Source organism: Passer domesticus, chromosome 6 (genome assembly GCF_036417665.1).
Source record: "Passer domesticus isolate bPasDom1 chromosome 6, bPasDom1.hap1, whole genome shotgun sequence".
NCBI classification, from domain to species: Eukaryota; Metazoa; Chordata; class Aves; order Passeriformes; family Passeridae; genus Passer; species Passer domesticus.
The window spans coordinates 25,093,176-25,370,485 of NC_087479.1; the positions used below are offsets into that span (position 1 = coordinate 25,093,176).

General features: G+C 40.1%; 5 protein-coding genes and 4 long non-coding RNA genes across 21 annotated transcripts; 4 read left to right on the top strand and 5 right to left on the bottom strand.

The window, feature by feature from the left end:
* Window positions 1–27,454: 27,454 nt before the first annotated feature.
* On the bottom strand, window positions 27,455–46,364 carry BRMS1L (BRMS1 like transcriptional repressor). The gene is made up of 10 exons (XM_064423933.1): window positions 46,152–46,364; window positions 41,775–41,865; window positions 39,149–39,276; window positions 36,442–36,521; window positions 33,289–33,385; window positions 32,825–32,908; window positions 31,416–31,480; window positions 30,056–30,095; window positions 29,223–29,349; window positions 27,455–27,584 (listed from the first exon to the last, which is right to left on the bottom strand). Exons 1-10 carry the CDS (start codon window positions 46,285–46,287, stop codon window positions 27,461–27,463), a joined length of 972 nt encoding a protein of 323 aa, XP_064280003.1. The 5' UTR covers window positions 46,288–46,364; the 3' UTR covers window positions 27,455–27,460.
* Window positions 46,365–51,549: 5,185 nt separating this feature from the next.
* On the bottom strand, window positions 51,550–55,126 carry LOC135302917 (uncharacterized). The gene is made up of 2 exons (XR_010364470.1): window positions 54,944–55,126; window positions 51,550–52,230 (listed from the first exon to the last, which is right to left on the bottom strand). It is a non-coding gene; the product is annotated as an uncharacterized LOC135302917 (long non-coding RNA).
* A 76-nt stretch (window positions 55,127–55,202) lies between these two features.
* Window positions 55,203–185,181, top strand: RALGAPA1 (Ral GTPase activating protein catalytic subunit alpha 1). 11 transcript variants are annotated; one of them, XM_064423934.1, is made up of 42 exons: window positions 55,204–55,572; window positions 66,468–66,578; window positions 67,080–67,129; window positions 68,536–68,593; window positions 69,258–69,301; window positions 70,178–70,355; window positions 71,917–72,032; window positions 73,970–74,108; window positions 80,142–80,350; window positions 80,704–80,943; window positions 83,129–83,317; window positions 83,791–83,931; window positions 86,089–86,237; window positions 87,442–87,571; window positions 88,286–88,523; window positions 90,720–90,881; window positions 95,110–95,250; window positions 101,400–102,971; window positions 104,888–105,012; window positions 107,129–107,345; window positions 108,508–108,684; window positions 111,942–112,094; window positions 113,580–113,773; window positions 113,898–113,996; window positions 114,109–114,264; window positions 115,695–115,823; window positions 116,804–116,929; window positions 118,012–118,070; window positions 120,053–120,161; window positions 125,304–125,414; window positions 126,361–126,429; window positions 127,331–127,465; window positions 128,209–128,392; window positions 136,071–136,935; window positions 138,371–138,442; window positions 139,382–139,505; window positions 141,160–141,315; window positions 151,669–151,827; window positions 153,705–153,832; window positions 173,810–173,934; window positions 182,141–182,255; window positions 183,824–185,181. In XM_064423934.1, exons 1-42 carry the CDS (start codon window positions 55,467–55,469, stop codon window positions 183,918–183,920), a joined length of 7,857 nt encoding a protein of 2,618 aa, XP_064280004.1. In that variant the 5' UTR covers window positions 55,204–55,466; the 3' UTR covers window positions 183,921–185,181. The 11 variants fall into 11 exon arrangements, with proteins under 11 accessions (XP_064280011.1, XP_064280004.1, XP_064280006.1 ...); XM_064423936.1 differs by having other exon boundaries at window positions 182,141–182,205; XM_064423942.1 differs by having other exon boundaries at window positions 55,209–55,572; window positions 101,400–101,567.
* On the top strand, window positions 76,506–78,023 carry LOC135302916 (uncharacterized). The gene is made up of 2 exons (XR_010364469.1): window positions 76,506–76,696; window positions 77,556–78,023. It is a non-coding gene; the product is annotated as an uncharacterized LOC135302916 (long non-coding RNA).
* Window positions 184,333–189,624, bottom strand: INSM2 (INSM transcriptional repressor 2). Its single transcript, XM_064423946.1, has one exon. It carries the CDS (start codon window positions 188,609–188,611, stop codon window positions 187,214–187,216), a length of 1,398 nt encoding a protein of 465 aa, XP_064280016.1. The 5' UTR covers window positions 188,612–189,624; the 3' UTR covers window positions 184,333–187,213.
* A 40,561-nt stretch (window positions 189,625–230,185) lies between these two features.
* NFKBIA (NFKB inhibitor alpha) lies at window positions 230,186–233,964 on the top strand. Its single transcript, XM_064423948.1, has 6 exons — window positions 230,186–230,603; window positions 230,925–231,033; window positions 231,539–231,749; window positions 232,247–232,335; window positions 232,476–232,736; window positions 233,217–233,964. Exons 1-6 carry the CDS (start codon window positions 230,380–230,382, stop codon window positions 233,262–233,264), a joined length of 942 nt encoding a protein of 313 aa, XP_064280018.1. The 5' UTR covers window positions 230,186–230,379; the 3' UTR covers window positions 233,265–233,964.
* Window positions 233,965–242,502: 8,538 nt separating this feature from the next.
* On the bottom strand, window positions 242,503–254,591 carry LOC135302919 (uncharacterized). Of its 3 annotated transcripts, XR_010364473.1 has the most exons (4): window positions 253,713–254,591; window positions 250,684–252,592; window positions 250,300–250,316; window positions 247,922–250,050 (listed from the first exon to the last, which is right to left on the bottom strand). It is a non-coding gene; the product is annotated as an uncharacterized LOC135302919 (long non-coding RNA). The 3 variants fall into 3 exon arrangements; XR_010364472.1 differs by lacking the exons at window positions 247,922–250,050; window positions 250,300–250,316 and adding an exon at window positions 242,503–243,426; XR_010364471.1 differs by having other exon boundaries at window positions 247,922–250,316.
* LOC135302920 (uncharacterized) lies at window positions 254,447–256,859 on the top strand. Its single transcript, XR_010364474.1, has 2 exons — window positions 254,447–255,027; window positions 255,332–256,859. It is a non-coding gene; the product is annotated as an uncharacterized LOC135302920 (long non-coding RNA).
* Window positions 256,860–263,557: 6,698 nt separating this feature from the next.
* On the bottom strand, window positions 263,558–274,413 carry PSMA6 (proteasome 20S subunit alpha 6). Its single transcript, XM_064423949.1, has 7 exons — window positions 274,240–274,413; window positions 270,309–270,403; window positions 269,473–269,554; window positions 269,158–269,313; window positions 266,045–266,223; window positions 265,324–265,418; window positions 263,558–263,764 (listed from the first exon to the last, which is right to left on the bottom strand). The coding sequence occupies exons 1-7, from the start codon at window positions 274,313–274,315 to the stop codon at window positions 263,707–263,709; spliced, it is 741 nt and encodes a 246-aa protein (XP_064280019.1). The 5' UTR covers window positions 274,316–274,413; the 3' UTR covers window positions 263,558–263,706.
* Between the last annotated feature and the right edge of the window lie 2,897 nt (window positions 274,414–277,310).

A 277,310-nucleotide genomic window follows, 5' to 3' on the forward strand; every position in this document is an offset into this window, starting at 1 on the left:
TTAAGATGTTTATTTTTTTATGTAAATTTTAAGAAATTGCATGCTGTCAGCTTCATGTTTTCTGCTCCTTTTTCTAAGCTGATAAATGCAAAAAGTGTATATCTGCCTGGTGACATTCCCAATATATAAATGCATACTTTCAACAACGGCATGTCCTTTCCTAACATTTTTTTGGTTTGCATTTAACAAAATAACTGCAAATGTCAGGTATTAGAAGGGTTGAAACAACCTTTTCTATTTTGTTGTCTTTAGAACCCCATCTTTTATTCATGACTTTTCTCTTAGTGCTGGAAGGGAGGCTGTGTTGCTATAGCAATGCCCTGCATATCCTTGTGGATAGCTTACAGTTTCACTTTTTTTAAGCAACAAAGAGCCATTGATACTACATGTTGCCAAAGGTTACAAAAGTTGAATTCTAAAATGGAAATATTTCTTCTATAAGGCTGCATAGGATATATACCATGCAAATTCAAATCTCCAAGTAAGCATACAGTCCTTTTGTGAATACAGATGAACCTAGGGTAGTACTGTTTGGCTTCAATATCATATTTGGAAGAAATGTGTTTAAAATATACTTGTTATCTACTCTTTTCAAGACATAAATATACCAAAATGTATGACCTACTATTACACCTTTTGACCTGCAGTAGAAATAAAACCTTTCTACATTTTAACAGATCTGGAAATAAAACACAATCTCATATTCCAATTATGATTTAATAGTAAATACACTTCCAATGTCAGGGAACAGTCACCTTATAGAAGCTTCTCTGCCCACAATGGATATTAAATATTGTTGAGTGTCCTTCAAGACTTCTTCAAGTATGGGGGTTTTTCCTACCCTAATTGATTTCTCTTCTGTCAGATTTGCCTCCCACAGATAGATGTTTACATAGTACAAATTCAATAACAGTTCAACAAGTTAAATCAAATAAAGAGTTAGGAGGAAAAAATTAGGGTTACAAGCATAAAAAAGAAATTTATACCCATGATTCATCAGGCAGCAGCAATTTACTCAGAGCAGATCAAAGAGAGTAACATGGGCAAAACATCACCCATTGCGACTACAGAGCAGTAAATTAGAGAGGAAATCCAAACTTTTGCACCCTCAAAAGGTTTCTGTGCTGGTTTTACAGCGGGTGTTACTGCCTCACTGCGCTGATGGGAGGAACGAAACCATCTCAGGAGCCGTTCCCATTGAGCGGTTCCATTTTCTGTGTGATCGCCCTAACACCGCTTCCTGGCAGCCACAAGGGCCAGGTTCAATTCCCAAACCACTGAAACACCTCACAAGGCAGGCTCGCTCTCCGTTCCACAGGAAGCTGGCACAGGAAGGCCAGCTCTCGACAGACAGTGACAAGGCCACCTGCAGTCCCTGCTGTGCCGGGCAGGCTCAGCCCTGCCCGCTCCCTGCTGGGCTCCGGCAGGAGCCAGCTCAGGAAAACGCTATCCTGTCACCCAAAACGTCTGGTTTGGTTTCCAGATCTCACCAGGTTTAGAAACACATGAACGGCTGCTAAAACTACTGCAGGGTAGCCCACCACACAGGAAGCAAGGGAATAGCCATCAAGTATTGTTCTGGGCATCCTGAACTATTCGGGTTCTGAACAATCCACCCCCACTATCAAGCAGAGTGGGATGTGCAGAGTTAAACGGACTTTGCTTAATTGGAGAAAAAACATTGAAAAAAGGAAAAGTAAAAACATACAAGATTCACAAGAGCCAACACTACTGCCCCAACAGAGCCTCTAGCAATTTTCCTGACCCTGTTCTCCTCCAGGTGCTCCTGATCCCATGTTCCTTCTGAGAGCCTGGTCTGCTGGAAGTGGTTCTACTGCTGAGGATCTGGTCAGCTCTGCTGCTCTGCCAACCCACCTTTCACATCAGCCCTGTGCAGCACAGTGGGACAGTGGCATGGCAAATCCACGCAAGGACTTTGTCCCAAAGGAACTTTTGCACCTTTTTTCTTTTCTCTGCAAACCCTAAACAGCAGAATTGGATTATGGTGGCTCCTTTGTCCCAAGAAAAACTAGAATGCTTGAGATTTTCCCAACTTGTTTATAACATTTCTGTTCTTCCTGGTTTTACAGTTTTATTTTGCAGCTTGGAAAAACCTCTTGGAAGTTTAAGAAGCTGCCAATAGGGACAGGTTTCACTGCCACGGTTTATCAGCCTATGCCAGTCATTTCTTTCCAAAACAGTCTCAGAGAGACAGGAAAGCTCTGAACTCAGATTCCTGGAGAAGGACTGATCTTTGTCCTCCTTTACTTCCACAGTCAGGCATATGAGGAAATGTTAACCACCACAAATAAAAGACTAGAGTGCCACAACATCAGCCCGTATTCTCCGGACTGCAACAGAACATTTTGTAAAACAAATATGTTACTGTTCCTTTTTTTAAATGATGACAGGGCCACAAAGCTTGCTAGGAGTTCCTTGCTAGACATCTGCAAGAGTGCTGCGTGTAAGCCTGCTCCCCTTCACAAATGGTCCACAGAAAGAGTCTTCAGCCACGACTTCCTTGCTCCAGAGAAAGCAGGAGAATTAGGAGGGCAAACCCTCTTGTACTCCCCCAGACAGTTCCACGCTGCTGTCCTCATGCCCATGCAGCACCAGGGAGTGAGGCAGAGGCTGCCAGCATGGGGATGCAGGAGGCAGAATCCAAGCTGTCTGTGAAACCTGTTTGTCTTGTGGCATTTGGTGTCACATCCTTTTTCTGGAACATTTTACCTTGCTGCAAGGGGGGATGATGTGTGCACTGGTGATGGGCCAGGAATGCTGTACTCAGACATGCTGCACATACATTGCTGTTGAGGTAGGGCCAAGAACAGGCAAAACAAAATTCACCCTATGCCTCCTCTTGTAAACTCATCTCAAGTACATGGTGGAGGCCAGATTGTGTGTGTGTGTTGGTTGTGACTTATTGATCACAATATTGATTTTGAGTTCAGGCACGGGCTTATCTCTGATGCAAAGACACTCTAACCTCTCCACTGAAATGGGAAGCACCAGTTCATTTTAAACCCCACAAATTGGTTTAGCACAGCTTTTCTAGAGCCCCAAGTGGTGGGCACCCTGGGCTTACTTTTTTCCAGCAGTTTCCTCTGTCAATGCCCCTCCCAGAAGTACTGTTGGGTACCAGGGTTTCCAGCAGGGTCCATTGCTTTGGCTTCTCACCTGCAGGCATATCACCAGAGCACACATGGCAAAGAAATCCCTGCTTAAAATAAAGTTCTCAGCCTGATACAAGGTGTGCAATACTAAATGCAGCTAATAGACTCTCCCAAAATATCCTACACAGCTTTTGTTATTTACACCTTGGCCAAGCTGTGACCATGAGCCACAGCTGAGCTGGAACCCAAACTAGTCAGGCTCACCAAGTCTTCATTTGGAAAAAAACCTGCAGCTACCACACCAACACATCTGAATCTTTTGTGCTCATTCTCTGGGGCTCTCCCTACTAGCAAGCTGCCTGTTAAAACCAGCCTTTGTGGGTTACACAAAGCAGCAGTTTGAGGTGATTGGGAAATTTTCTCTTGTTGGTTTGTTAAAAATAATTGCCTTTGCCAGCTGTTTAATATTCATAAGGATTTTTGTTTTATGATTTGTGGGATGAATTGTGTTTGAAAAGTTGCTTGTTAGTAACAAATTCATTTGTGTCTTCCTACTTTAACCAAAATTACAACTTCTGGGTTAGCCTGCTTGCTCCAGATTCCACTGTGACAGAACCTGGCATCATAATCTTTCCCCAGTATAAATACCTGTAGACACTCCTCCCAAATTACACGCAATATTTTGTGCTGCCTGTCCCTCTTCACAAACCCTCTCTAGTCTTATTTTCATCCTTTCCTCACCTTGCTAGTTTAACTTTTGGCCCTTGCACATCCTTCTTCTCTGACACATTCTAGAAACGTCTTCTTTCCCATATGTCTGCTCTCACAATGCCAAGTCCCACCTCAACATGCTCTTAAAGATGAAGTCTTGGCTCATAACATAGAACATATATGTGAAAAGTACTCCTGGACAACACCAGTTCCACACTCAAGATTGGTGCTGGGCCACAAAGAGTTGTCACAGTCTAATTTATAAAAGCCTTACATGTAATTGTGTTTGTCTTCATTTCTTTGCTGTGTTTGAACATTGGGTTTCATGTTGCAACTTATACATAAACCCACATGCACTGGACCTCCCTCTGAAGCAGAGATCAGTGCTTATTGACAGATAAAAACACCAGGAAGATGCAGCTGAATTAAGATGATTGATGCAAGGACTTGGAGTAAAATCATTAAAGGGCTGAATTGTAATAATTCTAAAAATCAGATTTATAAACCCAGTAAAACCAGGGTAAATCACACTTGAAATAAATCCAAATATGTGAAAATATCTAGGGTATTTTTATATGCCTTTTTTTTTCTTCATATTGAAGGGCCTTACACACTGGCCTGAAGTAACACAAGCTAATCATAATGAGATTCTGATTTGGCAAATGTGGTTGTTGAGGCCGAGTTAAGAGAGCTGCAGCTATTCCATGGAGTGATATTGAAGATAAGGGTTTTAGCATAGCTTTTTGAGAATTTATTCTAAAAGTGTAATACGAGATGCTACAGTAGACCATGAGAAAATTAAAAACTTCCACAATTCAAAGGGGCTCGTTGATCATGAGGGATTTAATGCTTCTATGCCCAGTTAAAATCAAATTTTTAAAGAAGAATTAATTTTTTATGTTTTCTTGATCTCACAACAGAAAAGGTATTCTTACAGTCATTCATAGAAAAATAAAATATGCAGGAATTTTTAACATTGCTAATTCCTTAATTATTTTCAAATTAAGTTGCATATTGAAATGCAATGTTTTTTTGGAAGAAAAGTGCAATCTTGAGTCCATCACATTTTCTGAAGAAAATTTCTGTAGCATTCATATGTGACAGAGGAATATTTGTCATGTATTAATGAGCTCTCCAGTGGAGGAGGTCTGGGTTGCTACCTCTTTCCTAAATCAAACAACATGGTGATAGGAATGTAGGTTTCTACATTCTTGGTGAGAGTCTTGGTTACTGATTATAAATAGTTTTAGGCGTTTTCTCCTTACTCCTCCTGTGAAGGCTCCCTAACACCCTAAAATTTGTATTCAACCAAAATCATGGATCAAATTTCACTGGAATGTGCAGTCTTTCCCTTCACTTGAAACTTTCTGCTGAAAAATATCCTATTGGGCACATGGATTATTAATCAAATTAGAGACAGCACTCTTGTGTTCATTCTCAGCTTTGAGAACCATGGTTAATAACTGGAGAAACATCTTCAGTTAGAAAGAGTTCATCTGTTTTATAAAAGGATGCTTTACTGTAGAAAGTACTAAAGGATGAAGAAGAATTCTCCTCCTTAATCTCCTGTCCTTTTCAGTTATAGCTGATAATAAAACAAACAAACAAACAAACAAACAAACTTAAATGAGTCCCTGGATCCTTCCTTATTCATTGCACAGTTCTAGATTGCCAATAACACCATAAGAACAAACACATGCTGGAATCCCATAGGCCCATTTGATTCTAACTAGGTTTATGGAGTGTCAAGCAGATAAACTGCCCCTCTGGGATTCCAGTAATGTGTGCAGAAGAGATCTCATAACACCCAATACAGAAACCACTTGGCAAGAAGTGAAAAAAACCCCCATTCTTTCTAAAGGACTGGTTTTCCATGTGTCAGGACCCTGATGGAAAAAATCTGTCAGGAAGCAGAAAAAAAAATGACCAGAAATATTTTGACAGGTAATTTTATACCAGAGGGGTTATAGGAGGCAAGAGCATAACAGAACTAAACTGAAACTGCTACATGCATAAAGCCAGTAATATTTGCAAAGTCACTAGATTTTAAGTAACAAAGTCCTATAATCAATGTATGAAAATAAATTAGAGTTTCTTGTTGTAGGAGTCTGGTGAAATCAAAGCCAAGTTTTCAGAAGACTCAGCAAGAGAAGCGAGGATTCCTCTAAGGTGATGTGTGAGACCCAGGCGCAGGAGGTGGTAGTGTGCTGCCCCCCAGAGACTGCACTGCTTCTCATAACATCCACTTTTTTGAGCACTGACAGCAAAATCTTGCGTCCTTGCTTTGCCCTTGGCCCAAACAGCTCTGATCCAGTCAGTTCTGAGCTTTGTATGCTTCAAAAGGGAGGAAAAGGGATTATTCTTTTTGAAGGAAAGGAATAATCTTCTTTATTGCTACAGCTGCAATTTTATTCTAAAGGAAATAGATAAATGCTTTTTTGTTATTCTGTATCTGAAGGTGCCAATTTATTTGTAGTCATAACAAAAAAAAATATATGTGCTGTTTTCTCATACAGAATCATGTACTACCCATACTTCTTTTTCTGTTTGTGTTTAACATAACAGCATGAGAGATTTGATGGCACTTCATCTTATCTGTTTAGCAATCATCAAAACATACCAAGGTGAGGAAGGCTTCCCACTCATTCTTCCAAAGCTCCTCTTGCCGAGCTCTTCATTGGTCTTGAAAAAGCAATAAATACTTTTTGCACAACTGCAATGGCACCAAAAGTTATACAAAGTCATGGATGTTTATGTAGTATGGGAAATAGTTTTATCACTAAAAAAACAGGGCTAGTATGTAAGACCTCTAGGTTCAAACACTCACAGCTGACACACTGGCTCAGCCATTCCTGCCATTCTACATTTATTCATTTTTTCATTAGATCTCTCTAGTCTCCTCTGAGAAAATAAGTCTCAAGTATCTCTTCCTCTATTTCATCTGTCTCATTCCCTTTATTTTGGTCCCCATTTCCTTTTCTTTTCAGAATTCTGAAATTACTTCTTCCCAATTCTTGTCTTTTCTTCCTAAAATTCTCTTCTCATTGCTGATTTCAACTGTACATTACACTCTAGAAGCCAAAGTCTATTCAAAGTTAATGAAGTGTGGAGCTAAGATGCCCACAGTATTTTTCAACTAGGTTTTACCACTTCAGCATCCTTTTTCCACCTCTACATCCACATTCCTCCCTTTTTCCCTCTGAGGCCTTTAAGGCTAGATCTATTTTGGTAAAAACTCAAAAGTAGAAGAAAACCCTAGTAGAGAATATTTGGTGTAAGGCATTATAGTATCAAGGAATGACAATTACCCATTTCTTTCTTGTTGTTCATCTTCAATCAGAATGGAAATTTGATACTTACAAGAGGCTGAGAACTTGTCCTATTATCTGCTGCTGCAGAAAGCTCACAGGCACCTTGAAGGCAGGAGAAGTGATCTAGAAAAGGCAATGTTAGTTCTGTGGGATATGGATTACCAAGCAAACACACATCATCTGGGTAACAGCTCAGGGTTTTTCCTGAAGCAAGTGGGAAATGAGATGCAGGATATGTAACATGAAGTGGCATGTACATGGCTTCCCCTGTCTGCAAGACATTTATGAGCCATACAAATTCTTGAGGGGATATTTTCACAACATTGAAAGCAAAGATACACACAGATAAATGGTAGAGGTGTATCCCCAACCAGTTCATCAAATGAGCAGATTTGAACTCGCAACCCCTACTTGGAGTGCAGGATGTTTCTCACAGCTCTGATATCTGATCTAACGCAGCTCTGTTAATCTTCAAGGAAAACCACTGTTCCTTGTCCAAGGGACTACAGGAAGGGCCCCCAAGGACAGGTGTAGTCTTGCATACTATGCCTATTTCGAGCCAAGGAACACTTCTCATGCCACTGATTCAAATCAGACCATCTCAGATGTCTGATGGCCAATACAGAGCTCAGAGCCATTAACTCCCACCTCCAACTTCTTTCCTTAAGTGCTGGATGAAAAGCTCTCGCTACCTGCTGTCCAACTAATTTAAGAGTAGTTTTAACTGTTGCAAATAGCAGCTTTTAATTTCAGCAGACATAAGCTAGAATTAAAACAACAACCACAAAAATTTTTAAAGTGTGGATTGTAATCACCAGCAAAATGCAATAAAACCCCACTTTCAACAGAAGGAATTTGTATATTTAACATATTTTATTTAAGGGAGTGAGAGATACAACAGAGTGTATGCCTCTTTCCATCTTGAATTCACCAGTCTTGGGTCAACATTTGAAAAAGATTACTACTTTATCAAAATCATGTGCAAAAATAGCCAGATGAGGGAAGTTTTGTCCTACACTTAACTCACTCAGCTGCCTCTGGCATTTTACATAAGAACAAGGATGCATGCACTGTATAGATGAACAAACAAGAGGGTTATGTGCATGCTTAGAAGCAAACTGCAGTGGTAATTACGTCGATCGCAAGCTTTAGGAGAATGCAAAGCCTGCTGTGAGGAGCGCAAGAGCTCAGGTGGGCACTCAGAGCTGCCGTGCCAGTGCAGCCCAGGTGATGGGCAGAGGGGAGCGCAGGGCACAGCCCGCGGGGACGGTGGCCCATGGTGGTAGGGACAAACGGGTTTGATTGTCACTGTCTGCTTTTGTCCAGCCCTGACCTACACATTGCGCTGAGGGACATCTTTGTCTCACTTCTCTTTGGTCACGGAGTTCATGGAGCTCAATGGGCTGCGGCCGGCAGTCCATTAACGGGGGTGCTGGGCTCAGTCCCAGGCCACCCAGGAGCCCCGCTGCATGTTCTCACTGAATGGCTTCACTGGTGGCCCATTCAAATGCGATAATGTCAGAAAAAAGGGTTGAATGGAGGAGCCAATGTACACCATTGCTCAGGCGAAGTGACTGCAGCCTCCAACAAAGCCTCCCCTGTGGCGATGTTAAGCAGAGTTATCAATAGTGCTAAGGCAGAGCAAGAACTAATGCTCCAATCATGTCATCCACAGGTGGCACAGATGGAGCCACTTCAATACAGAAACCACAGGGCAACATTTCCTGGTAATTCTATCCTCTTTCCAGTGCTAACGTACAGAAAAATGTGCAGATGTCATGTGGATCTCTTGTAGTGTGTCAGACCCCCTTCAACCGAGCTCCAAAGGACTTTTTTGTTTCCTGTTCCTTTTACTATTCACACCAACTGTAGGCAATGTTAAATTCTCATTTTGTGGGAAGAAGAAAACTTGGGTTTTAATGTACACATAAATAAATTCCCTTACTTTTTCTGAGCCGCAAGATTCGACCTTGTGAGCAAGAATGGAAACCGCTTCAGTATTCACAACAGTACAGGACACATTATTACACCATTCCAATCATTATTAGAGGGCACACTAATTTATTTTGATTATGTAAAAAAATTAAATTAGATCAAAACATAGTTTCATTCACATCCACTATGACCACGAATATATTTTCTTCTCAGCTGAGTACAATGTTCATCTCTAAAGTTTCAGAGACAAAACAGAACACAATAAAAACAGGGCTCCTAACAATTCTGAATGCAGCATCTATACAAAGTGAATTTGCAAAGCACATCTGAGGCAAAGAACTGCCACAGTTTCTGCTCTAATTAACAACTCATAACTTTGTGAATTTCCGTAAATGTGCAGCAGAAGGGAAGTAAACAGCTCCATAAAACACATTACTTCTGAACAAGACAGACACCTTCCTTGCTTAGGACTAAATACTCGCACTCCTTTTCAAATCCTTCATATGAGACAGAAGGGGAGAAAACAAAAACACTAAAGAAAATTCCTCTGCCTAAGGAAATTCCATCACTCAAAGAGTCTGAGATAGGATTCATTCCAAAAGGGGTTCTCACAATTACAGGCAATCAGTCAGGACAGGCCACAGGTCATACATGCAGACCACTCACCCAAAAGCTTTGCTCAACTCTGAAACTAACCAAAAACCAAAACCCAGGACCCTGAGTCACACAGACACAGAAGAACACACCAGTGTTCTAGGTCTTTATTCTACAGTCAATTGGTGAAGTACAATTCCCAGATAATTTTAGGAAGATAATTAAGCACAGCACTACAAAGGTGATAGGAAAACTTCCCTAGCAGTCCAACCTCGGTGAAAAAAAATTCTCTTGTTTGGACTTTGCCTCTTGTTTGAATCCCTTGATTACCTGCAGGAGACATCTTCCACTCTAAAGAGACAGAAGAGAAATTATGGGCCAGAAACATGAAGTAGGGAGAAGACAGTTCTACACAAGAAACAGATTCAACATTTCTCCACTCCAATGCAAAGCAAATCCACTATAATGACAGAATTGAGAAAGAGTGCTGAGATTGATGAGAAACAGGTAGGATATTCCCATTGGCATCATGTGGTCTGGTGCATAGATTTACCATCAGAAGGTGGGTTATTTCCTGAGCTGCTGTAACTGTTTTCAAAATCTATTATTCTGAATACAGAATTCTTTGTATCAATACAATCGCTGAACTAATATTTTATTTTAGTTCTATGTTTGACAGTCTGGATATTACTTGCATTACTTACTTATCAGTAAGTATTCTTCACTTGTAGATAATTAAGCTATTGCAATCTCAGGGAGATAACATTTAAAATTGTGATACAGAGTAATAATATTTTAAAATAATCATTACATCAACCAGGGTGTGGGATATATGTTTACCTATTGAAAGCAGTAGGAAGGCCTACTGAACAAAAAGAAGTTTTGCTTTAAATTCTATAAATATATAGAGAAATTACCATAAGACACAAATGAACCCTATATAGACATCTGTCCATTTACATCAGGTTTTCTATAGCCCTTTGCACAAAACTTTATACATGTTTACTTGCTTTCTCTAAGCATTCAAAAGACATAAGGAAATGGAAAAGATAGTCTGATAAAATAAATGTTTTCCCTAGTGCCTTACTGTTAGCTAATTGATAATAATTGTTTTCCACTTCACATCCAGCATACAGAGATTCCAGAGAATTGTACAAAAATTTTGTCTAAGAAGATGTCTAACCTGCAGACTTCAAGAACACTTAAAGCAGTGTTCATCATCATTACACATTTTGTAATAACTTCCATTACAGTTGGAACTGCTTAGAGGTTTTCAATCCATTTTTTTGGTGTGTTTTGACCTTAAATGCTGCTATACAATTTCAAAGGGATGTCATAAAAGATTCTACCAGAATAACACAACAAGAAACCTTTTCAAACTAATTTTCCCCAAGGAAAACTACATTCACTTAGTGCAGAATCACCTGCTTTTCATTATTTCTGCCTTATTTTTCTCTCTATGTCTATGACCATGAAGGCTCAGCAGACCTCTGTGGAACTTTAAATCAGGAAAGAAACTCCTGCTGTTTTGTATGACTTAGTCTTCAATGCCATTATAAATGTGTACAAAACCACAAAATGCAATAATTTCACAGCTGGCCTTCTCCTTCCATGTCTCCAATTCTACAGTTCTAAGAATTTCCCTTTCATGTTGTTGTCCCTCATGGCCAGCAAACTGAGGAACCTGATGCCTCTCCCAGAGGAATGAGCAGGAGGCTTCAGTACTAGCTGGTACCACAACTCTTTTGACACAATTTTTTGGCCTTAACGTGTATGCCAAAGTGTCTTACAGGATGATATTTATTTTCTTAATTTTTTTAAAAAATCTTTTTGAAATTCACAATTAATAGCTCCTAGCTGCTTTTCAGAATGTTAGGGTTTGCAATGCTGGTTTCTTCTGTTCAGCCAGGTCTTCTCACTACATTGAGAACATGTGGTAACAGAACATATAGTGAGGACTGGAAGATTGTACGAGTATTGTCTCACCCCTATAAACATGCTTAACACTGTCTGTTCACACTTAAAGGAGTAATTCATTTAACTAAAGCAGGCTTTGACTGGAATAATTTTTCTTACATTTTTTAATATTATTTTTATATCTCCAACTATAAAGCAGAATCTCTTTCTTCAGTACTGGTTGGTATCTTGAGATGAGGAAAAAATATCAAGATTTAATTCATTATATGTTAATGAAAAAGAAAAGAATATTTGTGTTTAAAATATTACAGCTGCCTTACAAATAGCTTCATTCCTACTGGGAAGCAGCATCTTCACTTCTCCATAGTGTTACATCTATCGCTGAGTAATAAAAAATTGTGTGCCTTACAAATTCTATAATAAGCAGGTTAACCACTTAATAACACATAATTCATGTAAACACGGAAGCACTTAAGTTTCACATAGATCTCACATGTTGTCACTTCGAAGGCATTCAGAATAGAAGTAGTAAAAGAAATTAACAGTAAGAGAAAATGTGCTCTTTGTTTAATGCAAATGGGCTCGTTTTTAAAAAACATCACATCACATTAAATAAGTTGCATTTTGGCTACTTGAATTAAATGTCTTTACAATTGTCTGATAATTTAAAAATTAAACTCAAAGAGATTGCTCGTAAGTTGAAAATGACAGCTAGTATCAGTGCTGAAACCATGACAGAGTTCAGTTCCATTTTGCTGCACTTGCATGTTGTCTGTCGTAAGGATTCCGTCAGCCCACCTGCTACAGAGCAAGAAAATAACCCCTGCCCCAGCATTTGACAATGCAATGTACAGTGGTGTACAACAGTTTCTGCATTCAATGGGAAAGAAAAGAAAACAAAACAAAATAAACAACCCCAACCCCCCACCCTGCTCCAACCATAAAACGATTGTATCCAACTTGACAATGCCTGGAACACAGGCCTTCCAGGACACAAACATTCTGCAGACTGGGGAAAGGTACAGTTCTCCCATCAGCACACACCAGTGAAATTAGAGCTGAGCACATTCTTGAACATTCTGTAATACAAAGGCATGAACAATAACACACACAAAAAAAAAACCCTTTCAAAGAATGTCTGTCAATAACTTGACAGGAAAAACCTGTGTGAAATTTCTATAATTCACAAATACTTAAGAAAATTAGCAGACTTTTAAATGGTCACAGATCTCATGACCAGAGGGCTTTTCCATGTACTTAGTTAACTGTGAACTATTAGTATTTTCAAATTCTAATTCCAGTGCAAACTTGAAACAGAGAGAAGTGTTTGACTCCAGCTACTCTGTCCTGCAAGAGCTAAATCTGGGAGTAAATTCTTCCCCCAACACTAGAAGCAGGCAAGCTGTGCCTTAGTTTAGTAAGCTGTTGACCCAGTTTCCAGCCAGGCAAGGGGAGAGAGCCTTTCACTGCCTCGATAATCTACCAACAGTTCACATAAAACCAGAGAGTGGGAGAATCCCACAGGGATCAAAATTCAGATGAGGATCTAGTAGCAGAGGTCTAAGCCCACAGAGAAGCCACCCCCATCTCTTTTCTCCCATTCGTGCACAAGAGACATTCAAAATATTCTTCACTAGACAGGCCGAGAGATAATCAGTAAAGGGATGGAAACACTGTGGCTGGGGAAATCTTTTTGTAATGTAATGCTCTTTTCTTTTTATTCCACTTCATCTTATGTCATCCTGTAACTTCCATGCTACCTTCTGCTCTGGTGTGCAAAATTCCCTCCGTAATTTCCTCCTGTAGTGTTCAGTGGAGCATTGGGGTTATTGGTGATGTTACCTTTTCCACCATGCTGAGCAAGGATCTCCTTTTCTGCCACCGCGTTCTGCATTCACACCAGACAGAAACACACATGTGCTCCCATCATCTTCTTACAAAGTGCAGCAGTAGCCTCTGCTTTTAAGAAAAAGGTACTTGAATCAAACCTCTTTTTTTGTCCTTGACAATATATGGCAGAGAAAGGAGAGAGACAAGACTTCAAGTAGCAACCAAAATAATGAGATACTGAGACCATTAACTCAAATAATAAAGTCAAATCACTGGAGTCATGAAATCATAAAAATTCTGAGCTTAAATAGTTTTCAAGAGATCATTTAGATCAGCAGGGTGCATTAAGGAAGAGATCTCTCTGCTGACAGTACTAGTGGTGGGCTGTTGATACTACCATTCCAGCCCTGCAACTTCTCATCAGAGTATTTGGTCCTTCATAGTCACTTTTTTTTCTTTTCCCCCTTTAAATCACACATAGTTTGTGCTATCACTCAGCAAAGACCCAGACTAATTAATCTCTCAGAACATGCCACTGGCTTCAGACACACTTTCCCCCGTGGTGCATTTTGATTGGTTCTGGAGACACCTTTGCTCAAGGAATTTCTTGTTCCTGTGAGTCACTCACTGAAGGGAAAGGTTAAGTGAAAGAGTAGATGTTCTGCTAAACCCATTGAAATTGCATTTGTTACATCCAGCTGGATTTTTTTCAAGCAGCGCACTAGATTGACAAGGAAGCAGTTGCTCTGCAGCAAATGAGGGAAAATTCATAGGAGACCAAGGCAAAAGAAAGACTGTGGGTTTTGCTCACTGCCATCAAATTGATGAGATTTAGAAGAGCAGCCTTTGATCTCTCCCAGATTAATTACTGCCCTGAGTTTGACTGCTTAGTACATTAGTTGTCCTTCATAGAAAAATGCAACCATTGTAATACAAATCTGTACTGGAAATAAAGGTGAAAATACAGCATGCAATAACAAAAAATAGCAAAAGTCATCCATCAGAATACCCAGGTCACACAACTTTTTTCAAGTGTTCTTCAGCTGAGCAGCAGCACCTGCACTGGCTGTTAAAATTAAACAGTTCTAAAAAGGAAAAGCATGTGTCTAAGAGCAAAGCAGATGAATACATACAGAGCTCTATCATGCATATTGTATTTCTTCTTTTCTTTTCCAATATGATGTTGCCACATACTGTTGTTCTAAACTATAAACTACCAATATAAATCCCATGTATGTGGAATTTTTTCCATGATAAATTCAACTACTGCACCCAGGAGTGGGATGTTCATAGAACACATGACCCTTGCTGCAAAGAGATGATGAGTAAATTTCAGAAACAGTTATACATAGGCTGTGCCTTTAGCTTGTACAGGTAAGGCAAAGGGGGGAGTAAGTTAAAACTTTCTTAGGGTAAGAAGGAATAAAACTGTGAGATCAACACAACATACTTACCACATTGTACAGCAATGTATTGTCCAACATGTGTTGAAAACAGCCCCTTTGACAGCCTGAGCCTTTGTCTGTGAGTGTAGAGCTGGGATGGCTACAGCTGTGGCTAGCTCAGGGTTACCTCCTGTACCAGATCTAGGTTTATGAGCAGCATGTTTTCTGTGCACAAGCAGCCTGGTGCAATGGTGGCACCTCTAGTGTGGATTCCAGATGAGAGCAGCATGTCACCAGCAGGCTCCCGTGTTCCTGCTACTGTCATTAGCAAGGGCACGGACCTGCTGCCCCCTTGGAGCTGGGCACCGTGCCATTCCACGTCTGTCACAGCATCCACTAGCACACCTGTGACAAATTCAGCAGCACTTCCATTGCCCATGTTCAAGGTGGGGGCTCATGTCTCAGCAAAGGCCTGTCTGTCAGGCCAAGCACCATGAGGCACCTGTGGGAAGAGATCTTGGATTTTGCCATGGAGTCACCAAGAAGCACCCAAGCTTTTGATTCTACAGGAAAGCACATCCTGCACCAAGTAACTCTGCCTATGAAATAGGCTTGATAATAACATACTAAACCATCATGCTGGCACAGAAAGAATACTTCATTTCTTGAAATAAGATTATTTTTGAGCTGTGATAAATCTTTTCAAATAAACATTTTAGGAGGTGAGTTACATGCATTGGATGTAGCATAGTAGGTTTGTAGTCTCTTTTTAAGGAGGCTGGTCTATACTTGGATATAATGCACATTTACTTGCATGTGTAAGTCTGTGTGGATATATCATAAACTCAATGCAAATTAGACCAAAAGATAGAGAAGCTTGAATCCCACTCCAAAAAGGCTTTTCTTTTTTTTTTTAAATTATTACTCAAAAACATGTTTTTATAACAGACATGTATATTTCTCTGCTATTAGAAAAAGAAAAGCCTGCTATACCATAAAATAATTTGCATAGACAAGAATCACTACATGTCAAAAGCCATCTCTTCAACTTCTATGAAATCTCAAAGGTAATGTCTCTTTGGTGATTTGGGTTTTTTTTCAGCTTTGGTTCTGGAAATATAATGTGCATTTTATACTTGAGACAAAAATACAGAGGCTTAACTCATATTATTCCAGAAATACCAGGTGTCACTGTAGTGGTGCAAATCTTACACACCTCTGCTTTTATTAGCTTTCCCTCCCATTCAGATTGCACTACGCTTGAAGTTGCCTTTAAAACAAGGTTGTTGCACTGTACTGAGCATCTGAGGATTTACTAACAAACACTAGTAGACATTTATCACTTATACGATGCAACAGCACAGCAAAGAAATCACCAAGCTTTGCTATTGTCTGCAGCTCAAGGAAATTTCACAGAGATAGTATCAGATTTTCTTATCCAAATAATTGAGTGTCCATTTATACTGAAAATATCTGAAGTCCAGTATTCTTTCTTACCTTAAGGGAATCCACAGCCACATTTATTCCAAAAATTGCAGTTTGTGCTTGTATTACAGGTCATGAATATTATGAAGTTAGTGGCAGATAAAAGCTGCTTAAAAGTGGCTATTCACTAAGCGTGAATTAAGATTGAAAAATAAATGCTTTTAAAAGGACAACGCACAAAGGCTAATGTACCAATTGCATGTGAGGATATGTGCGCATATTTGCGCTTTTTAGTCAACAATTTAAATGAAGAGAATTTGCCATAACACTTGCATCATTTCACAAAATCAAGAACTTAAAGAGGAGTTGAACCCAACTTAGTATGCATCTTTTAAAAATGCACCCTCATAGTTTCCTCCAGCTCATTAGCTGAGGACCAGCAAGCTCAGATGCCTCAGGCTGTCCCCTGAGGCACATGGCAGGAGGCATTAGCCACTGAGGAGCTGGCTTCCCATTGCCCTCACTGCGCTAACCCAGCACTGACAAGACAGAGACAAACTGCAAAGAGCAGTTGATTTAAGAGAGAAATAAATCAGAGAAGGAAACGTGGTCCTGTGGCCACCACACTGCAGGACTGTGCACTCTTCTAGGTTCTGATAGCCAACCCTGAATTCACAGAAGAAGTGATCTTGAGCACCCTTTGTAGCTAGTCCAATTGTTCCACATTTTCTGTTTGCATGTGTAAAACTGGTACATTCTTTTAATTTGCATACCACTAAGAAAAAAATGCCCATAGCTTTCCTATCTTATGCAAAGCATTAAAATATAAATTATATCTTACACAAAGTCAACAGAAATTTTTATTTATGCCACAGCTCACACCAGCACCTACCAGCATCAAAGGGATATTATCAATAACACAGAGAGTAGCTTTGGTATTACAGCAGTACACAAATTCCAAACATAAAATCAGAGAGATGACAGATTGTTCTTCCTCTTTCTTAAACACCAAAAGCCTAATCCTCTGGAACTTGTACATCTACAAAAGTCAGTTTTATACCTCTGCAGTTCTACTTCCATGTAAGCAAGGCCTTGCAGGAACGCAAAGTTCATGCACAGTATTCTCAGTTATGAGAAAACGGGCCACCTATTTTGGGAATACCTAATATGAGCAGAAATAGCATCTATAGACTTAACTACAGCATAAAAATATAAAAATATAAAAGCTAAATGGTTGGAATTTAACACCAGGCATTCAAAACAACTAGAGTAGTACTCTTCTCTTTACATTTACCCTCTGCAAGTCATACCAGCAACACAGACTGGTATCCTTTGGGTTTACACATCTTCCTCAAAATTATTGTGCCATTGCTCCGCACGAAGAGGTCCTGGTTTCTTATGATCCCAGTAAAAGAAGCACTCAGACACTGAATTATCACTTAAAATACCACTTAGTGGAGCTAATACCATTAAAGAAAAAGCTGAGGATAGTATAAAGGATTTTTCTTCTCTTCAGATACTGGGAATCCTGAGCTGCACAGCATCAGGTGGGGATCCAATCAGTGCTCAGCATGCCGCACTGATCTCTACCCCATTTGGGGCTTTTAAGCTTTTATGGGATTTCCCTCAAACACTTCTATTCATTTCTACTGTCACACAAAAAGAGCATTCACAGGAGAACTTGTTGCCACAGTTTCAGGTAGAGACATGGACACCTGGGTGGTGTGATCACTGGTACCACCTGGGAGCTGCCTGCACACTCCATCATCACAGCTCACTGGCAACATTATCCTGTGGCCAAGCTGTACATGCAGCTCTGAAAGCAAAGCTATAAATGCAGTACATAAGCTGCTAAAGAAGTGCAGCCAAGGCCTGCAAATCCTCAGGCAAACTCCCATCACTTGGTCTAGCATCACTAAACCCTGTTTATTTTTCTGCTTTATTAAAGAATTCTCAAAAAAAACCCTCACAAATAAAATAATTATCTATTATATACATTAAAACTTGTTGCACCAACCCTAAAAATAAAATTTCTAAATATACTGACTGATATGCACAGAAAACCCTAAAATATGGCCATAATACTCTTTTTGCAATTATGTTAGATTATTTCCTATCAGTTTAGTAAAGAATTGACATACCTGTAGACCACAGGATATCTATAAAATAGCAGGCAGTACTATGAGTATTTAAGATTAAATTTATAATTAATGTATAAAGCATTATAAAAGTTATGAAAAAATGTAAAGGGAACAAAATCCTTTTCCTGGCTTAGGTTTCTTTGCTCACTATTTTCAATACACATACCTAGCATAGTTTTCCAAGCAAATGAGACTGATACAGCTATACCAGCTGTTTGTCCATCAGTCCTTTCACTCTAAAATGTTCTTCATCAGCTTTAATTACATCAGACATGGCAGCAAGAAGATTCAGAGAAAGCACTTTGCTACAGGGAGAGAGAATTTGTGGGTGGAGGTAACAGCCTGCGTTTGTTGCTCCCTTTGGAGGGAGTTGGAGGAGACCTGAGGGAAGAGGCTAATGTCATTCTTGCTCCTCTTCCACCAACTACAACATCTTCCACTTCTTGCCTTTAAAGCATCAGGAATGCTTCTGCTGCCCGGTCCTGGCTGGAGGGGTTTACCTTAAGGCCAGGGAAGTGGCTTCCACTCACTTTGGAATAGCTCCTTCCAAGGAAGGGATGCCAAATTCCAAAAGCTGCTGGTGTTGAAAATTTTTCCAAATTATTATCAGCAACTGTGATTGCTAACATTCTGGTTCTGTATGTTTCCAAAGTTAAAATTGGAGATAATGAGATTAGCCTGATACAAGGTATTGGGGGATACCCCTTGGTGTGACAGCCTTCTTCATAAAATAAAATAAAATATGAGTGGGACATAGTCAGTGCTCTGTAATAAAAATATTTCTTGTATTATAAAGGAAAATAATAAAGCAACCCACACCCTGAATCCTACACAACAAGAAAAAAAATTATTCTATGCAATTTCAAACAATACTGGGTTATTTATATCCCAGGAAGGGAAAAAAACAACCACCACCACCAACAGACCAATCAATCAACCAGAAACCCACAAAGAATGAGCATTATTTAAAATGAGAAACAATGAGCTTTCTCCAAGTTTGTGTGTGAAATTTTTATGATAGAACCCCATCCAGATGAAGCCTGATTAAAAATGTTCATTTGTAGGCAAGTTGGAGTTGGCTGACTACTGCTTAATCATTAGGAATATTTATATGCATCTCAAACTATTTAAAATACAAACACTGGAAGAATTAAAAAAAAAAAACCAAAAAACAACACACCAAAACAAAACCAAAAATGCATTTCATCCCAAAAAGCTTTCCTTTGGTTTCTATTTAGAGATCTAATGAATACTCCAGTCATACAAGCAGCAAGGCCACACAATCAGAGAATGAAAGACCCTGGACAAAGATGAGAATTTAGTAAATGTTGTGGAACTAATAATATATTTTATCACATGATCTCACAACTTTTTCCATAGGTGCCAAGTTTTAGGTTGTTCATCACAAGTGAGTTTTGGAGACAGAAATTATACAGTCACAAAACTGATTTGTGATTTCATTCTTGCAATTAAAATGGTAAAAAACTTGAAAAGGTCAGCTAGTGTTTACATATCTTGCACAGATTTTGCCTTCCTGCAGTTATTCTTTTCTTCAATCCAATGATCATTCCAATAAAATAATTATTTGAATGACTAGAAACTGGATCCTGCTTCATATTCTAAATGCAAAATAACTTATTTATTGTTGGGCTCAAAATACATTCTGTGTAACATGACTGCCTATTTTTGTTAGTTCTAGGGTCCCCCACAACCAAATAGTCTGATAAATCAATGTCAAACACCTTAAACTTCATGGCTTCCCCTCAAGGAAGCTATTTAACAAGTGGGGAGAGATGAGTGCAGGGATTAAGAGCCAAACTCTCAGTAGTACCTAAGAACCAAGTAGCAAAGCTTTGCCTAATTCTGAGGCAGCAGCAAACACAGTCATTGCTACAACATCTCTGCCTCAAACACACATCCCTTTCTGGCCAGGCACTGAAGCCGTGTGTGCACACCTGCAGGGAGTGTCCTCAGCACCAAACCTCAGCAACTTGCACTTTCACTTGTTGAAGTTGTGCCTATGTTATCATTAATATTTACTGGAAGCACTTCAGTGTGTGGGGATTTAATAATTTTGCCACTAGACAGCACCCAATGCCTTCTGCTGGTTGCCTCCACCTTCAGAAAGCCTGGCAACAGATGTAAGAAACAAGCCATGTGGGATTAGGCAGAAAATAAACAAACAAAAAACCAAACAAACCCCACACGTTTTAGGTATTGGGCTTGCCCTAAATTTCCCATTTCTAGGGTACCACCAGTATTCAGAGCAGTGCAGCAGCCACAATGAGAACAGATTGAGCTGCTCAGCTGCTCAAGGCTTGAAAAACAGGCTGAAAAGAGCCCTAAAAAAGGACCTTCAGGTTTGATCCCCCAAGGTTTTGGGCATGTGCTCTTCCCTACCTCGCATTTTATCAGAAAGGCTGGAAAGTATTTGGTTGGTTAAAACAAAGTCAGGGATCAAAAGAACATTGAATTGACTCAGCCTTTAGGAAGTTGTAGATGGTTTAGGAATCAAGAAATTTGTAATAAGATTTGTAAGAATAAGAATATCAGTATAGTGTTAGCTACAGAAAATTAGGAATTTGGTATTTTACAGATCCTGAACAGTGTTGGAGCACAGCATGGTGTTAATTTAAGGCAAGAGGTAAATTGTGACAGTTTTTCGTTACTGTGAGATAATACAAATTTCTAGTCATAACACTTAAGAGTTTATCAGTTACAGTAGGCTTTGTAGTTTTGAGAAACTCCAAGCAACTTTGTTGAAAAACTGAAAAATTGTGCCTTCAGAAGTCTTACCCATCGCAGGTATCCTAAAATATTGAGGATTTAAATGTGTTTAAACACCCCCGACCTAATCCTAACCTTGCTTCCCTTCCTCTCAAAAAAGAGGGGAAATCAATGCACTTTTTTAGGGTTTGGGGGGTGCTTTTTTTGATGATGCTTACACTGATGGATACTTACACTTTATTAGCTGGACTAATGCTTCAGATGCTTTAGAAATCAGTGTAAATACAGCCAAACATAGCAACACACACAGACACACCTGAGGATAAGGCAACTGGTTGCTTGAGGAATAAAAGGCAGACAGATCTCAAATTCCTCCCCCAGAAAATGCTACAAATCAGTCTTTTTCTCCCTTTTCTCCATTTCCCTTTTGGTTTTGAGTGAGGAGGGATGTTGGACACACTTTGCAGCAGAGCTGGCTCTCTGTGTCCATTCAGTGTTTCCTCCAGTTTGTTTCCACCCCAAGGTGCAGAGCCCTGGGAATACATGTTAAATCAAGGCTGCTATGTCCTCAGCAGGACTGTAAGAAATTACTCCTTCCACATAGAAGCCTGGCAAGCAAATACAGATGCGCCACATAAAGTACTTCCAAGGTCAACATTTTCTGTATAAGGTAGATTCTGATATTGTAGCCATGTTTTGGCATAATCATCTGAACTTGAAGTCATACATTGAATTGAATGCAGATTTTTTTTTTACTTTTCCTTCACTCTGAAAGAAATAAAGGTAAGAATCATATACCATAATTCTCTTTTTTTTTTTTTTTGAAGGGTAGTGTTGGTAGTGTGATACACAAAGCCAGCCAATTTCCATCCACCTCCCAGGGCCACACACTGAGATGTGCTAAAAAAGAGATCTTACCATGGAAATAAGTCCCCACAATTTATAAATAGCAGAATGTAGTCACCTTCAGGGTTAAGCTAACAAAGAGAAGTAACAATCACTACTACATTTCTGAACTTTGTAGTGAAATTTTATGGCAGAAGAATAAGAAAGAAAAATCTGAGAACATGACTTAAACTTCTTTTAAAAGTAAATAGTGTTTCAAGAGAAACCTCAAAGTGCCCTCTTCTGGCACCTGGCACTAACTGTGGCCTCTAAAACATCCTTAACCCACAGCACTTACTATCTGGCTAAAATAAGTTCTTTTGACACACATTTTTTGTTAAGAAATTGTCTTTATTAGCTATAGAGCAAGGATAAGAAACTATTTGCATAATCTTATAGAATAAGAAACACTGAAGTGATCTGTTAAAACTTATTTTAAAGTGTAATTAAACTGTTCATACTCTTTAGCTTTTTTCAAAAAAGGGCATGTGCATAAGATTCATTTAATTGTATTATTAGTATCACATTATATTAATGTTATTAACCTGCAACAGTTTTGATGTAAATTTGCACTGCATTACTTACTGCTGATTATTATTGACACTCCTTTTTATAGATTCACCCTAGGAGGCAAAACATTTTTGGTTTTAGTTAACCAAGCACAAAAAGTGCAGTAAGTGAAAATTGCATTAGAAAAATAAACCTGAACTCTCTTTTTATTTCTAGGTTTGGTGTTGCAGGTTAAAACACTCATTGCATTGTCCCACCTTTCCTTAACACTTTCATCGGTGTAAGAGATGTATTTCATTTTGTTTAATTACATATTTTGTTTCTATGGCAACTAGGCAGAATCTAATCCATTTCTGTTCCTTCCTAAGCCTTTACATAGTGATTTTCTTTCACAGTATAGTAGCAAAAGATAATCCTCCTTTAGAACTGAGTACTGTTCTTTCCAAATATCCCTTAATTAGTATGCATTAGGATTAAAACCAGTTGTAGTTCTGCTATAACTAAGAGAAACTGTGAAAAAAAATCTAACAGGATCCAGACAGAAAATTCCAAACTACCCTCAAGTAGCTTCAGCATCAATTTACTGCCACCTGCAGGCAGGCTTTCACCGTCATGGATCTCCAGAGCATGGGAGCAGCGGGATGAAGGAAAGCAAATTCAATGTTCCAACTCCAGCCAATTGATTCAGACTTATTTTACTTATAGGAAAAGGAGAATCCACTGTTAAATGAAATAATGCCAATTATTTTAATTTCTGTTTTCCTATTCCAGCTTGCTTCTATTTGTGAAGACAGTGGTGATGTGTGAAGATATCCCTTCCGTAATAAAGGACACAAATTCTACTGCTGCTAACCACCTCTTGAACAGTATGCTTTCTGTATTCTTCTATTTTTCAAAGAAATTACTATGTTCTGAAATTTAAACCAGATTTTTTAAAAATCTAGCAAGACAAATCTTACAAAAAATATCTTGTCTGTGGTTGAAATACCTGCTCTAAGAAAATTTGGAGATTACTGCCTTACTAAAATGGCCTGAGTCCTGTACACTCATATTCTTTCATACAGAGAAACCAAACTGAAAGAGCAACATTGACACTCATGGAGCTTACAAATACCAAATGTAAAGTTTACCTGCAAGGCCTTTTTTGAACCCATTACCATGTGAAACAATTCTAACTTACAAAATCATACAATATTTGCTCCTATCAGAAAGTGTTCCTTTCTCAGTCAGTGCCTAGTGTAACTAGGGCTAAATTAATTTAGCCCTAAACTAGGGCTAGTGAATCTGTCAGACTATTTTCAGCCTTCAGACCTTTCATGTAACATTTGGAAAAGTTAAATTTCTAGAAGTGAGGTCTGCAGGGCTGCCAGCACACTGGAGTCAGCTCAAAACATCAATTTTCAACTTTTTCCAAAAAAAAACAGTAATGAGTCTTAAATGGTGGAAGTCATATCTGATCCATCAGGACCATTTTCCATGAGAGAAACAAAAGTTCACATAATGCCATACAGGTACATTTAGATTGGCATTTCCAGGAAATGTCAAGTACACTGAATACATGCTGTGCTTTTGCTTCAATTATAGACTGCAAATTCTATTCCAGAGGTAATATACTGTCTACCTGGTCTTAATTCCAGCAGCATCCATGCTTCTGCCTGGGAAACAGCATATTTAAGAACTTTCTCAGGAATGATCATGTGCCCTCAGAACAGAGCTTGCTTTGCCACTTGTAAAAGGCTGCGTGGACAGGGCAGTCATCTGTCAATCTCTCATTACAGATTTATAGAAAGGTTTGGGTTGAAAGGGACCTTAAAGATCACCCAAGTTTCATCCCCTCTGCCATGGGCAGAGACACCTTCCACTAGACCAGGTTGCTCAAAGCCTCATATGGATTAAAGCCCTGATGATTTTAGCTATTTAAATGCAAAGTCTATTGGACACAGGGTTTCTTTCTCCTTACCTCTCTCCCTTGTTCTCTAAAAGAAGGGAGTGGGGGGGAGGAGGCTGTTCTTTCCCACAGTAATAATTGAAGAATTTCTCCAGGAGATGGGAAGCTGTATTAGCATGTCTCTCTTTTGATAAAAGTCTAAGCCAACTTTTTTTTCCTACTTAAAAGAAAAAAAAAAAAACAGAACAAAACCTCACAAAACCTCACACAATAAACTGAACCTAATGTTGGAAGAAAGCACAGGTTTCAAAATGAGTACTGAAAATTTCAGTACTTAATCATCCCTTACCACTTGATGGGGGTGGTGAGCTACCTACACAGAGTAAGATGTTTACAGACTATAAATAGCCCATTTTTATAGTTTAAAAACACACTACAATAAAGTGCCAAAATTCAAATGCATTTGGAAAGTTTAAGACCTGCTTATTATGAAACACCTAACCTAAACTCCACATGATACTTACACAGTAAGTATTGTCAGGTTAAATCAATTGCATTCCAAGTAAATATATCAGATACTTCATTGTGGGAAAGATGAGCAAATCAATTTCCTCTATGTTTGGCAAAAACCAAACTGCATTTCCTCTGAAACATAACCATTGCCAGAGAAGCCTTTTCTATACATGTACAGAAAGTTATTTTTGTCACTCAAGTGTCTCTTGTTCTTCACTTACTTACCTTTTCACATATTACAGAATTCCTTTCAGCACTTCACAGATCTAAATCAAATTTTTAGGTTAAAACAATGCCACCAAAGCTTGAAAAAATTTAATGCAGTGGTGTAATAGCTAAAACAGATGGACAAGAGGCTAACAATGTCACTACTTCAAAGGACTAAAATCTGTGGAAGACCTCTCTTACATTTTACATTGGATCAAGCAAAACATTAACTGTTCAAATATTAAGATACAAAGCATGTACCAAATATTATTCACCTAAGAATGAAATAATTAACCAGTTATAAACAAAAACCAACCTTGCAGCTTTCCCATCACATACACAGAAATGATGACAAGTCCAAAAGGAAAGCCACATCTCAGTTTCCTGTACTTCTAGTAATGGAATTGTTCAGTTGTCTGATCAATTCACACTGCTATGATTATTACCTCTCATGTTCATATGAATGATGTTTATTCTGAACCAAGAAATCATGCTCACAAAGTGTCAGTCCAAACTTCAAGGCTCTATGAAGGAAAGCATTGCTTTGTAGAAGAGAAAAAGCTGTAGGAATAATCAACTGCAGCTAGAGAGATGCAAAATACAGAAGAAGCAAAAGGAAAGGGGTGAATAACAAAACCAGTTTAGAGTACCAAGCATGCCCTAAATATGAATGCTTTCAAGCATGCCAATGGTTGTGAGATTCTTAACTGTGTTTATGTTTGATTTATAACTGTCAGAGAATAAAGTTTCCATAAAATATTTTCTATAAGTTTGTAAAAACGAACAAAATGTATACATACAAACTCTCAAAAATCAAAGGAAAAAGGTGCATGTCTAAAGTTTTTTTTAAAAACTTTAGGCCTTCTGATTATTTAAAAATATTTCCCTTTGCCATTTGGTAGATCAACAATTCCAACAAGACTAGAAAATCAAAGAGCAAAACAACAGAAAAGTTGTCCACTACCACAGATCATTTATTTATATACTAAGTTAAAAAATGCAAATATTTAATTACAAAAAGTTTATCAAACAACTGTGTACATACAGTTCATATTGTTAAAAGCCAACATATCAATTGATACTTTATGTACATTTGATTTCTAATGTCATACAATTGTAGAAAAGCATCACTTAGCAGAAACTGATTTGGCATTTGGAAAGTACTTACCACCCTGCACTAGAAGAGACGATTAATTTATATGTTACAATAAAAATATTTATTTGCTGTGATCATTTAAAGCAAATGGATGCTTTATTTTCTCCAAGAAGAATCATCATAAGTGGAGATTAAAGTGCACGTAACCAACGCATTAACAATTCTTCAACAATCCCATCTATCATTCTAGTTGCTCGAAGCACATCACAGTAACACCAAGGATTTAGGACTTTTCTCTGTGGCTACAAGAGCAAGACTTCAAAAGACACTCAGCTTCCCAAGCTGCATGAAATACTTCTGTTGTACAGTAAGATGAAATGGGGTACAGAAATTTTGAAAATAGTGTTTGGTGAAAAACTCAGTGTAAATTCTCCCAGATATATGACTTCTGGGGAAATACTTTCCTTTCCTACCAAAATTCATCATATTTCATACAACTGTGGACCAAACATGCAGGCCATGCAACAGCATTTATGTAACCATCCCACCAGTTGTTCTTTGTGGTCTACATATAACACAGGTTGGAGCAACACTGTCCACCTTATGCATAAATTTTGCTGGCAATCAAGAAAAAACATTACCAATGATTTGTCTGCTATAGAATAGGGTCCTACACTAGAAAAGTGCTCTTCAAAAACATAGTTCAAAATATTGGCTTTGTCTCATTACAAGCAACATAGTAAACCTTACAAAATATAACACAGTCGGTACTAGCAGAGCTGTTGAGGACAATAATTTAAATAAATCAGTACACTTTGGATAACAGGATGCTTATGCATTTTACAATCTATTCAAAAGCAACAGCTGAGCAGGCTAAATTTACATCCACAAGAGAAGCATGACACAGTCACTGAAAATAAAGTGAGTTGCTGGTAATTATGGTTATCATTTTTTTCACACCAACTGGTCAACAATGGAAAAATAATTTTTTTTTAAATTACAAATATGTTAAATTTTGAAGTGTTATACTTGAAGAGCATACTTCACATCTTAGGCACTGGACCCAGATTAGAGGCAAAATGTCTGTTAACAGGATTTACCCTCCTCAGGTTTCTGAAGGCCGTCCATATGAAGCTTACATACAGCACGACCAATACACATCAGATACTGCTGTAAATATACAAGGAATACAAAACACTATTAAATACAATTTTCACCCCATGGCACATCACGCATGGCAATACCACTTGTTTCACATCCGGTGAGCAACGGTCAGTTGTGGTTATGCTTTATTGAATATTTTCCTTTCTGTAGCTGAGAAATATACAGCTTAGACTTGCTTCCATCCGGTCTTTTAAACCAAACTTCATCATGGTTAATTGTTGTAATTATGGCACTACAGAAAATGAAGGAAGAAGGGTCAGAGGAAGAAAAACAAGAAGAATTTAGAAAGTTTATAAGCTAAAAATAACCTCAAAACTGCAGCTGTATTTCCACACAGTAAATTAAAATATGCATTAGTTGTAAGTGCTAGGCCCGAAAGATACTAGCACCACTCTAAGGATAGTTTTAACATAACTTCTTGGCAACTGCATGTGCCTTTAGTGAAGGTAGCTAGTGTTTCAGCCATCTACCTCATTCTCTTACAAGAGAACCCTAACAGGTACAAATACTTCAATTGTTTAAAAGAACAACAGTCACACAGAAAAAACACAATGAACTACCCTTAGTAAAAAAACAAGAAAAGCCCTGAAATTACATTGAATATGAAGTACTTGGAAAAAGTTGAACAACCTGAAGCCATGATTTAAAATACAAAATGTATTAAACTCTTACTCATTATGCCAAGATCACAAGAAATAAACTGAAAATTGACCTACTGATTCACTGTTAAATGAGCCCTGCTTTTATGGTCCTTGTGGTAACCTTTAATACAAATAGTGAACAAAACTCCCTCCTCATAGCCACAGAAAAAATACCATTTCAAGTACATTGATGGAGAAAACAGGAATCACAAAACCAAAGATCAAAATAGTTAATAGACCAAAGATCTGCTGCATACTGAGTATGACAACTCCCTCTAGTCTTCAAAGTTGTGGGGGTCTTGAAAGCCCAGGAAAGCTCCACTGCATGACTGCCCTGTTAAGCATCTGCTTTTAGCTTTTGTCAGACACTGGATACCAAGACCTTTACTTGTCCCAGTACAATTGGTGTGTTCTGCTAAATTAATCCAGAGGGTTTTTTAATTTCAGACACAATCTGTAGTTTACTAAAATACATTCCTGTTTCAGCCCTGAAGAAACACCAAAATCACCAACATTTGTTCCTCTTCACCATACATAAGGAAGAAAAGAAACAGCCAGTTCTACAGTAAACTACTGACATATGAAATTAAAGTCAATTTTCCTGAGTACATGTGCATATTTAATCAACACTGGGCTTACACTTATTTGTCCCATTCAGTAAAACGTAAGATAAAAATTTAATTTTAAATACACTCAGACTTTTAGAATTTACAAATATTATCTATACAGAGGAAATACATTTATAGATCTTAAACGTTCAACCAAATTTGCACTCTAATATTTAGACTGTTCCAGGACAGAAACTTTCTTAAGAGAAGAAAATACCATTAGAAAGTTCCTCTCTTCTTTCAGAGCACTAATCAATGGAAAACAAAGCTTATCCTCAACAACATAAAGTGTTTTTCCACAATTAAGTATTTTTGGGTGGACCAACCGATCAAATTCTCAAAGCAACAAACTCCCAAGATAATAGGAAAAAAAACTACTCCAAGGCTATCAGAAACTAGTGACAGCTGAAATTGTTAAGAGAGATCCTAACTTGACAACCCTTCAGTCAATTCCATCCTTTACTAGCGTTTCACAAGTCAGCACTCATCTTAATACTGTCTTCCAAGGTGAACTAGTAAATGTCAGAGGTGGCAGTATTTCCACGTAGGCCTTACCCTTCAATGCCATCATCCTAGTTATTGCTTAACATGAATGTACAGAGCTGCATGAGCAATCTTTACCTTGTAGGACATTCATCTTTCTTATCAATGCATATCGTCTGCCCTCGTCCATACCATTCGCCATCATAATAGAGTCTTCCTTCTTCAGATCTAGCACTATGTAGATGCTTTTCTAATTTGACAGGTGCTAAATTAAGTAATAAAAGTGATTTAATATTAACTTTACAAAAACAAGTTAGGTGGTTAAATACATTTTCATCAAGTTATTTACACAGAATACACATTTTTTTCCAACAGTAGTCTGTCTCTTAATAATTGCATTGGAAAATTGAAAGCAATATACGTTTCTATTTCCAGTCAGATAATAAAAAGTTATGTTTTCATTTTCAAATAGAAGCTATAACCTGCATGCCTACTGTCCCTTTTCCTCCTCACCTCCAAATACGCGATTTTACTTAGCATGAACATGCTTCTCACTTCAGTGCCAAATATGAATACTACTCGTTTCCCACAGCTCTGCTTTTTCAAGGTTGTAGCTTGCAGTCCATGTGAGCAAACTGAAATGCACCTGAAATGTCCAGATGCTCTCAGCTTTCTGCTTAATCTTGTGCAAGCACTGGCATAGTTTGCTAACATGAATTGCTGTAAACCACTGTTAGAAGTCTGAATTTTTTTAGTATTTTTCTAGAATTTGTGTCAACAGAAGCAACAGCAATGAAGCTACAGGAATCAGCACCTGAGAGAGAAGAAAGATGAAAGCCACATCTTCCAGCTACTTCACCCCATCCTCCATCACTATACCAGCACTATAACAAATCCAATCTGCCTGGATGCAGTTTGCATCCCTGGACACAGCAAGTTCTGCCTTGTGAAACCAGACAATGTTTACTTACGTTCTGGCTTTACCCTGTGTGGTCCCAGCGTAGCCATTGCCTTGAAACACAAAAGAAAATTAAAGTTAGTCAGCAGGCAGAGTCATTTTGCCTTAACTGCCAGCTTTAGTCGTGCAGTAACAGGCAGTTGTACTTTTTTATGTGCAAGTATATACTTGCATTTACACACAAGAAATGCAAAGAGAATTCTAAAATAAAAATGTGTTCAACAGTGACTCAACAGCTAAATAAAAAAGCATTTTGAAGGTGAAAAAAATCACCTTCTTTATTAGGTTTTGATTTCAATAAAAAGTTTTTCTAAGTGAAATCCTCAAAATTCCACTTATATAATTCAGTCAGGAAAACACAAAGTTACATTAACTCATTCTAAAAAACAAAATGCTATATGAATAAACTAATCTTTTAATTATATGTTATAAGCTCACAAATATTACTTCATGTAAACTCCAGACCAATCATAACCTTGGGAAAAAAAAATCACTGAAGAGGTTTTGGAGGTTCATTTGTTTGATTTAGGGGATTTTTAAAATTATTTCCACAAAAGCCAAAACCCTAGTAGATCCTGGGTTTGTTGCTATTGTTTAAAATTATGTAAAACTACAGAAAAAGACCTCTAGGGAAAGATATTTTGTGTCTGTTCCTCTGAGAAAAGAAAGAGAAAAGTCAGACAAGTTGTCATATAAAGGTCATATTTTACTTCTTGTTCAGGAAAGAGGTACAGGGATAAACACAGGATAGAAACTGACTCAGAGTCAACTCCCCACCAAGTTTCTGAATTTACCTAAATGGATTGCTATTCCATAAGCTGGGATGCACTAGGATACTAGGGGAAGCTTTCTGACTGCAGGTGCAAGGCAAGGATAGCATTTCATTACAGCAAGATCCTTCAACAGTCCTACCATCTAAAAAAGGCATTATGCAATTAAAAGCTGGATTTATTTTTCCAAATATATCAATTGACAAACAAATTTCTTTTCCTCTAAACCACGATTCTCTTGTAGTCCGAGAAAAGCACAGCTCCCCATTTTTATGTAAAAAAAGTGTAAGTAAAAAGAAGTTTAAAAAGTAAAAAAAAAAGTATAAGTAAAGCACATTTTTTCATGGAAAATTATGGACTCCCCATTTCAGAGATACCCTCTTGCACCCCTTTAATGGATTCCTCCGTATGATTTGGGTAGAATCAGAAGAAATAGCAATTACACAGCTTGAAGTGAAAGGATTAACTCACTACTGAAGAAATAAAAAGCTATTTAGTGTTTTGATCATGTAAGAAACCCAGTTACATATTTTTAAGTAGCAGAAGGACTAGACATGAGCCCAAGTAAATCCACAGGCATTGGCATTCATCCTTTCTTCTTACCTTCCTTATTGTTGTCCAGTCTTCAAGTATATCAAGGTCTTGTAACATATAAACTATATAAGGGCGTGGAAATGTTAGGGAAAACTCTTTTAAACAGAAATAATAAAAACACTCTAATGTTTGTAGAGAGATAGTAATAAGCTCGGTTCTGCAGATCTTCCACAAAAAGTATACCAATACAAAGTAAAAGATCACTGCAAACACATCCATCTTTCAATTATGCAACATGGAAGTACACTTTAAGAATTATTAAAAGAGGTAATAACAGTATGTAGATACGCAGGCTACTGGAGTTCAACATAAGCATAGGATAAACAGCTGAGATACAACCATTCCATTCCTATCAGTTCAAAAATTATTCTATTTGCAATAATTCAAATTACAATTAAAAGTCATTGCCATTTCAACGTACCACTGCAGAACAGCACCTACACTAGTATCAGCTCAAATAAAGTAATTATTTTTACAGTATTCTGCAACATGTGTCTTCAAGAGAAAAGTATGGTCAGCACCACATATCTGAATATTAAATATCTAGAAAACGGGAGGTAGACAGGTAAAGCCCCCTTCCTTAAACTATCAACTGCAAAGTAAAAAATGTGTATTAGAACAATACATGAACTTCAGAACAAAATTCCATATAGTACAGCTATTCCATTACAATAGTCTTCATTTTTTACTTTGTTTCTACCCATTTCATCTCTGAAAAATAAGCTTAGCAAAAGGTGCTATGGATGTTTGAAAAAAGAATCTTCTAAAATGGAGAGTAAGCTTAAACTTAAAATTCCATTTGAAATTTTAAAAATCTTTAACCACTTTCAAATTTGTTTTTCTCTAAATAGCAAAAAATTAAAAATGAAAAGCTGGATAATATTTTTAGTATTTGCTTTGCACTTATCTGACAGGTTCACAACTTTCTAAACTACAATCAAAAAGAATTTGTTTACTTTAAAACTGAAAGGATTTTTAGCTTTACAAACAGCCTGAAATTGCTGAGATTTTATACCCAATACCATATTAGCATTTTTCATTTGGAATATACTCTAAAATGGCAAGGTAACTCATAATTCACAGAATCCAGTGTTATTTATATGGTGAACTTGGGGAAGTTCAAGTGGCCTAACTTGATTCTGCTTTTGCTTTGTAACTATTTTTCTTTAAGAGTAAGAAAAATCAACTTTTAGAAACATTTTCTATTTAAAACTAATAACTAGGTAAAAGAATCTTAATTTCAATTTTCATGATGGGAGGATGTGTCAATATGGCTTCTCTAATCTGAGTAACATCTGCCACGAAAAATCAGTTTGGATAATGAATTATCACTTCAACTTGATATTAATGACACATGTAATAAAATTAGCTATAAAACTGCAAACACTACTAGAAAGAAAATTTCAGTAAAAGGATATCTGATACAACAACAGGTTTCTTCTTATCTGGGCTAAATGGATCCTTCCTTTTCTTCCTGGACTGGAGCTCATCGTTCCATAATTCTGAAAAGACATAATAAGAACATGTTATGAATCAGAAACATCTACATGTTTAGCTCTTTTTATAGCAGAAAATATTGTCCAAAACAAAACAAAAAAAAAAATTTCAGGTGAGATGCTGTTTCTGAACAGAATAAAGGTGTTTTTTCAAGATTCAAAGAATTTTAAGATTATGTAGACAGACTAATACTCTCAAAACACACAAGGGATGCTGACCAATATTAAACCAAATTTGAAGTTTAAATTCAACCCTCTGCCCAAAGTCTACAGCTGAACAGCATTCTACCAGACAACCTAAAACTCACCAGACATACTATGTGTACAGTCTACCCAGCAGAAGATTAAAAACAAATAATAAAAAAGCAAACTGAATTTCCATCCACCTGAGGTAATGTCAATGCTATGTCTGTCTTCTTCAAGTCTTCGAATCTTCTCTTCTAGTTCACTTTGTACAGTATCATATAAGAGAAGCTTTTCACTCTATAAAAGCAAGGTTACAGATTTTTTACGTTAGTGAGTTCAATAATCTAAATATTTATAATTTAAGGCATCAGTGGAAGGAACGTAAGAATAGCTTTTTCAGAAGCCACAAAGCATATGACATCTCTCTCTATCCACTTTATTAGCATGAGATCCTAACTCCTTAAAGACAGCACACTCCCTTAGCACAAGTGAAAATATAATTACATATTTATCAACTACTGGTACCAGGAGTAATTAAAAGCATGCAGTTATCTTTCCAGAATAACTCTTTGCATTTTGACATAAACACAGTATTTTTATATATAGAAAAGATTTATTCACAATGGGTAAAGTTGTAACCTCTAAGCCACCTATCATCACAAATAACAAAAGCTAATGTTTTCATGGAAAGCTTTTTATAAAGCTACCTCCTACATTAAATTACACAGTATCTTACAGATCAGTTACTTTTAGTATGAAAACCACCCAAATTCTCTTAAAGAGTAACTTGGAATTGGAATTAAGCTGAGTTCCAAGCCTTAAGGAAAAAACTTTACTGCTCTTTCACAAGCTTGCACATTTCCAAAACTATGAGTAGAAAATACAGCCAATTGTTTGATTTTAACATTCACTTTCAGTGAGCAACGTCTTCAACAACTCTGGAAAACAGAGCTTGGACTTAGTGAAAAAAGCAGCATAAGCAGCTCAAGTCAATGCATCCATCTATCTGCTACCATGTCTGTCAGAAGCTGCAGCTCCCTACAGCCAAATGAGCAGATGTCTGCACCTCCACTGCTCTTGCCCACAGCACAGTAACAGAAGTTTCCCTTTACCTGTGTTCAAGCTAGTTTGCCAGAGTGAAGCAAATCAGTCAAGGAATGGACAAAGAACCCTGTTCTACTAAATGACTGGTCAGGCTTACCATTCCGTCAAGTTACAAAGCGTTCAAATTCTGAAGACCTTCTTGCACATATTTTTCAACCCATCATTATAAAAAAACATTTCCCAGGTGGATTTGAAAGGCAGAAGCTTCTTTACATGTATCTGAAGTGACAATTGAGTGCTATCTGTTCTGAGACCACTTTAAAATTAAACAGTGCTTGTGTTTAGACATGTGTTCTGCTTCACGTAGCTGGTAACAAATAAGATGTGAAAAGGTATTACAGGCATCAGAGGTACTCTTGCTGAATAGTTATATTCCAGAGCAACAGTAATTCTACAAGCAGCATTTCTGATTTAATAGAGCTTTTCCCCACAGGAGACTTGTACTGGATGGTGAATTCTGAATGTTTCACATAACAGCAAAACAAGGGACAAAGACCACCTCAAACAGGAATAATACACAGCCAAAGCAAATCATTCAATCGTGGATAAGAGACCTTGCAAGTCTTAAAGGATTCTGTCCAGCCTCAGGAGTATTCACAGGAGCAAAGACAGCCAGCAGAGTCATCCTTCATAATACCTAATTCTTTGCCAAGGCATCAAGAAAATGGAAACTTTTCTAAAGTACACATGCATATTCTTGCTTTATTGGTATAGTAGGTACCAGGAATTCTGGAATATAGGGAACCACTCAGAAGAAAACACCTTTAAGCAACCGTAGGGGGTTGAGGACTGAAAAGCTCATGATGAAAAAAAAAAAGCTATGATGAAAAGCTCATCCATGAAAAGCTGGACATACAGGTACTTGAGTGTTTGTACTACAGGATCCAGTATTTAGATACGTGAACAGAAACCTTTATGTTCAAGGAGAGAAATGTATTTGTCTTGTAACTGTTTTTGAAATGACAATTCTACCAGTAGCTTTCTAACATATCTCAAAAAGACTTCTTTGATTTTGTTATTAAAATCTAAGGCGTTTTTGGCTAAAATTATGTCAGATATTTTAGTTACTTTCCTGGTAATATTTTTATAAAAAAGGTAAAAAATCATGTGGGAATCTATTAATAAGAACTTGATAATGAAAAAATAAGAAGACTTAGCACTATATATATATATATATATATGCATGCAAAGTCAAACTAATAAAAAGCTCTTCAGCATCTTCATTAATAACTCAGACACGGGTCTTGAAGAAATACTAAGTTTGCCAACAACACTAAATTGGGAGGAGCTGCTGACTCCCTCAAGGGCAGAGAGACCTTGACAAATCAGAAGGCTGGGCAATTGCCAACCAAATGAAGTTAAAAAATAACAAGTGCTGCATCTGGGACAGGGTAATCCTGGGTGCACAGACAGACTGGGGAATGAGAGGCTGGAGAGCAGCACCACAGAAAGGGACCTGGGGGCTCTGGCTGACAGAAAGCTGAATCTTGGCCCTGGCAGCCAGGAGGGACAACTGTGTTCTGGGGTGCCTCAGGCACAGCATCACCAGCTGGGCAAGGGAGGGGATTCTCCTGCTCTGCTCTGCACTGGGGCAGCCTCACCTCAAGTACTGGGGACAGTTCTGGGCACTACAACACCAGAAACCTATTAAGCTACTAGAGAGTGTCCAGAGGAGGGCCAGAAGGATACTTGGAAGGGAAGACATATGAGGAGCAGCTGAGGTCACTTGATCTGTTCAGCCTGGAGTAGACTGAAGGGAGACCTCATCTTGGTCTTCAATATCCTCACAAGGGGAAGCAGAAGGGCAGGTACCAATCTCTTGTGACTAGGGACAGAATTTGAGGAAAAGGCATGAAGCTGAGCCAGGGGAGATTTAGGCTGAATATCAGGAAAAGGTTCTTCACCCAGAGGGTGGTTGAACAGGCTCCCCAGAAAAGTGAACCCAGCTTGTCTGAGTTCAAGAAGTGCTTGGACAACACTCCTAGGCACATAGTTTGATTCTTCAGTGTCCTGCACAGGGCCAGGAACGGGACTACATGATCTTGATGGATCTCGTCTAAATCAGCACATTCTATGATTCTTATTTTCAGATGCTTTAAAAAACCTCTTGCACAGGCTTAAATATTACACAGCAGTTGCATTCAAATAGCAAATAACAGCAATAATAAAAACATGCACTGAACCTGAGAAGCATGACAGACAATAAAGTTAGATGAGATTAGCTATCAATGTGAAACAGCTGGCACAACCTCACAGTGCTGTCGAGAGGCTTGAATTTCACATTCATATTTGTTCTTCACAGATTCCAGACACAGCTCTCTATAGATACCTGTAATCAGACAAATTATAGCAATATTACTTTAGCAAATATCTGACTTCAGAATTCTATTTTAAGACTGCCTGCAAGTCCTAACACATGCACACAGTAGAAAATACAGATACATTACATTAGGCACTTAGAGTGGCTGGCTGCTTAAAAGAATAAAAATAAGAACAAGTAAGTCCTTAATTCTGAAGATATGAGAAAAACTAAATGCTATTTTAACTTCTTCTCCTGTCAGTCAATAAATTACACAAGTGGTCAGACTAACTTTAGAAAATATGTCTATTGCATATTTCTGATCAAACTATCCTGAATATTATCAGTTTTCAAACTTAAGTACTGAATGGCCTCTTCTATTTTCTAATTAGAGTTTAAAATAAGGTTTTGAGGTTTTAAAACAGTTAGAAAACTGATTGAAAAGGAAAAGATTTTACAAATTAATATTTGAAATAAGACTTACTTTATAATGCATGACCTTATTAAATTACAATAATTAACAAGCCTGTTCCATTCTTAAAAACAGCCACCTTGTGATTAAGGGTACCACTTCTAAGCATTAGGAGCATTTTTAGACATTTCTGGAAACGTGTCCACTAAGCAGCTGAAAAAAACCTGAGAGGTACCTGAAATGTAATATCTGACAAGCACCAATAGAACTTTATTTAATATATCCAATGCATTCAACAGAAAACATTTATATTCCTTCAGATCAGAAACTTGAGGAGTTAAGTTTGCACACAGTGGTGTCCTGCAACTAAAGAACTTCCAAAACCAACTTTCCTTATAGTTCAACTTACTATAAATTAATACTACTAAGGGAACAGAACTACTAGCAGCAATCCCTCTGAAAAACAAACCATTAAGTATTGCATCAATCACCTTTCCACAGTGAAGCTATTCTAGAATTCAAAATGTTCTTTTCTTACATTGCTATGTTATGCTGGCTTTTATTTTCTTAATATTTACATCTGACTGGCATATTTAGGTCACTGTTTATTTGCCTAAAATTGAAAAGTACAGGTATAACCATTCTGGAAGAAACAGTTGTTTTTCTGACTTGCTGTAATAGTCAAGATCCACATTTTGTGTGAATAGCCCCTTAGAGAGCCAAGGAACACAGTTTCTTTTATAACAGAGATGCAATTATATCCAAAGTTTAGCTAAATATAGTTAAGTTTAGGGGTTTTGTCACCACTTCCTCCCCTTTCTTAGGCAACCAGAGATCCTTATGGGCTACTTGCTGGAACTCAAGTCCTGCTATTGCCCACTTTTGTCAAGGCTCTCAAACAGTAGGAGCAAATAAGCCAGTTCTGCAGTCTCTTGCCTTCTCTGGAATAATTTTATCAAGGTCATTCAGTTGAGGACAAATGGAAAAAAAACCTCCTGTTTTCTATTCTCAGCTCCAAGGAAACTGTTGTTTTTAAGACAGGCTTTTTCTACATGGAAACATGGCTCTTCCATGGTGCTGAAGACCAATCAGGAGAATGTGTAATATGCTGCATATCCCATACCTGCCTTCATGAAAGCACTGATGGATAGCCACATTTAAAACTGAAAATGAAAAGCCTGGATTAAGGTTGCTTTTATATCAAACCTTTTGCAAGTTTAACTGAGATCCTCCTGCAAAGTCTAAGTGGGCTACTTAGGACTAGTCATGTAAATTTGGGCTAAGGACTTAAAACCCAGTAATGCTGGGTCAGCAGCTGAGAAAAAACATTATAGATAAGACCTGGAGGGAGAAAAATGCACAGATCAAAAGATTTCAAATTCTCCAAATAAGAAGTTCCAATGAAGACATGCTGGGTATTATGAAAAGTAAGGTGGCCTGCCATTTTTCACCTTGCCTGCACCATGTTTCTGCTCAATTTCTTAGAAAAGACAGTGCTTCTCTGCCTACAGAGATCACTGGTGTCTGTCTTTTGGCTCTCTGACAACCTGTGTTAGGTAACCTTTAGACAGCTGAATCCTCCTAACAGGCTCAAGCTGTAATATGAAACAAATTTACAATAGGGAAGTACAGAACCTTGCCTTCCTAAATATTACCATTTCCTATGAATATATGGTTGTATATAGGAAGATAAATGTTCTTGCCTTCTTCTATGAGCACAAAAAGCCTGTAAAAACCTTAGTTTTAATAACTAAAATTCAGCTTAGAGAAAAGCACTGAAAGGGTTTTTCCTCTTTCCCTAGACAGAACAGAAGGATAGGAACAGAGGAGAAGAGACAGACTAGAAGAACAGGAAAAAATGTCATCATATTAGATAGCAAACATTTAATGACATAGCACCTATATATCTCTTCAAGAGTGACTATTATGCAGACTTGATCCCAAACCTTCTGACAAAAAAAAAAAAAATTAGCTTTTACTCAGTAATTTTGTTCTTACTACACAAAGACAGGCAGCTATTAAGTGAAACATTAAAGAAGCCATATTTTTAGTGGATGTTATTAGGCAACTTATGTATGGACATATTCATTCTGATTTAAAAACTACTTTATATTTAAAATTATGCTACAATATTTCTAACTTTAAAGCACACTCCTTCAACAATTCTAAAGAAAACAGAAGATTAACCTTAAAATGAATAACAAGTTTATACTTTGAAACAGCAATACTCATTTTACATGCCTACCTGCCACCTTGGTTCGGATTTGCATATTTTCTTGTAAAGCTGCCAATGGTTCTAAATATTCAGGTGCTTTTCCAGCTATGACCTCTTGTAGCTTTGCATCCACTTGGCTTAATCGTTCTTTGTAAAGTCTTAAAGTAATAAAAATAAAAAAATGTATTTTATTTAAAATAAAAGACAAGTTAGAACAAATATTTTTAAAATAAGTATTTGTCACCCCTTTGTTAATGCTATGGAACACTGAAACAAAATGAGGATTTGCTAGCATTTGAATTTTTCAATACATATTTTCTTTTTGAACAACAGTATCCATGTCTACCAAGCCTTTCTGAAAAGCAAATGCAAACAATCAGAAGTGCAGAAAGCATAAAATTAAATGTATCTCCATCTCTAAGGAAGAAAAAAAAATTGCACATCTGTTAATAAGAGGACATGAATCAACATGGAAGAGGAGATGAAAAGGTAATACAGTGCATAAGAACAAACTGGGTTATGACATGACAGAGAAAGATAGTTTATCGACAGAAATGATCATTCACATTTCATGTTCACATATCTGCTCCCACACTACCATAAAACAAGGAAAAAGAGATGCAGATGCTTAATAAAGCAATACTCAATTCATCTCCTGTGAAAATCTACATGTTGCATACTATTATAAATATCATGAGATAATTTTTGACATATTACATTCCTGCCAAAAGGAAGTGTAATTAAAATATTTTTATTTTACCTGAAATTCAATAATTCCATAAAAGCTGATAGTTGTGACAAAAATCCCATTGTTTAGGCATCTTTTTCTACTTTCCCAATGTCATCATTTCCCAATTCACAGCTCCTTCTCCCTACAATCCCTCTTCCATCATTCTAATGCTCCATTTCTGGTATCCCCACCATCACTGTTTTTCCAGCCCACACAAATACCTCTACCTCTGAACTAACCAACGTGTCACTGCAATGCCTTCCTCCACATACCACAGCCCTACCACCTCCCAAACACCACTTATAAGCCTTAAGCCCCCAGAAGTACTTGCTTCCTTCCTCCCAGGACCACCCTCTTTCATATTCCCTTCTTAAAGATCTGTTTTCACAAATTGTTTTCAGTCATCCAAGCTGTTGAACAGATGGCTGACAGTTTTCAAAAGCTGACAGTTTTCCAAATGCCAAACCAATCAGCACCTACTGGCTCCAGTACTCATCAGTTGGCTGCATTTCCCAGGTTTTTCCATTCTCAGCCCAAAGAGCAGGACAAATAGTCTTCTCTAGACACTGCAGCAAGGAATTTCTTGTTGGGCAATTCTTTCCAGACCCTATTATTTCCAGACCTCACAGTGTCCTGTTATGCAAAGCAAGTTATATATCTCAGTTTTGTAGCAGAAAGAACTATCTCACAACATAAATATGCATCTGGACCATAAGAACAACTGACTAAGTTTTCCATTAAAGCATATGGCCCAAGAACAGACCAGGTCTTCTCAAGGTTTCACTTACCAAGTACCTTATTAAGTTAGTTGCCAAAATACCACCAATTTTAAACTTGAACAGATACATCTAACTTGAAGTTAAAACAAATTTAACTTCACTGCTGGAGCATGTCCAGAGAAGGACAATGAAGCTGGTGAAGGGTCTGGAGCACAAGTCCTGTGAGCAGCAGCTGAGGGAGCTGTGGTTGTTCAGCCTGGGGAAAAAGAGGCTCACGGAGATCTTACTGCTCTCTACAACTACCTGAAAAAAGCTTGTAGCAAGATGAGGGTCAGCCTGTGCTACCTGGTAACAAGAGGCAGGACTAGAGAAAATGGTTGCACCAGGAGAGACTTAGATTGGATATTAGAAGAAATTTCTTTGCTGAGTGTTCAAGCATTAGCACAGGCTGCCAAATGGTGGAATCCTTGAAAGTGTTCAAAAATATGCACAGATGTGCTGCTCAGAGACATGGCTTAGTAGTGGATCTGGCACTGTTAGGTAAATGGCTGGATTTCATTATTTTAGAGGTCTTTTCCAACCTTAATGATTCTATGATACAAATGACAGGTGTAATACAAATAACAATCACTTTTGAATAACTGTGGCTACTAAGTTTATCTCTTCTTTTAAGCAGGTTTTTAATAGCTACTTATGTAGGTATTATGGCAGACAGAGATAACAGTATTCTCATTTTATCTTGTACTGGTACCCGGTTTGCAGTAATCACAAGAAACTTTCACTGGTACTAACTATAAAAACTACTGCTGTAAAAAAACCCCAACCTAATTCCTTACTTAGCAAAGACAATGCACTCAGGTCTGTCCCACATATATAAAAGCATGAGAATGATACTGAATGAATAAATAATTAAACAAAATCTCAAATTTCCTTAAAATCCACATTCCTTGGTTCTACTAGGGAGTTTGATGCAACAGACCCAGACTTCACAGGAACAACATTTCAAAACCATCCTTACAGCAAAACAAAAAATACATGAATACACAGAAGCATTCTAGAGCAACTGTCTGCAAGTAATTTCAGAATTCTCACTCCTTACTCTTCTCCAAAAGTAGCATCCACATGAAAGACAAGAAACACCAGCTGCACACAGTAATTTCATGGAATGGATCCTCAAACGAGGCACTTGAAACATTACAATACTTACTGATCTTTAAGGTCTGTAAATTGCTTTTCAAGATTGGACATTTCATCTAAACATTCCATCCTTCTTCTTTCACAGTCTTCATCATCCATTTCTAGGAATAAAAAAAAATTAACAATGTAAAATAAACCAAATAAACTGGGTATTTTGTTTCTAGTGAATGCAGAAGGGTGTCTGAATTATAGCCATGAACAGTTTCTCTCTTATATTATTATTCTCATAAAGCAGAATATGAGAAATCACTTGGCATATAAGCTAAAAGAAAAACCTAGATCTAATTCTAGAATAAACTTCATAAACAGCAATTCTTCCTCAAAACAGGAAAGAACAGCACTATAAGACCTCAAGAGGGTAATTTCATAACTGAAATACAGAGAATACATAAGAATGCATGAAACAGAAAAACTAAACAATGTATATCACACCAAATGAAAGACAACATTAAGCATGAGCTGTTATAAGCCAGCACTGAAAATTCAAGTGTATCCTGGGTTAGTACAAACAAAAGCAATCCCTGGAATGCAAGCACAGCTCAGTGTTACATTTGTCATTTAAAATTCAAGATTTGTTTTATTCCTATTCCTAAAAGAGAAAGTAACATATAATATTGAAACAGGTTTCATCCTGTCCAATTGGAAGAGTCCTTTGAAGTTGAAATATTAATGTAAAAACATCTGCAGTTCATTTTAATGAGCATTTAAAATCACTCCAATTAAACATTTCTTAACCTGAAAAGTCTAGAACACTGCAGACATTTGACTTTATATGCTTTCACGCAGAAAGAGTAGTTCATGTTAAACTCTTTTCACAGATTTTATTTTCATTTATACTCCTGATTCTTTTTCGTAAATTACCTAGGGAAGGTAAAGCAACATAAATACACAATCTTTTGCCAAAACTTTTGACACTGCCATTGAGATTTCCAATGTTACTAAACATCAGTTGTTACCTCCATTGGCCTTTCTTAGACTAGAAAACTGAGAAACTAAGATACAAAACTCTTGACTCTTTCCCAGCCTTCCCAGAAAAAAAAAAAAAAGCTTTTGTTAAGCCATATTCAAAAGTCAGATAAGTGAAACTGCTTTAGAACAGCAGTACCTGCAGGAATTAGCCCTCTACAGTTACAGTACAGCTGTAGCTGTACACTATCAACCAGCAGCAGGCATGCAGAAGGGATGGCCCTGCACTCAGGAACTGACCTGGTGCAAAAGGCCAGATGCTCAAGAGAAGGCACTGTCCTAAGGAGCCCTTACTTATGTAAGCAGTTACTCTGGCAAGAGAAATCCTGCCTCCTGACAGAGAGGAAAAGTAGGATCCTGAACCCAGCAGGGATCACTCTTTTAGGCTATAAACAACTCTGAGCTTTTTGCTTCTTCATCACTCCCATTTTTGCAACAAACATGTTTAACTGCTTTATGCTGTCTCCTACACCAACTACGGAATGCAGCATTCTTCATTCTTACTGTTTTGCAAAACAGTGTGGCAATTTGTGAAGCTGATAAAAGGAGTAGCTTCAGGGCCACTAGCTACTTGGAAGGATCCCATTAAATCAGACTGTCTACTCAGATCTCCCAGCACTTAACCTCTTCCTGAAATCACAAGCTTTTAAGACTAAAAAACTATATTAACCTTCTCTGCCTGGACATGAAAACCAGCAGTCAGCACAGCAATACCAATCAGTATTACAATGGCAGCTGAGTCCCAATTAAAGACCTAGTGCAGTCTGTCACACTACTGTTCACACAGTCAAAAAGGAAGTTTTAAAACACAATACAACCTGATTACTTGAAAGCAGAGCAAGAATATTTGTAGACAGAACTTAAAAAAAAATACAGTGAATGGGAAGGGTGGGGGAAGAACATATCAGGCTGATAAGAGATATTATTTATATAGAAACATTGTTCTCAAAAGTAAGGCAAAACCATAATCCCAGAATAAGGCTGAAAAATCATACAAAAAACCAAAGTTTTGTGTGACTGTTGGACACAATATCCAAGCCAAAATTGATTTAGCAATTTATAATTTGTCCAGATTAAAGGAATGTGGCAATCGTATTACTCAGAGTTGCCTAAAGCATTTCTGTGCTACAAAAACAAAGCTTCTTTAAAATGTGAAGGCACCTCCCAGTGAAACCGAACAGGAACAAGCGCTGGGATACCACAGTTTTCCCCTTTATTCTCAAACATGTTTCAAGTGTGCTCTGCTGTACTTTCGATTCTAAGTATGTTTTAGTAAGGAGTTCACTCATAAGCTTCTTAAATTAACATGGATTTTATAGTTTGTGTATGTTTAGGGAGTACAAAGCAAAGAAAATGAGAACTTAATCCTGGCTGAGGATCGGAGCACACCCACAGCTGGAGGAGAAAGGGACTGCAACTTACATTAAACTTGTGCTGCAAGGAAATTGCTGCTCATTGGCATCTGAGGGTATAGCTGACTTCCTTGTAGATAAAGAAATAACACAGCTCTCTCTGATCTCCTCTCAGCTACAAATACTCTCCGAAGTCTTTGACTTTCTGCTTAGAAGTCTTCATTCTCCCTATCATTCATACTAAATGTCAATTCACATGCCAAGTTCCATTGCGTCATCTGTATTCTTCCTCCAAAAAGATTCATAAAATGATGAAGATTTTCAGATTCCTGAAATATATTTAATTCCCCACTTATGGAATTTCTTCCTCATGGCCTTAAACAACATACAGACTATGGAATATGCATTGCTGAAAAAGTAAAATGTTGTAAGATCAAATCTCGTGGTTTTTCAATTGAAAATTAACATCACAGAGATGGAAGATTGCTCATTCCATATGAAAACAGTTGCTGATAAATCCATCTTATCTCAAAACTTCAGATTTACCATTCAGTTTCATACTGAAAAAAGCATTTAGGGCACTTTAAAACACTTTCAAAATCACAGTTGTTTTTCCTACTATACTCAAGCAGTCTAACACAGTAATTAGGGCAACCTGGTTTAAAGACAAAAAATCCACACAGCACTTAAAATGTAACAGCACCTAAAATAGGTTTTTTAATAAGCTGTGGCCTATATAAAGTGCTTCAAAAAATGGCCAAATTCTCCTCTGGGATAGTGAGCATAACTTGTGGCTTTTTTAATTCATCCCTAACAAACTATTCTATATCCAAGTCAATAAAACACTTTTACTAAATATACAACATCAAAATGAACAGGATAGAAAGAGTGCCAGCTCTCAAGGACAAGTCATGCTTCCTCTAACAGCACTTTTTGTGTTCTCAGGCATCTAGTGGAGAAGGCTGAATTCAAGGAAGGCAAATGACAAATTTGACAAAAAAGTCATTACAAATTTCAACTGAGACTTATTTCTTGGGGTACTAATCATTTTAAGTCTGTAGGAATAATATGCTTACAAGGAGTATGTTCAATGATCCTTCTGGGTCCCTTCCAACTCAGCATATTCTATGGTTTTAATTTGGTGATATAGGGGCCTCAGCAGTAAATCACTGAAGCTACCAGAACCACATGTCAAGACTAGGACTGGTCCTGGTCCACATGGACATCAGGACTTTTCTCAATTCACTAACCCTGTCCAACTTCCTTTCCATCCACTGCCTTGATCTCATCGCTAGTCAAACGAGGCACCACAAAGTCCTACCGGTTATCACCTGGATACATGCTTTAAGATCAAAGAGAGAAAGTAGCAACCACAAGGAAACTTAGAGCAGATAATAATAACCTTCTTAATAACACAGTGTTAAATGAAGCTTAGAAAAAGTGATCTTTTACAAGCTAGATTTCAGCTACTAATGTAATTCAAAATCTACAGTCCAGATGGAAACTACGGAAAAAAGAAGGGACCTTCAACTGAGCAGAGGCTGAAGTGATTTGCAAAAGAGGCCAGTGGTATTGACAGGGCTTCCAATATCCCTCCAAAGACAGGTTTTAAAACACCTAGTTGAAATTCATGAGCTTGCATGGAAACGAGCACTTATCCGTACGCACACACGCGTTCATGTATGCACACGCAGGCATGCCTGCCAAGCGAGCAGTCCCTCTGCGCGGACGCACCCAAGGCCAGCAGGGCGCAGCCCACGGCTCTCCCGCGGAGCGCAGCGCGGCCCAGCCGGCCGTGGCCGGTACCAGGGCGCTTCGGAGCGGCGCTCGGGGCTCCGCGGGCTCGCCGCCCGTGCGCCCCGCCCCGTCCCTGCGCCTGGCCGCCGGCCCGAGAGGAGCCGCCGAGCCGAGCAGAGGCTGGGCCGGGGCGGGGTCACGGGGGGAGGGGAAGCGGGGGCACACCGACAGCCAGCAGAGCCCCCGGTGTGTGTCCCCGGGGCAGCACCGAGCGCTGGGGGAGCCGCCGCGGCGCCCTCTCAGCGGCGCTGCCTTGCGGGCGGCTGCGCTACCTGAGCTGTCCCCCTCCTCGGAGACGGACGAGCTCTCGGTCTCCTCCTCCTCAGAGCTGCTGCCCTCGTTCTCTCCGTAGTCCACCTCCATCTCATCGTGATTATTCTCCTTCTTCTCCCGGGAATGGACCGGCATCGTCCCCGCCGCTGCTGTGGAGCCCCGAGCCCGCCCTTCCCGCCGCCGCTCCGCCGCTGCCACCGGCCGCTCCTCCCCGGCCGCTGCCTGCGCGCCCGCCCATTGGCCGAGTCCCGCCGCCGTCTGGCGTCACCGCGCGCGCGGCGTCCTGGGAATTGTGGTCCGCTCTGGGAGGGCCGGCGGGGCGCTGTGAGGGGCGGAGAGCGTAGCGGCGGCTTATTCGCGCCCCTCTCCTGTCCCGGGACACCCACAGGACTGCTCGGCGCCGAGAGAGGCTTCATCGGGGCGGGGCAGAGTTTTGTACCTGCCCGCGTCTCCCGCAGGACGCCGAGCGCGGCTGGGCCCTGTGCGGTGCGGGGTTCGATGGTGGCCGTTCCCTGGCGGAGTGGCGGAGGCACAACGCGGGGCCTCACGTGCGGCCCCAGCACCGTCCTGCGAGGAGTTGTGCATCCTGGCAAGGCGTCCCTTATGGCTCGGATCTCAGAAGGGAGAGTCCTTGGGGTTATTGAGGGGAAATTTTTTACTGTGAAGGTGGTGAGGAACTGGAACAGGTTGCCCGGAGAAGCTGTGGATGTCTCATCCCTGAGTTGTTCCAGGAACTTTTGGAACAAGATGATCTTGAAGGTCCCTTCCAATTCAAACCATTTTATGATTTTATGAATAGTGGCCTCCCCAGCAGAACTTGCTTCATCTCCAGTGTCATATGCAGTCCTGTAACCAGTGTGATATGCTTTAAACTAAGTGAGACTTAACTGAAAGTGGCAGCTGTCCACTGCGAGTGGATATGAGAAGTGACTAAAGAGATAATACTGCAATCTGTGCAGGTTTGGGATCATCTTTTTGGCTTTGGGTATCAGTATTTGTCTGTTCATTCACCAATTTATGTTAATTGTGGTACATAAGATGTACTTAATAGAAGTGACACTTTCTGGAAAAAGCTGTCCAAACTTTTCCCTTGTTCTGGGGCACTGATTAGCTTCACCTCAGGACATCAGCACATACAAGAAGTCTGGCAGGGATCCCCAAGAGTGCTGAAATACAGAGCTTGTTGTGGCCTGCAGGTCAGTGTGGGTGATCTCTTTGGGACGAAGGTGAGCTCATTTGTACTGCACAGGCTCACCCTTGAAATCTGGGCCAGCTGCAAGAGCAGTAGCAAAGCACTGTGTGTCAGTGATGTGATGTGCCACTTCAAAGAAGTTAAAGTTGTGTGTGCCTGGCAGGAGCAGTTCTTCATATTGAGATCCAAATGTAGTCGCTCTGCGCTGTCTGGAAGGATGGAGGGAGGCTATATTATGAGGCAGTTAATAACTTCTGCATTTCCCTCTGGATCTCCACCTCCATAGCAATAGCTGCCCACCTCAACCACAATAACCATTGCTGTTCATTAGTCATTGCTTTTCTCCCACATCTCTGTATGTGGGAGAAAAGCAGTGTATCCAATGCAAGTAATTTCCCTGTGTCTCTCCCAAGAGGAGTGTATGTAGGTGTTCCACCTCTTCTCCAAGAGCACTGAGAGAAAAATTAGCCACAACTGACCTCCCACCCTTCAGTGTGCAAACTCCATCCCTTCTCTTCTTGCTGTTTCTGGCTTTGTAGTCACCCAGGCACAACTTGGCATGCTTTCTCCATATCCATTACGATTTTAATGATTTTTTTTTATAGACCCATAGAATGGTTTCAGATTGAAAGGACTTTAAAGTTAATCTAGCTCCAACACTCTTGCCATGGGCAGGGACACCTTCCACTAGTTGCTCAGATGCAACTTGGCCTTGAACATTTCCAGGGATGGGGCATCCACAGCTTCTCTGGCTAACCCACTCCATTTCCTCATCACCTTCACAGTAAAGAATGTCTTCCTAAGATCGAATACAAACCTACGATTTCTAAAAGAACTGTAAAAGAGCCGCGTGGGGGATCCTGGGCGCGTTCCCATGCCGGCAGCAGTGGCAGTGCAGTTGCCGAAGCCGCCTCTTGCTCCTGCCCGCGCCCCTGGCTGCGCTCCCGGCCCCCAGCACCGCCGGCCCTGCGCCGGGCAGCGGCGGCCGAGCGAGCCCCGGCCGGGCCGGACCTCGGCCTAAGGGAGCTGGCCTGGCCCAGCCTTTTAAATGTTTAATGGAGCAACAGCCGCTGAACTTGTCCCCAGGTTTTTCCCAGGAAACTTGTGAGTCCCCGAAGCCTGGCCAAGGGCTGGTTCGCATAGCTTTAAAAACTCACCAAAGCAGTTGTAGTAGGACCAAGAACCAAGGTCCTTTTTTTTTTTTTTTTTCTTCCCCAATCTGGTATTCTTTTGAGGGAGCCCGGTTAAAGTGTTAGTAGTGATGACTACTAGTCACCTGGCTAAAAGGAGCCAGGAGATGGCCTGAAACAACACCAAGACAACCAGAAGAAAACCAGGAAATTTCACCAACTGGATCTGGATTTTTTTTTTAAGATATCTGTAGGGATTCAGAAAGGGGGAAAAAAACCCCACAAAACTAGAAGTAAAAATGTCGAACAATCCCTAATTCGAGTGTTGTCTTTTGGATTAGCAAGATAAAAAGACTAGAAATCAAAGGTTCTGGACTAGGGAAAACAAAAAAAGAACTCTACTGGAAATAGTTGCAGGGAAAGGAATGGCAGGAAAACAGGAAACCTTTGGCTTGATTGTAATTTCCTATTCAAACAGTTGGAACTAGGTCTAAAGGAGCTAAAAATAAACCCCAGAAGGACATCAAAGTTCTCATGCCCTGGTGGAAATCGGCAACCAAGATGAGGAGTTAAGACAGAAACTTTTTTTAATAACACACAACTCTACATACTTCTATTCTGTTTACAGCCAGGAGAGGGGGGGATTACCCAGCTAAAGCAATATAAACATTGTGTGGAGAAAAAAAAAAAAGTACTGGTAGCAGTTAACTTGACTGTCCAAATGGAGTGCTAGAAAATGTAAGAGCAAAGGGTACTTCTGGGCACTACATATGGGCACAGGGCTTATGGCAGCTTATAGTTCATTTCCAGACTATAAAGCTAATTTATCAGATCACTTATAAACCCTTAACATATAAAGTGGCAACACCTATCTTAACCAGCTCTCTAGAGGCAAATGCTAGAAGGAGTAGAGAAAGAAGAAATTCTTTCTGGCCTGTTAGAGGACTTGCAAAGATTTTTGTTTAGTGGGTATAAATTCATCTATGAATCCAGCCAAGTACCAGAGGACCAGTCTCTGGACTGACCATTTCATCATTATAAGTGAATGGAAGTGTTTTGTGCCTATAAAGGTGTGATTTTTTTTTTTCTGGATTGTGACTTATGCCTTTCATTAGAGTAAAATTACTATTAAGGAGGTGATTGTCATCATCCTCATCTGCTCGGCTCTGCATTTAATGGGGAGGTGGGGATTAACAGCTGGAGTTTTGTTTTTCTGTTATTTTCCAACAATTAGAAAGGGACCATTAACAGGGACAGTTGGCAACGATGTAAAAATTCAAAACTGGAAATTCTGATGAAAACTGGTATTGAAAAAATTTGGATGCAGTAACAATTATTTTAAGTAAGATGCTGGCTAGTAAATATGTTAGTATCTCCTTTCCCAATTTGGGACACCTTTAGAAAAAGGTAGGAAGGAAAGCTGTAATTTTACACCTAATTTATTGAATGGAGGTAGTGAGTATGTATCACTTTAGATTCTGAAAAGCAGTTACTAACTTTCTGATAAACCTGATTGCTAGCTTTTGTTGCAGTGAGTAGTTGCATAGTAACTGAGTATTTCTGACAAGAAGAAGACTGTAAAGGGAGAAACCAGAAATATATATATAATGTGAGTCATTAGAATACAGGTATAGATGAAACCTTGAAGGAGAAGCAGGGATGAAAGAGCTCTTGCCATGTGTGCAAAATAATGCACTATATCTTAATGAGCTGGAAATAACTTCTCATTAGGAGTCTCTCCCATTTCAAAGATGTAGCATGTCTTGGACTGGTCATCACAGGTCTGGCTGTTAGGGGTGAGGTCCTCCAGAGGTGACAGAAGAGCAATCTATTAGCCAGAAAGAAGTGGTTGCCCTGGGGTGTTTGGACTCTAGCAAACCAAACTATTTCACTTTCTATCACCAAAAAATGATACACACTTTATTAAATTTAATTCTTCACCCTCAGTTTGAAAGTGCAATATTAGGAGGTAGACCACAAGAATTCTGAAAAGACTATTTTGCATGCAGGTCAAGATCAGCAGCTATTGAAAGTACCAGTCATGAAGTGCCAGTTATGAGCTATGTTTGAAGGGTATTGGATTATGTTCATTCTTCAGATCATGTTTTTTCTAGGCAAAATACTCTGATATATGCTGCAAAAGGTGTAAAGTTATAGTAATCAAAATAAACACAAAGAGATACGACCTAGTTCTAAAATATCCATTTTCCTCCTGCAGGTAACATAACAGGAGAGATTGGGGCAAAATATTTCTTTTGTTAGAAAGGGAATAATCTGTACAAAATTCTCTCTCCCCTAGAGGCTGGCAGACATGCAGAGTTTCTTCTGTGCATTTGTCAATATTGCAAAACTATTTCAGAAGTTGGGAAAACATCTCAGTGGTTGAGTGTTGGAGTACTTTTGGTTAAAAGTTGTTGCAACTTCCACTCTATCAGAGTATTCACATTTCAAAAGCTCTTTCCTATCAGATATGGGTGCTAGTGCTTACATTAGAACTCAAACATTGTGAGTTGGAGGTGACTTTGCATAGCAAAAGTCTAAATTCTCTGGCACTGCTGGCCAGGAATTAGTAATGATTACACCAGTTTTAAATAATTTCCACGTGTATGAAAGTTTCTGGTCATGACAGGCCCTTTACACCTTCTGTTCTTTAAGCACAGCTGACACAGTCCTAACATGCTAAGAAGCAAAACTTAGGTAATGGTTGTCTGTTGGTTTTGGTGATTTATTTGGTTGGTTTGAGGTTTGTTGTTTTTGTTTTTGGTTTTTTTTTCCAATTGCACTCTCCCTGCTACTTTTGAAGCCATTGCCTGATTTGATCTTATATTACATGAGAGCATGAGTATTAAAGATGCCAAGTTTCTGCATGTCTTGTGAAACAGCATTTGGAACAAAAGCTAGTAATGTCCCAGAGAGGGATGTGTGTTCACTTAGCTTTAGTCCAAGGGACAGTGTCTTGGTTTGAAAAGACAGGTGTCTGCTAACGAAGGCAGGAGCCTCTCTTGAAATGGAAAATGTAAATCCCCTCCCTCTGAATTATTTTAATTTTGAAATTAAGGGACTGTCAGGCAAAGATATGGGAAGAGGAATAACAGTTCTTTACTAGGAAAATTAAAACAAAAATGCAGTAATACAAAAAACCACTGACAGAGTCAGAATACAACCGGACACCGTGTTAGTCAGGGTGTTGGTAGCAGTCCCGTTAAATGGTGGCTGCAGTCCTCCTGTAGCGAAGGTGTGGTCCTGTAGAAGGCTGGAGTTTTCCTCTGGAGGTCCAGTGCTGGTGTAGATGGGCCTGGTCTTCCTCTGGGAATCCAATGGAAAAATGCTCTCCTGGTGTTCCAAATCTCAGATTATATTCAGGTAGGAATGCTTGGCTTCTCCCCTGGGCAGAGCATCTCACAATGGGATGATGTCATTTTATCAGTCATGCCGAGAGACTCAATGGACCACTGACAGAAGGAACCTCCCTGGGCGGAGCTTGGGATAAACTACAAATGTAGTTAAGACTTAACTGCAGTCCAGCCTCTTGTCCATCCAGAACACGCAGGGGAGGACTAAACGAAGGAAGGCTTATGGTTGTGAAGGGAGGTGACTCATGGCCTTCAGTGGCTAGAAAACAAATTTGGAGGAAATCTAGCTTCATGACTTCTGTAGTTCTTGGAAAAATTTCTTCAAACTTGTGATCTTCAGTGCTTGGAAAGACTGCAGTGTTCTGGCTTTGTATAACACAGAGGTGTTAATGCTGATACACTGCTAATGACACAAAAGCAGAGTATAAGCTCATGAAAAGCACCTTCCCTTAAACACAAAAGTATATACATTCCAGATTTCATCTGTGAGACACAGAGTTGGCAAATGCAATGGGAAATCATGGGAATCATCATCTTCATAGGAAGAGGATTTTGTTGAAGGGACAGCTAGCTGTTCCATTATTATTATACTAGAAATATATTAGAGGATCCTGATATTTGACTGCTTAGGTGAAAGTAGCAAACATCTCTAGTATCAATATGTTACACTAGAGTATTAAATTGTACAGAACTGTGGTTTTGACTATTCAAACTTAAATATCTAGTTTTGGGGCTTTTTTCATAAAGTAAATAGTTGCCGATTAAATAAAAATTTGTTACTCCTGCTGTGAACCTCTGCATATATGGCTTTGCTGCACAAGCAAAGCCATGTATGCAGAGGTTCACAGCACAGTTTAAAGTGCTTCTTTCTCAAAAGCAAGACAACCGTCATTGGAAGGACACTGTGAAGCTAAATATGAAAAGATCAGAAGCTGTGACACTTTAAAAAAATTCTTTTAAATTTCTTCTTTTCTTGAAAGACCATGTGGGCAAATAGGTCTTCAGTGCATACACCTCAAAGGGGTCAGATTTAAAATCCCACACAAAAGACGGGAAATACTTAGTGCAAATCTGAATAATTTTAACTCACTTTCAATCACGTACGCTTATGTGGTGTAAATATTAGTAAGGCAAGAATTCCAGAAACTTAGATATCTGTAGCTGTATCAAAGAATTCAAAACATAATCTATCCATGTTGAACTGTTGAATTAGGCCACAGTTGAAGGGTTTGTGCTCTCTAGGATATATTAAAAAATACCTGTATGTTTTCTGAAGTATTTGGCAACAGCTGAAATCTTAGGAAATCTTAAATCCTAGATAAACTGGGAGAAGTTTTTTTATGGTATGAATGTGATCCAATAGCCCCCCACTACTTTAAGTGTCCTATGGGGCCCTGTAGAGATGACAGAACCACAGAATCTGCTGAGTTGGAAGGGACCTTCCAGGATCATCGAATCCAACTCCTGGCCCTGCTCAGGACCATCCCCAAGAGGCACACCATGTGCCTGGGAGAACTATCCAAATGCTTTCTGAACTCTGTCAGGCTTGATGACAGCTAATAGAAGGAGGGAATAAAGTTCTGCAGCACTTCATTGTCTACAGTGCTCCTCTAAAAGTTCAGTTAAACTTAGTTATGTCAGTCCCCTTGTATCTGGACAGAAACACTTTAAAAGTTTTCTCTTTAAAGTGGAAATGCCGAGAATTGGGCACAGTAATAGCAGCCTGGAATGCAGCAGAACCTAACCTCTGCCTAACTAATCCTGCTCTTTTCTAACCTTGTCCTTCATGCTTATTCAAAGAACCAAAGTCACATGCTTCAAAGTCAAGCCTTTGCACGATCATGGCTTTTCCTGTGCACAGAACATGCCCTTCCTGCCCGCTGTGCCTGCACAAGGAGGTTATCTATAGAAGCCATTATTATCTTGGTTAACACCACTCCCTCCTGTCATTTAACATTTTAGTGATGTCTTGCTCTATTATTTTTAATCTCATCTTGAGTTAAAGATCTAAAAATTAACAGAAAAGCAAGCAAATTATCCAAAGAAATCTCAAAGTTTTTTAATATGCAGAATTGTGTTTAGAATTAATGAAATTTAGAAGTCAAAGTACATAAATCAATGTATCATTGTCAGATCTTAGAGAGCTAAAATGCACTGTGTTATAGTAAGCTAAATAATTGTAATACTAGCTATCACCTAACATACTGATCTTCAGATCTCATTTCCAGAGATGGTAGAATATTTGGAATGCTTTGGGGCAGCCCACATAAGCAGGCAGACAACACTGATGCCCTGCTGACTGTGTTCCCACTGCTCTTGTGCTTCTAACATTAACTGTTATCCGTCATTATTTTAAACACTTGGGTTATGTTATTTCTGTGACACGTCTGTAAATGTTGACAGTTCTTGGAATTTTAAAACAAGTCTCAAATAATGAAATATTTCCAATATTAAAAACTCCAGCTGTTCCAATCAGACTCTTAGCTCACAGAAGTGATCCTCAATCCAAAACAGAGTACCAGTGACTGTTTAAAAATGTCCAAGCATAGAGACACTGGAAAGAGTCTTAAATGATACTACAGCAGATGTCTTTTGGAAAGTCCAAGGATTCTCTATCTCATGAATGCAAACAAACTTTTAGGAGAAACTTGGGACTTTTTCAATGCTAGTAATTCAATCCTCAGCGAGAGTTGATATGGCACCTCATCCACTTTCCTGGCTATTGCTGGCCTTGCTGTGAGGTTGTGCATGGGACTGAGCCAAACATGTTCTCTTGAGCTCATTTGCTTTGCTGTGGGAGCAGAAGGGACGTGACCATCCTAACAGAGGACAGAAGAAATGAGGATACCCCAGACCTTCGTGCCTGAAGGTTGGGTCTCGATGCCAGCACCGCAGCTGAAGGCGTAGGCAGTGAAATCGGGGAGAAGCAACTTGGGCAGGAGCTCGGCGTGAGGATTGCAGCACTTTGAGGATCAGTGTGGAAAGAGGAACTATGAGACACATCGTTGCTTGTTGCACAACTGATGCTTGAGTAAAACGTTTGGAGTCGCTGCCGTGATGAATACTGTCCCCACCTGGATTCTATTTCCTTGTTGCTCACAGGAGTGCCCCCTTACCCTGCAGTGTCTGTGTACAGCCAGAGTAGCTGTGCAATGGGATAACTTCACATCTCACGGACAAACAGCAGAAGGACAGTGTCCTGCCCCAGTCAGTGCTGCGGGGCTGCGCAGGGAGCCGCAGCATTCCCGCTCCCGTGCCGCTCCCCATCCTCGCCCCGGGCTCGGGAGCGCGCGGCGCGGCCCCGCCCGGCGCGCCTCGGAGGTGCGCGGGGCAGCGCCGCCGTGACGTCGCGACGCGGTTGCCATGGGGACGCCTGGGGTCGTACCTGACGGCTGTCGTGAAGCAGCGGGAGGAAAGCGAGGGAGGAAGAGGGGGAGCGCAGGCCCAGCCCGGCCCCGGCCCGCGGGGAGTTGGCCCCGCGCCGCGCCCCTCCGCCCGCGCCGCATCGCCGTCCCAGGCGGGAGGAGGCCGAGGTGGCGGCGGCGCTGCCGCCTCTGGCTATGTAGGGGCCCCAGCGCGGGCAGATCCGGAGGCCGCTGTCCGCCTCTGGAGCTCGGCGCCGGGGCCGGGCCCGGCGGGATGTTTTCCAAGAAGCCGCACGGGGACGTGCGGAAATCCACGCAGAAGGTGCTGGACACCCGCAAGGACCCGCTGACCCGACTCAAGCACCTCCGCGTCCTTATCGGTGAGCGGCCGGGAGGGGGCAGGGAGCGGGTCAGCGGGGCCGCGGGTCCCGGCGTGGGAGAGACCGGGAATTTGGAGGGAGCGGCCGGGCGGGGGGCGGGCGCGGGGCTCAGCCCGGCGCCGAGCAGCGGTGTGCCGCGGCCGCGGGACCCCGCGGGAGCGCCGCCTTCGTGCTGAGACACGGGCGGTGCGTCTGAAGGTGGCATTGCTTTGGGAACTCTGCAAGGAGGCGAAAAAGTGGTGTTCTTCCCATGTGAATTATTCTCTAGAATACACAAAGTGCTCAGTTGCTGCGCATGAATAAAAGTGGCTGGGGAGCGCAAATGGTGTCTGTAACTCCTGAATCAATTTCCCTTACGTTCTTACAGTAACAGTTTATATTTGTGTACATTTTCAAGGTAAGAGCTACAGTAGTAAGTGCTCACTAGCGTAGATGTGAAGGAGCTTCTGTACAGCCAGGTTTAAAACACTTTTGGTTTGCTGGTTGGTAAAGGAGGACACACAAGCCCTGAAGGGCTGCTGCAGTTCCATGTGAACTGCCATTTAACCTGACCAGTGAATTAGAAATTGTGATTATACGGCATAATTGCCTAATGAAAAAAAACAGGGGGAAACAAAAACAAATCTGGTTAACCATTCCAAGCTGTGAGTTGCATGTGTTTGTAAAAATCTGTAAGTCATTGTCATCAAGCTGCCCTTGAAAAAAGAAGCTTGCTCTGGAGTATCTTTTGGGTGCTTCAGCCCTGTGAATGCGTGTGTTGCTTCTGACAGTTTATCAACACGTGAACGGGGCTGGGTCAAGGGCAGCTGCATTCCGTGTTTAGCCAGAGTGCTGAATGGATTATTTTGGGTTCTGCCCACTGTCTGCTGGTATTTATGTATCTTGTCCTCCAAAGCTGGATTCTTTCTTTTCAAAAGAAAACGGCTATTGCTGCCTTGTTTTGTATTGGTGTTTAAAGGAACAGGTGTTCCCATATTGCACCATCTGCTGCTTCATGAGTTATTTTCTGCAACATAGTAATTATCTAGACTTGAAATGGAGAATAGTTGTGTAGATATCTAAGCGACTTCAGAAGTCAGATGCAGCCCCTTGCCTCACTCAGAGCGTACCATTCTTCCTAGCTAGCTGTACTGGGCCAGCTGTGGCTTGCTCTGTGTTGGTTTTTAGCTCAGTTGAAACATAAGAGGAAAAAACATTCTAAAGAAACTAAGTACCTCCCTGAATTCAGATTTCCTAGCTAAAGTATGTTGAGTATTTCTAGTTTTGCTTTTGTCTGCAAAACATTCTGAATTATTTTGATCTGATCTAAATTTTCCATTTATGTTACTTGCAATTTACTTACAACATTTTTTTCTTCAGCTTTCTTAATAATTGGATGACTTCTGTAAGTTGCAAGCCATAAGCTATGTCAAGCAGACATTCTTATCTAATCTAAGGTTCCTGTTTGCTGGCTGTAGGACAGACTAAATTGGCTGGGGATGTTTTCATGTCCATCCTCCCCCCCATTGTGTGTATCTCAGCTGTTGAAGCACAGCTCCCACATATCCTTTCTCCAAGTTTGGGAGAACACAGTGTGTGAGTGACTGTGTAATTAGGGAAAGGTGTAACAATACTCTTCAGCTTGTCTGTTTTGGATACATCCACAAGATTTTATTAGGTGCAGATATTCTTAGGTGCATGAGATACAAAAACAAGGCCTTTTTCTAGAACAGAAGAGTAAGGCATTTCCATACATATTCCCACTGTAGATCACAAGAAGTATACAGCAGATTATTTAAAGTCTGTCTGTCTTCTGGTGTGATCACCTCCTTGCCTTAATCCTTTCTCTGCTGCCTTAAGTGCTTCCAAAACATAAATTGTATGCCTTTACTTCTGCAATTGTTTCTTTGACTAATCTTCAGAACCAGATTTAAAAAAAATTAAGGTGCCCATGTAAGACAGACTGCTTCCTGTGGTGGCTTCTCTTAAAGGCACCATCCCACAGCTTGAGCAGTGAAGTGCTGCACATCATTTTGTCCTCAATGACCATTTCCCCAGAATAATAATTGCCATATTTCCCATCTGTGCAGGGGAGCAGTGTTAGCTATTGCCAACAGACTCTCTGAGGGGATAGGGCAGGAAATCCCAGGTCAGCTGTGTTCAGCATCTTCCTGAAGGAAAAATGATTTATTTTGTTTATTGCACTTAGCCTCTGTACACTGGAGACTGAAAGACTATCCAGAAGATAATTTTCTGCAGTTTCACACCCAGGAAAAGAGAGAGAATTTTCTCTTGTTCTTTAATTTAGAATACTTTCAGTAGGTCTTCAAAGCATATTGGACCAGAGTTTTCTTTTTTTTTTTTTTTCTGTACATTTTAGTCTTTGGTCAACAACAATAAACAGATATGGCCTTGATTTCATGGTTAAGACTTGAGGAGAGGAAAGGGAGTTAATTTTCCTGCTATTTTACTGAGGCATCCAAAGCAGCAGTTTTCCAGTAAGCCAAAATAATAGAATAGTCATGAATTGAGGTGGCTGCTTGTGCTTGTGTGTGTAGATTGCTGGCTGTCTACTAGTCAAAGAGAAATCTCAAAAATTTAATTACGGTACAAGACTGAGATTGGATTCTCCAAGGTAATAGTGTAAGTCAGGCACCATGTAGTCTTAAATATTTAAGCTAGTATAATGCCACTTTTAGTAAGGATCAGAAGATACTGAATAATATAAAGCACGTGATGTGAAGCTAAATGGATCAATAGCACAAAGGCCTATGACTTTTATTTTTAACAAATGTGTTAAGTGTACATTAGATGGAATTTTAAAAATTTTTAAAATGTCTTTTACAGAATAGGTTAGAGTGCGGTGATTTGTATTCTTTTAGGAAAATATCCTGTCATTGGTGACAACTCAGGTTAAAATTAGTAAAAATGCAAATGAGTTTGCATGAGGATATATAGAAAATTGTGTGTCTTTTGTGAAGCAGTGACATACCATTATATCAAATACCATTGCAGCTTTAGGAGTCTCATTGCTGTAGTCAGTATATAGAAGATTTAGATGTGGGATTGACTCAGATGAGAGTGAAACTTTAATGTGAAAAGACACTGAAAGCTTTGAAATTCCTTTGTGTAGGGACAGAGGGTGAAAAATACCTAAACATATATGAGAAAGGCTAGGAAATAACATCTATTAAGGCTTACCAAATTTGAAGTTACAATAAATTAATTTTGTCTTGGGAAGCTCTTGAATGCTAAGCTAGTGATCAATTATAGGAATGCTGTGGGGAAATGCATTTCTTGTGGTTTTGTTTTTTTCTGTTTTGGTTTTTTTTTTTTGGGGGGGTTTTTTTGGGTTTTTTTCTGAAACTCTTTAGTAGATAACTGCTCTTTGCTCTTCAGTCCAGTGTCATTCTCTGGGTCTCTGATCTGCTTCAGTTTGGCTCCATTCAGCCTGTTTTTTTGTAATTTGGGACCTGGAGAAAATTCTGTGCAATTCAGGTGACTAAATCAGAATTGATTAAATTGTTTTTTAAATACAATATATGACACATTTATGCATGTTACAGGCATAAGGTTTTTTTAGTAGAAGCTAAAGCCTTTAGGAGACCTCTAAGTAGTAAGAAATATTATTCTTGCTAAGAAAAATTGTAAAGATTGTAAAGCTTGGGATTTAGCAGTGTGTGAGCAAAGATAGTCTGCCTTTCATTGTTATATTGCTGCAGTATATTTTTTGAAACAAATGTAACTATCTGGTTTCATAGATTTTATTCTTTTGAGATGTCTTCCTTTCTTCTCATAGGGAAGTGTTTACCCCACCTTGCTCCATTTGGTTTTTTTCTTCTCAGTTCTGGGAAGTGCCTAAGAGTCTCATACCAGTTCCCTGGTGCTGATTTGGTCAATGTCTGAGTTTTTAGCAAACTGCTCTGCTGTCTTGTCTTCCTGTGTGCTGGAAATGCTGTGACAGCTGTGTTTACTGTGTGTGACTGCAGTAGCTGGAGCATCCGAACCCTGACCGGGAATGTCGAAGGGGATTCCCTTGGGTCTGTGTGGCAGCAGCGGGGCCTTGCTGGAAGGAAGGCTGCAGTGCTGCAGGTGTGATCACTGGGGCTTCTCGAGCTGATGGAAGGGAGGCACATTGTGTACCTTACAGAGTTAGCTATTGCCTGTACAATGATTTCCAGAAAAAAAAAAAAAAAAAAAAATATATATATATATAAGCAATCCCCAGTCAATTAGCAGCTAATTGCAATTTTTAGGGTCATTAAAGTGGAAATAATATTGCATTATTCTTATATATATGCTCTGTTTCATCAGATTTCAACATAAAACTAAAATGCTGTGATTTTTATAGAAGTTTGTGCTAGTAATCTTTCAGACATCAGAGCTGGGTTTATATGTCCTTTTGCTTAAACAGAGCTTTGAGCATTCTACAAATAATTAAGACAGCTAGGTATGTTAACCTTCATAAGGTTATACTTTAACAATATTGACTTTTCATTTTGATATTCAGTATGTTGGTGTTTGATTAACCCTGTTGAATTTGAAGATTCAGTCTGAATTTGGAAATGTATGTATTTTTTTTAAAGCTAAAATCTCTAAATATTTGATGATTTTTGTAACATCCTACTGCGTGCAAATTAATCAAATAAATCTATGTGTATAAAATTTTCTTATAGGGCTGAATTCTTAAGATACTTGCTTTCTTCTTGGATTGTTTTTTTTTTTTCCTCTCTCCTTTTTCACTTTTTGTGTTGTAGAGTAGAAGATACAGGCTTGCAATCTGTTAATCCAAAGTAAAGAAAAAGGAAATACATTGTGTCTCGTGAATTATTTTATTTGCATCTGATATCTCAAACTATACTTCTTTTATCTCTGGAACCATGGAGAGAATACTTGCAAAATGCGAGAAAACAGAGTAACTAAAGTGTAGGGAGTTTGTTATTATTTGTTTTGTTTTCTTGGTGATTGGTTAGTGCTGGACATCTCATGTAAATAGTCTTTGAAAGGGAGAAGTCAAATTACATTGGACAGACTGAAATGGACTGCATTGGACATTCATTCTGATATATTGTTTAATATTAAACAATACACTTAAACAAAGATTGCATTTATTTAAAGGGATTTTAATTTAAGAAATCTATTTCACTGGCAGTTAGCCCTAATGCTTCAGCTGGATGGCATTCATTGGTGTTGCACATCATCAATTTCAGTCATAAATGAAAAATGTTTTATCATTGTTAAAGTGACAGCAAATGGGGAGCTACAACAAAAGTAGCTACGTGGAGTTCCGGTGGATGTGCAAGGTTTTGGGGATTTTTTTGCAGGAGTCGTAGATTTTTTTTGTCTTTCTTTCGTAGTTGGTCTAACTGCAGAGAACATGTCACTGCTCAGGGATCTGGATGTGGATTGCATGAAGTGTAAGGACTCGGGCTTCGTGTTCTGTCACTCTTGAATTAACCCTGAACATGTTTTGGTCAGGAGCAGAGGGGGAAGATTTGCTCTGCTTTAGTATTTTGGCTAATGTTACACTCGACTTGCAGAGTTCAGCAGTGGCAAGGGCTGCTGAACTGCAGGGCTGAGGGCTGGAGCCAGATCAAAGCTCCAGGGCAGACAAAAGGGAGGCTCTGACCACTTGGTTGCAAAGGAAAGGTCTGTGTGGGTTTAGCTTTGACAGTTCGGATGGAAATATGTGCGTTACTGTGGAAGTGTTTGAAGTTGCTTAAATAAAAGCTTAAGTTCTGGAACATGTGTGAATTGTTGTGGATTCCTTAAGTTTACTAGTGTAACTCTGAGTCTGCAAGTTAGAGAATTTGCTTGGGAAGCTGGCAGCTGCTTCTGCTCATTCCTGTAGGGCACTGGTGTTGTACCAGTCTGTATGCAGATGATGTTCATTGGTTTTGTTAACCTACTTATTAATTTGTGGGGTTTTTTTTTCATTTGTATCTAAAAGATTGTGATCAGGAGTTCAGGCTTGTCTGATGCAAAATAGAAGCCCATTAGAAGATTTCTTTAAGTTACATTCCTTTTTCAGTACCAAAACCTTCAAGAATATTTTTTTTGACAAAATTACTTTTTTTTTAAAAATGCTTTTGCTAAATAGCTGTTGGTTAGATCTGAAACAGTAAGGGCTAATATGAAGCCTTTGTGTAATAGATTTGCATTTGTGGTGTGTTATCAGGGCTCTTTCACTTTGGCAGTCTGTTAACTATGCCAGAGCCACCAGTTAGTTCCCGAGATTTTCCACTTAACCTTTCTCAGTTACATTCTTTTCTGTTCGAGATAGTCCTTATGTAACCAAATCTCTCTACTGTTTTGTTCTAAAGAAACCCTTAAATATTTCACCATGGAGAATTAAGAATTAATAGGTTTGATTATCCATTGAGAACATGGAAAGCTTTGCTTTGTGGTGGCACCAGTTTGTTACAGGGGTTGATACTGACTGTGTCAGTCCACAGCAGGACTCTGCTTTACAGAAATAGATCCAGAATCCTGGCTGTCTTCCAGGTTATTGTTTGCTGCAGTTGTCAGTTAGGGTTTTGGTAAGGGCAAGGGAAAGTGACTTAAAAGCCAGCAAGTCTTGGAATTAGACAGGATAATGTTTTCATTATAATCAGTGCTCTCACAATTTCACTTATAAACATAGTATTACATTCTAAAACTCTTAAAAATAGAACATAAAATTAGCCACAACTTAATCTGTAATGATACAGACTATTTTATTTAATTTCTGCAATGCAGTGTGAACTGATGAAAGTTCTTTTCAGAAGAGTTTAAATATATGTCTAAAATCTGTTTTGGCAGGGTTTGTTTTAATGAGAAAATGACATGTAAGCACAAAGCGACACAATACTGTGTGAAATTAAAATATTGTAAAGCAAGTAAGCTAGTACTTCTCTGCAAAGGACAGAACTTTAAAGGTAAACAGTTAAAATATCAAACTTAAAACAAACCCTGTCTAAACAAAACAAAACAAAAAATAAGCACCCTTGAACACAGGGTTAGTATGGAGATCAGATTTGTACCAGTTTTTAAATTACAGAAAATTGTTAAGGAAAAAACAGCAAAGATCCGTGTTTCTTGCTGTTGTAAAGCATGAAGAAAACTTCATTTTCTTGACAAACAGCTTTCATGAAATGCTAAAAATCTGGATTTTAGTGTACTGAAACTACGCTTTGTACAGTAGAAACTTCAGTTTTTACCTCCCTTTGGAATCCCATTTTTCCCTTTCACGTTCTGAGGAGCTTTTCTAACTGCTTCATATGGTGCCAGATCTATTTCTGCATTCTTCCCTCCTCCCAGTCTGGACATAAGTGAGAACACAAGGAGTACATTAGTTTGTGTTAGTTACATGATCTGTGGTAGGAGAATATAAAGTGCTTTTGTTTAAAATTAAAAATTAGGAATGCACTGGAAATTGTAGAGGAAAGCCTGTTTCTGTTTAATCCCATTTCACATTAAAAAAAGGCTATTATTAATTTAAAAAAGGCTATGTCTCTCTTCTTAAAAAGACAAAATACTTAAGTAGCCAAAGCAGAGGAGCAACTTCCTGCAAATTCTCAGTTCAGGGCTGTCTGAAAAGGATATGCTTCTTGTAGAGGAAATGACTTTTACATCTATGCAGCATGCATGATACTTTGAGAGAGCATAGAGAAGAGGCAGTGAGATGGTGTTGGAGAAAATGGTTGTGACGTGAAAATCGAGGAGCTGCTTTTTTTAGCTTATAACAAGGATAGAGGTAAACTGAATATTTTAGAGACATTAGGTAAAAACCCAAATCCTTACTTAAGGAAGGAAGCTGTAACAGCAGCATATAACTGGAAGTTTTAATGGTACAGTAATCTTTCCATGCATTGCACACGATCCATCCATGGTGTGGATTGTGTTCAGTACAGACATAGCTGTGAAATGGAATGATGTGTACAGGTGGCCACATCAAGCCCTCTTAAGTTCTACATAATTATCTCCATGCTGTATCTGCTATTTTTTGCCCTTCTCCTTCTTGCCATAATTCATGTCAGGGTATTAATATGAATTTCAAACTTCTCAACAAATGCAAGGTTCCAAATTTCCGCACCAGCAGCTTACTGAATCACTATAGGTGTCCTTTGATGATGAGCAGATGTTCCCTTTTGCTGTAGGTGGCAAGCCTGCCAGATGAACAACTGTTTTCCCTCCCTTAGGAGGAAAGCTGGTTTTCAGCATTAACAAGCAAGGGTTTTTAAAAAGCATTATTTTCACTTAATAAAAGAATAAAATTCCCATTAAATAAAATGTTATGTTTTCTTCCATCTGAAGCAATAGTATTTATTACAGAATAGAGTTGGTGTTAACTGGTTTCAATTTTAGAAACTTGGTTTTGATTTTGCTATCAAGTGTGATCTTAGAAAGGAATCAGAGTGAAATGCATTTGCTATAGAAATTGCAAAGTCAAGGAATTTTTTTACTCTCCTCCTACTCTTGCAAGCTATAACAATATTTTGAAGGTATGCTTTTAATGTTAATTGGGTGTTAGTGGTAATAATACTTTTTGAGGTGTTTGACACATTTTTCTTAAATAAATACAAAACAAACTAACAAAACGTTTTAGAAAGGACAAACTCCTGAAATTCCACTTCACCTTCCACTGAAAGGCAGAATGTCTTACCACAGTACCACTTGTGCATATGCAATAATGTGGTAAAATGACAGTCACTGTTCAGCTGGTTATGTAGACAAGCCTTCAGTTTGTTGCCTGAAGAATTTAGGAATAGCATCTCCAAAAATTCCTGACTTTTGTATTAAGTGTTTAAAAGAATACATTTGGTTGAGGCATTTGGGGTTTTTCTGTTGATCTTCTTCAGAGCTGACCCGTATCTGAGGAAAGAACGAGGGCCTGTTTCAGGAAACAAAACATTTAACATGTCTGCAAAAATGCAGCATTCTTGTGTTTTGATTGGAAGAGACCCTCTTTAACTGCTTCCTATTCGTTCAGTATTTGGAACCAGTATTTTCTGCACCTTTGCATTGAGTGAACCATTCCACTGCTGTCTATGTGCAATCCCTATACAGTCCTATAAACATATGGACTACAAAATATCTTCTGTCACCCTTCTTTCTCCTGAAAGCCTCAATTCTTGCTTTCTTTTTTTTTCTTTAATCCTTCCATATCAAACTTTTGATTTTTCTTCTGGTATTTTCTTGTCCCTAGCCTAGAACTCACTTAGGGCTCTGCCCGTGAGTGGAGGCGGTTGTAATGGTTGTGCCTGTGCTCTAGTCACAGCTTCATTTCGTGTGCATTTCCCTGATCAACTGAAAATCATCACTCAGCTTGCTTGAAGTGGAATTGGTTTTTGTTGTCCTTTAACATTTGCATCACTAAACTGTAGCAGTTCAGCTGCCGGTCTGTAGGTGGTGGGGCAGTTTCTGCAAACAGGTTTGGTGAGCCTGTGGATGGTCAGACACATCCTTGCTGCTCTGGACCGCTGTTTTTTCCAGCTGAGCTGCCTTGCTTAAGAGTTGATCTTGGATGCTGATATAACACTATCTGCTCCAAGCGCACCCTGGCTCTACTGCACTCATTATGCAAGATGTTGGCAGAATGCTGTGATACAGCAAAAGTTAAAGCTGTGCTGGAAACTTTTTTAGCAAAACTTGTGTGAAAATTGAGTTAATAGTCCTTTAGAGCTGTATAAGAAAATATAACTGAAAATAAGCCATGCTTTTGGCCATCCTTTCAGTTCATTGTTCCTGACTTTATACTCTACCATTTGTATATCCAGTCATGTGAGATAATAAAGATTGATGTCATTCTAAAAAGGGTTAAAAACTCTGTGATCCAATACAGAATTAGAAGGAGCTTTTCTTTAGAAGACAGTGAAAGAGGGTGTTTCAGTGTATACAGCTGGTGAATGGGTATAAAGGTTTTGTTTGACTCACCTTTCTTCATGTTTTGCTTTTGTTTGTTACACATCAGTATTCTGAATGAGGAGTGTTTTGTCATTTAAAATGCTGTCTTCCTGTTCCTCTGTGCTTCCATGGTATTGTTTTGTCCACCTAGTTTCTCAAGTCTTATGTAGTTGAATAACAGGACAGGGAGTGTCTAGACAGTCTGTACTAAGGCTTGATTGTTTAAAGTGATCACTTTAAAACTAATCTGGATATTTCTGTGTATTTCTTTGTCAGGAATTTGCAGAAAACCATCTAGAGGGTTAAGGAAGAGAGTCTGGAAAGCTTCCTGGGATACACAAGAAAGCACATTCCCCTATATTTAAAGTGATGTTTCTGCCTCAGGGTATCCCTGAGATCCCATCTTCTGATTTCCCTAGACCACACAATCAAAAGAATGTGAGGGACTAAGCCAGACTAGAAAGTAAAGTGCATCTTGGAACTTGGAGGGAATAAGAAGGCAGCAGTGGAATCCAGTGCTGCTGTTTGCATCCTCCCAGATTATCTATCAGCAGAGCAGATGTGTTCCTCACTTAACATCCTTCTTCCACTTTGTTTAGTAAGCTTAGTTGTGCTTAGTAATTACAGTTGGAGATTGTGATGGTCTTTCTGTTGCAGAGTTTTGGCAGTGTCACAAGCTTTCTTTCTATTAAATTAACAATTGAAAGCAGATTCATCTGTACAGTGCTAGTCCTGATGCAATTAGGGTTCATGACTAGCATTTGTTGGCATTACTATCATGCAAACAATGGGTGTGCAAGAAGATGCTGCTTGCCATTCTAAAATTCACTAGGCACTTACGGCATGCCATACTGAATTTCATTAGCCTCAGAGTAAAGAATGAATTATTTATTTAATTATTTAGTTATTTATTTAAAAAACAATAATTTTTCTTTTAAATATCTTCAGTTCTTACTGCTGGATAATGGTGTGTAGTGGTTGACTCTGAATATTTGAAATAAATATAAATAATGTTCTGTTCTGTTTTTCAGACAATGCAGAATCAATTGATCTCAAACAGTTTTTTGACCTACATTTTTCGCATATATATTATGTGTTCTTTGAAAACTTTGTGACTATTGAAGTGGGCCTTAAACAAAAAGGTAAGCATTTCAGACAGAACTCTTTTTGTCTCGATGCTTGTGCCTTTGTTATGAAATAAAGCAGGGTGCTATAAATAAAGCTCTGTGTGGTCACAAATGACAACATCAACCATGCAGAACTATGTCTAAGAACTAGCTTTGCAAATGAAGGCAAAGCAGTGAGATATGCATTCAGTGGAGGTGAGCAAAAAGTATTTTTTCTCTGATGTCTGTGTTTGCCCTGTTGCAAAGTGAGGATTCTTAATGTGTTATACATTGTATTCTGCAGAATTATTCTTTAACAAGATATTGTGTAACTTAATCTCTCCCAGTTGTGGATGCCACAATAGGAAGTTATGCAAATTGTAGCTGCTATAAACTGTATTTGTGGAGTATAATTTTTACTTGTAGAAGCAGTGCAAAGTTATGGTTGTATAAACACACTTAAGGATCTTTGTTTTGATAATGAAAGTGGTCTTCTATTTATATTTAACTGTTTTGCCTATTTATTTTTGCAACCAGGTCACAAGTCTCAGAGAGAAGAATTGGATTCTATTCTTTTTATTTTTGAGGTAAGATATTTTCAATATTTTTTGCTTCGAGTCCTGTTATTCTACAGTCATCTGTAAATACACTTTGCATTTAACTGCATTCTGTCTTACTTCTGCATAGAGCTGAATTTGTGTGCTTTGTTTTAAAAATAAAAATATGACTTGCGGTTTTACAAGATGTCTAAACTGGAAAAAGATGTTTTTGTGTCTCTAGATAGTTGATTACTTTTTGGTGGTGGTATTTCCCCATCGTGTGTTATACACATTGCAATTCATAGAAAGGTGATCTCCGTTTAGTCATGATGGTTTTGACCTTTTGATTGCTCGTTATCTCTGATTTTTCTCATAATAGATTGCTACTGCAGAATTTTTTTATAGATCCTTTTAAAAAAATTCCTTATTTAAAAAAATATTAATTATTTGAAAATTGCATTTTACTGTATTATTTCCGAAAGCATATATTGACTTAATTAAGATGCATTAGACACTAATGAAATAATTTACTAAAATGAGAACATTTCTAAGCAGACACTGTAGTTTAGAAATACCTTAGAAGTTTTTGTCTCTCCTTTTTGATGGAGGCTTCTAATTATAGAGCAAGGATTGTGTTTCTTAAAAATATGCAAGGCTAAAAGCTGATCAAAGCTTATCACATGGTTGAGTACAAATTCAGTTGTTATTTATTTGTTAGTGAGGTACATTGGTAAATGTGAAAAAGAGCTGGTTCATTTGTTCACTAGTTTCTGCATAAAGGAATATTAGGTGATCTGTGCTTTGGAAGCACTTGCATGGTATGCTGGAGGGCCACAGCTGGGAAAAATCAGGTTATTTACAAGTTGCAAATGCCTCTAGTGTAAATGTTGCAAGTCTTACATGGTAGTTTTGGAATTACTAACTATGCTCTGTTTCTTGTTTCTGGAGATGATCATTCCATTTGTAGAAGTCTTTTCTTCACTGTTTTGCTTTAGTAAAAATGAGGGTTTATTACCCCTCCGTGGAGAAGGCTGAAGCACATGTTTGCTTGTGCCACAGAAGCAAGTAGCTGAACATCCTACCTGAAGGGGTTAGAAAGTGGAATAACTTAATGCAATCTGTTGTGAGCCAGAGCAGCTGAGACAGACCCTGGTCCCATTCCATTCCCTATGCTGTAAGCAGTAGTGTCTGTCAGAGGGGAAGTGGAGCCAGATGACCTGCAGTAACATCTGAAGTCTCCAGTGCAGGACTTACAGACAGGCTGTCAGAGCCTTTGGGCTTCTTAACAATAGGAATGGGGTCACCTTGAAAGGACAACAATGCTTCCAAAGAAAACATTGTGGGAATTTTCTAAGTTGGTGCTTCAGCTTCTGATCTGTAGCCTTGTGAAAGGGCTGTTTGGTCTTTCAAGAGTGATATCTGCAACATACATCCTTGGATTCTGTTTTTTTTAGAAAATTTTACAACTCCTTCCTGAAAGGATTCATCAGAGGTGGCAATTTCATAGTATTGGTAAGTTTATTTTCTTTCTCTCTCCCTTTCCCTCTCCATTTCATTTTACTTTTTATTAGTAGCTACCAATTAGTGGCTACTATGCCACTCATTTCCTTAAAGTTTAAGTGGCTTAACAGGGGATATGGTCCAGAGAATTTTGCAAGCTAGGTGAAGGAAAATAAAAAAGAAAAAGAAAAAAAAAAACAGACAAAAACCTCTGCCAATGTAATGAATACTCTTCTGTATAGATTTATATCTGGGAATATAGAAATAGAAGAGTGGCTGAGAAAGAACAAGGACAGGTGAAAAGTTTGGAGTTATAAATATTTTTTCCTTATTTTCTTTCTCTTAATAATACATTTCAAAACTGGCATGAGATGTTTGTAAATAGGGAATGCTGATTTTATGCATTGTGCTGACTTGATTTACTTTTAATGTTGACATCTCAAAAGTTTTTGGGGAAAAATATTCTATGAGTAGGCTGTGAAAGGTGATACTTGATTTTGTTTTTCCTTCTGGCATTGAGTCAGTTGCTTGAAGGTATCAAGGTCACCAAGATTAAATTGGAGAGTGCCAAGGACTTGTTTAAAAGTGGCTATCAAGTCTGACCGAGAACTCTGACATTTTACTTAATGTAGAAAGAATAAAAGCAAATAAATTTTTTTTTCTCCTTTTTTTTTAGGGTTGATTTTAAAGAAGCTTCTTCACACTGGAAATTCATTAAAGGTACTGCAAAAAGTTGCATGCAATTTTGTCTACAATACTTAAAAATAGAAATAGGAACATAAGGGTAAATTTTTACAGTAAAAACCCAGGAATGAGAGCTAGATCATGACTTGTGTATCATGAAAGAAGTACTCCAAATCATCAGCTTTATCTCAGTAAAACTACTTACAGTAGTAATGTGTTCATATAGTGTAGCCAGCGGTTTAAAGGATTTTGCATTAACAAAGTAGTAAGTATTAACTGTTCATTGTTAGGACAAGGAAACTGATTTTGGGGCTCAGGCTACCTTGGAAGTGGAAGATTACCTGTGCTAGGGAGGCCTGCTGGTGGATAGAGTAATTTAAATGGTTGGGACAAAACAGCTGCACCACTCCTCTGTAAACCACCTGCAGGCTTCTCTGGTACTGAAATTCTCCAGTATGAGAGCCAGGAAGGGAGTGCTCTAGGACTCTACCTTTTTTCAAGGAGAAATGGAAGAAGGAAGAATTGGCCTTTCTGATACAGAGAGATCACTCAGTCAGTTATTATAATTAATGAACATATTTAGAAATTTTATGCTGGTCTTTGTATTTTCTGAAAAATTCATGCGGCATCTTGCAGTGGTGCAGTCAAGCAAGTGATAAGACCTGTTGGTTTTCTTCCTCTTCTTTCAGAGAAACCCCTGTGAGAAATTCTTTGAGGCAAACAGCAGTGAAGGTGCCAGGCTTGCCCTTGCATTTCATCAGGAGCATCAGATGTGTTAGTTTTGCTCTGCTGATTGCTGGGGGTCGTACTGTCTGTCCTCATTTTTTTTCTCTCTCCTTTTCTTCCTTCAGGACAAATGCTTTTTTGTTTGTTCTGGCACAAGATAACTTATTCCATGTTTTTTCTTTTAAGATACGTCGAGAGGGTGTGCGTCTCTTTCTTTTGTGGATGCAAGCACTTCAAAATAACTGTAGTAGAGAACAATTATGGATGTTTTCTTGCTTGATTCCTGGATTTTCATCACCACAGTCTGAATATGGCCCCCGAACACTAGATAATCTCATTAACCCTCCCCTTAATGTCCAAGAAAGTAAGTAATTTGGTAATATTCCTCAATTCTCAACATAATTCATATCTTGTCACAGACGAGGCAAGTTGAAGTAACTGATACACATACATACCCAGGGAGATAATGGAGCTGAGTTCCTTAGCAGTTTGTCAGGTGTTCTTGTGTAGCAATATCTGTCTTTTTTGTTGTTGTTCAGAATTAGTTGTTTTTTGTGGTTGTTGGGGTTTTTCCCTCCAGGTAGGTTATTGTAACTTAATGGATAGTGGTGAAAATAAACTGATAAATTGTGTGTAATTCTTAAAAATTGGAAGAGGATTCTGCATCTACTGCAAACTTGCACAGGTGAATTCTGCTTGTGTTGAACACTTGCACTGGCTTTGTTTGTCCTTCAGGGAGCAGGCTGAGCAAAGATGTTTTTGGTGTGGCCTTCAAGAGAATGAGTGGTTGTTAGGCCAATGTGTAAGGACAAATGTGTCTGTGTATGACCAGGTAATTAATGTTGTGGTATTCTTGCAACTTGGAATCTTCAAAAATAAATAAACCTTGTAAATTGCAAAACTTGAGGTCTTAAAGGTTTGCATGAGTGTAAAAGCTTGAGCATTCTGAGATGAGGTTTTTATACTTTCTGAGGTTTTGTTTGTTTTTTTTTAATGGTAAGGTCATTATTTTGGCTCTAATCAATAGAGTGAGGATGATTTTTCTCTTAAGGTGATTCTTAGGACAGTTTTTCCTTTGTACACTCTAGTATTAAGTGCCTTCTAACTCAATTTATTCTTAACAGTGGGATTTGAAGCTCATTTATTAATGACTTGCAATTGGATGGGGTCTTTGAATGTAACTGCAAACTATGCATTCACATAAATGGGACTAAAAACTTGAACACTTTTTCCCCTGAATGTTGTGATTTGCCTTCTTTCCATCTTCTCTTAGTATTTGAGTATTTTATTGCTTGTAGAGGAAAGCAGCATCTCCATGACTAGTAATTAAATTTGCTGGAACACAGCAGATTAATTTCTTGGCAGGATAGCTCTGCAAGTAAAATTTTGCTACCTACTTAAGGCCTTTTTGGAGTTATCTTGTGAAATTCGGAGTGCAAAGAAATTCGGAGTGCAAAGAAATTCAGAGTGCAAAGATTGAAAGGTGAACATATAACTACAGGAACAAGAGAAAAATCGACTCTGAACTAGCTTCACTGCAGAGGCAAAGAAGGACACAGATAGTAAAACTTAAAGGAAATGTAACTGATCAGCTGCTAAATGGTGAAAGATGTAAAGATTTGGCATTTGTGTAGCATAAGTGTTACACTATTGTTTGCATAAATTCCAAACGAAATTTTAAAAAATTTGGGTTTGGCAGGTAGGTTCCAAAAGTGCATAGAGGAGACCTACTTATTGTCTGCTGTGCTTTTTCTATATGTAAGAAATTAGATCCATTGATTTTCATTAATCTATGGGTGGACTATTTTACCTGTAAACTGTCTCTGCTGCCGCAGCGCATTTCTACTTTCATAACTTCATAGATGTTTGCACATGAGAAGAAATGGTCTAAATGTTAAATGTACTTCTGTTTTTTCTTTAAATAGCTCAAGTGACTATAGAAGAAATCACTCCACTTGTTCCTCCGCAATCAGGAGATAAAGGACAAGAAGATTTAACAAGCTATTTTTTAGAAGCACTTTTGAAATACATGGTAATTCAGGTATGTTCCATAGTTTTCAAGCAAACAAGTGTGAAACAATTAACACCTCTTTGTTCTTTACAGTAAGTTTTTTACTTGTAGGACTGCAAATACATATAAAAATGTTTTGAAGAATCCTTCCTTGCCGCTCCCTTTTTTATAAAAAGCAAATTCTAGAAAAATGTTCCCTTGTCTTCTGTGTGAAGATTCCTAGATCATTTACCACAGGATCTTCCATCAGATTGTGGCATGGAGGCAAAACAAGACTTGCCAGTCACTTCTAGCAATACTGATTTCAGCTCCCCTCTCATTTTTATCTTCCCTTCCCTGTCCAGTTGTCTTCAACCAGTGGATGAACTGTGTGCAGAAAATGAAGAGTTGAATGAGTATTTAGTCTATGGTGTGCAATTCAGACGCATCATGTTCTTCCCTTTGGAGTTTGGCAATTCTATGATCTCAGCCAGTATGGAGCACAGCAACATCTTCTGTCAAAAACTGTGGCTCAGCTTTTACATGTTATGTAATTGATTTGCTGGCCAGTTAGCACATGCTGCTTCTGAGCCTGCTGTGCTGTCATGTGCTGCATGACATGGTAGTTGTTGCTGGTCCTGCCTTCTGGGTCAGACTTGTCCCTCAGAACCCAATTGGGTACCTCTAAGTTTTTCTTCACACTTAGGCAGGTTTTACTAGAGAAGGTGGACAGTCTACAAATATATATTAAACATTTCATGGCTTCCCTTTATCCATCTTTCTCTGTGCACTTGCCATGCTGGAATAATTTCCAGCCTCATTTTATTGCTTCCAGCATCTCCTACTTTGAATAGAGGTCTTCATACTTGTGATCTGGAGGGTAAGCTTAATGCTGGCTATTTACTTTGAAGGAAAATAGGCCTTATATTTTTGAAGACAACTGCCTTTTCTGTAATAATTTGGTAGTATTATATTTAAATTCCCGTAGGTCATTGAGACAGGTGTCATAGAGCTTGTTTGCTGTGTGAGTGCTGAAGTAGTTCTCTGAAGTCCCTTTAGAGGCCACTGATAATAAGATTGTAAGGTTCTTTGATACTAAGTTCTGATAAAGGACTTTGTGTCACTAAATTATATATATATATATATCAGCTAATCTTCTGAGTTATATTGGGGGTGAAATATATGCATATATATTCCACTCTAGACATCTGTTGCCCTGAAAATGGATCATAATAGAACTGTGGCCTTTGAATAAGAAATTAAAAAGTAGAGGGGAAAGGGGGAAAAAAAAGATAAGGGAGTCTTCCTTTATATTGTTTATGATAGACTTGGTAGATTACCTAGCTCTGCAGGAAGATGGATTCTCATGTTGTATTTCTTGAGGATCACTTACCATGCTTGGTACTACTTACCATGTAGGAAAACATTTCATAAAGAGGAATGCTTAGCACTCACAATCCATGAAAGTACATTTGTGTAACTGAACTTCAAAGTTGTATCTTCTGCTGCTTGTGGTTGAAAAATGTTTGGTGTCACCAATTATACAAATGAATCCAAATACCTATTGTAATGATTATATGGGCACTTGTAAGTCAAAATGTCTTAAAAGAATTTGTCAAAGAAATATTTTGAATGGCATGGATAGTTACTCTTTTTTAATTAAACATTTTGAAATATAAAAACCATTTCATTAAAGCCAGTCAATTTGGGCATGCTCCCTGCTTTGACAAGATGACTGCAAAAGCAAGTGTATTTCTGTTGGTTTCAGTATTTTATGTGTTAAAGTTCATTTTGAAAAAATATTTTGGAAGAGAATGGTCTTTGTTTCATTGACATTTCCCAGCTAGTTTCTGTTTCATCTTTCTAAAACTGTTTATTAAAATGTATATGATCATTTTTCTAAGAAATAACTTAAAAAGAGGGCATTTCATCAGTTACCTGTTTCTTCTACTTGTAGATATTTACTGTGTCCAAATTCTTGTTTTAAGGTTAAGAGTTTAGAATGGAAGAACAAGGAAAACCAGGAAAAGGGATTTTCATTTTTATTCTCAAATTTTAAGAAATACTACTTACCTTCTATTTTCCCAAACATCTGTAAGGAGACCAGCTTGTATAACCCTATACTTGGTAAGTGTTAACACAGCTGATAAAATCATTACATTTTGTCTAATGTTATGATCTGATTAGTGAGAGATGCCTCTGCCCAAATTAAGGTGACAGCAGGACCAAATGCTGGTTCAACAGTACTGACGTTTTTTTGTAGCACTGATTGCATGGGGAAAGAAAGACAGAGGGAGAGGGAGAGAGGGGAAAAGGAGAGAGAAAGAGTGGAAGCAGAAGCTGGTCACCACCCATGGATCCAGAGGTGTCTTGTTGGGCCTTCACCCTGGGCTTGGTGTTGGGGTGCGGCTCCTGGTTTGTTCATCTGTTAGTAACTTCTGTGCTGAAAGGCGTGCCGTGTCCACAGTCAAATCTTTTCAGTATTTATACATTTTAAAAACAAAGGAATTATTGCTTATTGGCAACAAGTAATATAGTTCTCTTATTAATTAGAGTTCTCTTATTAATTAACCATCTTCTATTGGTTAAATGCATCGTATGCTAATTAGTCTGCTTGTTCAGTCTTTCTCTTCTTTTGGGATGGTGGGTTTCTTAGGTTGGTGATGCACTGTGGAATTACCTTTTACCCAGCTGGAACTGATTTCATCAGAATTGCTGAGATGGTTTTAATAATTTCTTCCATATCTTCTGCCAAATGTTCTTGTGGCCCCTAAATTCTGCATTCTTTGTATCCATTATCGTTCTTCCTAATACATCGTTCTTCCTAAGCTTTGTAAACTTCTCCCTAGGTCCTAACACCTGGACAGCAGTACTGCTTATAACAGTCCAGGTTCCAGGTGTCCACAGGGGTGTATTTGGGGGAGCTTTGGTGGCCATTGGTGGCCACAGATGATGCCTTGCCATAACTTGGGATGATACTTCTCTGACCAGTGATATGCATATAAGCAGGTGCTTCTTGTCACGCAGTCTGTCACAGAGGGAGTGTGATAACTAGCATGTGCTAGCCAGATCTTGCCTCTGTCAGGCCTGGAATTAGCACCTTCCTGTCACAAATTCCTCCCTTCTGTGGCCTTAGCAATGTTTGAGACAAGTAATTGTGCTTTCTAACTCTTAAAAAGACAATATAACAAAGCAGTGTTCAGTTTTGAGTCGTGTTGCCCATGAAGGGCATTCTCCAAAAGTATTTGCCAAGAAAGAACATGTTAAGATTCCTGTTTATGATTTTGAGTTCTTTGTTTGTGGAAGCCTCTGACCCTTTCATTAGAGTCAATCTTGCTCTGTTAACCTGAATGAAGTCAATTAAATGTTCTTGTAAAACCTTTCTCTAATGTAACCGTTGCTGATCTCAGTTGTGCTCTGAAGAGAAACTACTTCTGCCATAATAAAAGGTGTTAGTGTGCTCTTCTTTGGACGTGTTGGTTTTATCTGAACAGAATCAAAGTGTTTGGATTATACAGTGCTTGTTCAAATTTCTGACAGGGAAAAGTGAGGTTTTTGTGCCAACTGCATTTTATCAAGAGCTTGCAGTGGGAAAAAAGAAGCTAGGGTTTAGCACAGTCTTCAAAGCTGATGGTACTAGAATGTATCTTTCCATATAAAGAGTGAAATACTCAGTGTTTTCTAAGCAAACCTGAGTTTTACTTAGTGTTTTTAGCCCATTTTAAGCCAGAATGTTGTTTGCAAATCTTGATTTTGTTCTCTCGGGTTTGCATGCACCCATACACATGTTGGTTGTAGGCCAACGGAATTCAAGACTCCTCTTTGCAAAGCAATACCTTGTACACAGACTTTAAGTTACCATTTCATCACTTGAGTCATACAGTCACATCATCATTCCTCTTATCTGTTGATGCAGCATCTCAGAAGGAGTCTCCAGAGTAGTGATCTCCAGACACAATTCCATATTCTAAAATTAGGCTGTTGGGGAAGTTTGTTGAAAAGGTCTTAGCTTCTTCTGGTCCATGTACATTTATTTAGATTTGAGAGATGGTTGTGTCAAAGCCATGTTCTCTTGGGAAAGACAAACACTGGGCTTTCTCATCTACAGGAGAAGAACCAGTATAAGTACAGCCATAAGTAACAGTAGAATAAGAGTTATTGCGCAGATGCTGAAGAGGTTGAGTGATAAAATAGCTACAAGAGGGACAGTAAGCAGTGCTGAGAAAGCAAACCTGCTGTTGCTTGATGCTCCGGAACAAGAAATATGGAAATGCTATTTTTATCTTTCTGTGAAGATCTTGATTGAGTCTTCCACAGAAGTGTTACTGTAGTCCTCTGTTTTTCTGTGAATGGTAAACAAGAAACTTCCAAGGCCTTAGTAAAGAAGAGGACAATGGGAAACAAGAAGAAATGTGCACAGTTCCCAAGAATTACTGTGAGTGCCTTAGACTGTGCACAGTGAGCAACTATAATGAGGATTTTTGGAACAAAACAGTGATGAAAACAACATAAGCATTGGTAAGTTGAATATTTTCTTGTCCTTGAAGATGTTCTTCTCTGGCATGCATCTTCCCAACCTATTTGAAAATCATCCTGTGCTTGTTCTTAATTTACAGCCTTGAGGCAGAAGGCATGGCAAACCTGGGCACTGAGCCTGCTACTAAGAACAGTTTTCGTGCTACTGGTGTAGTGTTTAATTTAGGAGAAATCGTGAGGTACAAATTGGAAAAGTAGTTTCAGTAAGCCAGCATTGATACAGGGCTTTACTGGGGACAGTATACTGGACTGAGATTTCATTCCTTCTTCCCTGATAAGTATGTTGCCTTCAACATTCCAGTTACAAGAAGGCTAAGTATTGTGGCTCCAAATTCTGGCTTTAGTATTACATACTTAGAAGAGGAATACAGCATTAGAAAAGCCCATGAGATTGTTTTTTGAGGGGGGAGAGTGGTTTGTTTTTTTTAGTTCGGTTTGGTTTTGTTTAGAGTTTGTTTGGTTTTGTTTTTTGGTTTTTTTTTGCTTTTTTATGTTTTGGTTTGGGGTTTTTTTTGCCGTAATGTTTATTTTGTTTGTAAAATATTTGTTAAATATCTGTTGAGGTTGAGTTAGAAGTTGTTTAATAAGAGCTACAGATACGGCAGTAATATTCCAGGGGCATTGCTTCTTTTGTCATAGTAATGTGCGTTTCTGTGCCATTTCCAAGCCATTTAGATAGGCTCCTTCATTTACAGGGAGACACTAATGTGGGCTGTTGTACAGCTCTCTTTAGCTTTTCACTCCTTATGAACCCTTTATTGTCTTAAAAATTAGGCATGGTCAAAGCTTACAGGTGTGCATTGTGTTTTTGCTAGCCTGTTCACTTTCCACCCTGTGTATCCCTTCCACCACCTTCAGCTTCCTTTTCTTTTGTCATCAGCTCACATCAGGTTCCCAGAGGGGGAAGGGCAGGGGGTGGGGAAAGCCCAAAACACAATAGAAAGAAAAAATGGAAAGTTGGGGGAAGGGAATATTTACTCTTGTGCTGTTTGAGTCCATCTAACAAGCTCTGTTTTATGTCTGTGTTCTCATCTGAAGACTTGATACCTTCTTTCAAGATGGACAGAACTTGAAAATGCACGAAGCAGCTGGAATGAGGATACATTTGAGAAGCAGCTGGAAGGAGGATACATTTGAGAAGCAGCTGCAGCACATAATGCAGTTGAAACAAGTGAAAGAGGATGTTCTGAGAGGTTATCATGAAACAAGGAGGAGACAGTGTGCTGCAAAAACACATTTACTGCATGTTTAGTCCTTCTGGAAATACTGCCATTAGTGGAGCCTTTGTGCTCTGCTGAATGCTAATAAATACCAGAGAGAACTGGCTTTTCCATCTTTAAATGCTGTGCTACCAGGCATTTGCTTTATTTTTCACAGATTGTACTGTTACACATGCTTGTTTAAGATACCTTAATTTTTAATTTTCTTACTAACCTGTTGCTTTCCATAGAATGAAAACAGTGTTTTATTATTTGCAGTAAATAAACCATTTGTAAACTTGTCAAAGAGTATTCTGTGCATTTGTTACGTACTTAGGTACATGGTATGCAATAACCATGGGGTTTTTCCTTTAAAAATAATGTTTTCATTGTAAAGTGTGGATATAGTTTTGAAGTTCATACAGGAAACATTCCTCAGTTAAGCAGCATCATGATGGGTCTATCACTACTTACGTATGTGGCTTTTGAAATGACGCTGAGGTAGACCAGTGTGGATATCCTCAGTGTGGGTGCTGGATCTTGTGTATTTGTAATGGTAACAGGGAAATCTTTACAGCAGTCTGGCAGATACGCTGGTTGCACTTTAGATGCCTTAAAAAGGCTGTCATAATATAATTGCTTAGACAATAGTTGATTATTTCTTCACTGCTGTCCAGATTTGTCCCTCTTGGATTCTAACATCATAAACTGGCAAAGTTACACAGGATCCTTTTAAAACAACTCTTGACTTTGCTTTAAGATACAGTCAGGGAATACCTTTGTATTGTTCAGTGTGACTTTTTAAAATCTTCTTTGACTCTCACCATTAGTATCTTTTAACTGCTTTCTGGTTGGCCTGTAAGACCATGGAAACCTTGTCTTGCTCATGTACTGCAGACTACAGAAGAGTTAAGGCAGTGCTGACATAACTGTCTCTGTTCAACCTGTCACTCTGTTTATGGGTAGGACCATAATTTTTCCATGCTTCTGTCTTTTTGTTAGTTGGTTTTGGTTTTTTTTGTTTGGATTTTCGTTTATTTTGTGTTTGTTTTAGTTTGAATTTCCTGGGGGTTTTTTTGCTGTCACTAGATGGAAATCATGATACTGAAACACTAACATCAGGGTGTCCTGACAGCACATATTATAATCAGTCCTCACACAAATATTTGTCTTCTTTTTGTTTTGGAGTATACCTCATATTGCCCTTATAGGACTAGGTCTGTGGTGGGTTGGCATACCACTTTCAGAGAAATGTCACTTGCACATGAAAGGGATCATTGCTGATTCAGGTTGATGGTGGTTATGCAGAACTATTCTGCACCATGTCTTGGGCTGTAAAACCCAGAAATGACATTTTGCAGTGTTAAGTCACAGAAAAATGCACAATTAAAAAATGCTATCCATGCGTCCCCCCATCTTTGTAGTGTTTTTACCACATAAGTTAATTCCATCCACATTGAGTTAAGTACTGTAATGGCTTTTTTCTGAAGCAGATTCAGGAGTACCAATGACTCTAGCCCAGTAGAGAACCAAAAAAGCTAAATAGTTCTGAACCATCATGGGATGGCGAAAGTGGAGTTGTCAGTTCTAGTCCCCAGACAATGACAGTTCCTGCCAGCTGATGTGCCCCTGAGCATCCTTCATTACATTCCCTACAAGCCAGTATAGAAGCCTCAGAGTCATCTTGCAGCTAAATCATAGGAAAATGTACGTGCCTGTGGTCTGGCAGCAAAGTCCAGCAAAATTAGCCAGTGCAAATCGGGCCCTAGGTGAAGCTGCAAAGCTCACGTGGCTTTGCAGCAGGATTTCTCTGTTCTATTCATCTTTATCCTTTTGCAGGGCCAGAAGAGGCTGTGTTTATTGCATTTGCATTTTGGAATTACATATCTCCCACTGTAGCCATGATTAGATTTGTCAGTATATTAGTTTTATATGAAAGTAGATTTCTTGTAGTCTAGTTGACAGTTATTTTGCTTCTTGAAACTTTGTCATATGCAATGAAAATTTGAAGTGAGTTTGCTGAAGTTTATCTTCAAATATTGAGTATAACATAGTTTGAAAGAACCTGAAGATAATGAAATATGTTTACTTACATAGAAAAAAAATGTAAGGCTATAGAAATCACTTTCAGATAAAAAATTAAAGGTTCTGCGTAGCAGAAATAAGTTTCTTTTGGACTCACATGTTGTCTCCCTTCAGGAGAAAATTCAAGTGTTTTGATGTCTTACATTTTGACGTCTTACATGTTCTTGACATTTTCTCTGTTGCATCCATTCCAGTGCATCTTGGAATGAGTGGTGCAACAGTGAATGCAACAAAACTGCACCACTGAAAGTTCATGTGTATTGGTTATGGTTCTAGGATTTCTTTCTTATGCAGATCTTTGTCTCTGCCTGTATTTTTAAGATGTTGTATTTTCATACAGATATACCACAAATGAGACCAAAGCCACACTACGTAATAGTTAAGAAAGATGCTGAAACCAATGAGGCAATCTATTGCACAAAGGAACCTTTCATTAAGGCTCGTGTTATTGTCATTCGATGGTTGGTGTCCTTCTGGCTTGAGCCAAAACCTCATACAGGACCTCATATTCCTGGGATGGAAGGTGAAAATGTGCCAAAGAATATTCAGGTAAAACCAAATACACAAAAATATATTTGTTTTCATGTTTTTGGTTTAATTGTTATGTCAGCAATATGCTCTCCTCCAATAATTATGACTAATGAAAAGTTAAAAAAAAAAGTAATTTCTAAACAAGCTGTATGTTTAGTAATTCAGTTTGAAAGGACCTGCAAATGCTGCTTTCTTTTTTCAAATTTTGTGAGTTGCTTTTAATCAACTGGACATTAGAAGCCTTGAAATGCAATAAATCCTTTTGTTTATTTGTTCTTTAATTCTTTGTGTTATTTAAATTTTACTTAATTGTATTGATTTATTGCTGTACTAAAAATGAACTATGGAATATTTTTAATTTTTTTTTTCAGAGAGCAGCTGCTAGCATGGCTTCAAGGGAGGACAGCAAAAATGACAGTACTGATAAGCAGGATAGAAATGCAGAACCAGAACAATCTCATTCTAATACAAGTACTCTAACAGAGAGAGAACCAAGTTCTTCCAGCCTCTGCAGTATTGATGAAGAGCATTTAACTGATATTGAAATTGTCCGTAAAGTCTTCTCTTCTAAAAGAAACAATGTTAATTTTCTAACTGAGATTTTTCGACAGGTAAAAAACTCTCTTTAGAATGCAAGAATCTTGATTATTATATTGTGTATTTTTATCATGTCGTGGTTTTCTTTCAAGAGCACTTGTTAAGCAGAACGTTATACCTAGTTACAGGTTTTTTATGTCATCCTGCCTTCAAAAATCAAGAAGCTAACATTCTGAAATACATTCTGTGTAGAATACCCCTAGTTTCTGATTTTTCTAATTTTAAATCTTTAACAACCAGTTTAGCAACATTTAATTTGAACTTCACAGTTCCCCATAGACGGGAATGTTTAATCTTTTCATACATCAACACTATAGGTATTAGAACTCACAGCCAACCATATTAACAGAAGCCTTCTGTGGGAGTCTGCAGCTGTTACAGAACTGTTTTAGGAGCATCCAAATGTCCTTTCCTTGATAGTGTTCATCAGAAGAGTAGGACAGAATGCTATAAAAGGTAGCAGCTTCTGTTTCTAACTTCACTGCAACCAGAAATGTTAGCTGAGCATACTCAGAATAGTATATCTCTACTGGAAACTATTAAAACAAATTTAAACTGAGAACATATGCCAGAATATGGAGTCTTCATTAATAGTAGGTTAGAGTTCAGTGTGGGAGAATAGAATAAGATAAACTTTCTTTATGCCCCATGCTATAGATCAAAAGACAAACACAGATTTCTGGATAATAGTAAAGAACGATATACTAAGTTTCAAGTTAAATGCACAGCACTAATTGCTTTAAACAGCAGAAAGCTGAACATTTTAAAACTTGTTTATCTGCATGAAGTAAATATTTTTAAATGAGGCAAATAAATGCCAGAAGCTTATCTGCATCCCTTGTATTCAAGAGCTTGGACACATTACTGAAGGACATAGCAGAGTTATCCAAATTCAGATGACATTCAAGGGTTTACAGAATCTGAGGCATTGAATGTACAGTATAAATTATCAATGGTCTACTTTTCACTGTTGCTACAGTGAAAAGAAGCAAAGGCAATTTTCTTCATTCTTTTCAAAAGTCACTCTATGAGTTTATGTAGGTGATTTGGATTTCACGTGCAATTATGAAATCTTATTTACATCATTATTTAGCCGGAAGTTTTCAGTGTAAACTAGTTTCTAATATATAAGATGTTTGTAATGTTTCTAAAACATGAGGACTAAGTTATTCCTGTCAAGAAGACGTTTCAGTGGTACTGAGTGGTGGAAAGATTGTCTGTAGAGAACTAGTTTTATGCATTTTAGACTTGAGGGTACAAAAAAATTTATATGGACTTGCAGGAGAATGTTAAACTCGATGAGGAAGTATGTGACTGAACTTGTCAGTTTAATCCTGTAATAGACAGCTGAATTCTTTTTAGTGTGATAATGGTATGAAATCTCTGTTTCCAGAGTGAATGTACAACCTGTGTTAAGTGGGCCCTCCTTAAAGACATGGACAACTAGTTTTCAACAGTCACAGCGCAGACCCTGTAACACTGTGTGTTAGTGTAGTTTATTTGTTCTTCTAAATGTATAATTAGGGCATCGTGGTCTCTTGTATGTGTAATTGTATTTAGTTAAAATCTGACTAGTGTTAAAAGTTTCTGGTCTACAACTAGTTGTTACCAGCACAGCCAATACAGAAAACCTTCTGAAGAGGGCACTGATCAGCCATCAAACCAACTCAAATGCATGATTTTTAGAAACAATAATACTGAAGTCTTTTCAGGGAGTAATTCACTTTAAGGGTACTGTTTTGTAAAATCTTAATTAGCTAAAAATAAGATAGAAGACTACCAGTATTGTGTGTCGCTTGAATTTTTCTTAGTCATTTAGAGCTGATTTAACTCCACTTGTCCAAATCCAATGAATATAAGATGTTGTAATAGCAAGTTCTGCTCATTTGTTTTGCATATTTTGATGGGTGCTTGGGTCTTAATTTCAGCAGGCTACGTGCTAAGTAGATGCACCCACATGGATTCTTATCTTTCAAAGTATTTCTTGATAAGCTTTCTTGTTTAAATGTGGGGTTTTTTCGTGTTTTCAGTTTACATATGAAGAAAGTGAGCAAACATTTAGATTTGGCAATAGTTTGTATGCGGGATCCAACACTGGCTGTCTTTTTCCACCTTTATCTCTTTGAACTTGTAATTATAGAGCCCAACTTATTTCAAATATTGTAACAGTGTTTTGTTTCTTTCTTTTTCTACTTTCAGGCATTTCTGTTGCCAATATGTGAAGCAGCTGCCATGAGGAAGGTGGTGAAGGTGTATCAAGAATGGATTCAACAAGAAGACAAACCTTTATTTATGAAAGAACCTGAAGAAATAATGCAGTGCACAGCTGTAGATTGTGATGAAAATGGTGACCATAATTCATCAGAGAAAGGAAAAGAAAGAGAAGAGGTAAAATATTATTGGTTAATATTTGTGCATTAATCTAGCAGTAGACAGAGAAGTGGCTTCCTTGCTAGCTTATTTGTGGTTTTCTTTGGTGTCAGAGCATTTATTGGGAAAAATCAATGGTAAAACACTGTATGGACAAGCTACCAATTTTATCCATTATCTGCAACTTTTTAATGTGCTTAGTTCAAAACAGTATCATTTTATGAACTGTTTTCAAGATGTGGATTATACAGTATGCCAACTATCAACTGTTTAAAAATTATATACAAATAAAAGGGTGACAAAAATAGTAGTTACTTCATTCAGGGACTTTAAGATAATTGCTACAAGCCTCATGAAATATTGTTGTGACTCAGGTGCATTTACCTGCTGTTGTTTATTATTTAGTACCTATCATATCCTTTTTCATTTAATATAAAGCCAAAATACTTGTCTAAAACTCTGTAGAATTTTAAGAGAAAAATATTTTTCAGGAAAAAGGGATGAACTCCAGTCATGGAGTTAGAAATTCAAACTGGGGAAGAAATGGCTGTTACGAAGACACTTTGCATAAAACATCTGAAATTGATACTGAAGAGCAAAATGTACGAGCTGGAGTGCAGTCAGTATTGCAGGTATGAAACAGACTTGGTATTTAATTTTATTTAAATTATCTATCTGAAATTACCTAAAAATCTTGTTATCAGCACATAAAGAGTGGAATGAAGTGCAGTATTTCTGCCAGGGAATCCCATGTATCTCTAAAGCATCTCTAAATTTTAAAATTATTTTATGTGCAACAAGTATGATGATAAACGTTAGACAAATGACGCTGGTTCACTGTATTTTTATTGGCCTGAAGTAGGACAGTGTATAGACCAGTGATGGGTAACACAATAAAAAAAAAATTAATTTTGCATTGGATCATGCATTCTGCTCTGCGTTATAATAGAGAAAAAATAATCCTCATGCTACTGCAACATCTTCAAATAAATATAATGAAGCTTTTTATGAGAATGTTTAGAGGCTTTTTGCTTTTACACTATTGGTCACAAAAGCAAAAACATCCAACCCTGTAGCTTTTTTAGTCCTATTAACAAGGTGTACAGGGATATTTTTTCATCTTTTTCTGAATTTACAACATGTTTGAAAGGTTGATGAGGTGCCATAACTCTCTGGTGATATCATTAAGGAAAGCAAGAGTTCAGTTGTACCCTAACAGAAGTTTTTTAACAGCTTCTAGGCAGTTTGACAGGGTAGAAATATGTTAATTTCAAATGTTTAGCAAAATGCTTCACTGAAGGTGAAGATGTGAAAAATTGGGAGGGTATAATTTGAAGGTCTTGAAATACTCTTATTAGAGTATTATAAAGTGTGTGCATTTTATGTATATGTGTGTGCAAATAAATTCATATAGGTGGGATATTACTCTAGCTTCCATAATATTCTTATATCCAGCAGAAAATTGATTCTAAACAAAATAAAATAATGGGCATTTAGCACTTTACTGTGTGCACTTCTACTGTGTGTGACCATACTAAGTAAAACTAATTCTTACTACAGCTTGAATAATTTTATTAATAGAGTTTTCTTTTGTGCTGTACACTATTATACATATAAATAAACTAAATTCAAATACATTAAAATAATTTAAGCTTCATAATCTTTGTTTTCAACAACTTTTTAGAGTATGAAGTGTTACTGAGAAAAGAAATACGAAGTATCTGTATCTCTTTGCAATGTACTACTAAGGCTTACACATCTGACAATGTCTTGAAGATTATTCGTGTTGAAGTTTTTTAGACAAAGGTTCATTTGACTACCAAGTATCTTTTTTTTTTTTTAGCCTGAAACAGAGTCAAGACATCATTCTAATCCAGTACCATGTCTCAATTTGAGAGGTTTCCTGACCTGGAACCATGTTTGGTTTTCCCTGTGCATTAATAATCCAAGATTTCTGTCTTGAGTTTTTTTTCCCATTTAATGCTTGCATAGACTTATTTCTAGGCATTTAGAGTAGGTTAAGTCATTAGCTGAGGCTGAATGTAAAAGTGCTTACTAATAGTTTTTAATTATTAAAAAGCCAAAGCTTTCAGTAGAGGGAAGTTATGACTTTAGTACCAATAACTTCCTCTACATGTAAAAAAATAATTGAAAATCTAGATTTGAGATTCGAGTGCTTTCTAAACTTAAATAAAAATATAGTAACACTTGAGTAACTGCTTCTGTAGCTCCTACAGTGTCCTTGCCTACTTTTTTTGCATAACTTTCATTCTGAAGGCCCTAATTTACTGCCCACTGAAGTCAGTCGCTTTCAGGAACATGTCGAGTTTCCTACTTTTGTAAGCCTTACTGATCCCATTGGGATGAATGCTTTCGTTTCCCAGAACATAATACATGCTGTGTGATGCTGAGGCTATTTCAAGCAGTTTACAATATATTGTACTAGTCAGTTCCTGGCTTAGGGGTGGAACTTTTGTGCAGTGAACTTCTTACTGGGACATTTTTGTCCTTTCATATTAAACTAATCATAGTGAGTAGTTAGTTGAATCATCTAAGAGAACAAAAATATACAAATAGATTTTGTAGAAAAATAGGGAAAAGATCAGTCTCATTGTTGCTTAATCATTACTTCAAACTGACATATTTAAACATGCACTTCTGTGTGCATATATAACCTTTTCTTATAAAGACTTTCTGTTTAAGATTTTTTCTTCCTGGTTCTATCAACTGAATTGCTGAAAACATCAAAGTGTTGCGTGATCATGACATCCTCTTTTTTCTGCTTTTAGGTTTTTATAATAAATTCTTCAAATATATTTTTTCTTGAACCTGCAAATGAATTTAAAGTTCTGCTGGATGAACACACTGATATGTGCAAACGCGTTCTCAATATCTACCGCCACATGGTAGTCCAAGTGACTATGGACAAGAAGACATGGTAAAATGCTAATGCTTTTATCTTACATTATTAGTTCACAACACAAATGTGAACATTTACTTGGTAGTAAACACTGTAGAGTGGTATTGGTCATATGAACCAGTTCCTCTAAATCAGTAAATACTGAGTAAATACGAACTTGAGCACCACAGACAACTTAGCACAGGAGAGATTGTCTGTTCTCTTAAAACTTCTAGTAAGCTCCTGGTTAATCTGTGGCAGCTTAGACCTCAGTGCAAAAAGGACTAAGCTGGGATATACAGATTATTTTTAAGGAGCTACTGATGATTTGTTGCAAGGCATTTTGCTCATGTATCAAAGTGTTAAAATATTGAAACATATGAAGCTTCACAGCCTTATTTAAAATTTGTTTTAAAGCCCCAGACAAGCCCCATTATGATCAGATATGTGTTGTTCTTGACCTGTAATTGTATACAGGAGTCTGTGTACTATGTAACCGTTGTGCCTTTCCAGTTCTTATGGTGCTTAGCAGGTACAGGAGACTCTGCTTTAAAGTAATTACTATTATTTTCCACTCCTTTAAATAGTAGTCTGTAATCAGGTACTATATTGCCTCCATTCTCCATTACAAGGAAAAAGTAGCGAGGGGATTTCAAATATCTGATTTATTCCATTTTAACTTGACTTCCACTCAATCTGTCTTGAGCTCTGGTAGGTAAAGCTGGCCCTGTGTGTCATGTGAAACTTGTCTTCTCTTCTGAGGAGCCAATTTCGCTGGCCACTGGGAACTTTGGGAGTCATAATAGTAAACAGATTCTACTGGATTGGCGTTTTCTTTCTCAGTTTCACGTCAATGTAAAGAACTGACTCTAGACCACAATGGCAAAGATTGTGCCACACAAAATAATTGGTGGAGTATGTTAATGATAATGTAAAATTACCAAAACCTGTAATTCATAGAAAAAGAAAAAGCTCAGATTGAAAATACAGTTAAAATTTTGCCTGTAATTTCAGGCCGTTGAAGGTGATAGCAGTTGAATTACTTGGAAGAAGTACTCACTCTTAAGTCTGAAAAAAGATTGGAATATATATTTTTGCAATAACCAAGTTAGGCTCTTTGTAATCATTATGACATTTTTGGAATGTGTTCGAGCAAATAAGGCCTGATTATTACCTTTAAAATACCTTGGCATATAAAGAGGTATAGCAAAATGGTAACTCTAAGTTTAATACTGTTTTGCAGGGAGCAGATGCTACTTGTGCTGCTCAGGGTAACTGAATCTGTGCTGAAAATACCACCCCAAACTTTCTTGCAGTATCAAGGAAGAAAAACCTCCACTTTAGCTGGAAGACTTGCAGGACCTCTTTTCCAGGCAAGTAAACATAAATTCATTTCAGTTAATTCAGCCTAATTTTCATGAATAGATTGAACACGGCAACCACTGTTGGCTACTTTGTCATCTTATATTGCTGGTGTGTTACCCAGGTAATGTGAATGCTGTGGATCAAAGAGCTGGTTACATTTGTTGCTTTCTGTCTTATATTTTAATGACACTGTGACAACAGTATTTGAGGTACTGTAAAATTCAAGGATTGCTGTCCTTTAGTTGGGTTGGAATAACTGGCAGTGTGTGCAGTTTTAGCCTGCTGCCATAGCAAAATTAGCTCAAGTCAGCATGAACTGTTTTGTGTTATCCATTCCTAACTGATAGATTTTTTTATTCCTTAGATAATTCTGTAATTGCTTACAGAAAGCTGTAGCAAATGCTTTCAAAGTTTATAGTTGCAAAGTGCTGTTGTGGGGAATTCCCAGTGACTAGGATCTGTAGAGTCTCCAGTGTCTTTAGCAGAGCAAAAAAGAATACATAGATAGGGTAAGATAATGGGTCAAACCAGTTGCTCCTGTGTCTAAATCAGAGCCTTGTGTTAACACTTGATAATTCATTAAAAATCTGTATGTATTGGTGAGGAAAAGAATGTCAGGACTACACAAAAGTTTCTGTGGCAGTTCGAAGTTTTCTTTGGAATAGTAACATTTGAATGTTGTTAGCTTATGCTCACAATCCAAGTTTTCTCTGTTCTTTTAGACTCTTATAGTAGCTTGGATCAAAGCAAATCTAAATGTGTACATTTCTCGAGAACTCTGGGATGACTTGCTGTCTGTGATGTCATCACTGACATACTGGGAAGAGCTGGCCACTGAGTGGTCACTGACAATGGAGACACTTACTAAAGTATTAGCTAGAAACTTGTACAGCCTGGACCTCAGTGACCTGCCACTGGATAAATTAAGTGAGCAGAAACAGAAAAAACACAAAGGCAAAGGTAAGACAACACTTCATGAACATCATTTGAATTTGAGCTGGTATTGGGCACAGGATAATTTTGGTCTCACTTTTTTTTGTATAATTAGGCATCTCTATCTTGAAATAACCCTGTTTCTTTAAGGTAAATCTGCTTTTTAGAACTGCCACAACATGATCATGTTATTTCTGCAAACAGTCACATATGGAATGTAGTTCTTAAAAGTGTGTTGAATTTGAACTAAAATGTTACACTGTAGTGGGTTACGCCTTTCTCCTTTTATCACAGCAAAATAGTGGAGTCCCAATCATAACTTCTTGAAAATAACAAACACTACTCAGCTGGTGAAAACTAAGCCACTGCAAGCACAATTGGAATATTGAAATGTTAAAAGATGAAATGTAAGGTGAACATAGCTTTGTTTGGTACTAGGTGATCACTAGCCCATTGTGAAGACAGATTTAGTTACGATGACACCTTGTGGGCTACATAAGAGAAAGTATAGTTCAATAATCCATGAGTGGTACCTGTTTTTAAACTGATTCCTAAGAAATGCGTAAATACTCTGTAATAAAATGGGAAGAGGAGGTGGCTGCTTATAATGGCACAGTTCTGGAATTGGTAAGGCACAGGAAGTTTGTCCTCCCAGACAGAGGTCTGGATTGAAAGTTGCAAAACCTGGATTCTTTTCTGAGTTTGGAGACAGACCTTCTGGTTGTGGCCATTAGAAATCACTTTGTTTCCACTTTTGTAAAACATGGATAATGAGAATGTTCTCCTTTAAAAAGTGCATTGTGGTCTAATAGTAAGAGGCAGGATTGTATTTAGGGTGTGTAACAAAGATGTAAAAACATGTTATTTTTAGGCTACTTTTTATCTCTTCAGTCAAATCTGAGGGAAGGTGCTTCCTAGTACTATCTTAGGGTTTGTCAGTAAGAAACCACCTGTGTGGATTCCCTCTCTTAAAGAGGACGTTACTATAGGCTTTTTTTTGCTAGAAACATTTCACATACTTCTGTGCCTCGTCTTAAGCAGAGTCACTATTCAGCATTTTGTTTTGGTTTCTGCTGTGTGATAACTAGGCAGAAATACATCTCTCTGTAGTTACCCTTGAGAGGTCGTTCCAGACCATGCATTTTTTGTTTTCCTATACTACACAGCTTTCTTCTTTTTCTTACTAAAAAAACAGAGGTTAAACAAAATAAACAAAAACAAACACCAAGAAAACAAAATAACAAACAAACAAAAACCAAAGCAAAACCAAAAAAACCCCAAAAAAAACAAAAGCAAAAAAAAACAAACAGCAAAAAAAGAGCAGTCTAGTATAGGATAAGAATGTGTACAGTTATTTGAATACATACTTTTAAAAGCATTTTGGATCATCTGAGCAACATGAGGAAAATTTATGTTAACCTTCAGTGACAAAGTTTGAGAGAAAGCCTCCATTGCTAAATGTGAGTTGCAGAGTCAAGTCCAGCTTTAGAATTAATAGATCTCATACAAATTATGTCAAATTTCTTTTCCTCTATTTGTTTGCTAATAATAATGAACATGTTGGACTAGAGCTCACTTTTTGCAAAGAGATGCCCCTTTAATGATTATAGTCAGTTTGGATTATTAATGAGCTCAATCTGGATAAGGAAATACATTGCAAATATTTACTTCGGTACTTTTTTTTTTACATCTAGCTGGTTTTGATAGCTCCTCATATGAGCTTTACTTCAATATATATGTCAAATCTGAATTTGTTCCATCTTAATCTTTCTATAGGATTTTCTGTCAATTTCCAAAATTCTCTGAGCCCATCATCTAATTTTTTTTTTGCTTTTACACTTTGTGTAAAATTATGTTATCCTTATTTTATGTTCCTCAGTGTTGCAAAATTATTTGGAAACCTCACCCCGTCAATGTTAATGTTTTGAAATGTATAACTTAGTGTATCTTATCTGGTAGGAAAAGCAAAGGAAAAGTTACATGTAGTACCAGACTACAACCTGTGTAAGCCCATTTTTTCAGAAAAGAAAATTACAGTAGTTTAATAACACCAACATTTCTTAAAAAGTTTGAGTGTCCCTCAGTTAGTGCTGGTTGAGCTTTTGAATTAATGCTTGCTTTGGTAACTTATTCCATCCAGCTTTAAAATTTTTTGAAAGAACACATCTACAGTAATCTGATAGCAGAATAGAAGTGCATAGATTTGCAATTTTATTTTTGCAGGAGTTGGGCATGAATTCCCAAAGTCTTCTGTTGATAAGTCCTTTTCTAGAGGCTGGAGCCGTGACCAGCCTGGACAGGCACCCATGAGACAGCGCAGCGCTACAACCACCGGCTCTCCGGGAACGGAAAAGGCAAGGAGCATAGTACGGCAGAAAACAGTTGGTAAGTATCTGTAGGAGCTGAGAAAAGTGGCATTTGGGAAAGGCTAAAGCATTGATAACTGATTTCTGTAGCAATGTGGATGGCTTCTTTCCACAAAGGTGTATTATCTGTAATGATTTGCACATTAGTTAAAGCATGAATTATGCAGCCTTATGTGCTTTGAGGGTAGCTGAATAGACTGTGTTTACTAGAATTACAGTTATTGAAAATGAAAGTAATGCAGTTGCTATATTAATTGTTAATGAATTTGATCACATGCTTAAGCTGTATTGGAAAATAATACTATGTATATGAAGGAGAAAAAAGCTGGAGTGGTTTGAGCTATGGTGCTAATAGGTGGGTAAGAGAAGATTTTTTAAGTATGTGTTTTCATACACTGCATAAGATGGGTTGAGTATTTTCAAACTGTGCAAAGAAAAGTGGGGAAAATATTCATAAGTCTGCATAGTTTATTAAATGTGCTGTCTTTTACTGTACCCTGAATATTGTGATAATGAAGGATTGACAGATGTGTGCAATTCTCCATTTCTGAAGTCACCTATTTTTGAATTTTATTACTTGCAAATACTCTGCTGTATTATAAATGAGTTATACTGACCAATGCTTTAGGTGAATTCCTCAAAAGAAGACTCATTTGTGTTCATATGATTTTCTTAAACTATGTTAACAGGAACTGGACTACAAATTTCTTTACTCTGTTGTCTCATCTTGATGATCTCAGTGCTATTGCTTACATGAAGGAAAGTTAAGCTTGTTTTAATTTTGTATTTAAAGAAGAACTTTTTAAGGAATATCTCTTATTTTTTTGCTGTCTTTATAGTAGTAGTGAGACAGTGACTTTGGTCATTGTGTCCTGTTGCTTCACTGATACTTCTTGGGAGTAGGTACATTCTGACAGTTTTAAAAATTTGGGATGTATATCAGCAATTGAAAATATAATTGTGCTAGCTTTTCAGAAATTAAGATTTTCTTCTTTTTTCCAAAAATATTTGAAGTTAATTTTTTTAAGTCACAGAGGTTATTTAGACAAAGTTTCTATTTGACTATTCCTCAAAATTCTCCATTTAAATTTTTTTTTCTCACCTAAGGCTCTTATGTGGGAGAATTAATTGTGCTGTAAGGCATACAGAAATGAGGGAACTCATCCCTGTATGCCTTACAGCACAATTAATTCCCTACTCCAAAATTTCCTGTCTTTTTTGCATATTCAAATGCTACACAGCTTTTCCTGTATCTCGTGCTGACAGCTCCTAGTTTTCCTCATGGATCACAGATACTTAAAATGTAATTTCTGCTTCTCTGTAGTCTGTGATTAAGTGTAATGGTGGTTTTGTTTTAAATCTTAATTGTTTTAACAAGATAAAGCTCATGTTAAAATTTCTCCTTCACAAATTGTTAATATTTCAGATATTCTGTCAGAAGATTATGTTGTTTGGTCAATTTATTAATGCTTTTGTTTTGCTGCAATTTGAAAGATGGCTATTTATATGATGTTAGCCTTGAAATGACTGGAATTTATCCTAATCAAGCTATATATTGACCTGGTTAGCAGCAAAGTAATCTGATTTTAGTTTCACTGCACTTTAGCTTCCATGGTTTTGTTCCTTTCCTCCAATTATCTTACATATTTGATATTAATAAGCCAAGTTTGCATTACTGCAAGCAGTTAAAATTTCAACTTTATTCATGTTGCAGAATACCAACTGTGGACAAGCATCCCAGCACCCCAGCATTGCTAGGATGATTTTAAAAGACAATAAATCCAAAAAGATTTGCCGGAACCAGAATCCCAAACTCCTCAGTATTTTTAGATCTTAATGAGGAAAATGTTACCATATGTTACATATATCTTAACTGCCTGAAAATAGTTGTTTGTTACTGCCTCTCTAGTCTGCAAAAAGTGCTGCTCAGCTGCTTCTTAATCTGTGCCGTAAATTCAGGGTCAAATAATAAAAAAAATAATCACAATAAGTAAAATCTAGAACACTTTGCTGATCAGATCTTCTCCTTCAGTTTATCATTAGATTTGCAAGCTAAGCCTGGAATTGAGTCAGACCTTAAATATGTTGCATGATATGTGATTTGTATTACATTCCCTTTGATTGAGAGTAATATATACTCTTAATATCTGAGTAGGGGGGAAGTGCATGTTGAATTTTTTATGGTAAGAAAAAGCTGGAGTTTCTTTTTCATCTGTTTTATGTTGTACACATTTTTGTGTACATTTTTGCACCTCTATTTTTTGAGCCATTGTCATGCCAGCACACATTTATTGCTGCACCAAATATGTGTGTGTGCGTGTTACTCAAATAAAAAGCAAAGCTGTTTTGATATGCAGTGTGCACATTTTTAGTTTGAGCTTATTTAAAATAATTTTTGAAAGGGCCTTTAAGTAAGGTATGCATATGGGTTGAAAAATCTGAAAGGTTAGATACAGGAGTTTTGGCTTAGGCAGCAGGTTGTGGTCCTATAAAAATATCATGTCAGAAAGAATTTAGTTACCTATTGTTCTGCTTTTGTATAGACAATAGTGGAAGGTTATAAACTATCAAATACCTACATGTTCTGATATTGTCTGCCTCCACCTAACTATTTAATTGAATGTAATATGGTGGAAAAAAATCAGAATAAAAGGAAAACTTTATATTAAGATTTGTAATCAACACAGTATCCAATATCAAAAGCGTGATTTATTTAGAGTAATTTAGCCTGGAAAACATCCTTGATATTTACTGTGTGGTTTTTATTTTTTCTCTTGTCTATGTTCATTGTAAGATTCACAGTGATGAGTGATATGCATCTAACTATAACTATATCCTGAATTTTATTACTGTATCTTTTAATCAAACTGATACTACAGCCTTACACGTAATTGCCCTTTTTAAAGAAAATAGTTTCTGTCATACAAAGTTTACTAGAGCAGTGTTAAAAGGTCTGTCTTTCTGAATTGTTTTTTCAAACTGAATTTAGGACTCCACTTAAGTTGTGCTGCATTTGTCAAATGTATTTTCTGCTCAATGTGACCTACCCAGGTTATCTGCATGTTACTATTAGCAACACTTCTTTAACCTGGTTTTGAAGTGTGATGTGCTCAACTTTCACTGCGCTCCATTCACGTACATTTGATTCCCATGCAGATCAGGAGCACTAAGATCCTAAGTCCATATTGTTTAGAAAAAATACATATAGAGAGAAAAATTCAGACTGGTTAAGTATTGCAGTGGCAATATTTTTATGCTATATACTCTGAATTTTCCTGAAGAATTTTATCAGCAATAATTTTAGAACAAGTTAGAAAATTTACAGCAGTATGAAACGAAGCTACTTGAAGCATAGGATATTACTTTTTAAAGAACTTCCAGAGTACTTTGAGGTTGAATGCAGTATTAGTTCTTGCTGTGTCTTACTCTGACAGAGAAAATCAAATGTCCAAGATTCATTTAAATCTATTAGAAAAGCTGCAGATATAACCTTGATTGTAATAGCACAATTCTTATGTACATTTTGTATTCTGTAGGACTGTTGGCAAGATGTGAGGTATGAAAAGGTGGATAAACATCAGTTTGACAAGATTTATCCAGTATCAATTAAAAGCCAGACCCCATGGATAAAAAAAATTTAATGTTTTTCATTGTTAAAACATTTCACTTCAGTAATTTCATTTTTAATGTGGAACTATAACAAGCTTTATTGCAAATTTCTCCACACAGAACTGATAATTTTCTCCTTATGATTTTGCATCTCTTTTGGAGAACATGAATTCAAGAGTATGGGCATATGTGTGATACAGAGATGCATTTGCAGAATAAAATCAAAGGAAAATAGAAACTACATAGAAATGTAGTACAAGTTACTTTTCCTGTTAAAAAAAATCAAATTCAGAGTGCTTGTGGAGTAACTTTAACTTTGATTTTTCAACCCCTGATGCAGTGGGAAAATGTGCTAATTAGCTTTTTGATTTCAAATGCAAAATCTCTGTAATTGTCACAATAAAGGCATTGTTGCTGCTTTACATAAAAGTTGAAAACTCGGAATGTCTTATGTGTCCACTGATTTTTTTTCTTTCTTACAGCTCTGCCAATATCTGCCGTGCTGAAATGTTTTAATTTTTGAACTTTCTTCCTTTTTATCTTTGTTTTCTCTGTTGCTGCTTTTTCTGTGACACAAGCCTTTCATTATAGTCACTCTTCTTTTTTCCTTCCCCACTTCTTTCTTTTCCTTTTTAAAGCCATGAGAAGCCGATCCATTGGTGAATGTGCTCTGCCATCGGCCTATATACGCAGTGCTAAAAGTGCTCCTGTTCTGATCCATACTTCCAAACCCTTCTTGCCTGATATTGTTCTCACTCCCCTTTCTGATGAGCTTTCAGGTAGTGCCACCTCTGCTAATTTCTGCACCCCCTTTATCACTTTTTTAAACCTTCTGCTTTCAAATTCTGCTAAACCATTAAATTTTTCAAAGTAAAAATCCTTTGGGGATGGTGGGAGAGGGGAAGAGATTAAGAATTAATATTTTGAGTTTTGTAAGATACCATGCTATTTTACAATTCATTCTGGAACTGTTAGAAGTTAGTGCTGTGCCAATGTTTACTATCAAAAAAGAGAGAATTTGAGAAATCTTTCCGCTTTTCCAATTTATTGGTAAGCAGTAATACAATAAATGTCTACCAGAGAGTACAACTAATCTAAATTTTTTATTTTTGATGAGTGAGGGAGGGAAAGGAAGAAATTTTACTTTAATTTGCCATTTACATCCTTCTGTGTAAATTTTTTTAATTCAGTGTCATAGATGTTGTGTGAACAACCATGATGATATACTTTAGCTCCCATGAAAAAATAATATGGTATCATATAATATCCTTTAGAGTATGCGTGTTTTTCATTACTATATGAAAACATGAAAAAAAAATCTGTAGTGTGGAATTCTCAAGTGTGATGTTTTGGTGTTATTTTCCGAATGATAAATTTTTTAGGATTGTGGTTTACCTCAACATTGTGTTTGGTCCAGCAGGGTGGTTGGCTACAAGTTGAACAGTAGCTTACTTTGGATACTTTTCTTTGAACAAATAGATTCAACAACTAGAGTTAGCACAGATTTCGAGCACATGTTTTCCGATAAAGTAATTTTTCCAGATATTACACACATAAAAATTCGTAATGTGTTAAGGCTGACTATGCCTTTATATCAATGAGTGGAAAAGAAAATGAAAGCACAGTTTGAGGACTCTGTGTAGTCAAAATGGCATACAAATATAGGGACTTCATGGCAATAATATTTTTATGAATTTTTTTTTCTTTTCTGTCTCTCCTGCCCGTCTTTGTTACCCAAGAAGTACCAAGAACTGTATCTTCATAATTGTATTTTGTCATGTGTCACATGTCACAAAGTTCTTGTTGTGAAACAGAAACTTGATGCCTTAGTATTCAGCCTGAAAACATTATTGAAAAATCAGGAAAGTTTAAAGAACCCACTTTAGAGAGACCAGACTTTCACAATTAACAATTACAAAGTATTTGAATACAGTTCTTGACACCACAAACAAAATTTAATAAAATACAAATGATATGTAATTAATAATAAAAGTGTGAGTGCAAAGAGTATCTCTTCTGAGATACAAGTGATTATAACTTAGGAGATAGAGATTTTATAATAATGGTACATAAACAATCCATTAGAAAATGTGTCCTACCTGGGCATAGCGATGTTGGAAATTATCAGTGCTTAAATGAGGCCTTAAGAACACCCACAGAAGAGTTATGAGCTTTCACAGTGAAATATTGTTTCATCACATAATCACTGATACTTAATTACTCTTTCTTAAACAAAGCCAAAGTGCTTTTGTAGTCACTTTTATCATTCATGTTCCTGAAAAGTCCTGGCTTGCGTATTACTTTTAATGTGTCCCAGACCTGCTGGCTCTCCTGCTATTTTTCTTGATGTTGATACTCATACAATCCAAAAACTGCATGACCAATGTAATTATAAAGTGACATTACAGACCATTGCACTTCTAATATAGAAAAAGTCCTAAGCCCTTCCTCGTTTTGATGTCTTCTCAAACAAATCAGTGTTGCATCAGCTTCATGATGTGCCCAAGAATCTTGAACATTGTCAGAAAACTAAAAAGCTCTAGTGAAAAAAAACAAGCTATTAGAGTGTTGATGGGGAAGTAGCAGAGAAAGAAACACAGTCGACTGGATCAGAGTGCACTTTGCTCTTTTAATTTTTTGCATTTTTAATTGTGCTCTCTTTCTTCTTCCCTTTTTATTTGAAGCTTTATCATTTTCTCGCCTTTTCTTCTTACATTAGATATATTATTTTTCGCAAGCCTTCTGTTTCCAGACATACAGCACGTAATTTGGGAAGGAATCAAATTGTTTCTGTTGCATGTACTAGGTAATGAATGATGTTTAGCTAGTTGTTCATCTTATTACAGGATTATAAAAATATCCCTGTTATCCAGAATTACTTTATAATTCAACACAACTTGAAGAAGAGGGCATTTCAAATTATTCCAGAATAATAGGCTGCCTAATATTAAGTTTTTGGAAGTAGTTTTCAGCTTCTTTTTAGCTGTGAAACTCATCATTGAGAGGTGGACCCACTGAACACAGCTGAATCTGGGCAGGTAGTCTAACAGAAAGTGTTTATGACCAAACTTTTGCCTTATGTACTGTATATTAATTTTCAAGAGTAAGGCAGAAAACCTGAGTATAATTTGTGAGACATAATTTGAAGATTAGTCAGTAGGTTGATAAAATATATTGCATAAGTTCAATATTGGCATACAGTCATCTAGCATCATAGAGGATGATTTTCCTAAGATTGTAATTCCTTCATGTAGTTTCAGTTATGCTGTATTTCCATGTGCAGAATATTTGCAACTTTTCAAGTAGTGTCTAGAGAGTGGGAGTGATTTATACTCTAAGGTGTTTAGTTAATAAAGTGATTTAGTGTAGTATATCTGTTGCAAATCTGCAATATTTCTAAAAGGAACTTTCCTTTAGACTGTGAGAATGATAAGAAATCCAGTCTTACACATTTACAAGATAGCTAGGGAAATGATTATTTATTCTGTAACACTTCAGGATTTTCAGGTGCAAGACCTGAAAAAAGTGTCAGTGAGGTGTAGGCAAGATTCCTAGAAGCATTGGGCAACCTAATTAGTTGTGGGTGGGAGATTTTTCCTTATCTACTGGTACTAAAAGAGTCAAGTATTAACATGAAAGGGAGATGCATATTATGCCTTTAAACCTTACTCCCAAATCATTCAGTAATCATTAAGATGAAATAGAAAGAAGTCATAATTGTAATACCAGTATGGCTGTAATTATTCTTTAATCCCAGAAACTCATAGAATGCCTGTGTTCTCTTAAAAAAAAACCCCAACTATTGAAAGCTAAGAAGCAAAACATGTTATTTTTTCTCCACTTCCCAAACAGTCTTTGCATGATGACATATAAACCTGCCCCAGTATTATACAGGGATCTTCTATTAGCACTCATGCTCTCTTGTCAGAATGTGGCTCTCCATGAGTTTGTATTTTAGCATATCTATCTCACACTTGATGCTGAAAAGCTGTCTTCTCTTTCTGCCTTCTAGCAGCAAAAGGAGAGGCAAGGTTGACTTAGGACAGTAGTGATTGTGTGAGGTTGGCCAGATGTACCAATTACAATCTTTTCCTTACTGTACCATGTGAGGAATCAGGGCAGTGTTTCTCCTAAGGGTGCTCAGAGTCAGATACACAGGGTCAGCCTGCTGGCACACAAACTCCTTGGGAGTTTTGGGTGTCCCAGTCTGACTGTACACCTGTGTGCAAGGGTGAACCCTGTTTGTGAAGGAGCAGTTCATCTGGGTTTTTAAATATTGTCTGTGTTTTCAGTGCTGGTATCGCAATAACATTTTTCATTTCCTTAGTTTCTTCCCATTCTACAAAAAATAAATCTCTATTGGTGATTGTCTGAAGATGTGTACTTATATGTGCTTGTCATGAATATGTGAGCACCTAAAATTAATTCTGGATCAACATTGAAATGAATCTGGCTGAATTTATTTCAATGTGTGGAGCTGCTTTGTGTGCATTGTGAGTTCTCTGTCCGATTATTTTTAACATCCTAGAAGGTCATGATCACTGCATGCATGCACAGCATGGGATTTCTAGGCTTCTGCTTTAGATAAGGTTGAGTTTATAATAGATTTGAAAAACGCATACTGAGGGCTCAAGATGAGATCACTGTATCATAGTTGCATGTATTAATCTCAAATATATAATCGTCCATACTTTTGACTGAATCCTATGGTCCCTTTTTTACAGCTCTAAAGAATAGCTTGAGACTACGTTAGCATAACTTCTGTTAATCTCTGCCTAAGTCAGCAGGTTGTTTGAAATAACAGTTTCAACTACAGAGAGACATGATTCATTTCAGAGGGTGTTAATTCATGTAGTTAGTAGTAAGTTGAACAAGAACAATGATGGGAAGTTCGTCACTTATCAAAGCTGAAGAGAAAAGGAATAATGGGTTGTGCTGTATTCGATGATTTTTCAGTTCATGTTTATTTTCTGAGATAGCTTGGATGTCTATTCTCTTTTTCCAATATAGATCTCTCTCAATTTCCTGTCTAATAGCTTCTTTACACTTCAGTAAACTTTATATGAGGTCAAACTGTTACTCTTAAATTTTAACCTCTTTGAAAAATTGATCATGGAAATAGCACTTTTCATCTTCTTGGAACACATGTTTAGTTAAATATGGACATATCTTATTCATCTGGTTTATATGCTTTGTTCCAAAGGAGAAAATGAGAACACGCAGCTCCATCTCTAACATTCTCAGAAAAGTGTAAGCAGCTCAAAACAGGTTTTAAGGGGACTTCAGATTATCAATATTCAATATTACTGAAATATATAGAGAAAGATAAATTAATTAATAACATTAAATACTTAGTGATGTTTATATATAATACTTAGTAATAATAGAAATATTTTAAAATGTAATGACATACATAGTTACTTTATTTTAGCTGTAACACATTAAAGTTAGTGGAGAGAAAGGGGCTTAAATTTTGTTCTGATATTAATTAAATTCGCCGTTGCAGTCCTGACGTTAAATCATCTAGATAGAATAAGGTAAGTCTGTTTATTGTGGCAAATAACCCTTGCTGGTGTTCATTTAAGCTATTTACTGTTATTCCTTAATTTGAAAGCATCTCTACAACTTTTTAAGTACTAGGTAGTAAAAAAATTAATCTAGGGAATGAAAGATTCTATCAAAAAGAAACCAACAGAAAATTGAGTAAACTGGTTTTACCTTGCTGCTTAAGTGCTTATCTCATAAAAGGACTGGAAGGGATAGCAGTTAGTTTACTCGTCTGTAAAGGATATTTAGTCTTGCCTACAGTGGTAATTTGATAGTATATAGTATTCCTATAACATACTAGGAAATCTGAAGAGGGTTCTTTATTTTTATGGATGATGTGAAATGAGCTGAAGATACTTCTGTGCAATTCCTAGGTGATCCATGTTGGAACTGCAGGTTTCATTACAGTTAACTGATTTTTACTGACACTAACATATTAAGAGTCTCAACAGAAACAAGGAATCGCTAATTTAAATGGTTATAACAAATTATATTCTTTTCATACACAAAAGTGGGTTTACTTTAACGTTGGCTGTTGTGAGGCTGCAGGATGTTTCTTCGTATCAGAGTACTTATTCTGTAATACTGATAAATGTTACATTTGCTGGAGTAAAACTGGAAGAAGAGGGGTAGGTAAGCCTTCATTAGGTATTTATTTTCATATTTTGAAGATGAGGGACAAAACATTCTTCTGGGGGAAGAGGGTATATCTTTAAATTGTCTGTTATGTATAGTCATCTTTTTTGTATAGGGCCAGCTCTTGTTTGTTTTTTAAAAGCTTTAGTGCTTACACGTACACTATCAAAATACTTATAATCATGTGATAGTATTATTTCAGAAATCTGAGTAATTTATATATATACACACATATACATATATACATATTTTAATTAATGATTTGCCACTTCAACAGACAATCCCAATTTTCCAAAAAACATCCTTGTTCTCTTTGGAGTTGCTAATTTTTCTGAAGATGTAAATTTCACAAAGGGACTAGTGCTGTTGAGCTCATTTGTATTCCAATAACCATTTCCTAAAGAAGCTAGCTGGAATAATATTGGTTGAATTATTGAACTTGGCACAGCTCTAGCTTTAACTGTATTTCCAAATGTTCCATGACCTCACTGTTTGTTCTTATGCATGTTAACATTTAAAACTGTGTTCTGATGGTCTAACTCATTTATATTGCATTCTGTACTGGATATTATGTCCGTGTGTTTTTAACACTCTAGTATTGAAAAAAGTGTTTCTGTTGTACCTAAGAAAGCAAGGTTCTGAATTTTTCTGGCTTTTAAAGTCACATCATTAGGTTGTAGTGGTAAATATATATTGTCTCTATATGTAAATTTTTGTGCACGTTACATATACTTTTTTCCTACAGACATTGATGATGCTCAAATTCTTCCACGTCCACCTCGAGTCAGACATTTTTCTCAGAGTGAGGACGCTCCAAGTGAAGTTTTTGGTGCATTAAATGAAGAACAGCCACTGCCACGAAGCAGCAGCACCTCTGACATCCTGGAACCATTCGCTGTTGAACGAGCCAAAGGTGCAGTTCCTGTCATTGACAGTTCATCCCATCATGCTCCAAGCTTACAGAATTCCACTGAGATCTCTTCAATGCATAGATCCACTGAAAGCCATATCACTGATACAAATAGCAGAGAGTCCTCCTTGGAAGTTGGGGATAGTATTTATGACCATCTTTGTCATTTAATAGGGCCGGTAGAATTTGCAAACACTGCCTTTGAACAAAACCAGTATGTTGACCTTGAAGGTGAAGATGATCTCCTTTCCTCTCTGAGAGAATATCTTATTAAAGAAAAAGAAGAACTTTGCGGTAACTTTGAGATAGATAAATCTGAGGCTTCTGCTCATGAAGTTGATTCATCAGTAAGTAGGAACGATAGATTACCACTGGATGGATTAGAAAATAGAGATCAGACTGGTCAATGCACAACTAGCAACGCTGTTGCAGAAAAAGCCAATAACACAGAGCTGCAACTAGAACAAAACCCAAGTGGCTTTATAAGTAATATTGCACCTACTCAAGTAGACTTTTTTACAAGAAATCAAGCGCTCAATAAAGCCAGACAGTTAGATATTGATAAACAATATGAAAGCGTGTTTGATCATGGGTCCAGTAGTCCTAGCAGCAAGGAAGGGAAGAGATATCTATACAGGCAAGCAGCCACTGAAACTGATGTAGATTTAGTTGTGGAAGCACCAGTAGCTGAAAAGCATAAAAGTGTCCAGTTTAATGAGAAAGTGACCAACTCGCGTATTGTCCATGCAAAGAAAATTCTTCCTAAAGGACAAGTTGATCCTCAAATGCCTCACATCACAGGCACAAACAAACTGGCACCAGCTAAAAGAAGTATATCTGAAACTGTAACTCATAGGGCCAAAATCATGAAAATAACAACTAAAAAAAGAAACAGCGTTCATGTTACTTTTAGGCCATCTACAGAATCGGTTCAGTTTTACAATCCTCTTGAGAACAAAGAGGCTGCTTGGAAAGCAAGACTTCGTAAACTTGGTGGCTTCAGTAGTAGCAGTAGTGGTAGCAGCAACAGCAGTATCAGTGCAAGCAGTAGCTCATCAGCTGCCACAGAGCTGGTTAGACCTGGAATATATAGGCATCTAGAGGCAGTCAACACTGCTTCAGCTGGCAGCAAGCAAGTTAAAGAATCTGCAGAAACTCAAGGAGCTGTGTTGCAGAAAGAAGGTCTTGCCATTAGTCAGCTCCAATGTCGTAGTGCCTTTAGAGCATCAGGTCAGGAGTCGGCACAACAGCAGGGCTCCCTGGGTGGTGTTTATAAAACTGTTGTACATGCTCTTTCGAAGCCGAAGGCAAATGTTTCCCCACAGAGGCAGAACAGAATGCCAGCAGAGGCTCCACTGAGGGATCTGTACAGTCATGTAATGGGCTATTTTGGAAGGAAAGCTGCAGGTGAGCACTAACAGTGTGCAGAGCGCAAAAGGAGAAAGGCAGCACCAGTTTGGCTTAATGCAACTGAAGCAAGCTCTGATAAGCAATCAAAAGGCTTTGGGATGATCACTGCTTTCCCTGTTTGGTTATGCATGCGCCTGTAGCCAGCTGATTTTTCTCCCAGCATAAGTTACATTTACGTACTTTAAATTACTAATTTTTCTTTTCAAGATATTTAGTTGAACCTCTTTTCTGCTGAAGATCATCAGATTAGGGAAGAGGAAGAGACAGTAAATGACCTAATAAAGGATTAAGCCTTGAGACTTTTGAATTTTTATCTACATTGCAAAGCCTTCAAATTAAGCCTACTGAAGTATTGGCAATGCATATTTTATCAGAATATGTTATTCCACTCTGAGTGTATTTTTTTTTTTGTCAGAAGGACCTGGCTCCCAACCAACTAGGTTGAACTAATTGTATTTCTGGTTCATTTAGTGTGTTTTCTTCTTCCTCCTCATCCTCTTCCTCCTTTTCCTCCTCCAAAACAAAACCAAAAAAGAGCCCCTCAAATTTGCATTTGGAGGTAATTTTAGATAATTTTTTAAAAATAGTCCGAAATAGCAATCTGCTATTACTGGAATGATTTCATTACAACAGTTCTCTGAGTCTAATCATAAGATTTTGTTTGAGTCTGTTTCAAAACATGTCATAGGCCTTCCTATATTCATTCAACCAAATGGCTGCAGTTAAATCTTGGCAACATCTTCCATTACTTTCTTTTTTGCTTGGAATCTTGGATGTTTTTGAAGGTCTTGTGATAGTCTTTCGCCTGCTAACTATGAGACCTCTGTGGACTGATCAAAAAAGAAGGCTGCGACTCTAATATACATTGTCTTAGTTCCCATGACCGTAAATGAACAATAAATTAACTTTCAGCAGTAATGCAGGTTTTCTTTTTTTCCCATTGTTATGCTGGCATGATTAACAGAGGATTCTGCAATGCATCCTGCATCAAGATGTTAATGCCACCTGAGGGCAGTCTCTGTAAGCACAGCACCTGATAGCGGTACTGTCACGGGTCTCACAAAAATGATTTGCTGCTCTTCAGAAATTAGACTTCTGAAAAAGACATATTTAGGAAGCATCAATTTTAGAAGTACCTGTTATTTAAAATCCAACATTTAACAGAAACTCGTTGTTAGAATAAACTGCACTGTGGTCTCATGAGAGATGACACTGAGGGAAAAATTTGTATAAAGAGAGCATGAACTGGAATAACTTGAAGATTTTAAAGGCTGATATCATAAAGTCAGGTATAACAGCCACAGCTAAATATGAACAGTATAGTTATATGAAAAAATATAACACCAATAAAGGAGTGAACTTTATTAATTGCTCATAACCATTGATCATCTAGAGTTAGAACTTTCATTCCATGTACTAGCATGTAATTTTATTATGTAACATTTTGTTTGCACTATTCATCCTAACCGTATACAGTGCCACATTGCCATTTGTCATTAGTATCTGTTACAACCTAGTTTCCTTTTTCCACTACATGGCTTTTCATTAGGAATGCAATGAAGAAGGAGTCTGAAGAAATCACATAATTTTTTAAGAATTTGTTACTTGTGATATGGAGGAAGAACATATGCTTTATCCTTAAGCATTAACAACTTCGAGTAGTGCTTACCTATAAGCTTCCTGCTCTTAAAGGTGGAATTGGAAATCAACTAACCCTTGCTTAGTGGGAAGAAGAAGCCATACTAATTCTGAAAGTAGAATCTGCTTTAAAAGAGGGACATTCTTAAAATGCATGTTTGGCAGTTTTGATTTTTGAATTTCTGTTAACTAGCAGGTTTTTTCATTTGTTACATTTTGTTTTGAAAATGTTTTGATGTGTTCTTTACTATAAATAGTTGTTCATTTGCTTTTAGCTAATAGAGAGGACATGAGTCAAAAGCTGCACCCTATTGATAGTGATATTGGCAGTAGCAATACAAATGTTCCTGACCTCATGGACGAATTTATAGCTGAGAGACTCCGCAGTGGTAATGCACCGGTAAGCCTTTAAACTTGCTACACTTCAATATTCAAGTTTCCATATATGTGTGAACTTGTCAATGACATGATAAATCAGTTCCCTAAAACGTATTTCTGTGGCTTTTATGAAGAATTAAGAATATTGCTTAATTATTCCTTGCCTTTGGCATAGATTTTTGCCATTGTATATAATTTGTGTTTTCATATCTATTGAATCTTCATCATGGAAGCAATGCAGAAGTTACTGTCAGATGAATAGTCTCATTGAATGAAACAGCCTTAATTGCACCTGCAAAGATATCTGCCTGTACATAGACACTTTCAGAGTACTAGTTTAAATGTAAATTTGTAGTACTCAGCATGGTATGTAATTGAGTAACATGCTGTAGTACAGTGCTGTTCTCTATAGGTATAGTCACTGCAGCAGACCACAAAACTACTGAAATTTATATTTTTCTTTATTTTTGTATTTCACTTCCAAGTGTTGAATAATTTCTTGTAAATAGTGCTCTTCTAATCAAATCAGCTTTCCATTGCTGCCTTCTTTCACTTTTCCAAAAGCATCATGTTGTTTGGAATGGCATTCATAATAAGAAGTTTTAATAAATTTTAAACTAAGAATTTATGGTTACTCTTGAGTGCTTACAGAAGGAGACAGATTTGAAGAGATAAGTGCTTATTAAGTAATAAAAATGGGAAAATAGTAAAAAAAAAGTTGCAAGTTAAGAACAGAATGGGTAACAATTTAAAGATACTGTTTCAAAATTGTATAGTTCCTTTTTCTTTAAAGTTTTCAAGGTCATTTGAAGACATGCTCCTGTAAGACATATTCCTATAAAAAATTGTCAGTAGAGAAGTTGGTGACAAGAAGGGACAGAAGAAGATTCTTCAAAGTTATTAAAAGATTATTTTTCATCATCTTTTATAAATGGCAAGAGAAGATCTATGGAGTTTGTCCATATGCATACTTTTTTTCTCTTTTGTGTTGAACAAGTTTTGTTTATAAAACTTGATTGTTGGCACAAAGTGTTCTTGTTAGTAAGTCTTGAGTTGCACAACAAAATGCTAACTTGTAGTCTGTGAAAAAGGTTAACTTAGTCTGAAAATTAATAAACCAGAAATCATCACAACTGGTTCCAGAAGAAGAAAGGGAGGGATTATTCTTTGTTTGGAGAAGTAATACTTTCCTCAGGTAGCAGAAAAGAGCTGAGATAAGTTTGAGTAAATACTGAAACCACCAAAACTCATTGCTCATTTTTTTTCAATTAGGACACAACAGACATGCCTCCTTAAAATAGTACCAACTTACTAAGATTAGTTTTAGATTTCTAGATCTATTGAATGCTAAAACCATATCATGAAAAGCTTATTAGTCTGAGTTAACCTAAAATGAGTAGTAGAGTAGTAAAAGAATGCAGAACTGACTGGGCCTGATGGAAAAGGAAGTAATCTTTAGTCTCATAATGCAACCAAATTTCAAGTCATTTCATAAAATGGCATTTCTATTTTAGTATCTCTTTCCCAAGAGATACTAAACAGTGCTGTCTGTGGAAAAAAAAGCCTTAAAGAAAGACCTCAAATAGGCCACCATCTTACTTGTGTATGAGCAAATCTGCATGCCTTACTTCTGGTATGTGTAATCTTTGTGTTCCAGACCAGTACTGAAGTGGTGTTGTAATCATAAGAAGATCAATGCAAGAATTAGTAAATTAATTTGCTCCTTCTATAAATTAAGTTTTTGATTATAGTGCGGTGGCCTATAGGCCATTGGGTCTGAAACAAAGATTTACAAGTTTTCTTTAGTTATTTAGGTGTAATAACTTTTTAACTATTTTTCTCTCTCACTTCTTACCTACCATGTGGCCCATGCTACTCTGAGTCTCAGACTTTTACGATATGTGTCCAAAAATCCACTGTGCAAATAAAATTTGTATTTATGAAATTCTGTGACTGCATGGGTTCTTCATTTGGGGGTTTGGAAAGTCTTGGTATTTAGAATTATGGCAATTTCTGATTTAGGTACTTAAGAACTGTTTGTTACATTCTGATTTCACCAAATGTGGGATTGCTTTTTCCATTTTATGTAAATAAGCCATCCAAGATTGCAAGATAATTTATGTATCTTCCATGTTTAGAATGTGACAAGAAGAGGAAGCAGCCCTGGCAGCCTGGAAGTTCCTAAAGACCTTCCTGATATATTGAACAAGCAGAACCAGATGCGTCCTGTGGATGACCCAGGTGTGCCTTCTGAGTGGACGTCGCCTGCCAGCGCGGGCAGCAGTGACCTCATCAGCTCCGACAGCCACTCCGACTCCTTCAGCGCCTTCCAGTATGAGAGCCGCAAATTTGAAAGCAAGTACATTTTTCCAAAAGTAATAGCGTCTTTGATTAATGTAGTGCTAATTTCCTTTGTTTCATCTGTTGTTTTTTTTTTTTTCCCCTCAGATAAAGTTGTATGCCAGCAGTTTTCTGTCAAGAGAGATTATTTTGATTTTCCATTGGAATCATTAGCAAGTTAATGGAACAAGGAAGGTTCTTACAAGAGGCTATTGTTTTTTTAGTTATACCAAAACACAAGAGCACTGGAGTACTACTATGCAATGAGGAGAACATAATTGAACAGAAGTTAGAAAGAAATATTGTAACCTCTGTGGCACACATCTATCTGTTTTGCACAAAATACAAAAATTAAAGGTTATTTATTTTGGAAATTATATTAATTCTTTTGGAAAGTGATTACATAAAACTTGAAGAAAGGCTTCTGATATTTTTAAAGTGGTCTTTGTGTAGCTACAGATTAATCAAGATATTAAGTGTAATATGGTACAATTAGTGTGCTTTGTTAAAATTAGTGTACTTTGTTTAGTAACATAATGCTTTTCATTCATTTTATTTATCTATTCCCACTCTTGTTTAACAGAAGGGGTCATTCTGGCTGCTAGGAATTATGCCATTATGTATATATAAGATAAAAATAATATTTACATAGAATTTTTAGAAGAAATTACTATTTTTACATATGTCTCCATTATGCAAATAGTCATGGCATTTAAACCTACATTTCAGCCTGACAGTTTTTTCGTTATTGTTGAGGACAACATTTGTTAGTGTCATTTGCTGTCAAATATTTAGTTTGAAGTTAGTGCTTTCACAATAAACTTAAATATTTCTTCCAGTTTGTAAATTTTACAAATAAATTCCTTAATGTATGATTCCATTATTTTTGCATTATTCAGATGTAGATGCATTTACAACAATGAAGCAGAATACAGACGGGCAACAAGAATGTCTGCTGCAGACATCATGTCATGGGTTTATGACAGGAAAGAGAATATTCCTAATAGTCAATACTTTCTGCTGTTGTATTTTATTTAAATTTTGCAACAGTGTGCTAGTAGCATAGAAGATGCACATTCAAGGTTTCTGTTTAGTTTGATGGTCCTGGGCCTCTGAGGTTTTTTCATATTAGTGATATTTTGATGCTGTAAGTTAATACAATGCTTTCCCCATACAGATTTCAGCTTTGGCACTGAGGCAGGGACACCAGCTTCTACTGACGTTGATGCAATTTCAGGACAGCAACAAAGTGCCGAGGAACAAGAAGTGGCCAGTCTAACTACACTCCACATAGATTCAGAAACAAGTAGTCTCAATCAGCAACCATTGTCTGCTGAAGCTGCAACTATTACTGGTAAAGTAGATTTTAAAAAAAAAAAGTATTTATTTCAGAAATTTTTCACCCATCCTGAAGAATGCAACTTCCAGCTTCTGCCAAGAGTCTATATTCTATTTAAGATTATTCCCTTATTACAATTATTTTTTGATTGCTATTGAAAAGTAATATGTGAAATAAGTGGAAAACTTTTGTCTGACTTAGTTATCCATGGTCCTAAATGTACTTTAAACCCTTCATGAGAAAATCTACACAATTACCAAGGAGAAACTCTTACAACATAATGTATGCTAGATCTCTTACAAATGTCCTTCTATTACTGGTAGTTAAATAATTAATTTTCATTAATTGTTTTTGCTTTGGAAGGTTTTCACAGTGCTCTTTTAAACCAGTGTATCATATTGAAATATCTTGTGATTCTTTTATATGCATCCATCTTAATATCTCTTTGTATTGTCTGTTGTGTAACTGAGAGGTTTTATTATGCAAAATGTTACTTATTTGGCCATGTAACATCACTTTGCACTTGTATAACTGAAAAGTGATGCAGTTAACCAAAACTGAATGGGCTCCTGTGTGAAAGAGAGAATTCTTCTCTATGAGGATGATCTGAAAGAATGATCTCTTACCAGATTTTGTACATGAGAAGTAAAGATGCTCATAGTCATTTTCATACTCCTTGTTCCATAGCTCTTATACACTACCATTCCTGTTACAACCCTAGTTGTAACAAATAACAAGTTGCAACAATTAACTATATTTCTATGAAAGCTTATACCTACATATTGTGTCTTGTTCTCTGTTAGAAATCAAACTCGACATTTTCAGAGATATGGAAAGACATCTTTACTTCCTCTCCCATAACTTTTAAAAAGTGCCCTTCTGCTGAAAGAACCATGGTACTGGCTTTCATGGACATTGTTGTTCAGCTTGTTCCACAATGTTCAGCTTGACTTGTGTTCTCTTCATCTTTCTATTTGCTGTGTGCTTGTTGAAAGTCTTTGCTGTAGATCTGTTTTTTCTGTTTGTTTGTATGTTTTTATATGTTAATAACTTCATTACTGTTTGGTATTTTGATACTTTTGTCCTAGTGTGCACTATAATTGAATTGATTAGTGACTGAGTTGTCTATTGAGAGATTCTGTGGTTAACTCCTCTTGCTTGAACCACTGTTTTAGAGAGGCAGCTCTTGTGTGTCACATGCATTTAGCTGGGTTTCCTGAGGAAACAATACTTGTGCAATTGTTTTGTTTATCTCTGACTGTTCCATACACCCAACAATATTGCAGCCTATTGTCTAATTTTTGCTAAATTGACATATAAGAAAACAAAAGGATGTTATTTTCTCTGATGTTTTATGAAAGATAGGAACCTATCTAGTGAAAATTGCATGCACACGGACTCTCATGATGGAAGCTGCAATGTGAATTTCACTATATTAGATGCCAGCAAATGAATGCAGAAACTCAACCTCAAAACACACTTATAATAAATAAGTTTTGAGTGGTTCTGCTGATCAGAAAACTACTCTTCCTGTATCTGAAGGATTTTGGAATGATAATTTGGTCTTGGTATATGGGCATTACATCATATTGTAACTAAATGCTAAAGTTGACTCTTGTCTGCTGTTTACTAGTCCTTGAACAAGTTGTACCTGTGGAAGTCTCAGTCAAAGTCGGATCCACGTATGCTGGAGTATCTTTTAATGACAGACTCCTGTATTTCTTTAAATTTTCCATAATTGTTTCTGTCCATTCTCTTTCCTTATATGAAGATCTCTTTCCCTCCTTTCTCTGCTCCTTGCCTTCCTTACCTTCTCTTTCTTTCCATCTCATTCACTTTCTTTCCCTTCTATCCCACTCTGTCTCAGTTTCTCTCGTCCTCATCACACTTTCTTGCTCCTTTTTTGAACTATTTTCATCTGTCTCCAGATAATGAGCAAGATGGAAATGAAGTAAGAAAATACTTCTTTGAACATCTTTGAAGGGTGTATTTTAGTTAATCTCTGTAAGCATGTGGAAAACAGCTGGTCAGTAGCAAGTCAAATGAGACAGCAGTGTGTGTGTGAAGCAGTAGTGTCCCTCTATCCTGCATAGAGGTGTTGATTTAAATTGATAGTAAAAGCTTCATTGACTTAGCCATTTAAAGGAGATAGAGACCTTTGCAGTTTAACAACATAATAAAGATTGTTTTCTGCAATTTCTATTCTCATAACAGTGATAACATTTTCTGTCAAGTTCTTTAAACAATTTGCTCTCTTTATAAGAAAGAGCACTTTTCTCGAATGAGAAATGTTCTTCAATTATTCTCACAATAATTTGAGGAAATTACTATTTAAAAGACCCACTTTTCAATTGCTGTCCCTAAAGTTCACTTGATCACTAATACTGAACTTTATACATAATATTTTTGTGTCCCTGTTACATTTGTCTATTAAAATTAATAGGAATTCTTCCATTTTAACATGTGCTGATGTGTGGAAAAGTCTGACGTGAATATTCGTTCTCTTTTTGTCTGCCATGTGACTGTTCTGGCTGAACTCAGCTATTTATAAGGATCTTTAGACAAATTCAGGATGTGAAACATAAGATAGTACAGAAGAAAAATACAACTATTTGCTCCTTCTCCACGGATGACACAGTGGAGACCACATCATTGCATAGAGAGGTTGCTCAAAGACTATTACAGAAAAATGCCTTTGTAGCACTGTCATTCAGACACTTGTGATTTCCTGTTTTACAGGAAATAACACCCCTCTAACTATACAGAACTTTACCATCCTATGGATTTTCTCAGCTCAATCAGTAGATAAACACTGAAGATTATCAGTTGCTGATTTGAGTTTTTATTTATATATTAACTTGCATGCATCTATAGCCCTGGAAAAACATTTGTTCCCGGAAAATTTGTGCTTAAACTTTCTACTAGAGAGAAATTTAGGTGAGGGAACGTGATGAGAAATTTAGCTGGTTCAAAACACTGAAAGTGCTGCAAAACAACCACATTTAGAATTATTTGGACCTAAAATAGAGGTCTACTAGTCCACTTACCTGTCCGATTTTGATGTTCATCTTTCAGTTTTTCTGCATGTACTTTGTTTTCTTTCAGAACACCACTCACAGGGAGATCTGCTTACTGTTTTATATCTTTTCTTGGCCCAATTTGATACATAAAAGCAGCTCAGTTCTCTGTTAATGCTGTATTTAGACAACATTTCAATAGCTCAAGAAAATAGAAAAGGCTTTTAAGGTAACTGTTAAAAATTACATTTGCAGGCTCTGAAAGTGCTTCTCCAATCCAATCTGCTCTTGGATCTCGATCACAGACACCCTCTCCTGCCACTCTGCATGCAGATCATATTGAGCAGAAGGATCTGCAGCTGGATGAGAAGCTCCACCACTCTGTTTTACAGACGCCAGATGACCTAGGCAATACCTGGAATAGAAAATACAAACTTGTTCTTTCTTTCTTTTATCTAATGCAATGTAGTATCTCATGAGTTGTAAACAATCCTGTAAAGGGCTATTTCATCTGCACTTTAAAAATATTTAATTACAGTGATCGCTTTTAAACGTAAACAAAAACCTTTTGCATTTTAACCTTCATTTCATTGGAATTTTTGGCAGTGGATTAATAGTCCACATATTAAAATTGTTCTTTTAGTTGCTCAGAATTGTGGCAGCTTAATCTGGTCCTGCATGTGGTCCTGCCATGGACTGTTTTATCATTGATGTACAAATAATAAGACATAATTTCATAATCTTATCATTTCTCCTTGAAGTTTGGTTCATTTCCCTTTCTTATCTATACCAATTTGTAATTACATCAACTATCTTAGCTATCGAATTCTGAGATACGTTTTCTTTGTAAATGCAATGTGAATATTTCTCCCACATTTGGGCTCATTGAAACAAAAGAGTTTCTGCCTTGTATTTCAGATCCTATTTCTTTAAGTAGCCTACTGATGGACAGAAAGATCATTTTGCTTTGTACTTCAAAATCTACAGCCTAGAAACCAATAGTGTCTCTACCACAGTGGCCCAGAAGTTCAAAAGAAGAGGCTATGTGATTAGGCTGAATTCAGATTTAATTGTGATTTGGTATGCCTGTGGGGGCTGCAAAATTTTCAGAAGATCCCAACGAATTATCCACCCGAGGGGGTGGAAAGATGATTCTGAATGCCACTGCTCTCAAGCTGGCTCATTTTCTAGTATTTTGTGGCTGTTTAGGTAGTTAAGCGTGACCTGAGTAGACTTGAGCCATCATAATCTATTGAAGGTTTCTTTATGTGGACAGTCTAGATTAATCATCTTCCACTTAAAAAAGAATGGTTTTTCATATAGCACTGATGTGTGGAAAGAGCTATGTGTGTGTTAAGACTGTAGTGCTAAGTTACTGAATGTTCCCTCTCCACTCATACAAATTAACTGTTTAAAAGAAATAGCTAGAGACAAGTTTAGTCACACTTCAACTTGTAATAGCATACTTTCTAGTAGATTCTGAAAAAAATAGTCTTTATGTATTATTAGGAAAAATGTAAAGTTGAAAGATAATTTTACTTGAAAGCAGCCAGGTGGGGTTCTGGAGATTAATTGACTTCAAGGAATGTAAGATAATACTTACAAGAGGAGTGGCCTTACTAGGTCCATCAGATCTGTGTTAGAGCTCCAGCAGTGACCTTAAATGTTATTTCATGGAAGAATGTAAGAAACAGGACAGTTCTTCCTCTACAGAGTTTATTATAGACAAAGCTTAATATATGCAGTGTTGAGGTGGCTGAATGTGTAAAAAATAGCTTATTCTGAATGCCCGATCATTCAGTTTTATGAGGAGAATATATTTACTAGTTGTATCAGAACTTTTCCAGCTCTGGAGAGGTAGATCTCACTATACTTTTTTTTCTTCCATTACAGAAACTAGTGAATTCCCCTCAGAATGTTGCAGTGTGATGGCTGGGGGAACACTTACAGGATGGCACGCAGATGTTGCTACTGTGATGTGGAGGAGGATGCTAGGAATTCTGGGAGATGTCAACAGCATAATGGATCCAGAGATTCATGCCCAGGTTTTTGATTATCTGTGTGAACTGTGGCAGAATCTGGCCAAGGTAAAGGAACTGAACCTTTTCTCCAACCTGACCTGCTTGGGTAGGATTTTCAAAAAGAAAAAAACACCACCTTATATATTTCCCATAAATAATTCTTTTTCTGTTTCGTTTTTAATAATTGCAGATAAGGGACAATCTTGGTATTTCAACAGACAATCTAACTTCACCATCTCCCCCAGTTTTAATTCCACCACTAAGAATTCTAACACCATGGCTCTTCAAGGTAAATTTGAGCGCTAAAATGTGAAACAGAAATAAAAGTTAACATAAGTATAAAAGAGTGTTTAATGTAATTTTTTTATTTATGAATAATAAATATTGTTCTAAACCTGTAGGCAACAATGCTGACTGATAAATACAAACAAGGAAAGCTACATGCTTATAAGCTTATTTGTAAGACAATGAAACGAAGACAAGATGTTTCTCCAAACAGGGATTTTTTAACTCATTTCTACAATATAATGCACTGTGGACTTCTTCATGTTGATCAAGTAAGTTCATTATTAAATTCAAGATAATATAAGAGTTATGACTGAAAATAAAATTCTCTTCTCAAAAATACTCAATTTTCATCTGAGTAATTTAACTTTGTTTTGGAAATCAGTGCTGTGACTGATACTTTTTCTAAAAAGAAAACTTTGATAAATGATCCTCATGTTCTTGGTTGTATTCAGAAATGCTTTTTTTGTAGTCCGTTTCAAGCAAATATGAGGGCAGAAAAGGTACTCTCTCATTTTCTATTGATTGTATGTTACAGATTGAAGTATGCAAGAAAGAGAAGGAAGCAGATCTCTAAAGTCTACTGTTCTTCTTACTTGCTCCCTGATGCAACAGTTTAGCTAGTAAATTGTGCTCACTACATTGGAGGACTTTGTTTCTACAGCAAGTATAGGAGCCAGCAAACTGAGATGTACTGAGTGTATCTAATCAGTGGGAGTAGACCTTTTTTATAGGTTTTGATATTAAGAAGTCTGAAAATATTTTATTTAAATATTTTAAAGGTTTACAGAAGTGTAAAAAAGTTGGGTTTGTGAATATTTTTGAGGAATGATTATAGGCATGGGTAGATCAAAGGTTCAAACAACCCTGTTTTCTTTAACTGGGACAAATAGAATTAGTCCAAAATCATTCCATAGGTGACTATGGATAGGACAGATGTCCAGTTTCTGTCCTCTAACAGCTATTAATGCTGCTTTTCTTGCTGGATTGAAGATCCTCCTGTGACATACTGCTATTTAGTTGGATATTACTACTAGTGGAGAATTATTCAAAGGACAGAAGGGGAGGGGTGTCTATCTGTAGACTTGGGATGTTTTTTTACAATTAAAGCATTTTATACTTTTTTTGAAGTACTTTTGGAAAAAATTGCAACACGTACAATGATTTTCAAAAGTGCCTCACCAAGTCCACAAAAACATAATATGTTGTGCTGATTAACTACATACCAGAAATATTACAAAACACTTTATTATCATCCTTCAAATTTTGATTCTATATGGTATATGTAAGAGGCTAATACCTTTTTTAAAGCTATAGCCAGACAATACTTGATGGAGAGGATTAAGCAGTTGTTAAAGTATAATAGCTGGTTATCTTTCTATATCTTTTCTGTACCTATTGAAATGAATAGTTAATCAGTTACAGAACTCTTTAAAGCTGACTGTAAATTAATAATGAACTATTGTCCAAGCTTAAATTGATCTATAAAGTATACCAAGTTTACTTATGTTAATATGAGTATACTTAAGGAATTTATCTTTTTGTGCTACTCTTGTCTCATTAATGAGTGTCCTACTGGCCAGTATGAGTTTTCTTTCTCACAATTTTACTTTCTACTTTTGATAAATACCTGCCTTTTTTCTTTCATTTTTCATTTGATTTGTGTTGATACTCTTCCTTTTTTCCCTTTTCCTTCTGTGAGGATATTGTCAATACAATCATCAAGCACTGCTCTCCTCAGTTCTTTTCACTTGGTTTACCTGGTGCTACCATGCTTATTATGGATTTCATTGTAGCAGCAGGAAGAGTGGCTGCTTCTTCTTTCCTCAATGTAAGTATTCATCAGTTAATTCTCATTTATGGGTGAGAAAGAATTTGAGAGAATACTGAGCAGTATATTTTTCTTTGACTAGCGTGTTAAATTGATCCCAGAATTCAATGTAGGGTTTATCAAATACAGATAATGTTAATGATTTATTCTAGAGCACTACACATGCCTCTTCAGGAAATATATGAAGAATGCAAAAATTACTGTCGAATGAGAGAATCTTATTTTAGTTACAAAATTGTGACTGCCATTTTTTCTGTGCTTGAAGGTGTTTAAAAGTAAATTTCTATTTTTACTATGATTTCATTTTAAAAATGTACTTTCCCCCCCATATCTCTGCTATGGAATGACTTTTATGATCAGGCTTGAGAACTCAAATGTGCTAGTGTTTGCACTATTTGGAATTTTTTTCACATTTCTGGTTTTGTTACTCAGGCAACTTCAGCCTTACATAGTAATACTGATGTGATTACCTAGATGCTGTTGGCTGTGCATACTGTACTCTCTCAAATCTCCCATAGTCTCCTCCAACTGTCTGTGAATTTTGACTGTTTCTCCCATCAATCCCTCTCTAACCATCTCCCTCAAGGTACTTAGCCTCTGTCAGCTTCTTACACTGTAGCCTTTCCTGTTCAGCAATGCCTCTTGTCACATTTAGTAGTTTTCCACGTCCTGGTCAATTAGCTGAACCTAAGCCCTGAGCCCAGTTAGCAACTCAGTCATTTGTCTGTAGTCCTAACAATCCCTCTGCCTCCTTTTTACTGTCTTGGAAAATGAGAGCAGGGGTGTGCATGAGTAACAATTCAATGAGCTGATGTCTCTGTTTACTCAGCTTTGCAGGAGCTCAGAATTTCCAGGAGAAAGGAAATGGCTATGCAATTTCAGCCATCATTCTATTTTAAGGAAGCTAAAAATGTCAGCTTTCTGATTGAAGTAAGAATATATATTTCTCTCTCCCCACTTTGTTTTTTTTTTCTTTTCAGGCACCAAGAGTTGAAGCACAGGTTCTTTTAGGATCTCTAGTCTGTTTTCCCAATTTATATCGTGAACTACCAGCTCTTCACCCAAATATTCCTGACATTGCTGTGTCTCAGTTTACAGATGTTAAGGTAGGAATTTTAAGAATATTTGGCTGGTATTCTGTTAACCAAATACATGCCTAGTGTTGTGCTTTTGCAGAAAATATGAAGATTTTAAGACCCTAAAACTTTTTTAAAGTAATTATCTTACCCTTTCAAGCCTCCATTCACTAGGGCAATTTGCAGGTATCACAGATTTAATTAGCTGAGACAAGAAGACTGAGAGGTTTAAGATTAATTATTTAATTTATTAAGATAATTTTATTTATTTCACAACTGGTGAAATCTGCCTGTGTTCCTAGAGGCTTTTAAAAATTTCTGTACAGTAGTGTGTTTGTGTTTTTTCTTCAAAAGGAGTCCTTAGCTTAATAGAGTCCTTAGCTTGTCTATCATGACACAGTTAGGTAGTGTGACAGTATACTGAAACTGCTCAGAGCTCAGTTTATGTGTCTAAGAAAGGCCCTCCTTAAGTTTTCCAAACTATTTCAATTTAGGGAGAAATTATTTGAGAGCTGCTTTATACCTTGCTCCCATTTAGAGACTGATTTTGAATTCCTTCTTTCTCATTTCTATTGTAGAATGTCTTTTTACATGAATTATATTAAGGGCAGCCTACAGTTTTAGGGACATTTCACTGTCATTGAGTGAAAGTTCTTCTTGACAGCATTCTTAAGGCACTGTAGGCACTTAGTGAGCGACTAGTTGAAAATACTTTTTAAATCAATTAATTTTTTAAAAAATGCTTGTGTAAACCTTAAAATAAAAGATTCTTTCTGTCATACCCTTTAGCACTACTCATGCTAGCTTCAGGGGGAATCTTTTCTTATTTCTTTTTTACCCTTGATATTTTATGGAAATGCTTTGACAAGAATTGGAAACTTGGCTCATCAGCAGAAATTAGGACAGTAATGTGTAGTATATTCTTGGAGTGGCACAGTAACAAGTATCTCAGACAGGCTAGATATTTGGAGTAGTGGTAAGCAAACAATTCATCTGACCACAGCATAGAGATTCAGCTAAGCAACATGCCTGTGTGCACTATAATAATATTTTGGTGCTTTCTGTGATGGAGTTACGTGTAAATCAGTGAGTATTTCCTCTCTTCATTTTAGGAACTCATAATTAAAACTGTGTTAAGCTCAGCAAGAGAGGAACCATCTGGTCCTGCACGGTAAGCAATACAAAAAGAGCTTCTACATTAATAGATTCTTTTCTTTATTAGACTGTTTTGAGGTGAATATATTAGAGAGCTTAAAGTAAAAGTTGTTGCATTTTATTAATGGTTTTCTTCACCACTGTCAAAACTGTGGTCCATTATGTGAATTTAAAATTGTTTGTGTTAGAGATATTAAATGAACAAACTGGGCTGGTCTAGTCCAGCATTCTTTCTGTGATAGTGGCTGATACTAAAGGGTGTAAATAAGAGTAACAGAATAAGCTTTCCCAGCCTACTCCGCTGTTCAGCTCGGGGATTTTCTGGACTAGAGAGGCATTCTTTACTTTGATTAGGACAAGATCATTTATGTGAGGGAGGGGTAGTTTTTGGGGCTTTTTTATTAGATCACATTATTTAATTTGAAAAACAGAAATAATCCAGCCCTTATGATGGTATGGACGAGAAGCAGAAAAAAATTGAACTAAGCATTAAACTAGGAATGGTTGTTCTGATGCTTAAACCTAAGCATCTTCATCAAATAAACAACTCTGGAGAGGATTATTACCAGTTTTCTCTTCTGTTTCTTAATTTGCTTAGGATTTTATTCCTCTGTACCCATCTTCAGAAGCATTGAGTTACAGTCGTGTGTATGGGATTGGAACAGGAATCTCTAATGCCTACCAAGGAGGAGTGCATTTGTGTGCCTTATATATTTGGAAAGAGCGAATATATATTTCCAACAAATGTATTGTCATTTAAAAATACTAGAAGTACATACCCAAAAAGCTACAACTCTGGAAAAATCAACTTATTGAACCTTTAAACAGTGTTTTTGAAAACCAAGAGCAGTTTTCATCAGCCCACTTACCTCTTTCTTCATGTGAGCTGATAATATTTTTCAACGCAGGAAAAAGGAGTATCCTGAGATCACATTAATTTAATTTTTCCTGTTACAAAACTGCTTTCTTAAAGGCATAACACTCTCCACTTCGCAATTTTTCTTCCAGTGACAATGTACAAAATAGGGTGGTTCTACACTATAATGTACAATTAAGTCTTGTATGTATTTTTGCTGTCTGTAAGCATTCTTGTGATTCTATGTAGCCTTAAAATCCCTTTTCTACAGCACAGGCTTCATAGCCACTTCTGTTTCTTCTCTTGCCTACAGTTTTTCCTTCCCAGATGTAATGCATTGCAGGTCACATGACCAGCTTTCTTCTCAATTTTGGCTTGCTCTCCAATTTTATCCAGGATTTTGAATTCCAAAGTTGTTTCCAAAATATTTGTAGCTGTGTTCCTAAAGAAAATAACTAATGGATCAGAGATGGCTTAAGCTAGCTCCTTAACATTTCTGAACAAATTTCATCCATCTGCTGATTTGAACACATTTATCTAAATACTCTTTACCTTTACACTTCTATTTCTATGAAGAAGAAATAACATGAAGAAACAACAAAAGTTAATGTATTAATCATGATATGTACACAGTTTCTAGGATTCATTTACCCCTCCTCTATTCATCCTTGTATATTGTCCATTGAAACAATGTGAATATCTATGAGAGAGTAACATTCCTCTCTCATCTCTGTGTCTCAGAAGCTCTAAATATGAGCAATCTCTTGTGTTAGGAAGGAGGAAGCTCTCACCCCTATTTTTGCTTTGTCTTAAGAAAATATAAGAATTTTGCACATGTTGATTTCAGGTAATATTTCTAATCAAAACACACATAGAAATGCAGGAGTTCTTGATGTCTTTTGGATTTTTTGATTGCTCAGATGGTGCTTCCTCTGCCCTTTCCTATGCCTTCACCAGCATACCTTGGATTTCTTGATAATTTTTAAATAAGTTACAGCACTAGAAAGGTTTTCGTGCAGTTGTTTTGGAAATATTAAAAACATATTTGTTATTATGTCTTTATCAAAACTTAATGAATCATAAAAATTACACATTCCTGTAGAATGTTTCTTAACAACTTGTCCTCCAACATTGTTTTACAGATGTGTTGCTCTTTGCAGCCTTGGAATTTGGATCTGTGAGGAGCTAGTCCATGAATCACATCATCCTCAGATCAAGGAAGCATTGAATGTGATATGTGTTTCTTTAAAGGTGAAAGAATTAAATTTTTACAATGTTTATTGCCTTTTTGTGTAAAGATACTTTGCATTTTCAAAGTCATAATGACATTTGAGCATCCTTACTCTGCAGTCTCATTTGCCATCCTTACAAAAGACAGAGTTCAGTTTAATGAGTGGATCTCTGAAATGTCAGAAGTTCTTTACCCTTCTTTAAGTTTGGAGGGAATGATGTGCTGGGAGGATAAGATAGTGGATCTTTATTTTAACAAAATCACTAGCCACTCTAACCTACCACAGTATTCTCACAACATTCTGTGCACGTTCACTTCTGAGTTCAAGTCATTGAATTATGCAATATTATCTCTTAGGCCTGGCTAGATATTTAGTGAGAAATGCAGAGTACTTATACTGGATGCATGGAAGCACCAGGAATGTTTCATTTGCTGTGGCAGAGTCCTTTTCTGTACTTAATCCAGGAGCTGCATTTTTTTTTGCTTTTTTTTCTTTGATGAGTGTTTTTGTTATCCTACTATTTTAAATCTTTTTGCATTTGTTCTTATTTTATAGAATAATTAAAATATTAGGAAAAACATCTTGGTTTTAAGCAGTTTTCAATTTACATGTTTGTGATCAATAGCTTCAACTTTTTAAATGCTTCCCAGTTTATCTTCAGAACCTTTCTGTGTGCTTTTTGTTTGCATCAAAATTCTATGAATAGTCTAGTCTTTCTTTATACACAGATTAATAAAAACTAGAGTGTACACCTCTTACATATGACTTTGTCGGATGTTGGGGATTATTATTTTCTTTTAAGCAATGGGCATATGAAAAATATCTTAGCAGATCAGCTGCTCACATCCTTCCTGTGAAGGAGGATTTGAGTCTCAGTATAAGGTAGCTGCAGGGCTTTTAGTATTAGACTCTAAATTGCAATTTCCTGTTTTGCAAAATCACATTCATTCTTTGCAGCTCCACTAATACCCTCTTCCAGTGTTTTCTTCTCGGTTTTTAATAACGCTTAACTTTTGCATTTTATCAAGTTCCTGTGCAAGTTTGGTATAAGGCAAATGATGTTTTATCTTGCTGCTTCAATTTATCATTATTTGAACTATTTTTAATCCTGAAATTCATAGTGATTTATGTTCTTTTTCTCTGACATATTTATTAAACCAATTATTTGTATCTCATTTATATTAAACATAAATTACTTTTTGAATGAGAAAACAAAGATCTTTATATTTCTTCTTTGCTTTTCTTTGTGTTGGCAAAACCATCCAGTGCACATTGTCTTTTTTTTCTGTTCTGAGCAATGGTATACATTCACAATTGAGTTTCATAACGAAATGAAAAGTTCATTAATTTGTCATGGGAGAAATAAATTAGCTCTAATTTGTTACCTTAGCAATCTCCTGGCTACCAAGTAGTCAGAGGTTGGAACTCCCAGAATGGATTATTTTCTTATTTTCAGGAGAAATGAATGGGTAGGGAGCTATAGTCCTAGTCTGACTTACTGGTAAGTTCAGTTGAACAAATAACATTGAATAGAAATGTTTGCAGCAATTACATGCTTATTTTTGAAATACCAGAAGCATATTCAGAGCTGCAGTTCAGCAGCTTGCTTTGGATATAGCTAGTGCTTCTCCCAGCTGTGTGGCAATATCGTTCTGTCTACATTAACCTCTGCTGGAGCTTGAGCACAAAGGATTCTAACCAGCCATCCAGACCTATGATTTTATTCTGCTTCTCTCAAAAATGCTGCAGATACATCACAAAATTGTGTTGTACACAGATTGAGTTGTGTGAGTGCTAAACAACAGGTTATTTTCATGTATGGACAAGGTTAAATTCCTCATTTAACATCCAGAAAGAATGGACCCTTACAAAAACTGACCTTATGGTAAGACTACTTTCCAAGAAAAACCCTGTGATTTGGGAAACAGGAAAAATGCCAGTTCATTTCTTTCTTTTTCTTTGCCCATCAAGTGAGTTCTCAAAAATGATATCCACAATTTATGCTACTAAATATAAAAGTGGTGAATTCTTATGCTTTATGACATGGGACATTTTCCAGAGACAAAGAATGGCAGTGGAATGTTTATGGCATCATACAGGTGTTTCCATGCCCCCTCTGAAGGTTCTTGTAAAAGAAGTCAACCAAAAAACTGACTTGAAAGGGGTGAAATGTTTCATTATCTGGCTGCTTGAGTTCAGGAAAATGTCCTTCCAGAACCCACAGCTCTCAGAACTGTCTGTTCTAAGGTGCCTGAGTGTTTGTCATGGTTTAAGCCCAGCTGGAAGTTAAGCATCATGCAGCCACTTGGTCAATCTCCTTTCTTCCCACCCTCTGTAGTGGAATGGCAAGGAGAATCAAGGCAAATTTTGTATGTTGAAATGACAGCAGTTTAATAATCAAAAGCAAAGTAAAACAGCATAATGATGGTAAATGATAGCAATGATAAGAGAAAGGAAAGAAAACCCATGTGATGCACAATACATTTTCTCACCACCTGCTGACCAATATCCTCTTCCCAGCCCAGACCAACCCCCTTTCCAGATAACTCCCCCAGTTTATGTACTGGGCATGATGTCCCATGGTGTGAAGTATCCCTTTGGTCAGTTTAGGTCACCCATCCCAGCCAGGTTCCCACCCAGTTTCTTTTGCTCACCTTCTCACAGGTGCAGCATGAGACAAGAGAAAAAAAAAATCCATGACTTCTGATAAACAGAACTTAGCAAAAACAAAACATTAGTGTGTTATCAGCACCATTCTCATTCCGAATCCAAAACACAGCTCTGCAAGAGCTGCTGAGAGGAAATTAACTCTACCCTAGCGACAGCATTCTTTTGAAATGTGATCTATTGACCATGCTAGGACCGCTTTCTGAAGCACATGAAGGATTTGATCTATTTCAGCCAACCCTGGTATTCTTGATCAAAACTTCCTCCCTGATGCTTCTCCCATGAATAAAAAAAAATTGTGTGCAAGATTAGATTTTAAATTTATTCATATTCATTACTTTATACACTTTATCCTTTATGTGAAATTTATGTCTCCGCTTACTTTTGTTCATTTATTAAATTTTAAAAAATTATCTTTAACCAGAGAAATAAAGAGGTTAACTGATTTACGTAAACCACCCAGTAATAATAAAAAATTATTCATTCATCTTCATTTTAGAACCTCTTTAGAAAAAGAACCCTTAAAAATTTAAGAAAGAAATGCTTTCTGTTTTTAAGTAGTGAATGGTCAGTTATTCAGTGCCACTGAAAAGTCTGCAGGTATTTTTTTCTCAGGTATTTTTTTCTTACTTTCAGTGGTCAGGAGGTATGTATTAAGCTACCCCAGTTTGTGCTCTCCATTTTTCTTCTTCAATGATTTTGGGGTTTTCCTGGAAGCTTGTTAAGATGTTTTGAGCAATCTGGATTTGATCTCAAGTTCTGTAATCACATTGTCATGCTTTCAGGTTTTTTTGTGTTGTTGTGTTTTGGGGGGAGGGGCAGTTTTGGTTGGGTTTTTTGTTTTTTTTTTATGGTTGCCACTCAAGCTTGAGCATTAGAATCTATGCCCTGCTTACTGTGCTCTTACAGAGTACTTTCACAGCATGGATGGAGAGAGGCTGTCTCATGAGGGATAAAAAAAAGTAATGATAGTCTGGTCATAAAGTTTGTGAAGATTTGGAGATGTGACACGTTTACTGTGTTGAGCTAAAAGTCAATAACATGAAGCTGCATCTGCTGAGAAATAGGGAAAGTCAGAACAAGAATTAACTACCCATTGTGTACTCAGGTTTCCATCTCCCTGGATGACTTGCAAGAGCCATTCATAGTCTTTCCTTTTGCTTACACAAATAACACAAATAAAAAATGGTAATTAAAGCTTTGTACTCCACACTTTTCCTTTTGCTTGTACCATTTCTTTTCAAGACTTCAAATGTAAGAATTGATAGCTCTGCTTTGATAAGAAGCACTGACCCAGAACAGAGTCTTCTTCCAGTATATTTTCAGTTTTAAGTTTTTTGCCATTCAGAACTTTTATTCTAAAATCTTTCTTTTCTACTCCGGATTCATTGCCCAGACATTACAGCTTTCCTAAAGCTTTGTGTTTTTTAAGTTTTGTGAGATGCATCCCTCCCTGAAGGGTTAATAGAAGTGGTCTGAGTATGAAAAAAGCTTATGAAGCCAAGAAATTACATCTAAGCGTTGTTACAGCATAATTGCCCTTTTCTGAGTTCAGAAGTAGAGAGCCATCTTGCAACACATTCCTGTGACAGCTTCACTACTGAATGCAGTGATATTGAAACAAGTAAACTACGTTCTTAATAATGCAGGAGTTCAATGGTAATATTAACTTTGTCCTTGTCATTTTCTGCACACCTTAATGTTTTAAAGCAAGTGCAGTGAAGGTAAAAAACTCAATTACATGTCTTGTGCATCAACAATTTAGGGAAACACATCCCTTTCTTTTAATTTCTAAGTTTTGCAACTTATGAGTGTTGAACAGGGTGTGCATTCCCCCCTAAGACTGGGAATTAGTTGTACAGATGTGTTCCCATCTGCTTTGACCAGCCCAGTAACTGTGGAAGGCAGGCTGCAGAGCAGCAACCTACTCCTGCCTTTAAAAGAAAAGCAGAGTTAAGCACAGAAGCCAAGGTGAATTCATTTCCATTCCAACATGTGCTGGGCACAGCCATCGCTGGCAGATAGCAGAACAGTTCAGCTCCTATTTAGTGACACGGGCTGTGCTTTGGGCATGTGGCTCTTTACCTGCCTCGATTCTCAGCAAAGACCTCTGATTTCAGAATTGGATCCTTAGGGGGCTTTGCAGTAATTCATTAATATTAATATTCATTAAGATAACAAGAAATTAGTTCCTGTCTTCATGATATTGTACTAACTAGTCCAAAGTTAGTTAGGAGACACTTTGCCCCTTCCTGGTGTGCATCTCTCTGGATGTCTGCTCCAAAACTTTGGTGTTAGCTGCTTGCATTTGTTTATGAATATAAAGTAGTTACTTTTGTGCTTTGTGAAATTTAATTCTGTTCTCCTGGTAAATAGACACTTAAGGAACTATATGTGTAAACCCACCAGTGAAATTTGTGACCACCCTACCACCTAATGTACTCTTACATGAAATAATTTTGTCATTGTTACTGTGCTGTGTCCTCTTTTCCAGTTTCCAAATAAAACAGTAGCCCAAGTTGCCTGCAGTATGCTGAACATGCTGATACATTATGTACATAGACTTCAACTTTATCAAGCTGATTCACCATTAAGAATTATTCTAGTAAGTAATTTTTTTAATTGAAGCATTCAATCATTTTAAATGAAACACTACAATGTATTACCCTAAAATTAAACACCTGAATATTGACAATTATGCTTTGCAAAACATTGAATTAGTATAAAGGTAATCTTACTTAACACTAGCAGCAGGGAGTTGCAGCACACTTAACTTCCTGACTCCAGTATTGACATGTAATGTGTCTATATCATGCCTGTTTTTTCTCAGAGAAAAAGTGTCATGAGAATGTTGTCAGTGAAGTACAATTTTTTTCTTAGTATTAGATATCTTCAAGCATGTTTATTGAAGTTCAGGAAGAAAATGATTGCTTAAAATATGGATCTGCAACTGTATTTTGCATATCCATGAAAGAGTTTCAGTATAAAGCAAAAATAATATTTTGAATATGCTTCCCATAACAAGTAGACTATGGCCTCTGTGAGTCTGAGCCACAGAGAAAAGACAGAGGGCTCCCAGGTTCTTTTAATGTGAAAGCTTCTTAAGAGATACAGCAAGCATTTCTGTGCTCCTCTGGAGACATATTTTTGATCAAATAGAGACAAGGTGTATACAAATTCTAGTAGTTCTAAGAAACAATGTAGCTCAGATAGCGCCATACACAAACCAGCACCAGATTTCTTCCCACAGCCTACAGGCTTGTTGAGTCATGTTCCTTTTATGCCTGAATATTTGAGGTAGCTGTGTAATTTCATTGTCCTTAATGCACCTACGTCAGTCAAACAGAAGATACTCCTTCAATGTATTCTGCAAAACTCAATTAAAAGTGTATTTATTAGAAAAAAATTGTCAAGGAGTACTGTAACTTGTCTCAAAATAATTGTAATAGAATTTAACCGTGAATCTAGTATCATGTTAGATTTACCTGCTTAAAAAAATTATTTTAAATATTTAGGTCCTATTTTAAAAGAAATATGGTATATTTCCCCAGATTCTGATAGCAACTATTACACATCTGCTACCCAGTACAGAAGCTTCCTCTTATGAGCAGGACAAGAGGGTAAGTATTTTTCATTTAGAGTACTTTCTGCTTCCCAAAAGCTGTGTCTCTTCTGAATTAGCTTTGCTGTGGAGTTCATTAGGTTTGTTATACTTTTGAAGGACAAACTTGGAATGCATTATGTGAAATGAGTAAATTAGTTAAATTGATTTTTTAAAAGACTTCTATTTACCTTGAAAAATATTTTAGAGAATCTTGCAGATATTTATTTGAATTGTCTTCTCTTCCAAAGCTGAGTTTTAAAAATCCAAAACATTTATTTGGTCTGTAAGTTATTGATGATTGGTGTGGATTTGTATCTTAATCTAATTCTGTTCCAGGGTCTTTCAAAACATCCCAAGAGGGAGTTGATTCTTTTGATAACTGAATAACCTACAATACAGAAAGCAGTTGGATTTCTTTCAGATGATACCTGGTGCATACATTATTGATATGTTGTAAAGGACATTATGTGTTATTTATAAAGCACTAAATATGGGTGAACTGGTTCCATTTTGTGTAATCCTTGATTCACTTTACTGTGAAATGTATGTGCAAAATGGTGCATCAACCTTAATTTGGACCTGTGTTATCTGTCATTTTAACAACAGCACACTACAAATCAGTTTTGAAAACTGTGGGTATCCTTTTAAATATAGTATCTGCTCACAGTCTTACCCTGATGAGAAACTGTTGAATGGATGGCCTTTGTTAAATGCCTCAGTAGCCAAAGTTTTTACTGATGCCATAGGTTTTGAAGATACAGTGGTTAACAAGTGGGACCTGCCATTTCTGCAGAAGGTTGACTTTACTGAATTGAAAAAAAAGGCAAAACAGAGAAATAAAGTAAAAAGATAAATATGAAGTAGCAGGTTATCAGGTGCTGGCTCAATTGATTTGTAATGGAAAGTGTTTTTTCCAGTTGGTGGTTTCTTTACTTCTGTGCTTACTGGATTGGATAATGGCCTTGCCATTGAAGACTTTGCTGCAGCCTCTTCACACTACAGGAGCAGAAAATGATAAGACCGAAAGATCCGTTCTTAATTGTATATATAAGGTACACGTTTCTTTGTTCACTTACTAAGAATTTCTATGTATGGAGGTAGTGTCAGTTTCAATGGAAATGAAGGCAAAAGTTTTCTGTAAGCTGACCTCCATTCTACTCCTGAAATATAGATTGCTGGCTCAGTTCTTACATGTTTCACTGCAACAGCTTGACCTTTGGTATATTTGGAATAGTAGATTTTGTTTTACATTTTGGATGGTTAGCAAGCCTTTTTTATGTATGTCATATGGATTGCAGATGCTTGTATTGTAGAAGACTATACATTTAATACAAAAGGATGTAGTTTTTATATATCAAGCAATTTCATTTAGTAATGAGCAAAGCAAAAAGCACTAAGTTACAATTACTGTCTTTAGGAACACAGGAGAAAGGGGTTTTTATCCTTTTTGAAAGGGAAGGGGATTATGGAGCTTAGACCTAGCATATGTAATTAAAGAAGATAGGAGATCTAAAAATAAAGGTAGCTTAATGGTTTTTTGTGAGTTTTGTTTCATTATTGTTAAATTCCACTTTGGTGGTAATAATTGTCTTGGCAGACCAGAGTTTGTTTCTGTAAACATCAAGCATCTAAAATTTTCCAACGTTTCATCATGCCTGACATGATGAAACAAATAGACCTAACAAATCTAACAAACAGATTCTTAAAATGGAAATGAAAATAAACTTAATTTCTTATAAAACTATAAAGTATAAATTTCAGTAGTTAATGAAATGAAATTCTGGTTTTGTTCTAGGTTCTGCATGGATGTGTCTATGGGTCTCAGTGTTTTAGCAACCCAAAATATTTTCCTCTAAGCCTTTCTGATCTGGCATGTATGGATTATGATCCTTTTATGCATTTAGAGAGCTTAAAGGAACCAGAACCACTGCATTCTCCAGACTCAGAGAGGTCTTCTAAACTTCAGCCAGTCACTGAAGGTTTGTCTAATTGCCTAAATACATTGTCTTTCACAAAAATTTTGTCTGGGTTTTCAGTATTTAAGTGTTGGTCTACAGCACAGGTTTTCAGCTGTATGTAGACACTGGGTAAGAACCATTAGTATGGAATGAGCAAATGTAATTTTGAGCAATTACCATTTGATTAACTGAAATAAGTATGTTCTGTACAAGACCAAGATCAATAGGATATGGATTCTTCTGTGCTCTGTGTATCAGCAGAAGTGTTAAGTACTGCAACATGGATAAATGTTGCTTTTCATTTTACTCTCAGTAAATTAATTTGATTTTTCCTTATTTTGCTCCTTTTTCTAGGAGAATTTTGGATTTTTGTTCCTGTTTGACACTGCAGTATTGAATGCTTTCTCTGAATATTTTTAGCCTATCATAATTTTTTGTTGATATCTTTTGACACTTCTTAAAACCACAGATTTGTTTAAAAAGAGAGAAATTTTCTCTCATCTAGTTAGAACCTTAGGAGACATGGGAATTAACATTTTCTTCATAATTCAAAAATAAAGACTCAAGAATCTAAGCCACAGAGGACTATCATGTATTATGCAGTGTATCTAGTAAATATCAAATGGCTACATAGGGAAGAAAATTGAAAAAGACGAGATTAAGATAGGAGCAACTCTGTGTAGTGCTATTCTGCCTCCGTATTAAGTTGTTCCATTTAGGCTTTTTTAAGGGTATTAAGAACCAGATAAATGCAGCAGTTCTTTGTAGCAGCTGTGTGCTAACAGCAGGTGATTTTGTGGTCTGTAGTGACTACGTGCTGTTTTTTATGTAGAGAAAATGGCTAATCATTGTGCCCTTGTCTAAGGCATGCTTCATCATCCTCAAGTACTTTTTTGGCCAAAGAATTCTAAACATAGAGCTGTCCCCTAATAAGCTCAGTATTGGATTGAACAAGTCTGATCTGAGAACTACTGGCAGGAGGAGCTGTAATTATTAAATTTACTGAAGAATGAATCAAGGTACTATAGTTGGCTTTTCGTCAAATGGCTGTGGCCTTATTAGTAAAAAGTAATCATCTGCAGGGTCAGAATGAAAGAGGCTTCGAAGGATTCATTCTGTCCTAATTACAGTCTCACCTATACATATTATATAAAGCTAATATTTAAAGCATTTGCCAAAATTTACTTCCACTGCATGTTCTATTAGAGTGTAGTGAATTGTAGTAGCTTTTTATGCCTGGCATCTTTTGTATTCCGTAATAATCTGTAATTATGGGTTAGAAGCAAATGCTGTGTGGCTTTTTTAATTTGACAATCTGAAAAGACAACCCTGAATAGATTTTTCTTTAAATGAATACGGTTGCACAAAGCCTTAGCATCAATATCTTCATTTTGCATTTCCAACCATGATCTTTTATGATTTCTTGTTAAATTTCTTAATAAAAGTAATTTCAGATGTTCCTTTTATCTCTCCAGATAAATTAAGTTTCAGGGCTCTGGAATTGTAAGTTAGACTGTGAAATTTAATTGGCAGACTGCAGCATTATAATGCAGCCCTGGTTCTGCAACCTTGGCACTTCTAGTCCCCATTGCCAGGCAGAGAATAAAATTGGCAGTGCTTGACCAGTTGCACAGCATCTGTTCTCCCTGGCATTGTTGGAGGAGCGAGAGGAGTAAAACTAGTGGATAACAACCAGTCTGGGTCTCTGTCAAGACAGAGGGTCAATTAGTACAAGCTAGCAGCAGAACAGTATGCCAGTGGATCAGCACCTTTTAGCAGAGTAAAAGGGCTATATCATAGTATCTTTTTTGAAGGAATGGAAATGAGCAGGGGAAAATTACAGGGAATTCAGGGAAGTTCTACAAAAACAGGGTAGGAATTGCGAGACTCTTTCCTTAGGTCACAAGCAAAGCTGAAAGTGCTGAAATTTCAGAATTCTTAAGGCAGGGTGCTTTAATGGATGTGATTGATTTAGCCTGTTACGCCTCTATTGTTCAAGGTCAGATCCATCACAAGTTTTGTGGATACTTAGCCACAGCAAAATGTGGTATGAGACCAAGAAGACACAGGACTTAGAGTGACACAGCTGTGTAGGAGAGACAGGATCTACTCAGAGGTGTGGAGCAAGTCATGCAGTAAACAGCAGGACAAAGATTTCTTAAATCCTCTGGGAACAGGTATATATCAAGAGAGACGATGATTATTGGCTTCTCTTTTTCAGTAACTTTACAAGTTCTGTCTCTCACAAGGAAGCTCTTAACCTAGCATTATCTGTAAATTTGTCTTTTTTCTGCTTTCTGTAGCTGTTAAAGTGGTAGATTTTAGTATGAGATATACAAAGAATAACTTTAAAATTGGGTATTAAGTATATTAAATTGTTGCATTCAAAGCCAGAATGAACTTTTAGCAACTCTCAGTAAGGACATCAGTAGGAAGCATTTGTTGCATCATCACAACTTGCAGGCAGCAAGTCTGTGATGCTTTCATACATCTGAAGAATCCCTGGGCTTGTCTGTGTGAAGGCTGATGAACTGTTCCTCTAGTTAGTGTTGGCAACAACCTACTCTAGTTACAGTATAAATGGTGATGGTGGTGGTTTGACCCTGACTGGATGCCAGCTGCCCACCGGAGCTGCTTCATTATTGTCCTCCTCATCTATGCAGGGCAGAGAAAATATAAAGAGAGGCTCATGAGTTGAGATAAAGACAGGAAGAGATCACGCACCAATCACTGTCATGGGCAAAATAGATTTGACTTAGGGAAATTAATTGAATTTATTACCAAGAAAATCAGGATAAGATAATGAGAAATAAGACCAAGTCTTCAAAACATTATACCCCTACCCCTCCCTTCTTCCTGGCCTTAACTTCATTGTAAGTCTCTACCTCCTCCTTGCCCCTAGTGGTGCAGGGGGATGGGGGTTGGGGACTGCAGTAAGTTCACCACACATTGTCTCTGCTGCTCCTTCTGCCATGGGGGAAGGACTCATGCTCTTCCCCTGCTCCAGCATGGAGGTTCTCACACAGGAGACTTCTACAACACAAGTCCTTCCCACAAACTGCAGTTGTTCATGAATTCTCTACTGTGGGTCCCCTTGATATGGCTCAGTCCTGTAGGCTCCAGCATGAGTCCTCCATTGGGTCACAAGTCATCACAGCAAGCCTGCTCCAGCATGGGCTCCTCTCTCCACAGCACCAGAGTTCCTGCCAGAAACCTGGTACAGTGTGGGCTCTCTACAGGATCACAGCCTCCTTTGGGCATCCATCTACTCTAGCATGGGGTCCCAGAGGCTGCAGGTGGATATCTGTTCCATCATGAACCCCCATGGGCTGCAGGGGCACATCCTGTCTCACCATGGTCTGCACTAGAGCTCCAGGGAATCTCAGCTTTGGTGCCTGGAGCACCTCCTGCCTCTCCTCCTTCACTCACCTTGGTGTCTTCAGAGTTGTTGCTTTCATGTATTCTCACTCTGCTCTTTTCCGGCTGCAATTTCCTTTTGCTCAATTTTTTTTTTCCTTCTTAACACTATTATTCCATAGGCATTACTTCCATTGCTGGTCAGCTTGGTCTGACTTGGAGCTGGCTGACATTGTTTTCATCAGACACAGGGGAAACCTCTAGCAGCTTTTCAGAGAAGCCCCTCCTGTAACCCCCACACTACCAAAACCGTGCCACACAAACCCACTGTTCTAATTAACTGCACATAACTAGCCAGCTTAGATGTTCCTAAGCCAAGCTGGACTGCATAGTGCCACAGCCTCAACTTACTGCTGAACTCTTCCATTTAATTTCAGGACCATAAACATATATGATGGAGATTTTTTTTTTTTTCTATTCTAAACAAAAACATTTTGAAAGCTGGTCTTCATAGATCACAAATCTGTTAGAGGTAGCTTTGAGATTTGATGTATATAGGTAGATTGGAAGGTTCTAGTAAGCTTACATGGATACAGTGGTCTATCAGTTATTGATTTGATTGATTTTTACCCCATTATTCATATTTCTCCAAACATATGTTAAACTCTTTTGCATAGATTGATCTTTTTTTCTAATATTTTTCAATTTCTAATGCAAAAGCCTTCCCTGCCTGATGTCTAGTCTTAGCTTTTGTTTAAAAAGTAGAAATATAAAGTAGTTTTCATATAAGGCTTTGCTTGCTGTTTGCCATTTTACTGAAGGGACACAAAATGCACACTTTTAAAAAAATACTTTGTACATAGTGCATCTAGATTAACACAATTTTTGTTTTGTGGGGAATATTCTAGAGATGGGTTCTCTGTTACTGTATGTCTATATACCTGAAGTTTACAATTAGAAAGGAATGAGACTTGCTTAAACTAAGGTAAAATACAGGAAACTAAACTAAGAGGAACACTCTTAGGCTCCCTCTAAACATAATGAAAGAAAAAGAAGTGTTTTTAGAGAGTGATTCATCCCATTGAATTTGGGATTAATCAGTCTGTACAGGTCATCATTCTTTAGACAGCTAAAATGACAGGGAGTTAAATTCATCCTTCAGTCATTACTTTTTACTTCTACTGCATAACCACAGTTGCTTAAAACTGTTCAGCCAAAGTTGAATTAAAAAGTTAACAACACATCTTAAGGAATCCTTCATTCATGCCACAGATACAAATTAGTAGTGATGGACCTTCAGCCTTTCCACGAAAGAGGTAATTTCAGGACTGAAAGAAATAAATAGTATAACATGCTTTTTGTAAATTGTGAGGTGATCATGTACATATTTAAATTACATTGCCCAAGCCAGAGGCAGTACCATTGTGAAGAAAGAAGCAATGTGTTCTCTCAGGAAGACAGGTCAACAAAGCAGTGAGCTGGACTGCCTTAATGTGTAAAGATATGACTTAGTTTGTAGAATTTGTGGTAGAAGCTGTGGTAGCTTACATTATTACATATTTTCATTTGCCCTCCAGAAACAAAGAGCATGATTTAGATATTCATTTTAAGGTTTTAATATATTGAATGTCCAGTTATTCCTGATTGAAGAGATGTGCTTCTAGGAATAAATTAAGTTGCAAAATTAATATAAAATTTTCATAATTTCAAAAAGCATTACTAGGCTTGGGATTTTTCCTTTTTTTTTTTCCGGGGGACACCATCATCAAAATCTGATTTTCTGTGTGACAAAAATGTTTCAAGATTAACTTATTATATTTCAACATAACAGGTTGCACCTTACAGTCTACTTTCAGTATGCTTGTCTTGATACTTCTAATTTAAATTTTTTGTGTCATTTTTAGATCAACAGCACTGTATTCTGAGAGAAGACTCAGATGTAGTGGTCAAATTTTATAAAAGAAACAATGACATATCTATGATTTTAATTCAAGTGCAAAGTTTTCAGGGCAAGGCTGTATTAGGACTGAGAATGGATCTTCCAAATTTAAATTGTTCCCCTCTGTCTCACTGCATGACTTTTCCATATGTCCCTTAGGCTCCTAAGAGAGTAAATTCTCACACACAGGCACAAAACAACTGTGGCCAGTTTGAGATCTTTAGGGTTTGGCACACAACAGTAATAGTAATAACATATGCTAGAAAGTCCTTATTTCTTCAGGTTTCTCAGCAGAACTTAACAGAGGACATTTAACCTTTATAGTGTGGGAGTTCAGGTGTCTGGTAAACTTGTGTGTTTCTGCTCCTGGGAACCTGAGAAAAGTATTACATTATTTATCTCTGCAGTGGCAAGTGTTAAATACTTGGTATAAATATCCTGATAAAGATGGGCCACCCTCAGCATTGTCCAGGTGCTAGTCAATAATGTGCTGATAAATGATTCTTCAAGCACCCAGTTTATTTTCTCTTTGTTTTGTATGAAATCTGCTTCCAGTTCCTTCTTATGTTTCAGCAGATGGCACTATAACTTAATTTCCTTGTATGCTGCCAGTGTCTGGATATGTAATTCAGCATCACTGAATGTTTTTGTATTTATAAATTTTAAACAAGAAGGCTATATATGATAAAAATATTATCTCTAATTTGCTTGTATGAATTCTCAAAGCATTTATTTATTAAGATACTTGGATAGATATGAGTTTTAAAGTTGTGTAAATGTTATGTTGATTTTGCCAGCTATTAACCAGATGAAATGTTTCCCTATTTGCAGTTCAGATGTAGTGCTTCCTAGAAGAAGAGAATAGTCAGAATCCCAAACATCTCCTACATGCTGTACCCAAACCTTTTTGGGGGAAAAAAAAGGCAAATACATACTACCTGTTTATTTTTGCAGTTGCTGAATGCATCCATCTTCAGAAACTGAAGATCTATAATGGCAGTCAGTACACATGACAAATTTGCCTTTATTTTTCCAGTTAAACCTATTAAGACATCTGAAACTGAGGAATTTGTTCATTAAACATTAAGTTTTGCAGCTTGTGAATATCCAACACAAAGGGATTTTCGTTATACTTTACTTCTATGCCAAAGAGGTTACATATTCTCATTAAATACTGAATGAAAAAGTAACATCATTCAGAACATTCTGGTTCTGGTTTGATGGATTTTGGTGAGAAAGAAGATGGGAAGCATTTGCAGCAGTTTTCAATGTTTAATGTAATTTAAAATGTATGATGTAATCCTCAGGAGTACAGTTTTTTAATCTTCCCTTTGTAAATCCCAAATTCAGGGCATCCATGCCCAGTTACAAGAGAGAGGATACAGAAAACAAGTACTTTGCCATTTTGATCTTGTTCTCTCTTCCACCAGTCTTATTCTGCAGTGTAATATTTTTGTGTATGGGTTCTTCAGTGGGTCCCCTGAACCAGTTGACGGTTCTCTGCCTGAAAGACTCACTTTGTCTGGCTCATGTACTTCATGTAGAGTGGACTTGATAAGAATAATTCAATAACAATATAGTACTGTGTTAGTAGGGTGTGATATAAGCATAAAAACTACCTTTTGTGAATTTAGATAACGTAACATGCGTGTGGAAGGTATGCAGCAAAGAAGGAGGTGGCAAAAACCATATTGAAACACCAGTGCATCTCACAGGGTGAATTTCACCTAAGATGAGCACAATTAACTTTTCTTTCTCCCTTTCAAGGTTTTCTAACCTGAAACTTCTTAAAATGCAGTTGTGGCATGAGATTTCATTTCTTAAAATTTTGAAAGTATGAGATCATGTTCAATATAGACAGCCTTGTCTTTCATTTTGTACTTTACTTTAAAATTATCCAGTGCGATTCTCAAGCTGACCTACAGCTATATGCTCCCCAGGGAAATTAAGATGGATTAGACCTTTTGTGCATCTATCTTCCTTTGTATTTCTCAGTGTAATGATGTGTATAAATATAAAAATACACTGCAGTTGGAGTGGACATCTTGCAACACAGTTATGATCTCTACTTAACAGCAATTCAAGATTTATTTTCACTAGATAAAAAATCGTGCATTTTAGAAGAACAGTTCTGATAACAAAACTATGGCAAAGGAAGTATAATCTGTAGACATAGAGGTGGCTGTAAAATAATGAAGATGCTTCTTTAACTGTTTTAGGATTTTTCATGTTTTTTATATACAAAAACCAATGGTCATCAAGATACATATTTTTCCCTTACTGAGTTGCATGTATCCTCAGCTTGCAGCACTCATTCTCTCAGGAAAATACCCAAAGAAACACATAAATCTCAGTGTTGTTTTCTGAACTCTTCTTTTAAAACCTGTGCTCTTTCTCTTGCAGTGAAAACTCACATGCAACAAGGATTAATTTCTGTTGCTGCTCGTACTGTGATTACACATCTAGTCAACCACTTGGGCCACTATCCTATGAGCGGAGGTCCTGCCATGCTGACCAGTCAAGTGTGTGAAAACAATGACAATCCATACAGTGAAAGTCCTGAGCTTTCTCCTGAACTTTTTGAGAACCCAAATCTTCAATTCTTTGTATTAAACAATACTTCCCTGGTGTCTTGCATACAAATCCAAGCAGAAGATGACATGCCTGGGGGAGGACTGTCTGCTGGACTTGCATCAGCCAATTCAAATGTTAGAATTATAGTGCGTGATCTGTCTGGCAAATACTCTTGGGATTCAGCCATTTTGTATGGACCATCATCTTTATGTGCATCTTCACAACAAACATCTTTTGCACTTTCATTATCTCAGCAAGATAAACCAGAAGATGCTCTTTCATCTTTTGAGCATGTGGAGGATGTATCTGCAAGAGATGGAATTACACTCCAAGTTAAAAGAAAATTTAGAGACACTGTACCAACATGGGATACAATTAGAGATGAAGAAGATGCTCTTGATGAGCTGCTGCAGTATTTAGGTGTTACAAGCCCTGAATGCTTACAGAGAACTGGTGTTTCACTCAACATCCCTGCTCCTCAACCAGTCTGCATCTCAGAAAAGCAGGAGAACGATGTCATCAATGCAATTCTGAAACAGCACACAGAAGAGAGAGAGTTTGTTGAAAAGCATTTCAATGATGTAAATATGAGGGCTATGGAGCAGGATGAGCCAACCTCACAAAAGCCACAGTCAGCATTTTACTACTGTCGATTACTTCTCAGTATACTAGGAATGAATTCATGGGATAAAAGGTAAAGCGACTCACATTTTAAGAACTTTTTTTGAGGAACTGTGTTGTTCTTACCTTGATAATAGAGTTTAAGCCAAAAATATTCCAAGCCAGCTAACAAAAGGGAGGGGATGTGCATCTAAGGCCCAAATGGCAGCTTTCTTCTGCTTTTCAGCCTGTCATTTAGAGAGACAGAAAGGAGGAATCTGTTGCATTTATTGTGATTCATAGTCTTTCCTTCAAAAGTGTTGGAAGGCAAATTGAAGGAATCATGTATTTTCTTTGCTTCCCATGTATGTTTCTGCAAAAAATCATTACCTTTCAATGTCAGAATAATACTCAGAAAGTGTCATATTCTCAACTATTGTGTCGCTGGACAGTGTCCTGCTGCTTTGTCTGCTAAAAGCATGCTTGCATGCAGCCTCAAAGCCTTGCATGTGTATTAGCTAATGAGAAAGATGTGTCCCCTGCTATTTATTTCAACATTGGCTGTGCTTGAGGACTGTTTGAATATTGTTTAGAACAGGAAAGAACCATGTTCAATTACACAAGTAATGTCTTTTTACATTATTATTTTTGTGTGGGTGTGATTAAGTGCATGTCTGCATATACATGGGGGTATGTACAAATATTACAAATATTAATTTTGTGTGTCTTTCTGAAATCTTCTGCCATTGCTTTCAAATTCCATATTAGAATCATTGATGTGTTTTCTTACTATGAAGGGAAATGGATATTTGGTAAAACAAAAAAAAAAAATCTGTGTCACTGAGGTATCACTGGAATCAGACAAAATGTTGGTCTTACTTATCCTTCTTATTTGGATCTTTAATTCCTCAAGGCAGTCTGGTTTTGAACAGGACTGCTCTTAATTCCACAGTGTTTTGTGGGAAACATCTTAAGCACAGTTGAAAAGACATGAAAACTGCCTTTCTTTCTCTAACATATTGGTTTCGTTTTTTGTTTAAATTGTTACAGCTGGCTGGGTGATTACTGAGCTAAGTTCTGCCCTGGAGTTCAGGGTAGCAAAAGCTCTGTGTTGAATGCACCCACTCCTTACAACAGTAGACTAATGGGAGTGTCTTTTGTCAGTAAACATATATATTTTATGGTTCTTCTGTAGAGAAGAAATGGATCCCAATCAGATCCAATGAATTGACAGAAGAAAGTGGAAAGAAATAAAGGTTATACTCGGGGCTGTAATGAATGTAGAAGATTTGCTGGAGTAAGAAAGATAGCTTCTTTAAGAAGCAAATTAGATTAATTAATTAATTAAGATGTCGTAATTAATTAATTAAGACATCTTAATTTCTATATGTTGAGAAAGGACTGTTGAAAAGGCAGAAGCATTTGTTAACTGTTCCTGAGTGGACCTGGATATGTTGTTGTACTGTTGTTGTACTGTTCTGTATCATCAGTGAAGAGGTAATAAAAGAGTTACAAATTTCTCTATTTAGAAGAAGCTTTCATCTCCTGAAGAAAAATGAGAAGTTACTTCGAGAACTCAGAAATTTGGACTCAAGACAATGGTAAATTCTTTTAATGACTGCCTGCTTACTTGTTTTAAGTGTGCTTTTACTCAAATGGCTCTAATTGCATAGATGTGAGAGTTGAGCTGACTTTTTTAATAGTTTTTTTAATTATTAATGTATTTTGAACCGTATTGTAGTTTTTTCTGTTACACTGAAGTTGCATCGGTTTTATTTGTAGGGTCAAATTCTGCACATAAAATACCATGAGATAAACAAATTTCAGAACACCTTATAATTATAAACATTTGTGTATGCATAACATTTAATTCTTTTAAAACTTTGATATATCAAAGCCTTCACATTTTAAGTTTAGTTGATTGTTTAGCTGTTTCACATGATCCCAGTATTTGAAGACATGGACTTCTAGTTAGAATTGTAGCACAGAATTGAAAACTGACTTGTTTTTGTAGAAGTTGAAACAAAACCCAGTGGAAGTTGTAGAATTGTGAGAAACGCATCTCCATTTGTTCCAATGTCTAACAATAACCTGTCAACAGAAGGCATTTAAATGATTATTTTAAAAACATTTTTAAAATTTGTAAAGATGCCTCATTCAGTTGGACAAGCTGCATTTTCACAGAGTTTTCAGAAGGTGCTGTTGTTAATGGGCAGTGCAATGCCCACATTACAGGTTTGCCCATGTCAAAAGCCCCCCTATTCCATTAGTAATTGGTACAGACAGCACCATCCTGCATCTTGGAAGTGGTGAAAGGGGTAAATGCTGCTCATGTACAGCAAAACTTCAGGCTCTAGAGAAGATGACACTAGAAAGGACAGAATGAGGACATGAAAATAGAGGGGATATCCAAAAAGAAGCCATATCATTGTACTGTAATTCCACTGTGTTTTAAAGGCCATGCTCTGTGTGTATTGTTTGCATATTTTCATTTCATTTTGGTTAAGGCACTGTCCTGCAATGACCATTCTGTTTTACAGCCGAGAGACACACAAGATTGCAGTGTTTTATGTTGCTGAGGGACAGGAAGATAAACACTCCATTCTTACGAATACTGGGGGAAGTCAAGCCTATGAGGATTTTGTAGCTGGTCTTGGCTGGGAGGTATTTATTAAATGTTTTTATCCTAGGTTTTTTTATAAAGACAATTACTGATACCTTCATGTATTACAAGTCTTTGGCTCTTCAACATTTCTCACAAGTACTAAAGTACACCAGTTTAGAAATGGGACTTAGAGAAAAATTCCTGTTTTAGTTTCATTAGCATTCCTAGCCATTTAAATTCAAACTCTCAACAACTGAAGAAAGTCTGTGCAGGCAAAAATAATTCTTTAATGTGCAGTCCTGTACTTGGCTTTCATGGGCTGATTAGGAGGTATCTTGATTTCCCTGTAAGCTTGTAAAGTATGAAGTCCATTGAAGTTTGAGCTTTGCTCAAATTTGGAACTTCACAAAGTACAGACAAGCAGCTTCTCACATACTCTCTTCTTCCTGCCTTCCACTGCAGGCATGTTCACACACTCCACTCTACTTCTCTTCCAGTCAGAAATATTGTGATCTACCCTATCATCTATGTGGGCCTGCAGCTCTTTAGTCACTTGTTCAATACTGTCATAAGGATTTCCTTTTTTCCATCTTTCTTTCAGATGCACAGGATTAATTACCACTGTAAAGTTCAATTTGGCACTGTTGCACAGAATACAGGAATGGCTTTTGGTCCTGGTTGGCTGTATGGGAAGCTGCAGATTTTTTGCTTCTCTTACAAATTGTGCTCATCAGGAGTGTCCACATGAGTGTCTATCTTATTTGTTCTTTGTGTTTCTTTACTCCTTAGGTATAAAAGGACACTACCAGATTAACTGTGTGGATAATGACTGACTTTCCCACAGGAGCAGAGGAAAACAGCTACAAGTCTGCTGACTTTCATGAGCATAGATGTTTATTTTCCACATTCAGGAGGGAAAAAAAACCCAACACTAGTACCATAAAATATCCTTCTTTAGTGGTTTAATTCTCTTAGGCAGTATTAGCTAGTTTAAAGAGTTGCTAGTTTGGATTAATATTCCATAATGAGACGACTAATATTTTTACATTAAATTCTCATCCTTTAGTATCAAGAAAACAAATATATCCCATGTGGGCAGAGATTAAATGTATTCACATCTGAAAAACAACTTTTTGTAGTCACTGTTTTAAAGGTGAAACAGCACATTTAACATGCTTACTTACTTCAGTGCCAGCCTATTTCCCATTGATCTAAGACTTAAAAGCTTATTTACAAATTATCAGTTTGTTTCCTGTGATTTTTTTTTATATTCACAGAATGAAAAAATCTCAAAAAAATATTTGGAAAGTAATAGATTCCCTGACTGTTACACAGAGTTTTTTCCAAAGCTAAGGTCAAGGTTCATGTAGTGTAAGAGAATTTAAAAAGAAAACCAGAAAGCACATGTAAATGACTGCACTCAAATGATCAGGGAACAATGCAGTAAATATTATTTACACAATCTTTCCTTTCTTCTAACCTCATCTTTCCAGTACCTTCTGTGGTGACCATGGAATACAGAATGCTAGTGCACTGCAGTTGTTTTCAGTCTATTCAGCAAGTCTGAGCTCTTTTAGAAACCAAGTGTAACATTACTGTTGGGAAAAGGATCTTCACTTTTATAGTTCAGTTGAAAGTGCATTTTAAAGTATAAAGCATGTATTTATTACCTGATTTTTTTTTCTTGTAAAATTTCCTGGTTTTTATTTATAGGTAAATCTCACAAACCATTGTGGCTTTATGGGAGGACTGCAAAAAAACAAAAGCACTGGATTGACCACTCCATATTTTGCTACCTCAACAGTGGAAGTCATGTTCCATGTGTCAACAAGAATGCCTTCTGATTCAGATGACTCTTTAACAAAAAAGGTAGGTGTCTCTGAATAAACAGTGTTCTCTTGGTAATAAAGATAGATAAATCAGTCAAAGAAAATCCAGTAACTTCAAAAAAAAGCCAACACAACAACAAAACACCATCTTTACCTGTCAAGTTTGTATATTCTCTGCCAATTTCTAATTTTACCATACTGGTGATTTTTACCATCATTGGAATTGTTGGCAAGAACATGTGAAAAGTGGAGGGAAGTAATGGCTGGTGCAGAAACAAAAGTATTATGTCTGAATGATATCTTAGTACTTTTGAAACCTTAGATACCAATTAAGAAATATGTGGTGAGTGCTTTCTAAGATGACTTTTTATTCACCTAAGGGTCATGTGCAGGTTATTAACATAATTTTCCCTTTAAAAAAAGTTTAAAATATGAAAACTATGTTTATTGTATGAAAGGTGTATTGTCCTGGAGGAAGCACAGATTCTCAACAGTGATATGATCTCTTATGCTGCATTAAGGAAAAAAATGGGTTTCTGTATTGGTATTTTTTTCTTTAGAATTTAATAAATTCCACATTAGTGATAATAAGTTACAGTCTCGAACATGTGTCCTACTATAAATGAACAATTAGCTGTCCTCAGACTGTCCCCCCATCCTGCATACATACATCTTCAGATGTGCTAATCCATTCACTAGACACGTTAATGAGCGCTGGTTGAAGTGTAATATTGGAGGAACTGAAGCTGGTTGACCTCAGCATGGACTTTAATACTTGTAATTAAATTAGATGGTAGACAGTTAGTAAAGAGAGAAATAGCCATGCCTCTGGCAAGCTTCAATTATTAATGACTTCTTTTTCTTTGTGTTCAACTTGAAGAAAAAATATTATTGTTCTTATTATAGACTAACTATGAATTCTGACTTCTCACTGTTCCATCTCAGGTTGGTTTGGTGGGGTTTTTGAATTAAAAATGCTTTTGCTTGTGTTCCTATTGTGCTGCATCCTTTCTGTTCTTTATTTCCTAAAGTAGAATCAGGGTAATACTAAGGTTGTTAAATGATTTATAGAAGTGGTTAATAGCAAAAATAACTCATTTTAAAATTAGGTTTTTGCTACTGTTTTAGTATAGAACAAGTGGGGGGTCTGTTTAAGTTGACTGGCTTCTTTATTTTTTAAACAAAAACATGATTTTATAAAACACAGATTGTAATTAACCTTAAAATGTTTGTTTATAATATGTTGGAATTAGATCATTACAAAGTGTTGAAAAGGGGGAAGACGGGTGAAAAATAGTTAATAGTGAAAAATAATTGATATTGAATAATTTGAAAATGCTGTGGACTTCAGCTGAACACAGAGGCAAGATCTCATGTCTGTTTCCAGGAGCATGTCATGAAGGAGTGTTTTAGGTAGCTTGAAGAATGACCAGCAAAGGCATTGGCAAAAGCAGGTGTAATATTCAAATAAAAGTGTGACACAGTTCATTGGCAGGGTTCAGTGTACTGCCTACTGCACGCTTAACGTACACAGAGATAAGTCAGACTAAAACAAAAAAATCAATCAATCAATCTAAAATCAACCAAGTATGGTCTGTGTGGAGGCAGGGGATGAAAAAAGGGTAAGGATAAAAAGCAATGAGGAAGATCCTGCCAATGAGTCACAAGGGTCAGAGTGGATCCCCTTGCCAAACTTAGCCCCAGACCTCAGCAACAGTTTAGGCTTACAGCTTTTTCTGGCATGTGAACTTAACAGCACTTAACATCGATAGCTTAATTTAAACAATTTAACAAAAGCTTCTATAGAATTTACTATAGCACAACAGTAACTCACTTATAGGCTAACTTACTTATAAATATAAAGTACTTAATCTGAGAACAACATTCATAGTACAGTTGCTACAGCACATTTACACTTGCATGCACACAGATCTAAAGGAGTATGTGTAAGGTATACGCCTGTAAAAAATTCTCCTTGAGTTCACTGAACCACTCATGTCAGATGCCTTTGCATCTTCTCAACAAGTGAAAGGCTTGGTCCATGAGCAGCAGGAGTATCAGCCCAGGCTCCATTGGTGGCATTTGGCAGCAATCCTCTGAGTACAACAAACTTGAGAGTTTGCTGCCTCTGAGGTTTGTCCCATTCAGAGATTGCTGGCTGCAGCCAGGAGAGCTCAAAGGGTCTCACTTCCAGCCACTGTTTTAAGAGCTGCAAGAGAGTTGAATTTAGTCATAGGAATTTTCCATTCTGTCCACAATTTGGGTTGGTAACTTTCTTTGAAGGTTTCATTACAACTTTGATTACCAGTTCCACTTGGACTGTTATTCATGCAAGAAAAACAAGCTTCCAAGGTTGTTCATTAAAAACAGGAGCTCATTAGATAGCACAAGCTCCTGGGACCAGACAGTGTTTCTGATACACTGAAGAGGAGCTTAGCCCATGTGCTGTTGGTCAAGGCCAAAGCCGAATGAGCATTTCTAAGTCCAAGGGGGTAGGGAGGGATACACCACCACAGAGCACCCTGCCTTTACCTGTAGCTGTTCTTGCCAGGCAAGGTTCAGGGCTGGTCCAGGCTTCCTGTGACTCAGCTTGTGAAAATTGTGTCAGCTGGGCTTCTTCACAATTCCAGCTTTCCCCAGGCCTCTTTCTCTCCTGCTTTATCAACAGTCTCACTCATCAGTGATTTTGAGTATTTGAGGTCTGTATGGATATGTAGGGTGTATCAATAGATTGAGGTTATTTTTGTGGCTCAGCTACTGGTTGACTGTTAAATTAAGCTACTTTTTTTCTCTTGGGTTTCTTTTCTGTTCTTCCTCAGTTGTTGATTTTGTTCTTTTCAGCATATTTTCAGCATATTTCAGCCCAAGAACAGAGGCTTGTGAGCCTCTCTGTTTCTCCTCCCTTCCCTAAAAGTTTTTGGCCCATTCCAATCAAATCTAATAATGTTTAAAAGCTGTTCATTTTGTGTATGTTTAATAATGATATGTTAAGTAAAGGAAGTAGAGTAGGTAAGACTTTTAGCGCTTCTACTCAGTGTGTAAAGACTTTGTGGAAAGAAGTATTAGATATCAAGGACCCAGCAGCAAAGAGAGATGTTGAGAAATTCATCCTAAACTTGAAAGAAACATCAGCTGAAGTTTACATGTTGGGATAAATCAGCAAGTGCTATCAGGAGACATGAGTAGGAAAACAGTCTATTTCTGCAACTACTCATGCTGCTTGGACTGAACATATCAGCAAAAGGATTGTGTTTTGTGAAATCAGCTCACACACACTATCAAAATTATTTGAGAGCCATGTGACTGCTAACAGTTCTAATTGTTCTGAGTGCATGTACTCGTCATGACCTTCAGAGAAACTTGGGATTTGAGCTTCTCTACATGTCTTTCATGGCATTTTTTGGTCTGTTTTATTCAATGGGAGAAAAACAAGAAACTTGCAGGAGTTGTCTTCAAAGGGCTGCTGGTTTTTATATTGTAAATGTGCCTAGAGGTACATGATAGGTTCATCTTATAAATGGAAATTAAATTAAATTAAAACAAAACTTCTTCCTGCCAGTTGAGCCACTGTAAAATCAAGATTCTGTTGTTTCAGGGGCTAAGCCATTTTAAAACCGATTTTCCATCAGTCTTAGAGAGTAGTAAATTAAACTTTTAAGTGTCTTGATACCTCTGAAGTGTCTTGATACCTCCATTTGTTTCTGAAGATATGAACAAGGGCAAAAAAAGACATGAATTCAAGAACCAATGAAAAACTTCTGATTGTGTAATGGAACTTAAGATTGAAATGTGTAAAATAATTTAATTTGCAAATACAAAATTAAATGTTTAATGCTGATAATGCAATCCATTCTGGTTTTGTTACAATTAAAGGTTAGAGTAAAAAGTATTTACACTAGCCTTACAAACTTGCAGAGAATATGAGAACTAAGTAATGTGAAGACTCAGTTCACAGAATGAGAAAGGTTGTAGAGGCACATAAATGAGCTATCACCTGTCTAGTTCTCCCTTCCTTAGGAGAAACTTGCTAAAGGAGTGAGTGCATTTTAAGTGAGAATGTTATACACACAGTATGTAAATAAAAAGCAGTAATGTTGTTAGTGATTAGAATAATAATTAATCTTGAGCTTTTGGTATATTACACAATTCTAAGTTGTGCATGATATGATCCTAAGCACATGAAATTGTTACAGCTCCCAGTACTTATGTTTTTTTAATTGTGTTGCTAACATGTATTGGGAACTCGAAGGTTTTTAGATGTGGATTATTAGTACATTTCTTTTTTTTAAGTTACAGTTAGATACACATATTGCTAAAAACCCAAACCAAACAAAACCCCTAACATACCACAGTTATTGAGACAAAGTTTTGTGAAAGATTCATCTAGAAGGTGCATGCACTGTAAACAGTAGTGCTGTTAACATTAAATGGACAAAAGTAGTTGCATAAAGCCATTATTTCATATATCTTTGTTCCTTTTGTTCTTTTTGTAATAAACACTTCAATTTTTGAAAAAGAAAAAAGTTGAGGCTAGCTGTTCTATCAGAAGAAAATATAATAGCTTTTTTCTGCCTCCTTTAGGTAAGTGGGTATTAGAAATTACAGTAATTTTGGCAAGAGTTCAAGGGTTAATGTAACAGATAAATAAAAGGAATTTTCAGTAAATTGAGCCCTGCATTATTTCACTTGTCTTGCCTTTCCAAACCTAACTCATTTAATTTTAAAAAGTAAATACTTAAATTCTTCCTGACAGTGTGCTTTGCTTTTACTATCGTTTATTACTTCAATTATACTTGGTATCACTTAGAACAATCTGCCATTTGGAAATTTCAGTATAGCCTGCAGCTTAGTTTAAAGTCTGGCTGCTATTGTAACATGTACAGCATATGACACTAATGTATCAAAATTAGATTTGATCATCCCTCCTGGTTATATTTATTTCACGTTTCTTTTGTATTCAGTTAACATAAATGTATTAGGAGAGCTGACACATGATGATGGTTATAGAGTAAGAATATTTTAAAGTATTTTGAGTTAAATTTGAAATTTCAGGTAACCTAACAGTCAGTCATTTTTATATATTTGTTCTAATGGAGTAGAGTTTCAAAGCAAGCCTTAAAAAAATCTGTTTGTCTCTTTTATCTCCTCAGGGCTGTCTTCCCGACAGCTCAGGTTTAAAATGGCTAAAACAGAGCTCTTAATCTCTTTCTCATTGCCACCTTTCCTGATCACCACAGATAACATGACCATTGTGCCTGTCACTTGTGCCCAATAGCCTGAAATCATCTTTAATTTGGTCCACTTTCTGGATTCTTACATTCATTCTGTGCTTACAATTCTTTTTTCCCCCACCTAACGTTTCTTCCAACATAACCTTTCCATACACACAGGTAAAATTTATTCTCTGTATCATAAACTGTTGTTTTCATTGCTGAACCTTCCTTTCTCTGGTATTGACACTTTCATTCTTGAAGAATGCTGATATTAACAACATTTTTCTAATCTTTAACACCTTTTTACATTTGTAAAACACCTTCTTTGCATTTGTTCATCTCCATGTTTTGTGTCATGTCTTATATGCTTAGATAATGAACTCTCTGGGGCAATGTGATCTGCATTTAAAGTGTTAGAATACTGGTATGTAACCTATAATTCCAGGTGTTTCCAGTGTATCACCAGCTCAATGTATAACTTTTTTTTTTGGACTTTTTTATTATTTATGTTACTGCAGTGACTTACGTCTCTGGTACCGATTTGCACTTTGTTAGGCTTACTATGATGTAAGCACACAAGAAATTGTAAATTCAGGGAAACAAGGTCAGGAAATAAGTGTGAAGACAACTGGTAGTGAGTTTTGAATAACCATAAACACAGAATTCAGTCTTCACAGCTGTCCATTCTGTGTGCACCAAATCCCATTCTGATAGGTCACACTGGGACCACACCTTCTTGGGAAATCATGTTTTTTTCTGTCCTTAAGGTTTCAATGAGCAGAGGTAGTTGGAGCTCAGTATATTTCTCCTACTTATGTCCAGGGCACTGAATTCTGTGATGCTTCCCATTCAATACAAAGAAATAAAGAATCCAGATTAAAGTTGAAAGAGGTCAGTCTCTGGTTCTCCTGTGATGTAATAATTACAGTGAATGATGGATTCTCAAAACGTTTGCTGTGCTTGCAGGAGATCTTGCTTGTTTAGCACTGCCGAATTGTAAGGTTCTCAAATGAAAAATGAGAAGAAATCTGAAATTTTATCCAAAACCTAGCAGATTAAATAAGCCAGGAAAACTTTTCAAGTCAATTTCAGATATCAGATCTCTTCCAAGTGTTGTTGATCAGTCAAGTTACCACCATTTGTGCTTTTTCAGAAGCTTTTGTTGCTGACCAAGGCAAGGACATCTGAAAGAAGTAATAAGAAACACTGTCTTAGTAGTGTCAGAGTTTCTTCTGAAAAAACCTTTATTTTCTTGTCTATTATTTTTGTCAGACATCTCACCACCTATAATAGAAACAAGGTTTTGATCCTGAGTTCTTCTCTTTTTGTTATATACCACCATTCATACTTTATACCATCATCCATCTACTTGCATCCTCTGATTTTGACTCTTAATCCATTACATGTCACAGAGATGCCATTCTACATTTTACTCAAACTGGGTCATTGCCAGACCATTCTTGACAGTAATCATGAGGTAAAATACATTTGACAGGATTTGGAATTCTGAAGTAGTCTGAAGCATTTTCCTTTTTCCTCTGAAGAAGTTTCTGCTTTCAGCCTGGTATGTATTCTCACACGATTATTTGAGTATTAAGCAGACTTGGAAATTGGAAAGAAAAGTCGCTGATGGCTTCAGTACACTTGGCATCCAAAAATATGTGTCCCTTGTCAGTAATCCTGCTGAAATAACCACACAGTACACTTTTATCAGAGCAATATCTGTTTCAGTCTAATGTGAAAACATGCATCAGTAGTGATGCTCCATCTGGGTAACTTTCATAGAAGTGCAAGAACTCGTATCCTTTGTGATTAACTGCAGGTATCAGTATCAGGTACACAGGGCGATCTGTGACAAATGAAATTCAGAGGCAGTGATGCCCTCAAGAAGCTGCAGTATCTAAACTCTCTATATGTTTTGGATTTTAAAGCTGTTTATTTGGCATGTATACTGTCACCATCACTTGTTTCTAACAGTCTGTGAGTTTATTGTCTCTGAGTCCAAAGATAGCAAGTAAAGGAAGAAAATTTCTTTTAGTAAATAGTTTGATCTTGCTGAATTATGAATGGTGCAGTGCAGTGATGGTGTATCAGCCCCAGTTCTGCTTTTTGGCAGTTGGTTCAGTGAGTTCAGTCAGTGCTCCAGATGGCCATCCCTCAGTCTAGGATCATGTGGGTTTTTACACTCCACAACACTTCACGTCCAAACTGATTTGCCTCGTGCTTTCTCTTTGGCTGGGCAGCCTCATTCTCCCTGAGCTTTTCACTTCCTTCTAAGTGCAAGCCTGTCAGTCCCTGATACCTTATCATTGTCATATTTCAACAGCTAGTTTGACTGTCACTTTGCTAAGGAAGCAAAATGGGAATTTTATTTTTTTTTTAATCTGAGGTGCAATTCCTCACTGACTTCTCTGGTGATATAGCCAGTTTAAGATGTGACAACCCGGCTTTCCACTCCTGTCACACTTCAAAAAAAGATGACAACAAGTTGTTTTCTTGGGCTATGAGACCAGTACAATGAAATTAGCTGAATTTAAAACAAAAACCTGGCATATATTTCCCCCACCTCGGATCATGTTTGTGATCCATTTAAAAAATTATCTTATGCCTAAAGAGAGAAGTTGGTTAACTGTGACCAAAAGAGAGGAGGCCAAGGATAGTGATTTATTTATTAGACAGCAATGCTAGAAGAGACTGAGATGAAGCTGAGCCTTGTGTAAACTTTAAAGATAGAACTGTGTCCTGATGAAAATTGATGAATGGGGCTGTTCTGTTGCCACAGTGCCAGGTTTCTTTAATTAATGTTTTGCTGCAAAACTAAAAGGTAAGAAGGAGAAGTTGCTTTTCTGGTGATTTTGGGGTTCTTTGGAGGGTTCTTTGTTGTGTATTTTGGAGTTTATCTTACCAAGTCCTGCAAGCTATAGCCAGGAAAGAAAAAATAACTAGGTGTGCTCTTGTCACACTCTTACTGCTCTTACTGATTTTATTGCTTTCTACAGCCACATGAAAGGAGGTTGTAACAATGCAGAGGTGAGTCTGCTCTCCCAAATAACAAGAGACGGGACAAGGAAGTGGCCTCAAGTTACACTAGGGGCAGTTTAGGCTGGGTATTATGAAAATCTTCTTAACAGAAAGAGTAGTCAAAATTGGAACAGGTTGCCCGGGGAAGTGATGGAGTTGTCATCCCTAAAGCTGTATAGATGTATATAAAATATACATATATATATATATATATATATATATATATATATATATATATATATATAAAAGATGTATAGGTGTGATGCTTAGTGACACGGTTTAGTGATGGACTTGGCAGTGTTAGGTTAACAGATGATCTTGATAGTCTTGTAGGTCTTTTCCAACCTAAATGATTCCAAGATTCTAAGGTAGGAAAGGGTCAATTTTGCAATTAATTGTCTTTTATGATGTTTGTCATAGTAAAGTGCTATCCAGGGGTCCTTCAGCTGCTGTTTGTTGCACATCAGCCATTCAGGTTGCTGTCTGGCTTTATTCTAACCTAGTAAAATAAAGCTCAGTTTAGTGAATGTTGATATAACCAGTTCTTTTGCTGGGTTGGATTTAAGTGCTGGTGCAGGAGTCTCCCTAAGTAAGTGTTGTTCAAAATAATTCAGCTGTCTACACAAGAGGCAAGAACAGCTAGCTTCAAAGGCACCACAGCCGTTTTAGAGTAGGTGTATGTACAGTCTGGACCAGACAAAACAAATTACTTGTTGAGCATCAAAGAAGGGTATTGAAGCTGCCTGTCCTTTGCCCAGTCCAACACTGAAGAAAATCCTGGTTTTTTTAATAGAAATACAACCCTGTTCTTCAGTCCAATACCATTTAAAGCTAACAGAAAAGAGCAGAGACAGCTTCTTTTTCTCATTTTTCTTTTTTTTTTCCTTTTTTGCCTCTTTTTTGACAACTGCTACTGACAACTAGTGTAGGCCTTCAGATAAAAAAAAAGGTAGCATTCCAGGAGATTTTGTAAAACAAAATAAAAGAATAATTGCAATTAAATTTCTCTCAAGACTGTGCATGTGTTTTGCTTTTATTTAATGTGCAATTGTGTTCTAAAAGTGCTATGGAAAATTGTTGCTTTTTTATATAGAATAGCTTCTTGTACATGCTCAGAGTGGTATTTGTATGTTACGTGTCAAACAGTGCAGCCCTTTGTATAACATCAAGGTGATTGTTTGACAAGTTCCATCTGCCTAAAGCTATGGAAACAAGCTGAGAACAGGGGTGAAGACAATTGTCAATAAAGGGTGATACACTAGGAGATAAAAAAGATATTCCAGTTTGAATTTTCAGAAATAAGTTTTACTGGAAAGAGTCTCACATTTTATAATCTGAATGTATTTGATCAGTATACATAAAGCCTCTCTACATGATGTGAACATTTGGTATCAAAAGATAATGTTTATCAGAAGGAGTGTTTTGGTTCTTCAATCAGATAATTCCAGAGTGTTCAGGGAATTCCTTAATCTGGTTATACGATTACATCTGAGGATACAGCATGGATTTTGAGGAACCCATTCAGCCATTCTGAGCCAGAACAAGAACCATTTCATAGTTTGTAGGGGAGCAGGGTGTTATTTTTATGAAGGTGTCCTGGTTTCATGGAAAATGAGCATTTATCTTAGTTATTTTGGGAGCTATGGAGAAGGCAGTAGTTATTCTCCTTTAAAAGGTTTTTGTTTGTAGTAGGCAGTTTGGAATTTGGCTAGAATGATGAGGCTAACTTCTCAGATGTGTGACTTTTAAACAGATCTCCATTCATACACTTTAGATGTTAATACAGAATTTAGTAATTTTCTGCTGATCAGTGATGGCAATCTTGAACACATTTTAGTAAATTCGGTTGAACCATTCTGCATTCTTGAGAAAATATCAACAAAATTTTAGCTTCCAGTAGGAAACACATTTTTATATATCTGTTCATTTGCATAGAAATTAACATCAATGTATAAAAATCTGTAGCACAATCCAGTCCTGTCAACTAATACATTGAAATTGTAAAAGAACTATGGTGTAATTTGGTTATTTTGCTAATTTTTCTTCATGTTTTTTAGTGGGTTTGTCATTTTAAATATGTACATTTAATATAGAATATGGCTATAGAATATTAATTAAGAATATTCAAACTGATGGCATTTTATCCCTGATTTTTCCAGCTAAGACATTTAGGAAATGATGAAGTACACATTGTCTGGTCAGAACATACTCGAGATTATAGAAGAGGAATAATTCCAACAGAATTTGGTGATGTTCTTATAGTTATCTATCCCATGAAAAACCATATGTTCAGTATCCAGATAATGAAAAAGCCTGAGGTAAGAGTTTGTTTTCTTTTGTTTTTCCTTCATGTGTTTAACATGAACTGAGTTTTGTTTAGAATCTGAGGTTTTGATGTAATAGATTGATCCAACAAGGTGATGTCATAAGCATGGACAGTTACAGTCGTGGTAGGAGGGAAAAGGGAGAGCTCAGTGAGTACAGCGCGTAGTAACTTGAAATTGTAGAGGCCTGATGCTGTAAGGTGTATCTGCTAACAACATAATCTGGAAACAAAGCTAGAATATTCTGCATAGTAATTTAAATATTACAGTAAACTTGTTGAACTTTTTTATCAAATTTGATACGTAACCAAGGTAGTTGAATAATGGCCTATTCCAACTTCCTCCATCTGTGTCATATTCCCCTTTTTTCCTCTCAAACCTCTTTTTTACTTTCTTCTTATCTCCACACAAGAATCTGGAGATGATTCAGTAAAGCAAGGCCACTCAGCCCTTAGGCATAAGAGCCCACATTCTTTCTGATGACTGTTCCTCAAATGTCAGTGCTGGCCCTGTTCTTAAAGCAGTGGTTTAGGGTTCTGAACACTAAACTGACTGAGTAAAAGTAGTCATGAGTATTTGTACTACCTAACTTCTGTGTGTGATGTCACTTGCCATGAATTTCTATACTTTATGAAAAAGCACTCATATTAATAAATGAGGTATGGCAGAAATAGGATTACCTCATTATGATGATTGCCTCTATCTATTGATAGGTATGAAATAATAGTCAGTCTTGTAACTGTTGGATTACTTATATTTTTAACTAATAGGCATATTTTAAATACAAATAGTTGTATTATTGGGAGCCTGCAGGCTAAGAAGGAAAACAAAAACTGCTGAAAACAGAGATTGTTGTTAGTCCAAAAAGAAGTCCTTGTATGTGAAAAAAGTGCCTTCCATCAGATTTCAGTATTCTCAAAACTACAGTAAATAACTAATGGCAAAGATAACACAGGGATTTAAAATTCTTTTGCAGCATTTGTTTCCTTTTAGCAGGAAGAATATTTAATGTACATTCTGCTTTCTTTGCTGAGCTGATGCACAAATTTTGCTGCTTTTCTCCTCTTTTATGTCAGCAGCTTCAGAACTTTATTCACATGTACAGGAAATGAAGATATTTAATACTGAATGTTTGTTTTGTTTTAATTGCAAAATGATGATGGATTAGGGAGATACGTAACACCAAAACATAAGATCTATCTGTTCTGTTCACCTTTTGGGAGCTAGCTGTACTAAATATTGAGTTTTTCTACTGATCTCACAAATAAGGTTTTACAGTTAGGCTCCAAAGAGGCAAAACTTTCACCACAGATTTCTTCTGTAAAGGGCTTACAGTGTTTTTATTCAGATAATGTGGAAAGGAACAAGAACAGAAGAAAAAAAAATGGAAGGTAAAGGTCAATACACCAGTAACTGTATGACACTTTCACACTGGGTTGGTCTTTATAGAAATGTTAATAACTACAGCCATGATAAAAAATATGTTAGAATTTGAGTAATTACTTCTTTTGCTTCTTACCCTCTATAATATTATCATCTAGCCTATCAACCTCATAAACATTATATGCATGACTGTTCCTAGGATTTTTGCAGCAAATGTTGGAAATGATCTTTGATGAGACATTCAAATAGTTACTTAATTTTTTTTCAAATGCTGTGTTATCTGTTGCCAAGGATATCAAGCAGTTATATGGCTGTATATTTCCACAAGAGAAAAGGTCTGACTTGCAACACAATAACTGGTTTGATTATCTAGCAATGAGGAGGGAAAAAGACATATATTTGAGTGCTCTATTGTTAATGTTGATTGCTAATTGTTATAGCTATGATCTTGTCTTGCTTTATGTTGAACTTCTTAATTTTTTATTCAGGTTCCATTTTTTGGTCCACTCTTTGATGGTGCTATTGTGAATGGAAAAATTCTGCCTATTATGGTTCGTGCAACAGCTATAAATGCAAGCCGTGCATTGAAATCGTTAATCCCATTATACCAAAACTTGTATCCTTTCACTCAAATGGTTTCCAAGGCATATACATTCCCTTGCAGTTCTACAGCTGTGATATTCATGGGTTTTTTTCTTTTTTTCAGATTAATATAGGGAATGTTGATTTTTTTAGTGGTGGTGTTGCCTTTAAGGAACTTAAACCCATAGAAGAGCATTCAGATGAAGACCAGCTTTTTTAATTAAATAAACTATGGACAAAGTGCTGAAAAATTGCCTATTTCTAATGTTTTGTAGCATGGACTTGTCATTTTTTGTTAACAAAATTATTTTCATAACCGTTTTGTAAATAGTCTTTCTGAAATTGCAATATCATTATTTTAATAAGCTTTCTTTCCTTAATATCTTAAGTATTTATCCAGTATTAGTGTGACTTAGTGTTATTTTGTAGTTCCAAGAGTGCTGCTGCTTTCCTTCAATCTGAAAAGTTTATGAAACTTCCATCATACAGATTTTGTTATTTAGCTCAGAAAGTTGATGTCAAAATCATGTTAGCATATTTGTAAATGTGTCAGAAAAAGCTGTCTCTTTTCTGGTTTTGTTGTTGGAACTGAAATTGTATGTTTTGGAGGAGCTGCTCTTGGAAGAACAGATTTATCAACTGTAAATTAAAAAACATAAGGTAAGTCAGTAACGTGCCTTTTCCTTACTTTAGATTGAGTTCTGTTAGTTAAATCAACAAGTTAAAATCAACCTGTTGGTTAAATCATCAAGGAATTTCTGAATTCCATAAACTGAAAGATAAGTTTAAATTTTGATCCAAAAGATTTCTAAAAAAACTGTAACTACTAGTTCTTGTCATGTAGTAGGTTGTTGCTAAAATACTATTTTTTCTGTGGCTGACTGTTAATAGTTGCAGAGTTTTGGATTAGATATGATGAAATGGATTTACGGATGAATGATGGATGTGTTTTATGTGATCACATTAAGTGATGTTTGTGCCATTTCTGTAGATGACACGTGTTGATTCATTGTGTTTTCATGTTTGGAAAGGTCCGATCTTTCTGTCATTACTCAAGTAGCTTAGTCAAAGAATTTAAAATGTATTATCATTATCATCATCAACCATCAAAAGTGATGGTTTAGAGCATTATATTGATGTATAGCAATGAGCAATTGGAAAACAATTTGCTTTGAGATAGTAAACTTCCAGAACCAAAAAACCCCCACAGACTTGTGTGTTTAAGCATCACAGAATATTAAAGGTTTATTAAATTCCTTGGACATAGCTTGCCAGCTCAGTGTCTAGGAATTGGCCAGTTCCATGAAGCTGTGCACTGTATTTTTAATTCAGTTCTCCAAATTGTGCTTTTAATATGCATCAAAGCACAGCCTGTCATTTATGACATAATGTGGCCTCCATTAAAATGCTGATAATACGTCCCCTGCTATGGTTAGCATGATAGGTGGAAGGCATTATGTGTATTTGATTTGAGCTAGCATTGACTGGTGGGTTTCATGTTATCACTTGGTAAGCTTGTGGGGTACCAGTTGACTGGACACTGATATTAAAGGATGGCTTTGTTAAGTCATCAGTGGAATTTTTTTTTTCCATCTGGCTTGGAGTATCTTATGTTTACTGTTCGGTATAATATAATTTAAAAATTAAAATGGGGTTGTGGGAAGTTCTTTAAAACATGTTTGCCTGGTGTAAAATTAGAAAAAAACTCTACAAATTTTTCTGGCTTGAATTAGGCTCTGATGGAGTCAGTTGTGTCAGTAGAGAACAGCAAGAAATGCTAAATTTCAAATCTGGCCTAAGTCTCAGTGGCAGAAAAACCTCTTGATTAAAAATGTCATGGGCGTGGTCTTGGTGTTCAACCCATGGCCAGACTTGAGGTCAAGATGGAATTTCCCTCATACAAGAATGACTAAGAGTGGTGGATGTTTCCTGTAACATGGACGTGGTCTGTTATCTGGGAACATTTGAAAGTTGAATCTAATTATGTTCCTGTGATAGCAGGGAGTTGAAGATGTCAAGGACTGTCTTCATTGTCTCCTGCTTTTTTTCCTCTGGGATGTTTTAGCTATGGCTGCAGCAGTTCACTTCTGGCTTTTAAGTTTGTAGTGGACTAAAGGGTGTGGGGAACAGGCATATTTTATGGTCTGTGGTTAAATAGCTTTTCTGGAGACACTACCAGAATTAATGTCTCTTGTGGAAGACAGACAGGATTCAGTTATCAAGGTGGCCTTGCCTTGTGTTGGAATATTGCTGGAGCAAAGAAAAAGAGGGCTCAGAGTGGTGAAAACAATACATTTGAAGAGGGGAGAAAAAGGGAACAAAAGTGCTATTTTACAGAAGTACATGACATGGAAAAGTGAATCTGATGATCAAGGATTTCCACAAGTCCAGGACCATAACTGTGTCAGTGAAAGAGAATCCTGAAGTGATGTTCTTGAAACTGATCTTCATTTACTTACTTATGAATCTCTAATACACTAAGCAGTGTTAGTTTATTAGGAATTTTGATGATGGTTAATAGATATCCAGTTGAATGTGGATGTCAAGGGCACAAGAGTACTTGAGACTTGTCAAAGAAAACAGATGTCAGGCACTGCATTTCTGTATTAGCCCTTCTTTTTACAGTAGTAGACCAGCAGAAGTAGTTAATTTCAAAGCTATCACGAGTGTACGGATGTGTCTCTGCCTGCAGGTGTGTGCTTTCTTTTCTGGTACTGTATAATACTTGCTGGGCACTTTTTGACTTAGTAGGGAGTTAATGATATATATGTAGGCCAGTGCTTATCCATTTTGAAGAATGTTTATAATTGCATATTGTAGATCTTGAGGTGATGAATCACTGTAAGCTCTTAATTAAACTAAGACTGTGTCGATTTGCTTGAGTATAGGATGGGAAAAAATTGGCACTGAGTTTGGCCCTCTGACTTCCAAGGAGATCTTATCTACCCTCTGAGACAGTGCATTTTCTAAGTGCAGACCTGACTGAAAAAATCAGCTGTCATTTGCAATCAGCAGGGATATTCAGTCCTCTTCACGTAACCTGATTGCAACTTTTTCCTTAATGCGCTGGTCTGTTAATCACAGTGTGCCAGTGGTAGTATGTGTGAATGCTATAATAATGGTTGCATGGATACCAGAAATTCTGGTCATCTCCCTCTTACACTCTTCTCCAACTTGGAGTATGCGTTGTAAGGTCTGAAGTAGCTTTCTGAGGCTGACATATTCTGTCAGTCATCTTCCTCGTGCTGACATTATTTTGACATTTCTGATAAGATACTTAGCAAAACACTTCAAAGATTTTATTTGGTTAATGATTTGTAAAGGTTTTATCTGCTCTGTGGTTTTGTTCTTTGCTTAGAATACTATATGTTTCCATATAGTCATGTTCTAAGATTAAAAATCTATTACCTTTATCAGCAAACATTAGTCATGCATGGCAGGTGTCCTGCTTTTTTTGATTCTTGACACACTCATTGCTGCAGCTCTGTGACTTTTGCTATTTTGGGTGGAGTTTTTGCAGTGGTGTGTGGAATTTGCTTTAGTTTCTCCTCCAAGGATTCTCTGGTCCCCCTATAATTTTTGGTAGCTTGGCTCTTTTGTATCAGTACCCACTCAGGAACAGGTGGTGTACATGCACACAGAAGCAGGTGACAATCACAAAATACTCATGGTGTCTTGCTAATGAAGCAGCAGTAACCTCCTCTCTGTCTCAGAGCTGATGTGCTTCTTCTCATTGCATTTGCCTTTGTCTTGAGAAATGCATGCTTATCTCCTTATATGCTGGGAAAACTTCTAAAACTCGTAAATGCAGGTGTAATAATGGGGCTAAATGTTGAGAATAATCATTTTCACTATGATGTAGAATAAGAGGGACAATATTTAGGAATTTTTAAATACTCTTTATTTAGTGAATTGCATTGAAATTTTTGATATGAAGAGTTTTAGTCATAGCTCGTGTCTCAGACCAAGCACTTTGTCACATTCTGAATTCAGAATCAACCATGTGTGGAAAATGGATCAATACTAAGTATTTGGAAGAATAGCATTGTGGCTTCATATAAAATGTTATTTGAACTTCCTGAATAAACAGTAGATGTCAGCCAGATGACAAGAGGTACACCTTGACATAGTAGGCACCTTCAGTGATCCAACTTTGCAATTATTGCAACAAAGCAGGGCAAATACTAGAAACCTTGTGAGAGTGAAACTGCAATTGTGAAAAAAAATAGTGTCACTTTTTTCATTGTACACAAATTCTGGAGTGTTGACAATTATTGCAAAATTCAGATAGTGCAGTTCAGACCTTCTCTGTCTTACATAGTATTCTCCTGTTATAGATGCTACTTAAGACACACAGTAAGAAGCTAAATCCTCTTTAACATCTTTTACATCTGAAATTTACAGATACTTTAGAATACCTGGAATGTGCATGACTGTTTTATCCTTAATCATCATAGCAATTTTCACTTCTTTCTAATAATCTGCAAAGTCTTTGACCTAGTGCCAAAAACTGGCATTTGTTTTTGGAGATTTTTTTTTTTGGTCACATGTAACCAATTCATTTAAGTAGCAAGAAATAATGCTGCTTTAATTATTCCATCTAAAAAAATGTTATAGAGTAAATCTTAATCTGAATGACTGGATAAATTAATCTTTATTGTCAAAACTGAAATTTTGACATCCTCCTAACTTTCTTGCTATTGTGGGACCAATCCAAGTACCACTGTAGGTACTTTGATGTATTGTAGCTAATCTTTTGACAGTTGTCTTCTAGAGAAAGGGAAGGTATTAACCCCATATGGTGTCTGGCAAGGCAGTAACTTATTTATGAATAAAGTATGTCTGTGAGTGGTTTGTTAAAGTTTGCCCTGTATTAGGGGCTGATCACTCAGAAAAAGCGTTTTTTTCTTGAGGTGATACTCAACTGCCCCAAGAAAGGGTTTTATTAGAACTGGTAGTGTTGCTGTTTGTTGTTCCTGCTTGACCATCTCCTGCCTCAAGATAGAATTGCAGACCCTGGACAAGTGAAGCAAGTGTTTTTATTAATGACATAAAGTGAGCAAAGGGTATTCTTCTGACTTCTGGCTACATTTGTTTCACTTAATTCAGAATATTTATTGTATTTGAATTTTCAAACTGTAACTTGAAAAGATTTTGAAGATTTCTCACTTGTACAGAAACTTAAAAGTTAAAACTGGATAGCAGTGATTTTGGCAGTGCCAGTTTCCTTTTCTTCAGGAAGTTTTCTATCTTAAAGCTGCATGAGCATCTCCAAGGGAAAAAGTGAATAGAGTAGTACTGCATCAATGACAACTGTGTATCAAATGAGAGAGGCATAAGGGTTGCTTGCTCTCATAGTTTTGGTGCAGTGAAAGGAATAATGCATGAAATTACGATTGCTCTTCTAATATTTTCTGGTTTAAATTTTTTTTCATTTGCCATATGCCAAGAGTGCAGAAAGTTTGCTGTATTTCTGGCAATACATTTTTTATACAGGACATTTAATAAGATTTTAACATACCTGTTATTCTGTGTTTTTTTTCTCATCACAGGTGAGACGATACCAACATTAAAAATAATGCTTGGTACTCTTTTTTTTAAACTACTTTATATATTTTATACAAATAATTACAAATTTCCAAATTTCAGTGGATATTTATTCCATCCCTGATGACTACTGCTGTAGCTTTATCTGATATGATTTCAAGTAAGAGACATGGAGGAGTTCATCGTATGACTCCTGCTGTTTTTTCCAGAAGAAAATACAGTTATTTCTGAAATCTATTTTACTGTTTAGCAGTGAAAATTGTTTTCCTAGTTCAAGCAAGACTCATAAGGTACAGAATATGATGTTTGGACTTTCCTGTACTTTGAATTGCTCTGGATGTTCTCCCAGATCCTAGTTCTGCTGACAACTTATTTGATATTTTAATAAGTATAAATGTGATTGATTGATTGATTGATTGATTGATTGATTAATTAAATGCCTGCATACAATGATGTAACATGAAAAACTGAAGATTTCCAAAACTTGTAGAAGTATGTCATGGACTGTTCAGGTATTTTGGTTTTAAAGAATCATGTAACAGTTTCTCTGCACATTATAAGAAACATAAATATAAGAGGAAAGTCTTACATCTCTATATATCTGTAAAGAGGTAGGGGTCGGTGTGTGTGTGTCTCCTTGTAGGTATGCAATGACTGTAATAGCTATATCTTTACCTGTACTCTACTTTTCCTCTGAAGTAATACATCAAATTAATGTATTTTTCTGTGATTTCACAAGTATTTTTGAACAAAAAGAGATTGTTGTAAGTAAAATTGCTGGGAAAATACCAGAAAGATGTAATACCAGATTACTTGTATGGCCATGAATGGCGAAAGTGCTCAGAATGACGAAATGCCAAAAAAACCAAAATGCACAGTACTTAAATAACTGCTGCATTTAAGAATGTTCATGTTCAATATTAATGTTTTAATACGTTATACAGAAATGTAGTACAGTTTGAAATATCTTATGTGAAGGAATTGGCACAATGGCAATGCAGTGTAATAAAATAATCTAAAATAACTTCTGTGTGAATAACATCATGTTGAAGTTTGCCCAATTAAAAAAAAAAAGGCTAAATTAAAAAAGAGCTAAGATTCCAAAGCATAAATTGTGCTATTTATGTCTGTTAAGTATGGTTTGAAATCCTGTCTTAGGGACATCTTGCCTAACTATATATCTCATGCTGCTCAGTAAATGAGAAGAGTATTGATTGGCATATGCTGCTTAAATCGATCACCTTGACAGCCAGAATTACAGTAATCTGTCAGTATTAATGACTATCTTTCAAGCCTTGATACCTCTCCTTTGCTTGTCTCATCTTGCCTCAGTTCTGTTTGAAGTGCATTTTCTTGAAACCTCTGGTTTTGTCAGGATAGGTACTTTTGTAGGGTTTTTTGTCCCCTGAGTCCAATTTATTGGCTTGATCATGCAATTAGAGTTAAAATGCAGCACCAGGGAGCAAAAGTAGACAGTGTCCTGAGTAACAATTGGATCTCAGAGGTAGTGCAAGCCTATTCTCAGCCATCATTTATTAGTTACCTGTTGAAAGAATAGGATTGTTTTGCAATGAATAATTCCAAAGCATCACTTTAAATGCCTTTGATTTTAGCCACTAGAGACAACTGATTGAGCCAACATTTGTGATAGGCTTTTAAACTCTTGCCTTAGTGTTTGTCATGTAGACACTTCAAATAACTGCTGGCGGAATACTTGCAGATGTGTGTACCAAGCTGCTGTGTTTGCTACATTTTCATGTAGTGAACATAATTTCACAAAATTTCACTTGGTTTTCATGTATTTTTAATGTGAGAAATAAGTTGAAGTGTGACATTGTATTGTTGATCACAATTCCTTGAGTGTGATCATCCAGACAATTCCTGATTCACCGGGTGGTCCATCCATCACATCCACATCTCTCAAATTTAGGAATAAGGATATCAGTGTCAGTTGCTTTGCACAGATCCAGGTAGATGACATCAGTTACCCTTGGCTCATGTACCAGTGTTGTAACACTGTTGTAGAAGGCCACCAAATTTGTGCATGATTTGTCCTTAGGACGGCTGCATTGGCTGTCTCAAATCATCACCTTATTTCCCAATGTGTCTTAGTATGGTTCCCAGAAAAATCTCCTCCTTGACCTTTGCAGGCATGAAACTGCCTGGCCTGAAACACATGGTAAAAGGTACAGTTTGAGCACACGGGTTTAATAGTGCTGTTGTTATCACAAGATATCTACAGCATATTTCAGTCAGCAGTACAGCTTTATTTATTAGCTACTCTTCCCTAATGAAATGCATGAGACTCTCTTGAAAGTGGTAAAAACACAAAATATCAAGTCAGCAAAACTGATTGACTGTAGTAATGTTATTTTCTGCTATTAATTGCACTTATAGAGACCTGAGTGCTCTGTTGATGTTGTAGACACTTATGGGGGAGACTCAGATCTTTTTGTACTGTTTGGGAAAATATATTCTAGATTCTTTTACTTCTATATTCTTTCATAAATATAATTAACCCATCTGAAGGAGAAATATTGGTTCTACTGATTTCTCAACAAAATATGGTAGGCTTATGCTGGTGGCATTCTGTTTTAGGATAGAAGGAGGGCAGTGAGCTGTCCTGAAAAGCAGTGACCTGCTTTATCAGCCTCCTTATCAGCCTCTAGAGCTTCTGAGTTTGGATATGTCAGTATAGATCCCTTGAGGGAAGGGAATTTTTCATGTTAGAACATATTTTTAAGGGAAGAAATTTTTGCATTTTAGCTGAAAGTTAGTAGTGGAATCACTCTTTCATTATTAAATGTGTTTTTACAGTCTATAAATCCCTTTTTAAAAATAAATTTTGAAGGGAGAAGGCTATGAGTCCTTAAATAGGAATGAAAAAGATAAACTAATTCAGTGCTACACAGAGTTGATTGCCATGTGTGTAACACAAAGTGACAGGTTTTTTGTTAATACCTACTTAACCTTATTAATTAATTAAACGTTTTGGGTAACAAAAGTCCTTTGTTAAAATGTTAAGACTCTTGCCCCCTTAAGGTGTTAAAATTCATATAGATTTCTTTGATAGCTCTCAGGAGTCTGTGAATAAAAGCTTAGAAGATTAAACAATTTTTCCTGACATTCCTCAGATGTAAAGAAATAATTTTAAACAATTTAAGCCCTGGTTTTACATTGCAAAAAACAGCATGGTGTATAGGTTTAATCCTTTTCATAAATTCACCCTCATAACAGATAAGGGATATGCAAACAACTTGCAGGGTTTGTATTTTAAAACACTAAAATCCATGTATATATAAAAATAAGTATGTGGCATTCCATATGGTTGATTCTGATATTTAAAGTGGTGGAAAATGTGGGAGATGATTTATAACAACCAAAACTGGCAAAACCATAATGATTTTGAGACAGAGTGATGTTTTGCAGTAAGTTGAATAAGATGTTGGCAAACTGTTTCTGCATCATTCTGCATATGGTAATCAAAACAGTTGGGGCGTGCTTTCCAGTGCCAGCAGAAGGATTAGAAGATCTTAGGCACCAAAAAAAAAATAAATATAATAGAAACTATAACATTGGTTGGCTTCATCCTCCTACAGATCGGTACTTCAGTTACTGAAAAAGGGCTTGTATATAATACCTGGCAGTATGTGGAAATATCTAGCTGGAGATGGAATGCACTTCATGTAAAAATATTCACCAGGGTCAAAATTATAACAAAAATACTATAGTTTATTCTGTACATGCCACGTAGTAGAAAAATGGAATAAGCTAACATAAAGCAAGGATTAAAAGTTAGTGTTACAGTAATTGGAGTTACCATATGGCAATCCGAAGGACATGAGTCCTAATCGTAGCCTGGCCAATCAAATTAATCTCAATATACTTTCTAGACACTGAGAAAATAGTTTAATTGCCGATTAGCTGCAGCTGAATAAATCCATGGGTCACAAATACATCTATCTCCTTCTGAATGCTTCTCCTCCCAAACACAGAAGCATGCATGCTATTAGAAAATCGTTTAATTTCAGCTTGCTAAACCATAGTTACCATCCATCTGTTCATGCCAATTGTGGAAAAAGGTCAGTTTTCAGCAAAGCCATGCACTTCACAGAAGGTATGTGAAGTGAAATTTCACAGGGGACATGATGGATCCTGATTCCTAGTGATAAACCTTAGGGGCCAGCAGGCTTGGCATATGGTTCAGCATGATATGAAGGCTTGGGTTCCCTGGCTTCACTTCTTTGGCGTGGAACTGATAAAACCTGGCTCTTAAGTATTGTTTCACTGGACACCAATCATGGGCAGCAGGAACTGCCCACTTAACTCTCTGTGGGAAGGAAGCCCAGGCTGTGTTCACAATAGTACCATTGTAGTGCTGCAGACTGCTCTCAACAGCTTGACGGCATTAGGGAGGAGAGTGATTAGCTACTTTGCTAATTGCTGTTCAAAATGTCAAAAAAGGGAAATAACTGAAAATTCATATTTGTTTCCTTCATTTAAATAGAAGCCTGACTTTGAGGTTTTAAAATCATTCTTAAAATTGACTTAAGCCCTCCAAAGAGGCTTATAAGTAGATTATCTGCTACTGGAACTGCAGCAACCCAAGGTAAAGAGAAAACATTCTTATCAACTATAAAATTTTTAAAAGGTAGTTGTAAAGTTCATTAAAGTACAGATCAGAATTTCTCATTAAAGAAGTTGCCTATATTACTAGTAGTATGGAATGGAAAATGAACACATACCTGTATGTGCAGTCTTTTTACTGGACAGTATTTCATAGTAATATCATTTTTACTTGTGTAATTTTGCAGTTTGGAGTGATTTCTTTATGAAAATGCATTTACTGTCTTTCTCATCCCTTAATATGTCTCTATATGCAGAGAAGGTATTTGAAGTAGAAATTTAAATACTTGAATGTGTGAAAACGGTGAGCTTAAGCATTCATGCTAATACCAGAGAGCAGAGAATTTGTTTTGCTTCTGTATTCTTTACACCTATCAGCCTTAATTACTTGAGTTAAAACTGATGTAATGCTGGATGTCAGAATGAGGATGAATCCCTCTCCCAGCATCAGGAGTTAGTTTATGGAGTTGCAGTTCCCCTCTGGCCTATGGTATTCCACATTTGTTGCAGTCATTGCTTCAGCCCAAACCTTAACATCTTTTGTTAGTATGTTTGGTACAACAGCTTTACTAAACTTCAGTGCCATGGCCAATGGCCCTGTGCCTGTGCTGCTGCCTCCTGCAAACCCACAGCTGCCAGGTGACCGCAGGAGCAGCGCTCCGTCACTCCAGAGAGAGCCTAAAGCAGTGGCAGCTGTAATGGGCTTCAAAACAATTAGCACAACATGCCTTATGGATTCATTGATTCCCATCTTGGATACATTAGTAAGACAAATCCTTCCTGTAAGTTGAAGTGGGAATTCTGCCTTCAAATGGGTTTCAGCACTGTTTTCTTCACTGTTTTGTTTTCATGTCCATAGCCTGTTACTAAAACATGGGTAAGTGTATGGATGAGTGCAGTATTTTTAATCACTGTCATTATTCTTTTAACCACGCAGGCAAAGTTATAGTACTGAGGTATTTATCCTTCCCATACTGGTAGCCATTTGATCTGACTTTTTAACTTCATGCTAAAATGCAGTTCAGGGTTTGTAGAACCAACAATACACTATAAATGGTACCAAAACTGATACTTTGTGCTATACGTTTGTATTAGTATGCTCCTGCTATATTTCAAACAGATAATTCATTGAATGCCCATTCTTCCTCTTACTGCAGAGTAGATTATATTTAAGTCAAGATTAATGGATAGATTCTGATGTTAAAACCCAGTCTCTGAGCCTTTCATTCCCTAGAGGCATATAGTGCATTAGTTTAAGCCAGTGCTGCTTATCATAGATACTCTGACACTGTCTTAAATGACAGTTTACTGTACTTTGTAGCTGCTTACTCTGGTAATAAAATCACTATATTGTATTCTTGATAATTACAATATTAAATAGAAACTTAATTGGATTACTGCACATTTAGATACAGATAGTTCTTAAGTAATTGTCCACTGTAAAATTTCTGATACTCATTTTTTCTCATGCAGTGTGTTCTGTCAGAGTCTAAGCTTAATATGTAGCTCAGTCACCTTAGATGAAAAAGTGCTGAAAAGACATCTGCAGTGGGACTTTTTGGTGCAAATGAGTATCTTTTATCATACAGGTTTTCACTTGAACCTTTGTTGGTTTCTGAATCCTTCCATAAGATGTTCCTATTTGCCAAAGTCCTTAAAAGAAAGTAACTTCTGGGTTCTATGGAGCTGAAGAATTTGATAAGTAGTCTTAATTCAGATTTTTTTTCCCTTGATTTTGAAATTCTGAGAGGTCTGAGCATGATTTTTGTCATTTCTGCTGCCTAAGCAGATGAACAGAATTAGACTTAATTCAGTAAAGTATATTTTTCTATTATTATCTTAAAAAGAACCCCAACTTTTTATATAATTAGTTTTTATATCTTTTGTATTATAAAGAACCTATTGAAATTAAAATTTATTTTAAGTTCAGTTCACTTGCACTTTAATTCTACATATCTTTATAAGCCTTCTGTAAAGGACCTTGATGCAGAGTGGTTACATTTTTCATTTCATAATTGAGTGTTTTAAGTGGTTAAGCGTAGTCCAAATTTTATCCAATTCCAGCTTGTGTTAATGGTGCTCCACTCACACTGCCTTAGCACCTGTTATGGATTTTGAGTCATCTGGCAGCCCGTGGGACTTAGATAAAGAAGTACCAGGTGTCCTGCCTGTCTCTTAATTGAGACGCAATGTAAACAATATAGACTTGGCAATATGGTTCTAGAAATGGATTAAAGCCCAGCTTTGTCTGCACTGATGAATCACAGCTTTTTCTTCCTAGAAGATGTTGTAAACCACTGATGAATTTAGTGGGCTGTAAGATTTTGTGGAACAGCATAAAAGTAAACAATGCATCAAGGATTTTCCTAGAAGGACAGTTTTGCAGAATGTTAAATGTGTTGAGTTTTTAAATGAAAATGTAAGCATCAGTTAGAATATCTTGCAGTAATTTAGAATTTTTGAAACTGCCCACACTGTAAAAATTAAGATTCTTACATAAATTCAGATAAAGTCAATGCCTTTCAATATGTAGTGTGTTGGTAAACTAGGCAGAAAACAATACCATTTACTTGGAAACACTCAATGGCTGCAACTTTATCTAGCCTACTTACCTTGCAGGACTTTTAGCCATATAACCATGGAGTAGATATAATGCAAATTATCTCCTTTAACTGCAAGATAAGTAATCTTAAATAAAAAATGTCCCCCAAATGGCAAAAATGCCTTTAACACTTAATAACATAATAACACTTAATTTATCACAGATTTATTTAACTGTTCAGTAGTATAAAAACTTAAAAGCAATTTTCCTTATATTTATTCAAAGGATGACGCAACTATGTTTTGGAAACAAATTGCAATATTTGGAATGAAAGAATTAGTTTGTATAAATTTATCTATTATATGTACCCTTGTTATCTTCATGAAGAAACATACCTAAGAAATGGCCTGAAAAAGCCCTTTGCAGTTACAGCTTGAGTTGAAAAAGAATGTCATTAAATATATTGGATAATACATTTTAGGCTTGCTTAAATTCTACAGTCTTGTTCTGTTACTTGTTTTTCATATACATTCTCAGTTTATTAGTGAGATATCTATGCTAATTAGTAGATTGTATCATATACATTACTTACTAAAATTATTGATTTTTGATAATTAATAGAACCCCTTCTGCAGTTTTAAAATGTTTTCACCAAATGCAACATACTAGTTTACTTTTGAAATACCTTTTTTGTTTCTCTGAGGTTTATGTTGTATTTTTATGAGTAAGAAAATATATTGCTACATTTTATTGCAGAAGAGCTGTCTTGAAAAAATGGTTCAGCAGGGAAAAATCACCTTAAAAAATGTATTTTTTTTAATTCTTTCACCTCCTTAGTAGTATCAAGAATAGTAATGTTTTTCTTCTCTTTCACCTAAGTAACTTGTGTGAGGTATGAGGAGAATGAACTGAATTCTGCCTTATGAATCATTGGTGTTGTGGCTAAGCCCAGTTGTATGTGCAGAAGCTTCTTGCATTTACAGCTTAGCTCTGTAAACAGATGCACCTAGCTAAATATTTATTTGCCATTTTCAATATTGACAGTATTTAAGAAACACAAAAGAACGCAGGCTGACTTTGAGATATCAAGGTGACTTGAGTAAATAGAAGATGCAGCTGGAAGAAAAAAAAACCTCTTTATTTGTATACTGTGCAAACTAGATGTGGAAATTACTGAAATGCAATAAAATAGGGAACACCATGATACCACTTCTACAGAGTCACTTTTCAGAATATAAGAGAACTTTAACTATTCCTCTCAGTTGATACTGATCACCCACCTACATACAAAATGCTGCTACTTGCAGGGCTTCCAGCACTGGATCAATAGCAGCCCAACTTACATCCTTAACTCTAAGAGCCAACAAAGACTACAAATTGCTGTGACTCAGTATGAGTTCAGCTGCTTTGACAACCACTGCAGTCTCTTCTTTTAGAGTGAGATTTCCCAGAAAAAAAATTCCATTTCTGTGATGTGTGGGGGTTTTGTCTCATCTTCCTGTAGAAGTCAAATTCTGCTGGGACTAAGTTTTCCTTTCAGCTTAAAACCTTGATCCTAACCTGTGTCTTTATAGGGGAGGCTGTTCTCCTTTCACACTTTGATGTAAGGATGATGTAAGGAATTGAAACTTACTAGGAAAAATGTGCCAAATAAAATCAATTCTTTCATAATTTTAAGTATCTCGAACTGTAGTAATTAATTTTGTAGGGTTTGCACACTTTTTTAGGCCAGAGAGTAAAGAACTTAAAATCTCCTACCAAAATATGCTCTTCACTGTTTCTTTTTTTTAACTTTGGTCCCTAATATCCTAGGAGCATATTTCTGTGTTGGCCATACTACAGATTTGGGGGGTTTTCCTATAAAAAATTATTTGTGCTTCTGAATTTGCTGAGGGGGGGAAATGTAATAAACAAAAGAGTTCCCTCTTATATGGCTTTTCTTAAAATATTGTTAATCTCTTTTATGTAAATTGTGTATGTATGCAATTAAAAACCTCTTGCAAGTGTCCATTTATCCTACAAGAAAGTATCTCTGGGCATAGGATTTTCATTTTCCAGGTGAGGATGGAGCAGTTCAGTTTCTGCTTGTCTTAAATTATTTTCCCAATGCCTGGCAAACAAAGTCATACTCTCCACAATCATATCAATATATATTGACTTCTTAGATGATTTTGCTAACAGTTGGAACTGCCAGGGATGCAGCTGTACATGTATTTCTAAGAGGAGTTTGCAATTTAACCTGAAAAAAAATCCATCTTGCTATTTGGAAATGTATGTTCTAGCTTTTTTCCTAAGAGGTATTTCAAGGCAATCATTAAAACCCAGCTCTGGAACCAAAGCACCTACATACCAGTATGCAGTTATATTATGTTATGTTGCACATGTATACTGCACATATATCCAAATACACAAGTATGAGGAGGGAAGATTGATGAATAAAGCTTTCATAAAAGTGTCTTATTTCAACACTGCTGAATTTTTTCTTTGTTTCATAAAATGAGATTTCTTCTTAATCACAGGAAACATACATGCTCATCTATATAGTCTAATCATTATGGTACTTTCTTGGGAGAGGAGAGTCCCTGGATTCCAGTCCATGCTCAGGAAACAAATGTTTTTTGGAGCAGGCAGTAGAATTTCTTCTCCAGCCCATTTGAGGATTTAACACTTAGTTGTTCTGGTAATAGATATATTACATAGTTGTGAAGTGCTATATCCTTAAATAAACTCTTGGGAATCTTACTCCATGCTTAAACTATTTTTTTCTTCATTTTTTCCAGCTTCAAGTTAATGTCATTTTAGGATTGGTATTCCGTCAATGACTGTATCAGTAATCATGCATCCACTCCTTAACTAAAAAATACTAGATAGATTTATTGTAATGCATTTTAGCCAGCTGTAAAACTGAGAAGTGTGAAGAAGAATGGAAAGAAAATATTTAGCTAGAATGACACAGTAAATTGTAAAAAATCAATAATCATAACAAAGGGAGAGTTTTGGGGGGGAATTCTTTGTGGACACTTGTGAAGACCTGATGCTACATGTAAGCCACACAGAAGTACAAACGTGCCTTTCCAAAAAGGTCAAGATTAGTGAGAGTGACTGCATTAACTGACTGGAGGTGAGTGGTTTTGGTACAATGGATGGAATAGGTATGGACTATAAAGTTCAAATTAGTAGCCTACATTTGCACTAGGGAGTGGCAGACTGATGGCAGTGTCTGAGAGAATGCACCATCTAAGTAGTATATCCAGAAAGTGGATTCTGCAGGGCTCTGAGTAGATTATAAAAGGATTAAAAATGCATTTATTTAGGCCAGAGAAAAGGATATGGCAGTAACTGAGATGTGAGGTAAGAGCCTAGGTAATTTGTTCAGATAGATGGCTAAAAAAAGTTTTAGCTTAGATTATGTATAAAGAGTCTGCAAGATGTAGATGTATTTGCCATAGGAATCTAAAGCTTGGAAGTGATACAATCAACAGAGATGGAGAGCTATTAGATGAAGACATGAAATGATGTTTTTCAGAAAGATTGGGCATAAGTAGGTGATCTGACAGCCAGGCTTTCAGTGCTTGTTCCCAAGTGCAAATCAACAGGTCTAATAATGGAAAGTACAGTACTTTCGAATAATAGATCTTTTCAGATAATTATTAATAGAAATAATTACCGATTTAGAGAATAAGTAAAATGGAACCTAATGTAAATGAAATATTGGCTGGAGTGACTACAACCTGAGTGATCTATAAAGATATTCCGAATTTTCTTCTGGTACTGATTCTGTTTTCCAGAACTGGTTCTTCTGAAAAAGTATATTGAAGTAATTAGATTTTTTTGTTGTGCTTTTTGCTGTTATGCATCTACAAGTTTTTAGCTGACACATTTGGGCGAATGTCGGCATAATTAATGTATATCGTTCATTTTTATTCATTCTGTTTTGTTCCAGTTAGCACCTTCTTCAGAAGCAAACAGCTCACAATGCTGTTGTTTAAGTGTTTTGTCACTCTCTGTGCCAGTCTTTCTCCATTGGTTTGTCTGTGCATCCTTCCCATTCCATCTTAATTGCTGATGCCAGTGGCAACATCCACTCCAAGTAAGAATACAGCTTGCATTGCCCTATTATTAGTAGCCATTGAGTTTGTATGTGCCACTCAATCTGTAAGTGCTAATAAGTCTTTCCTAGAGAGCAGTGTTTTAAAGAAATAAATGTCTAGCCTATTAGAAGTAATGTAGAAATTAGCTACCATGGGTTTATGGTCACTCTTGCAGACAGTTGCATTCAAATACAGTGTAGAACTAGATTATCTTAGCCACAAAAGCAAATAGAATTTGAGTTTCAAAATTACTAGGATGTTCTCAAAATATAAATGACTAGAAGATAAAAGTGTCTCATCTATGCAGTCTCTAATAGAGAAACAGAGTTCTTCTGAGGAGAGTCTGTGATTTCTTAGTGTGGAGTAGAGCAAGCTTTGGATTTGGCGTTTGCCTAAGATTTTTTTTGTTTGTTTTTAAGGTGGGTTATATTTTTAACAAGCTGAAGATGGTTTTGTGGATTGTTAGGATGAGCAGCAACCCAGCTAGCTAAATTACTTTTCTATTTGTGTACCAAATGTGCATTTGAATTAGACTTGTAGAACTGATATAAGCATATCCTCTTCACTGTGTAACAAAAATATTATTATTGTCCTCGATCAGCATCTATCTCAAGACTTCTGTATTTGGTTAGGAGATTGTACCAAGATTAGAGAAAAAGAATGTCTTTGTCATGTTCAAAGCAGTAACTTTCCTTCATTTTGCCTTATTTGTGTATAAGCTTTGGATATAATAGGATAAACTAAAAGGTTTCCTTTAGAGACCTCTGAAAGTAGAGCATTTTAAAAGCAAGTAGGTGTCTCTACCCTACTTTTTCATGAAGCATTTTACCCATTCAAGCAGACTTTCAAAAACAGCTTGTTTTGATAGCAGCCTGCTCTCCTGTGGGCCTTCAGCCTTTGCTTCCTGGCAGCACCTTTGGTGCGAAAAGAGAGTGATCAATTGGGAGACTATCAGTGCCAGCATGCATAGAGTGATAAGTTAACACACCACTGGGAATTTCTAGGGCCCACCAAGATACTTCACTTCTAATGTGCTAACAAGCTCATTTTTCTACCTCTTGCCTCTTCAGTTATTTTTTTTTTCTCAGAAGAGCTTAGAAGTTGAGTGCATCAGGCATAATGAAAAGCTCTGTAGGAGGGAGAAGCAATAACCCCATTTTTCCCTTTTCAGCCAAATAGAAAATTAGTTTCTGGTAATACACAAAGGCCAGTATTTTTTGTGCAAGGGGCACTGCTGTGAATCAAAGGACTCTATTAACTGCAGAAAATTCAGCAGCTGTGAATCTCCCCCAATGAAAAAAAAGTGCTTTTCAACAAGTTGTGAGATACGTAGTATTATTTAGACTTCAACCATCAGTTTCATCCTCTACCACTTATACATAGCCTCTTAAAAACTGTGCTATATTACTGTCCTCTGTTCAGGCTCAATACTGTGTTTATCCCCCAACCTAAGAATCCTTACAATGGGAGATTTTTTTTTTCTCTTGTCCCAGTGCTTCTATTTTAGCTTCTCCAAACTAAGGCTTCTGCTGTGGTTCAGCTGTCTCTGGATTCAGAATGAATTCAGAGTACAGATTTTGGAGGGAAAACTGTTTCCCAGTTTCACTATGTAACCAAGTTATGGTCTAAGGAGATATTATAGAAATAATTTTATTCACTGAAACTTGTTTCTAGATAATATATTCTCTGTATTTTTTCATATTTAGACAGATTGTAAAATCTGCAGTAAATATTTTACAGAAAAATTGGCAAAAAATGTGTAGGAAAAGTTCTGTAATTGTAGAAATATAGTTTTGTAAGATAATATGAAGATTATTGTTTCATTGGGTGTTGGGAATTTTATTGCTTATCATAACTTAAAATAGTGTCATTATATTAAATGTTATCACTAGTAATTAAAAATGCTTATCACATGTAATACAGTTTTTATGTTCGGATTGATAAAAAATATGTGCAATGTGAGCATTATCTCCATTTCACAGCTGCTGAAATTAAGTCAGAAAGATAGTTTCCTCACTGATTCCCCCAAAAAGACCAGCAGACCTGAAATAAGACCCCAGAATTTTAAAGAAACCTATTTTGAGTGCATTCCTCCACAGCATGCTGATTTGTTTGGGCTATTTTTTTGGAAAACAGAACTATGTAAGGAGAAAATTATGTCACTATCTTCAAATAAAATATGAGAAAAAGTAGGTACAAGTGTAAATCTCCGGGAAAATTTCTGATCATTCTGTGTTTGTGTAAGATAGCTGGAGAAGGTTTCCCTCATTTGGTATACTGAGTCCAGCTGGAGGACTGAAAGTTGTGTGAGAAAAGGTTAACTGATTTCTCAGTTCAGCAACTATACAACATGAAGTCAGCATGGTGGTTTTTCTTGATAATTGTATGTTGCTGCCTGCTGCTCTACATTTTGACAGCCATTTCCATAGTTGCTTTCATGAACAGCAGAAATATTCTCTCTTTTTCTCGCTCTCTCTGTGCTTACAGCACAATCGGGCCTGCTGGAACAAGAAGCGTGGAGAGGGTTCTTCAAAAACAACAACACTTCAAGATACCAGTCCCTTGTCAGTAATATTGGAGGGGGAGAACACAGGAAAAAATAAGAAGTACAGTATTTTACTATCAGTGCCCTGCCAACACCCTCTTAACCAGTATTTAAGGGTCCTGTGGATTCTTTACAGATATTCTTGCTTGTTTTAATGACATATTTGAGAAGGTGTTTTTCCCAATACTGAAAATTCACTATATTTGTCTTAAATGTGTGTGTGTTTAGGGATTATGAAAGCAGTTTATTATGGAAAAGTGTAAAGTAATTTGTTTTGTTAATGCTAAGGTATGTTTCATGCTACATCTCCTGAAAATTGAAATGTTTTCGTATTTAATTGTGACTGGAATACAGGAAATTAGTTATTTAAGAGAGTACTTAAGTTGTTGTTATTTGTAAACAATTTCAGGAAGTTCTGCATCAGACATTAAAAGAATACAGTTGAACCATAAGGTTTACATTAATCATGTGTATCTTATACTTTATATTTTGTCAATGCATCAGATAATATCACAGTCATATAAAGAATTAAAAATAAGTGTGTACACTGAAATATGTTGTATGTATTTAACAAAAACAAGAATTCTGAATTACTAGGCAATGATATTTAGCAGTTACAGTAGATGATATAAATTCATCCTTAATTCTTGGCTAACTCAGTTATGAGGAGAGAGCACGATACCTTCAAACAATTGTTCAACATCATCTAGAGCCTACAACATTTGAAGATTTTGCTGCTCAGGTTTTCTGCCCAGCACCTTATCACCATTTGCCCTCAGAGACGGGTAAGAAGTAACAAACAGTTCTTATAAAATCTTAAACTTCAAATGCAGTATCCTTACTTATAAAGACTAAAAATTTAGACCTTTGCACATCATGAAGAGTTACCATTAATTGGGAAGAACATACATGCTTGAGAACATGGGCAAGCATTAAAGTAGACTTTAAATCTTCATTCTGTTTTCTGGCATCATGAGCCAATACCTAGCATTAAGATTTGGCAAGATGCTTTAGTATAGCAACCAGACCCTGTATTTTTACAGCAAATTTTATCATGATCCCCTGTATAAAGTCTGCTTGGAAACGTTGGTACTGTAATCTAGGCTGGTTCAGGTAGAAACATTTTTAAGTACACCTTCATAAGAAAGTTTCAAGGCTCACTACATGTTTAGAATGTATAGTTTTAAACAGAAAATCTGAGCCTCACAATCTTAATTTTGTTCCCATGTTGTTAGTCACAAAGTTGGTTTTAAGGTAGTTTTTACTTTCCAGTAAAATACCTGTTTTATAAGAGGATGCTGCATTTTTTTGTTACTAATAAGAAAATCGGTAAAAGAAAATGAGTAACTCAAGGCCTTCCTGTTCTGACATTTCTTGAACTCCTTATGATTATTTTATTATTTTATTTCCCCTCTTTTTAGATCATTAAATATCAGTTCTGTTTATCTGAAGGTAAGACAAAGTGTCCAAAAAAACCCTTTGTTCCTCTTACTTTTACTAGAGCACTAAGCTTGTAACCAAATTGTATGCAAACTTTCCTTGTTGCCCTTGTTCACACTAAAAAGAATTTCACACTGATTGAGAAATGACCACTACATCTTCTAAAAGTTTTAGTCTTTTACTAACCTCAGGTCTGCATGAAGCACTAACACTGGTTCTGGGATTAAGGTAACTAATGATAGAGACAGTTGTTGAATGAGTAACACTTTATTGTGTTGACCTTTGTTTCTCAGCATGAACAAGTAGTACTGGATGGCAGTGGTGTGTTTTGTACCCTGTACTGTCTTTCATTGATGTTGTAAGACATTCTGCAGTGATAACCTAGGAGAGATGGAGAAGAAGAATGTGTAACACTTGAAATCCCCTGTTCAGAAAAACCTTATTTAATGATAATCAAAGTGCTTCCATGGAAAAACTGTAAATCTAAATGAAATAAATTTTGTAAGAATAGTTTGGCAAGTTGTTATCTGAAAATTTGTTTCTCAATTCCAAAATATATACTGAAATCAATTCTGAATTATATAAGAATTATGAGAGGACTACAAAAAGAATGACTGAGAGATGTTAAAATGCTGAGGCTCCTTTACTTTAAAATACAAACAATAACTAAAAATTAGGTGCAGTTTCAAAGTATAATAAGTGGTATAATTATGCTAATGGAAATAGTTGAGACCAAAGGTAAAATTAAAAGTAAGTAATTAATTAAAGCAGTATAAAAATTAGTAACATAATTTAAAGTATGAAAACATTTGAATAGGAAAAATCTGTAACTAGAAACATTAAAAACAAACAAACATTAAAAACAATAACCAGGGATACCAGTCCTTACCACATTTCCTGTCAAGGGACCTAGTGAATATTCAGCACCAGACACTTTTGTATGGCTAGTATATATATATATTCTATATTCTAGTGCACTTGTTGAAGTTCTGCCCATTCCTTTTAAGAAGTCTCATTCCAAGCCAAGTCGTTCTGCCCTCTTCCTCTAATTCATTCTTTCAGGGTGAAGCAAGACTGCTTTTCTGTACTAGTTTGGTGCATCAGAGTACACTTCTCTATAGTGGCAATTCCTGCATTCTTTTAAAGTTGGTGTTCTCTAGCATGATCTGAAAGGGGATTATGATTTTTTAGAGACTTGGTTTTAACTTAACGTTTCTATCAAAGTTAATAATTTTCTGTAGGAATCTCATTAATAGGAGCTTGTGATGTGTTTCACATCTGCACACATGCATGTGTGTGTGTGCATACCACGAAACATGGTGTCCTGTCCTGGGAGCCACATTCTTCTGGACCTTGCACTGTGCAGTGGAAGTGACCGAGCCATCAGTGTCAGGAGCAGCCAGAGCTTCCTAGGACAGACATGCAGCAAATGTGAGCCAGCGTCAGAGTCAGTCAGCCTGGCCCCACATCTGCCAGGCTCTGGCAGTCCTGCTTGCAGCCTGATCCCTGTCCCGGGCTCCTGGAACTGTGACACTCAGCTCCAGCACAGAGTGCCTGGAGCAGCACTGAACCATCTGCCTCCAAGCTGACTCTGGAGGGCACAAATCCTAAAGGCTGAGGCGGGTATGAAATAACGCTGCAGTCACCTGCCAGAAAGGGCACCCCAGGGCTTGGGGTCAGCCTGGAAACCACTGGTTTCCAGTTCCAGCAGAGGCAGACCTGTGAGGCACCATGCTGCAGATGACCCAAATCTCTGAGGGACTGTGATCCCAAAGAAGAGTTCACCAGCAGTGCTGTTGAAAAAATTGATACCCCTAAATTTCCAGGGGCCCTGCAACAGGTGAATTTCTTAAAAGAGGTACAGAGCACTGAACTGTGCCAGGATTACACACAGGAATGATGCCTGGGAATCCACATGCATTCATCACCCTCAGAGTTACTCAGACAAAACCTTGCAGGCTCCCAACCAGATGTGTCCATGTCATCTGAAAATTTCTAACCAGCTTCTAAGAATACATCACATTTTTTAAAATGCAAAATATTTCATTTCTGTATGGGGCTTCTTTTAATAAAAAATTATTGACCAGAAGAGACTAAGAAAAAAATCCACATTTTAGATATTACAGATATAATTCTTTCATTGGATCATGATCTCTTCTGAATATGTTTAATTTTGTAAAATATTCTCTTTTTTCTTTTGAAAATACATTTTTTCATCTAAGAAAGATCTTAGAAACTATGAGTCTGCTACAGTCCATCACCAGGTGTTACCATTTTGTTGTTGTTGTGATGCCATTGGCCATTTTTTTTCATTTGAGCTATGAGAATCAGAGCAAATAGAGAACATGCCATTCAGTAACAAACTGTTTTCAGATGGACTTATTTTATCAAAGGCTCAGACATCAGCAAAAGCTGTTTCCTTTTTTATTGTGGCTGCTCTTCAGTACAATGTGATTGTGGCAGCTGCTGTTTTATCTAGAAGCTTAGTTTGCCCTGTCAAAATATCTGACAAATCCACCTTCCCATGTGTAGGAACCTGACTAGTATAGTGAATGTGTACATTTAAAGAAATTGAGATTTACCTTTACTTAATCACAGAATGCAATTCAGTTGCCTCTTGTGTTTTTTACCTTGTGCTGTTTCTGTTACATTGAGTAACTGCAAATACTCTGCTAAATAGGGTAACACGTCCTATGCAGATATTGAGTGAACCAGATCTCTGTGACAACAGAGATAGGTTGAGGGAACTGTCAATGATAAGCTCAATTATATTGAAGGGCATATTGACCTCATGATGCTAAGATTCTGATCTTTTAAATGTACTCATGTCGTAGGTTCCTTTTTTCTGTCTTCTTTTGTTCCCTTTCTTCCTACTAAGACTAGTACCTTATTACAGTAAATTTCTAAAGAGGCCTCTCTACATTCATAATATATTCCTTGTAACAAAAGCATCAGGCTTTTTGGTCCCAGCAATCATTCCTGCATTTTCAAGCCTGCATTCAGAACAGTTCTGCTGCCCCTCTCCCAGAGTAAGACTAAGTAGGGTTGCCACCGTACAGTCAGGGAAGCAGGGGAATGTAGAGGTAATGATGCTTTCAGCTTTGCGCATTTAAAAATCTAGTTCAGTAGCTTGTATTTTCTTCTGCTGCTTTCTTGGTGTGAAAAGTTAAAACTAATAATCTTTTTGGCCCTGTACCACCCCTTCACAGATGAGAATGATGGGGATTTTGTCACTGTCGAAGGATCTGAGTCACACTTGGTGGTGGTGGCTTGTGATTGAAAGTGAAGCTGAAATACAGAAGTGAAGGCTCTGTGTCTGGAAGGGCTGGAAGAATTTCTCATTATCCTTTCTCAAGTACAAACCTAGGACTCTCTTTTTATTCCAAATCAGAGCAAACCTCAAATCTTAGTGATTTTTTCCAAAGAATTCATATTGGAATGGCTGAAGCTGAAACCTTACGCATTTCTGAGCTATTGTCCTAAAGTCAACCACTTGACTGAAGGTACACTCAGCACTTTGAGACAGTAAATTCAGTGTGCACTGCTCAAAACCCAAACAGTTCAACTTTCTACATTTAATGAAGTGGGTCTACTGAAAAAAATAGTATGATTGTTCAATTATAAAGCATCCCATGCTTACACACAAGGGGGCGAAAAATTTTAATCCTGACACTTCCTAGTTTTTTAATTTTTTTTACTTTATTATGACATTTGCCTTGTGTAATTACTTCCATTTTTGTTTTAAAGTATAGGGCAAAACAGAATTTCTATAACACTGATTAACAGCCCCAGGATACATAAGCAAACTGCAACCTCTAGAGCAACCACCTCCTGCAGGCTGAGATAGGACAGCAGTTTGTAGGAATGGTAAGCTCTCTTAGCTCTGCCTCAGTCTCCAGTAGTGGAAAGACTGGGAATTTAGCTAGTGGGTTTCACTGTTATTTGGCAGAGAGAAGTAGGCTTATCTTACACACGTGGTTCCAGCTAGGCTCTGAAGAGCATTCTTCACTGGACAGGGTCTTGGCTGCTGTTTTGTCATAAACTTAATCTTTTTATGCTGTCTTCTTTCTCATACCTCTTAGTTCTATCTCTTCTACCCAGTTCTGGTCTCCTAGGTCTTTAGACCATCTCTTCGTCACATTTTTGCCTTGCTTTGCAGCTGCTTTTGCAGTCTTTCTACGCCTGCTTCTCACTTCCTTTCCTCATTTCACAAAATTAGTGAAAGACTTAATTGACTTGATTCTAGCAAGGCTGCTGAGCATGATGGACAACTTGGCCAGATTTGGACTGAAATATGTAAGAGTGGCAAAGGGCACAAGATACACAAAAGTTATTGCCCTCTTCCCTGAAGGTCAGGTGGGACATGCTGAAGTATCTCAGAAGACCATCAAAATTTACCAACATGCACAAATTATTTTCCCCTATGGTCATTCACTGACATAGCACTTGGGCTAGTGCTGATCCAGACAACAAGGTGTGATAAAACCAGAAGAACTGAGAGTAGTCTTACCATGCAGCACCCTTTCATGCTTCTCCTTGGTGAATTTTTCACCTTTGAAAGTCAGAACTGGTGTGCAAGATTAGTCATGGCAGTGCATATGTTCTATACCTCCAGATTCCTCCATCTCACCTCATTTCTAAATTAGTCTGTGTGTAGTTAGGATTCCATTTTAGATTTAAATAGTTTATTTTTGAGTCAAATAACCAACATACTATCATTAGAAAATACTAAATTTTTCAAATGGACTTTGTAAATGTCGCATTTCAACTTTGTTGACCCACCTCCTAGTTCAGAAGCAATTGAAATGGCTTTGCATTATAGCCCCAAAATATCATAGCTGATCAGGCTATGGTATTTGTCACTTGTCAAATCTAAGAGGAGAAAAATATGGATCACTTTCTGATGTTTTCTGCCTCTTAAAAATCCAAAGACATCTACTTTGTTTATTTTATAGCACTTTCTGACTTCACATTGTTTGTCCATAAAGCCATATATAACCCTATATAAAGTCATATATAACCCTATTTTTATATTTTTGTATTTTGGATAACTAAATATTTTGTTGTTGTGGTTTAAGAATGGTATTTTCCAATTCAGTGTTCCCACTGAAACCATTCCAAACCATATGCTGATTGATCACTCCCCCTTCCTTTGGCGGGCTGGAGAGAACTGGAGGCATTAAAGGCACAGGTTGAGATAACAACAATTTACTGGAAACAGCAATAAGATAAGAAAATGAACAGCAGCAACAACAACATCAATACTAATGAGAGAAGGTACAAGAAAGAGGCAAACAATTCACGTGGACACAGCCACACCCCATCCCTAACAATATCCAGCTGCTCCTTCTGCCATGGAGCCCTTCCTCCATCCCTGGAAAATGACACAAAGTTGCATAGAATCACCTATGTGTCCTGGCCATGCTGCCTTCTGCCTGCTGCAAAAATCAACCCTGTCCTGGCCAGAGCCAGGACATTTTCTGCCCCTTATTCTATACCATCTCCATCATGCCCAGATCCTACACCTGCCAACTACATACATATATCTTCATCTTCATAAATACATAAACACGAGTATCATTTCCATAGGCAGTGACCATCCCTCCAAGGTGTCTGTTGATTTCCTTTAGTCGATGACTGTGGGCTCAGTCCATCCTAGACATCTTCCAGGGCAGGAGGGCTGGTGTGCTGTCAGGTGGTTGCTAGCTGCACCAGGGGCTCACAACTGGAGCAGTTCATACTCATTGTCCACAGTAGTTCTGGCATGCAGTGACAGTGCCATTCAGCAACCACTTTTATACAATTCATCATTACAGACTGTTCTAACCCAAAAATCAAATTCCCTAGAGGTACACATTGTGTTTTCCTGTCCCAAGTGCACCCATGTCCTTGAGCAAAAACAATCCCATGTATGGGTTTGCCTTTTCTTGAGGCAGGATTAATATACCCACACGAGCAGACCAAGCAACATTGTGACCAGTAGGTCTGGACCTAATGCAACAAATCAAATCAGATCAAATTTGTTTTCAACTCACTCTGGGCAGAACTGTTGTTGTCTCAGCCCTTGGTGCCTCACATTGGGCACCAAAGAAGGCTGTTGTGTTTTAGGAATGGTAGTCTCCAATTCCATGTTCCCACTGTAACCATGTGCTGCTCCATCACTCCCCTTCTCAGCAGGCTGGAGAAAATTGGAGGCATAAAAGGTAAAGCTCAAGAGATAAGAACAATTTTTACTGGAAACAGAAATGAGATAAGAAAACATACAGTAACAACAGTGCTAATGACAGAGGGTACAAGAAAGAGGTAGATAAAATACAAGAAACAGTTTGATGTAGGAGGCGAATCCCCTCACAATAATACCCCACCACGCCCTCCACCACACTACACTGACCCAGAAGTGAGCCTTTCCCCAGAAAATGGCTCAAGATGGTATAGAATAACCTCCAGGTCCTAGCCATACCCCCTCCTGGCTACTGCAAAAATTACCCCATCCTGACCAGGACCAGGACAATTGTGGAGAGAGATAAAGATAATAGCATGTTATACTGAAAATTTTAAAACTCTGAAGGGGAAGCAAAACCTGCACATTTTTATATACCGTATTTAATATCCACATGTGTGTATGAGCGTATGTATGTATATATATGCTTATCTAAAATCCAAAGAAATTTAGTTACTAATTAATTTCTGTCAGACTTAAAATCTATTTTAAGTGGTGGTGTTCTTCACTCTTCTGGTGTGGTATGTTCAGATGTGAAAATCACTTTACATGACTTCTGTTCTTCAATAGCTCTAAGTTTCTTTTAAAAAATGTTGTTATATGTGAATCTGTGCTTTTGTCCACAGGAATTAGAAAAAAAGTTTTAAGCTACTACTGGAATAATATTTTTAATTGAAATAATGGGGCAGACTGAGATTTCCTTTATCCAACAACTCATGATAAAATTTCACACTAGGGTTTAACCCTTCAATGCAGACTAACTTAAAACTAGCTGCTTTTGCTTCTTTATGTGATTTCAGGAGTGTCATGTTAAGACTGGCTATAATTTTAGTGTATTCAGTACTGTGAAACACCTGGAGAACAGAAGCCATATATGGAGTTGCCATTTGTTTTTCCTTATCAGTTGTGTGTATGTGTATGAGTATTTACCTGTTTTCACCGATGTTAAGCAAGTATTTCAGACAGTGTTTAGGATGTATCTCAGTTGCTATTAATAAGGTTGTTGGATCTGGATAATGTTATAGAATTCTTTTCTTTCTCTCTCCCTTCCTTTTTTTTCTTGTAATGCTTAGTTGGTAAGTATGATGCCGTATTTCAGAGCTGTTGCTTCATTGCACATAACTAACTCATCACTCTCTTTAACCTGTAGCATGAGCAGCAATTGCATAATGAAATTCGAAATTCCGTTTTCTGTGCTCATCTGTTAATACCCTTCAATCTCTGCGGTTCGTGTCTCATGTCTCACACCTGTTATCTTTTATCTTTTCTCCTCCCCCTTCCTCACTTCTTTCCACTCCTCCTTCCTCATCACTTCTTCATTCTCAACAAAGAAAGAAATGCTGTGATATTTCTTCTCCTTCCAAAACCTCCACTAGAAAGCATTGGCCACATCAAGGTAAAGGGCAAAGGCTTGAAACGGAAGGTCTTTCACGCTAGCTGTGAATGGTATGCTGTGCAAAACAACAACGGTTATTTTCTATTCTCTAATTTCCACCATTTGAAATGCTTTAATTTCTTGTAAAATCAGAACAAGATAGAATTTCAGAAAATGCGAATGCATGTTTCCCTGCTTGCCTTTTTCTGTAAGGCACAGTGAGTCAGGCATTATCATGCTTTTCCAGATTGTTTGGCAGTGAAGTACCTAGTTCATGAACAAAATTACTGTCACCAGCTGGGGAACAAATAGCAGCCCTTTCTCTCCCCCGTCACTCTGATGGGTCATGTCAGTTTGAAGATAGAAAGTACCATGCTCTTGCTCTGGAGCAGGCAGGTGAGGTACCAGGCAAGAACAGCCAGATTGCTAAATACCACAGGTTTATGATAATCTTTTAAATTTGCTCCTAGATTTCTCACCTTATGACCTCATTTGATTTTAGCAGAATCTTTCAAGATAAATCATGACCAGTTTTGAATGATTTTTGCGTCCTTTATATGTGAAATGTATACTGAGGCAGAGAGATCTTCAGTTCTGATTATTGCATTATTATTTTAAAGAATTACCAGTAATAGCATGATGTGGAAGAAATAGCAAGTGATTTCTGGCTTACTGCAGTCCGCAGGGGTTTCCCCATTGACACCTGCAGGACCAGGCTTCTGTCTCTAAATTATATGGGTTAGAAGCCTTCAGAGGCAACTGTGGTAGTTGAGTTCAATCACACTGTCAGTGGCTGTAAATGGCTAATGAAAACGCAGTTTAGTTTTATAGATGGAAGTTCATAGTATTAATTTTCTATAGCATGGGAAGGAGAATGTAATTTTGATTTCATATTTTCTCCTTTTCCTTTTGTACATCTATGGAAGAAGATTTGGAGACAGGCTGTTTGTAGGAGGACTCTGCAGTGAGGACTCTGGGGCCACTGGAGCATAGCTCTGGGCACTGGGCTAATGAATTACACATCATTGTCTCAAATTCATCTTGTTCCTTTTACAAAGAAACGTTAACATATAGTGCATCCAGTTAGTACAATCTGTTCAAGCTTCTGCCTTGTGGGCCCTATAGGAATTTGCTTTTGAAGCACAAACTACAGTTGGTATGGGAGAAGATATTTTGCTCTCTCAGTTGGCCCTCAATTCACTCCACCTCTTCAGCAGCATTCCTAGAGCTCCCTTCATGTGCAATGAGCTGTTAACCTTCATGTTCTCATTAAAGACTGGATTCTTCTGGGTTGTGGTTTGACTAATGATTCCCCATCCCTGCAAGGGAACTGGAGCTGTTTGTTTTCCTGGTTAGCGGGAGAACATTGCCCACTTCAGTGCTGCCTCAATTGCTCAGAGCGAGGGGGTTCTGCAGTCCCATAGCTCAGTGGTTTCTGGAATCATCTTTTCTGTAGGGGTGGATTTGTGGCAGTTATTAATTCCATGAGCAGTACCATCACCCACAGCTGATAAAGGCCTAGGAGATGCTGTGGCAGTGACAGCAGCACTGAAATTCCTGTCTGCCCCTTGCTAAGAGATCCCATGCTGCGAGTGTGGAAGGCAGCACTGACACGTCTGGTTCTTGCTGTCCTCTGCAGGCTTCTGCCCAGAGACTCAGCCGGGAGAAACTCCAGCAGCAGCAACAGCACAGGTGGATGGAACAGACTTAGCCTCTCCAATGTCTCCTCGGACTAGCAAGAGCCGCATGTCCATGAAACTGCGCCGCTCCTCTGGCTCAGCCAACAAGTCCTAAGTGGCAAGATGCCTGCAGCTTTCTAGTGAAGAGCACTGGCCACCTTCCCGCAGCGACTCACCGCGTTTTGGGTTTTCTTACTGCTCACGCTGTTCATTCAAGGATAATGTCTCTCATGTGTGTGCACCCATGCCCTGCATACTCTTGTTCTGTATGTTTATTTTAAACAGTGACACTGGAATTTTACTTTAATTTAGCTTTGGGGTTTTTTTATCAAACTCCAGTCTGCCGGGTTTTTTTCTTTGCAGTGCCGTTTGTACCCTGCACCTTTTACCTACTTGGATGATTATGGATGATTAACTTTGGGGTTTAACTCTGGTTGATCTTGAGTCAACATGGAAATGGAGACTGCTGTTGGATTACACTATATTTATTGTGCCCCATTGCAATTTTCTCTGTAACAAAGAAAGAAGTATGTACAATTTGAAAATGAATGTACAATTTTAAATTGAAGTTGCATTTGTAAAGTCTTTGTCAGATGTCACAATGTTAATGCACAAGATGTGTACAGATTATTTATGTTGAGAATAAAATAGTTCAATGGCATTTCAAGTATCACAGAATCCAAATGAAATAATTTGCTCATAGCACCCTTTCATCATAAAGCGATGTATCATTTCATAATTCTGCAGATAATCTATGCCAGAAAAAAAAAAATCACTGTCTTGAAATTCTATTTATGCTCAGCTTCCAAATATTTTTTATAATATTTGCTTTTCCAAGTGGTGTCAATAGTAAATGCCATTGAGTTTCATGAGTTTTAGCCGTTATCATTATGCTGTTTCATCTAGATGTATATTCTTTTTTTCTTACATTAAAAAAAAACCAAACAAACACTTTCCTGATAGCAGTTCATTGCTGTGATGATGAGTACTAGGAGAGAAAAGGGAACATGCTCCGGGAGCCTGGCCTGAAATGCTAATAATTTAATAATTTCAACCTTGTGAGCGCAGATTTGTACACGAGTTCCACCCACCCAGAGGTATTTTCCTACAGAAAATTAAATGCTCACATTTTGAGTCTAGTAAACAACAAAATGCTGTTAACAAAATGTAGCATGGCATCGGTACTAACTGCATGTGTAAATATATGGGCAACAATAAAAAAAGAAATTATGTATTGTCATTCATGTAGTATCTACAAATTTGTAATGGTTGAAGAGAAGACATGCTATTTAATAATCCAATAAAATTATTCTTACCACCTTTTGTATATTAGTTATTCACTGATTAGATTTTTAGTCCAATTTATAGAAGATTTGTGTATTACATCCACATGGAGCAGTTAAATGCAATACACAGCTTAGTTTTCCTTTGTATTAAAAAGTACACACAAGTTCTCAAGAACGCCCAAATGAAAACTTTTCCCTGGATTTAGTAAATACATTGCATGTAACTCTGCAGGTGATACAAAGCATAGGCTGTTCCCTGTGGCAGGCTGGTCGTTCAAGTGCTGATTGTAGGAGCAGTTAATAATCACCACATTTGCATGGTCTGGAGCCGTCATCTTTGACTACACAAGGAGAGAAAGAGGAACTATGATTTAAAAAAAAAAAAAAAACAAAACTAGTGACTTTCTCCAGGGGCAAACTCATTTAATTGCATAAACAGGTATTTTTACTTAAGTCTCTGTTGCCAACAAACGACAGAAAAATGCACAACTTAAATTAACATTCTTTATTTTTGGCATATTAGTGAGTTGCAAGTTTAGCCTCCTTTGTTGGAAAGCAAATTTTGGCTGCATTAGGTTATATTGTATTAATTCATTTGTCCAGGTTCTGGAACTAAAATGACAAAAGTCAGTGAAGCACATTTAACATAAAGTACTTATCGCTTGCTTGCAGCCTTTGGGCATCATACATCTTTTGTTGTGTGTAGCAAAATATAAAACTACAGAAATAATTGCTTTAGAGATGCTAATCAAGAGATTGAAATATTTTACATGCTCATGTCAGAGAAAGTGTTAGAACAAAGACTGTGACTGGGATCAATTTGGTTCTTTAGAAGTCACCAGCTGACCCACTTTGCCCTGCTGAATTCAAGAAAGGCATGAGCTTTCTTTTAAACCTTTATTGAATTTTTTTGCCCTTATTTTTAGCCTCATCTGCTATCACATTTAGAAACAAGCACTCATGGAAAAAAATAAGTAAACAAATACTGGCTGAAGTCAGTAGCTGGTAAATTCAACAGCATTTGAAAGCATTTGGCCAGAGCACTGTCAAAGCCAGGGAACACACACCGCGGGTTGCTTTGCTAAAGGTAGGTGTCGTTAGGGAGAAGGAAGGTAGCCCATCACCTGTGCTTTAGCAACATGTCCAAAGACTGCTTCACGTCCTAATTTCAGCTGTTCACAAGACTCGGAGGAGCTCACATCAAAGGCGCAGCTCGCAGGGGAGGGAGGCCGGAGGCCGCCTGAAGGGGCGAGCCGCGCCCGGCGCTTCCCGCCTGCCCGCTGGGAGCGAGCCGCCCGTGTGGCTGCTGCCCGTGCCGCGCCAGCGAGCCACTAACGGAGCGGAGCAGCTTTTGGAACGGGCAGCCGCCAGACACGCGTGTTTTGCCTACCACACTGTTGCTAGAGGCCAGAGACACAGAGTAAGCAGGAGATGCGCACTTAGCTACAGAAGATCAACACCTCGTATTTCAATTAAGCAGACAGCACGATTAATTTCCCATACGTTTTGCTAGCTATTATGTGACTTGACACTGACTTAATATGAACATTTACCTTCTCAGCTACCTTAGTACAGAGTACACCACCAATGTTGAAGCTCGGGGGCTAAGGCTATTAAAACAAGGTCACTAGATCAGGCTCCTTTTCTCACGAAAAATAATTCCTCTCTTTAGATACCCTATATACAGCCGTACTTCTCTCCGTCGCTACGGAAGATGTACGGGCGGTGGGCCGCCACCCGACGCCTCGGCGCTGCCCGCCTCCCGGCGGATGCTGCCGGGGCTTCTCGCCTGCTGCCGCGGGCCCGGGGCCGTGCCGACGGCCGGGGAGCTGCGCGGCGCTCCCTGCACGGCGGGGCTCGGCCTGAGCGCCGCGGGCAGCGCGGCCCGTGGGCCGAACGCGCCGCCGTGCCGGCGCCTCGCTACCCACCGGCCGGGAGTCACCGGGCGGCTCCGCCGACGTCGTAGCCGTGAGAGCCGCGACTTTCCATAGGAATTACAGCGTGGCCAGGGCTCGCTCGGCTAGCCCGGGCTCTCGGAGCAGTCCCAGCGGGGCGGCCGCGGGCCTAGCAGCCCGGCCGGACGGGCACCTGGAGCAGCAGGACCTGCCTGCTCTCCGGCGGGTGGCACTTGCTGGCGTGCCGCGCCAGCCCGGGCGCGCTGAAGAAGGTGGCGGGGCAGTGCTTGCAGGGGAAGCCCTGCCGCTCGCCGCCCGCCGCGCCGCTCTCGGGGACCCCGGCGGGCGGCGGCGGCAGCAGCAGCTCCTCCCGCACGGCGTGCCACAGCCGGTGCTTGTCCCTGATGTCCGCCGAGGGGAAGCGGGCGCCGCAGAGGTGGCAGGCGAAGGTGAGGGGCCCGCGCTCCGGCGGGCCGAAGGCGGCAGGCCGCGCTGCCCCGTGGGTGCCCAGGTGCTTGCGGAGGTACGCCTGCCGCCGGAACCGCTTCTGGCAGCAGGGGCAGGCGAACGCCTCCCCGCCGGGGCCGCCGCCCGGGCCGGGAGCGCCGCCGTGAGCTGGGCCGGGGCTGGCGCCGGGGGCGGCCGGGGCACCGCCGGCGCTGTCCGCGCCGCCGCGGTGCTGACGGGCTCCCGGCGGCGGCTGGGGCGCGGCGGGGCCGCGGGGCCGCCGCTCGGGGCTGTTCTCCTTGCCCGGCGGGGCGGAGGCGGCGCCTTCGGCGCTGGGGCCGGGACGCGGCTTGTGCCAGCGGCGGTGCGAGGCCAGGTTGGCGGGACAGCTGAAGATCTTGTGGCACTCGGGGCAGCGGTACTCGACGCGCACGATGCGGGAGCAGCGGTGCTGGGCCAGCGCCAGCGGGTCCGCGTACTGCTCTTTGCACAGCTGGCAGATGAACTCGCCCAGCGGCGTGCGCCCCGCCGGCGGCCCCGGCCGGCCCTCGGGCCCCTCCTCTTTGATGCGCAGCCCCAGCACGGGCGAAGTGGTCACCTCGTCGGCGAAGCTCAGCTTCCGCGTGGCCTTGCCCTTCTTGGCCGGCGCCTTGGCCCGAGACGGCCGCTTCAGCGCGGGCACCGACGGCAGCGGCGGGGCGGGCAGCGGCGTGCGCGGCTGCAGCAGCAGCTTCTCGGCGGGCGGGAAGGACGCGGCCAGGGGGAAGGACTCGGCGGAGGCGGGGGAGCTGAGGCACCGCTCGAAGAGAGCCGCCCGCGGCCCCGCCGCGCTGCACGGCCCCGTCGCCCCCCAGGCGGCCGGAGCCTCCGGCGGGGTGAGCCCGGGGCCGCCGCAGCCGCCGCCGGGCGGCCACGTCGCGGGACAAGCGGCGACGGCTCCCTCCTCCTCCTCGCCCTTCTCCTCCTCCGCTCCCTGTCTAGCGGCGGGGCTGTCCCCGCCGGGCGGCGGGGGCGGCGGCGGGGTGGGCGGAGGGTCCCGGTCAGGGTCCCGCTCCCGCGGGCGTGCCCGGTAGGAGCCGCCGGGTCTCCGGCTGCGCTTGACGAGGAAGCCGCGCGGCATGGCGGGGCGTGCGGGGCAGCGGGAGCGCGGCACGGCCGGCCCGCCCGGCCTTTATACCCCCGGCCCCGCTCCCGCCCGGCGTCATCCTCCCTCCGGCGGCGGCGGCCAATGAGGAGTTGGGGCCGGCGCTGGCGGCGGGGGGCGGCGGCGGCCGGAGCGGGCCGGGGCTCGGGCTGCGGGGCGGGCGCGGAGCCCGGGGAGCGCAGCCCGGCGCCCTGCGAGACTGAGAGAGGCGTGGGGCCGGGAGTGGCTCCGAGAGGGGAGAGACCCCGAGCTGGGTCACGGCGCTGCCGCCTCGGCCGAGAGGCCGGACGGGGCTGGAGCAGGAGCGTCTGTCGTGGGTGAACACCGGTGCCTCCATCCGCTGCCCGGGCCGCACGGACCGCCCCGCACATCCTTCCGCTGAAGCGAGCCGGAGCGGGGAACTGGCCCCGTTCTTCTGCACAGCCACGTCAGGAGTTTTCCCAGAAGTAGCCCGAAAGCTCCGGTGTTGCGGTGAGCTCCCAGTGCAAGAGCAGGGCTGCCACCGCCGCGTAAAATGCTAAATCACGGCTCGGCGTAGTGGCCATGACTGATCCCTTGGCAGCCCCACCGGGAAGCCTCCCGAGCCCAGGGGAGGCAAGGCTGAGGTGTGGTACAGCAAACTGCAAAAGCGCCCGAACCTCCCCCCATCCCGCCCCGATGCAGCTCCCGGCCCTTCGCGGGTGCCGTGAGCCTGGCGGCAGCCGGAGCAAGGCTGGAGTCGTGTTTGCTAAAGCACTAGTCGCCTTTTTGGGGGCATCAAGCGCACTGGCAGCGGGGTCTCAGCAGCCCCGGCGGCCCCACCGCGCCGTGCCAGCACCGCCCGTGCCCCCGAGGCTGGCTTTGGCGGCAGGACGGTGCTGGGACAGCAGGACCAGACCTGCCCGCCGTATACACGAGATGGCGTGCCACTGGAAATGACCGCGGCTCCCTCCCCGACCGGGGACAGAGAGCCCTTAGCAGGGTAGGACTCACTCTGCTGGAAGCATCGCCTAGCCGGAGGAAGCAGGGAGCACCAGGAGAAAGGGAGAAATAGCACCTCTGGTTCGAGGGGCTTTCCAGAAGTGGAAGAACGATGTGAAGCCTTCATGCAAGACGAGAATTCCTCCCACCTGCTCAAAACACTCTCTCAAACCACTTCTCTGTGTAAGTGCTTCAATTATATTTGCTTAGCAAAGTCTTAATCATGTTTTACATTACTCTCCTCTCCCATTTTCCTCCATTTTCATGGTTGCACTGAATCTCAGATTAGATTATATACCCCACGGGCTTTGTTAGTACAAACCACTGTAACTGGGACCAATGAGCCATGCTTTCATGCAGTTAGGTCACTCCACTGACTGGCTGCTTGATTTTTACCCAAAATTTTTTTACCCTTGTAGCTGGACTTCCCAGCTACATTTCTCACTGAAGAACTGAATCTCTGGTTACAGATCCACTGTTCCTCCAAGCAATATGTAAATAGTTCTTTCAGTTTCCCCTTGTAAACAATATTCCAATTAACGTTTCATTTGCTTTTGTCACATTGCAAAAATAGTCTGTGGTAGGAATGTCCAGTTCTGGAATGTCCAGTTCAGTTCCCAGTCCTAAGAGGGGAGGAATCCAACAATGCCTCTTCCAGCACAGGAGTAGCTGGAGGTAGAGTACCAGTTGGAAAGCACATGTACTGAGTGATTACTGAAACTCCAAACATTTTTCCAGTAAAAGCTGCAGATTGGAGTTGCATCAGGAAATTTCTCTGGGCCCCCAGTGTCATCATCTGACATGGCCCAGACATCGTGGGGAGGCCTGGGGAGTAACCTGCAGTCACAGGTGTGGAATAGCTGCTCCATCTCCCCGGCTGATGTCCCTCCTGTGGCGCTTCTTGGCTCTTCCCTGTGACCTGGTGCCTGTCTGTGCCTCCCCCTTGCTCTCAGTGCCCTCCAGCACAGCCCTCCTGTAGCTTTCTAAACTTGCCTCCAGTTTATGATCCGTTTTAAGGTGGGACCCAAAACTGTAGAACCCAACACTCCACCTTGCTCTTGCTGCAGCAGGTGCCAATGCCCGCAGATATCTGACAAATGCACCGGCAAAATTGCTTGGGGACTCAAGCTGGTTCAGCCACCTTGTGACTTATTTCTCTCAATAAATATGCTGGTTTCCCTAGGCTGTCTCTGCCCCAGTACAAACTCCAGTGCCCTGGCTCCCACTTGGAAGGGTCACAATTATTCTGTGATTACAGATTACTTCCCCTCCCACATTTACAAAAGAATGTAACCGTAGTGACTGGCATTGCACCCAACTCTCACAGCTTTTAAGCTTTCCAAACTGTTACATGGGTTTATCTTCTTGCCGTCCTCCTTTACTCCTTCTAAAACTTTTACGGTTAGAAAATTCAGAGAATTTATAATAGTAGTTAACAATGTTGTGGACACACCTCTAATTCCTCTGTAAATTTGCTTGATTTTTTTTTTCACCGTCTTATTACATTTCATTAGTCCCATCACCTAGCTGAGAGTGCAGCACTACAGCCTCCTGAACACGCTACTACAGGGAAACTTTATTTAAGGTCAAAGCTTTTCTAAGCAAGGAGCTGAATGATGTTATTGCTCCTGTCCTTACTCTGTGTTCCCTACAGTCTGCTAAAATCAGGTTGGCCTTGATTACACACGTCGGCTGCTTACACCAGAGTCATCCTTATATGATCTGAGATTAACCAAAGGGTTAATCCCACAGTAAGTAGGAAATCAGACTTCTGCTGGGAAAATGCAGTAGCTCGTGGGGAACTGGCAGGGTGAAAAAAAGAGGAACCAGTTCCTTGTGTTGCATCCTTTGCTTTCTCAGTCCATTCCCTCCTCCCTGGTTGAGGCTGAATGCTGCTGTGCTAGGGAATGGAAACAAGAGTAGTACAGCACTACTCTCCCTTTTTGCCAAAGTTTCTCATTTTATATGGGGGGACTTTTAGCCTTGTTCATAACTGTGCTGCTAACATAAGTCTGAGGGACCCACTCAAGCCTTGCCAAGATTCAGCAATCAGATTCAGTGATGGCTGGGCCAACATCTTTGGCACTTTCCAAAGTGAGAACAATCCTCTAGATACTTTTCCTTGTTTCTGCCTTCTTTTAGGGACATGCTTTAGTGGTGGGTTTGTCAGTGCTGGGTTAATGGTTGAACTCTTAAAGGTCTTTTTCAACCTAATTAATTCCATGGTTATGTGACTCTGGAGGATGCTCCATCTGATTGCCCAGGGTGCCCCAGAGTTTGGCACTAGAAGCTTGTCATCCAGCTCCTTGTACATCCCGGCTGTCTGGAGACTGTCATCTCTGGCTGTGCAGTAGGGATACCACTGCTTTCAGCCCCAGCCATGTCTCCAGCAGCTCCAGGACACCTGGAAACCTGTGCAGACACTGAAGAAGAGGTCTACACCTCCATGGTCCACAAATAAAACATTGTCAAGCAAGTGGGCAGCTGCATTTATATTTCTGAACAGTCTTGGGGCATAAACAGCAAGAGGAATGTATGACAAAAATGCCAGCTGGCAGAGAGAAGGTCTTAAGTGAGGTCTGGTTCCCAGAGAAAACCCTAAAAACTCTTCTGGGGGCTGAGGGGACAGAAAGAAAAATAGAAATTCCTTTTGCCACTCAGTAAAAGAAAAAATAACCACAACTTAAAAAATAAGAGTTAAAAATAAAATAGAGAATAACTATAAGCAAAGGATTAAAGAACCCTTCTCTCCTTCATGTTTCCCCTCCCCACCACAAAAAAAAAAAAATTGTTGTGGTTGAGTTTTTTTATATTGCAGGATTTCAAATAAAGTTGACTTTTAAATCTTGCCCTGACATCTGGTTTGTAATTAATGGAGCAGTAAATAGGAGGGAGACAGAAGCTGCCTCAGAAGCCTGTCCTTGATACATGACTCTCCAGCAGTACAGCTAGATGAGCGATACCACCCCCAGGCTCCAGCACTTAAACAAAATCCAGGCTGGTTTTGGTGGCAACACAAACCATTTCATCTTCCCCCTAGAACAGGGCTGCCAATTATCCTGCTGCAGTTGGGGATTTGATGCTGGTGACAGACATTGAAGGAAATATCTGCATTGTGAGGATATGGATTGTCTCATATAACTGACCTTGCTAGTATCTTAATTGTGTTTTGTTTTACCTGAGGACAGTGTGCTTCAAGAGGAAAGTGATGCTAACAGCTGCTATGTTTTCTTCATTGACCAAATATTAACAAAATCTTTCTGTAAGGGAAGGTAGAAAACCCTGTTCTGTGAAGGCACTTGGGTTAGAGGGATTTGAAGGGTTTTGAAGACACTATGACAACATTTAACTTTTCTCTTTTCCCACAAATGAAGTGATGCTGTGAACTGGTCCCATCACTTCAGCCATCCCTAAGGGGATACTGGGAGGACAGTGGTGCCGTGGCTCCTGTCCCTGCTCCATAAGTGAGCAGCTGCATAAGGGCCAAAGGAGCCATCTCACGTTTTGGTTCTTCCCCACCTCCACCTGCCTCAGCCCATTGCAGGGAAGCCAGGTCCTCTCCAGGGAGCAGACTGATGTTCCCAAACTTATAAAAGTTGCAGGAGACTCGATGGGACCATTATGACTTTTATTACTTCATTACAGATTTCAGTTGGATTTCAGCTCGTACCCCACAGGCTGAAGCCATTTGCCATTGGCCAAATTTGCCTGCTGGAGTTATTTATTGATGTCCCCATGTCATAAATAGGAAGATTCTTTTGGTATGAGATTCTCAGCAGTCTGTTCCCTATGAGCATCACCCTATGTTGCAGTTCACTGAATAAAAGATTCCTAATAGAGAAGGCCCTGGTTATCAATTACATGGACCTCAGAGTGGCTTTAGGGAGGCTGAGTCCCAGCTGGGCACAGTGCAGGCGTGTGTGCAGACAGGTGGGTGGCTCTGTGTGCAAAGAGGGCAACGACTGAAGAGACCAGAAGACAAGGCAGCAGGAGAGTGGTGTCTGAAAGTCCATGCCTGCCTCCAGTAAAGTTTAGGCAGGACAGAGAAACATGCTGGTTGCCTAATTTCCCAAAAAGGCTCAGTCTAGGAGGCTCTCAGAGAGCAGACATCAGGAGCAGACAAATCACAGCCACAAACACTTGGTTCTGTTAAGGTCACATTCATCCTGCTCTCGTGCTGGCACTGGAGCATATTCAGTTCTGCAGGGAGATAAGCCCACAGGGAAATATTTACATTTTTTTTTCTTTCCCCCCCAGTCCCAATAATTCTTTCATACCCCTGTTCTAAGGCCACCTCATTCAATAAAATTCCTCTGACTCAGAGGTGCAACAGGTAATTCCCCAGGGCTGTTGCCCAAGACCTTTCTACCACCCCTACTCCATGATACCCTCTCTATTTCTCCCTCCATGTTCTTCAGCTCACACCAAGTTCCCAGGTCCTTTTCCTGCCAGAACTGGACACTTCCTGACAGAAGCATGCTACTGCATCTTTGCTTGCCTATGCAAAGGACTGGCAGGATTTATTGGAATAAGGTGCAGGTATGGCCTGGCCACTGCAAAGCAGATGGCAGTGCAGGAGCCACCACTGCCAGCAACAGCTGCAAAGGCAGATGGAGCATGGGAGGTGCTGATAAGAAAAACCAGTGGCAGGGGGTGGGAGAAGACAAGGAAACCAACATGGAAAGCTGGCTAGAAACAGCTGGGCAGAGCAGCACCCAGAAGGAACAAGATGGAAAATTGCATTACAGGGAAATAAACCACATCTGAGCTGGGTGCCTGCATCACAGAAAGGCAGCAAGGAGGATGATAGCTCCCAAAAGGAAATTGTGATTCATCTCTTTGCAGGGAATGTGACAGAGGAGGGCAAAGGAAAGGTGGCACCGAGCCAGAGAGCTGCTGCTCTTTTCTGACAATGCACTTCCCACTTCTGAGCCCATCCACCTTGTTCTTCACAGATGAGACCTGGCAAATGCCCATTGTGCAGGAAGCTTCAGAGAGGCGAGGTTGCAGTGCCAGCTCTTGTCAGGATGAAGACTCTTTTTTTTTTTTTTTGTGGGTGAACACCCATGTGCAACCCTGAAGGCCAATGCCAAACTGCTGTGCTGGCTGATGAGGTAGGAAAAGGGAAAATGTATCACTGCTTCAGGAGGACCTAAAACCAAAACTCTTCAGCTTCCCTCCCCTCTCCAGGTGCCAGTGCCTGCACAGAAGGCAAGGGCAGTGGCAACTGGAGGAAGTCTCCAGCAGAACTCAGGGGAAAAACAGCACCAAGCCAAAATCATCATCCATATATCTAATTTTGAAACATTTTGAAAATGTTTTTTCCACTTAGGACTTAGCCCTCCTTACTTCAAAGCCAGGAGAGGGGACTCAAAATCAGCATCATGCTCCCAGTACTGCTAATATAATGATCCCTAGCAGCTGCCATGCAGGATTCTCCACTTACATTTGTTTTGCTTCTTTTGTGACATTTAATCAAAGTCTTGCTATCCTAAATATTAATTAAAGTGCTTGGAGACAAGGCCTAAATTTCATTTTGCCTCCCAAGTTCACCAGCTTCATCCTCCTTCTCCTCCTCTTCCAAATATGTTTTGCTATAAATTACTGGCACTGTTTCTGTTGATAGTCAACATAATCAAACATTTGTAAGCATGCTGTCTCTTCAATCTGTTCAGTTGATGCACTTTACCTGATCTTTCATTAAAGTAATCAAAACACTTGCTGTGCCACGTCTAATGAATGTTGCATGTATGATTAAGTACTTTCATTCATATTGCAAGTTTGATTTAATGTAATCTGCCTTTCAGACAGCCATTAGCCTAGCTCCTGCGTGAATTCGATTAATTGGCTGAATTCTTCCAGATGTCCTTTAAGTATTACAGGAATTTCTATGTAAAAACAGCAGGGACCATCTAGCAGAGAAGCAAACAATGATACGTTATATTGCTGCCATGACTTACAAAAAGCTGGATTCATTTTCATTAATAAAACATCTGTACTGCTGCACAGCTATGCATCAAGATGCATTTATTTTATATGTTTATTTCTCTTATGACTATAAATAGACAGTTAAACAGAAGCACGGCATGTTCAGTTGGAAGATACACAAACAGAACTGTATCAGAAATGAAAATCGAAATAAAGAATGTCAGAGTTAGGACTTGCAAAACAAGCATCATGTGTTGGAACAAACATGGCAGCAGCTCCTATGGATATCTTAAGATAAAGGCAGTTTTCTTAGAGCATGATGAATTTGAAAGCAGTTGGCTCTTGGGTTGAAATGTCCTATGTCTGGTTTATATGGCTTATTGTACCTTTAAGTGGGAGGGAAAACTGCAGTATGTCATTTTTAAATGTTATGCAGTAAAGAGAAAATGTGTCATTAAAACAAACAGTTTTTCTTAATTCTGAAAAATGGAAATTGGTTTGTTGGGTTTTTTTGTTTGGTTTTTTTTTTTTTTTCCCCCACAAAGTTACACTTCAGAAAGGAATCACTTTTTCCTAAGGAGCAAAGTCCCCAAAATCCAGTTTGTGTTTCAGTGCCTACTGGACCCAGCCTGCACAGGACATGGTGCTGTTTCAGGGCATGGGGAGGATGCCTCCACAACTCAAAGTAGCTGCCTTCACTTTCTGCTTACCTTGCTAGATCTGATAGCACCTTTTGGAGAATGATGTGAGATCTCAGAACCTTCTTTCCCCCTTGTCCTCTCTCTCCCTGCCTACCCTTCTCATCCTCGGGAATGAGCCCACGGGGCAGGCTGGAGAAGTCTGGCAGGAGTTTGACGCCGACCCTGCAGCCCTGAGTTCAGCACAGCTTAATTTTCCTGAATGTGTGGCTCTTCTCATCCAAGTCGGAGAGCTGCAGGGCTCTGCCTGTCAGCACTCGGTTTCACCGGGCTCTGCCAGGTCAGGAGCTGAGGGAGGGAGAGGAGCAGCAGCACTGCAGCAGAGTTGCAGCCCTCCCCAGCAGCGCTCCATCGAGCGGCTCCGTCTCACCTGGGGAACAGCCAGGTCACATTCTTCCCTCTCCTCCCTGGCTCCCCCTTTCCCAGCTGCTGCACAGCCTTGTAAATGTTTGGTCCTTGAGGCACCTCTCCTGTGCTAGGCAAATTATTGCCACTTTGCACCACGTCAGGACTTTACTGACTGCCCTGTCAAAGTGAGCAGGAGCTTGTACTAGCCAGTTCATTTTCAAGGGCTGTTTTAATAGATGATGGATTTACAAGAGATATCTAAAATAACATTGTTCAGCCAAACTTAAGTGGTACAATGAAAGGGATTGAGACTTGCTAAACTGTATCTCCTTTTCTTTTCCCAACATAGTCACTGCACTGGCCAACTTGCCAGCTTGCTTCTTTGTATACACATTCTCCTCTGCTTTCATTTCTTTCTCTGTTTCTTGCTTTTGTTCCTATGTTATCTATTATCCTCCTATAGCAAAGGTACCCATAAAAATTCTGTATTATATTATATTATATTATATTATATTATATTATATTATATTATAATCTGTGTCCTACTATGAAAAACATTTAAAGACCCATTTTCTACCACAGCTGTGCTGTGACACTTTGCTCCAGTACCCATAACCTCACAGAAGCCCAGCCCTGCTGTGTTGTGCCTAAATCGTTGCACTAACCCATTGCAAGGGTCTCCTGCCCGTGACAGGGAAAGCAAAGCACAGAGAGCTGATTGACTCCCTTGATCTCTGCTCCAGAGGGATTTTCTGAGCAGGGAGAGCAGTGGGCTGGCTGGAGAAGGGCAGTGAGTGGGGAGCAGGAGGTGAGGCAGGCTTTCCTCGGCAAGCCGCAGCAGCCTCAGCAGCAGAGGCAGAAGCACTTTCCCCATGGAGACATATCAGAAACCTGACTCTCAATGCAACAAAAACAGTTTCTCGATTTTTGCAGAGAAGAAAATGGTGTAAATTTCACCTAGAGGTGACCAATGTAAAAATTAAATGTAGCAAAGCAAAGCAAGCCTTTTCGAGTTTCCAGTGCTGTGTGATTTTCAAGGCAGATGTGGAAAAGTCACATCTTCTTTTGAAGCCCGTGAGACTGAAAAATTAAATCAGGGGGCTTTGTTATCAATGTTTTTCTAATACAAATGTTTTGAAATCCCTGCCTTTCATGTGTCTCTTACAAATAAGCAGAAATGTGTGATGAGTCATCTTTGCTTTTAATTCCTTTAATAGATTCTTACCTCACTCGCTAACGTCTAAACAATTCTCGTTTCTGTAACAATCCCTTCCTCAGTGGTAAATATTGCTCTCAGACAACATCTTTTTTGGAGGTTCATTATGTTCATTCTGTGGCTGAGACTCATTATACTCAGTTATTTATTTAAAAGAACAAAATGACAGCAAATGCCTGCATGTATCATGTCTCCCTTTACACATATATTAAATATATTTCAGCAACAAGGCCCAGCACTCTCATAGTTTTGAAAAAAACAGCTGGCCTTCCTTCCTAGCCATCACCCCTCGAGAAAGGAATACTGAGAGGTGGTGGTGGAGTCTAACCTTGCCTGCTAAATGAGATTACACTGATGCTAATGGGAAATTTGGCAAAGACAGGAAAATAATTTATGAACTATTTGAATATTTTCAATTACAAAATAAAAAAAAAAACAACCTTGGAGAATTATTAAGAAGGAAGAAGCAAATGAAAATGCCACTATAAGGCATGGTGAAATGGTATATGTGGAACCAGTCCAAGAAATAATTTTGATACCTAATGACAGGTTTGAGTCTTCCTGAAGTACCAAAGAATCACCCATCTCACTGAAGAGCTTGACAAAAAAAGCTCACTACACAGGAAAAAGTCCTCAGCCATCTAAACTAACATTTTACTAATCCAACATTCATGGCTTCTGTTCATGTTCTTCTAAACCAAACCCCAAGTCTAAAAGCAGCACCCACTTCTGCTCACACCCAGCTGCCTCTGGCCCTCACTGAGAAGTTCTAACTGGTGCACAGTCATAGCAAAAGGTTTTTGAGATTATGATCAGCATAATTATAAAAATGGAGTGAGGCTGGTCCTCAGCAAGCTGTAAAATACATTTTTAACTAGGCCATTGATACAGCAGAGACAAGATGAAAAACAAGAGAGGAGGGCAAAGGTTTGGCTGTGTGGCCATTCTGGGAAATGACTGAAAAACAAGAACAAAGCTATTCAGAGCAAGTCATTAAAGAAAGAAAATATCTTAAACAAGCTTAAAAGATAGGAAATAGAAATATGCCACAGTCTCTTACAAAGCAGAGGTCAAAAAGACATCAGTAATTAATGATGAAAAGATAAAGAACCAAGCACTTAATTTCAAAGAAATAGTCAGGAAAAGCATAATGGCACTGTGAACAGGAAAAGGGACTTTGCAGAAGTAAATGGAAATAAATAGGATCCCAATAGGGGAAAAATGGATAATTGAAAAAGTAGAACTGCAAATTGCTGCAGAAATTCACCTGGAACATAAACCAGTTATTTAGGACTAAGAGTGAAGTATAGTTTTAAACCGGTCCTTTTTTTTTTAAAAAGACCTCCAGGCACTCACTGCCAGTTTTGCTCTGATATTTTTCCATTGCAGTTTTTGTGCATGGAAAATATAGGTGAAAATGCCTACCATGTTTGAAAGGTTAAAGACCACTTTCTGAAATGCAGACCTTCTGCTTCATCAAGAGATTCTAGAATGAAAGGAGTGGAAGCAGCAGCCAAGGAAAATGGAGAACAGCAGAGGTTTTTAAACAGCAGTTTCAACCCTATTAGCATCTTCCCTTGTTTTCTCTACTGTTTTCTGTGCTTCCACGCAGATGAGCAAAACTTGATAATCATGGAGTCCTAGAATGGTCTAGGTTGAAAGTGACCTTAAATATCATCTTGTTCCAACCCCCTGCCACGAGCAGGGACACCTTCCACTACACCAGGTTGCCCAGAACTCCGTCCAGCCTGGCCTTGAACACTTCCAGAGATGAGGCACCCACCATTTCTTAGGGCAATGTGTTCCAGTGCCTCACCACTCTCACAGTACAGAATTATTGCCTAATATCTAATCTAAGCCCACCTTCTTTTAGTTTGAAGCCATCCCCTCTTGTCCTGTCATCACATGTCCTTATATAAAGTCTCTCTCTCCATCTTTCTTGTAGGCTCCCATCAGGTACTGGAAGGCCACAATTAGGTCATCCCAGAGCCTTCTCTTTTCCAGGCTGAACAACCCCAATTCTCTCAGCCTTTCCTCATAGGAGAGATGCTCCACCCTTCTAATCATCTTGGTGCCCTCCTCTGGAGTCACTCCAGCAGCTCCCTGTCCTTCCTGTGCTGGCACCCCAGAGCTGATGCAGCCCTGCAGGTGGGGTCTCACAGAGCAAAGGGGCAGAATCCCCTCCCTGGCCCTGCTGCCCACGCTGCTCTGGATGCAGCCCAGGACACGTGTGGCTCTCTGGGCTGGGAGTGCCCATGGCTGGCTCATGTCCAGCCTCAGCCAGCAGCACCCCCAAGTCCTTCTGGGCAGGGCTGCTCTGGATCTGTCCATCCCCAGCCTGTGCTGGTACTGGGGCTTGCTCCAATCCAAATGCAGTACCTTGAATTTGGTCTTGTTAAAACTCTTGAGATCTCCCTGGGCCCACTTCTTGAGTTTGTCCAGGTCCCTCTGGATGGCATCCTGTCCTTCCGGTGTTTCAACAGCACCACTCAGCTCGGTGTCATCTGCAAACTTGCTGGGGGTGCACTTGAACCCTTTATCCATGTAATTAATGAAGTTATTAAATAACACCGGTCCTGGTACAGACTCTTGAGAGACACAACTTGTCACTGATGTCCATTGCGTCTCTGAGCTGTTGAATGCAGACTGTAAAACAGCAGTGGACAGTCAAGACTGTACAGACTCAGCTGCACTCTGGAGTTGTAACAAAAGGAGTTCATCTCAATGAAAAAAAGATTAAGTGAAGCTACAACTTTCTTGCAGTGGCTGATGCAGGAGGTTGTCTCAGTACTTCCATCTGAAGAAAAAAAGGAAATAATCTATATTACAGAATTGTTTCCGTTAATTTCCCACTTAAGCTCTTTTTTTTTTTCTTTTTTTTTTTTTTTTTTTTCTTCTCCAGACTGCATGAGAAGACGCCTTCTCAAAAGCCTACAGCTGTGTTAAGCAGGTCACCTGCTTTAGAACAAGCAAGCTTGGCTGAGTCCCCTGATGCTGGTAAGCAGATCCCCGGTGTGTGGAACAGAGCCCTGCACCGAGGCACATGGGGCACTGAAAAATTTATCTCCTCTTCTGAAGCTGCCACATCAGAGGTTTGATGTATTATGTAGTAATGCACAAGCCCTCCCACCAGTCAGTGGCTGCTCCAGCCCCATCAGAAGGATTGATCATCACCCCTGTACTGCAGAGCCAGCTCAGACACTAATTCCCAAGGGCTGGACCACAACACTGAACTTTTACATGAAGAAGTAATCTGAAGTGCTGTGGGCTGTAAAATACAGTGAGGCTGTTGTGGGAGAGGATTGGTGGCACACCTACCTGGAATAGCTGTGGGTCAGGCAGTGCAGCAGGACACAGATGGCAGCTGCTCTGCATAACGGTGACCAAGTTTAGCAGAGAAGACATGATGCCATGTCTCAAATAGTGTTTTTTATTAGCACATCTGTGTGTGGATTCAGGGAAAGAGAGTTCATGATGATCAGCATTTCAATGGAAAAGTTAGAGTATCTGTCCTGACATTTCCAGAAACCAGGCAAAAGAAATTGTAACAGCTGTAGGTGTTCAGTGAAGGCATAAAGCCCTTAAACACCGTAAATCAGTCTGGGTGCATCCCTCTCCGGGTGCTGAACCATAATCCCTAAGTGCCCAGCACTCACAGAGGCTTAATCCTTTTCAACAATGGGATGAGCTGGAGGCTATATCCTTTCAAGATTTGCATAACACCCCAGCATACATGTCTTTTGTGAGGATAAGGGCTGCTTAGGATGTCCTGCATTCACATTTTTGCAGCCATTTGGTATATATCCATGTCTCTCTCCCCAATGGGAAATCTCAAGCTGATGACATTGCCCTCAACCCACCACCATGCTGGTTATGGACTTCCAGCTGGCTCAGCCCAGCAGAAAACACTTCTGCACCCCATGTCCTGGGTGAAGCCCCCTTGCCCTGTCACACAGTGCATCTTGTTGGGGCCACCCCATTGTGACCCCCCAAACACACACAGGTTCTGTGTCCTCTGAAGATACAGCAGCAGAAACGAGTAAGAAGATGAGAACTGGAGCAGTTGTGTGGGGAAGGACAGTGGCCAGCTGGTATCTCATGAAAACCAAGCCACAGCATCCTGGTGTGAGCCAGGCTCACCGTGCTATGAACGTTGCCTCACCCTTTCTACATGAAATTCTTGTGCTGCATCCTTCCCTTGAAGGTGATCACCACACAACTCCACAGTCAATGCTCCATTGCTTCAGCACTACAACAAGCTGTTTCAATTGGGTCAACTGGATGCTGCATCCACTGGAATGAAGTTTACTTTGAAACAAAACTGTTTTCTGGTGAGGTTTGTAGTTCCTTTGAAAGGGAGAAGCAATCCTGACATCAGCCTTCCTCACTTTAATTACTCACAGTGTTTTCTTCATGCCAGCAATCTCCCATGGATGCAACAATCAATTCTCAGGACAAGGACAGGTGAACAACTAACACATCTGAACTGAAAGAGAAAAAAGGTATGAAATAGAGGAAAAAACCTAAAAAACCTACAATGAAAATTAGCTCAAGCTTTAGTTGCCAAGTGATATCCTTGCATCTTCCTTTTCCCATCAGCTGTTTCCTTGACCTTCTTTTGCAAGCCCTACAGCAGCTTCATCAGCAAACTGGCGGATCCACAGTTCCCTTGGCTCTTCTTCAGCAGTACAAGGCACTTTTGTCCAGCTGCAAAGACTTTCACTTTCCCAGGAACACATTCCAACATTATTAAATGTGGTGTGTTCAACATAACTTTTAGCCTCATGACACTTTTACAAATCTACAGTAGCAGCACTGTAAAGTCCACACACTTTACATATGATATGGTTCATCCCCTAACCCCCTACTTGGGAAAAGAGGGTTATAACAAGGAACTGAGGAAGAAACTTGGAAATGTAACAACATACAAGTCAGACTGGACATTATTAAAGTCTGTCCCAAAAATGTTACTATTTTGCTTTGTTCATTTCTTTATACAATGTGCATATAATATTATCCCTTGCATCACAATGTAAAAAAACCTGCAAAAATTACATATTAAGGCATGGGTTGTTGTCTTTCTCTGCCTTCTTTCGTTACTGTTTAAGCAATTCTGCCTCTGAGAATGGTGCTGGAAATGGAAATCTGGCACTTGCATGATAAATACCTGATACTGCAATGATGAATGTCCCCTAGATCTGTCGCCAGAACCATTGCATAAAACTCATTCAACCAAGAGAGGCAGAGTGCAGGCACACCTTAGCAGCTAGACTTGGCCACTTACTGTGTTTATGCAAACGTGGTAAACGGGGTGGAGTCATTAAAATCAATATTGTAATTTTACAGGAAAACACAAAATGTCCTCCTGTCATTTAACTGCTGCATCAGTTAAGCACTGTGTGCTTGGGGATGTGTCTGTGCTATTGTGATGCTGATTTTCCATCCCTTGTCCAGTCACAAGTTTCACCACAATCTGCAAACACCTGGAGCACTAAAACCATGCAGAGGCCAAGTACCTGCTGCTGGACACCACTTCAGAATAGGCAAGATCTGAGAATTTAAAAAAGCCCAGAATCTACAAGTTCTTCTCCTGACCACAGAGTGGGGACAGACTGTCAGTCAGAGAACAAGTGCTTTCCCGCCCTGCCCACCTCCAGCCTCACCACTGGGAGTCAGGGGGCCCAAGGGGGTGTCGCCAAGTGCTTTGCCTCAGCAGCTCAAATAGATGACTTGTTCATTATACAAGGACTTAAAAGTGAGGGGAAATCCTTCACAAATACTTTTGCAGAGCAATGTAGGGCAGAGCATTATCTTGCTCAAGATAACCAGAGTGAGAGCCACAGGCAGAGCAGAGGATTTGCAGCACCAGACCTGCACAGCACCATTGGTACCACGGGTTCCAGCCTGTGCGTGGTGCCCAAGGAGGCATTGCTGGCCTCCACCTCAGACCCCTGGCTCTTCCGGACAATGAGCCACCCATGGAGTAGAGAGGGAGTTAAAGAGGGAAATTTGGATGAAAATTCATACCTCAGTTTCGGGAGAGGTGTGGGGGGCTATACTCAGATTCCTTAAAAATGCTGTGGCTAAAGCATGCTCAGAGCAGGCACACACACTAGGGCACAGTCAGGGGGACACATACAGAGTTATACAGAGCTCTGTACAGAAACACAGCCAGGAAATGAGAACAAACATGAGCTTACAATGGGAGTATTTATCATTTAAAAATGCTGGCATAGAAAAAGACACCCAAAAGAAGAATGATATTATTTGTCCCCATCATGCCCTCCTGTCAAAGAAAAGGAAAGGGTTGGCTGTCAAACGGTATCTTTCAGATTTAGATTTTTAAATTTTTTTGGTGGTGGGGGAGGCAGGTAGCAAACCAAAACACAAATAAATACAAATTTATATTTGTTTGTCTATCTAGTTTTGTGCATCATAATACTTTTCATTAACCTTAAAATTAAAAAAAATACCACAAAAAACCCCCCAACACTGATAAAATAAAAGCTGCTGGGATTAGTAGGAAGAATTTTGTGGCAGGCGACTTTCTGCTAATAGCCCCTTGCACACAATGCTGTGGAATAGAGAGAGGTGAAAAAACACTGCTATAAGCACTAAGGCCATTTAATCCTTAACATGGGAATGTATTTCTGCTCTTTTTCCCTCCCTAGATTCATTTTATGTTCCCATCAGAAGGTTAATTGTGTTAACAGGAGTTACAGCCACAGGGGAAAGATGTGATTGAATGCTGAGTGCAGTTTTAGCTGATAACCTCCGAGTGAGTGAAAGGGCACAAAGAGGGGTTGATCTCCTCTAAAGGGGTTGTCAGTCATTCAGGAAAAAGTGCAGCTCTGGGAGAAACGGCCTTATCTCCCAGGACACAAAGAAGAGAAGCTATCAAAATAATCATGGAGCTATACTCATCCCAGGCTCGGTGGCTGTGGCTCTGACACTGGAGTTAAGTGAGAATAACTGGCTTTTTTGTGTATTTGAACAAGCAGACCCTGACTTGATGCACATTCTTGAAGACTGATTAGATTGCATGAATATGTATAATTAACAACAGACCCCAAATAATTATACCTCTAAAAAGGTGGCATGAAATCTTGACATCTTTTAGCTTGATAGCACAACTCCTGTTTGCTGGATTGAAGATATGATTGCATGCCAAGGTTTTAGGTGAGACTACCTGGGAAATTTTTCACCCACATTTACACTTAATCAAAAAGGCCCATAGAAGGGTCCTTTGCATGAAAAGCAAGGCATTCTCCCCATGCTCATGTCTGAACTCATCCTGCTGGGATTTGTAGGAAGTAGCTTGAGAAGAAGGGCTAGTGTTTTTTAAGATTAAAAAGATTTGTATAAGCTGTAGTCAGTGAGAGTGGGCATTTGTGGAAATGTTTGCACTCATAGAGACAGGACAAAGGACCAAGGTATATCTCAGTGCTAGAATACAAGCTGTGAATTTTGTGTTTGACTTCTCAAAGGTGAACTGGAAATTCCAGAAACAGAAAGCCTTCTCCTCCTTTGCACTCCGGGTCTACCTTAGAAATGTCTTATGAGCACTCCAGAAATTGTTTTAGCTGCTGTTACCAGCTGAATTGCAGTTGTCCTTTTCTACCTTGCCAAAAATACAGCTGCTTGTCCAGTTAAAGCCATAATCCAACAATGCAGTCCTGCAACAGAGAAATAAGCAGAGGGGGAAAAATGCTTAGATTTTTGTTTAAAATGCCCAAGTATAAGCCTGGCAATCTTTTCCCCCAAAGCATTTAATTGCAGAAAAGTTCTGTAATATTAACATCCACAGTGCAACTTGAACAAAACAACTAAAAGGCTTATTGACTTGGTAGCAGGGAAAGCCAGTTTGAAATATTTGATCCTATCACCAGCTAAGCAAGTATGTGTAAAGTGTAAAGCCTGCACTTGTTGATTTCTGAGATAAAAATCAATAAAACTGTCCATAACCTATAACTCTTTGCTTTACCTCTCCATAGAGATCAAAAGAGAGTAATTAGATTTCTGCCTGACTAGCAGGGGTAGAAAACTGTTTCATTTTGGATCAAAACCTTCCCAGTGGATTACACCTTCTATCCACTGCCTATCAACACTTAACAATTGCTTCTGTATTTGACTTTGACAGAACTACCAGAATGTTACTATCTAATTTTCAGTGTAGTTGATAGAGGGCTTGGATGCTTTATTCTAGTGTCAGATTATAAAATTAATTCTTCTCACTTCATATTTACATTTTTACTCTGCCTGGTGCTTTGTAAAAGCCAGCCTGGCTAATGTGATTAATAATTAAAAACCAAAACTACAATATCCATCCTACCTCTAATTTACAACAAGCAAAAAACCCTTTATCTATTATTGATGATCCAGCCTTTGTATTCAGATATCACTCTAAACAAGCAGTTGTCTGCCTTGGATTGTCTTTGCATTTCATATTCAAATGAGGTGGACGCTATTGCATATATTTTCATTTGATGACATTTTAATATCACCAGATGCTATTGCCTGCCCAGGAGATAACTGTTCCAAGTACAGCCTTCTTCCCCCTCTAAGCACAGTGATATTAGGTGATGAGCAGGAAGCTGGTCATGCTTTAAAATAACATTTTATAACATGTTACTATCATGGTGTTCTTGCATTTTAACAGTCCAAGAGTCTCTGTAAGAATGTTTTTTTTAAAGAGAAATGTCACTCTGCATTTTGATCTTTCTTAACTGAGCAGCTTTTTGAACAGGCTGAGAGCATGAAATATCAAATAAAAAATAGAAGTCACAACAACTTCACGTCCTAGATAGAGATATAATATGCTGGAAAATCTCTGACAGTTGAATATAATGAGCTGTGGTGATAGAGAGATGCAATAAATTAATGTCCTGATGCAGAGGGCCAGACCACAGACAGTCACCTGAAGCCTTCCAACACCTCCAAGTCTACTCAGAGTAAGCTTTGGAGGGCATTTTGCTTACTTATTTGCTTACAAGATTATCAAACCTCCCCATTCTCACAGTTCTGAGCCTTTAGAAAATAAAAACTAGCCTCATTTTTAAAGAAGAACTGAAGCTTGCAGTATTTGAACCTTGTACAAAAGTATTACATAAAGTTTGACCTCACCCTGAGTGTATGGATTTAGACTGAAACTCCCAGGAGCTGGAACATTTTTTCTATATCTTGAGCAGGAAAAAGCACCCTACCTTCTAAAAAGAAAGGTATAACTGAGATTTTGGGGGTTTTTTGCTACCTGTGGTTTCTGTGTCCATGCACAATGCTAGGACACAGAGAGTTGTTTGCAGTCTTGGAGGGCTTTTTTGTGGCACTACATCCTGACACCAAGAAAATCTTCAAATGGTGGCAGGAGCTGGAGTTAAGGTGGGTGCATTCTGCCATTCTTCTTCCAGTGACCACTATAGAGAAATCTATGAACAACTTCTATGGAAACAGACCGCCTGACCCTTCCAGGGTAGGACTCCTCCAGGCTGCAGGACCCCTCTCTCCTCTGTGAAGGGAATGGAGGAGGGTGGTGGAGTCAACTAGCTAGTCCAGGATATGTCTTGACACGTCCCAAGACCTTTTGAATGATGAAATCTCCTCTTGCTTGATCAAAGCAGTTAAAAAGAGCACATGTCCCATCAGGGTTCACCCAGACCAGAGCACAAGGGCAGAGACATCCCAAGCTCCAGACCTTACATCTACATTGCATGACAGGCTGGCATTGTGTTCATGTTCAGAAGCAAAATAGACACTTTCCTCTCCATGGAAAAGCCACAAGTTAGAGCACAGACTCCTGCTGATGTGCTGTACTGCTGCACTTCAGCTCAATCACAGGGCCCAGGCTCAGGCAGATTTGGCACTGTACCCCCCAGTTGGAGACTAATAGATCCAGGACAGACCCAGCATCTCCACTGAGGGAGTTCTTGCCACTGCAAAAGTTTTGGGTGTTTCCACAGAGAGCATGCCTGCCCTGTGCCATGCCTGAAATGGGGACAAATGTCAGTGCTCACCCCCAAAGGCAGAGGAAGGGCTCTGTGCTTGGGGATAATTGTGCTCAGCAGCTGCGCAACACTAGCAAGCAGCAGGGAAATGTTCTGGGTTTGCAAATTCATATACAAGATGGCACAAATTGCCCCACTTGCTTTGTCCCTGCCCAGACTCACATCTGATCTCCAAATCCCAGCAGTTTTCACTGCAGAGGCCAGACAGCACCATGTCTGCCAGAGTGCTGCTCATACACCTGAGCAGTGGGTTCTGGTGGCTTTGAATGGAGATGTGATTGTGAAATGTGGCTAACTTAAATAGTTCTGAGAGCCTTTTCTTTAACTTAGTATTGTCAACTGCTTTCCTTCCACTCTTCTCAATTTTAAATCAGATTCAATTCTACCCATGGTTTTATTTTTCCTTTAGCAAAATACCTCTTTATCCAATCTTTATCCTTCATCAGTTTCCATTAAGTCCTGACTATATACATTAGCATGGAAAAGAGTCATGCTCTGTGCTATGCTATTTCTATGCTATATCCACTGAAGAGTTACACAGGTAGAAACAACATGATGTGCAGGCCCGCAGAACAATTTCCAAGTGATAAAGCTGATTTAAGGTAGTCCCGCCCTTCATGATGCAATTCACCGGTTTGACCCACTGGAGTTACAAAACTACTAAATTAAATGTTCATTAAATTGCTCCTATTAAAAATAACATAGGTCTCCAAAAATAGTATTTTTAGAGAGTTACTGCTTTATCTTATATGTTATACTATCAGAATGGCTTCAGTGGTTAAACTGAACAAGGAACTCTTTGTCTATGTTCACCACTTAAGAAATCATTACACAAAATAAAGCTGCATTTTGCTGCAAGGTAGATATGCCAGAGGGATCCAGCCTTTAACTGCACACAAAACCCAGGTCCTTATTCTGACCTTTTGATGGGCATAAAATAGATACTTGAGGATGGGGGAAAGACAAAGCACTTGTCCTCATGCTTAGTTTTAAGCAGTCGCTTCCATGTTTTGCTGAATTTGGAGCAGTGACTTAATTGTGAAAGTATTTGTATTTGAAGACAGTCATTTCATTAGGTAACCTTAGCATCTGAGGAGGACAGCTAAGTTAGAAGTGGCACTACATTAGCACAAATCCATTGTTCACCTGACATCTCTGGAAAGATGTTTGGGCACTTCATGTTCTCTCCATTGATTCCAGTTTTGCTGGTGAGGGGACTGTTCTGGGTCCTCATCAGTGCCCCCTGTTTTTCCCCTGCCTCATTCTGCTTTCTGCTCTAGAAAGGAGGCAGCTTTCTGTCTTTATTAAAGTCACACCAGTCAAGAAGCACTCCCTTGACATAACAGGCTGCAACATAACAGACTTGGAAGAGTCAGCAATTGCACCTTGTTCTGCAGTGCACCTTGCTCGCCGCTCTCCCTCTGGCCAGCGGCTCATTGTGTGACAGGGACACACTGTTCCTTTTCCATGGGTACCCAGCCTGGTGCTGCTGCCTGTCTGCCTCAGCCTCGCAGGCATAGGAATTGCACACAAGCTATTTCCAGGCAGGCAGTGTTCTTAGACCTTTCTCTATAGATGCCAATTAGAAGATTAGCGTCTTTTCTCTCCCCCTCTTTGCTATTAAATAGTCACACAAAAGCTGAGCTGACAAATTGCTCTCTCTATGGTGTGGGACAAAGACAGACAATAGATCAACATCATTTACTATACTCAAATCCTATTAATCACAGATTAATGAGAACATGTCTGGGGGGGAGAAATTACCCGAATGCGGGCATATTGTCTTGTTACTCATGTAACATCTGCCGTGGTTTTACCTTTAGTGTCATGTCATCCTTTATCACATTGAAATAATGTTTGTTCCAGAAACATAATTATGATAATGGGTCCTTCCTTTAACAATTACTGAGGTACAGTAGGATTATATTTCTTAGCCACTTGGTTTAAAAAATAGATATCTCTTAACTATTTTCTGAATGCTTCTATTAGTCATTATCTGATTAAGGAAGATATGTTTATAGGCATTAACAGAAACTTGTTATTCTCTTTATCATTATTAATTATAATTTTATTCATTACTTCTCTGAAAAATCACATGTGCAGAAGTAAAGCTAGAGTTTAGCTTTTAGTTTTTACACTTAGAGAATTATTTCTCTTTTGGTTGTCTCTTAAACTACTGCTAAGTTTTCATTAATTCACATTACAGCGGTATTGAACCATGATGTTTCTTTTGAAAAACGTGCACTTTTCTAGCTATCTTCTTAAAATAATTCTATAGCTGCATTGCTTATCAGTTTGTTCCCATATTTTCTCATCTACTGTTGCCATTGACAAGGAATACTGTTGAGGGCAGCAGCTTAGCATGAGTAATTGCCTCAGAGCATTTCACTGCTCAGCCTGGATGCAAATTCAGAGTTTTGGGTTTAACTAATCAGAATTCTTTGCAACTATTCCCAATGTTATCCTCAATATGGAACAGGATGCTTCCCAGATGAATAGCAAAGCAATTACAGCTACAATCAGCCGGCAAATAAAGAGGAACTGCAGTCTACACGCGTGACCCTGTATTTCAAAAAATTGTTTGGCCGTTGTTCATCACGTCCCGAGCACTTGCTGGTCGCTGCTGGGCAGCCGTGCCGAGCAGGGCGGGGGCCGGCGCTGCGGGATGAGCCGGCGCTGCGGGATGAGCCGGCGCTGCGGGATGAGCCGGCGCTGCGGCGCTTGCGGCTCTTTCAGCACCGCGGGGCCGGACAGCTCCGCACGGCAGCCGCGGGCAGCGCCGCCGCCCCGCCGCGGGTCGGACCCGGCATCGGCCCCGGCACGGGCACGGGCACGGGCACGGGCACGGGCATCGGCCCCGGCATGGCATGGGCATCGGCATCGCTGCCCCGGTCCCACCCCACTCTGCCCCGCCACCCTTCCCCGAGCTCCTCTCCCTTCCCCGTCAAGGCTGTTTCCCCTCCAGAGGCGAGGAGTTGACCAGAGCTGGGCAGACCGGCGGGTGGGTCCGCCAGCCCTCTAGATATACACGATCTGTGTCTTGCAGTGCCTTTTAAATGTCCTTCTTAATTAATGCCGGTATCTGCTGGTGCCACCACTGGGCTGGCTGCTCGCTGCAGCACTCCGCTCACAGGTGCCAGGCTCCCCTGGCAGGTGCCACAGCCGTCACCCGAGCCCCCAGCATCACCTGCAGAGCCGGGGACCATTCACAGCTGGGATCACAGCTGCTGCCACAGGGAGCAGGGAAACACCTCAGGGAGCCAATGAACATTGTAAGGGCTGCTAACCTCCAACCTTCCCTAGGACTTGGGCATTCTGGAGCAACATTGCACATAACTGCCATTGCTCACCTGTGATTCAGAGACCTGCACCCTCTTCCTAAGACAGGCTCATCAGCCATATGTTTGGAAAAACAAAAAAGGGATTGTGAGCTTCTGTAATGCACTACACCGTAGTTTACACCCTCATACAACAGTGTATCACATGCACCCAAGACACACAAAAAACCCCCAAATGCTTTAATCTGTCCAAGGAGTGTCCACTCATCCTTCCCGTAAGTATCCCTCACCATCTGATGAGAGTTAGTTGTATTGGGGTACTCTCCAATCCTTCTGTAGGAATGAGGTCATGTTCTTGAATTATTAAACTACTCACTGAGAAGGGGGAAAAGAGTGACCAACTTTGTTGCCTGGTGTCTAAGGCAACCAGAGGAAAATCTAACCACCTGTTCCAGTCCCTGCTCCAAGAGTGGCTCATACAACAGCACCCTGTAGCTTGGCAGCCTACAGGAATGTTTTATCCAGACTACAAGGAATCTAGCATGGATGATTCCTACCCATCACTGAGGAAACAAGCTCAGCAGTCATCTGGTTCCACCAAAGTGGGTGGCATGTGGAAATGGAGATACACTGCATCTTCAGCAAGCCTCAGTGAATCTCAGTAAATTGGGAAGGCCTACTCTTAAACTCCTGGCATGGGTAGTTAACTGAAAGCAGGCACAGAGAGATCTGAATCCTACCAAATCCTCCTCTCTCACCTACATCCTGCATGACTGATCTATTCATTCAATTACCATATATAAGACCAGTGATAAGGCTGCCAGGCTTTCTGTATCTGGCTAAAGAGAAAGGAGAGAAAAAAAAAAAGACTCCTGTGGTGTTAAATGTGAAATCTGCCTTGAGGATTTCAGCAGACTCTAAGTATACAGTGGCAGATTTCCCATCCTGTGGAGAGAATCCTGCTGAGGCCACCTTTCTGACAGAGCACACCTTAGAACAGGTAAATGCTATGACCTGACAAGATCAGGATCCTTCAAGGTATGGTAAAAAAAAAAATCTTCAAGTATGTGGGATCTACAAGAGAGCCACCCTCCAAGTAGGGAAACTTTGGGTAGCAGCTGCTGAAAATGATCTTAAGGGTTACACTGGGATTTAGGCACCTTTTTTCTGTCCAGATTCTGTTTCCTTCTGTGGCTTTGGACTGTAAAATGTGGATATATAGCCTTTCCAAGTGACTGTGAGGATAAAAGTATTCATGGTTTTGAGGTAATGGTGCTAAAATTCTGGTAATGGGGATCCAGAGATAGCTGAGGGCTGCTTACTCACACTCTGCTTCCTTTCTCAATAACTAATAGCATGTCTAGGCTTTGATGTTGATGGGTAGGCAGAAGAGTGGTCTTGATTAAAAGCATTAATTTAGCTCTCGCAGATAACAGATTCATATACACAGGTCTGAATCAGGAGTAACTGCATCAAAATAAACAGCCCTTGGGTAAAACAGGTGTAAAAGAGAAGAGAACCAGACCCTGCATCTAGCAGATATATGATAAGGTAAATGGGCAAACACAAGAAAAATGAATTATTGTTATTATATGTGTGCGTTACATTCAGTACCATTAAAATCTAATGCTACAAAGAAAATACCTTTCAAGTCTGCAAAGTATAGGCAATAGGGGCTGTCAAGAACTCATCAGAACCTGTGAATGTTTCCTTTGTTTATGTTGCTTTCATTGCAGCATTGATATAAATCAGGAGTAGCTTCAGTCGGTGAAAACTGACAGAAAAAAAATCAGGTCCTTTAGCTTTAAAGAAATTAAGAGATCCATTGACTCAAGAAAATCTTTAAAATTTTTGAATTACATCTTAAATGAACATTTAATTTTATAATTTGTCAACTTAGATAATAATATTAAGAGATCTATGCTGATACAAACAATTGTGTTAATTACAGTAAAAGCCATCAAATTAAATTCAGTTCCTGGAATCGATAGCATTTCTTCAAGTACCATTTCTAATTATGGCCATACCTTCCATTTGGGCTTTTATTAATGCATATGTTATATCTGTCACCTTCTTCAGTTGTGAGCAAACTCACTGTATGTTAATTCACACCTGATAACAATCGTTTTTCTGGTACTTACCTTCTAAACCTGATGATAGGATGTGTCAACACCTACAGGATTTTTTGTTTTCTTTGAGGACTTTGTGAAAGTTATGTTCTTTTTATTTTAAATTTGCTGCTAAATGACAGTTTCCAATTCTAATTATAAAAATGGACAATAAAAATGAAGAGTAAAAGACTTACTCTCTTTGTTGCAGTCTCTACTTTAACCTCTAGAAATGCTGGGAAGGAAGAATATCTGAGCAGATTATACTTTAGAAATTGTTACTTCAGAAATTTCTCTTCTCCCTTCAAGGACAAGTTCTCTCATGCTTCTACACAGAAAAAGGATGCCAGTAGTTATTTAGTCACACTTCCCCCCCCCCCCCCCCCCCCCCGATAATCTGTTTATATTAAGTTTAGGCCAAATATTCTAGAAAATTCCCCATCCCACCTTCATCCTGTTCTACACACATTTTCACGTTGGGTATCACAGTCAAAGCATCGCCATTCAAGAGACTCTGTCATGACAAACTGCCAGGACACACTAAAGATTGATGGGAGTGCATAATAGCTCATGCTAATTTCCAGCATATTTCATCTCCACAGGCTTGCCTCCCTTTACCCACCATGTCACCAGTGAACTCCTCCAAAGTGACATAACCTTAATTACATTTCAACTTGATCCCAGAGGAAAGTGATAACTTGGTTAACTGTTGGGAGGCAATTTTCAGGCTGAGCTGCAGGTGTATTTTTTCACAGACTGTTGTTCTCAGGCAAGGCACAACTATGACAACATGTTAGAAAAATACAGTCTTCTCTTTAGCTCTCAGTCATCTTTTAATAGATTATGAAAACAGTGAGGTTTTTGTTGTTTGGAGGTTTTTTGGGGGATAAAAGCCTTTCATGTGACAATAACTTGCAGGGGTAACTCACCATAGCCTAAATGAGACATTCTGGACAGCTTTTTTTGGTCTCTCTGTGGCCCTTGAAAGACTCGGCCCAAGCATGACAAACACGCCCTCAGTCTCCATGATTTTTCCCACATCATCTGTGTCCCTAGGGAAACTCTTGGTTTTACTGTAGGCCAAGAATTCTGTACAGGCATAGTGACATTTGGTATTCCTAACCCCCCTAAACCCTAACTTCACCCCAAAGAACAACAGTGCCACTAGTGGGAAAACTACCCGAGCAGAAGAGATGGAGATGGGAAATGCTGACAAATGTGATCCTTAAAAAAAAAAAAAAAAAGTTACATTTGAGGCAGAAAGGCAACCACTAAGGTAAGTAGAAGTGTTACCAGAATCAAAAGAAGAACTGAAAAAATTATGAGAGATAACAGGAAGAAGAAAACATTGCAGCTTATGAAAAATTTGGGGTTAAGGAAGGGCAGATTTCACTTTCAAGTGCCAAAATCTGCCAGAACATCTGCCCAGCAGGCTGGGGAGGCCCTGGTCAGAGGGATTACACATCACTGCTCATCGTTGCAGCATTACACACCACAAATAGTGCTCATTTGTTAGAGGACAGACCATCTTTGTATCAGTTGCTGTCTGCTCATGTTTATCAGCTTGCCAGAATGAAATCTATCTGTATATGCATATCCGATGACAGTAGAAAAATCATTATACCAAAACATCCAGTTTTCACCCTTTATATGTACTTGCATGTAAAGCATTAGATAACTTTCTGGTTATCAGTGCTGTTGTCATCAAAACACTTGCTCTCGTGTTATTTTTACAGCAAAGTACCTAAATATAAATGTCTGCATGGACACTGCCTTAAGCAGAAAGATACTTCAAAGTTTGTGCTTATGTATACTATGAGCTAATCCTGCTTCCAGTGAAAAAGAAATTTAGAACCAGGCCCTGACATAGAAATTTCACTGGTATTAAGTGGAGCTGTGAGACATGCACAGCTTCAGCTGACTGGAAGTGAGCTGGGACAAACACTTCTACAGCCAAGCAGCAGGTGCCCTCAGTCAGCATCCAGAATGAGCAGCCATCTGAAGCCTCTGTTGAAAAATGTGATTTCACTGAAGACATCCAACATCACACTGGCAGGCTCTCAGGGGCACTGGGTGACCATCTCCTAGCACTTGATGACCATCGTCAGTGTTCACCAGCAGCTCCTCTCTGTGCCCATGGGCTTCTGCAGGTGGGAGGAGGAGCTAGCACTCTGCAGGCTGCTCTCTCCTTCATTCTGTGCTCTTGTTCAATGCTAGTCACTCTCCACACTGTGATATAAACCAGGGAGGGAGCCTATGTTAAAAATAGAGTATTACTGTGTAAAGCAATTCTATCTCCTGGTACACACAGCAGGACACCAGACTGGGAATTTTCAAAAAATTACAATCCTAAGAGTACAAGTCCTTTTATTTTGGCATTTTCTTCCTTCTAAGTGTTTAACTTTGCAACCTTAATGTTATTCTCATTTTCATTACTTTGCTACTCGCTAATTTTAAGCTTTCTCATACAGCTAGAATCACCACCCAAAATTCATTCACAAAAAAACTTGGGATTTTGTAAAATGCTACCAAGAAGACAGTACAGAAAGGCCTGTGTAGCTTTGTAAATATAAATGCATTTTATATTTTATATTTTATACTTCTTATTTTATAGATATATTTTTATAAAAATATCCTGCTTACTTGCTGAATGTCAATCTAATCTTGTATTTTGTCTCCTCCAATGGCCAAAAGCAGGTGCTTGGAGAAAAATGTAGGAACAGGAAAGCATAAAGTGGTACTGTCTCTAAATATTCTCAACAGCCCTCTTTGGTTCAGGCAATTTCTTAGTGGTGTCAATTTAATTTAATAGATTTAATAGATTGGCCTTTCCATCCATTCACTTTTGAACTCTTGCAAACAATCAGCATCTTCGGGAGATTGTGAAAGATGGTGAAGGAATGGGAGTGCTCAACTGGAGAGCAGGACATCCAGGCTTCAGGCCATGCCCCAATGAGAGCTTATCTTTCTCATAAAATAGCCACTGAGCAGCTATGTCCAGGGACTAGAGCTGACACCACCTCTTCTGCAGAAATCTTTCCCCAGTTGCTCCTTTTTCTGCAATGAAAGAAATGTTGAAGGGTCTACACAAAGCAGCACCTTGCCAAAGGTGTGTGCTGTGAGCCAGCAGATCACTGGCCTAGGTGTTTCCAGGACACATTGGGAGGAAGGGATGCAAGGTCCTCAGTGCAATAACTTGCTGAAAAAATGAGCAGGGGCTCTCCAAGGAAAGCACCAGTACAGCAAGCCCCCTCCAGGCAGGCCCTGTAGGGTGATGCTGAGGATCCCTGGGACTGTTCTGCATGGGGGCTGAAGCACTGGACACTCAGCAGCTGAAGTGCTTCACCACAGGGCAGTGTGGCATCCACAGCCTTCAGGCCAGGGTCAGACAATCATTGAGCAGCTCTCATTGTCACAGCTTTGAACTGAAGTGTCTGAGCCCCATGATTGCATCTCACCCAGAGCTGGATGCACACCCACAGTCATTGCTCTGCTCTTCCCACTGCTGGTGCTTTGCCTTAACTAAAAGCCCATGAAGAACCTTTAAAGCTGTTCCGACAAGACAATATAATAATAATAATAATATTTAAAAGATATAATGCTATTGAGCATGAATTAACTATTAACATTACTACTTCAACACACTAATAACATTTTAAAGTACCCTTAATAGCTTATTCATTTTAAGGTCAATAATCAGAAGAATCACCTGCTTCCCCTACCAGACATCAAGGAAAAAAACGTTTCCTTTTCTCATTACAAGACCCACTTAGGATGAGAAGAGGGCAGCCCTGTAATGGCTTCTAGCAGCTGCTGCTGAAGGGACTGAGAGGGAGGAAGATAACAGGTTAGCAGGAAAATACATGGAGGAAGCAAGGCCAAAGGCAGTGCTGGAGAATCCAAGTGATACTGACAGCATGCAGGTGCTAAGATGATCAAATGTGGGGCAACAACAGGTAGCACTGCCTCAGCAGTCTTGCCTGTCTCAGAAGAGAATGTGCAGTCAGACTGAGCAAGGGGAGAGAGGTTTACTCTGAAACACAGTGGCATAAGGGCACAAGGTGATGATGCAATGCAGACAGACCTGAAGGCTTGGGTCAGCAGGTCCTGCACCCTACTCCTCCCAAGTGTTTAGTTTGGTTAATTGTGCACAGGACAGATCAAAAATATCTGCATCGAGCTTTCTGCATTCACAGTCAATAGGCAGTGAGGAGCAGGCATGATGTTTGCTCAGAGTAACTCCAGGAAGGTGGGCACAGGTACCCCATCCTTGGGCAGGACACCCTGCAGGCACTCCCCACCTTTGGGCTCAAGCCAGCATGCTCCACATTGCTCTGAGCTGTTGCCATTAAGGATCCTTGCAATTCACTCACTGATGCCATTTATACTAGATCTGAGAGGAGCTGGAGGATTTAGCTGCCCACTTACAACTGCCTTGAGACATGAGATATTTTTCAAAGAATGTGAAAATCCCATACGCTGCCCAGGATATCTTGAGAACACCTGAAGGCCTTGCAAGTAGCTGTGGAGAAGGAGATTACTGTATGTTCACGCAGTGGTTAAAGATTGAAAGTTGGATTCAATGATTTTGTGGGTCGCTTCCAACTGAGAATATTCTGTGATAAACTGTGAATATCTCTAGTCACTATTTGTGAAGAGTTTCTTATCTGTACAAGGCTTTTTACTTCTCATATGTGTAACACTTTGTTTTCTGAAGACCTATAGTATGGCTGTTTTCTACAATTCTACTGTCATTTTTACCAATTTCTGCCTGTTGCTTGTAATAGCAAATAGCAGCAAATCAGTGAGAAAGTCACACAGTCTGACATGGACTTCCCCAAAGAGGCATCAGGTGACAAGGGACAAACTCGATGCTTCAGCATCCTGACTCCTGCAGGTACAGATTCCTGGAAACAAGCTTTTGAACTGTGCCACGAATGCCGTGCCGAGTGCCACCAGACCTGGACTGCACCAAACAGCGCCGTTATTGAACAAGAACGCCACAAGAACACTGACTGCACATGCTCAAGGAGAGAAGAATCCTTCGCAAAGACATGCCTTGGCAGCCTAAGGAGGAAGCACGGCTGTTCTGGTTTTGCTGTAAATCCAGAGCTGTTCCCCTGGGGATGTCGCCGTCCCCATGGACCGGGCACCGCTGCAAGGGTGACCTTGGCGGGCTCCGACCCCAGCCATTCCTGCCAAGCAGCGAGGGCCCCTTGGAAGGGATCCTTCTGCAGGGCTCAGGCACCGCTAGAGGGAAACCCAGCACCGCCCTCAGCCTGCCCGGAGCTCCGCACGGCGAGGGCCGGGCGGCGGGGACGGAGGGAGGGAGAGCTGCTCCCGCCGGGCTGCGGAGGAGACGGGGCCCTTTTCCCTTCCCCTCCTCCTGCCCCTTTCCCTTTCCCCCTCCCCTCCGCCTTCCCCTTTTCCCCTGCTCCACCATCGCGAAAGGAGCCGGACGGAGAGGGGTGTCGCACTAAAACCCTGGGGGAGTAAACAGGAAAGGACGAGGGGGAAGTAATCATAAACTAAACCAAACTAAACCACACTAAACGAAAATTTGTTAATTGAAATTAAATACCGTCATAGTAAACTGAGGAGCGGTTGCTAGGGAGGGATGCTAGAGTTTCTGAGGGTCCCTCATCTCTCCCAGACCAGTAGTCACAGCTCCTAATTTTAATTTAATATTAGCGAAAAATCGCTTCCTCCTGCTTCTCTTCATCTTACCAGCACAGACATCTCTCCTGCTGGCAGAAACCCCTTGACCCATTTAGCTCCTAAGAAGATAGCTCTGCTCCAAACAGCTACTGAATTGTTTGTTAGCAACAAGATAACTATCAAACACAGAGCAATGACAAAAAAGGTTATGAGAATTATCATTACCTTAATCATCATTGTAACATACTTTACTAGGTTGTGTAACAGGCATGTTTCCTCCCCCAAATCTTAAAAGAAAATAATGCCAAGTCCTTTAACACATGATCTAAGTAAGCAAACTGAAGGACAAAGTAGCAAGGGCTTCAGATGATGAAGAATCATTCAGAAAATATTAAACTACAGCTAAAAAGTACAGAAATATTTCATAATGCAAGGTAGCACAGAAATAATAAGTTAGATTTTGCATTAAATTTCACATGAGCAAATGCATTATACAGTACCTGAGGGGGAAAAAATCTATATCTAGCCACAGAGTTTAAATGAACTGGTTTCACTAGGAAATTAATTTCAGAGCCATGATGGATACTTGAGATCAGGGCTCCATTTGGGCAAAAGCACCCATAATTAACAGAATTAATAGGACTAAACAGAGAAAAAAAGCAGAAAACATCACTTTACCTTTCTATAAACCCTTCTTAACACAGTTTGCATTCTGTATTAAAAAGATAGTCAGAAAAAAAATAGGTTCTGTAAAAGGTAACCAGGTATGGAAATGTTCTCATTTGAGGAAAAAATAACCAAGATAGAAGCAGAACTAGCTGAAGCTTAGAAAGGAGACAGCAGAGGGGGGTGACAGCTCAGTCACATCACAGGTGCCCTAAAAAAATGAAGAACAAAATCTCATTCCCTGTTTCTCTGAACAGAAGTATTGATTTTTCTCAATTGAAATACCACCTAGTAGCTTTAAAACAAACACTGGGGATTTTTGGTGCAGTTTTCTGTTCAGCATCATTGTCACAGGATGTCATGGAGATCAAAGATATGGCAAAGTCCAGCAAGGGATTAGGGAAATTCACTGCAGCTTCTAAACAAAGGTGCATGGAAAAGTTCCTAAAGGTCTGGAAACTGGATGCACAGTCCAGGAGTGGGACCATTACATATTTGTCTGCTTAAATTTTTCTTCTCTAAGTGTCTTCAGGTGGCCAGTGTCAGGGAGGGAGTGCTGGACTGAGTGACCCAGCGTGGTGTAGACAAGTAGGAAAGGTGGATCACAGCAAGGCTGTGATTTTCTGAAGCTCATACGAAATTTAGGTTGGAGCTGGGAACTGACTTCACACCTACAAACCATCATATCAGGAATACAGCAATATATAACCACAGGAGCAGTTTCCCTGCACAATTGTGTGCCAGAGTTTCACTTGCTGGTCTGGAAATGAACCAGGCAGTAAAAGTGATTAGCAGTGGAAAGACACTAGACAGCTATAATTATCTAAATGCCTTCCTATTAACCATGTGAGAAACTAAATCCTCACAATCACATCCATTAGTAAATGCTAAGGACAAACTAACTACATGAAGTTTCATTTGATTAGGCAGAAGAATTCAACTCCAATATGATTATGTTACACAGAATGACCTAAAAAAAAATAAACCAAGTCTGTTTCAGAGAGCAAATGAATGCTAATACTAGCAGACAAGCAAAGAAGCCCAGTCCTTGTGGTACAAGGGCTGCTCCTACCAACAGCATGGCCAGGCTCCCTCAGCTGATGGCAATGGCTCCCAGCTCCCTGCTGTGGCTCCTGCTCCTGTTCCCTCTGCTGGAGCTGTGGAGGCTGAGTGCAGGAGGGACAGAGCCAGACCTGCTGCAGCACATTGTAGTGACACACCTGCATGTTAATCCCACTTGGAAAACCCTTCAATGCCATAGCAAGAATGGACAGCAGGCAGCAGGAGAAACCCACCTTGTTGATGCCTGCACTGTTTTTCACCTGAGGCAGAAATGTGGTTCAGTGGATAGAGCATCAGCGTGAGCAGCATGAGTGCAGCCTGACAGCTGCTCACCTCCCAGATGCTGGGTTTTAGCCACCCTTGGCACACCATGTTGCAAAAGTGTGTCACTGGTCCCTGTTCCAGACACATTCACTCCTTCCTGTGTTAGCAGAGCATGAGGAGAGCTAAACATAACAATTTCTACAGACATGTGAAAATAGTATAGCAGGCATCAGTTTTCAGGGCAGGCTGTCTTCTTGGTATATTTGCTGATTTCTTTCTTGAAAAACTGATCAAGAACAAACTCTTCTTAAGAATTAACCTCTTCCAAGAACTTACAAGTATGGACTAAGAAGGGTTGATGTGCTAGCAGTGGGGATGGAGAAGTTCACTGCACCTTTAAGGGAAATGTGAGGGTAATTCCAGCACCAATCTGAATCCCACTGGATCTATAACATCCATAATTTCTAGCTATTGAGGTGGCAAGCATCATACCCATGTCTAGACACAACAAAACAACACCCATGCATAAAAAAATTAACAATGATCACAGTTCATCCAGAGCATAAAGCACCTCAGGGAACACCTGTGTATCCAGAGCCTAGGTAACAGTGACTGGGACAGGAAGAGAGAGTAAAAACCTGGGCCAGAGGGTCAGTTTCCAACATGAACTACAAGTGTGACTTGTTCTTGACTGAAACTGTAATTGTCAGTTTTAAGCATGACTTCCCTCCATACCCCTTTATTCCCAGGCAGACCATGGATACCTGGTATTCGTGTGACTTTATCCAGTCATCCAGTTTAGGAGATTCAGAGCCCTGTGAGACCCTTCAGGCAAGGAGGCAGAAAGGAGAATGTAACCTCTCCTGAGAGGCTTCACCGCATTTCTGTGTGGGCATAAGTCTCTCTGAAGTCCACAAAAGCTTCTTGCCCAGGTGAAGGGCACCTAGACATCATCTAAGCACTCTTCTACTGTTCTGCAGGCTGTCTAGGGGACACTGCCATGTGCTGCTGGCAGGTAGGGATCACCTATTCACAGAGTCCACAGGACAGGCAGGTGACCAAGAATCTGGCTGGTCTGCCACTTCATCCTGTCCAAACACTGCAGGTGAATTCTTTATACATAATCAAATAAACCAGAAAGTTATTAGATTTGAATTAGCATTCATTAACACAATTGATTGTGTTGATTTAGTCATCTAAATGGTCAATGCTAGGACATTTGGATAATTATTACTGTTTAGTGATATTTCCTCAGCTAATTGTTTTTATTGAATGACTCACTTTGATGATGCAGCTGAAACTAATGTGCAGCTGGGCTCCCAAGGAGAAGGCTTTTATCTGCCCAATCTACCTCCCAGGGGCTCCGTCCTTCCTGTAAGACAATGCATTTTGGTGCCTCTGGATGGTCCTTAGGGAAGAAACCATCTGGGAAATGTTCCTGCCTCTGCCAATGCATGCTTGATCATATGTGGTGTGATTTCTCACAGCAGCTCACCCCAACAGGATTTTAAAAACCTGAGCTAAGCTAAGCTGAAATGGGTTCTTTCCAAACTCTGCTTGAGTGGGTGTCACCTGTGGGGGCAGCAGGGCAACAGCCCAGTAAGCCATTTCCTACTCCACCCCCTCAAGCACACCCCACCCTTGCCCCATGAGCTAAGACCCTGCTGATGCTGCCCTCCTGCCCCTCCTGGCTCACCCCAGTCCCCAAAGCCAGGCTGAGCCCCTGCCCTGCAGCCGTGCCTGCCCACCTGGGAGGGCTCGTGCCGTGCTCAGGCTCTGGGCTTGGCCACAGGTGTCTTCCCACAGATGTCCCTCACCACATTCAGAAGGTCACAGGTAAGGTTCTGCCTGCACAGCACCACGACAGTGGAGAGAGATCAGAGCTGATGCAAAAGTTTTCCCACCAGGAGCTCTCTGGAAAAGCCCAGATGGACAGATCACTGCTACGGCAGCAAGAGTTCCTGGGAGACAAGGACACTTTAACTGTGATGGTTTCTGTCTCCCAGGTCTGCAGGGCCAAAGAACTGCCAGCTGGTGAGGATACAGGAGGTAACTGCAATGGCCCCAGTGGGATGCTGGGCTTTGGGAGGCAGAGGATGCAGCCAAAGAAAGGATTTGTGTCTGTGAATGCAGGCAGAAGAATTAAATAATGTGACAGTCAAACAGTTGTTTCAAAGAGGGGTTGACAGACATTTTCTTTAATGCTCTGGGGAAAATCACTCCCTTGCACCTCACTTCCCTTGCTGGCTTTCCCACAAATGTGTTTCAGAGCCTCCACGAATTTTCCTGACTTAAACATAAAAACAAACCCGTGACCCTAAGCCTGTTACCAGAGGTCAGTGTTTTCCCAAGAAAGTTATATTTTTGCCTGCTCAGAAATTTGGTCTGGAAAGAACTCAAGGACCAGTTTCCACCATTTGTACAGGATTCCTGAACATCTAGGGATGGCCAGCAACATGTGCCCTCAGGGCTACGCCATGGGCAGGTCCTCCAGACATCACCACAGCATGTGCACGGGTTGGGGAGTTCACAGAAGGACTGAATTTACTGCCATGCAGGAGCTATCTATCCAAGGAAGAGAGGGGCTGATCCTGGAGAGGTATTTCTGTCTGGGAAACACCACAACCATAAGTTAGTACATAACTTCCATGAAATCCAAAGAAATCAAAGCCCTAATAGGTGTACACTAAATGAAAAGTTACCCCATGAATGGATATAGCCTTGGAGAGAGATAAATTTAAACCCTTTAGAGGCTAGAAAATCTCCATTGCAATCTCCATCTGCTCCCTCTTCCTTCCCAATACAGCTTCAACAATGAACCACTGATCCCAGCCTGATCTGCAAGATGCAGCATTATTTCCAATTCCCATTTTCCACGCGCAGCTTGGGTACCTCAGGACCTGCAGGAAGAGCCACCTTCCGACCACCGGCTGGGCAGCAGAGCTGAAGCCGCACCACAGGATGGCACTGCTCATTTCCGAGCTCCCACAAGTGGTGGTGGCCCCGAAATTACTGCCAGTCATCACCCACCCTGGGAGAGGTCATACTCAGAGTAAACAGCTGGCTGCATGAAAATAAGGGAGAACAAGAGCTGTGTGACAAAAAGAGGATTTTATTATAATAAAAATGTCCTGTGTCCCAGGACTGCAAGTAATACTCAGAACACGCAGAATATGGGATGTATTTAACCTCTCTCAGCCTGCCTTTAGCCACTCTGTGTGTAAATCAGAATTCACCTAACACTCCTCTAAATGCAGTCTAGCTCTTTGCTGTCCCTTGGAGATTCTCTCCCAGCTTACTCTCCTGCAAAGAATAGCTGTGACACCCCAGGTACAGCAGCCCCACTGCCATCAAGAGCCATTTGTTTACCTAGAAGAAGGATGGGCTGGACCAGGACGTGGCAGCAGAAGCACATCCAGCCCTTGGACAATGCTGCATGCTCCCTGCTGACACAGCCAATGATCCAGCTCTGAGCAGAGCTCACAACTATGCCAGAAAAAAAACTCAGGTTAGATAAAACCTTGGGAACTTTCCGAGCAGAGCACCAGAACACCCAGATGGGAGTTTTGCACCGAGGGATCTAACAGCCAAGCCCCTCAAGAGCTATTTCAGCAGCAGCTGCTGCCGACACCCCCTGCCAGCCTCAGGCAAATTGTGCATGGCAGATTGGGGTTACCACACCCGGAGCCATGCAGTCTGCCAGGCTTTGTGACTCCAGAGGACTTTCACCAGAAGGAGCAGAGAGCAAAGAGCCTGCCTTCCTCCAAAGAGGGTGTGCACAGGAGGAGCTGACCCTGACAGTCCCTTGGCTGGCAGTCCCTGGGCTTTTTCAGGAAGAACACAGCCCAAGGTTCATCTTCTGCTGCTGTGGGTTTTTCCTCTCAGGGCTTTGCCGTTAGTATTGTCTAGTATTTCCTGCTTCCTCTCCTGGCAGCTCCTCTGCTAGCTCAGACACACAGCTACAGCACTCAGTTCATCAGCCCCTGTGTTTGCCACATCCGTCCCCAGGGAAATCCCTGGGCCCAAATGCAGCTGAGCTTCTAATTGAGGTTTGCTGTGCACCTCTCTGCTGCACTGGGTTCCCACTGTGCACACAGGAGCTGTGTGCTGGCTTTTTGTGTTTATCCAGGATTATTTGTACCCACCAACTTTAGGCACAGAGGTTGCATGGGAGCATTAGAGGTTCAGAGCAAACTATGTGCTGAAACAGAAATCTCTCACTGCCCACAGGCAGCCAGGCTCTGACAGCCCCAGAGTCACTCAGTTAAGGTCCCTAGTTTGCTCAAAATACCATCTAGTACCAGAGACAAATTTATATCCAGATCCAGTTTTGACTTTCTCTGAAATCCAAACAGAAAGAAAAGTAGCTCCCTGCTTTGCACAGCCCTGTCCATTCTGCCAGGCTTAGCTATCTCTCCCAAATGCTCACCAGCTCAGTTTTCTGCATGGTCCCACTGTTCCGCCCTCTCCACCTTTGCAATATCCCTACTTGCTGGGAAGAACTAGAGACTGCAACATTACCAAATGTCACAGCTGTCTGCAGGGGGAAAGTCCCTTTTTAATTATTAGCATGCTCCCAGTTCATATTTTCCCCATTAGGTGCTTCCACTCTGTCTGCAACCACACAGGGGGCTGTACTGACGGGGAGCATGTTATTGCTGGAGGGAAAGTAGTAAAACAAGCTCAAGAGACCTGCCTTCTCCCTCCCCAAGATTCTTTTTTCCTACATGAAACAAGTGTGGCAGCAAGCTGTGCTGCATCAGGCAGTGAGCATCAGCTTAAAGCTTTTTGAGCAACATGCTTTAACAAAGCTTCCACATGAAAAATGGGAATGACACCAGAGAAAGCTTGTCTTCCAAGCGGTAGCAAATTTCAAATTACTTGACTTATATTTACCCTTAAGGCATAACAATAAAAGCAGTTTAAATTTATAGTACATCTCATCCCTAAGGATCCCCAGAAATGCAACCAATTGATAAATAGCCCACAGTTCATGCAGAGAAATACAGACCTTCCCAGGGATGCAATGCATCAGTTTAAGACTTGCCAAAAATAAGCTGCAGTCAAAAAATAAAAGCAGACTAGTGTAGCCAACCAGAGGTCTGGATCCACTAGACTCTGGTCAGGACACTGCAGCTAATTATATTTCTGTGTCCGTGGCACATGGGTAGGACTTTAAATGCCCTAATTTGGACCTTGGCTTTATGTGCCAAAAATTACCCTGCAGACTATTTGCTTGAATATTATACCAGCTAAAATAAGGTGCAGAAATGCTTCCTACCTACTGCATCCACCATTCTGCTCTTTGGAGTATATGACCAACCCAAAATAACCTCTGATGAAAAGGTTTGAGGAGGTAGGAATACAGGCCACAGGGCACATGTGACTACCTTCAACCTTCATCCTGGCTGACAAAAATGGATTTTGCATAACTTTCCTTTCTCTCATTTGGCTGGTTTTTTTAAGCTTTCAAATTAGTTTCTTACATTATTATTAGAAAGCAGGAGGGAAATACGTTTACCTTGTTTACTACTGGACTAATTGTTTGGAGCTGCCTGGTTCTTATCTCTGTAGCAGCTGTAAATGGGAAACAGATATGTGGATTTTAACTGCAAAATATTATTGAAATGACAATGTCAAGTGTCTCCTGGCTTCCCTTGCACCAGCTAAGTCCATAGACTTTTGAAGCAACAAACCAGAGTCCTATTCCAAGGGGTATCTGCATGTGCACATACATGTACATGTACAGACAGCAGGTTTACTTCACTGATTTGTTTTGCTTTTGGCTTTAACATCTTGGTCCAAGATCTTGCTGGATGTTGTCAACTGATATATTTCCTGATATATTTCCTGGGAGCCACGTACAGTCTTTGCAATTAAATGAGAGGAAACAGTTAATGAGTATCTGCAGGATGAAGTTGTGAGACCAACTCTGGTAAATCAACAGCACTAGACTGTTGTCATGATTAGTGCAGCAATCAGAAAATTACAATTTAATGTGTTTGTTGGAGGAAGCAACACAAGAATTCTTCACATACTTTTAAAACTGGTTAAAACCCTACTGCCCCTTTTCAGTATTCAGACACTTGAGGCTGCTTTTAGGAGCCCTGCCAGTTGCTTTCTGCAAGGTAAAATAAAACAAACATCACATCCCTATGGCACCACAGCCTTGCCAACTAAGTGCTCCGGGCGCCTAAAGTGGAGGAGGCTTTTGCAAAATATAGCTCTCAGGTATCAGGTGCAAAACCACCTCCCATGGTTACAGTTTTTACATTGTTAAAGTAACTTTTAGGTAGTCCTTTGGCCTTGAAGCGCCTTCTGGACCAGGCAGCAGAGACTGCTAACATAACCCCAAATTAGAAATGCAGAGAATGTTAATCTCCTCTCAAAATGACAAGCACAGAAAACACTTCTGTGAAATCAATGCAGACATAGCAGAGGTATTAAACCAGAATACACAAGCAAACAAAGAAGGTTCAGGCTGGCACAGATGACTGCAGAGTTGATGAAGTTGTGCTCCTGTTTCAGCAGGGCCAGCCCCTGTCCCTGGATAGGTACAGCTGCTCCATCCCCTGGGGGCCTGTCTGAGCTTCCCAAAACTGCAACACTTGGGTGAGAGACCACACAGGAAACTAGGGTTGTGATAGGCTCCACCCTATATCCAAAAAGCCAAGTTTGTTTCTTTCTATTATTTTTCTCTTGTGGACCATATATAAAATTGCATAGAAAAACTGCTTGGATGTGACAATTAAATAAATAAATACATAAAAAGAAAAAGGACAGTACTTCAACAGCACAAAGCAGCACTGATGACCTTCACCACTCCAAGACCTGTGCTTTATGCTATTATGTCATCCCTTCAGGCAAATATTGCAGGACTGTGCTAACTGTGAGGAGTTACAGTGAAGACATAGCCTTATTTGCCTAATTGTTAATAAGGGCTCCACTGGCCCCTGCACCTGCAGCTAGCTGCTGCTTTACATATGGGTTTAGGGCTAAATCCCTTCTCCAGCCATGCTTTTTGTTGCCTCATAGCCAGGGTTACTGGCCCATGTGTGGAGCCCCCCATGACGCCTAGGGCCAGGCTGCAGAGCAGCAGCATCTCCCTGGGGCAGGAAGTGGGCTGGCCTCAGCACGACTTTCCATCCAGAAAACATTTTCCATCACCTTTCCACCACCTACAGCTGCCTGCAGTACTGCCAAGTTAAAACACACAAAATAAAAGCATCTTGTGTGCCCCTGAAAAGAGACTGCTTGCAAATGCTTGCTAAAAATAGTCCTGTGATAGCTGTGAGGGCAGCTGGAGGTCTCTCATAGAAGGAGGCAGAGAATTCCCTTTGCTGAAGTCAGTTTACAGCCATCACAGCTAGCACAGGAATTTTCAAGTTTAATGTCTGTGTGGTTCTAGCAAAATCCCAGCTGCAGAGAGCGAGGTCCTGCTGGGCTCAATTCCCCTGCTAGTCAGAGCAGGAGCTTGCTTTTCAACTCCCATCTTCCTTTTTCTGAAGAGATGCAGATAGGAGGAGATTCATTTGTTAATTAAATTTCCCCTGCCAATTTACATTAAAAAGGGGGAACTGTTTCAAAAAGCTCACGAAACTTTCATAACCTTTAACTTCAAAAAGACAGAGTTTTACGGCTTTTTTCTAAACCTGCCCAAAAGCACCACTGGATTGTCCCAGGCCAAATGATGAATACTGAAAAGAAGTCCAGGAATGGCACAGCTGGGCTGAAAATTAAAAACATTTGCTGACAGAAAGCCAGGCGTTCTTCCTCTCCTCTGGCTCTTCCTTTTATCTTTGGATTTTCCCATAAGTTCTTGTTCAAAGGGATGCCATCCCATGGGAAAATGACAAAAGGAAAAAAAGTACAGACACTGTTACTCAGTGAGGCCAGCAATAGTTGCAAGAGAAGAAAAATTCTTCATGGGAATCCCCTACATCTGAGAAGCAGAAGCAAAAATTCACCAGGAAAAAATTCAGTGCTGTTAGCTCTGCAGACAGACAATGCCTTTTATCCATGTGGGATCCTGCATTTATCCAGTTTTTATTACCCACAGATGGCATGACAGCAGTTAAAAAATAGCAGAGAAGAGTTACTAGGAATGGCCAGAGAAAGTAAGAATAGTGACTGAAGATGTAATTTCTTCTTCAAAAGGTTTGCTCTGTTACAGAGTGAAAACTTACACAGCAGAGATGCAACATCCTCTAAATGCTGAGGCAACACCTGCACACTTGCAGGCATGGCAGCACAACATCCATCATGTGCAATCCTGCCTGAGTGTCCCCAAGAAGTGCCACTCCTCAAGCAGGGCAGATGCAGTGTTCTGATCCAGCAGCAGCCTCAGCATTGCTCCAGTGGTGTTTGATTCCCTGACATTTTACCACGACTTTGCTGCCCTGGGCTTGCTAAAAAGCTTGTTCCCAACAGTTAGATAAGTGCTGGTTAATGACTCCTAAGGTGGTCCCTCTCACCAGGCTTCAAAGCGATCCTCAGAGGCTCGGGGATCTGTCATTGTGCAGACTGTGCAAGAACGAGGGCTGTGCTACACTGCACCTGGTGGGTGACGGAGCTTCTGGGAGTGCCAATGCTCACAGCCAGCCTGGCCTCCTGGCTGGAGGCTTGGGAGGTCACACTGCAGCCTTGCAGAGCTTGAGGGCAGCCCACAGAAACAGATGGGGACAGGCTTTGCAGCCGGGCCTGCTGCCATAGGACAAAGGGTAAGGGTTTAAACACAAGGAAGGTCAATTTAGATTAGATATAAGGAAGAAGATTTTTTACAATGAGGGTGGTGAACCCTCTGGGCAACCCAGAGGTTTCCAGAAAGGTGGTGGATGCCCATCCCTGGAAGAATTAAAGGTCAGGTTAGATGGGGGTCTTATCCAGTTCAAAATGTCCCTGATCATGGCAGGGGGGATTGGTGTAGACGGACCTTTATTTTGTCTTAAGTTCTAGTTCAAAGGAATGCCATCCCATGGGAAAATTAAAAAAAAAAAAAAAAAAAAAAAAGCAGTGAGGCCAGAAATAGTTGCAAGACGGAAAAAACCCTTTTTTACAGAACCCATGTTATTCTATGCTCCGGCATAGAATGTTACGTTACGAAAGTGCCGGAATGTGGGGGGACGCGGGGTGCAATCAGGGCCAGCAGTGCCCGGCACTGAGGCGCTCCTCGGCCTTCGAGGGACCCCGCCGGGCAGGAGGCACTGGGAGCCCCAGGATCGGGCAGGGTAGGGCAGGGAAATCCCCGCGGGGCGCGGCAGGGAAGTACCGACGGGGACGCCGGAGAGGCGAGTACTTCCCCCTGGAAAAACGCCAAGTTCCCTCTCGGCCCGGCCTCTTCCCTCCCCTCCGACGCCCCTTCTGGGCGGCCCGAGCCGCTGCGCCTCCCTGCCAGCGCCGGCGGCACCGAGCAGGACCGGACCCGTCGGTCGGGCTTTGACTGGCTGGAAATTCCCGTCCTCCGCGGCTCCTCCCCCGCAGAAATCCCCCGGCCGCGCTGTATATGCGAGGCGCCGCCGCCGCCGCCGCTCACTCGCAGTGCCCGCAGCTCCGCCGCCATGATCGCCGCTCGCCGCGCCGCCGAGCCGCCCGCCATGGACGGCTACGAGCAGCCCAAGAAGGAGCGCCAGGGCGCCTTCCCGCTCGACGACCGCCACGACAGTGGCCTGGACTCCATGAAGGAGGAGGAGTACCGGCAGCTGGTGAAGGAGCTGGAGGACATACGGCTGCAGCCCCGCGAGCCGCCCGCCTGGGCACAGCAGCTGACGGAGGACGGGGACACGTAAGTGGGGGTCGAGGCCGGGGCAGGGGTGGCTCGGACACGGTGGGAACGCGGCACGACCAGTCCGGGACAGGATGTGCTTGCCGGCGGGGCGGCGCCGCGCTGGGCCGCGCCGGGAGGGAAGGGAGGGGGTGCGGAAAGTCCCTGGAGCGGCGCCAGGGAGAGGCGGCCCCGCGGAAAGCCCCGGCCGCGCCGAAAGCCCCGGCTTGCGACACCGCGCGTGACCCGGCCCGGCCCGGCCCGGCCCGGCGGCAGCGGGGCTCAGCGTGGCGGCGGGGGGTTAACGCGTGTTGCTTAATTACTCCTTTTTTCCCCCTGCAGTTTTCTCCACTTGGCCATTATTCACGAGGAAAAAGCCCTGAGCCTGGAGGTGATCCAGCAGGCAGCCGGTGACCGGGCTTTCCTGAACTTTCAGAACAACCTCAGCCAGGTACTTTCACCTCCATAGCCCCAAATCCAGATCAGCCCCTGGCACACCCACACACTCCCTCTAGGGAATTTCCCCCAAAAAGTCCCTTTGATTTTTTTGTTTTAATTGATGGAATCAATTGAATCAAAGCCTACGTTCCGGAAAATCCCCAGCTGGCTCCAGCCAGGGTTGGTACAATGCTTCCTCTCCCCTGAGAGACTGGCATTTAACGCCCACATTTTTCAAATATGATGCCATGGGTTGCATCCCTCTTTATGGAGATGTTAATGATACCCTTCATACCAGCTGGCGGTTGGTTTATCCAGAGAGCCCAAAGCTCAGCACTTCCAGATGAATGGACAACTATACAACAACTTGGGAAGCATAAAGCACTGAGTTTGTGGGGTGTGCTTTCATGCTTTTATTTGTTGGCAGAAATCACCAAGTGAACAAGAGGTCTGCTTGTCTAGATGTTGCTTCCAAGTTTGTGGTGTAACTTACAGTGCTTTTGCTCTTGCGCTTGCAGACTCCTCTTCACCTGGCAGTGATAACTGATCAGCCTGAAATTGCTGAGCATCTTCTGAAGGCCGGATGCGACCTGGAAATCAGGGACTTCCGAGGAAACACCCCCCTGCACATCGCCTGCCAGCAGGGCTCCCTGAGGAGCGTCAGCGTGCTCACGCAGTACTGCCAGCCCCACCACCTGCTCGCTGTCCTGCAGGCAGCCAACTACAACGGTACGGACACGCGCCTGATCCTGAACGCTGCCTCTCGGTGGGCTGCCCTCAGGGTGGGGTCGGCCTCCTGTGGATCTCAGAGATCTCTGGAGAGGTGGAGAAGGATTATTTTGTCCCATTTGCGAGTTGAGGAGTCCAAAGCATACAGCAGTGTCTGACTTTTTTAAAGGGCACTGTCTTGTAGGCCTTCTCACTGTTGATTATAGTCTCTCATGGCCTTGAACTTTGCATTTTTAGAGAGTGCCTTTGCCATGCTCCTCCTTTTTTTGTTTGTAATAAGATGCACTCAAACACTGGAATAAAGCCTCCAAGAAATCCTTTCAAAATCCAGCCCTTTTATTTATACTGGAAGCTGGAAAGCTCTTGTGGAAAACACCCTTTTGCTGTGAATGAATTGCAAATTTAGATATCATCCTGGCCTGTCATCTTGACTTTTAAGTAATGATGAAGCATTGAATTAGGCTTACTCAAGTTTTCCCTTTGTTTGTGTCTTTCAGGACATACGTGTCTTCACTTAGCATCTATCCAGGGATACCTGGCTATTGTCGAGTATCTGCTGTCCTTGGGAGCAGATGTAAATGCACAGGTATGTAATGTGTACCATCAATTTACCTGAGTGGGGCTCTTAAGAATCAGATTGGAATCAGCACTAGTCTTAAGAATCAACAGGTCTGACAGTGGCTCTGCGTCTCCTGACATGCCAAACCTTTTTCTGTTTTCACACAGGAGCCATGCAATGGCAGAACAGCACTACATTTGGCAGTGGATCTGCAGAATTCAGAACTAGTGTCGCTTTTGGTGAAACATGGGGCAGACGTGAACAAAGTGACCTATCAGGGCTATTCCCCCTATCAGCTCACGTGGGGAAGAGACAACTCAAGCATACAGGAGCAGCTGAAGCAGCTGACCACAGCTGACCTGCAGATGTTGCCAGAAAGTGAGGATGAAGAGAGCAGTGAATCGGAGCCTGAGTTCACGGAGGATGAAGTAAGTAGCTGTTTTCATTTTTACAAGAGAAAGGGGAAAATCCTGTTCTGTGCAGGGTATTTTTTGGTGTTGCTCTGATAGCATGCCCCAGTGACCCCTTGCTGTGTAACAGATGGGTATTCCAAAGATTACGCAGTCAGCAAAATGGCAGATGAGGAAGCGTGTAAACAGAGTAAGAATAAAATGTAAAAAAGAACATGAGGGAATGGAGGTTAACTTCTTGTGACATGGTTCTCTGAACACTGTTCTGTTGCTGACACAGAACCTCATGAGAGAAAATTCAAGTTGGTGGGTGGTTTTCTCCTCCCTAGGATTTGTTTTTTGGCATTCTGAGTGCTGCATTAAATGTAACCATTTTGATGTAGAAATTTTATACACTGCTGAAGAATTTGTATGTAGAATTTGGCTGCTATCCCAGAGTGGATATGATACTTTTAAGATTTTTGCATTAACAGCATTTTGGTTTTTTTTTTCTTACAGCTTATATATGATGACTGCCTTATTGGAGGACGACAGCTGGCATTTTAAAGCAGAGCTTTCTCTGAAAATAAGTGACTGTATACATATGTATAGGAAAAGGACTGACTTTCTTGACCTAAAAGAAAGTCACAATGTGGAGAGAAAAAAGAGGAGGGAAATACTACACTGCCCAGCAAGGAGAAGGAGCACGTTATTGTAACAGGACAGTTCCAGGATCTCCCTTGTGTTTAAATACAGGAGTGGGATGTGTAACATCAGTACAGATCTGTGATTATTCACACCACCTGATAAAGAGCCACATAGCCAATCTTCTCAGCCCTGCAAAGGTAACAGACTACACATCCAACCTGCTCATTACAGGGAGCTTTCTTGTGGCATCAAGTACTACAGGGAACAAGTGATCTTTTGTGACAAGGTGGACTCATGCCAACACCCCTTTTCAGAGACTCTACATTTGATTGTGCTGCGCTGGTGGCAGTCCCTGTCCTTTCTGACTGACCTCAGCTGCTCTCAGTGAGGCTTCCCAGGTAGAGGAGTCAGACCAAGGGACTGGTGCCGTCTTGGCTCTTGAGCAAAAGTAGCAATAATGTTAACTTTGGGCATTGGAAAAGTGTGTTTCACACTGTGTGTGTCATAATTGCTACACTTTTTAGCAACTGTATATTGTGTAAATACTGTACATTTTTTGTTTATAATTATTTTGGTACATGTGAGATATGTATTTATTAAAAAAAGTCGGATTACCGTACCTGGTCTGTAAAACAGTTCATTGTCCTCCTCCCTGAGATCGTGGGAATCTACCTGGTTTGCTTTTTAAGAAACGTTTTAACACCTAGTAGCCCATTGGGGTCACATTCTCAGGGATTTTAGGTGATTCACCTCAGCAGTGGTAAGACATCTAAGCGGCTTGCAGCTCTCAGCCCTTCTGCTGCAGCTAATTTTGGAAGCAGACGTAGGTGTTGTTTCCTGCACCCGCTGCAGCAGGCGGATCGTGGGGCTGGGATTCCCCCTCTCTTCCAGCACTAGGCTGCTGGCCCACTAGAGAGGGGGTTTTATGCTGGTTTTGGCAGCACCCGCCCACCTGCCCTCATGGCACCTTTTGTTCCAGCTCAAATAACTTTGCAACTCTTGCCAGGGGAAGCTGGAGGTTTGCAGCAGAGCCCTGTGTCTATTCACCTCTTGTTTATCACCTGGCCCAGCTTCAGCTTGAACTCTGACCCCTTTGGAATTTCCGAAGGGGATTTCCATGGGAAGAGGGAACACATCCGGAGAACTTGCCTTGCATCCCTGAAATTCAGTTGGGGCACCCCCACATCCACACTGCAGTAGCTACAGCTCTTGTCCAGTTCATAGCAGTGAAGGATGTGGCTTTGACTGCTTCAGTTATTCCTCAAGTTTCTCTCCAGCAGTCAGGCAGACGAATCACTTTGCCCAAATCCTTTGCTCCACCTCATTACCTGCTGACAGTGCATCACAATACTGGATTACTTTCAGCAGCAGACTTTCAGCCTGCTGTGTGTCCATGGAAAGGATGAGTTGTGTAAAAGGTGACCGTGCCCTGTTTGTGCTGTACCCCCTGGATGGAAACAGGGAGCAGCAAAGCTGCTGACACAGGCTGTTGGAGCTCTGCCAAGGGCTGGCCAGGGGAATTCTGTGCTGCTGGCACCTGGCCCATCTCAGGCTGTTGGAGAATGCTATGGCCCCAGGTTGCACAGGGATACCCATTCCTTTTTCTGTCCTGCTCTTCCCAAAGGGTTCCTGACACACAACCTGCTCTAAGGAGAGTTTGCTGGTATGAGGAAGAACATGACAGCTGGCTGTGTGCTTCCTAATTTGCATGGGAGCCAAAGGCCACTGTGGAAAGGATTGTAAAAAATTGCCATCCTGAGTCATTTTTATTTCTCTTCCACTCTCATTGCACAAGCATAACCCAGGTATATGCACTGAAACTTCCTTCTGGCAGTCATGGCTACATCTGCACTGCAAACCTGCATTTTCCAGGTGTGGGACTGTGTAAGAATCTGCCAAAACTTTTTCTTTGTTGGGAACTCATCCTGCACTCTGACCAGCTATTAACTCTGAGCTGGGAGTGTTAACTGTGGGAGTTTGCTCACTTGTTGCTACAGGTTTTTCATTAGCAAAGAACCCCAAGTGATTCCACGCTGGAAATAGAAATGGTGGCATTTCCCCTTGCAAAACAGGAGTTGGAAATGCTGTCAAGGCCCTGCAGAGGCATTCATCAGCTATAGCTATCAATGTTCTAAAAGTCCTTGGGTGCATGGCTGGACCAGGTATGCAAATATTTAAATAGATACCATCTGAAGGCAAATACTTCTCATTTGAAGGCCAGAGGGATGGAGAAAAATGCAGTTATCAGTAGTACCAGGCTGGCCGAGTAGTTTCGGAGGCAGTGGTACATTCTTGGCTGCCCATTGCAATATTTAGACAGAGTATCTAGAAAGGCACTGCTATAATCTTACAATAATTCTGCAATGGTTTAATAAATTAAGCAAATGTTTTACTGTATGAGGAAGTTTTGCAGCTAAACAAATCATTGTTGAAACACCACATGCTGGTTTTGCTACTGTTTGCCTCCGCCTGTCATGCAAAAGTAACCATGCAATATGTGCAGAGGAACCATGGGTAAAGCAAGTAGGACAGAGATTAATGTGAGAACATGTGCTTGTTAGCAAAATAGGTTGGGACATGTTGTGTATTTGTGCATTGCTAATGCAGAATTACTCATTGGAGAGCTTTGCCTGTTCACTTGATGATATGGGAAGATTGTCCACTGCAGGACATCCCCCTGGCACCCCCAGTTTTGAACACATGCCCTTTAACTGCTGCATGTCCACCCTGTCTCTGCCCTTTCCACACCTATACCTTTCTAAAGATCTTCTGAGAGTGGTTTTGGTGATAAGCTGCCTTAATGCTGTCTTCTTGGATTCTGGCAGATGCATGGCACAGTCCCATTTGTAGGATATAGAGCAAGAACTCCTTGTGCATTTATTCTTCCAGTATCTCTTTTTCCTTATTCAGATGGCTGCTGTTTGCAGAGCACACTAACTTGTTCTTGCTTCTACCACCAGTGCCTCCCCACACTGGTTCAGGGTTCAAAATTCTGTCCCAGCACCTTTTCCTCATGCCCTGTGTGGCTCTGCAAGCTCCAAGACCATCCATGCCAGTGCAGACTGAGATCCTGTGACGTTCAGATTAGGTTTCCTAACTGGCCCTCTCTCCACTAGCCTCCTCTCTTTCCTCAGTCCATGCCCTGCCTGTGTCCTCTGCTTTTATTGCCTTTGGCACTCATATCTGCCTCTGCCTCTTCATTTTTTCCTTCCCCCTTTCCTGCATGGCCCCCCCCCACCCTTTTCACCTGCAACACCAGCTCATTCACCTGTCATTACATTACACAGCGTGAGGTTACCTTTTGTTTCCAGCCTTTCCCTGCTGCCCATTCTTGTAAATCTCTTTGATAATCCCACAGGGATATTCCCATACTTCCTTATATTCCTTATATATACACAAAGAACAAAACTTCTCATTTCCTCCCACACCCTCCTCTTCCTCCTTGCATTCCTGCTCACTGTAGGCCTTTCTCACCCAAACCACAACCAAGATGCCTCCTTCAGTGCCTTTCAGCTTTCTCACCATCAGCCCTGGACTTGTCAAGAACCTTAGAGTGGTGGCAAATAAAATACAGACTGCCAGGGTGGCAACATTGGGCAGCAGAGCCCAAGGCCTGATTTTTCCCCCAGTACTTTAGAGCCCTTTTCTTCCATTCCCTGCATCTTTGGAAAGCAGAAAAAGCAAGGGCAAAAGGCAACCTTGCACCTAGAGACATGCGCAGGGAGGCTTTGTGCTCCCACTGGCTCCAGAGCCCGCCTGACATCTGCAGTCATGAGCAGACCCCTTTCACCATCCCTCCCACTTTTTTGTTCTGCCCCTCTCACATTATGGTGCAGCATTCCTGGCACACAGCTTGGGCTGTGTGAGCTGGCTGACATGTAGGTGTGGGCGTCTGCTCCCCAAACAGAGAGAGGTCTAACTTCTTAGCCTTACTGTCTTCTCCTTCCTCGGCCTTTTTTAACATTAGGAAGGGGTCCCTATCGGCTGCTTAGCATTTTACACACTGAAAACTACAGGTCGAAGCAGGGCCAACAGTGTTTACCAGCCATGTGTCCTGCATGCAGCTGGTGGGCACATCCACCTGCCTTCCTGGCAAGGACTTCATGCACCAGAAGGCAGTGAGGCCACCAGGACTCAGCCTGTCCTGAAGAGTGGGATAGCCTCAGTGCTGCTGGCCTTCCCCCACAGCTCCAGTTCAGATTTGGATGAGCAAGATGGTTGAGTGAGTAAAGGAAAAGGTGAAACCAGAAAAAAAAAAAAAAAAAAAAACAACCAAGGAAAGACACTGTAGCCTCCAGTGGAAGGACGAGTATAATTTGTGATTTGTTTTAATAGGAAATCTTTGATGATGGTGGATTCTGGGCCAGGCACATATCATTTTTCTGTGGAAGCTGAGCTTTGAAAATAATTAAGCATCTGGTTGTTCCTAGAAGTAAGGATTGCAAAACAGAATGCAGGGAGGGCAGGGAAGAATCTCTCCCTGGACAAATGGCTACCCTCATTTCAGGGGGGTGGAGGAAGGGCTTTTTCCAGCATTGCTGTGCTCCCAGCAGCAGCTCTTTGCTGAGGAGAGTATCCTCAGTATCATCCACAGTATTCTGAGGGATGAGGGAACAGGAAAGTCCTGTCCCCTCAAGCCAGCCTGGACATCTGCTGCACAGCCTCTCCCCTTCTCCAGCAGCTGTCTGCCACAGCTCTGGCATCTCTCACCTCCTTGTCCCTTCTCTGAAGTATTAACAGGAACAAAAGGTTTTCTTTAAATGCTGGCATGTTTATCAAGTCATTATCCAAGAAGTTTAAGTCCAGAGAGATTGGAGCAGAAACTCCCCCTAATACCCTGGAGGCTTGACTGCCTGCCCTTGCCATGATCCAGTGCTCAGATTTTCCCAGGACTGCCTCCTCATCCAATTTTCCAAACAGGACTTTCCAGTCCCGTCAGAAGAGGGCTGGGATTTTCCCCGCTCACTCCTTTCTGCAGTTCTGCCCTGTTACAGTGGCCATGAACCACGGCACCAGGCTCCATGGCCTCTCCAGCTGCAGGGGTGCTGCCTCTTCCCTGTCCTCCACCAGCCCCAGGGGCTTCCTTGCTCTGAAGGAACAAGCCTGCACCTCTTTAATTTATTTTTTTTTCCCCCATTCATAATTTTAGCTACTTCAGATTAATTTTCCTGTGCATCTTTCAAGGTAAGATTTTCATCTCTCCAGCTGCAAGCACAATGTGAGCAAATGTATGGCTCAAGAAAGAGCCTTAAAACACAAATATCTTTTAATATGCATGCATACCTTGAAGGGCACACAGCTACAATTACGGTGCAACACTTAGCTTGGTTAATTATTATTCCTGGATTTCAGTAGCTTGAAGGAGAGGGAGTTTCCCAAGGCTCTGTAGAGGACTCTGAGTGCTGCTGCTCTGCCTCAGCAATGCTTTGTTCTCACCGGGGAGTGCCAGGGGTCAAGTGAGAGGCAGCCCCCACCCTGAGGAGCACGGAGCAGTGGGAAAAGAGAACCGGGCTGTGGTGTGTGCTTCTGCAGCGTGGGAGGACACATGGTGTTTTTCCTCTCTGTATGGGAAAAGGCTGCCCAGCTGTGAATAAAACCCTTTTCTCTCCATTTCACTAAGTGGATGGGCTTCCATTCCAGTATGCATCGAGGGTGATGTTTCTGGATTTCTTCCAAAAACTTAAATCTGACCCCTGGCAGCATCTTCTTGGAGATGTTTTGCCCTAGCAAACAAAAAAAACAAGCCCTCCCCCAAGTGCACGGAGGCTCCTTACTCCAGGCTGTGCCAAGCCTAGCTTGGGGCAAACACTCCCAAGGCAGGGGATTCAAATCCCCCTCACCCCGGAGCACACTTGATCTCCACCTCCTCTCTAACAGTCTATGAATGAGGCTGCTGGAGTTAAAAAAAACTACTTGGCCACCCAACATCTTCCATCTGTCCACCTGCTGCTGGGCTGCTGGACTACCCCACGGAGGCAGGGGCCAGCTCTCAAACTGCTGTGTCTCCTGCCTGGATAAGCACTCCTGCAGCAGCACTCAGACCTATGGAAACTGAAATAATGGGGTGGAAGCAGGGCCAGCCCTATAGCTGTGTGGGAGGCTGGCAGCTTCAGCTGCAGTCAGCCAGGTTCAAACAGGGGATAAAACAGAGCAAGGGCATGTTCAGCAGCTGAAATGGCAGAAAGGCAACAGTGCCACCAGGATGGAAAACCTAGGTGGGACCCACCACCAACAGCAGATCAGGTCCACTGCTGAGGTGGTCTCCTCCCCTTCACAGCTCAGCCCAGCTGTAGCACTTTTCATGCAGAAATGCTTAAGGTTTGCCCATAGCATCCTTTCCTCTGACTCTGTCCCAACGGAAGGGAGGTGATCAGGTCCAGGGAAAGCCAGGACTCCAGGATATCTGCCTTCCTGCTCTGGGTGATGACACAAAAAGCCAGTTTCTCTTCTCCACACAGCTGGACTGCCAAGGTGATCCAATCACTCACTTCCCTCCACAGGACACCCCTGTATCTGAGGGACTCGTAAAGTAAGGAACTGATAATTCTGTTTCCTTTTTCAGAAAAGTCCACACAAAGCAGAAAGGGGAAACTGCCATCTTTTTTATGTCTATTTTTATTGTGGCACCCCAAACTGCCCCCAGCACTCGAGGTGAGGCTGCCCCAGTGCAGAGCAGAGCAGGACAATCCCCTCCCTTGCCTGGCTGGTGATGCTGTGCCTGCTGCCCCCCAGAACACAGTTGTCCCTCCTGGCTGCCAGGGCTCTGCTGGCCCATACTGAACTTGCCCTTTCCAGGTCCCTCTCCATGGCACTGCTCTCCAGGCTCTCATTCCCCAGTCTACACACATCCAGGCTTGCCCCATCCCAGGTGCAGAATCCAGCCCTTTCCCTTGTTGAACATCATTCAGTGGGTGACTGCCCAGCCCTCCAATTTGTCAAGGTCTCTCTGCAGGGCCTCCCTGCCTTCAAGGGACTTGAAGCCCTTCCCAGTTTTGGATCATCTGCAGACTTGCTCTGTATCCCTTCCAGTCCTTCATCCAAGACACTTATGCAGATGTGAAGAGCACAGGGCTGAGGCTGGAGCCCTATGGACCCCCCCAGTGACAGGTCACCAGCCTGATGTCACCTCATTCACTGCCACCCTTGTGCCTGACCCTTGAGCCAGTTGCTCACCCATCCCATGATGTGTTGATCCAGCTGTGAGCTGGACATTTTGTCCAGAAGGATCCTGTGAGAGACAGTATCAAAGCTTTACTGAAATCTGAAAGAATTACATCAACTGGCTTCCCCGATCAACTGGGTGGGTTAGCTTGTCATGAAAGGAAGTCAGCTGTGACAAGCAGGACTTTCCTCTCATGAAGCCGTGCTGGCTGTGACCAGTAACTGCATTGTCATTCTGGTGGTTTCCAGTTGCTCCCAGAATAATCTCCATAACTTTGCCAGGCACTGAAGTGAGATTGACAAGCCTCTTTTTTACAGGGTCCTCCGTCTTGCCCTCCAAAATCAGATCAACATTCACCAGATTCCAGGCAGCCAGGACCTCTCCAGGTTCTCAAGGCTGCTCAAAAATAATTCAGAGAGTTTTTGTGATGACATCAGCCAGATCTTTGAGGATTCTCAGGTGAATCCCATCAGGCCCCATAGATTTTTAGGGATCCAGCCAGAGCAGCAGATCTCACACAATTTCAGGGTCAACTGGGAGTTGATCGTTCTCACAGCCATGGTCCCTCAGCTCAGAGCACTGAGACCCCTTTAATCTGTCATCTCTTTTGAAGACAGAGGCAAAGAATAACACCTCATTAAACACCTCTGCTGTGTCCATGTGAGGTGAGGTGACATGGACATGGAATGGGCTGGAATCATCCTGGAATGGGCTGATGTTATTTCTATGCTGCCTTTTGCCATCAACATATTTGAAAAAACTCTTTTTATTATCCCCCCACAGTTCTGGCTTCAACTCAGCTAAGCTTTGTCAGTGTGAATTTTCTCTCTATGGTGGGAAGCAAAATCTCCATATCCTTTCCATGTTACCTGGCCTTGCTTCCACTGGGCACACACCTTCCTTTTTTGCCTATTTTCAAGGGAAGATTCATGTTCAGCCAAGCTGGACTTCTGTCTTACCTCCTTAACTTCTGACATTGCCTGCTTCTGTGCCCTTAGGAGGTGATGTTTAAAAAGTGACCAGCACTTATGGACCCTGGCGTCTGCAAAAACACTTTCCCAGGGGACTTTACTTGTTAATTCCCTGAGCAGCCTCAAGTCTGCCCTGCTCATGTTGAGGTTTTGCTGGCACTTTTCCTTCTGTCAGATGTTTTGCTCTGCTTTGTTTCAGTTAGAAACAATGAATTTTTTAAAAAAATATAGAAGACTAAAACCGTATTGAGAACTTCCCAAGTGAAACAGATTACTTCTTTAGACTCAGAAAACAAGAATTTATTTCACTTTTTTTCTTACTCATTGGAAACTTCAGATGTTTATTTTCTCACTCACCTGAAAAATGTTTTCTCCTAACTTTTGTGATTGCAACATAGTAGAATTTCCTTCCTCTCCCACTCTTTTCCTGAGTCATGTGAACTAGGAATACCTCCATCCTGGGGCCTAACATGCCATCTCTGAAAAGACAGCCTTCAAATTTGCATCCAATTATCCTCCATGTAATAGCTGTTAAACTCCTCATGCTTGCATAGGGGCAGTCCTTCATTTAGCCTTGGAGCTAGCAGCCTTCCATCAGGTCTGCTTGGCTCTGCTTCCTCTCACCCTCAGCACCTGGCCCCCTTCACACACACACACACATCCTATTCTCTCCAACCACTGACTCCTTCTTTTGACTGCTCTAAATATATCAGGAAGAAAACCCAGCTCACTGGAGGTGATATTTTCAAAATTGATCCTGAGGACCCTTTCATGCTGAAGGTTTTGGGGCTGTGTCAAGTGTACAGCTTTTGGATGGTAAACTGATGCTGATTCTGACACCAACCAGTGTCCTGCCACTGGAGAGCTCTTCCATGACTTAGGCCATATCTGGAGACTGATTCAACCCACGGTGTGATGCCAAGGTACATCACCCAGGGAGTGTTAGGTATTTCCCATGCAGATGCTTTATTCAGTAACAAAGCAAACACAGCTCAGTGTGTCCTCTTCCTGGAGGCAAGTCCCTGGTGCTGGGAGCACATTCATCATGAAACATCACCACAGGTGGTTTCTCAACATGGCCCTAAGAAAAATGTTCTCTCTGTAGCTATTCTGTTTCACTGAATTCACAGCTGGGCTCTTGAATGCTGTCAGAAGAAACTGCATGTTCCTTGTAATCACAGGATAAGGCATGTCTGTGTAGACTTATTAATAATTTTGCTAAATGGCACATGAAATATCATCTTCATCTTCAGTCCCAGAGGTTCTGAGTCCTGTCTCTGAGGACACCAAGAAAACAACTTGGGAGCAGTCTCCCTTTAGGCCGTGGCTGGTCTTCCACCTGAGCTGAGGTGTGCAGGTGAATCAGTGAGGATGCTGCTGCTGGGCAGAGTGCTGGCAGTGGCACAGATGATCCTGCCTCTCAGGGTCCCCTCCTTGCCACATGCCTGCCTGTGGGAGATGGAGAGCTTTTACCCAGGCTGGCTGTGACCCTGTGCCAGCCAGAGGTGAAGATGGAGGCATGCTGCTGTGTGCCATCACAAAGGAGTCTTTTCAGAGTGAGCTGAGAATCAAGTATGCCCTAGTGACAGGGCACATTTCAATCACTGCTTAGCCCAGAAAGCAGTGCTGTGACACATGCTTCACTGAATTTACAGCTGGGCCCAGTTGCTCTCTGCTCCTGGTGGCAGCTGAGTCTTTACACAGGACCAGGCATTGGATACAAGTGCTCCTGACATCAAAGCCTGTGGTCTGGCCAGGATATGTCCTCTCCAGTGCCTGGCATTCCAAGCCCTATTCCATTAGCTGTTGAGTAGCAGCCTCAGTAAACCACAGTAGGAAGTCAAAGACAAGATGTGTGAGATCAGTGAAATGTGCAGAGTATGGTCCCACTTAACCTCATCAGTCTGCCACTGGAATGTGGAAATCCAGAGTTCAGGGCACAATGCACCTACAGTGGATGTAAACAGTAATGACATTCAGAAGCAAGTAAGCTACAAATGAGAGCAACCCCTGCAAAACATCCTACTTTAAAGGGTTAAAGCAGAGAACCTCCTTGTGCTTTTAACCTCCAGTGAACAGAGTAGCTCACCTCCCCTGAACTGAGCCTCCAAGAGCTCTTCAGACAGGAAAGTGCAAGCTGGTGCAGTAATGGAGCTGCTTTGCATGGAATTCCATTTTAACTTTTTTTTTTTTTTAATTAAGTAGAGGTTAGAAAAAGAAGCAGTGGTGATATATGCAAATATCTGCAAGGCATCAAAGCTTCAGTGGGGAACATGCTAAGCCCTGTGGTCCCTGAAATGTATGGCTGTGACTTGTGATTGACATAAATTTTGCTGCAATGACCGACTGCTCCCCTGGATGCAAAGTTAAGTGCCTTTATCCCATCAACACCAGTTGATGTTTTTTGACTCCTGCTCAGACAGGATCCAAATGTGTACTGAAGATCTGTCCTTGAAAGTGAGAGCTCGACATGCCTGGCTGCCTTACAAGAAATGTAGAAGCAAGAGGAAATTGTTTGAACAGTGTGTGTGTGGCATGAGCTGCATCAAGCTGCAGATAGGATGATTCTTCTCATATGTGGTGCAGCAGTTTCATCAGTGTCTCTCTCCCTCTTACAGCTGATAGCTAAATCATTTCTGCAGAGCTGTAATCATATACCTAATGAACTAGCTCTCAGAGCATCTCTTTTGCTAACTAGCAACCTACTGTGCCCTCTGTCTGTGCACAGCACCTCACAGAACTCGTGTAGAATGGCAGACATGCTGCTGACACAGTTTTGAGAGTCCCCAGAAGGGGCCTCTGTGAGAGCTGTATGCTTCCAGCATCTGCCAACTGGAGCTTCACGTCTCGAGAGAAAACCTCCCTTTGAGAAGCCAGGACAGAACAGGCTGATCAATACCAAAGGAATGAGGGAAAGGAAAATAAATGTTTTTGCTAGCAAACAGCCAGTAATTTAAATTAGGAATTGCAATAACAGCAGTGAGCCTGACCGAATGTGGTATTAGCCACTTAAAATACAGTACAAATGTTCTAAGTTCCCAATGGGAAAAATGAGGTACAGATAACCAGTGATTTGTGCTGTAGCATAGGAGGATTCAGTCTGCTCCTTAACACCACTGAAAGAAAGTAAAACATAAACTGTCCTCTTTAGCACCCTCTAGTAACAAGTGGCACAGACAGGCAGAGACCAGGTCTGGCTCCATCTCTGCCCTCGATCACGTGTGTGACTGGGGCAAAGCCACTGCCCCCATCCAGCTCTGCTGCTCCTCACCCTGGCAGGCTGCATGTGCATCTTAGGGCACCACGAACCAGCAGACACAAAATGTTGCTGTGGGACATGGAGTCACAGCCCACACAGGCTTCTGGCCTGCAGCTTCTCTGCCCCAGCTGTGGGCTGCAAACTCCCCGGGGCAGGGACTGCCTTTAAATAGGTGTTTGCAGAGGAGGTGCTTCCCAGGGCAGGCTGCCTGGAGTGTGTGTGCTACCTGTCCTCTCCTCTGCAGAGCCATGAGGAACATGAACTGGTAAAACCATCAGCTACAGTGTTAAAGCAGCTGCAAACACACCTGCTTTAATTTCTGCTGGGACTGGCAAGATCTGGGCTGTTGTCTGTGCACTGGGCCTCCCTCGTGTGCTCTAGGCTCTTCTAAACTAGCAGACCTCTTCCAGCAGCGTGCAATAAGGCAATGTGAAAGGCTGTGAACCAGAGCTATGTGGAAATTCAGGAGGATTTCTTGCTGGCAGGGGCCCTGTGGTATCATGGGTTTCACCTTTGCTCATCTTTGTTGGCAGAGGCACCCCATGCAAATGCTGTTCTCTAAGCCTTCACACACGGGACTTTCAAGGGGTTCATGCTCTTCAGAAAAAAATGTATAGGATCAGATTTTCCTATGGCCCCCTAAGTAATTTTATTAATCACCGGGACAAATCTCAAATGTCTTTCAACATTGAGAAATTCCACTTAATCACAATCTGCCCTGCTACGACCTTCTCGGCATCAGATGGAGAAAGAAATGATGCAGCAAGGACCTTAGTCACACTAATGCTGCTTCAAGGCTGAGCTGGGGAATGGGACATGAATCATCTTTGCCTTTTCTTTCTTTTAAGGGAAGTATAGAAGACGGCTGCTGCTCTGAGAGTAAAACACATAAAGAGGTGACAGGTCTTCCTGTTTCCTTTCCATCTCAGGTCCCTGCTGTGCTCTCCTTCCCTGCACTTACTGTCTATACTGAAAAAGCCCATCTCTCCTTCAAGCTACTCCTTGGAGATTTGTTTACCACATCTTAGCAAGTGCAGAGCCACACAGAGCAGCTGCTCAGAACCAGCTGGCAGAGTGAATTGCAGGATATTTTCCAGACAATCCAGTTCCTCCTTACAGAGAACTTTTCTGTGTGTACGGAGGCAAAAGGGCAGTGGGATGTGGACCTGGGAGATAAAAGACCAGTTCCTTGGAAAGGTGTAAGCATGGCAGTGATAAGCATTGCATCACCTCACTTTTGTGTGCCTGTCAGCTTGCAGGAGTCCACTGGGCACGTCTGCTGCCCAGAAAATAGAGCAAGGGGCTGCCTACACAAGCAGAGGGGGATGTCAAGGCCAGAATTGCACACTCAAGTCTCAGGCTGGCCAGCACAGCAGGCCAAAAGAGGTGACCCAGGATCAGAGGTCATGACAGATCTGTTCTGTGAAAAATGTTTTCTGGCCTTTGCTTTTGTCCCCTGATTCGAGGCACGCAGAAAGAAGCACACCCAGGGACAGCAGACTGTCCCTTTCCCATAACAGAATAACTGAGCAAGGCAGGGAGCAGAAACCCATACTGCATAGAAGGACAGGGAGCCGGGGGGCGAAGCAGGTGAAATACTTTGCTCCTCTCTTGTTTACTGGAAAATGCATAACTACAATTCCCCATGGGTGCAGCCCCTTAGGAGAGGAATATATATCTTGCTAAAAGAATCCAGCATTTTTAATCTAGATACTCTTTGAGCAAGATGAAGAGCTGGAGCTGAACTCTGCACTAACACTCCGCCCACCACTTCAGCCTGCTCCTGCCTGAGGAAACACGAAGATCTTGCAGGGCAGGCTGCCCAGCACGTCAGCCATGGCTCCGTGCCGAAGCATCCGGGGGCTGCAGCCCCTGCCCCGCAGCTGGCAGCCAGGCTGCTGCTGGACCTGCCTCTGCAGGCTGCCTGGAGAGCTGGAAACCACGCAAGCCTTGGCCTCCGGGGCCAAGCAAAGCACGTGGCTTGTTGCAAGCAAGCTGGGTCATGGTTTTGCTGCAAAAAGCCCACAGTGCATTGCTATGGAGAATTCCCAGCACGCTGCTTGGGCAGGCAGGGGTTCCCTATTTCTGTTTGGGGTTTCCTGGCCTGACATAAAGGTTCCTGTGCTGAGAGAAGCTGCATGCGTGTGGTAAGTTTGGCAGGTTGTACTCTTGGGGTCCTGGCGCATGAGGGGACAGTCTGCCCTGTACAGCCAGGGCACATCAGCTGTATTTTGTGCAATCCAGAGTCCAGGATTTCCAAACACTCGGGTGACTGGACACAGCTGCTGTTTTGCTGGGGTTGCTCAATGTCAGCTCAGGGTTACTGGACTGTGCTCAGTGGATCTCATGCAGGGTAAAGGTCAGAGGAATCCTTCCCTGCAGATTGCCTGCCAAGGACAGACTGAGCCCTGGTTTGGATAGAAACTCGCACCAAATTCAGCAGCATGGTCTGCATATGGAATAGCTTGTCATTAATTTTGGCACAGCTTTGCTTGCTGTCAAAAGTTTGCAGCCATCCAAGCTCAGATGACATGAAAAGCTGGGAACTCCCCTGCCCCAAAACCTTTCTACCACCAGAATAAATCCACCTCCCTACACCACAGCTCATCAGGCTAGTTACAGCTCTTGGAAGGACACCTGTGGGGACACACTCCAGCCACAGAGTAATGCCAGTGCTTGGAGACAGGCATCCATCCAGCCTGCAGAGTTACCTACAAGGAGGCACAGCTTCCAGGGTGTGCTTTTGCTGTTTCAGTTCCAGTGATCTCCCTCTTTCTCCTGGCCCACTACCACCCTGGAGCAGCCAGTCACGTCCAGTCCTGGCTTTGGACAGCTGGCACTCTGATCACACAAATTCCTGTGCAAAGCAGGTTTCTCAGCTCACTGAACTCTTGTGTGTTGTTTGATTAGATTTACCAACTTGGAGGTGACAAACCAGTCTGTTCCTTGAAGCCTTACCACAGGAGCTGGCAGCCTCTACTGGCACCAGAGACAGCTCTGCAGGAAGGGGCTGTGAAGTTACCTGAGCAGGGAGCCCCTGGCAGGAGGCACTGCAACAACATCCTCAGCATCCAGGATGTGGTGACAGGTTCCAAGGAGGCTCACCACCGTCAGCCCCAGCTCGTTTACCTGCCAGGCACTGCAGCAGCCACACGTGCTCCCCGAGCACTTGCTCAGTGTGAGAATCAAAGCTGCGCTTGGGGCCATCTGAGCTCATGTGATTATACTGGAAAACACAGGCCTCATCCTCGGGGTGGAGCAAACCCATAATTAATGTCAGGGATGATCAACCTTGGGCACACATGGAGCCACTGAAGGTGCTGCTCACATTGCTCTCTGTGCTGCAATAGATTTTCCAGCCAGGCTATTGCAAGATGTGTCAGGGTTACATGAAGAAAACACAGGGTTACATGAAGAAAATAGCTTGTTGAGGAACTGGCTGAGTTTGACACTCAATAAGACCACCCCAATCACCAGCCCAGAGGTCTTTCCAGTCTGGTGTGTTGTCTTCAGCCATGACCAATGCTGGGAAGGCTGAGATATAAATAACCTCACCATCACTTTGGCTCTTAGCAATTAGTAGTTCAGGCCTGTGCAGGGCGATGCTTCTGTCCATGTTGGTGTCTATATTAACTACCCAACAGCAGGACAACTAACAGCAATATAATCCACTCCCAGCTGGGGTTCATGCTGCAGGGCCTACAAAAGGGCATTCTAAAGTGCCACAGGAATACAGCATCTATTTCATCCCTGCTTCAGGAGAAAATACTTTCTGTCCAGTAGTGGAAATTGACACTTGGGCATGGATCCCAAAAGAGATTTCAAACCCTAAACTGGGATGCTGCTAGGCTGTGAAAGCCTGTATCCAAAGCCAGCATCTGGAAAGCCTGTGCTCAGCAACTCCATGCTCGTGCAGTATGTACTACTCACTAGTGGCTTCTCTCTTGGCTTGGAAGCACCTGAACAGCCAGGCATCTGCTTGGGTGTGACGATGCAGGACGACCCCCAGGAATAACGTGCAATGACTCCAATGATTTCAGAAGGCTGAAGAAATGTTTTATTAAGCGATACTATATTATACTGTATTACTACTATACTACTACTATACTAAACTAAAGAAAACCTATGACTCTTTCAAACAGTCACAACACAGCTCTGTCCTAATTGGCCAATCAATCAAAACAACCATCACCAGAGTCCAATTAACAAATCACCTTTGGTAAACAATCTCTATAACACATTCCACATGTGCCAAACAACAGGAGCGGCATATAAAGATAAGAATTGTTTTCTCTTCTTTCTCTGAGCTTTCTCACTGTCTTCCCCAGGGGAAATCCTGGGCAGGTTGTGCCTGCTGCTCTCTGTGAAGAGAGCTTCAGCCACATGGGCCTCACCCAAGTGGGACCTTTCAATGGGCTCACTCAAGGACTGCTAGACCTTTATTCCCTCCTGGCCAAGCAACCTAATCCCACACTCTTGCACTCTGCTCCTGACCCTGTGCCACTGTCCTGAATCTGTGGCATGAGGGAGGGAGGGAGATGTCTCTCTCCTACATGGAGGTCAGGCCTCATTTCCATGGCCTTTGCACTGCAGGACAAGACACCCCTTTCCCATGTGGATTCCTTAGCTGGAAGTTTATTATGTTCACCTGGAAGAGTGTTAACTTTGGCATATTTCGGGAGGAAAAGAGGAAAGCTTTGAGAGCCAGTGCTGTTCACACCAGAGCTGAGGAAAGAGCCAGCACCAGCCTCTGAGGAGTCTGGATGTTAGGATAGGCAGATCTTCCAGCAGAACCTGTGACTAGTGCTTCCAGCTAACCTCCTTGGCTAACCAGCTAAGCCCCTCTGCTTAGCACAGAGCTGGTTTGGTTTTGGCCCCTTGTGGAGAAGGACAGCACAGCACATGGCTTGCTGAGCCCAGCTTTGCAGGTGGAAGAGCTGATGACCCTGGCCTGCCTGGCTGCCACAGCACTCCTATCACAGCTGGCAGAGAGGATTGCATGAGTTTTCCTCTAGTTCAGTTCAGGCAGAGCTAGCCAGGATGCCTTAATTTAAATTAACCTGTGCAATTTTGCCCAAAGCAAGCATAGGGAACTGCACTGTAGTTAGTCCATCAGCCATTCAAGGGGAATCTAGCTCCAGTGGGAGGAGTAAGGGAGAGCAGGGAGACTGAAAACCTCTTCCAGAGATGGATCTAGAAGAATGAAAATCCTTGTGGCCCAAACCATGCAGAACCCTCCTAGAAGTCCACCAAATTGCCAGGACAGGAAGGAGCAGCAAGTCTTCCTAGCAGCAGGAAGAGGCTTTGCTGAGCCTACAAGAAAGGAGAGGTGGAGTTTGTGCACTTTCCATATAAAAAAGACAGAGAGGGCCTTGAAGGCTTATCATGGGAATGAGCAGGTGAAGCCAGCAGGAGAACTTGGGAGCACAGAGCAGGTTGGAGGTAGGAGAGGGGCCCCCTCAGATGAGCAATCAAGGTCAGGAGGACAGCAGGGAAATAGATACTGGCCATGCTGTGAAATGGGGCTGCCACGAGAAACTGTCAGGGAAAATGGCAACTTACACACACAAGTGTATGCCCTATTGAAAGAGAAAAAATGAGAATTGAAAATTAGAAGAGTTTGCTGGCTCTCAGTGCTTTACCATGGCAAACAGAAGCATCAATTTTCAGTCCTCTGAAGGGCCTGGGGCCACCCAGCATCAGGGAGGAGAGGAGCAGAGCAGCAAAGCTGTCCCAGTGCACGGGTGTTGCTTCTGCTCAGGTACAGAGGCTCACCTTGCAAACAGACATGGCTCCAGGCAGGCAGGCACTGACCTCCAGGGCTGGCCCTGAGCCACAGCTGCCCTCGGCCTGCAAGCAGGCAAGGCTGGAGAGGAGGAAGTGGGGCACTGGAAAGAATGCCAGCTGCTTGATGGAAATGCAATCACTTCAACCTGCTGTTCTTACCTTGGGAAATTCCATGTTCCTTCCACAAATGAAATGTTCCTTTTGTAAGCTTGTTTTGGTGGGGTTCCTGCCTCCACCCAGGCTGTATAAACAAAACCAGCACTGAAAGTAAAAGTACCTGTCCTGCACTATGTGCAGGGCTCCCTTCACTTCTTATGTGAACTGTGGTGTGACAGCCACCTTCCATCTCCCCAGTAACATGCACAGCTGAACCTTTGCCGTGTGAGCAGCACGTGCCATCCCACGTGGGTCCTCTGGGATGGCTGACGTGTCCCAGATCACCTGCTGACAGGTAGGTGTCTTGGTGACTCAGCTGCCATGACTTGTTGCTGCTCATCAAGGAGAGCTTCACCACTTCCACTCTCTTTAAGCCAGCAAGGCAGGTGTTCAAGCTGATCTTTCTGCTTCATGGACACTGTGTCATAGCTGAGCTGCCAGTGCCCTTCTTTATCCCATTTCCTTTGGATGCAGAGAGCTGCAGGGTGGATTTGCCATGAAGTCACTGTAAATGTTAACATGCTGAACTAAACACGGGCATGGCAGATGAGCAATGAGGAGAAAGATCCAAATACTGAAATAGGAGAGGATCTCACTTCGAAGGACCAAAATCAGATGCCAGTGTACAATTGCCATGAAGCAGCCAGATAAAACTTGGTTTTGAATGTTGCTACATGACACTGCCCACAACAGCTATGAGAACCCAGGAAAGCTTCCCAGTGAGTGTCAGGGTTGGGGGGCAGAAACACAGAAAGTTGCAGAAACTGAGGAAGGGGAAAGGCAATTGTCAGGCAGCCAAAGCAGGTCAGGGCAGAGAGGTACAGCTGAAGACTTTTGCTGAAATGGCTATCATCACAGCAAAATTACACCTGGATCAAGCTGATGCAATTTCTAGCTGGATGTACTGGATTTCAGTGTAAATGTGTGCACTACACAGATAATTTTTTGGTTGTTTTTTGTTGTTTGGGTGTTTGTTTGGTTTTGGTGATGTTTTTGTTTGGTTTTCTTTGTTGTATTTAGGGGGGTTTGGCTTGTTTTTTGTTTGTTTGCTTTTAGGTGTTTGGAGTTTCTTTCTCAGAAAGTGGAGTGTTTCCTGTGGTCACTTGCAACTCCTGCTCTTGGGTTTGGAAGGAAGAAACTAGGGATAAGGCACGACTTTCTCTTGGGCTTGGGAACAGCCAGAAGGATCATCTTTCTGTCTCCACTCTCTTTTTCTTTTTTTTTTTTTTTTTGCTTAGTGTGTGCCTGGCTGCTGCAGGAGCTGCTGTGGCAGCTCCTGTGGAAGACTCCAGCAGGGGAGCTGTGCCAGAGCCGGCGCCAAGCCACTCGCCTGGCCTGGACTGTGGTTTTCTGGGGAATCACCCAGAGCAAAGCAAACACAGTGCACCTGACAGCTCTCATTAAAGAGTTTCTCACTTCCCTAGTGCAGGCAGGCAGTGTCCTCCACTGCTCTCACTCCAAGCTGGGCACAAGCTCCCTGGCCAGGAGGAGGATGCTCCCATGCCCCTTGCACTGTCTGCAGGCAGTGAGAGGAAAATACTCACTGCTTAACAGGGCACGTAAGGTGCCTTATGCCATTTTCTGCTTCATATGATCTTTTCTAACGCTGCTGTCATCCACTTTCATAGTGAATCAAGTGGAAAACACTGGGTTGGCACCCGAGTTCCACTGTGTGCAGCCTCAGAGGGCCACATGCTGACTGGAGTCAGTGACAATCAGCTGTGCTCCCCATCCTGGTCCCATGTAACCCCCTGCAGCACTGTGCTGCTCTGAAATACTGCAGAAACAGAAGGCTTGGTCCATAAGCTGAGCTGAAATGTCCTTCCCTAGTCCAAGTATCAGCTGGGATCTCTCCCACTCATTTGCCTGGAGAAGGAAACACTTGAGGATGTTTCCAACAAGCCTGCAGGACCTGGGAAGAAAACACACACATCTGTAAGTCAGATTGGTTATTTAGGAAAAAAGGATTAAAACCAATCCCATGGGAACTGCAGGACAGATGCTCTGCAGTCCTGAAGTCCTTATGTGAAAACAAGGCACATTCCTCCCATTTTTTCAGCCAAGTTTGCCTTGCAGCTGAACACAGCAAGGGACCTTAGTAACATAACATTTCCCTGGGCACATTTCCCTTCCCTTCCTTTTTTTTTTTGGTTGTTTGCCTTTTTTGTTCTTTTTTTCCTCTGATTGGTTGTATGTGGCAACAGCTGCTTTAGGAGGGAAATATTGCCATGGCCTCAGCATCCCCTGGTTCAGCTTACTCAGCTTCTCCTCGGGGGGATTTCTAGAGGAAGGCAGCCGGCTCTGTGGCTAAAGCAGCTTCCCTTCAGCAGTGAACAAATAATCCCTGACCTCCAGAGGAGGGGCAAATGCACTTTGCTAGAATGAGCTATTTCACACAGTCCTTGGTAATGCCTGGTTGCTGTCCTGCTGAAAGAAGGAGAACCAAGACTTCCAGTCCGATGTGCTCATAGCCCCTAATTCTCCAGATCCCATCAGGCTTGAGGGGTTCGTGGGATTTAAAGGGATTTTTCTCTTTGTGAAAATTCTATTTCTACTAAAGTTAAAAACGCTGTTGAGTGCTGGTTGTACAGCACCTCTTCTCTATTTACATGCTGAGTTTGTTTTCCCTGGCTCATTATCTGCTTAAAATCAGGAACATTTTGGCCAAAAAAATTTTCAATTTTGTGGGTTTTACAAGCTGCCTGTGCCCAGAGGCACTGCCTATTGTCCTGAGGAATGGTGGAGGATAAAATGAGGATTCCTCCCTCCTCATCCTCACACCCGAAGGGTCTCCCGGGGAGGCGAGTCTGCAGAGACATCATGAATGGAGCTCACAGCGAGTGCTCCCTTTGTTGCTCAGAGGGCACCGTGCGGTTGTGGGATGACAAAGGCGCTGCGTTTCAGGAAGAAGAAAAGCGGAAGGAAACCGTGCAAGACAGGGGGTTCCCAGCCCATGACACTACCTTTAAATACGGTACTTTTGAATGGAGGAGAAGTTTGGGAACAGGGAAACCAGGAGGGGGTTTTGGTACCTTTACTTCTTGCTGCGCCAGTAGCTGAGATGGCAGCTGAGGCTGTGGCCCTTTGCCCACGGCAGGCGGATCCTGTGAGCTGCGAGGGGCAGGCAAGGCACACAAACCCATCTTCTGCCTCCCGTGCTCCTGCACCACTCCTCTTGCATCATCTGCAGGGGGTTTTGCCATGGTCTGCACTGCAGTGTTTGAAACGCAGTTAGGTTTCAGCTACGGGTGGAAAGATGTCACTGCCCGTCTGACCACAAGAGGTAAAGGCACAGACCAGACCAGGTCAGTCTTGTTGGAGGAAACCCCATTATTCACTGTTTAGCAGGGGAAACAAACAAAAACAAACCAAAAAAAAGCAGCAAAACAAACAACCCTCCCCCCCAAAAAACCAAACCAAAAAACCCAAACAAAACAGAACAAAACCCAACCCCCACACTGTCTCAGGCAGCTGCAAAGGCCCTGAGAGCTCTCTGCGCTGGGCAGATACAGCTTGGCTGGGCTCTGGGCTGCAGGAGACAGGCACTAGCACAGAAAACCCTCACAGGGACAAGGACTGCGAAAAGGCCGAGCACATTCGTGAGGATTTCTACTCCATTTACAGGATCTGGAGCCGGAGCCGGCCGAGTGTTTGCCGGCATTCTGCGCCCTGCAATTACCGTGGGAATTCCCTGCGGGGTGGAGCCGGTGCCATAGGTGTGGCACCCATAAAAACAAGCCCAGGTTTTCCCTGCTTCTTCCAGGGTGGGCCTCCGAGCAGCTATGGGTGGGGAAAATTACCTGAAAATGTTTCTCCCCGGGTCCGTAGAGGAGTAATTAGCTGCTAAGTATATGGAAATTGAAGGGGACAGGATTAGGACTAGCAGCGAGTTAACAACTTTCAAATTATCCTCATTTTGATATTTTGTAACTTACTTCCAGCAGAATTTCTCAGCATTTTTTGTCTCCAAAAAAGAGAACTGATCCATTCTCTCAGATCCAAAAATATGGACATAAAAGGTTTTTAATGAAAACTGAAAATTGTTTATAGAAGTTGCTCAGTTTGCAGAGTCTGCTCCATAATTGTATTAAAATTTGTTGGAATAATAATAATTTATAACTAAGAAGAGGAAAGAAGGAAAGGTGGCAATATTTCTCATTGTTAACAGGGCAGAAGGTCTCCAGAAACCAGCTGAGATGAGCAGATGTAGCTGTGGGGAGCTGACAAACCAGCGAGCCCTGCAGACGCCCCTGCTGCAGCCACGCCGTGCTGTCCTTAGCGAGGCTGCACCATGCAAGGGCATCTCAGTGAAGATTTCAAAGCACACATCCACGAGAAACTAGCCAGGCAGGTTCTGCTGCAACTATATTTAATGCTGTTCTGAGTCCTCTCCCACAGCCTGTGGCAGAAAGCTGGTGAGAGCACAGCCGTGCTTGGGTTGGCTTCCCTGCTATGAGCTATCCTCACATGACCCTGCTTGCTGAGGACAAGGCTGTGTTCTTTCCCAGCTCCAAAAATCAACAGATGTGCAAAACTGAGCACCCAGGTTTTGATCACGGTTTCTGGAAATATTAGTTGTGTTAAATGCCTATCTTTCAGCGTTGATGTACTTTAAGAGTTTTGCTGTATTTTATTTATTTATTTTCCACAGATCTGAAGGTACATCGTAGTCAGAACTTTGTGGAAGAGCAGAAAACAACACGCTAGCCAGCACAACTAACCTGTCTCAGCAGCTCCACTGTGTTTGTCAAGACCAGAGGGAGGGAGCTGGAGCCTTTCACCAGCTGGAGCGATTCCAGGCAGCAGCCACAGCTCCTGAATGCAGCCCTTTCAAACTCCCACTTTGTGCAAACTGAGCGAAGCACACGCATGAGGAGTTTCGGGCTCTTTGTATGGCCGTGAATGGGGCGGCACCTCCAGAGCCTGCTGAAGGACCATCTGGAGAGTGCCCCGAGCCAGCCGTGTGCGTGATGTTGGCAAAAAGCAGTTGTTTGTTCTCCTAGGAAACGATCCATCTGAAAATGTTTCAAATACCAGGACAATATAACCGTAGCAACCCACAGCATGTGGCACAAGCAAAGGCAGGGGTGTGCTTTTTGCACTGACAGGATGATGAAACAGCAGCCTGAGCCAGCTGGGTCCCACCCCTCCCTGTTTCCTCCAGATCTTATCCCTCTCCACAAGCACTGCAGCCCAGGCAGCTGCGCGATGAGCCACTGAGCTGGGCCAGACCAAGTCAATCCTGCAGCAAAGGGATGAGCCTTTGAGCCCAGACGGGCTCCCTGAGCAGGGTCAGCTTGCAGTCACAGGGCTGCCAGTGCCAGCCCAGTGTGGCACCCAGCAGGGGCTGAAGGCAGCTCCTTCTGACTCTGCGAGACTCTGCCCTTGCCTGTTCACACTGAGGAATGACGGGTTTGTCTTCACAAACAAGCTGTGGGTCTGCTGGCAGATAAAACTAGCACTGAGAGATAAAAAAACAATGGGAAGGATTCCACTGATTGATGAATGGGAAAAGATATTTGCCTTTACAAAAACGCTGTAGGTTTGCTGATAAATGAAATTGGATATTGAAAGATTAAAGAAACAATGGGGAAAGACCCTAAATTCCATAAGAATAATAAAAAAGGAGGATTAAAAAGAGGGCAATCTTTGGTATCAGGTGTTCTGGGAAGTCTGTACATCTCAAGTGCCTCAGCTAATGGGGAAAGAGAAAAGGGAAATGCAGCCAGGAAATTAGGATAGAAAGGAAGGCTGTGTCCTCCAAAAATCTGAGACACCCCAGGGGAATGCCCCATGGTGTCTCCCTTTATTCAAATAAAGTAAAAGAACTCCTCTCCTTATGTCTCCCTTTTGGACATAAACCTCTGATGTTTGTGCATTAATTTTCCTGACAACACCAAGAGCCTAATGTCATGCACCTGAGCCTAGCAAACAAGGCCCTTTGCCCACTCTGCACTTGCAGCACATCTTGGTCTTTCCAGTGCTTTGGAAAGCTCCATGTTCCCAGCAGAGCAGGATTACAGCCTGGATCTATCCACACACATCAATTCTTGTTACAAAGCACAAGTGCTCAGGTACCGTTTGGCATGTGTTTTGATTTGCCACCAAAGTGGGAAAGCATCACACACTTGTTATTATCTCTATTTGAAATAAAGACTGTAACATCATTTTGCAAATATGCACTTCATCAACAGAAGCAGTTTCTCAGTCATCCTGCTGAACTCATTGCACATGCTTTTACTTATCAATATGCCCAGCATCAGTGAGCAGAAAAATCCAGTCTATTATCTTTTTCTCTATTAGTAACTAAATTCCCCTCTTGAGATTGACCTTTGCTACTTCATTCCTGTAATACAGACCACTTGTAATGCTACTTATCATTAATTTGTTTTGTTATCTTCCTTTTTTTGACAACCCCATTCTCTTTTCCTTACCTGCATATCAGGGCATTCACACCATCTGGGTCTGGTTTTTTTCTTCCCCCTCCAGACTTATTTTGCAGCCCATCTCTGTACTGTAACTGCTGACTTTGAACCTATGGTCTATAAATGTACTTTATATAGATGTCCCCTGGTGAGCTACCTACACAGGAGCCCATGTCTGTTTCCTGTGTTGGAGTGAGAAAGATGTAGGTGTCAGTGCAAAATACTCAAAGTAGGAAAAATTTTACAAAATTACTTCCTTGTAAGTACTCTTGTCACCCATGAGATATAACTATTTTTGGACTTCCAAAGCAAATTCTACATTGTTTTATTTACTTGCTTTGTTACTAGGTAAGAGAGGTTAGTAATGGAAACTTCTCCTGGAGATAGGAATGGGGAACAGCATCACCTAATCTTCTAACAAGTATTCAACAAACATTTCATATGTGCAGACACCCACCAGGTGAAGAAACCAGGAGCTACAGGCTGAAAAAATCCACTGGAGACTGAGGTTTTGGGCAACTTGCCATTCACTAGCTTGTGGCAAGTCAGGCAGTCTTCCTGGTCGCCACTAAAAAAATCTTCCTTTCTCTCCCGTCCTTTCTGCGAACAGCTTTGACTCCAGCCATTCTCAGCCTGCTTCCTGTTTCCTTCAGGGGCAGTGAGTAACTAAGCTAACCTGGTAGCCTATTTTCAAGGTTCACCACATCCTTAGATGTAAAACGGTTTTTTTGGTGTTTTTTTTTTTTTTTTCTGTCAGCAGGCATTTCCAAAGACTGTTAACTGAAACTAGGCTAACATTCAATGCAAATAGGTCTCTTCACAACGCCCTAAAGGTATGCAAGGCTACAAGTGATTTAAGAGACAGACACGAAAAGGAAAGGAAAGAAAGGCTGTCCATCCCACTTGTGTTAAAACTCAATGCAAGGCAGATGCTGTCTTCTCTAGCAGCCAACTTGCTGCAGGTTTTCTTGATAGCTTGTTCAAAGTTCTGGCTTCCTAAATGCACCTCACAGTGCACTGCCCAGAGAGACCCCCTGCCTAGCCAAGCACGCCAGCCTGCAGTTAGATTCCATGAAGGAAGGTTCTATGGATTGTGACAATTAATATCCCGTCTTTCCCTGAGGAAAATATTTACTTACACGGGAGGATTTTGACTGTGACTCCTGTCAGGTGTGCCACCAGTTTAACCCGCCCCTCCTCACGGATCCTGTGCTGCACTGCCCCCTGTGCTGGTACTACTATTGCAGCACCAGCATCGAGGTTAAACCAGTGTCCACACTGAGCTGCTGTTCTGGCTGGGATTTGTTGTTTTGGCTTTTTTTAAACATAAGCTTGTTTCTGTATCAGGTTCCCTAGGTAGCCCTGCAAATTGCTGGGCTACACAGCGGTGACAGGAGCAATTGAGGAGCTGCCATAACAGCGCTGTCCCCAAAGAAACCTCCCTCAGAGGAGGTGGGAGCAGTCTTGATGCTGCCCAAGCAAAGGCTCGAGTCACCTGCTGACAAAGGCAAACACAGCTCTGGTGAGCCAGGTGTCATCATATAGGTTAAGGCAAAGACTAGCCAAGGGGATAATGAGCTATGGAAACTCCTGCTCTTTAGTGATGCAGGCTGTGGTTTCAGCATGGATTAAAGCAGAGGCAGTGCAATCCCATTTCCCTCTTCCCTCTCTCACACCTGCACTGCAGCCAATTTGGACTCACAGTAAGACGGGGTCAGGTCACTCAGGTTATGCAACAGAGAGCTGAACCAGAAAAACCCAATGTTTTCCATCAATTAAGTAAAGAGCTCTTTACAAATACAAATGAGCACCACTGCTTTTTGAAGAAAGAGCCAGGAAAAAACCCAGGGAGACTTAGCACACCTGCAAACATCATAGCACCATCAGATGGCAATGAGTGGCATCCCTATTCCTGCTCATGCAATCCCGGTCCATGCATATTCATGTATTAACTCCATCAACTAGTAAATTTGACTCTCTAATTTAAGAGAGGGTTGATTTCTAGTCTAAGGAATCTCATAAAGGATTAAATACCTTATGTTCATAACTCTTCATGCCACTGGGTCTCACAAGAGTCAGTTTTCCAGAAGAGGAAACAAACACAATTTGCTGGCAAAAAATGGAAGTCTTGGCTTGTGTATGCTAATCTGCACTGCATGCTATGCTGCTAGAGGCTCAGAGAGAAAGCTTCATTCCAGAGGCTTGTGGTTCAATTAATGTATCAGCTAAGCCACAATGACAGGTAGGAGACAGCCATGAAGTGCAACTGCAGTGCCAGGAAGCTCCGCCTCGGCTGGCAGGTTCTAAAAGGAACCAGGAGAAAAACACTATCCCCAAAGAGTGGAAGCACACACTGCTTGGCAGATGACTCAGTTCTGCCAAGCAGTTAGCTGGATTTTGACTTAGTGATACACTGGCTCTATTTATTCATCAGGTTTATAGTGAAGTACCTAAGAGTTACCATATTTAACACTGCAGCACACAATTTTCACAGAAGATGGTGACATGGGTAAGACCATTACTACCAAAAAGATGAGTATGCTAAGAAAATCTTAGTGAAGAGCAGCAAATACTGCAAATAACTGAGGGGTTTGTCAGTCACTTAAAAATGCAAGTTCTTCTATATAGATATACTACAAAGGACTGGTTAAAATGTTTCATGGGGTTTTATATGAGAAAATATGAGAACCACAATAAACAAAAAAAGTCCAGACTATTTTAAACAGCTTTGCATAAACATGTGACAATCCTTGTTTTAGTTTGGGCATGAGAGCTTTACTGTTCCAACAGATCCTGAACTACAGGATGTCTTGCATTGTTTCCAAGTAGGCTGGGTTACGACAAAACAACAGAACAAATTGTTACTAGCAAGAACTGGCTGGAACAAGCTGTGACAATTTAAAAATTTCCCATCTGAAAAAGCAAAAATTCACTGATTATAAAATGAAAAGCAATGTCCCTACCATTACTACTCTGGTAGCTTTTTTTCCTAGAAGAAAACATGAATATTGCTATGGATATGCTTCACAAAACTTGATCTCATTACCCAGTAAAGCTACTGTTTTACAGAACTCAAAATAGCAGGCTTTGCTTCTGTGCCAGGGGAAAAAATGGAAAAGTTATGTACTTTTTTTCCTTCAGATGCTAGAAAATTATAGACATAGCTCTTTGATCTTCCAACAATGTGTGCTGAAGCAAAATATTTCTTATTTGGTAAACCTGGACACCGATTTAATGCAAAACAGGACAGAGAAGGTAAAAAAGAATGCTGCATATAATTCCATGTCATTAAGATTGTTGTGATCTATCTCTACGTACTTGCCCTATCTGAACTCCCCATCTACCCCTGTCCTTGTGGTCTTGTAGTGGTTCTCATCCACCTACCTGACTGTCATCACCTTTACAGTGAAAAGATACAGCCAAACACTGTGCATTACACAGCAGCACGTATTGCTCTTAAGGCACACCTGAAATCCTACAGAAGTTCACTACTGCCTGCCTGAACAGGATTGTTAAGAGAGGGTCTCGTGGCTGGAGATTGGCCACAGCGACCACGAGGCGATCGTGTCTAAAATCTGTGTTGACAGGAGGAAAAGTGCCAGCAAAACTTCAGCTCTAGGCATGAGAGCAGACTTCAGGCTGCACAGGAAGCTAATTAGTAAAATGGGAAAATGCCTTTGAACACCTAAAGAATGCAGTCACTGATCACAGCCAGCACTACTTTGTGAAGGGAAAGTCCTGCTTATCAAACCTGATTTGCTTTCATATCAAGCTAACCCACCCAGCTGATCAGGGGAAGCCAGTTGATCTAATCCTTTTGGATTTCAGTAAAGCTTTGATACTTTCTCTCACAAGATCCTTCTGGACAAAATGTCCAGCACACAGCTGGATAAACACACAATGGGATGGGTGAGCAACTGGCTCTCCATGGAGCTACTTCTGTTTATAATACATACCATTACTGGTTTTGGGGCTCCATTTGCATGGAGGGAGGGAGGTTACTCATCAGAAATCCAGATGATTTCCAGAGTTCAATAAATAGAATTACCTAAGCTGACTCATGTGCTTGGCATTAGCATGCTTACACTACAGCAGAGATAAAGAACACTGGTATTGTAACGTGGACAGTTACCAGGCGGTGCAGAGCCAGTACAGGTAGCACTGATGTGGGTCTGGTATGCAAAGAAAACTTGATCCTATTCCTGTTTAACTACTTGTGCATTCACACTTTAACTGCATCTGCCAGTTTTCAGCACTGGCACAACAAACCACAAACACATGGAGCAATCCCAAGTCCAGTATCACTCTTTATGAGCTCTACCCAAACTAGAAGCACCAGGATTGTATCACTCATACTCCAGTTTCTTTTGAAGTGCCAGGTTTGAAACAGCAGGTGATACCAGCTACAGCTCAGCACCAGCCACAGCTGTACAGCTTGGTTGCAGGTGATACTTGCTCCAGGGTGTGAAGAATGTAATTATGTGTAGTACATGGGGGTTTCCCATTTGGTCAGGTAACCCCACCTGCACTGCTGCCTTATCTTCAGAAACAAAAAGCTTTGATTAAAAAAGAAAAATCCCCATTATTAATATGAAAAGAGAACCACAAATTTTTTCTACAGGGAAAAATACTAGCAAAAATGTCATTAAAAAAAGACAACGTTCACTGTTGCCTTGATAAAAAAAAAGGAAATGTTCACAGTTAATATATTGTAGATAGCTTATTTCATCATCTCTGAACACAAGGTGAGATGTTCTGCATTGCAAAACAGGCAAGGTATAAACAAACACCCACTGCTCTCAGAACCAGCACCTGAGTTATACAATCCCATACAAGCTCCAAAATGTAGAATTAAAGGACTTGCTGGGAATTTTGATACTGAATACTATGGAAATGTGCTCTAGTCATATGGATCCCTGATTGCCATCTTCCCTTTAATTTTTGTTCAAGAAGTTATTAGTGACATTTTTTCATACATTATTAAAGCTGATCAAGAACAAACTATCGATGGATGATATTTTGTGGCAGACTAAATGATGACCTAAGCCTACTCAAATTCCAGGTTGTTATACAACTGGAGTACTAGGAAGAAAGGCCCTAGGGGTTTTCAGAAACTGAGCTATCACTGGCAGCTGAAATAACACAGACCTTTCTAAATGTGCCATTAGCTGCACAAATGTGCTGATTGTTGCACAAACCCACACAGAATTCTCAGATAACCTACCCAAAACCAGAAGCAGAGGTGCTTATCTTATCTACACTACATTATCGGACATGAGGGAAGCTGAAAGTTGGAGGCACGAACAGAAACCCGAGAAGCTTTGTGAACTCCACCATTCACTGTACATCTGATTCTCCTCAACTCAGTTATCACATAAGGTTAGCATTATCCTTTATTGAAGCCACCAAACACAGAATTGCAGCTTCTTTACTACAATGAACTTGAAAAACACATATTCAAGGGGCTTTAACTGTAAAGCATGAGGAAAAAAATTGACCAACCTCAGTTCGTGGCAACTTATGAGGCCTTTCCCAAATGCCTTGAAAAAAATCAAAGAGAATTTTGAAATCATTAAAGCCAATGTGAGAAGTGCACAGCAGAGTAATGAAGGTAAGGAGTTATGATGTATTAACTTGGCACTCTTTCAAGGAGACTTGTGTGCAACAACTAAAACTGCCTGGTAATTGTAATCTTCCCCTTCTCCTCAGTGCCTCCTCCCTCACTTCATCACCTCCCTGTTTACTGCTGAGGCTGAAACCTCTTCAATTGAAGCAAAATAAAAAGGTTTTTTTTTTCACCTTCAAGTTTTTGCAGTCTTATCTCCAAACACAAAACCTCTGAAGGAGCAAGAATTGCTTCCCAGAGACATTCCTGTTCAAGGACTTTGTCTATTGGCCCTCTTTAGCCCCAACACTGCCCAAAGCCTCAAAACCTGGTAGGTGACTAAGCCAAAATCCCAAAGTACACTACACACAGAATATTTTCCCTAAATAAATGTCAGCTTCAGAGCTGTTTAATTATAGAAGACATCTCTTAAATCCACTACATGCACGGCAAATAAATCAGTCCAAAGGACTGGACTCAGACTCACAGCTCAAGCATTTTCCTTCTGCTTTTGCCCCATATCCTCATATAAACCTGAGCAAATAAGGTCTTCCTAAATTCCCCACAATTAAACCTGTAATGTTGTAAGGCTTTCAACATCAGGCCATGGAGAGAATGAACATGAATGTAGGAATTATCTCAAGACACACACACCACAAGAACTGATATTAACACTAAAACCTAAATAGCTCAGATGAAAAATACAGCTCAGAGCATAAAAATTCTCTTAAAATACAATTAAAAGGCAGGCAATTACTACAGAAACACTAAAAGTCGTCAAGCATTTTGATGACAATTTCACAGAACTGGAAGTTTAAAAAATAACATTGAAAGGAGACACCAAGAATTTCAAAAACCTCTGTTTTATTTGTACAGAGTAAAATACATCATATAGCGAACACTGTTTTCCACCCATAATCTAAAACCATTATTAAGTGTTTTCTTTTCACCAAACATCCTGGCCAGAAGCACAGACAATGGAAATGGAAACGCTAATTAGTCTCTCTCTGCCAGAGCTACAAGGTGCACATCAATCTCTGCTTCTGTAAGGATCCTGAAAGAACAAAAAGAAATCTTAAATAGCTTAAATTATTCTTCCCCTTAAGCTCCAATATTACAACCTAATATCTATACAAATAAGTTTTACAGCAATGCATCTTTCTGCCCTTTGAAGCCCTGCTGCCAGTGCCACAGGCTGACATTCCAATTCTCTTGAAAAATAAAGGAAGAATCAAAGGCACTAGAGAGCAAGGAGGTAACAAATGATAGAAAAAGAACAGGTAATTCTTCATGAGTAATGCAATTGCAAGTTGAGACCCAGTGAGAAGGTAGCTGATCCCTTGAGTGGCAGGAGAGAAGGGGTCATGCAGCTCCTGTGTGCTTTCTCACAAACGTGCTGCTCTGCTGTCCTCAGCACACACCACCAAATACAAAACCACCCATCACCACCATGTCCACCTTAACAACACTAGGAAGGAAGCACTTAAAAGACTGAACCTCTAGGACCCAAAGGTTTGAAGATTCTCTTCAGTCCCCACTTACCAGGCAGTTAGATTAAAGTAACAGCAGACTTTGTTCCCAATTTTACTGTTCCTCTGTTCTTTTAAAATAAAAACTCCAAAAACCTCTCAATTAAAGACTAAAGCAGAAATAACTGAATCCCTCTGCAGCAAGCCAGACTTACCTAAATTTTAGGTAAGCCATAGCTGGAGGGTTCTTTTGCATTATAAAAACTCCCCAAAAGTTTTTCTCCCACATTTCATGCACACTCCTGCAGCTACACACTGTGCTGTGAGCAGGCTGTCAAGCACACTGTATCCCATGTGAAGCTTTCCTGCCCTCAGCAGGGAGACTTCCAGGTGTTGCCTTGATACACTGGCCAAGTAATCCTGGTGCACACAGGGTGCTGCAGGCAATAATGGAGGAGGGATGAAATAGCAGGTGCCTGGCTCTCATGTTAGATGGGACTGCAGAGTACTCAGAAAGTAGATAGCTCAGTAATTTTCAAATCACTAGTGATTTTTTAAATCCATGATCTTTTAATCTTACCAAATTTAAATACAGTTTTTCAAATTATACAAGTCCATAATCTATTAACTACGTATTTTAGGAGTTAAGAAATGCTAACAATTAAAAGATGAGCAACAATAATTTAAAGATTCATTTTAGAAAAATAATAAAGAACTTAAGGGACTTGTAAATATTCCATAATATAAACCAGACTTTACTGCATTAGTTAGTATGACTATGATTTGCAAGTGGACTCCAGATACCATTACTATGAATTTTTTTTATGCTTCTAAGCATGAAAACATGTCTAGACCAGATGTAACTACATTTCAATAATCACAGAAATACCCTTTTAAGACATGAAGGAGATGGCTTTTCTCCACTAAATCCCTTAACCACGTCACGCATTTTAAAACTGCATTATTCTTTTTACATAATGTTTTCTACCCCTACACATTTTGAAGAGTTACAAGTAAAAAACCCTTCAAAACTTCAATCTCTTACATTTATCTCTTTTTCTCAATTTACAATTACACAAGAAGGTAAAATTAATTGCACATAATCAGAGAAACACACCAAGTTTTATCAACACTGATTGCTTACCTGAACTTAGGATTTTCCACTGTGACTACACCAACTTCTATTTCTGAAGGTTTGAAATCAATGGATAGTACAGTAGACAGGCATGTTATTGCTGTCTGAAAGATGACAAAACCCCCTATCATTAGAAAGAAAGCACTATTTTTTTTTTCTTAATAGACATAGCATTAAAACTATTCCTCCTTCTGGTTTAAAGTTACTTCCTCTCACTTCAAAATCTCAGTTTAGAAATTCCAAATACAGCTAATAGAATACAGCCCCTCTCCAGTCCTCTCCCTAAAAAGCCCAACTACAAAAAGCAAAGGGATGTATTTTCGTATCAGAAAAAGACAACAAAACCAAAACCTTTTATCATGCTAAGATACTGTTTGAAAAACCTTCTAATATAAGATTATTTTAAATGTCACTAAAAGTTAAGTCACACTGGTATCCCCAAAATCAAGCACTGTAGTAACCAAACACCAGCTACAGTGAGCGTGCTACAATTATACAATCTGCTTCAGCCAACATAAAGCAAAAAAAGCAGATTAGATGACCATTCAAACACTTGCAGAATACATTCAAATGATTTTCTGGCTGGAATAGCTGTATTTGCTCTGGCAGCAATACAGAACTGTAGGGAAAGAGGAAATGCCTAACTACATTTCTATGCATTGCAAGCCTACATGCAGCATATTCATTAAAAATACTTGAAACAAATTTTAATTTCCTTCTGCTGGCCTACCTCTACTGTTTGTTCATATGTCCAGTCAAATTTCTTCTTTACTTTCTTTTCAAGAAAACTGGTTGACTCTGTCTGTTTAACTCCTGCAGCTGTGGCCTTGAATCCACAATAGTAACCTGCTGGATCACACTTGTATACCTGAGGGCCGTGTTCTTCATCAATACCAATCAAAATCATACCTTGAAGAGAAAATTTGTTAATTAATTTATTTTCCCCATTTTAGCAATTGAATTCAACTGAAGAACAGAATGGATAGTCCTTTCTCTGAAAAAACATGCATACATAGCAATACATCTTTGGGAATCAGTCCCATACCTGGAGCTGTGATTTCATTTTTATCTCTAATTTGCCACTGCTTACCAGCACCTCATTACCAGGTATGCAACTCAGTTTAGCAGAAACTACATTTCTGTCATTTCCAAAGAAGGCATTCTCATTAAACATGCAAACATTTTTGCCATGCTCAGTGTGTAGAGAACCACAAAGTCAGGAAATAAAAGTTTTATCCTGATAGAAAGTATACCAAGCCACAGCTCACATCCTGTGTTATATGACATAAAAGTGCAAACAACAGCTCTACTACCATGTGCCTTTTACTAGAAAGCAACTTTACAAACATACTGAAACTAATAGAGATATTAAAAGATCAAATTTAGATTTCTTGTTACCCTGAAAAACACTGCATTACATACCTTTTCCTCTTTAAATTAAAAAAAAAATCTGAAAAGTGGAAATATCAGGACACAACTGAGTCTTTGAAGATTCATCTAAGTGTTTCGAAGCTGGATAGTTTTCAAGTAACACAAACTGACCACATCACTGAAATGCATATGTTCACCCTCACTTCTTGATCTACAGCTGCATTGTCTCAATATGCATATTAAAAAATAAGTCAAAAACAATACTTGCAATAAAAAGCCAAAACAGATCAAGATTATGGTTTGCAACTATCTTCACTTTACATTTGTGTAATTTTCAACTAGTAGTTAGAGATGATAAACTTCTGAGTAGCAATTACTACAACAGAAAAAAAAAATTCCCCTCATATTTTCAAGGCTAAGGGAAGTAAAGAAAAATACATTTTTATTCACGTATTTTAAAGAAGGAATTTCCAGAAGTATCAAGGCATGGGAAATGCCAAGGGAAGAAAGAAACAATCCTTCCTGAAAATTACAAGCACACAAGCAGAGGAGAATTGCCCCATCATGGAAACTGTGGTGCAACTCTCAATGTCACTGCTTTAGTGAGAAGTCTTGGGGCCTGCTATGATTACGAGAAGTGATTCATCAATTCTCAAACTATTCTCCTTAAAAAAAACAAAACCCAAAACCCAACCAATCAAAAAGAAACTCAAGACAGAATGTTTAAGGAAAAAGTAATTGAGGAAACCTGTTAAGTCTTTTACCTCAGTTCCTGAACAGTATGTTTATAATTTGCTTACAGCCCAACGTAAGAGAAAAAACAAGTCAGAACCAGCCCCAGAACACACAGATGAACAGGAGCATCTACAAAAAATGACTCAACACACAACTTCTCTTTAAGCTGCACTTGATGTTATAAAACAAGACATGTAAAAATATTTGCAAGAGAAATATTTTAGGCACTTTTTCCTCTGCATTTTATATAGGATAGCTAAGTTAGGAGAAAAAATTTTGTAAATCTGTCCCATACATTCTAATTAGATAAAAAAGCCACAAAACCTCCACAAAGATAATTGCACTCTCCATCTCTGTCTTCTAACAGTGATGTTTACCCAGACACAGTGCACTGGGCTTGGCAAGGTTTTGGTAGTGAGAAGGCTGCAGGGCTGGCTTCTGTGAGAAGCTCCTACAAGCTTCCCCTGTGTCCAAAGGAGCCGAAGCCAGCTGGCTGCAAGACCAACCTGCTGCTGGCTGAGACCTACCCATCCACAATGGTGGTAGTGCCTCTGGGATAATGTATTTAAGAAAGAAAAAAAAAGAAGGAAGTTGCAGACAGAGAAGAGAGGAATGAGAATATGTGAGAGGAACAACTTTGCAGGCACTGAGGCAAACGACGGAGGGAAGGAGCTGCTGGAGCTGAGATTCCCCTGCAGCCTGTGGAGAAGACCATGGTGAGGCAGCTGTGGCCCTGCAGCCCATGGACATCCATGGTGGAGACATCCACCTGGCAGCCCCTGGAGGAGCCCACACTGGAGCATGTGGATGCCTGAAGAGGCTGTGGCCCCATGTGGAAGCCAGGACAGGCTCCAGGACTGGCAGGACCAGTGGCCCTGTGGAGGAAGGAGCCCACACTGGAGCAGCCTGTTCCTGCAGGACTGCACCCCACATAAGGTGGGCTCCTTGCTGGAGCTGGGAAGAACTGCAGCCTGTGGGAAGGACTCACTTTGGAGAAGTTCCTGGAGCACTATCTCCTGTGGAAGACACACTGGAGCAGGGGGAGAATGTGAGGAGTCCTCCCCCTGAGAAAGACACAGCAGCAGAAACAATGTGCTATGAACTGACCACAGACCCCCTTCCTATCTGTCTGTGCCACTGTGGGAGAGGTAGAGAACCAGGAATAAAGTTAAATCTGTGAGGGAGGTAGGGGGCATGTGTTTCAAAGATTTTGTTTTACTACTCAGTATCCTATTTTTATTTGCTTGCTAATAAATTCAGTTAATTTCCCCAAGGTGAATCTGTTTTGCCCATGGTGGTAACCGGTGAGTGATCCCTCCCTGCCCTTATCTTGACCCAGAAGCCTTCCCTGGTATTTTTTCTCTTCTATGTCTAGCTCAGGAAGGGACTGATGGAGACAGGCAGACACTTGGCATTCATCCAGGGGGTCAAACCACCACAAACAAACACAGTTATGAAGAGCATCTCCTGCTCACAGGTATCACTGCACAGTGCAAACAGACCAGGCCCCAAAACCTAAGGTGAAATAGTACCAGAGAGGCTACATTATTTCAAATGCTGAGTCAGTGGTAAAATCAGGGCTCCAGTTCAAGACCTACAACACTGCTCTCTCATTCAGCTGGTCATCCCCCTTACAGCCTCAGTTACCCATTTTGAAAATGGATGAGAATTTCTTATATATGAATTTGCAAACTTAGACAAGAAACAGTAAAGATCATTTTCATACACTGTACTTACAGCAACCAAGGGGCCTCATTTCAGCATTCTGTGTATAGACCTGAGAAATATCTGCAATCCTTTTACACAGCATATCCACAGGGATGTCATATCCATACTTGTACTTCCAGTTAGCAGCCTCATAGCGGGCTCTCTGCACCTGGGATCTGCTGTCAGCTAGACAAAAAGAACTAATATTAATTCCACTGAATATGTACCATCTTTACTTCTAGCATTGTCTGAGAATATACAGTCCAGGTCCAACTTTACATTATCTTTAAATATACCCATTAGAACTATGTAAGTTCTCCAAAGCAAGATTGGTGAATTAAATACCTGTCATTCCTGTCATCACACAACCAATATTTTCAGTAATCTTGAATAAATGAGTCACGGTGTTGGAATCCAGTAACTTGTCCTAAAGAGGAAACAAATAATGTAATAGGCAAACACTGTCCTTGAAGTAAAAAGGAAACAAGCAAACAAAAAACCCTAACTCTGAATCCTCTGGTTTTTATAGAAGAGCCCAAAAGGACCCATAACAGTTAAAAACTGTCTTTCAGGCTTTCCAGTTTCTACTACTGTAGGCATGCAAAGGAAGACATTGGAGAATAGGCATGATTAAAACCACAGATCTGGAGAACAACAAGAACATGATCAACATCACAGTCCTTTTCCCTCTGAAGAAACTTTGAGAACCCACATATAAATCTTGCTCTCTTTTTTCATGCTGCCCTTCAAACATAAAAGAATTTCCCCCCCTTTTCAACAGTACATCACCACTGAGCTGAAACACTCATGAAAACCTGTTCTACGTGCTATTGGAATAATATTTTCTCAGCAGAAATTCAAGGAATCAGGGAACTGGTTATGGACAACTCAGCCCATACAAGCCAGAGCAATGAATGTGTGCTCAATACAGCAGGATCTACTTATATTTTTAGATTTATCCCTTCAACAACTACAGAGAAAACCAATATAGCAATACGTAGTGAGAAAATGTACAGTTGAGCACTACATAGAGCTAGAACTTGTAATAAGCAGAATGATAATTAGATATTCAGTTCAAATAGCAATTTATATCAGTGTTAATAATATCAATATTCTGAGTCTCAGCCCATCTTTTTTTTCTCCTCTCCTTTCAGACCTCCCCTCAAAAACAGGCTACTTACAGGTACTTTCTTCTGTGTTACAATTACTGCAGAATCTTTCCCACGAACAGCTACAGATGTAAGTCCACCTTGGTTTATGGCCTTAAATGCATATTCTAGAAAAATATACAAATATTAATAAAAAACTTGTGTCAGAGACACTAGTACAAGTAACCATTTCCCCCAACACACAAATCTCACCAATTTCTGATCTTTTAATACTTTAATACTTGTGCAACACTTTGTGTCCTTAAGATCTTTAGTACAATGTGCATTGACTCTCTTCACAAAACCATTCTCACTGCTTCCTTCAAATGTTTCTTCTAATTTGACTTTTTGTTCAGTTCAAGCTTAACAGCATCAGAATAAGTTTTAGAACAAAAAGGCTGTTCTGAACTTGACCAAAACTGTCCAACCTTAATCTACAGTAACCATAATTTCTTACAGAAGAATTCTTGACATGAATTTTAGCATTTTAAAGGATGCAAGCTTCTTTTCTAATTTTTACTGATATAGATGAAAACTGGTAAGATGACACAGGAGGCACACAAGACAGGTTTTAACTATCATATTTTCTGACTTGACATTCAAACACTGCAATGCTTTTCTTCATTTTTTATAGTGAAAGCTGCACAGAGGCAAATTAAACAGTGTTATTCATGTAAATACAATGGATTAAGAAGCAAACACTAAAGCAACAGTCATGAAATGATCCCTGAAATAAATCTCCTGATTGACGGTTTCAAGAGCCTTAGGCACAAGAACTTTAAAAACTGTTTACCTGGCAATATTTGATAAACATTCAGAAATTTGTAATATCTGGCTGAGTGGTAAGACAGCAGCTAAATGTAGGTGAGTTTTTTTGTTAGCTATGCACATGAATCCAGAATTTAGAACATGTCTACAAACAGCATAGTAAATTGCTAAAACTATCTTAAAATAACAGGAGCAAGAAACTTGGCTATTTTAAAAGCTGCACTCAGATCTATAGAAGAGATTGCACAACAGAGGAGTAATAATCTGAAGATGAAAAAAATTTCAAACCTTGCATATTAATGTTCAATCTGCAGAGTCATTGTTAAGGAAGGGCTCATTGTAGTGTATTTATGGCACTGTATTTACCACTGTCAGACATCAGAGATTTACTGGTTACCCAAATGTGCCATAAGGGATGTTCCCCCTTTCCCTCTGTACGACTCTGCCCACCTGGGATGATCAGTGCCAGCCTGCAGCAGAGCACAAACCCCAGTAAGACATGAGCCAGCCCTGCTTGCAAAGTGGCCAAGCTTGCAGCCCCCAGCACAGGCCTTGCAGCCCCCAGCACAGGCTTTGTCTATTTACTGTACAACCTGAAGGCAGGGTCTAAAGCAGATGGACAGAGCCAGCCTTTTTTCAGTGATGCCCAGTGGCAGGAGCAAATCAGAGATGACTGGAACAAACTGAAACAGGAGGGTTCAACACCTGAAAACATGTTTTACTGTGATGGTGACTGAGCACTGGAACAGGCTGCCTGTACAACCCATCTGGAAACACTCCTGGGCATCCAGCTCTAGGTGGGCCTCCTTGGGCAGGGGCTTGGGGCCAGATAATCTCCAGAGGGCCCACCTAATCTCAGCCGTTCTGTGGTTCTGTGACACTTGGGTGGCAGTAGGAATAGGTGCCCTCACAAACTAGTTTTTGCTCACAACTGCCAAAAACCAGGCTTGTGAAACTGCAGCCCCTGATTACCACCTCCATTGCTCAGTTTTCAAGGAAACATGCTAAAAGGTGAAGTGGCTCTTACAATGTAACAAATCCAAGTTGCTAGTGCTGTTTTAAGTCTGTTTACTACTATGTATTTCAGCAGCACTGCTGACATTCACTCTGAAAATAGCAGCCCCTTGCTGTTCCCTGAATGCATGGCAACAGCCAGAAGTTTTACTGTAGTAATTTTCTTCACCTCCCAAAACTCCACTCAGAAGAAACATCACCTTTGAAGATTGAAACTAACAGGTAGCAAGAGAACACTGATGCTCTGAGGGATTTTAACCACAGTAATGTGAAAACTGTTAAGTTTTCTAATAGGAAATCAAAGGCACATGAGTTTTCTGAGCTTTAGAAGCAGAAGACAGACCTAAGTATAGGTATTTCAGTCCAATATCTTTATGCTGGAAATCTCTGTTCCCATACTGCCAAATTCCAGGAAAAACTCAAGTTAAAGGCAATCTTAAAGCAACACATGTCCATGCTCATTCTCGACAGCCCCTAGCTAACCTTAATCCAGCAAAGAGACAAAGATAAAACAAAACCACCTAGATGTGGACATTTGATTGCAAGCAAACATGAGATTTCTGCCCATGCTATGACTAGATGCTGGCAAACAGAGACACCCATGTGCACCATGCCCCAGTTACCAGCCTGGCTGTGAAAAAAGTGAGCTCATTCTTGCTTGAAGTTAACATCTACATATTTTTCTTCCTATACCACATAGGTACTCAAAATAGCTTTAAGACAGCTTCAGGCTGTGTGCAGAAGCTCTCAAATACACATGCAGATACTTGTTTCTGAGGCACTGTTAAAAGGTATGGAGGTACCACACATTTCTCATACATTAACCTACTGGCTACACATACCCCAGACAGAAAAACAAGGCTCAGTTTCCTCTCTGCTACAGAATGCAGAAACAATTCCCAACAAGTAGCACTGTGACAGAGACAGTGGGAAGTGATACAGACCAACCAGCCTGTTTTAATGACAGCTGAAGGCAGGAGCCCAGGACTCCTCTGTCACAGAACCACTGAAATCCTGTGTGAGGAAGCATTGTCCCTACCATCCCTATGTATAAGGAATAAAATGCACTATACGTGCTCCAGATATAAGACAGCACCCACATGTAGGTATCTAGGACAGGCACCTTTCTAATTCTTCCTTGCAGAAAGGACTGCTCAAGAGTGGGCCACCTGTCCATGAGGCTTAATCCACACAGGCTTCTTCCTGAGAAAAACTCAAGGGCAGTCACAAAAAAACTTTATGGCTGCCACAGACAATTAATGCAATCTGACCCCAGCAAGCTCCCTTCCTGAGGAACAGAGGGATTTACAGACACAACATGCAGTCGATGTGCACTGAAGGCCCTGCAGCTGGGGAAGGCAGGTCAGGATGATGCTGCAGAACAGTTCATGTGTCCCTGTTGAGAGGCTCCTCCAGGGGCACTCTCAAACTACTGTCCTGCCACACTGTGAGCTGCCTGCATCCTGCACAAGGGGCACCAGGATGCGCTTCTGTACAATCTGGTGCACCGCAAAAACAGGAATAACAGAACCAGTGGCTTACAGAAGAAGCTGAAGCTCAGCTTTACATTATTCCAAGAAACTGAACACAAAGGATGGTTGCCGCTATCTCACAGGCCACAGATGCAGAACAAGCGCCACTCAGGTGTAACAAGAACGTGCCTGAGTTACATCCAAGAACTGACTGTGTCACTCTGGCATGCAGGCTTTGAGGCAGCTCAAATCCCATCTCAAACAGCTCTCATTGTTCTCAGAGCCCAAAACGCAGAGCTCCGAGGCTTGGCAGGATTCACCCAAAGAAACACTTAAAGGAGCCTAAGGAGAGCGGCAAGCTTGGTCTCCCAGCACCCGAAATCGACCGCCGGACTCAGGGGAGGCCCTCCCGGCGGCAGGGACACCCGAGAGCCCCCCGGCCCCAGCGTTTCCCATCTCATGCGAGGATCCCCTCCCCGGCCCCGCCGCCCGCGCTCCCGCCAGGCCTTGCCCGGCACAGCGCGGGGCCAGGGGGGCGCAGCCGGCACTCGCGGGCCAGCGGGGGCGCCGCGTCCCGCCCCTCGCACCGGCTGCGGGCTCGGCGCAGCCCCCGCGGGCCGGCCGCAGCCCCGCTCGGCGGGGAGCGCGGGCAGGCCGGGCCCGTGACGGGGCAATTGGGCGGCGGCGGCCCCGCGGGCCCGGACACGCACCGACTTGGTAGAGGCGGCCCTCGGGCGAGAAGATGGTGATGTGCCGGTCGAAGCCGGCGCTGGAGCCGCGCGACATGGCGGGAGCGGCGCGCGCCGGGGGCAGCTGTCCGCGTGCAGGGCCGCGCCGCAGCCGCAGGCACCGCCCGAGCGCTTCCGGGTCACGCGCCCAGCCCGCGCAGGCGCGGGGGCGCGCGCCGCTCCCGCACCGTCACGGTCCGGCACCGGCGCCGCGCATGCCCGAGCCCCGCGGCCGCCGCGCGCCGCGCTACGTCACGCAGGTCGCGAGCGGGAGGCGGGGCTGGCGGTGCGGCTGTGGCTACGTCACTGTGGGAGTGTCACCGTGAGTGTCACCGTGAGTGTCACTGTGTGAGAGTGTCACCGTGAGTGTCACCGTGAGTGTCGCTGTGTGAGAGTGTCACCGTGAGTGTCACCGTGAGTGTCGCTGTGTGAGAGTGCCACTGTCACCGGCGGCTGGGCCGGCGCTGCTCGCGCGTGGAAACCTGGAAGCCCGCCGGACGTGCCCGAGGGAATGCGCGCGGAAGCGGCAGGAAACGGAATAACAGTATCATCGCGGCATCCATCGGCGCTGAATCAAAGTATCGCCAGCCAGCCGGGAAAACAAAACCCCTCCCAAAATTCCAAACATAGGATTTCCGCGTGTGCTCTTGAATAATTTTAAAGCGAGTACCTCAAAAAACACGTTTAAGGTATTCATAGGTAATTGTTGCCGCAGCTGCGTTATAATGAGATGTTTAAAAGACTTTTTATCGGTGTCCAGTCCAAAGGGAAATTCCCCAAATTGAAACTCGTGAATATAAGTTTTTTGCCTTTCAGCATCTTGGAATTCCCCTGCTATTTGTGGGAAGGCATTTTTTAAAAGTTGGTCATTAAAAGAGTTGGAAAAGCTGCGTTCCGGTATCCACACCTCTACTTTGAAATTATTATTAGGTGAGCTTATTCTTTGCTGAAAGAGCAGAATAAAGGCGTATGCCACACACTAAAAGTCTGTATTCTCAAATTTTTCAGAATACTTCTCCTTGCTTATTAATACTATGGGAGAATAACGTCCTGCTGTGTGTTACAAGAGTTTGTCCCTTTCATGGGCAGAGACGAGGAGTTGGAAGGGATGCTGCAAGCACAGGAACACAGGACATGAACACGTATGAGTGCAGCTGCTGGGCCAGAACGGAGCCAGTCTTGTCCAGTGCTCTGTCTCCAGATGTGGCCAAAAGGGGGATACCCAAGGATTTGAGACTAGAGAGAGCCTTTCATGATACGCTCCCTGAATCCTCTCCCAGTCTCCAACTATCTGGAAGGACTTCCCAAGGTAGGGATAGTGTCTGGTTATTTAGTAACCCTTGCTGGTTCCCCTTCATGAACTTTCTGCTCTCCCCTTGAACCCACATGTACTTCTTAAATCCACAACATGCCATGGCTGGTCAGCATAATGTCGTGTTGTGTGGTTTTGTCTGAAACTCAGCTTTTATCTGAACCTTTTATCTATCTGCCAGTACCATCTGATGCTTTTGTACTGACACAGCCAACAACAGATCCCCAGGCGTTCCTTCCAGAACATTTGTGATTCTTATGACCTGGGTCTCTTAAGACCATTTTCTCCAAGATGATGATCCATACCTTTACACTTCTTCCATCTACAGAGCTCTTTGATTCTCTAGAATGATTTCTTTTCCCTGAGAAAAGAGCATGAGAAAATCTAAGTAAATATCAAGCGTTCAGCCTGATTGCCAAATAGTAACCAAGAAATATATGTTTGGAATCAAAGATTCAGTATTTGAATTAGATAAAGGGAAGAATAATAGTTGCTCAATACTATGGACATGACAGAGTGGAAGTTATGCTACTTTCAGGATACAGCTTCCAGAGTACAGCATTGTTCCAGAAGAGCAATCATGCTTTTGGTTTAATGTTAAATCACTTCTGATGAGTACGGATATGGAGTCAAATTCTGTGTTGCAGGATCCTGAGGAAAGCTGTTCTCACTGTCATGTTTTTAACATAGTAAGCAGTAAGTGGGAGATCTTGGAGGTGATAATAGCTGGAGTGCAGGCTGAATCAGTTCTTTCTCAACTCTGTCTTGCCAGTGTGTCTGTCTCCATGGCACACAGCAAGCTAAGCTGAGGGCACATTCCTTCTGATTCCCATTCTCCTCACTCAGTGCCATAGCAAATGGCAGTCAGTGTCTCTTTGGGGGTACCAACTGCTGTACTGTTTGGAAGACTTGCCTGTCTGGCATTCAGCATGAGCCCATCTGTGTAATAAATTACCTTGAATTTTTACTGTACCACTATACAAACAGCAGTAGATGTCAAATAGATCTGCTATTTGTTACCAGCTTTGGTTTGGCTCTCACATTTATTTTTATTGCCAGTGAAACCTCAGAATTCCTTTCAGATACTTGGAAGCAAATCCTCATAGTCATTGTTATCTTGTAATGCCATATTTCAGTAATCTGAAGCAACACAAAGAAATGCTATTTCACAGATGTCTGAAATAAAATTCAAATAATTAACCTCAGAACCGAGCCTCTGGATACCATGTGCATCTATGTAACAGGTAGTATACACCTGAAGAAGTCTGAGGGTCATCACTAATGTTTCCCCTTTGGTTCCACAGAGGCTGTTAATTCCCTGTAGGGATCTACAGAGAAGTGCATTAGCAGCAAACATAAAAAAACAGTCACAAATCTGACACCAATATTGTAATACCTTCCAACTGTAAATTCCATATTCTGTTCAATCATCCCCTAAATATACTAGTAATGTGTATTTAGGAAGTGTTATTATTTAGAAGGCATTACAGTATCTTTCTAAGAACAGTTTTTGAGGTGAAACCTAAGTGATTGATTAGGGACATGTCCTGATTAAAAAGGAAATAGAGGATGCATTTATTACAGTTATATGTGGATATTATGCATGCCTGTTAGTGACCAGGGTGAGGTAAAACACAAAATTCAATGGCAATGAAATGGGACCCTGAAGGTGCAGTTTCTGCTCAGCTAGGACTAACCTAAGGCAGAGCTGCTGCAGGGACCCACCTTCTGCAGCCTGACA

Bases quoted from the DNA above. Each gene is read 5' to 3' on its own strand.
- BRMS1L (XM_064423933.1), bottom strand. From the start codon at position 46,287: ATGCCGGTCCATTCCCGGGAGAAGAAGGAGAATAATCACGATGAGATG. The intron at 39,277-41,774 runs GTAAGTATTGTA...TATTACTTTAAG, and splicing joins TTTACAGACCTTAAAGATCA to ACTTTACAAAGAACGATTAA. The intron at 33,386-36,441 runs GTTGTGCCAGCT...TTGCTTTTATAG, and splicing joins CCTCTCGACAGCACTGTGAG to AGTGAAAAGCTTCTCTTATA.
- NFKBIA (XM_064423948.1), top strand. From the start codon at position 230,380: ATGATCGCCGCTCGCCGCGCCGCCGAGCCGCCCGCCATGGACGGCTAC. The intron at 231,034-231,538 runs GTACTTTCACCT...TTGCGCTTGCAG, and splicing joins TTCAGAACAACCTCAGCCAG to ACTCCTCTTCACCTGGCAGT. The intron at 232,737-233,216 runs GTAAGTAGCTGT...TTTTTCTTACAG, and splicing joins CTGAGTTCACGGAGGATGAA to CTTATATATGATGACTGCCT.
- RALGAPA1 (XM_064423934.1), top strand. From the start codon at position 55,467: ATGTTTTCCAAGAAGCCGCACGGGGACGTGCGGAAATCCACGCAGAAG. The intron at 55,573-66,467 runs GTGAGCGGCCGG...TCTGTTTTTCAG, and splicing joins GCACCTCCGCGTCCTTATCG to ACAATGCAGAATCAATTGAT. The intron at 153,833-173,809 runs GTATCCTTTCAC...TGGCTAACTCAG, and splicing joins ATCCCATTATACCAAAACTT to TTATGAGGAGAGAGCACGAT.
- PSMA6 (XM_064423949.1), bottom strand. From the start codon at position 274,315: ATGTCGCGCGGCTCCAGCGCCGGCTTCGACCGGCACATCACCATCTTC. The intron at 269,555-270,308 runs GTAAGTAGCCTG...TTTCCTCTTTAG, and splicing joins TAACACAGAAGAAAGTACCT to GACAAGTTACTGGATTCCAA. The intron at 266,224-269,157 runs GTAAGTACAGTG...TTTCTCTTCAAG, and splicing joins AATGAGGCCCCTTGGTTGCT to GTATGATTTTGATTGGTATT.
- INSM2 (XM_064423946.1), bottom strand. From the start codon at position 188,611: ATGCCGCGCGGCTTCCTCGTCAAGCGCAGCCGGAGACCCGGCGGCTCC.